The 288358-nt window shown below is 38.5% G+C and overlaps 2 protein-coding genes across 13 annotated transcripts; both read right to left on the bottom strand.

The window, feature by feature from the left end:
- Positions 1-67754: 67754 nt before the first annotated feature.
- NRG1 (neuregulin 1) lies at positions 67755-268424 on the bottom strand. 12 transcript variants are annotated; one of them, XM_036894280.2, is made up of 13 exons: positions 267946-268330; positions 227178-227355; positions 218863-218984; positions 210915-210965; positions 208231-208281; positions 103634-103763; positions 91542-91600; positions 84904-84927; positions 80226-80328; positions 78573-78699; positions 76017-76147; positions 75008-75214; positions 67785-72337 (listed from the first exon to the last, which is right to left on the bottom strand). In XM_036894280.2, exons 1-13 carry the CDS (start codon positions 268043-268045, stop codon positions 71686-71688), a joined length of 1935 nt encoding a protein of 644 aa, XP_036750175.2. In that variant the 5' UTR covers positions 268046-268330; the 3' UTR covers positions 67785-71685. The 12 variants fall into 12 exon arrangements, with proteins under 12 accessions (XP_036750170.2, XP_036750172.2, XP_036750173.2 ...); XM_057505172.1 differs by lacking the exons at positions 84904-84927; positions 91542-91600 and adding exons at positions 72712-72853; positions 92197-92264 and having other exon boundaries at positions 72192-72337; positions 267946-268424; XM_057505173.1 differs by lacking the exon at positions 84904-84927 and adding an exon at positions 72712-72853 and having other exon boundaries at positions 72192-72337; positions 267946-268424.
- LOC130684427 (uncharacterized) lies at positions 180886-181933 on the bottom strand. Its single transcript, XM_057505174.1, has one exon. The coding sequence runs from the start codon at positions 181054-181056 to the stop codon at positions 180886-180888; it is 171 nt and encodes a 56-aa protein (XP_057361157.1). The 5' UTR covers positions 181057-181933.
- Positions 268425-288358: the final 19934 nt, after the last annotated feature.

Below are 288358 nucleotides of genomic sequence, written 5' to 3'. Positions count from 1 at the left end.
AACTACCCAAGAGACAGGGAGCTTTCAAAAGATGAGCGTTTATATTCTCCAGTTCTCACCAGAAGAGAAAAAGATGAATTTCTCAGGGAAAGATAGAGGCAGTTTTTCCATGTACTAATAGTGTCATAGATCCCTTAGGAGGGACATTTATAATGCACAGAGGTGGAAATACTCAGCTCCACCTTCAATGTGCAAAGAACAAAAAAATGGAAAAGGGCTTTTTCCCAAACCAAGGAAATAGGGACAACTTGGATCCGGCATTCAGGTGCTACAACAGGCTCTTGGCAAAGCCTTAAGATCAAGAAAGGATGAAAGAGGGAGAAAACAGGAAGGTCCGAAGTGAGGCTGGGAAGATCCAGGGAGGGCGGTGGATCCGCGCCCCAGCCAGCCTCTGCCAGGGTTTCACCTCTCACGGCTGGCGGTTACAGCGGGCAGGAAAAGCACAAAGGAAAAGAGGTTGAAGGGGCAGCAGCTCCCACCTGAAGGCTGACAGAAGCAGGCCCAGATGCAGAAAAGAAAAGAGTTCCTTTATCCAAGGGATTTAGGAAAGCCAGCATCATCTACGCCAGTACAGAAAAGGGCAGTTCTCAGAGGGGGAGGAAGGCCACTCCTGGGTCTGAATGAGGGGGGCAGTAAGGAAGCCTCTGGCTGCTGGCCTCAGGGCGAGCCTTCCCTCGTGACCCCCTCAAGCATTCTGAACCGATCCCTTCAGTGGTGTGGATGGTTTGTGTGATGAGCTCAGGGGGAGGCAGCCTGAGGAGCAGAGATGGTATCTAAGACTCAGAAGGCAAGGTCTCTGCCCCTGGAGATAACCTTTTCTGGTAATTCCTCAAAGGTAGGAGTAAAAGTTAAAGAGAAAGGTAGCAAAAGTTAAAGAAACTTCAGTTTCCTTTAAAATAGGAAGGTCTAGCAACCCGGTCTTCACACCCACACCTCCCCGCAGCGGGTAGTTCACCGCCTTGACATTACTGTACTGTCCTGCATGGGCATCGAGGTTACCTCAGCGTAGCAGAGAAATGTGACATCCAAGGAGAACGTCATGGCATGGGTGGGGCTTGAGCTAGAACCCTGTGGAGGGAGACAGGAGAATATGTGTGTCTGAAGACCCACAGGCTGAATAAAAGGCCTCAATGGCAAGGAATCCATTCCCTCGGACTGTGGCTATAGGCAGGTGAGAAAGGATCCCAGGGAGGGAACACCATCACTTAGCCCTTCCCCTGAGGGAAACCTCAGGATTATGCCACTGGGATGGAGGAAGTCATTGCTTTTCCAGCAGTGGGGAAGAGTATACAATGAACTCCATGGGAAAGAGCAGTATGGGGAAAGAGCAGGGGACCAAGAGTTCCCCATTTATTAATTTGCTATGTCTGGGCAATTTGCTGATACTCTGGGTTTGTTTCTTTATCAGTAAAATTGAGGGGTTGAACTAAGTAACCTCCTAATTTCTATAGTCTCAGAAGACCATGATTCTAAGAAAGGTGACTATGACTGAGTAGCTATGTGTTCTGCTGGAGGTTAAGGGGGGTGGTGTTTTGTGTGGGAACTGTGTGGGAATCACGCACTCACTCAAATACTTACAGAGTGCCTGCTGTGTGCCAGGTGCTATCTTAGAGCCTGGAGATGAAGTGGTGAACAAAGTGGACAAAACTTCCCTGCCTTCACTGAGCTTAGATTCCAGCAGAGTGGGATAGAAAGTAAAGCAAATAAATAAATAAGACACAGGAAGACAAGTAAGACCCACAGTTTGAGAAGAGCACCGTGTCAAAGGCCAGTGTGGCTGTTGCCGGGCACTGGCAGCCACAGTTGGACTGCAAACTGCTTCTATTCCTTCTTGGTTAACATTCCCCACCCCTCCTTTTTTTCTTTTTGTATTTTTGGCCTGAAATTCTAAGTTAAATGAATATTATTCAATTGCTCTTCTTCATCATATTTTTTTTAATCAACAATTTCACAGGGTTTGTTTTTTTTTAACTGGGTAAACATCAAAGATTAGAGCAAACTCTCCACTTTGCAGGTCCATTTTCCAGGATAATCTCATTAGTAGGTCTAGATAAGGTATAATATCTGTGTCAAAGAAAGGAAGCCAGCATGCTCCAGTATCTTAAGAAAATTACATTTTCTGAAAGCAAGTTGGCCTCTATCTAATCGCCAAATGACACCTTATTTTTTTTTTAAGACAACCAAACACATATTGGCTGATCCCTTGAAAAAAATAACTGAAGGGTTAGCAGAGGTTAGAGTTCAAGTAAAATAAAACAACCTGAAAAACACTTCATAACCCAAGTTACCAGTAATCTGAACAGACAGGAAATACATGAGCATATCATCTAGACTCGAATAGCAGAACTAAAGGCTAATATTTAGAAATATACAATTTCTTGGGTAAAGTTAAAGCTCAAATTCCAAGTCAAATGCACTCCACAAGCCATGATTCGTTTTAGAGCTGATGGGGGCATAAAAGGTGGGGGTGCTGATAAAGACCCCGTAACTTCCCTGGAGGGAACCGTATGCTGCAGAGTGAGGAGCAAGGCCGCGAGGGATGGTTGTGACGCTTGGCTGTGGATTCCCCTGGGCTGATTTTTAAGATGCCTGCTGGCTGAGTCTGAGCGGAGAGTGACAGCTCGCACCATGACAGGGTGGGCAGTGGCGATGCAAACGGAGGCAAACAAGAAGGGGAAGAGACTCCACAAGAGATGTGAGCTGCTGGAGCAGCCCCACACGCTCCAGTGGGGTTCTGACAGCCCTTGTCATGAACCTTCACCACATAGTGTAGGAGAAGGAGGCACCAGTCTTTGTCAGAGCTGGCTTCTTCCTCTCTTCTTTCCTTCCCTGCACTCGCTGGAATCTTCTCAGAGGCCTGCGTCACTATGTGTGTCACACTAAGAGCAATTATACTAATACTAATGAATTGTACTAGTAATAGTAGTCATGGTAATATTAAAAGAAAATCCTTCTGCTGTGCTCACTATTTTCCAGTCACTGTTCTAATTACATAATTATATAAACAACCTTTTAAGACAATTTTTATATTGAGTAGATACAGTAAGATGCACAAATCTTAGTGTATAGCTTGATGAATTTTGACATGTGTATACAGTCATGTCACCAGGTTCTGATTACATGTATAATTATTTACATATTTAATCCTCACAGCTATACTAGGAGGTCAGTACAATTTTACACTCATTTTTCAGATGAAGAAACTTGAGCCACAGAGAAGTTAAGTGACTTACTTAAAGGCTCACAACAAGGTCCACAGAGAGAGCAGAAAATAGGATTGTAGGAATGTTTAACTTGTGCCTTCCTCAATGTCCACTCATGGGCAGGATGCAGGGGAGATTTTAAGACAAGGTATGTAACTGAGATGACCTCCAGAGCACTGTCTTATCACACCCCTACCCTTGCCCACCCTAACACCACTCTTAGTCTCCAGGGTCAAATGGTGACATCAGGATGGGAAATACTAGGGCCTGGAGAAAGAGTTCCTGAGGGTACACTGGACAGGAGAGCTGAAGGGGAGGCGGGATCACGAAGGACAGAGAGAAAACCAGGACTACTGGACTGCAAAGAAATACCACTGAAAAAGTGTTTAATGTGCTAGGAGAGAATAATGAGCTCCAACATTCATGTGGAGATAATACATTTGTAAGCCCCAAATCAGAGCATGTGGTATGAAACGAAGTCTGAAAATGGAGCAACAAATTTAGAATTGGGACTATCTCCAGAATTTACTGACATACCAGATACTGAGGTGGTTTTTAAGTCACATGCTGAGTATGTCTGACTGCGTCCAGCTGAAGAACAGGGACACCTTTTAAAGATGTGTGTGTGCACATGTGCCCGTGCAGAACCTCAGATTCCAAAGGGCTCTGCAGCCACCCAACAAACAGACACCACTTGCTGAGAACTACTGGACAGACCAGAACATGCTGTCATACAGAGTTCTTCATTAGGATCATACAATGTCATGCCTTGCATCACCCTCATGTGTCTCTCTCCATAGAGAGAAAAACAAAATCCCAAACCCTAAAAACTTGCCTCACATTCATGGCACATGTCTCTCTGGCTTTCGAGAACCTTCAGAGGGCTCTTTAATTAATTACAATAGAACAATAATCCTGACTGACCTCCTTCCCCTACAACTGCCTGAGGCTTCCGCAAGCTGCTTTCTGGATAGCTTTGTCTTCCGATAATAAGAGACACATCAAAAGAAATGTCCCATTCTGACATGGAGAAGAGCCAGGGGAAATTCCCTTCACAACATCTCCCAGAAATGCTTCCATTTCCTGAAACAGGAACAGGAGGGCATAAAAATGAACTCCCAGATGAGGCCTAGAGTGGCATTTGTCACAATGTGTACTAATCATTCACTGAGATTTTCTGTGTTGCCTACACGGGACCCTGTTTTAGCCAGCACTTTTCAGATTATCAGGCACACAATAGATACACTCTAAATTTTTACTGAAAGGGATGAATGAAGTCACTGCTTCTGACATGAAAAAGGAACTTTCAGCTCAAGTGAAATGTTCACACACAAAAGATACAAAACCGATATAAATTTTTTACTTCATTGATCATAAAGAAAATCATTACTAAGCACAGTAATTCCTACAGTTATGACAGTATTTCTTTCTGTAATCTGTTCTTCTATCTCCTTAAAAAAAAAAAAAGACCTGACTGGTTACTTTAAAATTTTTCTTTTACTATCAGTAAAATACTCCTTCCAGGAAACCTACCGTATGACCTTCCTTTCTTAGGTATAATACACTTTTGATGAGCACTTACCAATGATAGGCCAATCCCTATAAAGAAGACATTGTTATTAATTCAACAGATGAGAAACTGAATCTAGCAGAGCTATAACTTGCTCTTTGTCACACAGATATGAAGTGACACGATTGTGATTCAAACCCCAAGAGCTTGCTCTCATCATTACAAATGACCTCTTCACCAGTTTCACAGCCTTGCCTTTTTTAATCTAAGAGACAAATTGAATGAGGATACTTAGGAAACTGGGACGAGGAGTGAAGAGGGAGTCAAGCAGTCTTCAGAAGCAAGAACGCAATCCTGGAGGAGGTTAGCCTTAATAGGAAACACAGCATCTAGTGAGACTTTATGAACTAGAGGCAATGGATTGTTTTGGAAATGCCAAGAAGCCATTTGGGGAAAGTAGATTTCAAACCTAGCCATAAGGATAATGATATGGGGAACATTTGCTCCCGCAGAGCCAAAAGAGACTTGATGGTACACAGAGCTCCAAACTTAGTGAATGGTAATAAGAACACAATTAGTAGGCCATTGAGGCTGTTTGTTGGCTGTAGGGCTTGGAAACACAAGAACTAATGTCAGAAGTCTGAAAAGCTCCTTTAGAAGGGTAAGGCTCATGAGAAAAATCCTCCATAATGCAGAAGTAACTCACACAACTGCAAAGGTGCTAGGATATGCAAACGTCGGTGCTTCTCACAGACCACAGCTTGTGCAGGGAGCTGGGTCTCCTGTGGGCAGCAATGTCTGATTTGGTTGGTTTGACCCAACAACTGTTGGATAGGGACAAGGGTAGATCTTGGCCTAGTGTAATTTTAGGGTGCCCATGGTCTGTGTCCAAAATCCACCCTGCCCCCCTCGCCTGCCACAGCATCCAAAAGCCCACCAGTATAATCACGGTGGGTTTGGACATATGACACAGAAACCCCTTTTGCTTTGCAAACTCCCAAGAGTAGTAACACACTAAATTGTTTTCCGAGTATTATGTCAGTTCCCAAGCTGAAAGTAAGATCCTGTGGGGATTGGGCAAGACAGGCAATTTCTGCAAGAAGACAGAAAATGCCCAAAGTACAGAGCACACAGCTATGCCCAAGATGGCAGAAGACGGGAGAGAGGGTGGATTGAGTGTTGGCCTAATGCAACTCATTCATTTAATCAACAAACATGACTGGATATCCCTGTGCCAAGCACAACTCTAGGCACTAGATATACCTAATGAATTAAACAGGCAAAAATTCTGGCCATCACAAAGCTTACAACCAAAGATATATACATAAATCTTTCTGACTTGGGTGTTACATCAATCCCCTGAGTTGAAAGTCCTTGACAGAGAGTACCAGTAAGAACATAAATAAACTTGATTCCACTTCCACCAACAAGTAGTCTGGTAGCTAGTGTTATCCTCATTTCACCAAAGAGGAAATCAAGATTTGGGAAGATTACAGAGCTATCAGGAACTCAGCCGGAATCTATCTCAGGACTGGATTGGCAGCCCAGGGCAGAACAAGAACTCTGGGGTCAACAGATCTAGATCTGAATTCCAGCTCTGCTTCTCAAGTGCCCTTGGGCAGTTTATGTATTTTCTGCTTTGCTCAGTGTCCTGGTATGCATAACCGGGATGATAAAGCCTACTTCAAAGGATTGTGATAAAGCTAACAAGAAAAATGGAAGTGAAATTCTTAGAATTAATTCCTGGCATTTAGGAAGTGCTCAGTAAATGATAGTAATCAGAACAACAATGAATCCCTGTTCTTTTCCTTTCCATCACCTCACCCCTGTCACCTGGATTGAACATTGACCAGAGGCTACACAAGCCCCACCATCTCCCGTGATCCTGAAAACAGACTCAAAGAAGCCCCAGCCATGGAGGTTCTTCACTCCCATTTCAGACACAAGGAATTACACATCGGCCGGTCTGGGATGCTGTTTTTGTAGGCCATTTTTGAAAGCTTGTCCCTTTGAACACACAGAAGTCAGGAAATGGAAAATTAAGGTTCCCAGAGTAATCATAACTCACTCACAATGCGTATCAAGACATAAATTTCATTGGACGTACAACAACATAAAACACTGAGCATACAAGAGTGGGAGAAGTTAAGACTGTTGCTGAAGCCATAAATTTGAATTTCCTGATGTGGGTACATTTTCACTGTCACCAATGATACTGAATTAACATAGCATTCACAATAAAAACTGCAACATAATTCAGAAGATGGTGAGCCAGTGACTGAGGTAGTTTTCTCTACAGGGGCCTCTTTTCAAAAATTCACATGGGTGTCAAGAAAAGAACCCTGAGAAGAGATATTAGTCCACTGGGGAATGCAGCTAAATCCACCCAGCATGAAAGGATTTAGCTACATTTACTTTCTAGCGACCTCTGGAAGTAAGCAACCTCTTTCCTTTCAAGTGTTAAATCTCTGACAAAAGGTGGCTTTCCCAGTCCTTGCCTTTCCTGAATCTTCCACCCGGGCCCTGAGGGAATGTAGGCTTAGAAGCCCTGCCTACTCACCTGCAATGGGAAAGGTCAAATGAATGGGGGTCAAATAAAACAGTGCATGTAAATTGATCATCTGTACATTTACAGTGGAAATCAATCCAATATTCCTGCAAGATGCATAAGTCAGAGAACAGTGTGCCCTGGCCCTCCTGGTTCACAAACAGTCAGAGACCCATAGGACCAAGGGACCTAGAGGCAGCCACCACCTGTTTCAGCTCTTTTTCTACCTGAGCGTGCGTGCTTTGTAAAAGTTAATGTTTTATCTTGACTGGAGGAGGAGACTACAGAAACTCTGATGGAGTTCTGCTCTCTGATCAAATTTGTTTGATCACAAAGTCTAATCTTAACATCCTTTTTTCACAGCTTATATTCCAAGTCTAGTATTTCCCCTAAAGGTTCACAATTCTTTCTCTTGGGCATTCTCCTTGCCTCAGAGAAGGCAACGCTTCCTGCACAGGGAGGCTGCCGATTCTCTCTGGAAAGGAGCCTTTGCAAGGCCTATTAGCAATCAAGACAGTCAACATGGCGCTCACCTGATCCTCGCTGTACTTCCTTCATGTCTCATTTTTCCTCCTTCCTAGGGTTATTTTAAGGTTTAAACAAGAAAATGTATATAAAGTGCCTGACACCTAGTAGAAGCTCAAAAATATGTCAACTTCATTTAAGTTATCTGCACCAGGTAATTAGTTTCCTCCCTGTCTCTCTACCCTTGCACCTTCTTTTCTATCTTCCCCTTCTGTTAACCTTTGAAATAAAACTGTAAGCTACTTTACCAGCAAAAATGTGTTCCTTCGGAATAGCAGAGAATCGCAATTCGGGTCAAACTGAGGCAAAATCAGACAAGCCCGGAGGACCAAGCAGAGGACGGCTCTAAAAAGGTGCACTTGGGAGGGACTCTTACAAACAAGTCCTTTGGAGGAAACTGGCTGTTCCTAAGTGTAGTGGCTCTTCATTGGCTGAGGTATTACAGTCTCCCATTGACTGGGCGGTTGCTGGGGGAGGAGGAAAACCTTCCTTCCTCCTGCTGGGAGGCATCTAAAGCAGTGTCTCTTCCCCCTGGGCCTGTGATTATTGCCGAATGGTAGGGTGAGACAGCCCCCCCTGCTGGCCTCCCGACCCCACATTAATGAGGATTCCCTTTATTAATTTTCACACCCTACCTACAGAGTTCCGACAGAGGCATGCCGTACTATACCTTGGGCTTCCTCTGTGCTTCCTCTGCTAAAAGTACAAACTCATCCTTACAGGGCTTCCAGAATCTAACTTTGTAGTGGTCACTCCGGTCCCTGATGGACATTTCCTCTTTCATTTCATTAATGAGAACACAAAATCCAGTCAAGATGTACTTTTGGTCTTTCTTGCTCTGGACTCCATCAGGAGTGCACACTTAGTCTTCATCCTCCCCACCATGGCTATCACACATCTGTATTTCTCATGTGACAACTGAATGCTGGTGTTTTCCTCAAGCTGCACCTGTCTGTGGACTGGGGCTGCTAAGTACATTACGAAGTCAAGGAGAGTTCAATCTCTGATATCTCATCCATCACCCATCCTGCAAATTTCCAAGATCTGCATTCCTTCCCCTCTAGTGTTTCTCTGGAACCCCCTTCTTCCCACTTCCTTCCCATTTCCACTGCTCTTTCCTGAGACTGGTTGTGAGACTTGCACTTGGCCTTTTTCCATCTACTCACATACAGTGTTGTGGCTCGAAATGCTCTTCTTTAAACTCTTTTTTGGTCATGATACAACTCTTATTCAGACCCTGGCAGAGGCTTTATTTCCCTTCACGTCAAATTCTGACTCCTAATCAAATTCTGTGAGGCTCTTAGTAGAGACAGTCTCCTCTCTAAGGATTGGAAACTCCTGAAAATAGAGGCAAAAAGGTCAAGGGGTGATATAAAAAACTGCTAAGAATGCCTTCAGTTGAAATAAAAGAAAGCTTCCTTGACTCTCACATCTAACTTATGTCCTACCATCTCTGCATAGGTTTCCTTAAAACTCTAGCTCTCTCCAGTGAAACTTTCTTTCTTTTGACATCACAGCCTATTTCAGCACCATTTATTTAAAAGTAGTCTGCCACTGGGTTTTCTGACAGCTCTTGTTGCTTTGCACATCACGTACCTTGTTCAATGTGTATGTCCCACCTTTTCAAGGCAAGTTATAATTTTTGTCTTATGAAACCTTTCCAAAGCATTTGAACTGCTGATGACTCCCACAATTTCAAATTTCCTTCCACTGAATTCTATCACCATGTACTTGCCCAATTGTCCTTATGCCTCTGTGACTTTTTCTTCTCATTCTTCTACCCACACTCTAAAAGAATGTGCACTTCAAGTGTGTCCTTATTACTCAAAATTAGTTTCTGATCATGTACGAGGAAAGTTGAAAATGTAAGGCTGTGGGATCTGTGGACTATTATAAACCATTTCTCCAGAGAACTGCACTTTCTAAAAAACACTTGGCTTCTCTGAAGTCAAGAAAAAGACTCTCTAGGATGAAGTGAATCCCAGAAAAGGAATGCCTGCCCTTACCCTTTCCCTAGTTATCTCAGGCTGTTGATTCTGAAGCTTGTAACTTCCTTCAAGATCTCTCCGTTATGCTTCAAACACTCAAATCGATGAATCTATTAAAATACGGTGTTTGACCCCTGTTCTGAACTAGTAAAAGATTTTCCTTATACTAATTTAAGATTACTTACTGCCTCTTCCATATTTTAGCACTGTTTCTACAGTTGAGGCCACAGAGAATGAATCTCATCTTTTGCCCACGTGAGAGCCCTTCCTGCATATGAAGATAGCTATGCCTAACTCAGCTGCTTTGCTCTCTTTTCTTGAAACGACTGTCCCCAGAACCTTCATCTTTCTCTGAGTGAGTAATGACTTGTCAATATCCTTCTTAAACTGGGACCTACAACTGATCGCAATATTCTAGGTAGGTTTGGATGGTGTATAATGTGACTGTCATCACTTGTATGACACATATAATACCTTAAAATTACTCCGGTTTTTCCCACTTGTGATTCATTTTGAGATGTCAACTAGAACTCCAAAGTCTTTTAACAATTACTGCTATTAAAACACATTTCTCACATCCTGTATTTCTATCGTATGATTCTTGAAAAATTATCAGAGTTCATCTTGGTGGTTTCAATCTACTCTTTCAACAGCCAAAGTCATTTTTGAGTCTTTATGCACTCATCCAAGCTAGGGCCAAAGCCCTGTGACATGCCATTAGAAGCTCCTTCCATTCTGATACTGATTCATTGGTCTCTCAGTATTAGCAATAAGCTCTTCTAACTATACTACAGTTAAAACCAATTTTTCAACAGTCGTATTATGATAGCATTTTTCAAATAGCTGGGCACAAACAGATTTACTGGAGGCAAAAAGTCACTTGGTTTACCACTCAAGAAATTCTTTCCAAAATAAAGAAATAAGAAATGGTCCAGCTTGTTCTTAGTGTTCCTAGTATCACTGCTTCACATATACTCAAATAATTGATCAACCATCCCTAAAATATAGCAAGAGATTTAGTACATGCTCACCCAGTAACATACTTGAAAAATTACCTTCCAAACACTTTTGGCAATTCTAAAATTATCTGTCCATCTGTCATTCTTCTGTTACAATTCTTCTTATTCTCCATGAATTTTCAAAATATGTGGTCTGTGGTTTTAAAATCCCATCTGCAAACATTAGGAGAGGCTGGCTGAATTTTGCTCAGGACCTCCCTCCATATTTTTTGGCACTTTCCTTTGAATCTGTAATTATTTCAAAATAAAAATATTCTTATAGAAGTCCCATCTGCAAGGTTCTTTTAGTATCTGAGGATATAATGTTCCTGAGACTAAAGATTTAGAAGTACTTTAAAAGGTAGATTCCTTTTGAAGTAGTTCACCCATTTTGGGCTTCAGTTTCTTTTTTACTATGTTTGTTTCATTCTTCCTAGTTTGAAGACTCTTTGTTAGAGAAGAACAAACCCATGAGAGTAGAACAGCTCAGTGGCCTGCCTGCCACCCATTCTCAGTGCATCATGCCTACCTTCTCTTGTTCTCTATTATTTGTTCATCACTAATTCTTGGCTATCATATTTTCCAAAAACTTCTCTCTCCCTTGGTTTCCTTTTGATTCTGTTCTTGCCCAGTTCCATGTCAGTTCCTTCCATTTGTTCTTGACCAGGCACTCTCCCCTCTGTCTTTGATGTGCATACTTCAAAATTATGACTTCATCTGAGACCTCCTTGGTGCTAAGTACACTGTGACATGTTTTTCAGGTACCGTGACCTGCTACACCAACATTATTATTATAGAGAAGAAAATTGATTCGTTTGTATTACCATTTTAGTAACTCTTGTATACAGGCTTTCTTTTTATCTTTTGAGTTTAAATTATTTATATACTAGAAAATTGCTCTGGTTTAAAAAGGGAAAGAGGAGATTTTAACATTTTGTCACTGGGCCAACATTTAAGACCTCGTGGAAATGGTATTTGTTCCTCCGAAACTTCAAACCACTCTATCAAGACCCTCTCAGAGTCCTCTCCCTCTGAGTTAAACTTTTTCATGTGAATATACTCTGGCTTCATCATTCTCTCTTATTAGGGGCCTGCGAAGCCAAGCTGGGATTCTTTCAAATGATTTTTGATTGAAGGGTGTAACCAGTTAGAAACAATACATCACCCCATCCCTGAGTCCGACATGGAATATTCCAGAGATGTTTTTCTTAGCCAGACTTCTGCTATGATTCCTACTTTAGAGTGATTTCTCCCAAACATGCAACTGAAATCATTTAGTTCCATCCATGTCACAGTTGAGATGCTGAATTCCTTATAACATATATACTAAGGAGAGCATTAACAGAGAATTTCTGATAGGCCTTTATATGAACTCCTTAAGAGCTTGATACTAGAAATGTACAGATTAACATGTAGCAAGAAAATACATTCAGTCAAATATAATCCCATCTGTACCTGCCAAAATCTTCATTCTGCTTTACCAACATCCTTGTAATAACATTGTTAAAGGGTTCTGACACTTCTCAGATAAGCGCTTCATTCAGTTCCCTGTCTCGTTTCAGTAGGAAACAGGAAAATTCCAAATACAGTCAGCTCAGTTATCAAGGTCTTCTTATCCAGTGTGTGAAGAATCCGGGCCCTTTGTTTCTCTTCCTTCTCCCTCAAACTATCTACATTTGGGATGTATTAGTTCCACTCTGTACCACCACTTCAGGGCACTTTGAGAGAAAAGAGTGGTAGTTGCCAGAAATGTTTTTCTTTTACTTTTTATTAGCATGTCTAATAAAGAGCCGGGTGAGTGTAGGTCTTTGGAACCAAGGAACAAAATGAAGCTTGATGGTTCCAAGTAAACCTGACTTTAAAACACTTAGTTCCAAGATCTCCTGACTTAGCAATAATAGCAGCTACCCAAAACGGGCCTCCTTCCCATAGAACTTGCTAGAGATTTCCTTTTTCCTTCTCTGCTGAGCCATGTTCTTGCTATTTTCCCTGTCAGAAAAGATAAACTATGCATAGTGAGGCAAAATTAGTTATAATAAATAAACTGAGCAACTGGCCTGTAAAATCCTTGAAAATGTTTAGAAACCTTAATCAGCATGTCCGTCAAATTTCTACCCTACTCTTATCCACTCCCAATTAAGGGATAAAGGGAGGAGAGAGAAACGGGTAAATGAAAAAAAGTTTATTAAATCTGATCCCTTCCCATCCCCACCCCACCCGTTTTGTATGATGATGTGACTGTTGTCTGGTTTTATGTAGTAGACAGGATTTGACCTGTGTATGGTTTAAAGAGACATTGCTGGGTCATGAGAGCCAATGAGCCTAACTGTGTCTGCCTCTGTTTCTTACAGCAAATGTGTTTAGGTTTCCAAAGAAATGCTTCACAAACTCTGGAACACAATTTGTTTATAATGTGGAGCCTCCCCAGGTCCCTGGCCTTCCCTCCCTGCAGCAGCCTCTGCTAACACAGAACCGAGGCCTTGAACAGTCTCAGGAGAACTGACTCTGAAATGTTTTAAAGAGAAGTTAGAAATTGATTTAGGCAGTTAGTTTGAGCATGCAGGCTAGGACATTGCTAGAAGTTGTATTACTTCTTATGGCACCTGGGACTTTGTTACTTTAAGTGCATAAATCAGCCTTCTGAGAAATATTCAGTTTCCTGAGCTTAGTTTAAGCTGAATTACAAGTGACCCCACAGAATTATTTTATTCCCCTTTTGCCCGAATTCCTGAGGAAAGGATTAAAAAACCACATTGTCTGTTTTTATTGGAGTGTTTCCTTTACCCCACCCCATTTTAATAACTTCGGCTCCTTAAATCTATACTCTCCACTCGGCATTTTATACTTATTTGCCAAACATGTAAATGCCCAAATTTAACTAGGCCCTCACTATTTCTACAACAACTGGTGCATATACAGAAGTGATGGCCCTTTGGGTACCAATAATTTCTCAGGGACATAAAAACAAGAATCACTGCTTTTGCCAGATCTCCCAGAGCTTTATGACATCACCAGGCGTTTTGTGACACCATCACTTTAACATACAGGCTCTGGCCCTGCACTAGAGGCAGAGGAACATGTTTATTGATGGAGGCAGTGAAGACAGGACTGCATATTGGAAAAAAGAGGCTCCAAAGTTGCTGGAGAAATTATCCTGAGGAAAAACTAGATCCAGACTTTTCCAAAGGGGAGCAGAAAGGGGGAGGGCAAGGAGGGCTGAGGATTAGGCAATACTGATCTGGAATCATACAATTATGAGAATCCCATTCAAATACCAGTGCTTTGTGGTACTGTTTGTTGTTTCCATTTTAAATTTTAAGACAAACAAGAAAGTTGCTGATGTCTACTATCTCAGATTCAAAGGGAAGCAATAAAGGAGAGGTGATAGCAGTAAAATATCATCACCACACAAAACCAAACTGCACATGGTCCTTCTTCAGGGAACCCTCCTCTGCTCCATTAGTTCCCCATTTCTTGGTCCTACAGTTAGGAGCCTTCATGTTTTCATTATGGAATTTCTGGCCAGTAGGCCAGCCCTGTGGCCCTCAACACAAGTGAGGTTTCTCCATTTCAAACTAAACAAAGTTGAAAGTCTCTAAAGGAATATTTACTAGAAAAAAATATTTTACAAATTTACAAATTATCATGTACATCATGCACATAAAGTAACTATTAAGACAAAGTTTAAACAAGATGGTGGCATGAGAAGTGAGGCAGAAACCTCCTCCCCAAAGCAAATATAACACGAAAATACAGCAGATACAACTAATCCTGAAAGAGCAACCCAAAAGAAGACTGCGACAGACAGCCTACATCTGGAGAAAACAGAAGACCTCATGAAAGAAGGAAAAGTAGCAAAGCCGTGATCTGGTGGGACCCATGCCCTCCCCCCACCCCAGCTCACAAGAAGAAGGAAGAGAAATGGAGCAGGGGAGGGAGTAGAAGCCCAGGCCTGCTAAATGCCTACCCCAGGAGATCTGCTCCTGGAGCACGAACCCACACTACATAGTGCTCTGGAGATTAGAGGGGTTGGAAAGCAAGACAGGCAGAATACTCAGAGAGACTGAGATTCCAGCCCCTTCTGGAGAATAGGTACCCACAACAGGCCAGTGCAGGAAAAAAGAAAGGCAGGCACTTTGAAAGACTTCCAACAGTGACAGGGCTGCTAAAGGGACAAGGATTATACAGAGTTTGATGCTCAGGAGAGAGGACAAAATTGTCCCAGCACACTCAGTGCAGCAAGTTGGGAACTTTCAGGAGCTGCACCCTGCTGGCTGGCAATGCAACACCAAAGACCCTCACTGCCATACACAGCTTGCCACTCCTTACTCCGAGCCAGCACTTGTTCACAACCTGCTGCTGCCATTATAGTGCCAGACAAGCCTGAGGGCGGCCCTGCCTACAGGAGCTACAGGGGGAAAGCATAGAGGCATCTCCCTGCACACTTGGCCCACTGGCGCTAGCAGTGGAGGCAGGCACTGTGGCCAGGAAGCAGGAAAGAGCTCTTTCCTCCCAGCAGGAACTGGTGCCATGTGCCTGCAACGCCCACCACTGCTCCAGAGGCTGGGCAGCTCCAGAGAATAGGACTTCTGGGCAATAGAGGGCACCACAATCTACACAAAGTTATCATTCCAGAGTAATCAATACAAATATGAACCGACAAAAGAATCTGGTACAAACCAAAATCCCTCAAACACCAGAAAGAAGGCTAAGTAAAACTGAAATCACAAAAATTCTTGATAATGATTTAAAAATAAAAATCATACACATGCTTACATGCTTACAGAGCTACAGAAAAATATTCAAACCCTCAGGGAGGACTTCAAGAAAGAGACAGAAACTGAAAAATACAGAATCTGAAATGAAACATACAGTAGAGGAATTTAAAAGCAGATTAGATGAGGTAGAGGAGACGTTAAATGAAACAGAAATTAGAGAACAGGAATACAAAGAAGCTAAGGCACAGAGAGAAAAAAGGATCTCTAGGAATGAAAGAATATTAAGAGAACTGTGTGACCCATCCAAATGGAACAATATTCCATTAATAGTATGATAGGGGTACCAGAAGAAGAAGAAAGAGAAAAAGGTCCTAGAAAGTGTCCTTGAGGAAATATTTGCTGAAAACTCCCCCAATCTGGAGAAGGAAATAGTCTCTCAGGCCATGGAAGTACACAGATCTCCCAAAACAAGGGAACCAACGAAGACCACCCCAAGACATATAATAATTAAAATGGCAAAGATCAAGGACAAGGACAGAGTATTAAAAGCAGCCAGAGAGAGAAAAAAGATCACATACAAAGGAAACCCCATCAGACTATCATCAGATTTCTCAACAGAAACCTTATAGGTCAGAAGGCAGTGGCATGATACATTTAATGCAATGAAACAGAAGGGCCTCAAACCAAGAATACTATAGTAGGCAAGATTACTACTTAAATTTGAAGCAGAGATTTAAAAATTTCCAGATATGCAGAAGTTGAGGGAATTTACCTCCCACAAACCATCTCTACAGTGTATTTTGGAGGGACTGCTAGAGATGGAAGTGTTCCTAAGGCTAAATAGTTGTCACCAGAGAAAATAAAACCACAGTAAAGGAAGCAGACCATTTAATTACTAAGCAAAGGCAAAATTTTATCAACTACCCACAAAGTCAGTCAAGGGATAAAAAAAGAGTACAGAATAGACACCTAAATATAAAGAGAAGAGGAGGAAGTGAAAGAACGGAGAAACAAAAGAACCTTTAGATTGTGTTTGAAACAGTGTACTAAACCAGTTAAGTTAGACTGTTAGAAAGTAAAGAAGCTGTCCTTGAACCTTTGGTAACCACGAATCTAAAGCCTGGAATAGCACTAAGTACATATCTATCGATAATCACCCTAAATGTAAATGGATCAAATGCACCAATCAAAAGACACAGAGTTATAGAATGGATAAGAAAAAACAAGACCCACCTATATGCTGCCTACAGGAGACTCATTCAAACCCAAAGACATACACAGATTAAAAGTGAAGGGATGGTAAAAGACATTTCATGCAAATAATAGGGAGAAAAAAGCAGGAATTGCAGTACTTATATCAGACAAAATAGATTCCAAAACAAAGAAAGTAACAAAAGAGAAGAACACTACATAATGATAAAGGGGTCAGTCCAATAAGAGAATTTAACCATTGCAAATATCCATGTACCCAACATAGGAGCATCTATATATGTGAAACAAATACAAACAGAATTAAAGGGGGAAACAGAATGCAATGCATGCATTTTAGGAGACTTCAACACACCACTCACTCCAAAGGACAGATCAACCAGTCAGAAAATAAGTAAGGAGACAGAGGCACTGAACAACACATTAGAACAGACAGACCAAACAGACATCTACAGAACACTCCACCAAAAAGCAGCAAGATACACATTCTTCTCAAGTGTACATGGAACATTTTCAAGAATACATCACATACTAATCCACAAAAAGAGCCTCAGTAAATTCAGAAGGATTGAAATTGGATCAACCAGATTCTCAGATCACAAAGGTATGAAACTAGAAGTAAACTATGCCAAGAAAACAAAAGAGCCCACAAACACATGGAGGCTTAACAACATGCTCCTAAATAATCAATGGATCAATAACCAAATAAAAACAGAGATCAAACAATATATGGAGACAAGTGAAAACAATAACTCAACACCCCAAAATCTGTGGGACACAGTGAGGGCCATTCTAAGAGGAAATTATATTGCAACACAGGCTTACCTCAAGAAAGAATAATCCCAAAAGAACGGTCCAAACTAACAATTAATGAAACTAGAAAAAGAAGAACAAATGAGGCCCAAAGTCAGTAGAAAAAGGGACATAATAAAGATCAGAACAGAAATAAATAAAATTGAGAAGAATAAAACAAAAGAAAGAATCAATGAAAGCAGGAGCTGGTTCTTTGAGAAAATTGACAAAACAGTTAAACCTACCAGACTTATCAAGAAAAAAAGAGTGTACACACATAGATGGAATCAGAAATGAGAAAGGAAAAATCACAATGGACACCACAGAAATACAAAGAATTATTAGAGAATACTTTGAAAAGTTATATGCTAAGAAATTGGATAACCTAGAATAAATAGAAAACTTTCTAGAAAAATACAATCTTCCAAGGCTGATGCAGGAAGAAACAGATAATCTGAACACACCAATTACCAGCAATGAAACAGAATTGGTAATCAAAATCCTATCTGAGAACAAAACCCCTGGACAAGATGGCTTTATCACTGTATTTTATCAAACTCTTAGAGAAAATCTAATACCCATCCTCCTTAAAGTTTTCCAAAATGTAGAAGAGGAGGGAATAATTCCAAACTCACTCTGAAGTCAGCATCACTCTAATACAAAATCCAGGCAAAAACACCACAAAAAAAGAAAATTACAGACCAGTATCCCCGATGCACATAGATATTATGCACTTTATATTTAGATGCAAAAATACTCAACAAAATATTAGCAAACCAAATTCAAAAATAAATCAAAAAGATCATCCTTGATGATCAAGTGGGATTTATTCCAGGGATGCAAGGATGGTACAATATTCAAAAATCCATCAACATCACATACCACATCAACAAAAAGAACAAGTATCACATGATCATCTCCATAGGTGCTGAAAAAGCATTTAACAAAATTCAACATCGATTCATGACAAAAACTCTCAACAAATTGAGCAAAGAGGGCAAGCAACTCAACATAATAAAGTCATATATGATGAACTCAAGTCAACATCATACTTAATAGTGAAAAGCTGAAAGCTTTTCTCAAAGATCGGGAACAAGACAAGGATGCCCTTTCCCCCCACTTTTATTCAACATAGTACTGGAGGTCCTAGCCACAGCAATCACACAACACAAAGAAATAAAAGGCCTCCAGATTGATAAGGAACAAGTTAAACTGTCACTGTTTGAAGATGACATGATACTGTACATAAAAGCCCTAAAGATTCCATTCCAAAACTACTAGAATAACTGAATTCAGCAAAGTTGCAGGATACAAATTTAATACATACACAGAAATTTGTGGCATTCCTATTTACTAACAATGAATAGCAGAAAGAGCAATCAGGAAAACAACTACATTTACAATTGCATCAAAAAGCATGAAATACCTAGGAATAAACCTAACCAAGAAGGTTAAAGACCTATACCCTGAAAACTATAAGACACTCATGAGAAAAATTAAAGATGACACCAAAAAATGGAAATACATCCTGTGCTCATGGATTGGAAGAATTAATATTGTCAAAATGGCCATCCTGCCTAAAGCAATCTACAGATTCAATGCAATCCCTATCAAAATACCTACAGCATTCTTCAATGAACTAGAACAAGTAGTTCTAAAATTCATATGCAACCACAAAAGACCCCGAATAGCCAAAGCAATCCTGTGAAGGAAGAATAAAGCTGGGGGGATTATGCTCCCCAACTTCAAGCTCTACTACAAAGGCACAGCAATCAAAACAATTTGGTACTGATACAGAACAGAGCCATAGATCAATGGGTGGAGGATTTGAACAGACACTTCTCCTGAGAAATGTGAATGGCCAATAGGCACAGGAAAAGATGCTGCACATCTCTAATTATCAGAGAAATGGAAATTAAAACCACAATGAGCTATCACCTCACACCAGTTAGGATGGCCAGCATCCAAAAGAGAAGTTACAACAAATGATGGCGAGGTTGTGGAGAAAGGGGAACCCTCCTATACTGCTGATGGGAATATAAATTGGTTCAACCATTGTATAAAGCAATATGGAGGTTCCTCAAAAAACATAAACTAGAAATATCATTTGACCCAGGAATTCCACTCCTAGGAATTTACCCTAAGAATGCAGCACTCCAGTTTGAAAAAGACATACGCGCCCCTATGTTTATTGTAGCACTATTTACAATAGCCAAGATATGGAAGCAACCTAAGTGTCCATCAGTAGATGAATGGATAAAGAAGATGTGGTACATATACACAATGGAATATTATTCAGCCATAAGAAGAAAACAAATCCTATCATTTACAACAACATGGATGGAGCTAGAGGGTATTGTGCTCAGTGAAATAAGCCAGGCAGAGAAAGACAGGTACTGAATTATTTCACTCATTTGCAGAGTATAATAATGAAGCAAAACTAAAGAAACAAAACAGCAGCAGACTCACAGACTGAGAAGGGACAAATCGAAAAGGAAAGGATTGGGGAGGCTGGGTGTGGAGGGAGGGAGAAGAGGCTTAAGGGGCATTATAATTAGTATACACAATATAGGTAGTTCACGGGGAAGGCAGAATAGCATGGAGAAGACAAATAATGACTCTATAGCATCTTACCATGTTGATCGACAGTAACTGCAATGGGTTGGGGGGAACTTGATAATATGGGTGAATGTAGTAACCACAATGTTATGCATGCGAAACCTTCATAAGACTGTATATCAATGATACCTTAATTTAAAAAAAAGAGCTTATAAAGTGTTATAAATGCTTCATACCAGCATCCATGTTTCAGGAGAGACCCATTTTCCTGTGACGGACCTTTCTAACCAACGAGAGAATATCTTCACCTTTTGCCTCCTAAAGGTGACTGATACTTGGAATCGCATTCAGCTCAGTATTTCAGAAAAAAGGCCAGCTGTCTGACTGTGGCATATGGGAGTGGAAGGCTTGAGTCACAGCAGCTAAAGGCTTGAGAAATCATCTCACTGATGTTAGCTAGCACAGAATGCAGACTTTGTGTCAACTACTCTACATTTTGGTCATGGTAAAAGGAAAGAATATGTATATAATGTGATAGTATGTTTGCATTTTTACACTGAAATTTGTAGGATTTTGTATTTTTATGTACAATATTTTATTTGTATATTTAACTCATATACCCATATGATAAATTAATTCGAATAAGTGAAATTTTCCTCCCTAAAAAAAAAAAAAAAAAAGCATGGCTGGTAACCACTGAAGGGTACCTGAAGTCTGGACCCTTTCCACAATTCATGTAAGACAGTGTTGAGTGTTAGACTAAGTTTTCCACTTTTAATTAATTTTTTTTTTTTTTACTAGAAGGCAGGTTACAGTTAGTGCAGCATCCAGATTTCACAAAAATATGTGTCTCTCATCACATTTTAGACATAGCTCTAGGTGACATCACTAAGCTTGTCTTGGGGCTGCTGCCCAGAGGAAGAACCCTGGACTGCAGGGCATCTGACCACTTGGTATTTCTTAGACTCTTTGTGTGATACAGAAGGAGCCTCCAAATTCCCTGGGCAAGACTCAGATTTCTACCAACTTTGAGACCATAACTGAAAATGGATAACATGACGAAATGTACAACAAAGGAAGAAAAACACAGAGACCAAAGCTGCCACACCCAACCAATACTCATTTCCACACACTTCTTAAACCTGCTTTGGTGAGAGCCCCCACAAATCCTTCAGTATTGGGGCCTCAGAGAAATGCACATTCCCTGCACTGAGGTGGCAGATGTGGAACTCTCCATTTACTCTGGGGTGGGCACAATTCTCCCCTCCCTGGTCCATCACCAGGACAGTCAGGCTTCTTGGTGGACTATCAGTCAACAGGAGAAGAATATGCAGACCCTTTTCAGCCAGTGCTACAAGGTTTGCCATCCCATTACTTTTTCTCCCCCAAAATTAAAATAAACCAAAAAAAGAAAACCAGATAGGAGTGGAGCCAAGATGGCAGCATGACTAGGACAGTGGGAATCTCCTCTCAAAAACATATATATTTTTGAAAATACAACAAATACAACTAATCCTAAAAGAGAGACCAGAAGACACAGGACAACAGCCAGACTACATCCACACGTGCGAGAGCCCAGCAACTGGTGAAAGGGGTAAGATACAATGCCTGGCCCGGCGGGACCCAAGGCCCCTCACCCCAGCTCCCGGCGGGAGGAGAGGAGTCGGAGGGGGGAGGGGGAGGGAGCCCAGGACTGCTGAACACCCAGCCCCAGCCATCTGCACAAGAGCGCACAGTGCATGCATGGAGGGCTGGAAACTAGGGAAACAGGGCAGCAAGACCTCTGAGAGGGTCCCGAAGCTGATGCCCCTGTGACAAAGAAAAGCAAGTGCTTTTTGAAAGTCTTAAAGGGACAGGGATGCAACAGCTGGACGGAAACAACCCAGGTCACAGTCCAGCAGCTGGAAATTCCAGGGAAACCCAGGCGCACTAACCCCCTGGGAAACAGCTCTGAGACCCCTCACGGAGGTAAACAAACAGCCCCCGGTCCATTACCCCTCTGGGGCACGGCCATAGCAGAGAAGCAGCATGAGGCTGGCCATGCCCTCAGCAAGGGAGCTTCCTTCATACCAGCTGGGCAAGACACAAAGACCCAGTCTACATGCAATTCCCCAACACAAGCCACTAGGGGTTGCAGTTGTCCCAGTAAAGAAAGGCCAGTAGCAAGTGGAAAGTTTGGCTCTCCCAGCTGACAGTTAATAGCACCTATCAACATGAACATGAAAAGGCAAAAAAAATTTGATCCAGACAAGACTAACCCAGACAGCTTCGGCATCTGCTAAATCTTCCCCTGAGAAGGAACCTGGGGAGATAGATTTAACCAGTCATCCTGAAAAAGAATTCAAAACAAAATTCATAACCATGCTGATGGACTTGCAGAGAAATATGCAAGAACTAAGGAAGGAGAATACAGAAATAAAACAAGCTCTGGAAGGACCTCAAAACAGAATGGACGAGATGCAAGAGACCACTAATGGACTAGAAAACAGAGAACAGGAACGCAGAGAAGCTGATGCAGAGAAAGATAAAAGGATCTCCAGGAATGAAAGAATTCTAAGAGAGCTGAGTGACCAATCGAAACAGAACAATATCCGCATTATAGAGGTACCAGAAGAAGAAGAGAGAGAAAAAGGGATAGAAAGTGTCTTTGAAGAAATAATTGCTGAAAACTTCTCCAAACTAGGGGAGGAAATGGCCTCTCAGACCACAGAGGTACACAGAACTCCCATGACAAGGGAACCAAGGAGGGCAATACCAAGACACATAATAATTAAAATGGCAAAGATCAAAGACAAGGACAAAGTATTAAAGGCAGTCAGAGAGAAAAAAATGGTCACCTACAAAGGAAAACCCATCAGGCTATCATCAGACTTCTCAACAGAAACCCTACAGGCCAGAAGAGAATGGCATGATATACTTAATGCAATGAAACAGAAGGGCCTCGAACCAAGACTACTGTATCCAGAACGATTATCATTTAAATATGAAGGAGGGATTAAACAATTCCCAGACAAGCAAAAGTTGAGGGAATTTGCCTCCCACAAACCACCTCTACAGGGCATCCTACAGGGACTGCTCTAGATGGGAGCACTCCTAAAAAGAGCACAGAACAAAACACCCAACATATGAAGAAGGGAGGAGGAGGAATAAGAAGGGAGAGAAATAAAGAATCATCAGACCATGTTTATAATAGCTCAACAAGTGAGTTAAGTTAGACAGTAAGATAGTAAAGAAGCTAACCCTGAACCTTTGGTAACCACAAACTTAAAGCCTGCAATGGCAATAAGTACATACCTTTCAATAATCACGCTAAATGTAAATGGACTGAATGCACCAATCAAAAGACACAGAGTAATAGAATGGACAAAAAAGCAAGATCCATCCATATGCTGCTTACAAGAGACTCACCTCAAACCAAAGACATGCACAGACTTAAAGTCAAGGGATGGAAAAAGATATTTCATGCAAACAACAGGGAGAAAAAAGCAGGTGTTGCAATACTAGTATCAGACAAAACAGACTTCAAAATAAAGAAAGTAACAAAAGATAAAGAAGGACATTACATAATGATAAAGGGCTCAGTCAAACAAGAGGATATAACCATTATAAATATATATGCACCCAATACAGGAGCACCAACATATCTGAAACAAATACTAACAGAACTAAAGGAGGAAATAGAATGCAATGCATTCATTCTGGGAGACTTCAACACACCACTCACTCCAAAGGACAGATCCACCAGACAGAAAATAAGTAAGGACACAGAGGCACTGAACAACACACTAGAACAGATGGACCTAATAGACATCTACAGAACTCTACATCCAAAAGCAACAGGATACACATTCTTCTCAAGTGCACATGGAACATTCTTCAGAATACACCACATACTAGGCCACAAAAAGAGCCTCAGTAAATTCTAAAAGATTGAAATCCTGACAACCAACTTTTCAGACCAAAAAGGCATAAAACTAGAAATAAACTGTACAAAGAAAGCAAAAAGGCTCACAAACACATGGAGGCTTAACAACACGCTCCTAAATAATCAATGGATCAATGACCAAATCAAAATGCAGATCCAGCAATATATGGAAACAAACGACAACAACAACACAAAGCCCCAACTACTGTGGGATACAGCAAAAGCAGTCTTAAGAGGAAAGTATATAGCAATCCAGGCATATTTAAAGAAGGAAGAACAATCCCAAATGAATGGTCTAATGTCACAATTATCGAAATTGGAAAAAGAAGAACAAATGAGGTCTAAGGTCAGCAGAAGGAGGGACATAATAAAGATCAGAGAAGAAATAAATAAAATTGAGAAGAATAAAACAATAGCAAAAATCAATGAAACCAAGAGCTGGTTCTTCAAGAAAATAAACAAAATAGATAAGCCTCTAGCCAGACTTATTAAGAGGGAAAGAGAGTCAACACAAATCAACAGAATCAGAAACAAGAAAGGAAAAATCACGACGGACCCCACAGAAATACAAAGAATTATTAGAGAGTACTATGAAAACCTATATGCTAACAAGCTGGGAAACCTAGCAGAAATGGACAACTTCCTAGAAAAATACAACCTTCCAAGACTGACCCAGAAAGAAACAGAAAATCTAAACAGACCAATTACCAGCAACGAAATTGAAGCGGTAATCAAAAAACTACCAAAGAACAAAACCCCCGGGCCAGATGGATTTACCTCAGAATTTTATCAGACATACACGGAAGACATAATACCAATTCTACTTAAAGTTTTCCAAAAAATAGAAGAGGAGGGAATACTCCCGAACTCATTCTATGAAGCCAACATCACCCTAATACCAAAACCAGGCAAAGACCCCACCAAAAAAGAAAACTACAGACCAATATCCCTGATGAACGTAGATGCAAAAATACTCAACAAAATATTAGCAAACCGAATTCAAAAATACATCAAAAGGATCATACACCATGACCAAGTGGGATTCATCCCAGGGATGCAAGGATGGTACAACATTCGAAAGTCCATCAACATCATCTACCACATCAACAAAACGAAAGACAAAAACCACATGATCATCTCCATAGATGCTGAAAAAGCATTTGACAAAGTTCATCATCCATTCATGATAAAAACTCTCAGCAAAATGGGAATAGAGGGCAAGTACCTCAACATAATAAAGGCCATCTATGATAAACCCACAGCCAACATTATATTGAACAGCGAGAAGCTGAAAGCATTTCCTCTGAGATCGGGGACTAGACAGGGATGCCCACTCTCTCCACTGTTATTTAACATAGTACTGGAGGTCCTAGCCACGGCAATCAGACAAAACAAAGAAATACAAGGAATCCAGATTGGTAAAGAAGAAGTTAAACTGTCACTATTTGCAGATGACATGATATTGTACATAAAAAACCCTAAAGACTCCACCCCAAAACTACTAGAACTGATATCGGAATACAGCAAAGTTGCAGGATACAAAATTAACACACAGAAATCTGTAGCTTTCCTATACACTAACAATGAACCAATAGAAAGAGAAATCAGGAAAACAATTCCATTCACAATTGCATCAAAAAGAATAAAATACCTAGGAATAAATCTAACCATAGAAGTGAAAGACCTATACTCTGAAAACTATAAGTCACTCTTAAGAGAAATTAAAGGGGACACTAACAGATGGAAACTCACCCCATGCTTGTGGCTAGGAAGAATTAATATTGTCAAAATGGCCATCCTGCCCAAAGCAATATACAGATTTGATGCAATACCTATCAAATTACCAGCAACATTCTTTAATGAGCTGGAACAAATAATTCAAAAATTCATATGGAAACACCAAAGACCCCGAATAGCCAAAGCAATCCTGAGAAAGAAGAATAAAGTAGGGGGGATCTCACTCCCCAACTTCAAGCTCTACTATAAAGCCATAGTAATCAAGACAATTTGGTACTGGCACAAGAACAGAGCCACAGACCAGTGGAACAGAATAGAGACTCCAGACATTAACCCAAACATATAGGGTTAATTAATATTTGATAAAGGAGCCATGGACATACAATGGGGAAATGACAGTTTCTTCAACAGATGGTGCTGGCAAAACTAGACAGCTACATGTAGGAGAATGAAACTGGACCATTGTCTAATCCCATATACAAAAGTAAATTCAAAATGGATCAAAGACCTGAATGTAAGTCATGAAACCATTAAACTCTTGGAAAAAAGCATAGGCAAAAACCTCTTAGACATAAACATGAGTGACCTCTTCTTGAACATATCTCCCCAGGCAAGGAAAACAACAGCAAAAATGAACAAGTGGGACTATATTAAGCTGAAAAGCTTCTGTACAGCAAAAGACACCATCAATAGAACAAAAAGGAACCCTATAGTATGGGAGAATATATTTGTAAATGACAGATCTGATAAAGGCTTGACGTCCAAAATATATAAAGAGCTCACACGCCTCAACAAACAAAAAACAAATAATCCAATTAAAAAATGGGAGAGGAACTGAACAGACAGTTCTCCAAAAAAGAAATACAGATGGCCAACAGACACATGAAAAGATGCTCCACATCACTAATTATCAGAGAAATGCAAATTAAAACTATAATGAGGTATCACCTCACACCAGTAAGGATGGCTGCCATCCAAAAGACAAACAACAACAAATGTTGGCGAGGCTGTGGAGAAAGGGGAACCCTCCTACACTGCTGGTGGGAATGTAAATTAGTTCAACCATTGTGGAAAGCAGTATGGAGGTTCCTCAAAATGCTCAAAACAGACTTACCATTTGACCCAGGAATTCCACTCCTAGGAATTTACCCTAAGAACGCAACAATCAAGTTTGAAAAAGACAGATGCACCCCTATGTTTATCGCAGCACTATTTACAATAGCCAAGAATTGGAAGCAACCTAAATGTCCATCAGTAGATGAATGGATAAAGAAGATGTGGTGCATATACACAATGGAATACTACTCAGCCTTAAGAAGAGGGCAAATCCTACCATTTGCAGCAACATGGATGGACCTGGAGGGCATTATGCTCAGTGAAATAAGCCTAGCGGAGAAAGAGAAATACCAAATGATTTCACTCATCTGTGGAGTATAAGAACAAAGGAAAAACTGTAGGAACAAAATAGCAGCGGAATCACAGAACCCAAGAATGGACTAACAGGTACCAAAGGGAAAGGGACTGGGGAGGATGGGTGGGTAGGGAGGGATAAAGTGGGGGGAGAAGAAGGGGGTATTAAGATTAGCATGCATAATGGGGGGGTGGGAGAAAGGGGAGGGCTGTACAACACAGAGAAGACAAGTAGTGATTCTACAACATTTTGCTATGCTGATGGACAGTGACTGTAAAGGGGTTTATAGGGGGGACCTGGTATAGGGGAGAGCCTAGTAAACATAATATTCTTCATGTATGTGTAGATTAATGATAAGAAAAAAAAAAAAAGAAAGAAAGAAAAGGGGCATTACTCCCTGATAGGATAAAACTAACTGTAAATCAACGATTAATGCATGCTTTAAATATCCTTAATTTTGATCACTTAAAGGGTGTCAGATTATCAGCTATGGAGGTACATTTTTCTGATAATACTCCTTTCTCTTAAAAAAAAAAAGCAGTTCCTGTGTGGTGACCTCCAATGAGTTCTACACAATCGTATAAAAGGCAGATCAAAGTGTGGGCAAAGGGTCTGTTTGTGTTTATACAGAGGATCAAAGCCTAATTTGGCTACCCAGAAAATGAACTAAGATACAATATGAAGAAGAACTTCCAACATCAGCACTCTCTGGAAGAGTCATACCAGAAGATGATCATCAAAAAACCTCAACAAAGATCCAGGCACTGCTACAGTTGTAGCTGCATTCATCCCACCGGTTCCTCGACTTGCCATGGGAATGAGGAAGGAGATATCTAAGCTGGCCTGTGCATACAGTAAAACAACAAATTTGACTGGATCTATACTGTTGGAACTCAACCAAGAATTAGGAGAAGTGCAAGTTGTAGCGCTCCAAAATCTTACAACTACAGACTATCTACTGTTAAAAGAACATATGGGATGTGAACAGTTCCCAGGAATGGGCTGTTTTAATTTGTCTGATTTCTCTCAGACTGTTCAAGTTCAGGTGGACAATATCCATCATATCACAGATAAATTTTCACAAATGCCTAGGGTGCCTAACTGGTTTTCTTGGTTTCACTGGAGATGGCTGGTAATAATAGGTCTGCTTTGGTTATGTAACTGTATTCCTATTATGTTAATGTGTGTGTGCAATTTAATTAGTAGTTTAAAACCTATACATGCTTAAGTTACTCTACAAGAAGAAATGTCAAAGAAATAATCAATCTTCCCATGTTTTCTTCTGTCTGCTACTCCTATAGCTTTTCTTCTTCCTTCCTATTTACAACCCTTAAATAGAATTCGTGCCTCATATCGAATTAACCGAGTATCATAATTCTTCCAAGTGGTAAAGATACCTCAAGACAAATGCTGGGCATAGAAGCCACAGGGCATAAATCTGCAAAGAAGTAAAAAGCTAACCTTTTCAAACAATAAGGTTTCTCTCTCATTTACCAACTTTACATTTCCCTGTATGGCCCCGGAAGATGACTGGTTAGCCAGAGACGGGTAAGATTCCTCAAGGGAGGAACAACCTAAGACAGGCACAGTCGCAGGGGGGCCATCAGGTGAGAAATTGGGGATCAACAGAGGTGAGGCTTATAACCTCACCCCCCCTGTTTGGAGAGAAATCTTCTGCATCCGTGGATGTTTTATTGCCCTTGTCTAGCTTGGATTAACACTTATTCTATAGGGACACACCTGATCATCTACATTTGCTCTTTTACAACACTAAACTATGTTTTCTACCTTTATCTTGCATCTACCTACCACTTCAGCATTTTATTAAAAAAATAATAATAATAATAATAAGGGAGAAATGTGGGATTCACATATAAATCAAGTATAAAAATCAAACAAATATTCATATTTGACCTGATTGTTTATAGTTCGTAATGCGTGATCAAAACCAAAAGTTTCTGTGATGACTGCCCTTGTACTGTTCACCATGTAAGAACTTATTCACTATGTAAGAATTTGTTCTCCATGTAAGAACTTGTTTGTTATGCCTCAGAAGATTGGAGACTGATGAGAATTAGGCTTGGGGTGGATTAATGATTGTGCATTGAGCATTGAGTCCCCTATACAGAATTTTATTGTTGTTAACAACCATTTGAACAATAAATATGAGAGATGCCCTCTCAAAAAAAAACAAAAAAAACAAAAAAAAGAAAACCAGATAAATGAAGTAAAATGATGTTCTCTCATATATTGGTAGACTACCTTCACAGAGTAATGAAATTCACACTGGGGAATTTTAGAACAGTTTCCATTTGGGAAGATCTTTATGCTTCTTGGAGCAACTAGTTTAGGATCCATTTGGAATTTGTATTTTCTCTTTTTTTGGAGGAGGTGCAGTGCTGATTGAATAGCAACATTATAAAACCCTGGGAAATACATAAAGTCTATGAACTATAGCAATTAGAGATTGAAGAGACTCATTCTATCACCCCTCAGGCCCAGGGGAATCCGTGGAGGATTCTTTCCTAGAACAGATTTTCTATTTCCTTATCCCATTGACTGTCAAGGGCTCCAGGGATGGCGTTTCCACCACTTCTTTCACTACATATTTCCCCAGTCTCATAATTCTCACTGTCATAATTTTTCAGGGTATTTAGGCCAAATGTTCCTTTTCTGAAAATGACAGCTGCTCTCCTTTACTCAAAATTGTGACCACCTGTTAGAATAGACACTCCACTCTTTTGAAGTGCAACTAGTTTCCATTTTTTTCATCAGAACTCTTCTCTGATTCTCCCTCTCCTCTAGAAGCCTTGTAGCTGTGGGTGGGGCAGAGAGCACCAGACGCCAGCCCCTCTCAGCGTTTCAGGGCTCACAGTGCCAGGCTGGTAGCTCCTTTCAGTGTGTGCATTTCCCATGGACACCCCAAGGCCTGTGCAGTGTACAACCTCAAGAAATCCACGTATCCCATTAAAAAACACCCTTTCCTCATGTTCACTAATGCCCCATTCAAGTTTAACTGGCATGTGATGGTGTGTAAATGTACACAAGTGCCTATACATGTTGGGATCCTAATTATAAAATTCTTAGGTATATTTTCCTTATGAGGGTTCTAACAGAGTACAGGGCTGAGAGTTCATGAGATAATCATAAATCTATATTGTTCAGCCTCTTATTTAACAGACAGTCAGACCTAGAAAAGTGAGAGGTTATGAGCCTAGAAGTAACTTGCCCCAAATCAGAAAAGAATCCAAATACCCTCTCTAGGCCATACTCCTGCTCAGCTCTTGTTCTGATGATCCACGTACTTGGCCTTTGAGAGTGTCTTTCCCTCTCTCTGGATCTCAGTTTTTCTAAGTTCGAAACAAAGAAGTTAGCCAGATAAGAGGTGGCAAATGACTAGCCGAAGATGACTTTTCTAGCAGTGGTTCACTTTTTTTTTTAAGTCAATAGACTTTTTAATACAAGAACCTGGATTTTTACACTCAGTGAACGCTGCCTGGCTGCCCCCTCACAGACATTCCTACCCCCGCCCTCCATGTTCCAGCCCCACGGTTCCTGCTTTCCAGCCACAAGTCAATCACTCTGGGTCGGGCTTCGCCTGCTCCTGCTCCTTGAGCTGGGTTCTCAGTACTTGCTGCTGAGGGCTCCCTGAATCACTGGCTTCACTTGGTGGGCAAGAGGATCAGGCAACCCTTGGCCAAATTCCCTCACAGCAACAATGACCTGGAATCCGTAGTGGCTCCTCCATGTCAATGGGCCATGTGCCCTCAAAGCTCAGCCGGCTTCTCTCATTTGTGTACCTGTTTGCTCATTGTGTGTTACATTATTTTACATTATTTTATGGATGCATTACATACAGATGTAGCCCTGGGTGGACATACTGTGATTCAATTGTCTACTCAGTTGGGTCACACAGCAAGTTTCTACTGACATGACAAGTCTATACTTTAAATGACCCAACAGACTAGCAGACCTGGCATTGTGTGAATGCTCCCCAGTACAGCTCTGCTGAACTTCGTGTACAAATATGTACCAAATTATATGCAAATTTGTATTTTTCATGGGAGCTGAGAGCTTTGGCACTTAATTTTAATTTTTTTATAGCTAAGTGTGTAGCACTGGCCAAGTTCTGCATGCTTAATCCTTTTAATCATTTAATATAAATCATGCTCTCAGCCCCTTAATCATTCTTGTTATTCTTTTTTGAGCTTCCTCCAGTTTCCTTATATCCTTCATTGCATAAAAAAGAGTTTCTTAACAGGCCTGTTTCACTTCCAAGAATCCATTCTGTGATGGAAGCAGTGGGGGGTTACAAGATCCAGTGCCATGGGAGGCTCCAAGGGAAATGCACAGCCAGGTCCTTGGCAAGTCAGAGACATTCACAGGGATGGAAAGGCCACCTGACCCACCTGTCTGCCACATCTGACCCAGAAAGCTGATTTCATAGCGTTTTTCTCTTAAGCAGTACAGAAAAGGATTTATATGATAACAACCCTTCATAACATACTCCACATATTTTCATTGTGTATTTATTCACTAAGCACTATATGGATGAGAAGGCTCCTGCTCTTCCCATGTTGAGTCCACAGAAAGAAACTGCTAGTAGGAGAGATCCACCTGTCATGTCTCCTAGTATCAGAGACTTATCTATCATCTATCAGCTGTTTACCCCCTAGTCTGGTTACCGTGGTGCTAGAGAATAGTGTCTTAGGAAAACTCACCAGAAAAAAAAGACCCTAGAGGAAGTGGTAAAAAGAGAAGTTCATGGAACACCTTAATACATATCCACCTTTTCTTGTACTTGCCTTTCCTTACCTCTACAGGTCCTTCCCTGCCTTCAACTAGAATGTAAGCTCAAGACAAACTTTGTCTTGCTCATCAGTCTACCCTAAACCTATAAACATGCCTGCCACAGAGTAAGTGCTCAACAAGCATTTGCAGAGTGAATAACTATCACCTTCAACTTATCACTGCATGCTTTGATAAGAATAATACTTAATTTTATGTAAAGCATTATACAAAACATAGCTTCAAGATGATTACTAAAGGCTCCCTCACTCTCCAATACACCTTTCAAATTGGATTTGTGCCTTAAGATCTTCTTACAGAGAAATTTAGAGTCACCATTTTTCAAGGCCATTTAGTCCAACTGATGCATGAATCCCATTATTGGCCATCCTGCCAGTTATCATTCAGCCTGTGCTTGAATACATATAGAAACAGAGAGCTAGTTTTCTCCCAGAGCAGCTGTTCTTGTACAGCCATGACTATTAATATGCTTTCTCTTAAATCTAGCTAACTTTTTTTTCTATAGACCCTGCCCATCATCTTGGTTGTCAGAAGCAAATTAATCTTTCTTTCCACTGGGGAATCCTTCAGGTATTTCGAGACATTAACACATCCCTCCTAAACTTTCTCTTCTGTATACTAAATGTTCCTTGGTCCTTTCTACACCCAGAAATGTATAGCAGAAATTCCAGCTTGGGAGTCTTGCATGTATTCACCTTGAGGAATTCAAATGTGAACAGCAGGAATGGACCAGCGGGGTATCTGTTTATAGGAAGCCAGTAAGTAACTAGCTAACCAACTACAAGTCATCACATGAGCCATAACTCAACATGAAAAAGGAGGAATATTGAGGAGCCTGGGCTCAGCTTATTCTGTGGCTCCAGCTCTCTCCTATGCCAAGCTGGGGAAGAGGGAACACTGGTAATCAAAGGGCCAAGATCACAAAAATCTGTAGTAAACACTGAAAACACAAGGTGACACTGTTTTGAAACTTGAGTGATACTGTACACAACATAAGACATAAGAGCAGTGGGGAAGAATATAGTATCCTATTAGATGAGAAAAGACAATACTAGCTCTACAGAAAGGCAGAAGTGAGGGTGCAGAAACCACCACAGGGCGGGGGGGCCACATTTATGGAAGTGCTAGAGGAGGAGGGTGGAGTGGAGCGCCCCGGGGACAGCTGAGAGGGAAGGGGGTTGCATCTGGCTCACGGGAGTTCCTCTGGCTAGGATGTGAGGAGGACTGGAATTCTTATAATCTGCTAAGAGAGATGTTGTTTTGTTACTGCTATTCCCCCAGCATCAGGAAATGTGATTATAAGTAATAACGATAACAACAATTTCTATCTTTTGAGTCTGTCTTGTGGACCAGGCATTGTGTTAACAGTGGGATAACTCCTTTAATCCTCTTAATAATCCTGTGAGGTAGGTACAATTTGTATTCTCATTCTACAGCTGAGAAAATTAAAATTTCAAGAAACTGTCTTATCCAAAATCATAGTGCTAGTAAAGGGCAGGGCTGTGAAATAAAGCCCCCTTATCTAACTTTTAAGCCTGAGTTCTGAAATGATACAAAACCCCCATTTTCATATAATTTCCTTACCCGGCGGCCCAAACTTCAGTAGTAAAGCATTCACATTTGAGTTATGTTTCATGCCTTAACCAATGCTTTTTTTTTAAACTGTTGAATCTAAGTATATACAGCATATAAAAAAAAAAACTTACGCAGGAAAGTTGTTAGTTGATTTCTTCAGTGACTGCTCTTTGCACGGTGACCACAGGATTGTCCATCCCTTCACTGGGTCCTCACATCAGTGCAGCCATTTCAGCGGCAGAACTGCCGCTTCACGGGGGCTGTTCCCCTGAAGCCGCCTCCTCCACTCAAAATCAAGTCAAGAATAAATGACAGAGGTGGTGAACACAGCCCCACATCTCATGTATCCAGAACCACCTCCTATGTCCCTAGATACTCCCCTTAGCAGAAAACTTTTCATTCTGGTCCAATGAAAATGAAATCCTCCCCTGAGTAATTCTGGGGCATCCTGATTTTTAAAACCATTTATGGGACCATAAAATACCTCACTTCACTGCCTTCAAGAAGTTGATTTCAGGAATGAGAGCAAACTATATTGCTGGACAAGGTGAGCAATTGTTATTTCTACTGGCTAGAGCACATCCAACTTCCTTATTGAACTACAGCATTTAGCAAAAGAAAACAATGTTTTAATTGCATGCTCCTCTTTACATCGCGCACAGCATTTAAGACTCCCGCTATAAGCCAGGAGCGGACTCCAGAATACCAAGCGAGCAAAGTGTTCCAGATGTACCGATACTCTTATCTGCCCAAGAGCACAGTCATTTACAGCCTAGAGGTACTTTACTGCTAATGATCTTTGAAGTTAACAAGGTTTACAAAAGCTTCCCTGCATTATTACTATTTATATTAACAGCGTTAGTGATCCCCTTTATTCTTCCAAGACTTAGCACTACTAATTGGCATCCATCTAAACAGAGGTATTAATGCTATCATTGCAATGCAAGCAGAGCCAACTCTGGCAGCCTTGTGGGTTTAATATGGAAATGTTTGCTATCTAATGAGGACACAAAATGTTAATCTGCAGAACAAATTGTATTTATAGAGAAACTAATTATCATATGCTAATGTGACACACATCACTTGCAAAATTTCTGTTGCCGCTGGGCCAGTTCTCTGTGACCTTTCTGAACAGCAGCACTTTGAGGAAGCAGCTAATGGTTTCATGTGCTGAGGCTGATCACTTTCATTTTCATACAGAAATGGGCTAAATGGGAAGAACTCTGACTCCAAATAAACACAGCAGAGGCATCTCTTCCATAGCTGTAACCTGCACTCTATTGATTTCTTACTCTTTTAAAACTCAAAATTCTTCTGTAGCTTTTGCTATATCTGAAAAGCCAGATTAACAGATGACCAGAGCAATTAATGTTTTAACCCTGTTAATGAAAGCATTAAGATGTTCTTAGCATAAATGCAGTCCTATTGGGTGAAGGCTATTTTGATGATGTTTCCAGGATTATTTGTATTTTTTTTCATTGAATAAGAAATTCCTCTAAATATATAGCACGGATCATAAACCTAGTGAATATGGTGTTAACTCCTTCCCTTGGTACTCTTTCTTCTTTTATCTTTTCTAAAATATGTGTTCTCTGGTGTGATTCCTCACAGATTTGGAGTCAAATACTTGTGTTCAAAGCCAGCTCTTCTGTTTCTAGGAGACCTTAAAACAAGATGATCAACTTCTTTTTCTCAACTGCAAAGCTGTAATACAGTAATGCCCATATCTTAAGCCACAGTGAAGATTTAAAAATGCAACAAGGTATTTAAAATGTTTAGCACAATGCCTAGCTTCTTTGAGTGCCAACAAACACATGCTAATGTGCTAATACTGTTTTGTATCTGTGGGGCGGTGGAACCCTATACTGACTTCAGGGTTGTCCTCTCTGCTGGCAGAAGAGAAAATGGAATGACTGGCTGCCACGACACGGTCCCATGTCCCCATCTTTGCAGATAGTTAAAAGCCTCATATATCTTCTCTGATGAAGGAGTTACTTTCTGTTTACTGCCCGTCCTCTGGGGAAATCACTTTCTCACTGCCACCATAATAGTAAACCATCCAGATTTACAATGAACATAATTTAGGGGCTAAGGAATGTCAGCTCCTTGTGTAAATAAATAATAAGGCTGGGTAGTCAAACAATTGCTGAAGATGGCTACTATGGAGAATGCTATTGATGCTGGGCTCCATGCTTGCAGGATCTATGCAAGTGAATGCATCTGTGGGATCCCACACACACACTCCTTCACCCACACATCTCTCCTTCTTGTGCAAAGTCACAGAAGTACTTGGTGGTCAGAGGATTACAGTGGGGATGGGAAAAGGAGACAGCATAAAAAAATAAACATGCTCCTGGCTCAGAGGGGGAAAGCCCTGTGCCATACACAGTCCCAGCTCTGCCACCACCGTGCTCTGCTGTATGCCCATGGGCAAATCTTTTAACTTCTCCAAGATGTAGGGCCAGATGGTGGGAAAGTTCTCTTCCAAGTCTGAAACCTTATGAAGATAAGTTTCAGTGTCTAAGAACCCCATCCTAGAAGACTCAGGTAACACATACTCAAGTTAGAAGGTAAAACCTTCATTTCTATGGAAATGGCGTGGCTGACTTGTAGAGAAAAGCTCCCTCAAATAACTGCCTAACCTCTCCTTGCCTGTGATCCAAGTCTCTGTGTTTTCACCACAGAGAAGCCAGTACAATTTATCAGGGATCTTAGATTTCTAATCCTATTAGCAACCTGCCTAAGGATTTTGCCTCATTCACCCAACTGCTCCCTTTCCAATATTTAAATGCAGTTAGGTTACATTTGGTTGAATATTGAGGAGCTATTTTAAAATGGTGATAAAAAGAGCTCATCACATTTGGCTAAGCCAAGTTGCAAATATTCCAACTGCTCATTTGTGCCTCTTATTGGTGCTCAGAGAAGTCATGGGCTCATATCACCCCCAAAATGCAGTCCCTGATGTGAGCCAAAGGAAAACATCGCTGTCCCTCCACATGCAGGGTGGTTATTACATGATGATTTCTGTAAGATTCAGTCCAGAAGAACAATTCCATGGGCAATTTTAATGTACTGCAAAAATGCTGTTTTCCACTGTCATTTCAAGTTTATAATAAATTGACAGTTGAACACTTTCTTGTCTTACAGGTGGCAGAGAGGAGACTTCATCAATAACACCCATTCCCTTAGCTCTCAGACAATACCTACAAATATACCACCACTGAAAGGCAACAAGCTTTTTATAGATTCATAGTGACTTATAACCCCTCCACTTGACTGCAGAAGGGAAAATATCGGTTTTCACATATCACGGAGCAGAGCAAAAGGAAAAATGAGAAACTATCTTAGAAATGCTCCCAGCAGTGCTGTAATAAAAGCAAAATGGTGTGAAGACCCTAGTTCATCCCTATATCAATCGCATGGCCCAAAATTACAAAGGTTCTGGAGAAACAGGCACCAAGAAAAGCCATCCTATCCAGGTGAAGGGAAGCTGAGAAACAGGCTGTCCAGACTGGCATAGTCATCTACATGGTCTAATTAAATAAAACAATTAAGGGTTGGCTTCTATCCTGCAAGTCATCCCCCCACTGATGAAATCCCAAGAAATGGCAAGGAGTCAAAATGGCTCAAGTGACTTCTTGTTTAACTCTGCCACTTAAATGCTCATCAAGTGTTCTATTTAAATGTGTGTAAAGATTACTACAAAACACGCACACACAAATCAGGGGGAAAGTGTGAATATGCATATCCAGGGCCACACATATAGGTCAAGAGGGAAACAGCTCCCGGGTATTTAGAGATTCAGCTTTTAACAAAAGTCATTTTTCTCCTTCTGCTAAGCCTGTGAGCTTTTAATAGCCACTTTCCTTGATTGCCTTTGAGATCATCGTCTGCTGCCAAGGGCCCCAACATGAGCCCATAGACACTAGGCCTTGAGGGGGAAAAGGAGTTTGAGAGGATCCTCAGACCAGAATTCTGAAAGCTTTCCCAGACTGAGACAACTATATCACTCTCTTAAATTATGTAATAAAATAAAGCCTCAAGCTTAGATTTCAAGAATCATTTTTAGTTTTGAATATTTTTATATTCTGAGTAGTAATGTTTGGAAAAATGCCCTCCTCAGAGTTCTTTATATGTTTCTGAATTCATTATCATGACCTTGCAATTAAAATATTTTAGAAATATCATCAGATCGTCTACAGTGTAAATTATTAATGTATTATCTTGAGAGTTAATGACAGTAATTGCTTTTTATTTTCTTATTAGTATTTGGCTGGGGTAGAAATTATTGACATTTACACAGTGTTTTTCTGCAGCTGAAGTAGAGCCCATTTCTTGATGTGCCTCTATTATATATTTACCCTGTTTCATTCTCACTAAGACATTGGGTCTAAAGGAAATTTCTGTCCAGCAGATGGGTTGCACCAACCACTGTGGTGAGTTGATAATGATCTTTGAAAAGTACACTATTCTTCCTTTTGAAAAATTTGCTCATATTCATTTCCCATAACCATTTGCACAATAGACACAGTTAACAGTTCTGAAAAGGAATTGTGGCCTACATCTGAAATGCCACATTTACTGAATATCCAGCACTTGAACAGGTGCTGAGGGTCCTTCCAAAGTACACTGAACACAGAGATCTTACCTGGAGCAGAGTTTAGAAGAGGAGAATTACCAAACCTTAACAAGAGCCCAGCATTACAAACAAATGCCCCCACTTTTTATTAAGCACATAGTATGTGCCAGGCACTGAGCTAGGCACTTTACATGTATTATTTCTAGTTTTCCCAGCAATTATTCAGAGCAAGTTATAAGGGCCACTTTATAGATGAGATAAATTATATTCTAAGAGATTGTGACTTCTCAAATATCACAGTTACAATCAAAATTAGGAATATTTCATCCACTATACCACATTGCCTCCCAGTAGCTAAACAGAGGTCACAATCCTTTTTCCTACTTGTTCTTTTGAAAGGAGTCAAATAATAAAATAAACATGTTTAATAATTTAATAAAAATTAAAGTTATTTTGTAAAATAAAAAATTTTTTTGTAAAAATGGTCTACTTAATTACACATACATCAGATCACCATGTTATATACTTTAAGTATATTAATTTTGCCAATAGCACCTCAATAAAATTGGAAATGAAGGAAAATAAAACTTTACATATGTCAGCCACATCTATTATATACTTATAAACCTCTACTATCTAAGTTTCAGATAGTGATCCTCAAGCACTGAAGGCTCTGAGTTATCCCCAGATGTTTAGCTAAGCAACCTTAAATCTTTCCCATCAAAAACACAGGACCTTGTGTCATTCTTACTGCCGACAGAGGGAGGGATTTACCCTCCTGACAGGGATGTGTTGCCAATATTCTAGATTCCAGGTTCGGAACTTGGAATGTTAAATTACCTTTATTAAATTACTGAGTGAATACTCAGATGTGGCTGAAGGTAAGATGACCAACCATTCTAGGGTGCCTGGGGTTGAAGTGCTCAGAACATGGGACTTTTCAGAGCTAGAAGCAAAGCCCCAGGCAACCCAGGATGAGTTGAAATACACTTGCTTCTGACAGAGTCTGGTACCTGGACAGGACCTTTGAGCTTGGCTAGTCCAATAAATACACTGTTTAGATGAACGTCCATAAGAAGATTCACTCATAGTGCAGTTTAAACTTGAGCAGAAGGAACAGTATCCTACCATTAAACTATGACTATTATATTTATGAAATGCCATGCAGTGTGCATCCTCTTATCCTAAAGTGTTTTCTCTTTTTCTGAATTCCACCTGCCTGTTTGGGACTTGGGGATGAGACCACTTCTCCGGATAGATGCCAGACTCACAGAACCAATAGTGAGGTAAGTGTTTGGACAAAGTTCAGTAAAGGGAGGACCCGGGATGATTTCCACAGAGACTTGCTTGTCTCCTGCACAGCCTGGAAACCATCAGGAAGATCCCACTTGCTTTGTGAATAGATGTGGAAAGTCGCAGATGATACTGGCTGTCTTAGGAGGGGGGCATGTATCCCTGTAGTAAGGACATGGGAGAGATGCTGTGGCTAAGGAATAGGTACCAAATGGAAAAATTAAGCAGACTTCTAAGTTATTTATAACTCAGAGCAGGGCTTCAACCAATGGAGAGAAAGCATAGCACACTGTTTACCAGCAGCAGACAATAAATGCTGGCATGGCAAGCTCATATGCCACACAGGGGCCCTCATGCTCCAGAGATTGACTATCATCCGTGGAGACTCACCCAATCAACTTCAGAGAGAGCAAAAGCGCAGCAGCCTGAAGATACAGGCCCCCAAGACTCATCTTGGGAAGGAGAAAGATGGAAGGCTCAACTCTGAAAACTTGACATTAACCTAAAGGCAATCATTATGAACTGAAAGGAAACTGTTCAAAAAAGAAGAGACTGAGATACTGTCCACTGAAAAAATTAAGTTCCTCTACTAACCTGTAGGAAGGGAGCTTGTAAGGAAGATATAATAAAAAATAATAAAAGGAATGAATGAATGAAAATAAAATCTGTTTTGTTTGATTTTTGTACATCTAAGCAGTGGTGAGAAAATTTCCAACTTACCACAAAGTAATTCATTAGAGGATTTGTAAGTTACAGAAAAGTACGATAAAGTAAAATAACTCTACTTCCCAGTGATAAACATTGTATTTTTATATGATCACTAAATTACATTTGTAATTAAGCTTTACATACTTAATTACACAGTAAATTATACACTTTATACACTTAATTCTATATCTTAACTTTCATACACTATGATTGTGGAACTATATGAAATGTTCTTAATAATTGTTAATAGTTTTCTAATAGTCAATCAACTGGAGAGCCCATGGTTCATTTAGCCATTTTTATTATTGGTGACCATTAGTTTATTTATCCAGACTATTATAAACAATGCTGTAAGGACCTTGATATGCAGATCTTTTCCACATATTTAATTCTTCATACTGTAATCACTGAATGAAAGAATATGAATTTATTTTCATCTTTCAATAGGTTTAACAATGAATATTTCCTCAAAGTCTGTACCAATTTCTGTGTCAGTGGTAGTATGTGTTTTCCAAGGAACCATTGCAACAGGCAGTGTTACCAAGTCTAAAATCATCTGAAAGGAGAAAAATAGTGTCCATTTTGTTTTGTATTTTCAGTTTTATTTTGAGGTTGACTATCGTTGTTATGTTTATTAGCAACTTGAAATAAGTGAAACTTCCTTTCTATATTTTCTTTGGTATTTTCTTTTTTATTTCAACAGTGTCATTATAAAAGTATATTAAATGCCATATTTGTTGCACATATTTTTTATGTATTTTTCAGTTTTTGACGTGCCCATTTTTATTTTCATGTGATCAAATCTCATTCACTGCCTTATGCTCAGAAAATCCCTGTTCCAAAGTAACAAATGGCCTTCACTTTCTTAGATTCTACACTTTAATTTGCACATATACATTTTAATAAAATATATCTTTGAATTTTTCTTAACATAATGAAGTTTTTGTTTTCTCTATCAGTTAATTAATTGTTACAGCAGATTTATTTTCTTAACACCCAGTAATCTGAGATGACTTCTTTACTGGATAATAAACTTGTATATAGAAATAGTCTCTGGGCTCTTTATTCTACTCCATTGATCTGTCTGATTACTTTTGTTCTAGCACATGCTTGTTTTAATTATTGTAGTTTTATAATGTGCATCAATATCTTGTACTCTTCTTTAAAATTTTCTTGGGTACGTATGCCCCTTGATTATTCTACTTGTCAGATTTCAGGAGGATAAACAAACTTTGGGACTTCCATTGAAAAATTAATCTGGGAAAATTTTCAAATTATTTAAACCTACCAGTTAAGAACATGTTTTGCCTCTCCACTGACTCAATTCCCCTTTTATTCCCACTAATAAAATTTTAAAGTTATTTTTATTTTTGTTAGATCCTGTATATATCCTTTAAAAGTTGATTTTAGTTACTTAATATTTCTGGCAACTATTTTAAGAATGAGAATTTTAAAAGAATGTATTAGTGGATGTATCTTGTATATAGAAATTACTTTTAAAATGTATTTAACTTAATGCCCGACTTCCAGAACTCCTTATGTGTTAAGGGTTTTAAGCAAATCTTCAAGGTTCTACTCTGTATTTTTAAAATGTTTCTGCTGTAATCTTCAGTTAGTTTTCTTGTTCTATAACTGCTTCAAGGTTTTTCAACTAGTGGAATTAATTGTAATAAGAACATTGAAGCTAAAGTGTGGGTGTTAACTATTGAAATTTTAACTTTCTCTGACACATATTTAATGAAAAGACAAGTTTCTTATTGGAAACAAGTAAATAAGCATTGCAGTTTCAAGGTTAATGGTTCTATGATAATTATTCATTGAATTTCAAGTAGATTCTCAGAGGAGAGCTTCTTGCAAATAAACTAGTCATGGTTCAACATTCTGATGACAAGACAGAGAAAAAACAAACATCTGCTAGAAAGGTAAGCCAGCTAGGTATTCCACTGCACATATATAAATGGAAAAACATACCAGTGGATCTCAGTCAGAATTCTGGCAGGCATCTCCCATGCATATAGGTAGCAGAATTTGTTTAGAATTAGGCTCTTCATTCCTAATTTGCTTAATACTTTCAGAATAATCCCTCTTTGAGTTTGGTGTTTTCTGCATGTAGCTATCTGGATGGAAATATGGGTACCTCAAATGCTAACTACCTGTGGATTTCGGCCCTTCTCTTGTCAGAAGTTTATCCAGGCAGCTTTATCCAGCAATAGTGTGGGATAGAAATACATCTCTTACATCCCAGTTGATTGCAATAATCAACACTTACTCTCACTCACAGTTTCGTGAGTTGGCTATGTCTGCTCTGCTTGTTTCAGTCCACTTTATGTCTTCCATAGCACTAAAGATGAAAAGTGACTTCTATCCAATGTGTGCTATTATTATAATGAGGGCTGGAGTGCAACAAGTCTGGTAGAAACTTGAAATACCTCGTGAAGTCTTCCTCTGAAGGTGGCACATTATCCCTTCCTCCCACATTCCACTGTTCATAATAAGTCAGGTAGCTATTTACATTGATGGGGGCTCAGTACTGTTTATTTCCCATGGCAGGGAGAAAAGAGTGAATATTTGCTGAAAAATAATATAATGTACTGCAGTCCACCCTCTTGGTCTCAAATATTGAAGCACCTTCCCTCTGTATGCAAAATAAACTCCTATCTTCCTTGAGGAGAACATCCCAAAAGTCCACAGTCTTGTGCTAGCATCTACAGAAGGCCCAGACATGGCTCCTCTCGATCCTGACAGCTAGGAGCTAGAAAGAGAAGTTATTTACATTCCCTTTTGAACACACACACACATACATACACCATATAAAGGTTTGAGACCAGGATGACGGCAATAAATAATCTCACTTGGAATGGCAGAAAATGGGAGGCAGGCACATGGTAGTCACTGGTGCACAATAATCCTGAGTTTCCTCCAGGAAAATGTTCCTTGTGAAAATGCTTCATAAGGAACAACTCAAAATTTCAGAGGCTTATAACCACAGACTTTTGTTGCTCACTCACTGGTCTGCAGGTCAGTTATGTCAACTCTTTCCAGGTAACAAGTCAGGGGTCAGAACTGTCCTACATGTCTTCTTACTCAAAGCCCCAGGATGACAAAATAGCTAGTATGTAAGGCTACTATTCATCATGCTGGACAGGGGTACAAGGGGCTTAGTGGAAATGTGTGATGTCACATCTGCCCATGCATCCAAACCCAACATTAACATTATTCTCCTCCCATGGTGAAGATGAGGAGAGATATTTGTTAAACAATAACATAATCTACAAGGATGAGACATTTTACAGAATATTTCCTCTTCCAAGGAGGCCAGTGTAAATAATCTTTCCCAATATTGGAAGAGCCCAATGAGTAGTTAAATGTTCTTTATATAAATTATTCTGTAAGCAGAAGAATAAGTTATACCTACCCATTAAATAAATATAAAGCAAAAGGACACAGAAGTACATAAATTTCACTTTGTATAGAGAGCTGAATAACCTACAGTGCAACAGAGAATTGGAAATCAGTTTGAATTATCAATAAAAAAGGGCAAAGAGACAGAATAATACAGATGAATTTCACATAAATCTGAGCAATTCCAATAAGGTAATCCATAAGTCTTTCTCTACCTGTGCTGCCTTATGCCTTAATGGAAAAAAGTAGATAATTCCCAGGGAACTAGACTGGGTTTATTTGAGAGGCCAACGTTGGCTGTGCACAGAAGAATTAGAGCAGAAAAATTCTGTAGGAAGAGTTAATGAAATTACAAAAAGTCTGATCCCATGGTTAGGGAAGTTACATGTCTGTCTCAGAATAGTCTTTCAGAATAAAGCTGTCATAATATATCTGAGTGACCAAGTACTGGGTTTTTAACATCAGGATCCCAAATTTGTTAAACGATATGTTAATCAGAGCTTGCGACAAATCTCCAAGAGTTCCTGGAACAGAGTGTAAAGAGATAAAACGAGTTCATTTTTCCACCTCTTCAAAAGATAAAGCATGGACAGGGCTTGCCCAAACATGTGGTTGTGAAAGTCATATTCTGTGGCACTACAAATTACAGGACCACATCAGTACATCCACAAAACACAAAGGCTCAGCCTCTGCGGATATAAAGATGCTACTATCACATTACAAAATCAGATTTTATGTACTTTCTGAGTTGGTCCATTCTATTTTTTTTTAAGGCCAATTTTCCTTGCTGCATTTCTGAGTCCAGCTCATAGCCATTTTGATGGGTCAAAAAATAAGTTCAAATTAAGCCAGGGATCATAAAGTTAAGAAATCATTCATCTGGCTAAGTCTTACTAAAAAAATAACTGATTAATTATTGAACTATATGAAAAACTTATAAAATTGAAACAATGGTAGTTGAGGCTAGGGAGAGAAGTTTAAATTTATTTTTTAGGATATTAGATATGATTGTTTACACATCCCTTTGTTGATTTTATGAAGTCCCAAGTTAATTAAAAAGAAAAAAATAACCTTAGTTTTCATCATGGAATAATTGTAATCCTGATACTGAGGAGTAAGACCCTATAAAGAACATATCCTCCACAAAGGTACCTGAATTAGGCATGCTATAGCACACACATCAACGAAAGCAAAAATGAGAATGGGGAAGTTGCTTGCAAAAGATAAAAGGTACCATCTGTTTCCGCATTTAACATGTTTACTTACCAACTAATATGTGCAAAGCACTGTACTATATGTACATGTACATATATCCTATATATGTTGAGGAGAATGCAAAAATATGGTAAATGTGGACTCTTCCCACAGGAGCTCACACTTTAGGAGTGAAGACACACACAAACACACACGGTTAAAAATATCGACATTCAGAAAAAAAAAAATCAGTAATTTAAAGGTAAGACAAGAAGCAGGAAAATGATGTTCCCCCAGCTGAAATGAAACCCAGAATGCTAAAAGAAAGGTATTAATGTAATATCATGAAAATGCAGAAAAAATATTAACTTTTAATAAAAGGTCATTACAGATGAGCAAAGGAGAAGAGTATTGCTAGCAATGATAAGATAGAAAAAAAATCTGAGTGGGAGAAAAAAACATCTGGGAAGTATAGAAAAAGGGGTTATTTCAATTATACAAGTATGTGAAATGTTAAATTAATGACTTTTGCACATTGACTGAAATTAATGATTTCCTCAGTTCCTGACACTCTTTATATTAGGGTCCTTAAGATAATTGCAAATGTGATTAGAAACATGGCAAGTTAATAGAATTTCATGGAAGAGAAAAGAAAATCAGCCCAGGAATAAATGAAATATGGATTATCATCTTTTGTGTATATATGCAATCAAATATATACATACAAATTAATATGAATGTATATGAATAGCCACTAAGGACAGTTTTATAAATGAAATTGATGAAGGGTCTTAATAATTACAGATTAGTTGTTTTACATTTGAAATCTGGAAGTTACTAGTATAATTTATCCAGCAATTTCCAACCACTTCAAACAACACAGAATATAGATAATCCTGGTTTTCTAAGTGTCAGGCCCACTTAAGTGACTTCTATAAGGAAGTGACCTGTCATATGAATAAGGAAGAGGCAAAACAAAACTAATCTTATAGTATCATAATTAGGTTTTAGCTATTGATCCATATGTTTCCTTTCTCTTCCATTCCATTAGAAGGATATGAATGGTCACACACTGACCAACCTAATATATCCAAAGGTAACTTTTGTTTTTTAACCTTCTTAGAAGAAACAGTTGAGTGTTGTATATGTTTAATTTTTTTGTTGTTGTTAAAAAAGAAAACTCTTACAACAGGTTTCTGCCTAAGATAAGAAGTACTTATCTGGCTACATATCAAAGAATTTTTTAAAATGTGTAGCTTCCATTGTTTTTGTATTATATATAATCATAATTCTACTTATCATTTCCTCTCATGTTTAGGATTTACTTGGGATTGTGTTTTTTTAGTAGGAGACTGGGTTTGGAGAAAATTGTTGACTTGCTTATATTATTAAAATCAGTTAATCTTTAAACTTATTTTCATCAGTAAATATGGCTTGCATAATTTCTGTTCTTCAATATTTTATTTCGGCCCAGAATTGAACCCATTCTATAAATGTTTCATGGATGCTTGAAAAAAGATATTTTTTTCATTGTGTATAAATATATATACAAAGTTTACTAATTAAATTATAACAATCCTCTGCTTCTTATTTATATTTGCCATTCAAACATTAAAGATTTAGGGTTAGGCTAAGTTTTTCCCATAAATTTCCCCTCTATGTTCTGTCAGGGTTAACTATGCAGATGAGGAATCAGACTCCCTGTTTTAAATTCTGGTTCCGTACTTACCACCTATGCCACCTTGTGCAAATTAGTTAATGTCTCTAAATCTTACAATCTCCATTTATAAAGCAAAAATAATAAGCCCTTACTTAATAACAGCTTTAGATTGCAAGATAAAATGGAGACATAGCAACTGACACAGTGTCTGGAACATAATATGGTCAATAAGAAGTTGTATTACTTTCGGTTTTATCACCATGCAGTTCATATTTAAAATTTTTTAATTTGCTAACTTCCTTTTCCCTTTTACTGATGCGTACTTGCAAAGAGGTGGGATGATTGGCCTTTCATCAAACTGATCAAAAGGTTTTCTTTGTAAATAACAGCACAATGCCCAGTGATTCAAAAGCATGTTTTTCAGACTAAGTTACCAGACCAATAGATCCAAACAGGATCCTGTCTCCTATTGCATTAAAACCACCTGGAGAACTTTTAAAAAATAATTCCTGCCCTAGTATTTCTGATTTGGTAGATAGACTGGTGGAGACAAGCATTTTAAGTAACAGAAACTGTGTTGGCAGTGGTCCACGAGACAAGGCAGGCCGGGGAGAGAGTTAGAAGTGGCCTAAACTTAGTCACAGCTAGTGAGGAACAGAGCTGTGCCGGTGTACCTCCACCCCAGTAACACGGGGAGAAACCAGGCCTTCAGAGGCACGCCACCACAGCAGAGAAAAGGGGGAAGGACAAGTGCAGAAAAACAGACAAAAACTGGAATAGGGTTCAGTCAGAAAATGGCTGGCTGGCACATGTGCTCTATTTCAGCTAAGCCCATCCTTCTGTGGGGAAGATGCACACCCCTCAATGGTAACATTACCTGTCTGACAGGGCTCTAGTACCACGGGGTGAGAGAATTACTCAAGTATGATGATGAGAGGGACAGCCTCATGAAGAAATGACGTGTTCACTCTAAAGGATGAGGAGTCCACCAAAGCAGGAACAAGAGGAAAGGGCAGGTGGAGAGAAAACAGACAAAAACTGGGATGGGCTGCAGTCAGCCCAGTACATAAAAAGATCTCAATTTTAAATAGGATGAGTAAAGATAAGTAGGTTAGTAAGTATACAAGTTCGAAGAATGCATTCCAGCCATTTAACCTTGGGCTAGAAGCTCAGCCTCTCTGTGCTTCTATTAACTCACTGCATAACACCACCAGCCTGGCAGGCAAGAGTCCACGCACATACAGCTCTGAATCTATAGGAAGCACTCAAGGAAGAGTGGGGTTTATGGTGCTACTGTTTTTGCTATGTTTTTTTTCTTTATTGTTGCTGTTGGTTTATCTTCAATATCTTTGGATTAGAGAATATAAAATTAGCAAGTAACTTCTGAAATGATAACACATGGTGCCAATGAGAATAAGGTAAAAAGGACACCAGCACTGTTGGTGGGCATGCAACTCTTTAGGGAAAAGAATTAAAAATACAAAGCAAGAACCTTATAAATGAATGTTTTTCCATTTTAACCCACTATTTCTATTTCTGGGCATCTGTCCTGAGTAAATATTCTGAAATACGTAGAAAAAAATATTTATGCACAAAAATGTTCATTACACTATCATTTATGATAGCAAGAAAACTGGGAACAAAAAGATTTTATTCAGGCAGACAACTATGAAAAATGACGTTTACCAACCATCTACAGTACCAGCAAAAACACATGAATAAATGAAGAGAGGACGTAAAAACTGCGTACATCACAATCACAACTCCACAACTCAAGTATCTGCATAAATAACAAGATAAGAATCTACATTAAAATGTTAATGGCTACTTCTGGTGCCAGGATTACACATAACTTTTCCCTTCTACTTTGCTTTTTTTTCAAATTTTCCAAAATGAACATTTATTATCTCCATTATAAAAACACACTTTATCCATGCAGAGACTGGGTAATACTGAGCCTTAGGTGGTTCAGGGAATACCTTGGTAGGAATGTGTCCTGGAAATGATCTGGAAATCCCTCCCATCTCTATGCCTCTCAGACGGATTTCCTTATGAGTGTTTCTTCTCTATGGCAAGACCATGAAATGACAACCGTGTGTGCAGGCCCTCATGACCCTCAGCTGTTTACAAGGCAGGTGACAATAACAAGTGTGACCTGGAACATATCCCCAAGCAGTCCTTCAAGCCAGCAGTGCTACTTCACAGGGTAGAGTGGTCTTGCGAAAGGAAAACACTCCTGGCTTCTTTGAAACTTCCTAAATGGGATGACGCACGCCACCTGCCAGGCCTCTCATTTCCACCCCTGCTCTCTTTATCCATCACCTCTCATCTTTTTCCTTCCAGCCCCATATACACTCCACATGCTGCCTTTGTGCAGTTAGCCCCATGCCCAACTCCTGATGGTAACATTCCTGCACTGATTTCATGCCTGTCAGAGCTTCACTCCCCTCAGAAATCAAATGTCAAAAAATCAAAGTTTATGCAGTACTCTGTCATGGACAACTGAGCTTTCTCATTTTTACTGGCACAAATATCACTTGGTTGTCTTTTAAAAAAAATGTGTTATTTATAATATAACTATAGCTCTTTAGTCTATTGTAAACAAATTTCCTTACAAAAATAACTCCTCCCATTGATGTCTCAATACACATACTATTTAATTATTGACACTGTATAATCTATAGTACAATGAATAATTTTTCCAATAGCATTCAATCAAGGAAATGATGAAACAGTTTTTTCTCTTCAATACAATTCCTATATCCAATGGTTATATTTATAAGACTAATTTCTGAATGTATGCAGTTTTGAAAAGTTACACAGAATAAATTTCAGGAGTAATGTTTTAAATCTTTTTCAGGAATTCCATAAGTGTCAAGCTTTGAAATGCAAATATCTAAATTGTAATAAGCTTCAGTATTTTCCAGTTGGTTATTTTCTAAAGCCTGGAGAATTTGGGAACCTAGCATCATGTCATGGTTGAAGCCCACGGCAACTATATGCTCACATCCTTAAGATGCAAGGCCTAGAAAGATGCCTCTCATTACACATCCATTCACTATCATAATATTCTACTGGAAAATTCTGCTGTGTTTCCTATAAAATTACTGATTTCAGTTATTTCCTTATTTCTTGAACTTTTTTTTCCCCTTTATTTATTTATTTATAGTTCTTTTCTGGGAGAGATACATGGTCATATGAAAAAGTAAGCCACCAAAAGTCAACTGCTGTAGTTTTCGAACATTCTGGAAAGGATGTGGAACAAAGATAATGTTAGTCCACCCATTGAAATCTGAGTTGCTACCGAGTGTACTTCTGTGGTTGGTCCCAGGGCAGCCAAACACTGAATTCCTCCAGTGGACCCTTTTGCATTATCAGTTGCACATTGTGTATCTGTAAGCTGAGAAGTCTCATCCAACTTGAATCTAGCTTGAAGTCCAGACTCTGGAAGACACCTCAAAATGCTGAGTCAGGAGCTGAGAAGTAAAGCCCAAAGCCATGACCAAGAGAGCAGCTTCAAGAACTAAAACAACAGATTCTTCAAGGTACAGCCATCTTTCTGTGCTAGTCCAAGTTGACAGGGCTACGAACTTTCCACCCCGAGCAGTAATTACTCAAATTTTCCTACTAAAATCCTAGAAGGATGCATCTGGGTTTAGAACCACCTGTCTCCTTTCTATCTTCTTCCTCTTTTTTTTCAAAAGTTCACATTACCTTTTACTTTTTCATTTAGGTATAGTATAATATACATACCACTTAATTTTTCTCATTTCTTAAGGTGGAAGCCTATTGATTTGAAATATTCCTGCTCTCTACACACTGCTTTAGCTGCATTCCACAAATCTTGTATGTTATGTTTTCACTTTCATTCAGATAAAAATATGTTTACATTTCCCCTATATTTTTTTCTTTGATCCATGGATTATTTAGAATGTATTATTTAATTTCTGAGGGTTTTTGTTATATTTAGAATTATTTTGTTAGGATAGAGTACTAAATCTGAACCATTGGTAAGTTGAAATAAATATTTATTGAGTTTAATGCGTGCAAATCAGGGTGTTAGAAGCTGAGATAAATGACATTCATTGAGGATAAATTATTCATAATACTAGAGACATAACCTCTCATTCACTAGGAAAGATGAGGGGTAGTTCTGGGGACCAGGTATGTGTGGAGTAAGCCACACTTATGGCCATGGTTTTTAATCTTCATTTGCTGTCATCAGAAATAGTTACATTAACTTGGTATCTGAGAAAGAAGTAAAGCCTTTCATTCTAAAACTTAGGAACTAACACAGATTTATTAGTTAATTCATAATCTAAACAAGTGGTGCATGGCATAAACCAATCATGCCCAGAAATATCTCAAAGCGAGGAATCATTTTTTTATCATTGAATCCACACCACGGGATGTATTAATGTAAAAAAGACCCGGACCGGGAAATGGTATCATTAGTATGTAGCAGCAATCGCCTTGTTAATGATTCAAAGCTCATTTTTCTCCAGCAAGTGAGATTCATGCTGAAGTTGTACTGTGCTCATTCCTCTCCCAGACCATGGGTTTCAGGGGGAAAAGTGCTGTCGTCAGGCTGCCTGCAGGGTGGGAGGCCATTTCACTGCGAACACCAGGACCCGCAAGCTCCCTGCCCTGTTTCTCCTCACTCTCACCCTACTGATACCCCCTAGGTGCCTTGGCTCCCGACCTGGCTTTCTTTGCTGTCTAGACTCTGCTTTATGACTTTCCCCTTTCAGCCTTTTGTTCTGCCTCTTCACACCTGCAATAAAGATGATCACGTCTCTTCCCTAAGCTGTAATTCTAAGAGGACAGAGACAGTGACTGTCTTGGTCATGATGCATATCAAGTGTCTAGACAATCACCGGAACATAGTAGGCCTCCAAAAGAGGTGATTGAATTAAACACAAGAAATGGGTCTGATGCCTTCAGGAGCTTACCCTCTGATAATTCATACTGAAAAGTTATTCATGCCTTGGGTTATTCCTTCTGGGTAACTATGGCCTTTTACCAAGCTATTTTGCATACTAGCTCAACAATGTAAGAAATATGGGAGTTTCACGTATTATAAGGTAACATGAAGAGAGATGAGAGGGAGGGGAGAAAAGAGTAATTTCCCACTTTGCCCCAGCTTCATGCCCTAAAGAGGACTTCAATCTTCTCAAAATTCAATGGCATTCTGTTACCTTTAAGACTGCCCATCTGCTCAGACGGCCTTCAAGGCCACTGCCTCGGTGGTGCAAGGGTCAAGAAGATGCCTTGTGGGAAGGATAGCACTAGCTTCAAATCTTAACCCCCCTACTATATTGCAACTTTGAGCAGCTCACTAAACTTCAGGGAGCTTCAGAGTTCTCATCTATAAATGGGAAAACATAATCAGCATCTTGCAGGATCGCAAGAGAAGCTGCACATACAAAAGCTCGGACAATGTTTGACACACATGAAGGTCAGTGCAGGCTGCAGCCCCTTCTGGTTTCTCCCCTGCACTTCAATACCCCGGACCTCAACCACGCTGAATTCCCTGCTGTTCTGTAGTTCTGGGCTGATCCTTACGAATCTCATGGATCTGTTCATGTAGCTGCTTTAGCGTGGGGCCTATCCTTACTCCTGATCATTACCTTTATTTATTCATTCATTTAACACTTATCTGTTAGCTGCCTGCCATGTACAACCCTTTGTACCACACATCCACCCCACGGTAAGGAACAAGAGAGGAGTCTGCCCTCATGGAATTTAGACTTTGATACAAAATGGGAAGAGAAATAAATAGTCTTAACCAAATTAGGCATGTCCTGATAGGACTGGGTTTTTCGATAAAAATGCTTATTTTTAATCTTAAATGAGTGCCTATTCACTGTAGAAGATTAAAAAGATATAAATTAGAAAGAAGAAAACAAATACACTTACAATTTTACCATCTAGGAAATCCATTATGCTTATTCAGAAGTATCATTACCATATTTTTCCATGCATATATTATTCATGTAAGACTGTGAACTATTCCACATACACATTTTTCAATATTAAAATATTAGATATTAGGATCTTAATATGTTTGGAACATTCTAATTCTTGGCAACTGTGTAGATTAATGACTTTATGACATTTCTTGGTATCATTCTCCAGTTGCTCAACATACAGGAAATATTTTTACAAGAGTGATTATATTTTAACAGAACTGAATCTTTTTTTGATTTATTACCTGATAGGCAATTAGGTTCTCAAAATTAAACTAAGCACCTTTTAAATTCTCTGCTGTATTTTTCCATACATATGGTGAACCGGTAATTCCTGCAGGCAGGAATTGTCTCTTCATTGATTTGTGGTCATAAATGAATTCATTACCACATGCAGGGAGGTGGTAACAATTCACTAGATTAAATAATGAGAACTGTAGGTGCTTTTCAGAAAACAATTAAAATAATTTAGGATTACTGATAGAAATAATTTTTGAGTCTGGGGACTCTCTCAATATTTCTCTTCAGCCAGGAATAAAAATATAGTTAGTGAACTTATATTTCAACAAGAGGTTTTACTGTTAAAACTATCGCTCTGATTACCCTCCCTAACAATCATGTATTTCTAATCATTATCCCAGAAGTCATCAAAAAAAGGGTGGGGAGTGTAATAGATTAGTGCCCTTGTGAATCTCAATATGATGTAATCCTAATAAGAGGAGAGAAATCAGTAAATAGCTATTCTTTTGAGCTTCATTAGCACTATATTGCTTACAACTGACTTTTTCACACATTATCCTACTCTACTATCTAGGGCACGTAGAGAAGCACAATCATCTCAATTTTTTTAGATACAGGAAGTGAAGCACAGAGCATGCTTTCCCCAAAATAGTAGAATAACACCTGAAGTCCTCTAAATCTTAGGCATCATACCTCCTGTCAAATCTTATACTGTTTTTGTCATCCTAGGATCTAATAGATTGTGTCTTTTCAGCCCAGTCTCAAATACAGCTGGTTTCTCTCAAATCACAAAATCACATGATGTATGATTTCTGCTTTCAAAAATTTAAACAGTGGGCACTGTTGTTGAGTGACCATGTTTACATGGCAGAGCTGGATTAACTGTGGCATTTCTCTTGGACATAGTCCCCACAGAAACCCTGAAAAGCCTCCCTTCTGGATGGCCCAGCACTCACTCACTCACACATATGCTGGCCATGAGATACCAATACAGGAATAGCAACGACCAACAAGTGAGACTTTGTGGTGCCTCTTTCCAATATCTCCAAGTCATTTACCAGTCTGTTATAATTGTCTTGTCCCAGAAGCAGACACTGAGCCAAAGATTTCGGTGCCATGATTGACCAAGGAAGACCTCAAGAAGAAATGAGTAAGGAAGCGAGACAAGTAGAACAAGGGAGGAAAAAGCAAGTGAGGTGTGATCTTGCCAAAGTCCCAGCTTCAGCCTGCTCTCCCAGAGAGTTCTAACACAAATGTTGTCTCAGAGATTACTTTTCCCCCTTGAGGTAAAGAAACTGGGTTCTTGTATTCCCTTGCCATTCAGTTATTGGCTATGGACCAACACGAGGTGGGGAGAGAAGCTGGGTGTAAACTTCCAAGCACAGAACAATCCTCCTGAATGTCACAAGTCAAGGCCATTAGCTGTTAGCCACACCAGCAGAGTAGCATGAGAGCACGTAGCTGGACAAAGACACGGAGAGGACCTGGACAAAAATCAAGAATGTCCAGTCAGAATCAGTCTGCTACTGCCTGCTGTCCTGTTCTCTGCCGGTAGAGGATGTTCACTTGGAATTATGTGCACGCTCCCCAAGAGTCGGCTCCTCCTACTGGTCCAAGATACCTGCCTGCCTGATGGGTGCCCTATCCCCTCCAAATACTCTGGTTATTTCTCTCAGTATCTGCTGACTCAGAGTTGATCTGTTGCTTATCACAAGCATGCTGGACTGCAGCACATCCTTCTAAAATCTGTCCCACTAATAACTTTAAAATATCTCTGCAGAAGACTGCCTACCCCAGCCTCGGGGAGATTAAGCAGGTCCTGAGGAGAAAGCCCAAGTTTCACCACCACCTCCTGAGGTCAGAGTCCCTGCCACGGACTTCCACATGGGGGCTGCCTTTTCTTTAACGCAGCTTTGGCGTCCTTCGGTAGTTCTTTGACACATGTGGGACTTACCTTACCACAGAATCACACACCCTCGTGGCTTCCAGGTACAAACTGCATAAACCTGAGCCGCCAGTCAGTGCCATCACAGTTGCACGCAAAGCAGCAGCATTCTGGAACTAAAAAGTAGTAGAAAAGCAAATTAAACCTTTATTTTAGTTATGGCAAAAAAACATTACAGAGAAAAATGCATGCACACAATAATCTTACAATTCTTTTTTATTTTGCTCTCTTTGCTTCTCTCAGACCTATGGCTGAGATCCCAGCTTCGTTTTCTTCATCCAAACTCCAAAAACACCTTGTCTTCCAAGCTCAGGCCTGGACGGCTCTGGGGTGTCCCTCACCGCTCTCCTCCTTCCCCACCTGTTCTCTGTCTGCTCAGGAGCCGGTTGCCTCGGCTGGCTTCTCTCGCTACTCAAGCGCCGTTCATTACGAAGGTTTGGCGGCCGACGACGTGGAAACAGAACGTGCTTTGCGTCACAGGAGAAGAGGACGGCCTGGCAGAGGCTTCCGCCAACTGTGGGACGGGAAGCTGGGCACCGCGCCAACCCAGGAACGCCGCTGCCTGCCGCCCCCAGGGCTTTCCCGTGAGCCACTGGGGCGTGTGCAATGACGGCGCGCAGGGCCGCGGGGCACCCTGGGTGGCAGGTCAGCTTCTTCTGAAGCGGTCGTTGCTGCTGAGTTCTGCCAACTTTCATTAAGTTCGGCTAACATTAAGTCACCTGGGTCAGATCTATTTTTCTCATGACTTTCTTTATGGGTAAATAGGGTGGCCAAGTACAATATGGTGAGACCTCAGGGGTTCCCTGTAGGGCTCCTCGGACCCACAAACTCCCCCTTCATTTGACCTTGCTGCTAAAAATCTTGGGAAAGAGCCCAAACCAAAAACATCTCTGGAAGGAAGACTGCTTAAGCTTTGAAGCAGAACCTCGAGGCGTGGAACCATAGAGGACAGGAGCCCTTGGGGGAAGGACACCTCATGCTGGGGAAAAGGAAGAAGACATGTTGAGGTCTTCAAGTTAAATTTTGCATGTGCCAAAGCTTTGCTTATTCTTTCCCTGCCTATACCTCTATTTCTGGACTACTATCAGGAAGAAAATTCTAAGCAAGTCATATATGTATTGTGAGCTTATTTTCTAAGTAAAATTTGAAAGCCATGGTCTGATGGTCAGTTTTTATTTTTTCCAGCTTTATTGAAATAGAACTGGTACATTAACATTGTGTTAAAGTGTATAGTGTGATTTGATATACATTGTGCAAACGATAACCACATTAAGCTTAGTTAACACATCTGTCACCTCGCATAGCTACCATTTTTGTGCATGATGAGAACACTTAAGACCTACTCTGTTAGCAACTTTCAAGTGTACAATACAGCATTGTCAATACAGTCACCATGCTGTACATTATCCCCCAGAACTTATTCATTTTATAACTAGAAGTTTTTTCTTTAAAAAAATATAGAAAATGTCTTCTATTATATACAGTTTGAAAAACATTAAAATATATTAAATTAATTGTAAGTAATATTTTTGCTGTGGGTCTCCGGTCAAAGGATTGTCATTACTTTTTGATATTAGCAGATGCATTGACCTTTGGGACATGAGTGTTGCTGGTGACCGAAATTGGACAGCAGCCTTCTCTTCACTTCTGCAAGCACCTATTTGCATCCTGTAATTTGTGTAGGGCACTGAGGATTCCCCTGGAGAAACATGGACTCATATAGTGATCCCAACTGTGTTCAAAAATTAAAAGGTCCATTGGGTACAAGAGTTTCTCATCAGCCCTTCTGCCGAGCACAGCTTTGTCACTCTGCTGCTACTCCATGCCAGCTGCAGGCATATTCCAGTATCATCTGGACACCACCACATCCTACAGGTCCTGAACTGGTTCTTGATGCTTCACTGAGCATCAGAATCTTCCCCCATTACTGTTGCTGCTCTGCCAGGCACTGTGAGGAACACTTTGGTGGCATCTCCACGCTAAACTGATTTTTAGTCCGAAAGGGGAAAATGACTCCCTCCCATTCAGGTTTTAGTCTTTTCGTTGGATCCTGAAGCATTGCATCGTACTCCGTGTTTTAAAAGGATATTAGCAATGTAGGTTGATTTTCTCCACTTTGTACATTCAGACTTCCCGCTTTCCATGGCAGTCAGATATATATTCATGGCATCCAGCTGGGAGAAGGATCTAGATGACAGACACCACACTGTACTCAGGCTTCCTTGCTCCTTGGTTGGGTGAGGCTGTCTCCACGGGTCAAACTCTTGTTGCCTGGCAACTTCTTCCTTCAGAATGAGAACTCTCCCCAGAGGACCCCTAATCCATATGCAAACAGGCTGCTGGCAGCTGCTCCCACCAAGTCAATAGACAGGCCCAGGCATGACTGACTCTTACAACTAAATTGAGATCACCATCACATTAATTGAAGGGACCACAGATTCTTCTTACTACTCTTTCTTTGGTGAGAATTTTTTTCTTTCATATTAGATACATAATAAAAGAACAACATTATTATAATCCACCTTCATTTAGAAAAGAACCCACCCTCCCACTCTCCCCCAACCAGCATATTCTTTTGTCTTTCATCGTGGGTAAGACTAGTGCAGAGAAGAATCTTGAGTGAATTACTTTCTGCCACAGAGCTTTGTGATTGTCCCGTTGACAGTTTCACCTAAAGCAGTAGCTCTGAACAGTATTCAGTAAGGACCTTTGGTGTTCTAGGTGCTATACTAAGCATTAGGGCTAAAGGTGAATCAAGCATCATCTCTAACATCTAGGAACTCGCAAGCTGGAAGTTAGCCATGCATGTAAATCTAATATGATGTGGTACATATTGCAGGTGATAATCAGAAAACTAAAGAAAAACCAGTGTGATCCATTCTTTCTAGAAGTTTCCAATTTATAGGGAAGCCATAGCCAGCTGTCCCTCTGATCCTTAACCTTGAAGTTTAGGATTTTCAGTCATAGTGGCCAGGCTTACCCTATGTGTAATAGTGACTTGATTTTGATGGCTACCCTGTTTTCTATTGCTACACTCACATTGAGACCAGATACCCAAATTTTCAAAACAGACATGAATATCTCATTTTCAAAGTAGGCATGAATATCTGGGTGCTGGAACTGTCCAGTAGCCCTAATTCTGTAAACACCCATGCTCCACAGGGAAAAGTCACACCGGAGGCATCCTATTCCTCTCGTCCGCCAGCCTAGTCCTGGACATGGAAGGTTTGTCATGCTATGTGAAGACTGAGTTGAGATTAAAACCTTAATTTCCTGGAAGACTGGTCAGGCAGATCCTAATATCATTCCTCAAATGAAGATAAAAGTGACCTACATACAGCATTTTCAGCAATTCCAGAGATGAGAGAGACACATTTATTCCTTTGTGAACTGTCTGAATGCCAGAGGGGTAATGCTTTTTCCATGGAAGTTGGTAAGATGAAGAAGAGCAGCAAGAGAGGTTTCCAAAAGCATCCCAGACATCTTCAAACAGCTGACAGTGCCTGGCACAGTGGTGGGGGGGGGGGGCGGAGAGCAGAGAGCAGCAGGTGCTGATTGGGGAGGGATGAGTGAATGAGTAACTAGATGCTAACTCTGCTCTTAAATTGGATGACGAGTTACAGGTGCTCTCTTGGGCAGTCACTTGTTCCTTATCTAAATCTTCCCTCATTTCCATCTTAACAGCAAATCTCTATCACATCACCCCCACCCAACTGGTTCTCCCTCCATCTTCTCCTTCTGAAGACAGCAAAGGAAATGGAACCAGACAGAGAAAAGCTATGCCCCCACAAAGATGCCTTTCTGTCCAGCCTGAACTCAGCTGCCAAGACATCCTGTGACATCAGGGCCTCAATTTGTTTCATGTTTGAAAAACAAAATCTGTGAAGCCTAGCGTCCCCAACAAGGGTAGTCAGTATCAGAGATTGCACATGTAAAATCTTGCAAATGCACGAGGTAATTTGGCATCTGCCAGAATAAGAAAGAATTTCTTGGTCTCCCCACTTCTCTGCTTGGGCCTCATGCCCTAGAGAAGCTTCCTGCTAACTGCTAACTGAAGTCCTGCCTGCTCTGTAGGGGACATAGTTGATCAAAGTCCCAGATGGCTGGAATTAGCTGCCTCCATCATTGTCTTCAAGGGCCAGCAGCCGCAGAAGAATGTCAAGGTCAGACAGTGGTTTTCGCTGATTACTTCACTGTAAGCATATTTTTAAATGATTGCGTCGATGCAGAGTTACCAGGTGTCTATTCCCAGGGCAGCTTTCTCAGTCACCTTGCCTGATCCTGTTGAAAAAGAAGTTTCACTGCATTTTCCATCAGCCCGATGAGTCATCCAGCGTATTTCATATTTGCTCTGCTCTTGAGGTTGCCTGGGGGCAAAATGGAGCCCATTCTGCAGCACAATTCTGCTGCTGAGCTATTACAGAATATCTAATTAAATTCAGCCATAAGGCAGGAGAAAACTGTGCCATAACCTTCATGATCTGTGAAACCTTTCATTGTTTGCCAAGCATCAATTCCTAAAAATGGGGACTGCAGCACAATGGAGATGAAATCCTAAAATGGAAATTGTGACTGTTTACAGCGTATACAGGAACACACAAAACCAGAGAGGGAGGAGATCCAAGGCCCTGGGTACACGAAGGAGGAGCACACCACACAAAATGACCTTGAAATCGAAATTAGCTCCTGCTAATTGGATGGCGAACTATCAGTTCCATTTCTGAGTTTGTAAAATTGCTTCCTTCTCAGGCAAAAAGAAACATCTACTGGGCTAATTCAGTTCTGAGCAAGTTTGTCTTCCATGTAGCTGGGTGAGGAAAAGGGGATCCTGTCTTGGCAGCAGAGCCCAGAATTCAGGTTTCTAGTGACCCACATCCTGAACTAGCTCCCCCTGCAGAGTTCTCTACAGGCAGAGCAGCATGAACCCAAGCAAGCTGGGTTGCTAAGCTTAGAAACAGTGTCTGACCCCATCTCACCACCAGACAAGCTAGCTCCCCTACACAAGAAATTTGCTAACGAAGGCATACTATTTAATGAGCATGTACTATGCGGCAAAGCACCCTTGCTAAAGCTTGCACGTTAACCCAAGTTATATCATTTAATCCACACAATGGGTTTGAGGCTTAGGTATAACTTACCCAAATTGTCCAAGTTAAAGAGGGAAGACTCAAACCGACATCTCACTGGTTTCAGAGTTCATGTTCTTTATACTGTGTTATTCTTGCACGGCAACGCAGGCAGATTCCAGGAAAAGCTACACAATATTTCTCAGCTTCCAAAATGGAATGTGTCTATATGACTCTGGGCAAGAAAGAGCAGAAGTTTCTACTTTTCAAATTTTCTTGAAGGGCTTTAAAGTCTGAGCTGCAGCATGGCCTAGTAACACCTGAGGATCTACCACATCCTCTTCCAGGTTTCATCCTATTGGCTGGTTGGCTGTGGGCGGCCCTACCATCTGACAGGCTCCAGGGGTGAACTTAAAGGGAAGAGTTGCAGTAACTTAAATGGCTTATTCTGAATCTCTTGGATCTTGATTTTATAAGAAAAATAAGCTGCTGACCTTGTCTTGGAGCAACAGGGACATTCTTACCTCATAGATGAAACCATATACAAGTTCCTGCGTTATTCATATTTCAACATCTGCTTGTCAACCCGGTGCCGTTGAAGTGGGACAGTTACAATATCAGGAGCAATGTGATGTCTGCTCTCCTGGGTGCTGTGCACAATGCTGGCACCTTCAGGCCTCACAGAATAGGCAGCACAGGAGACGGGTTCTGAGTCTGCCAGGGACAGAGTTTGGCAGGGATGGCAGCTGTGATCAGCTCAGTGGGATAAGCCACTGCACTGAAAGTTTCCAAACACTCTGTAAGCATTTCCAATCCAGCTGCCTTTCCTCTGAATTTTAAAATTGCATACAATTCCATTGACAGACAGGTAGCCATATTATTGGGCTGGTATGTTAGCCAGTAAAGCTTAAATAACCATATAGTTATATTCTTTTACTCTTTGGGTAACTAAATTTGGGGTCAGCCTTAGACTCACCAGGCTTTAAAATAACAACAAAAGTTTTACTTTTAAATAGACAATTTGACAGAGTTTTTTTTTTTTTTTAAGGCCCTCTCTAAGTGCTGTCACACTGGGGGTTATGCTTGAACGTAGGAATTGGGGGGAGCACGGCCCAGTCCACAGCAGTGTTCAGGGGGTGCAGTCCCCTCGTCTGGGACTCGTGGAGGTGCTCCTGCAGAACTGCCCAGGGTGTTTGTGCAGCTGATGGCACTCCTGTAGGTGTCTTTACGGCTTAAGAGCCCTGCTATGTTCTGTCTTGACAGAGTTTTTTTTAAATCTGTGTCTTGCCAGTGGGTTTCAGTCCCAGGAAAGTTAACTCTTAATTCAGTGAGACTGAAAAATAACAATGGAACGTTCTCGGGGTGAAAGGGTTTATACCAAGCTTTATTCTCATAATGGTAGGTCAAGCACTAGAATTCAGTCCACTCAGAGCATGTTTGCACGCAGCAAGCTGGTCTCTGCCTCCGGGCCTGTCCGTCCCCGCAGCCGTCTCAGTCTCTGTCCTCGTGGCTGCCATCCCCCCAGTCTCTGCTTTCCTGCAGCTGTGGAGCCCAGAGCACTGGGCGGAGCTCTTTATATGGAGTCAGTAATAACATATTGCCCACACATGTGCAGTGAGCAAGCTGACCAGGGTCGGGGGGATTCCTGGCCGTAGGAGCCTTCATTTTTTCAACAATCAATAAAGACTGTACTTCTAGACTAGGTAAACTATAGGGAAAAGAAATCTTGTGTGGTAAATGGTAGCTGCCCTTCCTCTGTATGGCAACTATTCCACTATGCCTAACCGTGAAATAGAATCATCCAGAAAATATTCCTGAATACTCAGTCTTGCAAATCACCATTCACATAGGATGAGAAATTATATTCCACTGACCTATATATACATAGCATGTTAATTTCATGTCTTACCCAGCTTGTACAATCAAAAAAACGTTTTAAAAGCTTGTTTTGTGAGAATTAGGCTTGGGGTTGATTAATGATTGTGCATTGAGTCCCCTATACAGAATTTTATTGTTGTTAACAACCATTTGATAAATAAATATGAGAGATGTCCTCTCAAAAAAAAAATGCTTGTTTTGTACAATGCTCCCTTTCAAAAGATTGGGAACTTAGATTGGTTTTAATGTAATCATCGATGTTGAAATCTTTATAAGACTCACAAGTTGAATAATACACATTTAAAATTCTTTATTTTCAGGACCTTGCAAAGAAGTGGGAGGGAAGGAAGGAGAATAAAGATAATGGGTCAATCTTAGGCCAGGATTCTTGGGTGGAGAGGCAGCAAAACCAAATGTAAAAGGCATATGAGGTGGTCATGTATTTGCTATAGAATCTGGTCTGAGCCATGGAGCTTCTGTCCCTGAGGCTCTGGCCTCAGGTGTTTTTGACTATGATTTAGAGCAAATTTGGTCCCCCTCTCATATGTTTCTGATTTTAACAATCTGCAGGGCTACTCTTTTCTTTATCTTGGATTTTTTTAAATGGCTTTGATCATCTAGATTCCTCACCTGCTTGCAACCCTACAGAAATATTCTGAGTCTCTAGGTGCCAATGATTTATTTTCTAGACACTCAGTATCTACCATGTTCCAGTCATTGGGCTAGGCACTGGATATACACAGATAAGGCAGTGCCTCTACCTTTAAAGAGGGCTTGGTCTACTAAGGAATTTCTAGTTAACTAGAAGTCCTGAGCTAGATGGAGAATACTGTGTAGAAGAACACATGGCATGCTGGGAGAAAGCGAAGGATGAGCACTCAATGACTGGGAAGGGTAGAAATGCATCAAGGAAGGATTCCCAGACAAGGACTCTCTCTCCCTACCCAGCAGGGTAATAAAAAGTTTATGAGAAGGCTAAGTGGAGATGATAAGGATAAGGATAAGTCCATATGAAATGAAAGGGTCTGCACAAGGACAAGGATGTACCACGAGCACAACACCATCACTGGGAGGTGACTGAAGGTTTCATCCATAATGATTTTAGGGCCTAGCCTGAAATAATATTGAATAAAACAGTAGAAATAACTCCCTGCAAACTCCCCCTCAATCCTGGTCAACTCAAAGAGTAAATCTTTCTAATTTCCAAATATATTTCCAATTTCTCTAACACTTGCTGATCTCCCTTTTTGTTTGAGAACAGGTTTCAGCTGGGATATTTTAGACAACAGTATCTTGTTAGAACTTAATTCTATAAGTTTATTTATTTTTAGTTTTATTTTAATTATGGCAACTGATTGCAGCTTTGATACAAGTTTCATTTGAAATGACTTTATTTTAGTTAAAACTCCAATCAATTTAAAAAAATAGGCAGAAAAATAAACCAGGTGGTACATGAATATGGTAACCATCGTGAAGTTGGTATGTCAATGGCTAGAGTTTCACAAACACTGGTGTGGTGCATTTGGGAAAGAGAAAATCACAACATGGAGTGAAGGGGGAGAATGGGAGACAAAATAGAAGAGTCTGCAGAAGCCAGCCTGTGAAGAGCACCCCATGTCTGGCTGAGGAGTTAAGCTTTATGAGTGTTTTAGCCAGGAGAATGGAGAGAACCTTCCAGCAGAATGTGAAGGATGCACCAGAGGAGCAGAAGAAAGCAGGTGACTTAGGCGGCTCATGGGGCCTGGGAGAGATGAGAAGGACATGACTAAGGGTACAAGCAGAGGTGCCCTGAAGGAGAGGAGGGACTTATTGGACACTAACAATGGTACAGTCTCCGCTGTCACCAATCAGATGTGGAGGGACAGGTCTGGAATATTGCTCAGCTTCTGACTTGCTCAGTGGGTGACACGTGACGCTTTGAACCAGGTGAGAGGACATTTTTCCTTAGTTGCTGCTTTGCTCGGTAATTGGTATGATGCTGACCCCGAGTGGAACCCTAAATCTCATGAACTCGGCATTCACAGCCTCACAGGAAGGGTCCAGGGTGCTTCCCCTCATGCTCCTTGCTAGGGAGCTAACGCTTGAAGCAGCGGTACTTCACCTGTGCGGTGGAGCTAACATCTTTTCATGCCGTGACTGAGTTTTTGGTCAAGCAAATAATGGAATAGCTGTAATGCCCTGGGACTCTGCCCTGAAATTTTTGAAAGGGCCTACAACAAATCAAAGAAGGCTTCCTAATGGAATAAACCACTTAACAACCTAAACTCCATGATTTATGACTTAATTTCCAAAGTGTGCAGTTGTAGGGTGTATGACTTCAGATCTTTTGAAATCAGAGATATGAGCACAGGGATGAGAAGGGCTCCAAACTAAGGAGTTACTAAAGGAGGTCTTTCTTTCACAAAATAAAGGCTATTCTGAAGGGAGGATGGGATCTGTGCAGGGAGATTCTGGCACAGGGGAATCATCTCATGATGGGAAGGAACCTGGTTATCAGGAGTTGAGGAGCTCAGGACAAGGGCTCTCTGCCACAGCATTTTCTCTCTTCTTCTTCACAGTGGGAAGAGTCTGGATGCAGGGAAATGGGCTGTTTGCTACCTAATGAGCAGCTACAGTGCATGCCGATGAAGACTCTACCTTTAAAGATGAAACGTGTGCTCAAGTCTCAGCTATGGGAAACCAGAAGGACTCGAGAAAACCACCCTCACGTGAAGCCCCCACCCTAGGGAGGTGCTCCGAGCATCTCACATCAAGAGAAGGGCTCAGCATCAGCCAAGATGGTAGCACCTCATCAAAGTCACAGACTAGGAGACAAGTGTTTGCTTAAATCATGATGATTACTAAGGATTAACAGGATACAAAGTGTACATCTAGCTTGTTTCTTTAAAAAAATATAACTTCCTTACGTGTCATTTTTATAGGAAGGTAGAGTTAGGATGATTTTCAATAAAATACATTTTTATTTAAATGAAGGATAACAGATGGGCAATTATATTAGATTATCTTGTGATTAACAACAGATCTATATGAACTATACCACACGGATATCATGAGACCAAGTCACCCACCACCTCTGATGGAGGAAGATGTTTTAAAGGCTTAAATCTGAAAAAGCTTAAGCCTATAACTGATTCATTACTTCATACCCTGGATGAGAAAAAAATCCTGTTTTATGCATAAAGTGAGTAGAACCTGAAGAATTATTAATAGATAATGGGGGGGGGTGGGTGAGAAATGCCCATAAGCAATGTGGCTTCTTACATTTAGGAGTTAACCTGAGATCTGACTCTTCTAATGTCTCTCTGCAGACCTCTGCCTGGATTTTTAAGGAAAGGAAATATGTCTGAACATCCAGGGTGCAAACTAAGGCAAATGGGTGTGCACAGATGTCCTATCAATCTAGGATCACTTTTTGTTTGTTTCACTAGATGTTTGCAATGAAATTTGAAGGTGGTAATATGAAAACTCTACAAAGAGTTATGTTTTAGTAAATTTCTGTGACATGACAATGAAACATTAATGCAACAAGTCCTTACAAATCAGAGACTGTATGTGAAACAGTGTAGCTACATAAGAAGCAGAGATAAAGGAAAGAACTTATTTAAGCTACACCTTGAAATGCTACTGAATGATTATACTGCTCAACATACATTTGTTACTAAAAAGGAATTTGATTAGCAGCCCTGGACTGGAGAAGTTATAGTCTGTTCATTTGATCAGTTTGAGCAATGGAGAGTGTGTCATTGGGGACTGAGACACTCAGGTTCCCAAATCCCAGAAGCTGGAGGGGACGGAACAAATGGAAAAGTATGTTCTGGACATTGTTGGGCTTCCTTACGTGTGCTCAAATGGGTGTTCCTCACCACCTAGCAGCCCTGTACAGTCAGTCGGATTCCCATGCTAGACAAGCTGCAAGGAGTCACAAAGTTACAAAGCTGCTAAGTGGTGGGGACAGTGCTCAGACTCCTCTTTCCCCTGTAGGATGCTATCTGCACATCCACTTGGGAATTCATTCCCACGGCTAAACTTTATTTCCTTAGAATGCTACCTTTAGGGAAGGTGCGTAGAGTCACTTAAACCAAGGAAACTGGGTTCTAGAGTGCCTCTAAACCAAAGCCAGAAGGGCTCAAATTCATTCAAATAGAAACTTGCTTTTGGATGTACCTGTACTCTACATATAATGAAAATGAGAAAACTTGCTTGTGCTTGGGGAGCGGTGGCGGGATGACAATGGATGGAAGCAGCAGGTATAGTCAGAAAACCTGAGCACAAGCATTAGCTCTGCAGCTCACTAGATGGGCAGCTCCAGGGAAGACTTTTAACCTCCCTGAGCCTACATTTTCCTCATCATTTATCATACCAACAGCTCCTGGGGTCAAGAGAATCAAAAAGAGATAAAGGATGTTTTAAGTCCTAAATGGTATAAAATGTTATTGATATTTAATTGTTTATTACTCCACGTATGAGCAAAAGTATACACAAGCTATTAAAGATGTTTACATCTATAAAGGTAATTCTCTAGCCTCTTTGGCATGTTGTGGGATGGGAAGAAATGGCATTTCCTCTATCAAATTCTGTCCCAGTAAGTCCATTTGAAGGGGGGAAGGTTAGAAACAGATGCTGGGTGGAACTATTACCCTCTCTCTGTCTCCTCCTAGGAATTACTGGTCTCTCTCTCCTGCTGTGTTTTTAAAGGGATCAGGTAGATCATGATGGGTTTCCTCCAAGTAATAAAATCCTTTCCCTATCTCCCTGGCAGGTCATGTTTTAGAGCAAACTGGAGTTCAAATCCAGTAGAAAAGTCCAACAGTTGCTGTCCCAGAATGCCGACACAAGCCCAAAAGCAGACACTATATTGGGTCTGACCACTTAGTCCAATGACAGCCTTAAAGATCAGGAATATTGTAGCTTCCCAGAGCAGCAGGACGGCTCTGCCTTTCCTAAACTGAAAGCATTTCTACTTCCTACCAAATGAATCATTTGGAGAAATGGTTTCCATAAATTTATTTTATTCTATCAGTTCTAGGAAGAGCAAGCCAGAGATGAGTGTGAAGGGATTCACATGAGATCATCAAAAATTTCCACTCTGTCCAGCACCCTAAATCTCTAGATTTCATAACTGCCTCACTTAACTCCAAAACCCTGCCATCAAGTCCTTCTGTCGTTCATCATCAGGACAGAGAGCAGAGGAATCTGATGATGAGGAAGACATTAGGTCGGAAAGACAGGTTGTTTGCTAGTTTGCTGAGCAGCCCTGGGTTTGACATTCAAGAGTCTGCATGGTTGCAGTGAATGGAGAATTGTAATGATTATCCAGATGTTTAATCTGCCTATGCTTGAATTTTCACTATCTCCATAGCCCCCTCTACCACCCACGCTTCTGCCTCAAATACCTGATTGTAACCTAACTTTCTAAGATGGCTACTTGGGGTTTTCAGTTCAGGGGATGGACAAAGCCTCCGCATAAACTTGAAGAAACAGAGAAGTGTCTCAATCTTTGATTGTAAATATTCTGTGCATGCCCTGGTTTGCTGAATGGCTGGTTGGCTGGACTGGACACGCGAAAGAATGTGGACAAATGAAAGAGCATGTTAGGAGTTTCTGTGTGTGAGTGTGTTTGTGTGTGTATAGAAACCAAAGCTGGCACAAATATGAGGGTTCTGAATAGTTTCCTAAGGTCATTAATATAAATGTAAAAATGAACACAGTCAAAAGCCATTATTTGAATCTCCTAGACTTCCAGGCTGTTTGGAAATGACACTAGTGAAGCCATTACAAGATAATAGGAAACATGTACATATACACATGGACTTTGATGGGAAACCTCAGGGTACAGACTCCAAAGGAAGCCACTGGGTAGGTACCCCAGAGGATTGCTGGCCTCTATTCCATAAACTCAGAAGCCCTTATCCTATCTGGAATAATGAGTAAAATGCTTGAAATATATAAAAAGTACCACTCATGCAAATACCAATGTGTTAATGTATGGCTTTTGTTTAGGCTAATTTCAGTGTGAAACGTAACATCCTCATTTCTACGACTAAGTCTTAGGATGTGGGAAACTTCTCATGCATAGGTGTTTTCCTGAGCAGGAAGATGGGCATCTACTTTGATTTACTGATGGAATGAGGGGAAAGAACCTGATTTAACCTTATCTTCTCTTAAAACTCTGGATCGATAAATGGTGGGCCTGATGGAAAATAAACTGACTGAAGCTATAGGAGAGCTTAGCATGGCCAGATCCTGACTGGCTGCATTTTAGGCTACGGTGGCCAGCAGGCTATTTGCATCCTGGCAGCATGGGATTGCCACACTGACATTAGTCTGAAGGAGTTTCTAGCTGGCACTGTAGAATGTATTAATAACCAGATCAAGCAATAATGTCCTATAATGTCCTCTATGATATGTTTTTGTGTATGGTGGGAGGAGGGAGAAAACAGCATATTGGTTGATTGTAGCTCCGTCAACAAAGAATCCAGGGGTAAGAAGAATCAATGGGCAGAGGATGAGCCAAAAATAGGCATTGTGGGCAAAGCAATGGACAGACAAGACGATCGATCACAGGGCCCATCGAACACATTCCTAAATTAAGGCAATTATCGTGCCGGTCTAACAGACTGCCACGTTAGTCTGCTGAGCAACACTTCCAAAGATCTCCACAGAGTAGCATTTTTTATTGTGATATGTCTTTCATGGAAAATGAACAAAACTTTAAATCAATCACAATTACTTATTGCTTAGTGTTTTGGATAATAAATTCTTTAGTTTATCAGTACCTCACGGCCTTCAAAGGTGCATTCTTCAAATAGTTGCAATTACATAGACATTCCTTCTCCCGAACAATAAATTATTCTTAAAAAAAAGAAAAAGGAAACGATACATAATTTTAAAGCAAAGAAAAACAAACAAAAAAACCCCATATAGTTTTGACATTTATCTTAAACTTATATGAAAACAACTCTATGTTAGATGCTTAAATATAAATAATAAAGGACATTATGTTATTTACAATGTTACACAGTAAGTTGAGGGAGTAAAAAAACTGACATTAACTCATAAAGACAGTAAATGATTTAGGAAAACACCCAAATAATGTACAGTGTATATTTACAAAAGAATATGTAATAGAACTTGTGGTATGTGGCCACTTCCTTTCGTCTGCATCTCTCTGCAGTGTTTCACTGGTCTTGTGGATAGAAATCTCTGTGGCTGGTGGAATGGAGCTAGAACGAAAAGATAAAACCAGGCCTTCCTTCTTTTCACCAATGTGAGCGATACACCTTTCAATCCCAGACCCAAAAGGGGCATAGTTACTAAGCAAGTTACCCTGCATGGACTCTACTGCATCAAGACAGTCACACTTAAACAAGGAAGGTCTGGTAAGCTGGGGTTAGGGGCCTCATTCACATACTCCCAGGGAGGGCCGTTTTGTAGAAAGCATGAGGCTGTCCAGGCACCCTTGAAAAAAAAGATATCCCATGCAAGAAGGGAGAATGGGACAGAGGAGCAATTGTGAATGAGGAAAGATTTTTGCATATACTGTTCTCTCCTTCATATTCCTCAGTGGGATATGATCTCAGACCCAGGAAACAAAGGTGCTGTCAAACTTCTGGGCCATTTCCAATACCTGGAAACCCAAGAAAGCTTTCTATCTGCTGGAGACATAGGTTCCTGCCCCTCCTCTGTCATGCTGCTGTGCTGCCTGACTGTATAAACAGGGAGGGTTGAGTGATGCGGCAATTAAACATCACAGAGATGTCCCTGCAAACCCAAATCTTGTGGCTGCAGCAGGTCGCCCTGAGGGGTGAACTGGCCTTTCTTATCAAGAGAAGCTCATGTTCCACCCATGGAGAGGTTGTCCCCACTAATATGCCACTTTGTGAGTGACCAGAATCAAATTGGAAATGTGCCCTAAATTTTCACATATATATTTGCAACCTGAAAATTTACAGCAGTTTTCCATACTGAGGATAATGTTCATTGCTCTCAAGTGGAGGTTTTATTTATTCCTGAAATTCTCCAGAATGGGACACGGAATACTCCAATGGCTGAAGAATTTGAAAGAGAAATTTTAGGCTTTTAATTAGTGGCAGGATTTTTTTTACTGAAATAGTCTAAGAATGAGTCGAGGCCTTCAAAGGCAATTTTACAATAATTTAGAGAACCTCTGGGTCGACTGTCTTCTTCCTCCTGCCAGGAGTTTCCTCACTTCTGTAGAACTGGTAAATCAGTGCAAATTGTGCAGCCTGACAGGGGCTCCTCAGTGTAGGTTAAAAAGCAAATGAGGACACTTCTGAACTCAGAGGAAGTGGTATGAAATAATGAAGGGCAGTGTGGGACACCAAATACTAAGAGTAACTTCATGGACCTTCAGACACATCTTTGAATTATAGGAACACACAAAAGCTTCATGACATGACTCATGCCCAGCCTGCATTTTTTCTCAGACCTACTTGCATGAACCTCCTTCCTTTTAACATAGAGGTTTGGTGAAGAAATAGATTCAGTCCACCTGCAAAAGAAGCAGTCATTCTCACTGACTTCATGCCTGGTATTTTGAAGCCCCGGCTAACCTGTTTCCTGTTTTTATCCAATGGCTCCTAGGAGGCCATCAGGAATCTGCATAAAGGTCCAGCCTGATTTGATAGAGGTGAGGCAAGGCATGAAGTGGGTCCCTCATTAAAAAAAAAAAAAACCTCTCTTATTTTCCTGAATTAGCAGTTACTCCAAATATCAACACCTGTAGGCAGGCCTGCCTTGGATTTGGATTTGAAATGACAAGAGACTGTACAAAATTGAGACCCATCTTAGTCCTGTTTTGTGACAATAAAACAAAAGGTAAGAAAGGGGGGAATCAGGTGACAAAGGCTGCAAACTGAGAGGTCAGGACACACATGGGGGTCACTTCTGCAAGGAAAGGTGCAATCTTTCCAACACTATTGACATTTCCTGATGGAGCGACAAGCGTGAAAGCTTCTTACTAATCACTAGCCGCATGCACACTGGCCATTCCTGACAAAATGTTCATGCATAGTTATGACTTAATCAAGGCAACATTGAAAGACAAGAGAAAAATAATGAGGAGTAAGGGGCAGTCAACAAAATAGTTTGAAATTGCAACCAAGTCATACAGCTGCTCTCCACCTGTGCCTTCTATACATTCACTCCTTCTAGATGCTCTAGGACAGAAATATTTCCCTGTGATGACAAGTCACCACTACATACAGCAGGCACATTTCATTCTAGAAATATTTCAGACAAATTGCTGAGTGTGCTGTTCAAGCTGGGGTTTTTGTGCCATTAACAGGTCTGATCATAAGCAGAGAAGACACAACTAACCACTAGGTCCAATATCAGTGAAAAACACAAGTCAGGAATGATTGCACCTTTTTCAGCCATTGTTTGACCTTCAGCGAGATGAGCTGCTGTGTAACTCGCCCAGCAAGTGAAAGTGAGTCCTCTTACAAGGTGTTGTATTTACACTGACTGTATTCTTATGCCATCCCCTAAACTGTTGCTTTCGGTCAAGACACATATGTCAAAAGAAAGTAAATGGTAGCTCCTCTTAGTGAGAGCAGGCTGTCTTCTGATTGATAATATAGTTTTTAAAAATCACAATATTACTTTCTTCCTAATAGTTAACGTTACTGAATGCAGTTTCCTGCTGTAATTAATAGTAGCATGCTGTTGGATCTGCTGTTATCTCAGAGCCCAGTGAAGCAAACCTTTGGCTGGCAGAGTAGACACAACTCATTTCAAAGGCAGAAAGCAAAAGAAAACTTCATAGAAAAGAGAAGCGGAGTTGGACGGATGTGCCAATACAAGACATACTGACTGGGTGCGGCTGTACGCAAACAGAGAGACAGTTTGCAAGTCTTGCAAACCATACATCCAGTCAATATCATAATGCAGTGCACAAGAAGCCAGCAGAAACTGAATGTATGGGAGGTTTTGCCGAAATACTGTGGAAAAAGCAATCACGGTAACTGTACAAAACTCGCTCTCAACATAACAGAACATAAAGGCACCATTGATATCTTTCTCGTTTTGAAATACTGTAAAAAATTGCTACATATGGCACATAACACATTTTTACATACATATATTTAATTTATAAAAGTTTTTTTTTCTCCTGTTTTCTATTTGCAGAACTGCTAAAATAAAATAAATTGTTTAATTTAAGGTGGAATACTTTATTATATAAAATAAAGTTTTACAGGTGTATCTATGTGTTTATTTAGGTTTTATACAGCGATAGGGTCTTGGTTAGCGATTACACTAGACAGCCTGGCCTGCAATTCTTCCTGTGTAGAGAAGCGGCCTGCTGGGTTAGTCCTGCTGTCAGCCAGGCGGAAGGCAGGGGCTGCCTCAAGACTGGCCGCCAGGGGGTTCTGTATGCCCAGGAAGGGTGTATCTTCACCTACGCGTTCATCTTCTGTTTCACTCTCTGAGTTACTGCTCGCAGGGCTTGTGGTGTTGTCCATTTCCAACCTGTTGGCAACATGGCCATTGGGCTTGGTTCTTTTGGCCCGCCGGCTACTGGCGAGTTTCTTAACAGGCTCTTGAGCTGGCTCGTATTCCTGGGTCGTTTCGTACTCCTCCTCCTGCACTATCCTCAGAGGGCTAGGGGGCAGGCTGCTGCTCTCAAGCGCGGGGTTGTGCTGGAAAGAGCTGAATTGCTGAGCGTGGTGGTCATACTTCTCCCGCAGCCTCGGCGGTGTCACGAGAAGCAGAGGTCTCTCTTCTTCCACGAAGGGGCTGACAGCCATAGAGGGCATGGACACCGTCGTGCTGGACACAGGCGGAGACATTTCCGAAGGGGGCGATTTGGGGGAGCTTGGCGTGTGGAAATCTACAGGTGACATACGAGCCGGGGTGGCCATGGCTGACACATACCTGTGTGAGCACAGAACACCCCGCGTGAGTGTGGTGGAATAACAGCACATAGCAGGGAGGGGGAGGGGACAGGATTCACGATACTAGGTAATCAGAAAAATGAAGGTTCTAGCCATTGTTGACTTTTACTCGAGGACATTTAGTACCCTTGGAATCGAAAATTATGTAGCCAAGAGTTTCCTCACAGGAGCACATGCAAAGATCAGCTAAATCGCCTAGTCCATCAAAGCTTTTGGGATATTCAATCTCACCATGATTTTAAATAAAAGCATGTGGGTTAAGACAAGAGGGCACCGGGTCCTGAAACCTCAGAGTTTATAAGGGCCACGACTCAGGGATTTGGAAGGGAAAGAAGTATTACTTAAATACTATACCTTCCTAAAGGCCAAGGGGTCTTAGAGAATGAAGCCCAAATGGGGAATGGAAGAAGATCTAAGATGAGCTGCTGATAGCTGGATCTGCATGCATTTGGATCTGTGTGCCTTGTCTCTCCTTAGCTCAGCTAAAAGGTTATGTCTTATGAAAAAAAAAGAGCATAGTGACTTAGATTTATTCCTGGTAACAGTGTAACACATTTGTGTGCTTTTCATTTTCCCATGAAATGCTACTTTTTAACATTCACTTTGCAACTATCCATCCCAGTGACGAAGACATTCAAAGGTTAGCCTGAGAGAAACTTCCCTTGGCCCCACAGTTCTGTCCAATCTCCACTCTACCTCTTTTCCAAACCCCACAGTGGCGTCAGTCCTTGGCTTCTCTTGTGGCTGCTCAGGGGTCGGCTGTACCATTTTCCCTTAGGCCATGTTACTTCTGATAATGCTCAGTGAAACTCCTTGTCAAGACATCGAGTGCACTGATTTTTGCATATTGTGCTTTCTTCCCCCAGAGCAAGACCTGCCTTGGCACGGAGGGAAATGCAGTCTACTCAGAGTCACATTTCTCAGCTTTGATAAAAATGTTATCAGTGTAGAGCATTAAAGGTCTCTTTTCTTCACATTGGCATTCACAGAGTCTAATTTGGCATGACCTGTGATGACACAGGACACTATGGTCTGAACTCTAGCTAACAGGAACAGGAAACCTATTCACTCTCCTGCTTTTCAGCCATGATTCAGAGTCATACGGATGTGAACTCTAGCTGCATCTAAAATGGGAGTCTAGAGGTTGAAATATCTGGGGCTCGCATCTTCCCACTTTTTGCTTTGAGGATACTTAAATTAGACTCTCTGAGAAATGCTCATCAAATTCACCAACACATAAAAGTGATTCATCTTTTCCCCCCATGATCCTGAGGTTCAGGTATAATTTGCACTCCTAGATAAAATATGGGTTCTGCAAGGAAGCCTACCACAGCAGGAAAATGTCAGTCTTGAAAGATAAATGTCACAGGTGGTGATGAAGAAAGATTTTATCCCGAACCTCTTTTTCAGGTTTCAAAAACAATTGACGTAGGACAGATGGACTTTCTTGATACATGAAGATATAATTATATGGATTTAAGACTGATGTTTAAACCAGTTTTGGACCATGCCTACTTTTTCACAGATGAGTTACAGAGCAATCTCTAATTCTAGGAAGCTCTGAGGTACCACTTTGGGGAAAAGGCTCCTGACAAAGGGATCTGCAAGCCCAGAACTAGGCATCCTTTGTTGTACACACTTTGCAGTCCATGAATGAAAGTCTTTCAAAATTATCTCCACCCATGTAACTACCAAATAAGTATGGGTTCAACATTCTGTAAGCATTTTAGCAAATGGTCCTGGATGAGGCTGAGATGACAACACACTACACAACAAAACCCCACTGGATTTGAACACTAACACGCAGCAGCTTACTGATGGGCTAGAGATGCTGTTTGGGTCTAACGCTCTACCAGTTTAGATGAAAACAGATTGAGAGCCTATACATTCAGAATTCCTAGTATGTGTCTCTTTAGTTTGCTTTCCTCTGTTCTTTATTTACCTTTGCTGTAACTGCCTCCCCCCAAACCCAACCCAGTACCCCTAGAGGAAAGTCAAAACATTCTGGAATAAAGGGCCATATCAAAGGCAATATCTGCTTTGAAAACCACCTGTGAAGACTGCCAGACGCAGCACACGAAAGATTCGTTTATTCATCCCTTCTTGGAATTTCACAAAAAGGGATACTACACGGTGGAAGGCAAGCAGTTGTTCCCCATGACAGTCAGCAATGACAGCCCTGGATTTGATTTAACTGGGGCTGGAAGGTAAGAAAGAGTTAGCACATGAGAACATGAGGCCAGAGGCCAGCTCAACCGGAGTTTGGACAACTGGGCTGGAACTAGAGAAAGGTCCCCACCAATCAGTGATGCCGTCTCTCTAAGGTTGCACCTGAGGAAACTGGGATCCCGAGGGGGTCTGAGCTTAAGGGCAGAGCTAGGAGCTCCAAGTTCACTGCCCCTTGCACATAAAATCCTTCCCGCCCCTCAAGAGTCTGGTGCCTGTCAGCCACCGGGACGACGCGAGACGCTCAGAAGAAACGAGTTCAGTCAAATAAAAAGATGGCTTTGCAACTAGGAGCGTGTTAGAGCGAGCAGCTGCTGCCCCTCGGCCCACCGAGCGGACTTCCTGAGGAGAGACCGCAGGTGCGCAGGGGGCTTTCTGCCCCGGGTCCTTTCTCCTCGGCCCTGGCTCCGCCCTTCGGTTTTACCTTTCGCTGTGAGGAGAGTCTCGGTAGGAGTCGGGGGTTTCTCTGGCATGCCTGAGGAAGCTGTTACATTCTCGAGGGCCTCCCATGCCACTGAGACGTCCTCTTGGGCCCCCAGCGGGGCTGCTGTGCCTACTGTTTTCTACCGATGATATCATGATTACGGAGTGGCTTTCGGAAAGGATGCTTTCAGTGTGTCCATTGCTCCAGCTAGAGGGGACATGGGAGAGCAGAGAGATAAATTATAGGCAAACATGGGAATGAAAGGAAGTGATCTGATGAACAGTTCAAATTATGGTGCATCAGGAGTTCACTAGGACATTAGGTGTCTCAGAATAGAATTGCTATAAAGGCACTTGCTACAGAAAGGATCTCGGTTTAGATTGGCTTTATAAGGATATAGTTCATTCATTTGTTCACTTTTTCAACATATTTATTCACACATGTTCAACACACTACTATGTACTAGGTATTCTTATAATCCTTCTGTTCTTGAGAAGCTTAGGTTAAGGAAACCCTAGTCCTGTGATCTACATCTGGGAGTCTAATGTTGCCCTTGGTACAACACTCTCAGACATGGATCACCAAGGCATTTGAGAATTTAGGGTTCAGCTACTGAATCAACTCTCATGTGTATTTCCCAGGGCAAATCCAATCTTTGGAGGAAGTCAACTTCTAAGACTTATGTAGCATCTAACACTTTCCCCAGTGTAACGATTCAGTGAGCAGTTGGGCATGAGCAAAGACAATTTTAAAATGGGGAGCAACGACCCTGTGAGGTGGTATTAGAGTTCCTTTTTTAGGATATGGGAAAATTGAGGCTCCAATTTAAATAGCAATTAAACTGGCAGAGCCAGTTGATGCTGAAAGTCTGTGTTATCCCCAGCCACACATTTTACTCTATCCCTCTGCCTTGTCTGTGTCCTGTGCTCCTTAGACAGTGAGAGCAAAAGGCAATGTGCACAAATTCATTCTTGGAGAAGTGCCAGGCCATTTTTTAAAATTCTCATACCTGTGGTTTGGAGTCTGGGTGACAGTAGTGGAATGGTGAGCAGTCGAGGTATAGTGACTGGTAGAAAAAGATGTCTCTGCTTCTCTCTCAACAATATGCTCACTGGAGATGACATTTTTAGATACGTATTGCTGGGTAAACAAAGAGACACAATTTGAAGATTCACATAAACCAAAACACTAATAATTGTCACACTAACTTTTTTTGGTCACACACACAAAAATCAATTCCAGTACACATGCACCATAATAAATTCCATTTCTCCAACGTCCAGGCGGCGAATCCTATCCTGGCTGCCGTGGCCTTTAGATTCCATGAATGGAGCTCGTGAATGTGCACGCACTGTGGGGCATACACCCACAGCTACCTATCATCAGAATATGCTCATTTTCTCACTTCCTCTGTTTTGTTTCCGACAGACAACATGACTAGAATGTAATAATAGTATTCAGTTTTGGGCTTCCATCTGCCTAATAGTCATTTCTGCTGGGGTGGTTGTGAGTGAAAGAAGGCTCACAGATATTTGAGTGACACAAAAAGCACAGAGCTGGTTCATCCTATTTCAAATGTCAAGTCAGTAGAAGCATTTTTTAAAAATCCCTACACTTCAGTCTACTTTCTCTTGCAGTGTCCCAGAGGCCATGTTGCCCTAATGCTATCACTGAATCTTTTAACTTGTTGTCAGTGGTAAGACTCACAAGGCTACAGAGAGATTTGAGGACTTAACAGCAGTTGCTAAAGTCACACACCATGACAAAGCTCAGAATACATAAAGGACCTATAAACGGGACAGGCACATTCTACCTTCTTATCACCACCAAATTACAGTGCCTAGGATGGCCTTTTATCAGTGAGAAAGGTGCATTTTGAAACCGTGTTTTACATGCTGTTAGCATTTTCACCAAAGTGACTTAAAAAACAGCAAAAAGCACAGAAAGGATGAAACTTAGATGAAACGGGGCCCTTTATAATCGATGGGCTGTGGGCTCTAAGAGAATCTGATATATTCACAGAAACCCCAAAATATATGAGTTGAATTTTGCTTGAAACTCTAGCTGGTTCTGTTAGTGGAAAGGCTATTCCATGTGGATCTTCCTGGAATGTACAGCCAGCTTGCTGTGAGGAAAAGATAGTGATGTCATATGTAATGAGCTGTTTCTAGCCTGTGTACCATTTCACGCCGGCTCCTTGAAAGGCAGTGTAAGCTCAGTGAATCTAGTGAAAACAACATTTAACAATTACTGAACACTCAATAAATGCCACTAGGCTAAGTGGTTTATATGGATTATCTTATTTAGGGCTCACAAGAGCTTTTTGAAGTTGATATTATTTTTAGGCCTTTTTTTCATAATGAAGAAATAGGGTTTTGACAGATTAAAGCCCAAAGTCACACAGCTTGAGCCATAATAGGAATCCTGGCAGCCATTCTACCTCCTATATATTATAACACACATACTGACAGATTATAGGTGTGTCTGTAATGAATGCATCTCTCAACTGTACAAAACATTCTAATGGACACTGATGGGAGAGGAAACCGCTCAGTACGTTAGTATATTATATACTAGCACCTTTCTCTAACAGTCCCCTGAAGGGCTTTACTGGTGGTTTAGGAACCAATGACTCTGAACGTGAAGCCTATGACATATTTGTTCCACAAAAAGGTATACCTTTTTTTTTACAGGATAGAAAATGGCACTTCAATATAATCTTCAAGCGTTGCCTATAAAAAGCTAAACACCAGGGGAAAATGAATTAAACAGGAAGAATTATGGAACTAGGGAGAGAAATACTACAGAAGTAGGAAGGCTGAGTTCAGCTCTGGTCTTTATCTGTAAAGAAGGGAAGTTTGGAAGACAATCTCTAAAGACTCTTCAGAGTCTAATATTCTATGACCTAGTTATATTCAAAAGCCAAGTGCTTGGTAAATTTTAAGCAAAATATTTGAATGATTAACGATATACTTCATCATGTAGAAAGAGTCAGGGAATAAGAAAGCATTATTTTATTCCAGTTTTACAAACTTTCAGAGGCAAGTTTGATAAGTCACTTGATCTTTCCATGCCCTAATGTCTCCCTTTGTAAATCAGAATCGGTATATCATAAGGCCCTATGAAACGCCTCTAATGAAAATCTCTCTAAAGCCCTGAGCTTAGTCATCAGTACCAATCACTTATAGACTGGAGTAGCTTTCACTTCCAAATTATGAAAAAAAATCATACATTTCCTTCTGATTCTTGTATCATCAATTGTATTATTTCTCTTTGTGTTTTTCTTTTCTTTCTCCCAATTATGGCCTCCCTGCATAACAAACCCAACATTATTCTTCCAACCCCTTAATGAACAATTTATAAGAGGAAATACGCTGGTTTTACAGTAACCAAATCCACTTTAAAAAATGTTCCCATCACTTTCTCCTGGCAAAAATCTTGGATTCCTGGAAACCACGGTGATTAATGGCAGCAGCTAAGGGCCTAAGAGCTTTAGAAAAGAGACTTGAAGGTGCCTGAATAGAGGACAGGTGCTCAGCCTTCCCACTGTCCAGAGTCAACATACATTCACCAGCTGAACGTTCTCAGGGGGCGGGTTCGGGTGGTGAGGCCCATTCGCTACGTTCACCATGTTGTTCCGTTCAGACCGAAGACTCTGCCGAAGCCGGTCATGAAGCTTTTTCCGTTGTTTCCTGGATATGACAAAGGAAGCATTTATTTTTTCTCTTATTTACATTTCTTAGTACAGTGAATTCTTCACTCTACCACCACGTAACTCAGGCCGTGGTTTGGTGGCGGCTGGGGGGAGGTGTGCCATTCCAGCTCAGAATCTGCCTATAGGCAGAGATGGAATCACACATTCTTAGCAAATACATTTCAGAAGCTGGATGGGAGTCTTAACAGAAATTTAACTGGATGGCTGAGAGATAAGAAAAATGAGGAAGAGACAAGATAAGACAAGTTGCTATTTGGCTAAAACCCTGGCTTCCCAAGTCAAGCTGTCTTTGCCAAAGTCTTACAGATGGCCATTTGTCTTAGGTAACTGTTTGTGTTGTGCAATTGCTAAGGTTGATCTTATTTATGGTTTTGCCTGTGCATCTCTTAAGAAAACACAGCCAGTTTTGATCTTTCCATTATACATAGTGTGTGTACATTGATAGCATTGCATGTGAGTGAAGATATGCACATATTTTGCCAGATTTTAGCATAGTGGTAACATGAGCTAGTAATAATACTTTTTTGTATAACTACGTAATAAATATTGGAATATTGAGATCATACCAAATAAGACTCCTAGGAATGGTTCCACGAAGGCTTCTCTCTATCACTTACTCAATTCTGGCACCACATTAAATCCTGGGGTATAAAGAAAACGCCATCCATGCCCTTCATTTTATGGTAATACAAGCGCATTTTCTTTTTTTCTTCAATGCAACATCCAGACATTATAATATTCCCATGGCTAGCCTTGGCAAGAAGGATTTATGTGATAAAGCAAAACAACTGTTAATTAACATTATTTCAGGCTTGAAGTGGAAGTCCTACGTGACAGAGAAAAGTGAACGGAACTCATGTCACACAGGAATTGTATTTGTTACTCTGGACTCAGCTTAAGGACCAAACATAGGGAACACAAATCTATTTTAATGTTTTCTCTTTTATTCTTTCAAAGCAAGCTTTGGATTCTCCTCCCACGAGATTCCTTTTGTCTATCTTGCACTTTGAGAGCAGTTGAACAACTAATCTAGTTAGAAGGAGTTGAAAAATAACCATGATAACATTTCAAACAACTGCATTTCAAACACCACCAAGTAGTTCCCGTGTCTCCTAAGTCCGAGTGTACCGGACGCGTCCTTAGCTGCGGTATGACAAGCGCACTTTGGTATCTGCCCCTCTCAGGATGTGGCGCGTGCACTGTGCGCCCCATACAAGCCGGTCCCTCCAGCCCTTTCTTCAGCTGTGCGGCTGTGGCCAGGCTTCTGAACATAGTCAGAAGGCTTCTCAGCACTTTCACACAAACAGGCAAAGCTTTCTGATGTATATGATTAAGAAAGGTCATCGAAGTGGATTATTCTGAGTTCAAACTCAGGGGACAAGTCCCCCTTGCCCCCTGCACCCCTCTTTCCAAGGCCAGGCTGTGGAGCCCGGGTCCTGCAAGGCCCTGGCTGGCTGCGCCGTCTCTGTGCTAAGGAGCAAGGAGGCCCGGGGGAGGGTTTACTTGGTTTTGCAGTAGGCCACCACACACATGATGCCGACCACGAGCAGGGCGATGCAGATGCCGGTGATGGTCAGCACCCTCTTCTGGTACAGCTCCTCTGCTTCTGGAAAGGGAGGAGGGCAGATGTCACCAAATGTCCCTTCCCCTTGTCAGGACTTATAACTCAACACTTGGCATGCTGCATAGGATTGTCCATGTTCACACAAAAATAAATAGCTGACAACTCATTGCCTTTTTTGCAGACATACTTAAGGTACAGTGTACACTGTGCTACACTGGGAGCAAAACAGTGAAGCCAGCTGGGGCCGTTTATGATAAAATTATTATTCTATAAAATTACTTTAAGTATAAGCTATAGATACATATGTATTAAACTGGCAGGTCATAAACATTGTAAAATAACTATTCAGTTAAAACTGCAGTTTTTGTTTCTTGTAAAAATCTTTTGCAAAGACAACAGGAATCAATGCCAATAAAAGGAGCTGGGACCGGGACCCCTGGGATCCTCCTCTCCTCCTGCCCCCTGCCCTCCCACCACTGCCCCCCAGCCTCTTTTCATTTCCCAGCTATTTTATATTCCAGTGGTCTTTACAGGGAGGCATTTCTAACTTAAAAAAAATAAACTCAAAGACATTTGCAAACATGAGCTTGACTTGTATTTAGGAACAAAAAATTGAGGCAGGATCCCTATGATTTAACATTAAAATGTGAACATAAGCAACATAATAGAGAGTAAGTGGGGCACTGTATCAGAGAAAACCCAATATGGTGGGTAGGACAGCCCTGGGCCAAGTTGAAGATTAGTCCTTTGATGACAATTATCATTATGTCATCAATTGTACTTAGAGACCCAATATATCTGTATTAAAAAGCCAGTAGCATAGATGATGTGTGATTTGGAAGAGGGCATATTCCTGTATTGACCAACTTGGCAAATTAGCTAAGGTAAGTCACTCTACAGAAGTGTGATGCTTAGAATTTTGAATTACAGGTGCTATTGTGCCCCAAATGCAACCAGTCTCTCATTCATGGAAGTCTATGTGCAAATCAGTTTTTTGGGTGGGGTGGGGGTGAGGAATAACCTGATAATACTATGGTAGGTCAGGTTCTTAACAAGATTGGCTGATTTAATGGTGAACCTGATCCCATAGGAGCTGAGCTTCCAACCAGTCTAATTACATTTATTGGAAGATATTCACAGTTCACCGAGAAAGAGAAGTCAGCCAGTGCATAATAAGCAGTGAAAGCTGTACTTGCTCTTCTGATTAATAAACTGGTCAGGAACTGGGGAATATTATACAAATGAAGGGCTCGTATCTGGACATTCAACATGGACACTTACAGAACATTTTCAGTTTACCTCTCAGTCTCAGCCACCACACCTTTTTTCTCTATTGAGAGAACGTAAATGGGGGGAAGTTTCTTGAAATGAAAAAGTGCATTTAAATTTCTGTGATACAGTAGACCTTATGATTAAACAAAACATATCCTACAAGCCAAGCCCATGATAATCAAATTCCAGTTAACAGATCAGGAACATTGTCAAATCAAATTAATATAGCACTGATTATTAACAGGAGGAGAAGGAGACTAGAAATCAGCAGGTAAAAGACAGGAATGCCAAGATTATACCAGAACAAACCAAAAGGGTTGGAAGTGGAAAGGAAAAACAAACCAGGAGGACAGAAAGACTGACAGGATGATGGAGAGAGGGGGGGAAGTCAGGTATGAGGGAAAACAAGGTTAAAAGTGAAGGAGCCATCTGAAGTCCCTGGCACAGCATGCCTAATACTAAGGGAAGAAAAACAAACAAACAAACAAACAAACAAACAAATAAATAGAGGAAGCCAAAGGGAGGGAATGCTCAGGTGGGAAGGAAAGGTGGATGCAGACTTGGAAGGGTTACCCCATACAGCATAACTCCTAACCTAGGCTGGCGGTCACGTGGAAGCCGCGATTAGAAAGCAAGCAGCTGGCGCACTGGGTGGAACAATGAACCAGGAGACGTAGAGTGGTGTCAGAGATGTTTGTGCCGCAGAAGTCCAATGAACACATGGAATGTGAATGCTGACATGTTAATCGCTTGTGTCTGCTGCCTCCCCTCCCCCGTAGCCACAGGACAGGTGTTAATCTGTGAGCAGATGCCCCTGAAGCCCCCTCCTTGCCCTGGCATCCGGATCAGTTTTTAGCAATATGTCCAAGAAGCAGAGGCATCACCCCCTGGTCCTTCTCCATGGGAGCCAGGACACAGAGCAGGGCTCCTTTGGCTGTGACGAGCTGGTGAAGAGGCATCATGTAAAAGTACTGTCCCTCACTTACTCTATTTTATCTTCTTTTAAAACTGTAAGGGCTTGGTAGCAATGACATCTTTACAGTCTGTCTTTAGGTGAGGGGGTAAATGATGTCTGCAGACTGCACACATGGGATGCATATGGGGAAGGTGTCATGCATACTCCCAGTGATTTTTTTTGACAGTTTTTGTTTGTTCTTAATTATAAAGGAATAGATTGACCTGAGTTGGTGAACAAATAGTGTACGAGGACTCGCCCATTCCTCCTAGGTTATGTGGGAAGACACATATTTTCCAGTGAAATCAATCACAGAAATCCAAAGGCAGTCGAATAAAGGCCAAAGGGTGAAGCAAAAGTGCTAAAATGAAGCAATTAAAGCCAAGGCCATGGACTACAGCTGTGAGATTAGGATTCTGTATTCACGGCAGCATTTTCTGCATGCATTTGATTTGATTTTCCGGTAGTGTACGAGATCAGGTGACCCCCCACACACTATGAATGGATTAAAAGAGAAATACCTGATGAACAACAGTATCAACAATGGGCTGCTTTAACCCTTTTTTCTCTTATGTTTTCCCTAGTGTGACAGGGTCAACAGGGCAAGAGCAAATTAGAGGCAGTGCTGAAAAAAAAAATCTGTCAGCCTAGTCGGCGGATCTGCTTTAATGAGTGGAAATGGTTGTGAGTCTTTATGGTTTGGCGGCCCTCACTGAAGTGAGTCAGCTCGCGTATGTGTTTCAGTCTGATCTGGCCAGGCTGGGAGGCAGAGGCCTTGTCTTTCTCGGTTTTAATTGACCTTTAAGGTCTGATTTTCCTTGAGGATGGAACGTTCTGGTTTAGTACACTGACTGCCCTGAGACTAGGAGGCCTCTGAAGGTTTGTTTTTAAGAGGTAAGCAGATGCCAGCACAGCCTGTGTTTACTCAGCCTTAAGATCCTACTGAGGGAGAAGTCATGGCCCTGAACTATCCTTTACCCCCCTTCACAGGGAATGGGACTATGCAATTCTACAGTCAGGCCCTAAAGTGATAAAGTGGGAAAGATGCTGTGATGGAGAGAGAGGCAGGTGGTACTGGATTTTCTTCCTCTTTACAGGAAAGGCTCGTGAGCCTTTTTAGAAGTTGACCAATTTTTATTCCAAGGGAAGTAACCCCAGGAGATCCCTGCCCTTATGTGGATGGCCTGCCACTCACAGGAGGTCGGTGGGATCTTTTATGTTTCTCCTTCTTGCAGGTTTTCCCATCAAATGGATAGTGTTCTCTTGGAGCTTTCTGGGGGGAATGGGCAATTTGATTTTCTCATTTTAATTGAGTTACTGTCCCTGGAATGGATAGAACTTGCACCCTCCCCTCATTTTTCACATTACGGAAACTGTGCTAGGCTGTAATGTTTTCATTCAAAAGGAGGCAGCAGCTATAGTGTGTCCTCGCTGCAGGATGTCACTGACACCAGCCAGATGGGATGCAGATATCTGTTAATCAGGACATTACTTTGCAGATGCACAGCCACCTTCCAGGGCTGTAGGCAGTGTTCAGGAAGCCCAGGGCCTACAGTGTGGTGCCTCCGGGGTGACAGAATGGGAGTCCTGAGTAGGTCTTTTCTCCCCATTATCTAAAATGAAGGCCTTCAAAAGAAGTGTGTCCCAAATTCATATGCTCACAGATATTTTAAGTGTACAGTGTGAAAATTTCTATTTGCTATCTTGTCTTCTGGATTAGCTTAGTGACTCAAGTTTAACTCCATTAGTGCTAAAATATCCACCTAAAATAGCACAAGGCTTCTTTCTTTCTGTTTCTGATTTCCTGGCTCATAAGATGATGACGGTGACTAGGGAAGAGCTTGATTATCTCCAGGAAATCAGAGTAATTCAAGTCTGTGCATATAATATTGTGTCACAGTGTAAGGGCTTTCTATGTTACTATATGAAAAAGGTGATTTTGACATTGTATGTCAAACTCCCATCAGCCTAAGATGTGGTGTGTTTTTAAGCTGATGCATTTAGAGGCTCTCTTGTTCTCAGGCCCCTGGTTGGGTTCCTCCCATAGCCTTGTGCACCGCTCCAACTTACCCCAGCTCTGAAATAACAGCATGGCTAGATCCAATCAGCGGGTCAAAGAACGAACATGGGCTATCTGTGAATTTGCAGTAGGTGACTTTAAACTCTAAGTGAAGTTTGAGAATCTAAACGCTGCCACACTTAGTCATATTTCGGTAAACTACTCATATCATACATTGAAAAGCAGAGAAATCATTGTTATAGCTGTATGATCCCTTCTAAGGAAAAAGGAAATTAGTTAGGAACTGAAAAATAAGAGCAGAAAGGGAGAAAGATTTCAGCTCATAGGCTCTACATTCTGCAGGCTAAAAGGAATGATGATTGGTCCATACCCATAAATTCAATCCCAAGATGCTCTGCCAATGCAGAAAGTTGACAAAAAAAAGAAAGAAAGGAAAAAGTTTCAGAAAAGAGCAATACACTGCACTCCAAAACACATTACACACGACTATTACGGCTCTGTGCGTGCACACCGAACAGGACAAATGGTGGGTGGTTAACACAGCAGTGCTCAGGTATGCCTCTGGGAGCCCACGTGGGGAACTCTTCTTTTTTTAAGAGGTGTGCAAATACCTGCACACCATGTCTCTATTAACCCTTAAAAGAACTTACTGAGGGAGAAGTTGTACAACCGAACTACCCTCTACGCTACCTCATTGTTTGGGCATAAGAACGCTGCATTTTTAAATCAGAAAAGGCATTTGGTATTATTTCTCTTTTTTAAAAAGGCAGAAGCAAAGTTCTAGGGAAGTGATTTTATTATTATTTTTTTAACCAAAGGCACACAGTGGCAGAGCCAGGAATAGAAGCCAAGAGGAGAGTTCGTTTGGTCTGAAACTTTTCCCACGTTGGCTTCACATTTTTTTATTGTTTGTGGATAGTTGTATTCTAATATTTGTTGTTGCTTTGGTTATTTTTTCTTTTAAACTTTCTTTCTCTTCTAACCTTGCACTTTCTCCACCATGCACATATTTCATTCGCAGAAAGCAACAAATGCTTCTGCCCCAAAAGCCAAATGGAATTGGAGCTGTGGAATCTGTTTCTAGTTTTTTTCATGTAAGTCCTGTGTGGAGAGACAGGCAGGTGGTACTGGATTTTCTTCCTCCTTACAGGAAAGGCTCGTGAGCCTTTTTAGAAGTCGACCAATTTTTAGTAACCCTAGGATACTTCCCTTGGAAGTTGTCCTTGGAGAGGACAACTCTCCAAGCCTTCCTTTTACAAACTGTAACAACAACAATAAAAAAGGGGGTTGCATAGAATTCCTGGCATCTTCAGTTAGTTTTAATTCCTTGAAGTAACAGAGAAGCAGTGGGCTGACTACCCCACAGTGCAGAGCTCTGATACCCAGATGAGACCCAGGGCACAGGCCTTGCAGATGACCTGCCTGGCTGCCTAAGGAAGGGGACTCCAAGGTGTGAGCACAGGGCCCACAGTCCTGGCAGGTCTGACTGCAGAGGCACCAGGATTGCAGGCCTAGCAGAACCCACCCAAGTTCAAGTGAGGAAATGGGGAAAATGGGGCCAAGAAAGAGAAACCTCTAGAAACAACACTTTCCATTCTTGAAACCAAAATTGTTAAGTACGTCTCACGGAGTGGGACCCTTGAGGACTGACTTCCTTATTCGCTCGTGTGGGGTGGAGAGGCAGGTGGGACGGTGGGGCAGGATGAAAACAGGTTCGGAGGCCTCCATTTCTTCCCTTCCTTGTTCACTAGGAAGATACCCAAAACAGGACAGGGCATCTCGTAAGCCTGAAAACATGCGGCGGAGGGGTATTTCTCCCCTAAAAACATCAGTTTGGGTATGGACAAGGCACCTCCTCCTGAGAAGGGAAAACAGGAGGTAAGTGTGCTGGGGTCGTCCTGGTTTCTGGTCCTGCCTCTGCCATGTACCTGTTCCGTGACTTTGGTTAATTTAATTTCTCATTGACAAAATGCTTATGCTACTAACATGTGCCTCCCAGGGGGACCCTGTGGGACAAAGGAGCCATGAAATATGGTGGCCAACAGCAGAAGGGTTCAACAGCTGAGAGAACAGACACACTTGGAGATTTACCGTGGGCCACTCCCTGCATGTTTACTTTTGACTAATTTCATGGCCAGGAAAACTCTGAAAGCTCCTGGGTTATCTCCAATAGCGTAGACTTTAAGAATTTGCTGCCTCTTAAGGAAATGAAGCTTCCCAGATTAAAATAAAAATCAAATAGTACATTGAGTAACAGTAATGAAGAGGCACTTATATGTAGTAGACAGAGGCACTTCTGCCTTGGGACTCGGGCACAGGCAAATAAGTTTTTCATAAATTAAAAGCCAGAGGATTTAGGGCTAATTTGGTTGCACAGTGTTCACAGCAAAACAGCAATATATTCAAATCCAAATGAATTTCTCTTGTCTCTGTGCAACTCTCAATGTGACAAAATGACAGTCCCCTCACCCCCACCCCATTTGCTTCCTTCATATAAACTTGGGGATATCAGGGTACAAAAATTCATATTCCAAGGAAGTGACAATTAATTTCCTTACACATTTCCTTGAGGATATGACTAGTTTTTCTCCCTCAAACTCCCTCTGTCTTCCACCTTTTCCCTCTACCAGTCAGTAATAATTTAAGGGTTAAAATCAAGAGATATCTACAGAAACTCTTTCCAGAGAATCATTATTCCATGCCTACGTGAACACTGCTAATGATCTATATTAGTTGCATAGAAAGCTTGGTTAAGTCTTCAATAAAATTAGTAGCATGCCCATGCATACATATTACTGCATTTACAGTTTTATAGGTAAGTCTGTGAGCCTAACTATGATTTCATTTCATGGGAAGTCATTCATAGCAGGCAGCTCCAATTTCAAATAATTCAAAGGGAAATTAGTATTTAAAATTGGAATTTCTTGGCCATAAGCCCTAACAAGAAAACATGCGTCAGTCATTGTAGACCTGGAGCAACTACTGCTGTGATTTATTTTTACTATTGGTGGTTATATTTCTTTCATTGTGAGTCAAGAAGAGCAGAATACACAAAATGCTTCTCTTTTTATGAAGATGTTATTACTTTCTATCTGTTTTATTTAATCTAATGTTGGCTTAGGCTCATTATGTATCATATGCTTCCTATTGAACTTCTGCCTAGCCACTACATTTTTCCAATTAAATTAATAATTCAAAAACACAAAGGTTACTGTAAACAATTTAGTCTCCTTTTCTACATGTGATTTCCTGCTGTGCAGTAAGCAATACAAAACATTAATTTAAATCTAAGAGTCTTCAGAAACTATTAACTATTGAGTCACTAATCCTTTGCTTTAGGATCTTGTAATTGCAGAAAACCGATTAACTTGGAGGTTAAATTTTCAATTGCGTTAGAGAAAAGAACAATAAAACAACTTTCTTTTAGCACAATTATACATATATACAATTATGGTTTCAGTTAAAATTTGAAGACTTCCACGAACTTACTCTAGTATCTTGGGCCTCCTTATGCAAATAATCTCAAAGGCATGTGTAGTCTTGACTTTCTGCACCTCTGAGATTCTGAAAGGAGGTCTGTCAATGCCAGTTCTAAATGGGGCCAATTTAGTGTCTGACTTTTAATTTTTGACTTACCTTTAGAAATGCAGATACTTTCTTTCCAATATACCAATCCATATTGTCACTGAGCCCTCTGAAATGTAATAGGAGACTTTCTCCTTACTCCCGAGTTGCCAGGAGAGTACTCACAAACACACACACAGTAAAATCTCACTAACATTCACTTGGAATTTATGATAATTTTGTGCCTTTATTCTACTGTCAGCAAGACAGTATATGTTTGATAAATAAATAACTTCAACAGGTTTGTAAAGCATTTAGAAATCAACACAATTTATGCACTGGTAACCTATCATTCAAAACTACTTTTCAGAAGGATATCTGATAAGTTTATACATTGTTAGAAGATGCTTAAAAGTTCTAAAATTATACTCTTAAAATACTCTATAATTGGGCTATTCTATAATTATTTCCTACTAAATGTGAGTTTATATACAACATACTTTATCCATACTGGCACTAACTATTGAAACTGTAAGTGCTTTTCTTCTCTCCATAAATTATATAAATTGATTATGAATTGCCTAAACACACAACATAACACACACACACACACACACACACACAAAATCCTTTCAAGAAGGAATTATCTGTCAAGATAGTTCAAATTTGAAGCTGACTAACTTTGACATTATATTCCTAGAAAGTATTATAAATATTTTATCCAGGCAAAATGGCTGCCTTCAAGAAAGACACATTATAAAATATACATTTGGTCCTTTCTTTCATATTTTAAATGAGTTTTTATATGTCAATAAATGCCTCATAGGACCCTCTGGCCAAAAAAATTATATTAAATCCTAATGATGTAAGTTATGTGTTTATAAGCATTTAAAAAGCTATACATTCTTTCAGAATGTAATTCTTCAACTGACAATGTGGCTTTTTAAGTTGAAAAATGGTTTTTTTTGAAGCCAGGGAATATCTTTTCTTTTAAAATTTGTATTATGCGTTTCAGACTTTATGGAAACAAATAATTAAATTTTAAACATTATCACTGTGGCAACATACTTTTATCCTTTGTGCAGACTTCATTGCTACTTGACCATAAAGTTCTTACAGCAGCAAAAATTAATTTTCCTGCCTTCCATTGAGTGGGGGGTTGCAGAAATAAAAATTAAGAATTTAAGACATAGAGGTTAGGCTATTAACTCTGGATAAGACAACTTTGGAAAGCATTTTCTGACTGGAAGCTCTTGCTTTTACAGACATGAAGCTGCAGGGATGCATTTATTATAGGTTTGGTTCATAAATGTGCTTCCTATCAATCTTGGTTAAATCAGGTTAAATATGAATGCTGCTTTCCTGGCTGTCTTCCAAAAGTGCGCCGGAAAGCTTACTGAGGAATTTACTTAAGGAATCACAGTCTGATTAAATACATAGTGGCTATTTTTAAATAACACCTTACAAAAGAGACAATGGTCTAAAAGAGAAGTTGAGAACATTCTCTCTGTTTACTATAGTCAGACCTAACTACACTAGGACTTTGGGAAATTATCTTCAATTTTTAAAAAATGCATTGCCTACACAGTGCCCTAACATGTTCAGTGCACAACAAAGCTCTATATAACACCAAAAATTTAAATACAATGCAAACGTTCAGAATTTTCATTGAACTCTAAAATAGTTTTATTGTATTTATATAGTTGCATGGATTTGCTAAATCTGTTATTTGAATACAAACACATTTTGAAAAGGAATGGCTTTAAATATATATTAAGTAAAATTCTATTACTTTCCTTCTATTTTTACTTTCCATTTTATCTAGATTTAAAAAATTAATCTATAGCTATGGAGAGAAAAATCCTGCCCCCTAAATGCATACTGTTCAAAGATTTGTGAATAAAGGGCAGATTGTCTGAAAATTTAGCAATGCCAATTTACCATTTTTTTTTTAACAACAGGAAATGGCCTATAACATAATCTTTGATATGTAGCAACCTCACTAAATAAATGATTGAATATTATGGATCTAATCTTCCCATAATGCATATGGAATTTATTTTTCCATGACATTTATTCTTCCTGTTAATATAAGGACCAGGACCTTATTCTTTGCATGCATATGAATAAAGGTAAATCTCTTGCTCTTTCAAGACCCCCAAGTGACCAGATCACATCACTGTTTCTTGTGATACATGAATTTTCCCTGCAATAGGCTTTGTGAAATACTTTTCGGGGTGAACAACTGACCATCTAAAGCAGAGGTATACAAATCCAGCCCACTAACTGCCTGATTTTGTAAACAAAGTTTTAATAGCGCACAGCCACGCTTATTAGTTATATATTGTCTATGGCTGCTTTCGAAATGGCAAAGTTGACTGTTTGTGACAATGATGGAATCAGCTGCAGCCCCTAAAGTATTTATTCTCCAATCCCTTACAGAAAAAAATTTAACCTTTGATCTCAATGCATAACTATATGGAATCTGTTTTAAATACAATGCTTTGAAAGCTCCAGAATTAAAAGCTACAGTCCCATTTCACATTAGAAGGGCAAATACATAGTTTAGATATCCATGCAATTACATACAACGTGAATTGGGTCTTTTAGGAGTAACTGTTCAAAACTTCATGAAGCCACAGAAATCCATCAACATTTCCCAGTTCTGCAGTTAAAAATACATATCTCGAGGTGAACTGTTAGATTTCAAAAGTAAGTAATAAATATTTAAAATAACAACTATTCTCCCCTAAAATTATCATTGGAAGTAGCATTAAGAAATGCTAACATAAATAAATGATCATTTAAACTAGTCCTGAAACACTTGTTTCCTAAGCAACACAAACAGAAAGCCAGGATATCTCATTTGCTGTGAAATGTTTGTTTTTAATTTTCCTACTCAGTGCTTTTTTATTACCTAAATGCAAGCTGTTAATGAAGAGAAACATCTGAACTCTTTTTATTATGTTTATTTGTTATAAATAACACACTGGGAACCCAAATGAACTTACCATCGCTTCAAGTGCATATTGGTTACAACTTAGCAACATCCTCTTCAGAAGGCTGTTGCCATTTTATAAAGAAGGTGGACTGCTCAGTGGAATGATTTTTATTTTATCAAAAAAAGTGAGACTTTTAAAGGCCTTTATTTTCATCGCACTGTGTGATATTGACTCTGTTTTGTATCACATTATTCAATATTGATTTCAAGTAACATCCGGAGCCTCACACACCTATCAGTATCTCAGGGCTAACTAGGCACGAACAGAGGAAGTAATACAATCGCTTTTGTTAATGTTCTCATGCGACAGGCAGAGGCAGTCAGTGTTAGACCTGGTAAAACACATCTAGCTCTAGGTGCAACCTGAGGGGAGACGCGGCAAGAAAGCGGCACCGACTGCGCATGCTCCTATTCAGGCAGAGACAGAAAGGGAGTGGACGTACTGTAGAAGCTGGCCATTACGTAGTTTTGGCAGCGATCACCAGTAAACTCATTGGGGCACCTGAGAGAAGAAACAAAAAACAATGGTAGAAAAAACAGAGAAAAAGAGAAGAGGTGAATATATGCTAGAAAGAAGCTCCTTCAGTGTCATTTGACTGGACTTGGTGAGTTCACCTCAGGAACTGAATCTTTGTCCTAATCACAGCTTTCAGACTCTGGCAGTTCCCCCAAAGGGCTCAAAACTGAGACAAAACCGAGTCCCAGGGTTTCTATGTCAGAAAGATGCCAGCATTTTAAGTGGCTGCTTCCTTTCAAAGGGGGCCACTTAAAATGAAGCCTGATGGTTGTTCATCTCCATTTTATATCTGATTGCTCTGGTCAAACATGTTGGAAGGAAATGTTTTTGGTTGGCTTGTCTGCCATGGCTGCCGGCGTCACCGGCCATCCTGGCCCTCATTCTTTGGAATTTATGACATTTTGGGGCCCACGTTGGGAGACAGTTAAACAAGGTCACATGGAATGGGTTTATGCCCCGAGTGGTTAAACCATTATTAGGACAAAAGGAATCAGTTGCAACTGAACTGTAACAGCACCAAGTGGCAGTAATTGTTGCTGCAGTTTGGGGGAGGAAGCAAATTTCAGATTATTTTAACATACTTTCTTGGTTTTGGACTTTCATGGGCACATTCTCAGTACATCTCGCTCCAGTGAATCCAGGTTGGCACCTAGAGGGCAAAAATGTGATAAGCAATAGAATGCTAAAGACACTGAACTTTCAGACTGCCAATTTTCCTCCTATGGAATATGGAGATTCCTACAAATGACCTGGTGACTGAACAACACAAAGAAAAGGTAAAGAAAACATTCAGAGAACCATGTCCCATGAACACTGTGGGGTATGTGTTTTTGTCAACGTTTGCTTCGGTCTTCATAAGATCAGTTAACTGAAAGTTAACTATAGTGTTGGAAAGTAGAATAGGGGTGGCAAGGCCTGGGCAGCTAAGTCGTTTTCCTTTTGGTATTTCCTCATTTGCCAGTGGCCACTGACTCTTACTTGTTAAAACCTTACCATTGATCCCTGACTTTTACTATGTTAAAACCCTGCCCTTGTTCATTGACTCTTACTATGTTAAAACACTGCTTTTGCGAAGCACATGCACGGTTCCATCTACAATCTTTTATCATTTAAATGATCCTGAGCCTTTTCTCTTATATACACTTATTTTGTACTTATCTCATTAGGTATTTTTGTAACTTATAAGTTAAATCATCAAACTACAAAAGAAGTCAGCACTTTCATACTCTAGTGATAACTGACAAGAAAAATACATTCCCTTTTCTTTTTAAATACTGCAAATTAGGTCTCATTTTTCATGTCAAAAGACAGAAAGAGGCAGCTGTTTACCAGTACAAATTTCACTCCTTCCAATTAGGCCAAATCAAAGACATATATTTAAAAACATTAACAGTTATTCTACAGTAGTACTTAATAGATGTCATTTTGCATTTAAGGCAAAACTACAGTTGACCCTTGGACAATGTGGGCATTAGGGGCACCAACCCCCTGTGCAGTCGAAAATCCACATGTAACTTTTGACTCCCCAAAAGAGTTTACTAATAGTCTACTGTTGACAAGCAACCTTACCGATAACATATTTTTGTATATGTATTATATATGCATTCTTACAATAAAGTAAGTTAAAGAAAAAATTTTTTCAAATTGTCACAAATCTCCATAAGATTTTTCAATGCATTTATTGAAAAAAATCTACGTATCAGTGGACTTGTGCAGCTCAAACCTATGTTGTACAAAAGTCAACTGTATTTTGAAATTGTGTGAAATTTTGCATTTTACTCACACACATACATTTACTTATCAAAATTCTGGAATCTTGATATAATATTGCTCTTCAGGTCATGTGATGGGGCTGTGCCTGAATACGAAAGTCCTTTATAATTGTTCTTTTTGTTGCTGCTACTCCAGGAGCTAAAGCATTTCAGACTGGATTCATTTTACCTATTGTCATGCTCTAATAAAAAGGGCCATTGAAAGGTTCTAGGAAGCACGTATACATACAGATGTTCAATACCCATAGCCATGATTACTATTAATAGTTCACCTATACAATAACCATCATACAAAGCACCTAATATAATGTAGCTCTGATAGCACGTACCTTGTGATTTACATACAACCCTTTCTTCTCCAGAGTAAATAACAATAAATGGTATCTTTTTGGTATCAAAGAGATATGAATAAAACTATTCATTTTAACTCATATGAGGGTGGTTTTTTTCTTTCATTTCCCTTAAAGCCAAATTCAATGCCAAAAAATGTTACCAAGTAGTTTGGTATATCTAATTCTCCTATTTCATGAAGAATGGCCTGCAAGATAAAATATTAGCTGTTCTAGATTTTTAGTCCCTTGAGTACTTGTGTAAACTTAAAGTATAATTATAATGATTAACAATAATATCAATAAGCTCAACAACAAACATCATGTATTAATATAGCCCTTTTGGGCTCTTCAAAACACATTTATATAAATGATCTGGTTATTTTGGTTAGAATATTTTTGCTTCAGTGACTAGAGGAAAAGCTAACTACAGAAATGCAAAACTAAGAACTATAACCTGTCAGGCTGGGTCATGTCTCATAAAGAAGGCATTCTACATGCTTCAGTAAGAACATCTTCACAGATACCTACAGAAAATATATGGAAACCTGTTTTCCATAGAATTTATTTGACATCATAATTTCTGGGGCATATGGGATTTCTAATTTGTGTATTTGTTTCTGAGCTAGGACTCTAGATCCATATAGACATAACCTTATAATTAAGCAGGTAATTCCAGAATTAAAGATACATTCTATAATGACCATTTCATCTTACCTGTTTTGCATTCTTGATAAAAATTAGAATTCTCATATTAATTACACAATAATCCATTTGTTTCATACAAAGAACACATGGTGTAAGAAATGTGAATACCGTGTGTGTGGGGGGGGGGAGGGAGAGGGGGAGGGGAGAGAGACAGAGAGGGAATCATTGGAGGCAAGAAATGCACTTATTTAAGGGTCATGAAATTAACAAATAGCTGAGGAACCATGAGTACCTTAAGAGACGGCATATATTTATTAGAAAATTGTCATTAGGCACCTTAGATGCCAGTTTTGAAATTGCAGGGCACAGGACAACTAGGTGAAGGGGATAAAAAAAATCTTAAACACAATCAATTTTCTAATTAGTATGAACTTTTAAAATGCTGTTTCCTAGGAACTAGCATTATGGGAGAACAGTTTTATCGTAGGATGACATAGATCAGTGCAGTGATACTGTATCTCTGAGGTGTCAATCCAAATCAGCTATATCTGACCCAGAACTATCCTTTACCTAATGCTTATCTTTATTCAGATAAATTTTATTATTTCAAGTGTGGTCCATGGACCAATAGTACCAGTATCTCCTGGAATATTGTTAGCAGAAATGCAGACTCTCAGGCCCCGGGCCAGAAGTACTGAATGAGAATCTGCATTTTAACAAGATGGCCAAGAGATCTGCACGTACATTAAAGTTTAAGATGCCAAGGACCCTCTATTCTAGCATTGTGGTATTTTGCTGCTTGGATGTGAGTACAGCCCATATAGCTTCATTGGGTCTTGGTTTTCCTCTGTGATAAAATGAAGGGTTTTAACTAAGTGATTACCAAAGTTTTCTTTTACTGTAAAGGTCGGGGAAGTGATGCTCCCCTAACACATGGAATCACTGTGCAAAAGCCCTGACATCATTTCTTCTGAATTCATTACCAATCAGGGAAGACTCAGAGACTCTTAAAAAACATTTCTGATAGAATGGATTTTTAAGACAATCATGGAAGTAAAACAAATTGCAAATAACTTTCCCTAAGCAACTCAAGTGTTCAGTGACAACCATCATTACGCAGCTTTTGTGGACATCTAGAGTTGTTGCCAAATCAAATGAAAGGAAGCAGAAACAGTTTCTGCACAAGCAACCTGCAGACAGTATCGGCTGCACAGAGAAAGCATATGCAAATACAGACTCGTTTCATCTACAAGTTCTGATTAAATTCCATGGACTTACTTCTGAAAGAATAGGGAGATTGGCTTATGACACATTTCTATATTAGCACTGCACGTTAATCATCCAATCTATCACTCTCCACAAAGGTAAGAGTATGGCAAATTTAATCTGATTTTGAACAATGTGCTTTAACATGAGATTGAGGAATTCCAAGAATTTTATTTCTTAAATGAATCTCCTTGAATAATAAAGCCCACCTTATAGCTTAAAATATATATATACCATTTGTTTCACATACCAGATTAGAAGTTGGAAATACTTTTATTTGACTGCTGTTAACACGACAATCCTTGATCTAATGAGATGCAAATTCAGACAGTTTTGTCTGAATTTAGTCATCACTTCCTCCAACAAACCTCCTTCCTGACCTCTGCCTCCCCATCTCCCCATGTCCCCGCCCTGGGCGAGGACTCCCTCTTTGGCTCTCACATTGTTCCCTGCCCTGATGGCTTTCCTAGCCTGAACCTGTCTGTGCTGTGATTATCTGTTTGTAAGGACAGTGACCATATTTTGATCATTTTGTATCTCTAATGTTTAGCACAGTGCCTGGCTCATAAAGGGCTCTCATAAAATGTTGTTTAAGTCAAGCCAAAGATAGGATCAGACTGCAGTGACCAAAAAAGAACCGTATCAAAGAGATGTTCCTACAGCCAACTATTTGCCAAGAACAGATCAATACTGAACTTAAGGCTTTTACTTGTACAGCTTATGACAGAATCTCCTCTGTAGCCACCGAAATAATTTTTTATAGGCGCTCCTAATACGCTCCTCACAGACTCCATTCCCTAAACAGAAACCTTTAACATTGTGTTTGGAATCTGGAAAAGACTGTAACAATAAGTCCATTATCTCAAAGTTAAATCCTGTTACTGAAATACCAGTTAGCCTAGGATTCCATAAAGCAGTATATGTAACTAAGACTCTCTACACACAGCATCAGTAAAGTAAAAACTTCTTAATAATAACCTTCATACATGATGACTAGATGACTATCCTGATACATAATCAATCATAAATTTATGTAATTTGAGAATCAATTTAGTGGTTGATATGTTTTTTATATTCTATTTGAATAAATTAGTTCCCATTTTTTGGTGATATATTAGACACATTCAAAGGTATCTTCAAACCTCCAAGAAATTTCTGGTTATTTAGGGTTTGCTTATTTTATGAACCTATAAATGGTTTTATAAGTTTATGGTTGATTTATAAGCCATCCTCAGATATCCTTTCTCTTCTTTTATTTCTTAGTGTCATTGATTTTCATCAGGCCTTCCCTTGACCAGGCAGGACAAGGGAGAAACAAGGTCTACATATGATATTTCCTCATACCTAAGTCATCACTGCACACACTAACTTTCCTCATCCCTTCGCCTGCTCTGCATTCTGGCTAGAACTCATCTACTTACTGGCTGAGTATCTGTGCTGTAGATTACTTTTCCCCAAATGTATTGTTATCATTAGTCTGCATTTTTCTGAGATGAACCTCACTCTGTTATCTATCTTCAAGTGAAATTTCTTGAGGTCTGTGTATGCTTTTCTAATTTGTGTTTTAGGATTCTTTACGGCATCATCTGCAGAAGACATTTCTTTCCTCAAGGGAAGGCCCTCTTCAACATTATTAAAGGAAATATTAAACATAAAGAATTTCAATACCATTTCCTTCAGATCTAACCCTATACCTCCCCATCACTGTTCCGCTAGTATGTATCATCCCTTTTCTTCTTTATTAGGATCTGGGAACTAGTTCTTAATTCATGAGATAATAGTACCCACAGAGTGGCCACACTGGAGTCATGGGTGAATACTGAGGAAAACAAATCTCAGTTGTCCTGGCTCTCCAGTGTTGTTTTTCAACGTCTAAGACATACAATCCTAGTAATGAGGGTGGCAGTGTTTATGAATTAACCTGTCCTCGTTTGACCCTTGGTGCCCTTCCCAAACTCTGTTTGTACAGCTTGTTCTGATATGCTCATGTGCAGACTAAAATCCTTGCCACTGTTCATTTTGCATGATGCATCTGTAAGTGTGGGGTCAAACAATTTAATTGGGTATGGGATCAATCCACATCTCATACATCTCCATGCCACTGCGACACAACGACATATTGACTGATCTGTGGTTTGTTCTTCCTCTCTGGCAGATGTCCTTCCTGGCTTAGAGATTCAGAACTTTACAGTTCTATCTATTCCACCAGCCTTTATTTTATGATAAAACATCTAAATATTCACTTTTTTACTTAAATCATTCAATATAAATATTTTAAATTATGCATTTATTTTAAATAGACCATCTGCTCCTCAAGGTGAAGGCTGTATGTATTTTTTTTTCCCATTGCATCTCTGCCTCTGACTAGTTGGGATCCCTATTATACATTCCCTTAGCTCCCTAAATATCCTTCATAGTACTCAGCATACTTACAATTAATTTAATTACTTGAAATATGTTTGCTACTTGTAATAACCTAGGACTCCATGAGAGCGGACACCAGCATGGCTTATTCACCACTTCATACTGAGCACTAGCCTGTCTCATAGAGGCATAAATACATGATTTTAGAAGAAAAAAAGAAAGCAAGCTATTACAAACACTTAGTGTACCTGATTTTAGGCCAAAATGTACCTAAATTGGTTTCTATAAGAACAAAGGGATTTCCTTCAACCTATCTTAGTGAGTGAAAGTCAAACTAAATTCATAAATACCTAGTAGGCACATAGCAGGATTCTGGATACATGGGGGACACAGACAAAATAGAAAACATGGTCCTCTGCAGAGGAGGTTATCTAGATATAAGCCACAGGATCTAAGTTGCATCCACCCTCTCTCACAAAGGCTTCCATACCTGTTGACTGTTTCAGCGTTTAGGAACAAAGAAATGCTACAGGCAAGTGTCGTACCCATTCAGAAGGATGCACTCGCCCAGAGCTGGGTTAGAGGCCAGCTAGAGTCCAGCCTGTTCCTATGGACTGGAGGTTCCAGCCCGATATATATCCCTTTTATTCATTCCAAATATCTTGTTCTATAGCCATGACGAGAGGCCACAGGACACAGCCATGAACTTGAACCATCATCCTCTCAATTATGTTAATGCAGCTACCAACAAGTGCTATGAATATCATCACCAGTATGCCAGGATTTTATAACTGTAACCTTAACTAGTGTCTTTGACTTTCTCTCCCCATCTGATCTAGTCCCCAGATTTCTCAAGCCTGTATGGGAGTCCCTCTTCCTTAAACATCTGCTATGTTTATGGTGTCATTCCCTTGCTCCAGAAGGGACTACTCCCTATTACCTATCACAGTGCCCACTGTCCTCTGCCTGGTCTTAAGAGCTCAGAAACTCTAACATCGAACTTAGTTTTTTGTTTGTTTTACTTCCCCAAATGGAGCTGTTGCCTTGATCTGTCTGTCACTATGTCTCACAGACACAGTGACTGCGACCTCAGCACCTGCCTGCTCTATGGAAAGACTCCATACAGGATGGGTATGCTTATAAAGTCTTCTCCAACTTACTCCAGTTTTTTCTTTTCCTTCATTAAAGTCTCATTACTGTAATAATCAGCATTGTACCACTTGGGATATAATCTCTTAATTGACTTACTATTTTAGCTACTTAATTTTCCTAAAGAGACTGTTTCCAGGGACCAAAGACCACGTCTTATATGGTCTCTGTGTTTTCAGAAATGTCTGGCATAGATATAGTTTTTCTATAAACAAATCTTAATATTTCATTTATTGAGTTTTATTTATCATACCATATTTGTGAGGCTTTACCTCCTACAGTTACATGTTTTTCATAACTGTTTCCTACAATAATGTACCACATGATATAGGCTCTCAAATATACTACATGATTTCATGAAAATTAATTATATAATATCATAAGTTCTTGTTTGACAGTATTGCCCACCACCTTCCCAAGTCTTGTTTTTCATTTTTACACAAAAGGAAGATTATGATCAGAGAGATTTAATAATGTATCAAATGCAAAATTATACAACTAGTGGATTGCCTCACTAAACCATATAAAAGCTGCTAGAGTTAAATAAAATGAAGAATTGGGGATTAAATATGATAACACAGTCTGTTAAGACAGGTATACCTATTTTTCCAATGTCTACAGAGAGACCGTAATACGACCATTTACTTTTTTATTATAAGGAAAAACAAAGCTTGCTTCCCAAGAGCTAGAAGTACTTCAGCAGAAATGAATTCATTTAATTTTGTGGGCTCCCTGGGAAGAACTTCGGAGAATTTATTAACTTTAAGTTATAAATAAAGATATAGTTCAGAGAGTTGAACAGAAAGGACTCAAGACTGTTCACCAAAATTGGTGGTTAAAACTCTCATCCCTCATGAGGAAGCCACATCTGTCCATGGGACTTACATAATGGGTTTATAAATACAGTCTGGTATAAAATCATTTATAGATTAAAAAAAAATTACATCAACATCTTCCAAAATAGTTCTCTACTAGAACCGTTCAGAAGAACAGATACACTAGGAACAAGGGGAGAAAGCAAAGAGGAAAATCTGGACAATGTCATGCTCAAATCGTCTTGTTCTTCAAATCACATCACTACTAGCGCATCAGAGGGTGAAAGATGGAATGGTTCTTTTCTCATCTTTATGTAATCTGGAATTGTAACTATTTTTAACCCAGGATAAATTCTCAATTACTATAGAGAGAAGAGAAATGCAGAAGATGAGAACCATTGCTGAAATTTTCATACGGTCCCCAGGGAAAGTCCAAGTAATCAGCAAACCTCCCCTTAGAGAAGTGCTTAACATGGTAAATCCATTTGGAACACCTTGTTCTAAATGGGGACGGAACAGATTTGCTGGAAAGTCTTCTACTTCAACTCCCAAGAAGACAGCAGTGGATTAAGTGACCAGAGAGACTACTTGGAAACTTCCATGTGTGCGGTGTTTCTGAGTCATGTCTTTAGGCAGGGATGCAGCTGATTCTGAATGATGTGGCTCATGCTTCAGTAATGTTTGCTCTAAACGGATGGGTCACACGGAAACCATGACCTGGGTCCTAATGCAGGGCCATGAGGAGCCTGTGCAACACTTTTATGCTTTCTGTCTCTATTCAAGTGAATAATACATTATCGTAAGACATGGTATATTAGGTGCCTTTGTTTCAGTTCTGAGTAGTGATTATTTTTAATGCCATAGATGTTTTTAATGCAGGGGATTAAACACAAACACACTTTCATTTAACACAAAAGGCCCGAGTTATTTAGGATGTTAAATATACTCCAATTTCTCCCTCAAGGTACTGGCTTGCTTTGAATTAGCAATAAAAACATGGTCCAAAGGGGGGAAAATGTTATCAGAATCATAGATGTCAAAGATGTTCTTCCTAACAGGACCCAATTATAAGCTTTAATACTTTTCTGAAAGATTATAATTACAAAAAAAAACCCCATAAATTATGAAGCCAATTTTCTGAGAATTAGAAGACAAACATAATGCCCCAGACAATTAGCTTGGGGAAAACAAAGTTTCCATTCATGGTTTGCTGCTGTAATAATTATTAGAGGAATGACACATATTTCACTTCAAGTTTTTTTTTTTTTTTCTGGATTGGGCTTAAAATATAATGAAAATCCATGTGGGTGGAAAAAAATTACAGTTGTTGGCACAATACCAAAGTGGAACAAATGAACAGTGCTCATGCAATTGCATGTTTTGTATAGGACGTGGGAGGGCTATGGAATAGCTGAAATTAATATATGGAAAATAAATGCACTGGCTCCTTGGAGGTATGCAGAAAATATCATGTGTACTCACTCAGCTTGTAAATCTTGGCAAAGGCTAAGATGAAAAATGATCATGTTTCATTGTTATAATTAAAATAGAGTGGGTCTCCAATGCTTTTTTAAAAAAGTAAAAATATGAGACATAGATAATATGAGTACAACTGTTTAAAAAGGAGAATTTCAGGAACTATAATTAAACTTTTTTTTCAAAGGGCAATATTAAAACATAATTAGACTAATGTATGCCTAAAATCAGGAAAGAATAACAAGATTTCCCAATATAATAAATAAACCTTGTACCTTGCATATTATAATTCTTAGCCTCTGGTATTTTCTATTTTCATCAGAGAAAATCTTCACGCAAACTGTAACATTTCTTCATCCTACTTCACACGTTTGGGCTGAATTCACAAGTTGACAGAACCAGACAAAAACTGACCAGTTTTAATTCTCAACTGGAGGTATACAGATTTGAATATCCAAAAAGTAAATCTCTGAGGTTCATTTTAAAACAATAAACATTGACAGTCATATGAAATAATTCAGACCTGAAAGAGTAATTTTCTATGTACTCTTCCATTTTTATCTTGCTTTAAAATGTTTGAAAACACCTTTACCTATTAATTTTATTTTGGCTTATAGCTTTGGCTAGCTCTATGAGAATGATGTTTAGTAATTGAGATTGGAATTCTACTCCTGTGATTCCTCGTCTTTTTTTTACTCTAACAGACTATATTGACTTTTGTAAGCTGTCTTTCTGCATTGATAAAATCAGCTGTACAACCAGCAAAACTTGTCTTCTCTTGTAACCACTTCTACTCTTTAAAGAGTAGCTTCTGAGGGCAAGAAAGCAGTTCTGAGAGCCGTGTTCACGGCCTTGAGGTCCCATGAGATATGGAACAGACAGCCCATGTCTAGAACTGCAGAGGAAACAGCAAAACATTTCCTACAAAATGGCACTTTTGTTTGGTGTTAGGATTTTAAAATGTGCATCTTTTAAGTTGCCCTTTATTACTTACAACTAAAGTCATCTTAGAATGGACACATAAATATTTATATATTATTCATATGCTGTAAAGGGAAATGACCTTGTTAATTATTTCTTGTGCCATTTTTTTTTTCCATTTTGCCAGTTGCTCTTTCTGTCAGCACAACTGTCTCTCTGACAAACATGACTTTTGTCAACAGTTCAGTTACAAGCTCACATTCAGGTGCAGGAGACCATTTTTATGATGGTGTGGTTTTGATTTCATTTAGGATAAGCATGGCTACTTTAGAATGATGGGACACAGCTATTGGTCAACTACAAAATAGCTGTGTATTTTTCATCATTCCAGTGAAACATTAACTTTTAGCACATTGAATTATATGAGTCCTTGGACCACATACAGCCTAAATATCAAGGATAGATGTAAAATGCATGGCACACTACACATGTGCTTTTGAGTGAGACCTGCTAATTTTAATCGCAAGGTTTAAATATTTAATTACTGATATCATTGTTTTATTCTGCCTGTTGAGAAAGAGTAACTGTGATAACTTCTTAATGGCGCATCAACTCCTTCAGGTTATTGGAAAGAGCACCATTCTCAATACATCCATAACTAACTGCAGTGTGTGAAAGAACACTCTGCCTTCTACACACAGTGCAGCTACACACAGTAACTGCATTTCCAAACACATGCAATTTGCTTTTTCTTCATTAGTGAGATCAACCTAAATTCCATTTTTTAAAAGTAGTTAGAAACAATCAGCTAAATGCCAAGAGCACCAGATGCGTCAGTAAAGAATCTTCTGTCCTTCTGCTTCTTTTAGGTGTCCTATTTATTTGCATGTGATCACTGGGGTAAAAAGGAACATTATCCCACCACTTAATTCATACATTGGATGGAGAAGTAGGTATCCAAAATTATAGGCCTCCATGATATTTGCACATCTCTTCTAGGTAACAATGAGGAAAACCATGAGGAAAGCAACCTTATAACTATGAAGACCGAAAGAACCAAAACCAGACATCCCAAAACACTTAAAAAAGCAAAAAACAATTCTGAACGTAACAGAGGAGATGACAAATGGTATGAGCTGTTCAAAAATGCTCTACAAATAAAACAGCATTATTCAGCAGGATGCAATGGAATTGGAAAAACAATAACACACCATGGAACAGAACCATCTGAGAGAAGCAGTTATGGATAGAAGCCACACAAAGGGGTTCTTTTCTTACTTGCACAAGTATCTTGAGGGGTTTGAAAGGTCTTTCACCATGAAGCACTCGCCTCCATTCACACAGAAAGTTTTCTCCTTCTCCGCACACTTTACAAGATGGCTTGTTCCAGTTGTAGATGTTGATGTAGCTGGAGAGAAGAAAAAGAAGGGGAAAGGTTTACATTTCTTTCCTTCTTCTCCACAGACGTTCATCTTAAATTCTCTTAGAAGGAAGAGTTTATACAAAGTCCAGCCGACTTCACTACACTTGCAGATTTAATACACAACAGCAAAGAAGTTCAGTACTTTCTAGGTGTAATTAAATATAATAAAATTTAAAAAGGATAATTACAGCTAATTAATGTAATTTTAATTAAGTAGAAAAAGGGACTCAACATTTTTTCTAACCAATATTTATCTTCCAAGGAAGTTGGAAAAGAGAAGATCTATTGTCATTACATAAAATATATTTTGCAGGAAGGCTCAGAGATAATGATATAAAGTTATGTCAGTGCATCTCAATCCTAAATAATATCAATTTCTTAATGTCGACTAGCTACTTATTTTGGAAATTATGTTTTATATGTATACTGACTTGATGCTTTTTAGATATAATGTATAGCAAAGAAAAATACAGGGTGGCATATTTTTCCTAATGAAAAATTATATATTATTAATTGAATATATATTAACATTCAGATCAGGTGTCTTTCTATTCAAAATTACTATTCCCCACAGAAGAACACTGTTGAATGTCTGTTTGCTTGCCATCATGCTAGTGAGGAAATGGAAAGACCATCTAATATTGTTGCAAATGTCAAATAATGCACTACAAAATTCTCCCATTTTGAATTATGAGCAGACGCAAGTCTTGATTTTGGGGTACAGCATCCTCACGTGACAAGCATGATGCTTGCATGTAAACAGGTTATGTGAAAGGAAGTTGAGGATGCCTCCACCATTGGGTAGGTGAATTAAATGAAGCCAAAGCTCTGAGTCTTGAGACTCCAGGGGCCTTTAGCATCAGAACTTCTCCCCATTCACATCACTGGGAACACCACAGTGCTCAGTCTCAGCCAAAGACAGTCTAATTTACATACTATTCATCGCTGATATGATCGGGGCGAAAGTGAAAAACCGGTATGTCAAGCCAATGACGATGCTGTTTACTCTTGCAGGGAGAAAAAAAAAATCATCTTCAGACTGAAGTTTTTTCTTGTCTACTGACTCATTCTTAGTGATTTTTAATTGTCTGTCTTCCTTATCAATTTCTATTTTATTACTTGCCTGTGAATTTCACATGTCCTGTTTACTTTTATTTGCCCTGTCATGGACTATTTTTCCACTTTCTTCTGCCTTTCTTCTTCATTTCCTTTACAAATGCACATTTTGTTTTGACTTTTAACCCAGTTTCTCCTCCAACTTTGCTTGATTTTTACTCTACCAGGTCGAAATAGCCAACAATTGATCATTTAGTTTCTGAACTACAAGACCTTTCTTGCCTCTTTTTCTCTTGTCTAAGGCATGTTTTTGGACCTTTTCACTGCTCTCAGTGTGCTTTTAGGAGTATCACCAAAGGACAGTCAAATGACTTGCCCTTTGGAGACAGAAGTGGTTCAAATCCCATCTCCTGCTAGCTTTGTGTTCCTGGAGCAAGTCACTTACCCACCCAGATGATCAATTTTCTCATTTAGAAAACAGGGGTAACGGCACTCCTACCGGACTTTTGTGGAGATCATAAATAATCTAGGTAAAGGATTTGGCAGAAAACTGGCACTCATGAATGAATGAATGAATAACAGCAGGTACTATTACTGGGCAAGTAGGGAAGGTATTTATCCATCAGACAAAAAGCTTGGATTAAATGGAAATCTGGGGATTTCAAAGACATATGCTATTCTTGAATCATTATTATGTTAATTAAGAACTGGGTCAATTTTTTTATTATTCTAATAAAAAGTCCTTTTCAAAATGCATTTCAAGGTCTCTTTCACAGGTCTACAAATTAAACACAAGGAATCAGGGAGTGTGGAGAGAGGTGACTTCCCCCTCTTTTAAGCTGTACATTTACATCTTTATCAGGAAGAACAGAATGTCATGTGAATCATTTGGTCTATAAAATCATGGAGTAGACAACTTGTCTATACATGGCATGACATATAGTTTTAACATAATATTTATCTTCCTGTGGAAACTATTTCTTTGAGTGCTATGTATTAATATTTTCATCTGTTGCAATTACTTTTAAAAAACATCAGGAGGAAGTCTGCCTTAAACGTAAAAGGTTTTGTGCTTCAGATTTTCAACTGCTGACAGGTTACAAGGAGATGACAAATGGGGCAGGGTAGCCATGCTACCCCAGGTGACAGTGCCAAATGGGCCACCTGCAGTGTGCTGTCACCAGGCATTCCTGCAGAAAAAATGTGGAGTCCCCGGCAGAACCCAGTGGTTTCTGAATCCCTAGCAGGTTGCTAAGGATCACCCCTTACCCAGACTGAGCAACAAACCCTGAACGACACACTTTTGGAACAAATGCTGAAGCTTTTGTAAGAACAACAAAACTAACACCCACCTCCGTTCCTACAAGCAGATACCCCATTGCTACCTAACCATGAGGATGGGCAGAAACAAGCAAGAGACAGACACATCACACTCATTCCTTGGACTTTATGATCTTGTGCTTAAGTATATGTTAAAACTAAAAACAGTCCCTTTTTTCAGTCTTTTAAAAGCATTTCTGTCTGAAATGAATATTCCTTTCATGCCATCCTGTAGCACCGAGTTATGATGCATTCATCTGAAAAATTCTTAGATTACCTGAATCTAGGAATGGGATTATCTGATAGTAAAATAATTCTTGGAGAAAATGAAGTAGCAACTATCTCCCACAGTCACGGACTGTCGTGTGTTAAGCACTTTCATCATTAGCAACAGAGAGAACAAAAATGATCATGTAATAGTAACGCAGCAATTAACTCCCAGACAAGGCATAGTGTGATCCGACCCGGGGCAGCTGTTCTGAACAACCAAACACAGGCATGAGCGGTAATTGTCAGAAGAACCTGGGATGGGGAGGGTGATACATACACCCTTCAGATTTCTGCCAGATGTCCTTTCATTCTCCTTAGTTCAACATAGTGCACAGTCAGTCCTAAGCAGATCTATAAAATCGGCAGGCACTTCCTTTCTCTTTGGCTTATACATGCTGTATTGCTAAGTCAGTTTAATTTGGTAATTCTGCCAGAAATTAATGAAACAGACAAAGCACTTTCTTAAACCAAACTATGGAAATGACATTCTTTCTGGGGAAGTGGCAGGAGTTTATGAGAGGTGAAGTTAAAGGTTTTGCAGATAGACTGTGTTTCAATATATAAAACGTGACCCTGATAATTGTTCCTGGAAGTAAGTGAAGTGGACCTCACTCATCTGGCACTTCATAAACCTGGCCTCCCTCCACCTTGCGACTAGTTCGTTGTATTTGGAAGTTTGTCATCTTCTAGTCAGTGATAAATGAACAGTAATTAGGAACATTGCAAAATATGACTCCATTACTTTCATGGTTGCCATTTATGTGAACACTTTATCCCAAACACGCTTTCCTTGCGATGTTAACAACTACACTATTATAAGGAAGAAAGTATAAATGAAGCAGTAACTTGTAACCAGAGAATGTACTGTGGAGTGTTTTGCTCTTGACCTGCTCTCTCTTGGCATATAGGTCAAGACTAGTGACCATCCCTGGGGAGGCTGGACAGTACTCTGACTCAGCTGAGGATGTGGAGACCAAGATCACTGTTTAGGTACTCCTGAAGTCCTGCACCGAACAAAAGGACTCCTCCTTTCTAGCCTCCCTTCCCTCTCTCTCTTCCTTCCTTCTACAATTCTGTAACAGTTTAGTATTTGCAACACATAATGGTAAGAACTAGAGTCACTGGGCTCAAGAACTGCAAAACTGTGAGCAATTCTCCCTAAAAGGAGACCTTTAGAGATAAAATGTAATGAAATGAACACTGGAGGTAGTTGAGAAAAATCAGGTCCAAGTCTCAATTTTGCCACCTAGCAGTGTGACTCTTGTCCTGCTCACCTGCCTCAGGAAATTCAGCTGTAAAAATGAGGTATGACAGAGTTGTTTCAAAGTGTGATTAAAATACTCTTGTCAGTTGCAAACACTGCACAAAAGTATATGATACTGTTACTATTACTAATGGTCTAAATATGGAACAAAGAAAAGCAAAAACACTTCTGGGATTATATCTCATCTAGTCTCAAATGTTGTTTCTTAGTAAATTATTCTTCTACAAAATATGGAGCTGGTCTAATTTGGAGGGGCAACCACTGCATGATTGCAAAGCATTAAGTAAAGATCAACGATATACTCTATTTTAACTTTATCATAGCCACCTAGCAATAATTAATAACCACTATATTTACTATAAATTAAATTAAAGAACAGTTCAAGTTAAAAGAGAAAAAAAATTACACCCTAAATATGTGACTATTTTCAACGTTCAAGATTCCAACAACTTTTTAATATTTCTGACTGAACTACCAAGGTACATGAATTAAATGTACTTACAATCTTTTGCATTATTGTAACAGCTTAAAAATTATAACATTTAAAAATAGTATGACCATTCACAGTATCTGAGACACAATAAAAACTGTAACATTAACATTTTGGAAATCACATACTGTTGAATGCTTTTATAAATTCACAGAATAAAAAGTTAAGGAGTAATGAAATGTTCTGTGTTTGATACTAAATGTTTTCCCACGGAATCACACAATATTTCCTGTGGAATTCTAGGCCTTTTCTGCTCAAGGCAGGCTAAAAAGAAAATAATGCTGGAAAGGATGGCTTGCTTTCTTGCTTGCTTTAAGTGGTGTTTTCCTTATCGGTGAAGCAGACAGCCCCGACAGACCAGGGCCATTACACAAATGCAAATTGCTGATAAGAAGCCACTCTATTCTTCTTTGACAATTAGCAGGAATTAGCACAGAGTGTACAGTGTTTACCCCAAAGAGCAGTCATTAGATCCTGTCTTCCCTGAGCGAATGTATCCTTACCACTAGATTTTAGGAAAAATTTTAAAGGTTTACTTGCAGAAATTTAAACTAAATAACTATGAAATTTTCTCAACAAAATACATACGTTTTAACAGTTTATCTATTCCAATATGAAACTGTCAATTGCTACAACATTATAGACTTTTTAAACCTTCCCTGTGATATCCTCAATGGCTAGGTACTTAGAAATCTGCATGCTTTCTTCTTCTTTGATTTCCCAGTTAAAAAAAAAATCTGGAATTATTATTCTCGCTTGGAATATAGCTCCTCTGCGATTATGTACTAGAAGCCTTTGAACTCTTACTTGGAAAAAAATGCTTATGTGGCTCCTGAAAATGAAGCTCTGGAGCAAAAGATGAGCAGAAATAGCTGCGCTACCCAACATAGCTTCTATAGATGACAAGGGAATGACGGGAGAGTCATTAGTTTTCCAAAGGAAAAAGTCTAGAGCCTGACTCAGACCTACTGAAGCATTGTCATTCTAGCTTGGCATTTTTTCTGAGTCATCATTCAATCCTTTGCTGAATAGCAAATAGGTATTTGAAAAGAAAAAAAAAAAAAGTGACAGGAGGAGATAAAAAGAAACTGGTACTAACTTGGAGGTTCCCAGAGCAAATATTGTGATTTAAAGTAGCCTACCATCTTCTGGGCCTCTCCTCTACCCAACTTTGCTAAGGAAACAAGAAGGGGAAGCCAGAGAACCATCATGAAACCATAATGAACCGGAACTTTCTGAAAGACAATCGGGGCATCTCAGTTGATGGACTGAGGACTTAGCTAAAAACGTGGCGGTACTTAGAGGTTCACAGAGGAGGCGAGTTTGTCCAAAAAACAAGGTGACACCAAGGGCGAAGGGAGGTTAATTGGTTTAAGTTACAAACTTGGGCTCTGGCATCATTTAAACACACATAATGGTGGACTAGAAAAAAATCTTAATATAGTTTATAGTTCATCCCATATTCAAAAAGAAGATACAAATCAACTCAAAAGAACAGTTCTGTGGTCTTTAATAAAATATCTCTAGCAAAGAATTCACAGAAGTACAAAGGAAGGCTACACAAGGTTACCCAAGTGAATTAGGAAATGCTTGCTTTCTGTTTTTTTTAAATGTATATTGGGGCTTTAGCAGGTTAATAAGATTGCTTTTAGATTCCTCTCTGTCTTACAAGCTCCCTGGGCAGACCCTAGTATTATTTCTTCCTTCTTCAGCAGAATGAAAAGACCTTTGGGTGTTTCTCCTCATAAAACAAAATTATAATTTTCTGTTGTAATACTGGTCTCATTTGTAGCTAAACAGAAAGCAGATTTTAAGTTCCCAGCGGTTGCTGAGCAAATGATTTGGTGTCTTTAGATAGCGTTATCCTTAGAAAAATAAAATTGTCAGGAAAGGTTATTTTTCAAACATTCAAGTTGCTATTTTTTTTTCAGACGGCACAATTCACTCATGACACAGTATAATCATTACAGTCTACTACTTCTTAAAGCAACAGCTCAGTGACAGAAATACTTTCTAAGACGTCACAGGTTTTCTAAAGAGGTAGATTCTCTTCCTGCAATGGATCAGTGGCTGGATGGAGTTACAAGAAAGCCTTATTTTCTTCCTTACAAAATCAATAATATTTTCTTAGCTAAGAAGCCAACTCCAGAAATACAGTTCTGCCTTTTATTTTCTACTAGTCACAGTTTTGTGTGAGTATAAAACTTTCATAGCCAGGGGTCAACAAAATTTCAAGTTCTTCAAATTTTCGTTTCTTGATTGTTTTCCCCTCAATACCTATTCTGGCAGAGTAAAATCCGTCTAGTCTGTAAAGCAAATATTAGCAGTCCATTTGACTGGCTGAGTTTGATATATTTATAGATCTCATAGCGCTAAATGTAGAAGGCATGTATTCTTTACTGTACTCTGCATTTTTCTAGCAGTATCAATTTGGTTGTGAGAAGGTCATGTCAATGTGGAAAATGTTAACCTGTCACTTTCCAAGTTAGTCAAAAGTTTGAGCACCAAACAAAACAAATCAAAACAGGACTGATCAAGGATTCAGTTACTCAGCTGAGCTGCTGAAATTACCATGTGACATTTAACTATATAGGTTAATTTATTCATCAACCAAAATACATTTAGAAATGAAAGTAGATGAAAGGTCAGGAGACACAAACTATGAGGCAAATTCATTATCTTATTCAACAAATTTTTTAAAGATCATGGCATGTCAAAAAATAAAAACCATATGGTCATTTTAACAGACATAGAACCAACATCTGATGCAGTTAAAAATCAATTTCTATGAAACTATCTATCAGGTATTCTTATTTCAAAGTCAAACCTGAATTTAACCAAGCATCCAGATAGAGCTATTAATTTACAGAAGTACATAGGTTAGAGGAACATAATAAAAGACACCATGGGATGCAATGGGCAAAACCTAGACTATGAAGAACTCTACAGGGCAAATAATCTGGTTTCTTAAAAACAAAAAAACTGAAAGAGGATGAAGAGACAAAGAGGTAGAGGCAGAACCAAAAGGGTGAAAGGAAAGAAAAATCCAAAATATGGACATTTAAAAGAGAATGGAGAGACATTAAAAGCAATCACAATGTGTGAAACCTATTTGTATCCTGATTCAAAAAGTTATAAATGTATGAAGAGGAATTCTGATCTCTGAATACATAATTAATATTACTGTGGGGTTATCATTAATTTGTGTGTGTGTCAAATGTATTATGGTTATGTTTAAAAATAGTCCTTATCTTTCAGGGATACATGCTGAAATATTTATATATTAGGGTATAAGATGTTTGGAATTTGTTGCAAAACAGAAAGAGGGAAGAGAAGTGGTAGGTAGGATCAAGATGAAAGAAAGCTGATTATTTTTGTAGTGGATGATGGATACATGGAGATTCATTATACTATTTTTTGTACTTTTGTATGTTTTTAACATACATGTTTAAATGTATATTCTATATGTACATATTTAAATATATGCATATATGGGTTTAAAATCTAAAAATGCAAAAAATGCCAATTTCAGGCTGTTCAAAATAGGTCTTTATAAAGCAGAATTAGAATATTACTCTGTCATCTGAAAATATTTACTTTTAACAGAGTTTTGTAACACTGAAACCCTGAAGAGATTTCTGTTAATGTCAACAACAAGCCAAGGATGTCGACTATCAATGCTATTATTTAACATTGCTCTGAAAGTTCTAACCAGTGCAATAAGGCAGGGATTAAAAAAAACAGTGGCGTAAGTACAGGAAATGAGAAGGTAAAATAATCATTATTTGAAGATGACATGATTGGATACTAGTATTAACTACAGCAGGAAAACCGAGTAAGATAAAGGGATCATATTCACAGCAGTAACAGGAAATATAAATCAATTAGGTCAGTAAAGTGTGAATCTAACAATATATATGCAGAATAGAGGGTGATATATTAAGGGGAATTAGGTCTGTCCGTGGGGGAGAAGAAAGCATTCCAGTACAGGGAAAGCAAATGAGTTTGTGGATATAGAAAAATGAGTATCATGTTCACTGAAAGGCAGCAGCTCAGCTTGACCAGGAAATGGAATGAAAAATAGGAAGGTAAAACTAATGAAGCTCTGTAATAATAATACATCCATATCAGAGAAGCCCTGGATCACCTGGCTGGAATTAATGTTTAATCTGTAGGCCATGGAGTGACTTAAGTTTTTGAGGAGGGCCATAATTAATAACATTAATGGGCTCTATGGTCTTTGGAAAAAGAGAAAATGGAGATGAGGAGACCAGTGAAGAAGCTGTTACAAAGGTCTAGGTGAGAGAGGACGGCTGCTCAAAATAGCTCACCAACCCTGGGAAAGGAATTGGCCCGTATTCAGGAAACCACACTACCCTGTATTTATATACATTAGAATCAGGCAGGAGCTAAATGATGAAGTTCATTTGTATTTCACACCTTGTATTGCACCTCTTTCTAAGGTGTTCAAAGTGCTTAACACACATTTTCTCATTACTCTCTACACAATCTAGGAAATACCCACCACATTAGTAGACAGAACTGAGGTCTGTTTTCAATATTCACTGCTCATTGGTGAAGTTAAAATGTCTAGGTCGCTGCCAAGTCTATGTGACGATGCTTCCCAAGTCTGACTATACCACGTCTATACTGACGCAAAGGAACCCATTTAGAAGAGACGGTACCATAGTTGGCTTGAGCTTACAAGCTACGCAGATGATCAAGGCAGGGATGATCCAAAAGTTATGGACACGTCTTCATGGTAGGAAATGACTTCTAACAAATATTTCGAGTAATTTAAACTTTCAGTGTTTTGCATCAAGGAGCCTCCACAAAAGTGCAGGGAAAAAATGGGGTTTAGGCACTATAGACACAATGTCCCAAGTGTTTCGGGTTCAAGCCAGGCCTCTCTGATCAGTGGCTCTGTAACATGACAAACCTGAACAGTACTCCTTAGAATGGCACCTCTGCAGCTCTAAAACCCAGGACTGCATATTGCTACCTATCATATAGTCCATTTACTGCAATTCTGGGTTTGTGTGATGGCTGTGGACATAACCAGCCAGATTCTGTTTCCATTTTCCTCGCTGAGGTCCACGGTGGCTGCACACCCAGGAATGAAGTAGTAAAAGCACATTGGGATGTATGAATCTTGCTGTGCAACACTTGGCTAATTTCAGCCCATATTTTCTGAGAACTCCCAGGAGTCTCTTGGTCCTGTGTTCTTGATCAGAATGGCAACACGTCCTCCTCTATAACATAATTTAACATGCATGTGCAGTTTTTAGGTTCCCAGCACATATTTGACATAACAACCAAATAACACATGGAAATCCAACTTTAAAAAATACTGTTACTGTTGCGTACACATGACCAATCTTAATAGGAATAAACAGGTTCCAAAAAACCCCACATAATTTTAAATGCTTCTCCTCAAGAACACTTCTTGCTTTGTCCCTCAGAGGACTAGGTGTTTCCATAATATTTAGTTCATAATAGGCCTTGTTTCTCTAAAGGCCATATATTTCTTTTTAGGTGAGAATGCCTAAAGAAGGTTTCCTTAAAGTCTTGGGGTTTTATTTAAAATTTTAAATCCCTTTTTGAAAAAATTTCTGGGCCTCTAACTCAAACCTAGCAGGCACCTGTTTTTCTACTGTTGGCATTAAACCTTGTTCAATGGAGAGGAAACAGACAGGTGCATACTTTGAACTCTTTTCCCAAAGTTTACCATAGTTTTTAATAGCTGGAGCCATGTGTTCAGTGTCTTACTATCATCATCTGGTGTAGCTGTTTTATAACTATACATCATTTGATTGCTGGATAAAATGGAAATCATCCTGCTTATGGTTATACTGAAAAAGAGCAGGTTGAAGCAGATTGTAAAACAAAAAAGATACAGTAGAGGTCAGGGTCTTATCTAAGCTTGCGTGGCTAATTCTCTGCACTGCCAGAAACAAGGAATACTAAGAAGGTCAACACATAGGATCTTAGCTATAATTTATTAGTTTTATTCCTGGTAGTGATATATCTGTCTGTGTATATGGACTAATAAAATACTTCCATCTCATAGAGCTATAATAATTCAGAATGGCTGAGGTCTCCCCCTTTTAAAACATGTGGTTCTTTTAGATGCTGCAAGTATGTGTTTAATATAGATCTTTGTTCTTTCTACCCATTACTAAGGTGCATCATACCCAAACACTGATCTGGAAAAGAGCTTAAAGCAGGGAATCATGGCTGTTCAGCACACTAGCTGTAAGGAATCACAGCTACGAAGCCACCTGTAACTCAAGGTGGGCAAAACCAAATGCTAGGGCATACCCACTCTGCCAATTTAATTCTTCATATGCCCATACAATTCCTGAGGGGAGTCAAATATCTTCACTTGAGATTTGTCATTTATTCAAAAGCTTTCAAGAAGTCACACACTTTGCAATACCAAATGGTAAGTAAGTCTAGTAGGAATTTGCATTACCTGTTAAATAGGCATCACCAATACCTAGTGAGAATTTTCTAATTCAGTAACTATACAATCCAGTGGCTATCCTAACAAAGAGACACATGCAGGGTTAGTTATGCATCTGAACCCATCCAGGGAGAGTTCGCAGAGGACAGGTGAGTTCTGGTTCTATTTCTAGGCAGAAAGCAAGGCCTTCTGAGGCAAAAGAGAGCTTGTTAATGAGAAGAAACCAGACCTCTGACTCTATTCTTTAGAAAGGCCTGTTTATGGCTTTCCCCTTAAGAAATCCTGACTTCTGAAGAATTTTGAAATGAACACTTCTGTTAAAAGAGCAGGAGATTTTTCTTGATTACATACCTTTTTGGTGTGTTGGACGCTCAAACCCAGAGATGTAATTGTCTCTTAGTAGAGACCAGTCACAGGGACGACTTTTCTATTGAGATGCTCCCTTCTCCCCTGCACCTGAATGCCTAATGTTATATACCAAGAACTCTAATGCTTGAATTTTTCTCAAAGTAAGAACTCAGGGAAATGAGTCACTGTTTACAGAAACCACACACTCCTAGAATTAAATGTGGATAATAAAAAAGAATCTTAACCATGAGTAAGATGTTGTAAGAACTCAACAATACTACACTGCCCCTTCATATCCTGTTCTCCATCTAAAGGTTATCAGAATCTGTCAAACAGCTACAGGCATCTATCACAGCCACTGGACTGGGCCTGAGCATCATGCATGGGTGCATGGGGAGCTAATTGCCCACCTGCCAGAACACTCTGTGTGTGTGTGTGTGTGTGTGTGTGTGTGTGTGTGTGTGTGTGTGTGTGTGTGTAAGACTGTGGCTTTCCTTTCCTTGAAAAATCAAAGTGTACTCTGTCACCCATTAACTGAAAGGCTGATATTTATTCTTTAGTGTGTTTTTTTTTTTTGTAGAATGACAGGAACTAAAGGAGTCATTGGTAAATAAGGACATAGGCTGTTTGGTCCTTAACTAACTCTCACATCACTCCTATAATCAAAGACCCCTTCCTATAGCCAGGAAGGGGCACACGATATCCCATGATTTTTCCCCCATGCTTGTTTTCTCGACTTTTTGTTTGTTTTGATATTAGTTCCTCATAAAGTCACGTATAATCTGAAGCATACCGAATATAAATGAATTCATTAGTTAACATCGCTACTAAATAGAGGATTATTCTTGAAAGATTTTAAAATTCAATTTTACCCTCTGCCAAATGCAAGCCTCCCCAAATCTGCTTGGCCCTTTTCTGGGTTTGTCTGTTTTCATTTTGTATTTGTGTGTCTGTTTGCTTTCAGGATTTGAAGACCACTTTCTCTGCGAATTATTTCAGTTGTAAATGATGAATTTTAGTTGTTCAAAGGTGAGAAAGCAGACCACATGGATGAACAGATGGAAATTATAAATGAAAGCCAAGTGTCAAAATATTTCTTCTGAAGTCAGAACTAGGCACTGGCAAAGCCATGGTGGTATATCCACAGAAAACGCTGGCCACACAAAACTAAAAAACACCTTTGCCCATATATACCAGGGAGAAAGTAAACAAAAAAACTCATCTGATGGTAGAAATATGGGAGAAAAGCACAGAATGGGGAGGATGCTGGCTCTGTGAAATGTTAGCACCTCTTGGGACTTAGTCAACCTGAAGTTCAATTCTATCAGGAAGGTCTGGGATGCCAGTTCCGTGATGTGACTAAGACTGTCAATCAGGGATTAAAGACAGAGTCACAGGAGGTTTGACTACAATTTGAAGGACCTTTGAGGCTGAAGGAAGTTACTTTCCTCAGTTTGCTGTGTCCTGTTGAATGCACCATATCCCTTGGGTGGACAGGCCGGAAAATTGCAATTTTTGGTAAAGTCCAGTTTCAATATAATAATAGCAACATGGCAACAGGGAAATTTACAGAAATTGAAAAAGTCCAATGAAATGTAATCTGTTAAATGGGCAGTTTGACCTCTGTTGCTGGAATCCCTTTCTAGAGACAGGAAAGTTAAGTACAGTTGACCCATGAACAAATGGGTTTGAACTGCATGGGTCCACTTATATGTGGATTCTTTCCAAAAAATATATTGGAAAATTATTTTTTTTTTGAGATTTGCAACTATTTGAAACACATTTTCTTTCTTCTAGCTGACTTCATTGTAAAAATACAGTATACAATCCATAGATCATACAAAGTATGTGTTAATCAAATGTTTACGTTATTGGTAAGGCAGCTGGTCAATAGTAGGCTGTTAGTAGTTAAATTTGGGGGAAGTTAACATTTATACATGGATTTTCAACTGTGTGAGCAGTCAGTGCCCCTGACCTTTGTTTCGTTCAAGGGTCAACTGTATATATGCCAAGGTCAAAAGAGAGAAGGTGACTGAGCTAGGAATTGAGTTGGCGCCTGCTGACTTGTGGCACCGGGGCTCCATGCTCTAGATGGCACCACTGGCCATCTCAGCAACTCCGCTGAAGAAGTCATGAATGATCCAGCCCCAAAGATAATAAGTATATATAATATGTTATTAAAACTTTTTCTCTGTTTTACAAGAAACTCTGTGGCCAGGCATAGCATGTGGTCAAAATAAAGTTCCATCTGTTCTTAGCAGAGCACCAGGAGCAGAGGTCCACACAGATGGAATCCGTCACTATCGTCAGGGCTGGCACTGAAGCCTTAGCCATGACTGAAGTGATCAGGAGCATTTTATAATCAAAATAACAATGAGAATATACATTCAGTCTCAGCTAAACCTGATGACTTAATAAGGTAAAAATGACATGTTCAAAGTTTAGATGAGAAGTAATCATTTTAGTGAGGCTGACATGGATCTGTACTGACTCCAAATATAGAACTTGCTATGTTGTAGCACTTCTGATTCCCCAGGCATGATTTAAAAGTAGAGAGAAGTATCTTAAAAATTGTTCAGAAGTTGAAAAAAAAACATGGATGGTTGCTGCTCACTAGGAAGAGAAAATTAAATTGTATATCATGCTTTTCTCATTCCTTACCTCCAACATCTTCTGTCAAAATAATATAAACAGCAACAATAATAATAACACATAGGCCTGGTTATCTTTCTAGATAAGGCTAGTAGGCTCTTTATAGGCAATTCCTACTAAATATACCACCCACAAGGGAAATAAGTTGTAAAGTGAAAAAAGATTGTAACAAATTTAATTGGATTTTCATAATTACCTGTGACACAGACTACCCTTTTCTGTCCTGAAAGCATCAAAGTCAGTAGGACTCCTGATTGATCCTTTCACACAGTCTCCACAAGTACTGTTTAGGGTATGGTTTCTACAAAATGGAGGAGACTGAGCCATCAGAGCCATTCCTGGCTCAGAGACAAGAGTCCATGTCAGGCTTACTACTGACTCAGGACGGTTCTCCTGCCCAAAATCCTACTTAGTGTGCAATCTTAAAAAGTAATGCCATCTTTCTAGTAATACAATAATGCTTCTGTTGCCTTTCTTATTATAGAAGCAATCTATCCATTTTTAATAGTCACATTTCTAGAATAGGACAGACCATAAATTATATCGCAATGAAACTAAGCGTTAAACACCAAAGAGTCCATTAACTATGCTCACAATCGCCATCTCTACTCGGCATGCTTTTGACCACGTTCTGGCTTTCAGGTAATATTCAAGGCAGACAAAGGAAAAGCTCAAAAGAAAGGAGATGCAGAGAAGACATTCTGTGATTGCAAAGATGGAAGGGTTCTCAGAATACTGTATTTGCTTCCTCAGCATCTTCCTCTTTATATCATAAGAACTCTTATCACTTCCTGCAGTAATCTTGTCTTGTGAAGTAGAAATCATATTCACCTAGAAGGTACCTGGCATTAATAAAGTTCACTGGAAATTGTAAAGGCCTGTCTTTTACCTCTATTCTGTCTGGTTCCTTTTTATTTTTTTGAAGGATAAATAAATGCTGAACAAACTCAAAAGTTATATGGTCAAGGCAGTATAATTCTTAACAAAAACCAAGAAGATGGATATTCATTAAATAACTACAGTGTGCCAGATATTCTAGTCCTAAGAAACAGATAACCTTTTATCCTTTTTCACAGATGAAGAAGCTGAAGCTGAAAGAGGAGGGTGGGTGCCTGTGTTCTCAGCATAATACATAATGTAGAGAGGAATTTGAAGGTAGGCTGACCACAAGGCCCATAATCTGTCCACTACAGCATTCCATCCCACGACGCCTTCATTCCCAGCTACATATGTGGCCTTGTAGTTAAAAACAAAGAACAATATCCTTTCCATAGGCTATTGGAGGAGCCATATTCTTTCACCTTCCAGAAAGTACCACTTTCTGAATACTTCCCTACATTTATAAACTCTATTTCAGGGAATGAGACTTAAAATAATACTTTTCAATTACGCTTTCTTAGCAGAGACCGGAGGCCAATGTTAAGTCAAATCGATACTAGTTTAGTCTTAGACTCAGAGCAAATGCTCAGTCCACATTACCTAGTATTCTATTGTCTGTTTCAAAATAAAATGGTTATCTTTTCCAGTAGGTTTTCCTAGGAATTAGAAAACCCGATCCTAAGTACTTCAGTCTAAACTACAAAAATTATCAGAAATTCAATGATGTGACCATTCAGTGCTACAGTTTTGTAATGGGCTCTATTTAACCTCCATTCAGATTATCCTCATTTTCCTTTTTACAATTATTTTTAGAAAAATAATTTAATTTTTTATGTAATAAAACACACAGATCTTAGTGTACAGCTTGATGAATTTCAATATGTTACACTCATATAACTGCCACCCAGATTAAGATGTCATACGTTCTCACTAATTCATTCCCACTGCACCTATTTCACCCATTTTCATTTATTAATCACCTCGAAGTTAAAAAAACTACCTCATTTATTTCTTTAGAAAGCCAAAGATCGATTATGCATGTACATATTATAAATGCACACACAAATATAAATATGCTGAGTTATCAACATCACTGGGAAGTTATGGCAGCAGGAACTATATTCCAAATGAAAAGCTAAATTTAGTTATGATGCCTACACAATATTTAATATTTGCATAAAATCTTTGACCTCGATGCAATATTAATATCACTAGGTCTTTTAAAAGCAGACTGAACTCAGCAAAAAGACAGAGAGAAAAAGAGAGAAAGGGAGGGAGGAAAAACAAAGAGGTCTATCTATAAATGATGTGGATAAATTATACAAAATGAAAAATTATCTCTGGTGACATTTGAAATTAGGCTTATTTTGTTGACTGGTAATTTTGCGGAACCTTATTTTCATGCAACAGATAAGTCACCCATAAAGGTTTTAAAAATGGGTCCTGTGGCAGCAGCCCTATCAGAAAGTCAAATCCCGAGAACCAGGCGATTTCAATAAATAGCTCATAGAAAACGGGCTATTCTAAATAGCTAACAGAGGATAGCTTTCTTTTCATTAGGTTACACATAAGGATCACTTCCTCACACTGGCTTTACATATTCATCCCTACAAAACAAATGCTATAAATCATGGAGTAGCTGATACAATTAAAGTGTTTACTAATGGCAAGTGACTGCAAATTGGAATAAGAATGTACAATACAGAGTTGAGTTGCTTGATTTCCCTCAGCCTCTTCTCTATTTATTAATTCACTAGATCTTTTTTTTTTTTTTTTTTTACCAATTTTTATTCAGTTGGCCATGCCAAGCCTTATTTAAAATTTCAGATATTGCCGGGGAAATCATAGATTTGTTTAAGTAAGTGACAGCTATGGGAGGAATCTGAGAATCATACAATTTTGGATTTATTTCTGTGGCAAGATAAGACAGGCGAGGCACATAGCAAACCTATTATAAGTGTGCAAGAGACATGACTAAAATATTGAGCTTTGCACTTCCAAATGCACCACTGACATTTTAGCTTAGCATCCTTTGTTTCCTGAAATTAAGCAGTCAACGTTGAGCAGAAATGTCAAGAAATCAATAAAAAGTAATTAGGAAGACAGTACTTAATGTCCTTGAGAAAAGCTTTCGAAGGTAGAAAGGGAATCTCTGGCGTAGTCAACAGTCAACATTCCTGTTTTCTTCCATAATAAAAAGCAAAGGCAATAACTAAATTTCTTTATTAAAAAATAATCAAGTAAGTGTCAAATATCACCCTGGACCATACTGCAGTTAATGTGGTTGCTTTCCATCACAAAATCCACAGCTCAAGGCTGCCTTGGAGAACTGAGTCCAATAGGCAGTCTTAGATACACCCACGTGTGATAAAAAGCAACAGAGAAGAAAACCTCATTTTAACACTTTAGTTGCTTTAGCTAAGTACTTCTATCACCTCTCAGGAAAGATGTTGAGGGAAAGGAAAATGCAATTCTTGAGCAACCTCAACATGCAAGTGAAAAATAGACATGACCTCATAAAGCTCTCATAATAATCTGTAAATTCTCTATTATTTCCCCCACTTATCAGAGAGTAAACATCTCAGGGAGATTAAGGAATTTGCCAAGGTCCTACAGATGGAAAACTGCAGTTCAGGTTCAAATTCAGATGTCTGATTACAAAGTTCTTATGCTCTCCAAGATACCATTCAAGTATTTTGAGAATTTTAAGTGGTGGTTCTTACCTGGAGAATGTTATGGACTTTTGTTTACATGCAAATGAAAACTAGCATACAGTTTTGGGGGTTCAGGGCCCCCTCTCCTCTGAGGCCTATTCATAGTTATTCCACGGATCTCCAGTTAAGAATTCTTCATATGAGGGTTAGGCACTACAAGGCCTTTGACTTCTATAATTCAGAATATTCAATATCATGATTCCATTAAAAATAAGAGAAAGAGCTATGTCCTTCTTTTCATTATTTTTACTTTGTTTCAGATGCCTTTGCCAATAATCTGTCTAAAGAAACTTATTCTGAAGTTTCCTATTCCTAAAGAAACAATATTAGAACATTTAAGAACTTTCTCCAAATTTACAGCAGATAATAAAATAAAATAATCTCAATTAGGAAATGAAATCTTGTTGAGGATTTTTTTTCTTTATAATATGTAAGTATAATAAGGGTGATTTTAACCTCTAGGAGTTTTTTACCAATAATGCCACTATTTTACAGATTACGTATGATGATGAAATAATTTTATTTAAAAGGTGCCCCAGAGCTTAAAAAACTGGAACATTTTCTATCTATAATTTCAGAAGCTGGTGGTAGGGAGGAAGGCAGAGAAGAGGGTCTCCTCCAGCTTTTTCCTTTTTTACTGAGAGAAGAAAAATACTTAACTGTCTTAGGTATTTCTTGTTTTTAAGTCTGGGCCAGCATTTCTTAATATGGAAACTCAATCTTCTGAAAGGCAGCCTCAGCAATGACTTATTTTAACAAAAATCGCATTCCTTCTACAAGAGGCAACACAAATACCACGAACTTTTAAATTTTTAATCATGTGCTGTTTTTTTGTTTTGATGTGCATAGTTTCAAAGCACCCAGGGGCTGTACTTAAATCTTTTATGTAATATAACTTTTAATGGGAGATTCAGATTTGAATTATTTTAACAACATTTAGTACAGAAATGCATTCATATAATTCAAAATATTGTTGGCCATGAAACATAAATATGTGTTACTGCCTGAACAAAGGTATCACTTTATTTCACATTAAATTTGAAACAATCTGATTTTTTCCTTATCTTCTGAATTGCTCTGAAAACAATTTTGAGGAAGCACTTTGTTATACTTTTGTTCTTCCTGTCTTTCAAGAATATGGCAAAAGATTAGAAAGAGAATCTAACTCTTAAATCTGTACAATTTTCTTACCCTAGGACATTATTATTACTGATTTTAGGTAATATTTTATTACTACTACTAATCAATGCAAATATAACAGTGCATGTTTATTTTATAGAAATGGAATAGCAAGTCTGCTATATCTAATAATTGGTTATGAATGACTCTAATTACCTGAATTAAAAGTACCGTTTATCAAGCGATAAATAAGCATTGCATCCATGCACAGAATGCACATTTCTTTTAAATGTATTGTTTTCTCTGCATATGGATTGCTTTTTACTTTTCTAGAATATTCAAATAATATTGGGATAAAATAAATAAAAAGCTGGCTTCACAATAGGACTTTGCAAACTTTCTACATAATTGAAATTATATTAACTTTGCTAAAAATCAAATAGCACTTATCTGCAAGGAAGCAAAAAGATTCATTTCTAAAGTTTTCCTTCTATTGAAATCCCATTCTATAGGATTAATTTTGACTGTGAGTCAAATTATATAAGACTAGTATTTGATGAAATATTATTTGAGAAAATTAAAAATTATGAAAGAAAACCACCAACCTTCCTTATGCCTTCAATCCCCAGGTCTCAAGGATTACTACAAAGGAATTTTAAAAAGCTTTTTGAGGATCTGCAATGTTTGTCATAATTAAAGGCTAACATTCCTAAGTGAAAAATATCGGTCAAATTTTCCTTAAAATAAATTACTATTATTCTATAATTCTATAATCTTGGGAAATGACAATACATACAACCTGCACATACACCCTTCGTATAGTTTTTAATTTTCAAGGTTAATTTAAAAATAAAAGCAAATCAGTCATCATACACATAGAAGCCTTTTCCCAGGCACTATGCCACAATTACTCCATTTGACTTGCTGTGCAGCGTATCACAGTGTCTTAGATAAAATAAGAAAGCTATATATATATTTTTGTTCATCTACCCAGATCCTTACAAGTCCCATTTATCCAACAGCAGAAAGATAAATGAGAGGAGATATCAATTTGCCTATGGCTGCATATGATCTACTTGTAAATACAGTTAACATTTGAAAATCTTCAGCAAAGGTTTCATCCATGACGGGTGGGCTTCTCCATGACAGTCACAAACCTTTGGTCTTCGCTATACTCCCCTGCTATCAGCTTAGATCCATTAGACACACAGATCTAGTAGTTGTGAAACTGGTATAGGTATCAAAACCTTGGTTTGGATCATTTTTATCAGTTCAGTTTATCTCATTTTGCTACATCATCTCTTTGGAAGCCAACTCCTCCTAAGCTGGTTTACGTCCTTTTCATCCATTGGTATCTACTCCGTCCCTGTGGCTTAAACTCGGGCCAGTCTTCTCCAGTCCTGTCCACTCCCCCCACCCCCTACTTGTTTGGGTTCCTGAAAGAGTTCCATTCTTTCTTCCACTTTCTCTAACTTACAGCCTAGGACTAAACCTTTTGCCTTTAATGATAAATGTGATATTTCTAGCTGGGACCACACTCTCCTCCTTATCATTTTCCCTGGTTCTCTGGCTCCTTCCACTCCTGACCACTTTGTAAAGCCATCTGTCTGGGTCAGCCACAGTCCCTACGTAAGGAAAAGTCCTAATGCTGGCTCCTCGTCTGGCCCCGGCCTCCTGGCAGCGTGGGTTACACGAGAAGGGAATCAGACTCCTTCTGCCGTTTAATAATCAGTAGTCCTCATTTCTTAAAGGATGAAAGATAACCTACCAAAGCAGGGCTCAGATTCCTTCTCTAGGAAGAGTACAGTTCCCTTGCTTGACCAACATTCACTAGCTGTCATGCCCTACCTGACAGTAGCACTGCCGGATTTAGCAAATAAAAAAATAGGACACCCAATTAAATTTGAATTCTCTGTACATAATGAATACTTTTTAGTGTAAGTATGCCCCATGCAATATCTGGGACATATTTAAACTGACAAATTTTGCACTGTTTATCAGAAAATTCAAATTAACTGAGTATCCTGTAATTGATGAGTATAACCTTTTAAGTATTTCCTTTGCTAAGAGGATGTACAATCATTCAAACACACACACACACATAATCATAAAAACAAACCATGGGGTGGTATTTTTTTTCATTCAGTCCTGAATCTGGTTTTATCAAATTGGCCAAAAGATTAGAACTATACTCCTATATTATTAATATATTTCAGGGATTTCCACTCCATTTCTGCTGTGATTGAACCAAAAAGGGTGGGGGAAGCTTTCAAATTAAAACTCCAAGCTAAAATCTATCCAGCTCTGACACATACCCTGTTACCACTGTTCTGTTGGTCTCAGAATTCAAGTGCAAAGGCAGTAATAACTTAGGGGCAATAACACTCTTCAATGGAAAGGCTTATTTCTGGGCTTTAAGCAATCCAGGGATAAATTCTGTACACATTCTTCAAGTCAATATTCCATATCTATAGGTCTCAGTACATTGGGGAGATAAAAGCACATCTGGGGTCCCCAAATTTGGCAGAACTTGCAGCAGAACTGCTACGGCCTCAGCACAAACGCTACAGAGTAGAAGATAATTCCCGCGCGCTGTGGACTAAAGGGAAGAAGATGAAAAGTGCAGAGACAACTTTTCAAACTACATGCTCCCAGTTCTCCTAGCTGGCTCCCTGAAGGGGAGGTCCAGAAGAAGAGGTGGAAGAGCTCGGTCATTGTGTCTGTATGTCACTTAGCCACCATGCATATGCCACAGACTCACTTATGAGAGGAAATAGTCTCCAGACAGAAAAGAGGACAAAGAACATAAGCAAAATGGAACTTGCTCAGACGACAGAGATCTGCTTGGTTAGGAGGCTCACATTTTACCATATGAAAAAGGTAGATGAAATCAGTATTTGTCACCGAAGAATCTAGAGAAACGGTATTGGTCTTCAAATATATCAAAGTTGGACATGGGGAATGTTTATGTATTTAAGGGGTAGAAACTGGGTTCAATTAATGGAAATTACAGGAACACCAATTTCCAGTGGAATATATGAAAAACTTTGTAGAGCTGAACAAAGACAAGATGGTAACAAAATAAAATGGTAAGCTGTGGTAGGTTGGGCATTTTCTTGTAACTAAAGAAAGTGTAGACTGGTTAACCATTGTTGTTCAGTGGGAATCACTGCAATGAGGGGCAGGGTGGACTTCACAGCTTTCAAGATTGCAAACTTTGAGGTTCTATGATTTTAAGGAGAGGACTGAACAATGTATCAGCAATGCTGGTGGTTTGGGCTAAACTCAACAATTTTCATATTTAATAAAGTTTTGGCATGATTTTACACATCACAAATGCTAAATCTTACCCTTAATTTGAAGCATCTTGATTCTAATTCATCAACTTGCAACTGGTGCACATTGGGACAGGAAATAAAGAGCAGATCAAGAGGCAATCCCCCTCAAAGTGGAAAAATACCTAATATTTTCTACCTCTATAAACCTCTAAAGCAAAATATTTTTTGCCATGTTAGCAGTTTTTGTTAAGCACAGCAGAAACCAGTTAAAATATGTGGTCGGTTATCACATGCTGATTGCTGTATGTAAAAGCTATGCTTTATTAAATTAAAAAATATTCATCTGGCTACCATAGAATATTTTTGTGTTCAGAATTTTAAAATACATTTAATAGAAACAACTACATTCTATTAAGTCAAGCCAATATTTTCAATGGTCATAAAAAGCATAGCCCCATGATCACAAATCTAGAATGACAGGCATTAACTGCATCTCTGTCCCTGTAGGTTACTAATTTCATTGATGAGACTTCCTATAGCTTTTATTAGCCATCAGCAGATGAATGGGGGTGGGGAGACTTAATGTACCAGGGCCAATAAAACCTGCCTGTAAATGATAAATAGGAGCTGGTTTGCACTGTGGCTTGAAGAACACTATAGTTTAGTGATGTTTTTCAAGCAGACACTCTTGAACATGTTCCATTTATTTCATGCAATAGTGGCAAAACAGAACAAGGAATAATCAGACTGACTGTACAGAAATGTCAGCAACATTCACTCATTTTTTCTCAAATCCTAAGCTGATTTGGGAGTTGGGAAATTGGAGCTTGTCTTTTAATAGAGATTTTGAACTACCTCTTCTGTTTGTTTATTTTACAACTGTCTTATCCTAAAACATGTGACTACTTGTTTTCTAACTTTGTATGTGGCATACAGATGAATCTTCCTGTCCATTCTACAAAAGTGCCCTCCTGTGTCCTCTGTAAGGCTACTTCCACAATTCAGTGAACTTCAGAAGACTTTTTAGGCCTGATCATATCACCAATTCTCAAACAAAAACATCCGGATTATACGCAGACCTTTGGAAAAAAGAAATGAGCACTTTGAAGATTCAACTCTAAAGTCATTCCATCCAGCTCAACAAATCACAATACAGTTCACTTCTCTGTCACACTTTTTATTTACTATGTCCCCCACCATCCACTTATACTGCCTCCCCAGAGAGTAATGGGAGATCAGGGATTGGGAGACAAAAATAAGGAAACCATTCTTTTCAGCACACCGTGCACACACCATTCCTCTGCTAAGATGGCGGCTGGGCAACTGGCAATTTGTAAATTAACTCATTTCCTCTGAATCATTCTTTGGTACTGAAGGACCACAGCTCTGCTCTAGAAAGAGCCATTAGTTTCTATGTGCTTCCTCAGCATATTCCATTTTTGCTGATGGCAACTCAAATTAATCAGTGTACTGCAACCAGCACATGAAGAGGAGTCGGAGGGCCCAGGAGTCTTACCGGGAGACCCTGCTGCACAGATCTAGCATGTCCCTAGAGAGGGCCTCACTTGCTCAAATGTTGAATGTGTTATAACACCACCTCGGTGAAAAGAATAGGTGTTTTACCAGGAATTCTCTTTAAAGCCCCCAAATTAAAGAACAGAGCATAAACCTGAAGTTGTGTGATTACTTTTATTCCAAATACTTGGCAAAATTTTCCTCTGTTGGTGCTACATATTTAAAATAGCTTGCTTATTATTGTTGTTCAAAAAGCCATGTCCTATGTGTAAAAGATCTCCATTTCTATATTTTCCTTCCTGTGAACAGACTGAACAGAAGAACATAAGTTATATTTTCTTTACCCACTAATTTATCAAAAAAGGCATGGAAAAAAATGCATTCTGAACTGCCTGTCAAGAGTCCCTATCAATCCCCAATGCCTTCAAAGAAAGTATTTTAGAAGAAAAATAGAAGAGAAGTATATTTCTTTATGTTGTGAGATTTGTTCATATATGTTTATGTGGTAGCAAAGATTCTTCTTGCACCAAGTAGGATTGCTACTTTAAAGATACACAACTGATATTCAGCTGGTGAAATATTCAGTTTTCTTCTGCCACATGCCCCTTCCTATTTTTTTTTGAGATGGGTAACAGATGTCCAGTGAAGAATACTAAACTGAGAAGGTGCCTCTGCTTGTTCTTTCATGAGCATAATTTGTTTCTTTGGCTTTTTATTATTAGGAGGAAGAAGACTAATTTTATCCCGATCCTGTTATTGATTTTCTGTCTTCCCAATTGATGTCCCAGGTACCACTAGGAAAGTCTAGGAGTCAGAATAATTGTATTACTTTGCATGTAAGTCATAATTATGGCATTATAGGCCAGATCAATTATTTGTGAGAATAATACGAATTTTAAAAATCAACAACAAAACAAACAGTTCTATGGTATCGCGGGGCAAAAGAGATCAAAGCGCTTTTCAGAGTATTCGGGAAATGAAACAATGAAAGGCTGCTTTAAAACTGTTAGTATTTATTGCAGTATTCAGTCCCACTACAAGACTACCAAGAAGAAGAGAAAATTTAAAAACTCCAAAGGAGTCAGGGCCATGCCCTCCCTGGTCTGTATGGTTTGTGTTGAAGCTCCAACTGACTCCAAGCCCTCTAGGGCTTCAGGGCCACATGATAAAGCTGAAGAGGTGGGAATGCCTCTACAATCTTCTAATTCAAACTTTGAATTCCTGTCATCCTTTGACACCTTGACATAAGCACCACAACTTGGGAAACCCGCATATAAAATATTTTGGTAAACAAATACAAATATAAATAAATACTACCCAGTTAAATCTCTAATTCATTTAAAGAAAAACAACATCAAACTACAACAAAATTGCACTTTAAAGGTACATTTGGCAATTTGTATGCTTGCTGGCATTATTGTTGGAAAAACCCAGCCATTAGAGAGAGGAAAAAATAAAAAGAGAAAAATAGGACTGTAAGACAAATTAAAATGGTCTAAGCAACTTTATAGTCCACTTCCTATTCTTGATTCCTCCCTTCCTCAAGTTCCAAGAGCTGACTGATAATTTTGCAAGTGAAAATCCACAGTTACTCAGGACATTCAAATAATCTATTCTCCTTTGAAAGCTCATCTCTACAAACACAAATGTCCAAAACAAGTTGCTGTGTGTTTCAGGAAGTTCACTTGATTTTCATATGTGCATGATTTCATGTGTGACCATTAGGCACATTTGAACTTAGAACAACACGCTTTTCAAAAGTCCACATGTTTTCCCACAAGCTTCCTGAGAAAAGTAAGAGAGAGTGATGTATGTCCCTTTTAAGATGTGGGCAGAGCCTGATCGATGCCTTAAAGATGGCACTTGGGACATGCTTTCCTTACATGTCCACTTCTTAAAGATTTTTGTTGTTGGTTTAAGTTACTTTTATTCCTACCACAGAAAAAATATTTCAAATGTTTTCTATTTTTGATATTAGGTGTGCAGGCCAAGTCTCAATGATAAGAAGCTGTCAGCTTTACAAATAAGTCATCCTAGAAACATACTTGATTTTTGGAAAAAGAGAAAATATAATTCCTAGCACTTTGGTTTAGTTTGTGATGAGACCTCAAGGAAATGCCACTTATGTAATCTCATGATTTTAGTATCCCATGCCAGGTGATGGACTTCCAAATTCACTTGGAAGAGATTCAGTTTAAGGGGGTTCCTCTTTTTAGAAGGCATGCCATTCACATTTTCTTTTTGTTCAAGCAAATGAATGTTGGACAGTTAGAATACCTTAAGTCCTTCTTGGAAGGAAGCAGGGTAAAAATATATTCATACACCAGAAATGATAATCGATAAATGATATGTGATTTTTATCAGTTTATTTGTTAAGTTGAGCAAAGCAAACCACCTTTTAGTTGAGTACATTCTCTTTTTAATGGCTTTGCCTACTTCAAAATGGATTTTAGTAAGTTGAGAAATCAGGGGTGTAGTGAGATGTAAAACCTTTTGAAAAATTCAGAATTACTCAAGCTGACTGGAGACTACAAAAACGAATATTTTAAAATCACTTTCACATATGCTGGCCCTTCAGGTTTTATGGCTATCACTGAATTGTCATTCTTCTGAGAGAAAGATGCTGTTTTGTTTTTTTTTAAATAAATAGTGAAAACTGGCCATTACTGACAAGCCATCATTCTGGCATTCTTGCCTCTTGATTTAAATACAGGGAATGAATCTCACAGATACCAACATGGGTAAACACACAGTTCTGAATTCTCAAAAGGAAATGAGTTCTGACTTAATGGAAAATCCAAAATGTAGATTTTTCTAAAAAGACTGAATCATTAATATACACACATAGTGAGTATGTCAGTGTATGTGTGTGTTACACAGTTAAGCCAGTACTTTCTATTCTTTGTTATATCTTGGAAAACAGAGAAAATTAGTATAGGATCATGAATGTTACTTGTAAAAATCAGGGACTCTGAAGACACTAACAGGGAGGGCCTGACTTCCCCTGGAAAGCTGAAAAAAGGCTTCCCAGGGGATATACCTTGAGCTGGGATTTGAAGTTAACTAAGTAAGCAGAGGGCTGGGTGGTGGGGGAGGTGGAAGGTGGGTGGTGGACTGGTTCTAGATTTTCAGAGAAGACTTGTTTGAAGACTTCTACAGGCAGGCAAGAGCCCGGCCAGTTCCAGGAAGTGAATGCAGGTCAGAGAGGCTAGGCTCTAAAGGGCGGGGAGGGACTTGAGAAGGAGGGTGGGCAAAAACATGCACAGTCCTACACTGCAGTGGTCCTTTGTTATTTGAAAATGTGCGGGGTATATATGCTCCTATTTACCTTATCAAACAACCTACCAAGTCCTTCTGTTGACAGAGAAAGACTTACTTCTCTCAGCTGATGGGCCAGATGGAATCTAAGGCACCAGTCAGCAGAGGTGAATGGAGCAAGGGTTTATTGTATTTGTGGTGAAAAGAAAGTACTTGTTCAATAAACAGAACAGGATGCACATTTGAAAAAGTAATTCTGATCAAAGTTCTATTATATGATTATACAATGAATATAATAGTTCATACACTAGTAGAAAGGTAAGTAATTTATTTATTTAAAAGGATTTATCCTTAACATATGTAGATAATTTCATTTTCTTCTTACATCAATTTTGAGATAAAAGCATTCATTTAGCTCTTTCATTTCATTCAACATTGCTAAATTTATTTCATCAATTATACATATGCAAATATTTCTTTACTCATTATTTCATATCATTAAAAATGAAAGGAAAACCATTTAATAAATTATATACACCTATATATTTGGAATCATTTTGAATTCATAAAATTCATGTAATTTTTGTAGCCAGAAACACAGAAGACAGATGCAGAGTTCTAATCAGTACACCTGCTTCAAAAATAAATTGACTACCTCAGGGGAGGGGAAAGAGGGAAGTGATCACTAATGGGTATGAGGTTTGCTTTGGGGTGATGGAATCTTCTGGGATTAGATAGTGAGGAGAGTGTGAATATACTAAACTGTGAATATACTAACAATGAATTGTGTGCTTTGAAAGGGTGAATTTCATGTTAAGTGACTTATATTCCAATAAAGTTCATAAAATTTATTTTTGTTTAGTACCTTCAATTATTAAATCCTTAGAAGGGTAGATATGTGCATTTGAATGTTTTCTTATACACTTCTTTGTCCTGTTGGTAACTAAACACGTATATCACTGAAATGATATTGGCATTACAGCAAATTTGAAACACTATTCATATTAGCACATTTTGAGAGAAAAGATGGCTCCAGACAACAAAAGGCAAGAAACTAAAAGGATAATCTCAAAAGCTGCACTTATCCCATAGATGTGGTGACATAAAAAATATAAAGTAAACTTGAAATTTTTGTTCTTTTCCATTCAGGTCATCTTTCCATTCTTTTGTGAAGTTCCAATATTAAATGACATCTACATTTGACTAAGTTCAAAGATGGTTCACACAATCGGACAACTGTCACATAATTCTATTCCATTAAAGGCCCTCTTCTGACTTCTCTGGGAAAGCAGATTTCATTCTTGCAACTGCATTAATCACTACAGGCAAGCTGTTTAACTAATCAGAATCTGTGTGTGACAACTGCTCGCATTTACTGATTCCAGTTTTGTGCCACCATGGGCACACCAAGCCCCTCAATCACTGTCAACTACAGAATAGGAGGAAGTGGGTAAGTTTCATTTTTAACAATTACTTAATTAAAGGCAGAGGTACACTTGCACTGTGGTCTCATCCATGCAACATTACTCATAGACACCTTCAAGCTAATTGACCACAGGACAAATCCACTCACAGAAGTAGGATTCTGAATATAAATTCACAGATGAAACAGAGAGACTGTGTGTCATTTATTTCAGACATTTAAATATATTTGGCAAAATAACTATGAATTAGGTTGAGGGTGTTTCTCAATAGAAGCATTTCTAAAAGCATCTGTGGCAGTTCTCCCAGGAAGGTTCATGCCTTATTTGTGAATAGATGATGCAGGTAATATACTTCTTGGTCTATCAAGCAAAGTCCTGTCTGAAGGTTGAAGTGAGACTCAATGCCTTCTGGAAATCAATCCTAGTTCCAAGATTGGAATAATTCTATGAAAACTCAAACCCAAATAACAGCTATAGGGAGGGTATTTTTATCATCTTGCTTCCATGTCTAAAAAGGAGAGGCTAGAAAGTCTCTGAAACAAGCCTTGGGAAAGTGGAGTAAGCCACAGAAAATGCAAGCCAGTCCTGCAAAAGCTGTCCTGGATTAAACTGAAGTGCGGGCCTTTACTTCCTTACCCAGCTTTCCAGCTGACTTCTTCCTAGGCCTTTATTTGTCATTATCCCTTATTATAGATGTTCAGGGGCTCTTTATGGGCCCCTTATTTCCTAAGACTTTCTACCATCTGGGTTTTCTCTCTAGTGCCATCAGAGACAAGGCAGAACTGCTACTGTAACACCTTAGAGGTGTGCTTATGTCTTACAGTGGCCTTGCTGGAATGTGGCACATTACCATACAGACCCCCGAGAGCTAAACGAGCACGTCTGTTCTCATAACTCTACAGTAATGAACTTCTCCTACAGCTGAATCACCAATCTGTAGTTCTTGATCTTTCACTCTTCCACTTTCTTCCATTTTCCAGCTGTTCCTTGAATGCTATATAAAAAAGCAAATTTATTCGATGTGCTTTACTTATGTGTTTACTCACTGAAAATCGCTGTTATCTTTTCAGCACATTGAGGACTCACAGATTACTCCATTATTATACTGAGGTCTCAGGGACCGCACTGAAATTTGTTTTTCTAATTTGTAATAAGCCTAAGCCATAATTCAGATGCTATAAAAGAAATAGAGCCATACTTCCCTGATTTATGAAAATCTTATCTGGTTTTGCAATTTATTTTTGTAATACAGTTTTACTCTGATTGCCATGTCTTTTGATTGGTCTCCTATTGCTATATACTAACCACTTCTACCTCACACGTTTATAAGTTGGGAATAGGCCCCTTCTTCAGCTCTAAATTTAATCAACGCTTTACATGTATTTTTTGGAGTCCTATGAGTGCATTGAAATTCTACTGCAGTGTGCATTTATTCTGGAGGACTGTATCAGCTCCAGGAAGAAGTGTTGACACTTAAGGGTAGTTCAACATCATCATATCAGCCTATAAGAAAGTTTTTTCAAATTCTTACCTATAAAACAAAGAAAGAAGCATTGGCACAGAACAATCCTTTGATTTGCTCATGCCAAAAATGAATAGTTAACTGTGGATATAAAGTAGGAAACACTTAATAATTAAGCTGAGAGCTTCTCTGAATTATTCACTATGAAAACTATATAGGCTGGCCAAGCTCAGAGCGAAGGCTAGCCAGGGCCACCTCCTCTGGCAGCCCTAGTAATTCTTCAACAGAATAGATGGACACAGGCAGAGCCCATGTGTAAGACTTCAATTTTTTTCAATCCACTTTTCATGAAGAACTTGTTCTTTCAGCTCAAACACTTAATGTAACAATAGAGTGGGTCTACAGGTGGAATTGCTGGCCACATCCACCCAATTTTACATTTACAGAAATTTCACTTTATGAACTGACAACATCATGTACACAACGCAGGCATATGACACAATCCTTAAACATTGATTATAACTGCATTTTAAGGTTCTGGGAAAAGAATCATGAGCCTTTACTACCTCCCACCTTCAATGAACTGGTGAAAAAAAATTTTTTTAAGGTAAAAGAAAGACAATTTTTGAGGCTCCTTCATATAATCAGTGTTTCTGAAACAATGCTAATTTTCAAGGCTCCCATGTTTTTGATATGTGTGGACCATTCGAGAGGTGGCTGCTGATGGAAGAGTTAAATGTCAGTGAAAGCAACTTGAGAAGGTACGGAGGGATTTCACCTGAAGAGCGTTATGCTGTTTTTTTCACTAAAGAAAGAGAAATGTAGATTTCTACCACTTACATATGTATGTGCATTTCCCCCCTTCTCTAAAGTAATTAAAGAACTTTGAAAGTGAAGAGAATCATGACATCATCCAACATGACTGAATCCTTGGGAAAGCTTTCCTACGATGTGAGTAGTTTGGTCATTCCGCCCTGTCTCTCTGAGACTGCTGGTTTTGACAGGAACAGTTTCCTGCACAGTACAGCTCAGTGACATAAAGCTCTGTCTTCAAAACAAAACAAATGGAAAGCAATCTTCTTTCCCACCTGGAGCTGGGAGGAAGAGGGGATAGACAGAAATGGAAAGCTGGCAAACACTCTTGGAAAGGAGGCTAATGCATTCTTTTGGGTCAAAATCATCTAATTTTGTGGTCACTTTGACTCGGCGGTCTGATTTTTAGTATCCAGACACTGGCTTAAAATAATGTAACCATTCCTTTCCTTCACTCTTGGCCTGCTTTGAGTTGTTTGATCATATCCTTATTTGGAATTATACTTTGGTAATCATGGGACACCCCATATTTTGCTTCCTCCTTTTATTTACATACTCTAATTTGTAAGCCTCTAATTTTTAATAGGTGGTACTTATTTGTATTAGCAAAAAGGAGTACCATGCTTCTGATCACATGGCATTTTATGAATCTGGAGATCCTTACCTGCCCTGTAGAGTGGCATCACCCAACATCACACTAAGTATCTAGTTGTCCAACTTTCTCTCAAATGATTTGTGATTGCCAGAGTTCTGTTTTTTAATCCCACAGGGAACATTTCTGTCTGTAATTAATTCCTTCCCAAAGACCCTGTGATATCTCCATTTACCAGGTGAAGGTGCCATGACTTTCCTTTCTATTCATTTCTGTATTTCCCCATAAACCTGTGACAAAGATACACTGATATTCTCCAGTTTTGTTTAGTGACTCTCGAGTTTGCAGTCTTGCTGGTAAAATTTAGAATCGTAAGGTTGACTGCCAGGCTAAAACCTCACCTGCCTTCTGGGTGGTCTCATCACCATGAGCGACTACCAGGCAGTATTAGGGTCGTATTCAGAGTTGGCTTAAAGTAAAGAGGGCTGGACTGGGGGCATACCGGGACACCTGGCTTCTAGCTCCAGTTAACCCTACCTGGGGATTTCAGGCAAGCATTCTCCCTGGGCTTGAGGGTCTGACTCTGCAACATGAGTAGAAAGTACCATCTAAAGCTCCTTTCATTTTACTACAAGGACATTGCATAGAAGCTGTCTGAGGAAAATATTATTAGCGTCATGAGCTGTGTGTGAGCATTCTCTCTTTCTCTCTCTCACATGTGCATACACACCCACACACTTTGCTTGACTCACAGGATGATTTCTTTGAGACATGACCTAATTTCATTTAGGCTCAGGATCTTGTCAGTGTGGGTCTTCATAACTGCTTTATACAATTAAAATATGGAATATGAGACCAGAGCTTAGACTTTATTACTATTAGTCATGCTCAAAGAAAAATAAGGAACTGATCTAGTGCAATGATGGGTCGGAAGGAAAAAAAAAACAATGAAATGAGTATTTTAAAAAATGAAGTACCTCCTGAGACTAAATATTAGTAAGACTTACAATCTCTGAAATGTCAGAAGAGTTACACATCAGAGACTCTTGAAAAGAAAACACACTTAAATTGGAACACTTATCTATGGGAAAAAAAAACCAGACATAAGAATATTGGCAAAGTGTTAGGATGAACATCTGCAATCTAGGATTTAAAATTATGATAATAATTGATATGAACACGTGCTGGATATAACTTAGGACAGACAGTTTTAAAGCGTGGGTTTTAACCAGATGGATTCTAGGGGTGAAAGGCAGAATAGAAGATTAAGTTACAACCTTCTAACCTTCGTGAAAGGAAGATACTAACCTCCACCTGGCAGGATGTGCTTGATACACAGCAGTTAAGAAAGCACAGCAGATACCCTGCCAAAAACCTGTTCCTTAGGCTAGACAGGAAGAAACAAACAGCACAGGGAAAACAGACAGGCATGAGAATATGCATCATTATGTATAATCTTTCACGAGTGAATCAAAGAAGAAAGTGGTATGCTCTTGTTCTTCAAAATGAGGGCAGAGGATCTATGCACCAACACTTTCTTTACCTACTTTCAACAGTCTGAGTCATGGAACAAAAGCTTTTCTTACCCATGAAAGCACCTCTCCCCTAATTCATAGTGGTTCACAAGATTTTGATTTCACTGTATCGAACAGAAGAAAATAATCAAAGCATTATATACATGAAACCACAGTTTCTTCAAGGGGAATCAAAATTTTGGAGTTTTTTCAGACCCAGCACCTTTCACCTAAGGATTTCTGAAGTAGAGACTGCTGGTTAAGCAGGAAGAGCACGCTCTACTCTCTGTCCTCTACTCTCAATTCCCGATGCTAAGGCCCGGTGTCTCCATAGGGATGGGAATTCTTTGAAAAGTAAAGTATTCATTTAAAAATGAGTGAGCTATTGAGAAGACAAACTGGGCTGTCCTTGGGGCCATTAGCTAAAGCAATAATCTTTTTGCATGTGTAGCTTTGTTATCTCTTCTAAAATTCTGTGTATGTGCAAACAGCAGCCCCAACCCCAGTATCTTCCTTAAGAAAAAAAAGATTTCTTAGATGTTCCCAACTATCAAGACAGCTACCAGCAAAAGCATTTGGTGATAGGGCTCTTCAGAAAGACCATGATCATCTGATCCTACTTAAAAACCCTAATATGTGTATTGATGTACCTTCCTGGTACCTGGACTTGGACTTGTTGGCAGAACAACCCTTGACGGAGAAATTCCACGGCAATCTTGGAGGACTGGGAGGAGAGCAGGGTGCTTATCTCACCTCCTGTCCAAACTTGGCCCCTTGTCCCATATACTGGGCAGATTACCTGAAAGGGAGCCACATCGACTCTCCAACACTAAACTGTGACTCAGGTTTATTAGTAAACGTATTCAGTCCCTTACAGATGAACCCTGCTTTCGTTATTTTCCTGCCACTTAAAACAGAAGGAGGGATTTGGGCCTCACATAACAAAAGGAAATGCTGTTAGTCACTGTACACGTAAATATTAAAAAAACTTAATGAATGGAGATTTTTGTGACCCGCATTTGAATATAGGTGAATTGTAGAGACTGACTAATTTTTCCAGGAAGCTTCCACTGCACCATTTTTCTTCCTTAGAGGGGACTTTTGATTCCCTAGACCAGCTTTCTGGGGCCAAAGTCCAGCTGGAATTTAGAGATGCAGAAACAGACTGTGCTTGTCATAGCAATGCCAGGCAGAGACCTTACAGGACAGAAAACCGTGTGCTGCTGGACAAATTGACTTTGCTAAGAGGCTGAATGAAACTGACTCACTCATGATCCATTAGGCAACTGGCTGACATCCAACAGGCTAGAAAATAGCTATGCAGAATAAATCTCTGGGTCTACTGCCAGCAGCCAACTGTGCTAAATTCTCATAGTGTATGTATGTAGTAGGCAGTGTTGACCCTGTCCTGAGAATATTAAAAAAAAACAAAAAAATCCCCAACCACCAGATTGCATTTGGAATACACTTAAAGTCATTATGTATATTGGAATTGGGGGCTTTGGAAGCTAATTAAATTATGGAAATAAAAAGGGAGGAATAGGAAATAGACCTCAAAGGTTTATTTATCTGTTTGTCTTAGAACAGTACTAAGTATACAGTGAATGCTCAGTAAAAGCATTTTGCTGCTAGTTAGGAAGATGCTGACGGTGTGATAAAGTCAGTATCATTTTTTTCTTCAGAAAAAACAGGTTACATAAAATTTACTTTTAATTATCAGGGCACAAAGCAGCCCAACTACAAATACAGGAAGGTAAAAGGTGGATGCCACTGAACTCTCTTGAACACCAAACTTGAATGAAATTTCCTACTTAGCAGGAAAAGAACACAAATTTTACAAATGAATCACACGATTCCCACTTCTTTGCCATTACATCTATATTTACCATTTGCATAGTCTTACTACTTAAAAAGTGACCTTTTCCCAAAGTTTTAATCATTTAAAGAAGAGTACATAAACACTTTCTAAGAATTGCTTGGCACATCACAATAAATATCTTTCTTTATCAGCATATAAAAAAGCTGGTGGCTGCAACTGGAACTCTCTTTTCCTTGCGTTCTGTGTTTCTTAACAGCACGTCTAGTGCAGCTGGAGGAAGAGAATCCTTGGCAAATAGGTATGTGTCGGCGGTACTATCCAGAGGGGCAAATGACACATAGCACAGGGCAGAGTTACGAAGAGAACCTGCATCTGACCTTTTAACTTGTGTGAAAACAGTTTACAGATTGTCTTTTACTTGGGGGAACAGTGGGATTTATGCTCAATAAACGGCTAACAGAGAGAGAGAAATAGACACACACACACACACACATATATATATAAAAGGGGACATATATATATATATATATATATATGCCTTTCAAATTCCTAATCCTTCCGTGTTGGCCAAAGTAGCTTAAGTATCAAGGTCCCGATAAAGGTCATTCTGCTTAAGATTCTATTGATATTCAAAAGGGAAAAAAAGGACATCGCGTGTACCTCCTCCTGCATTCCTTACTTGCCCACAGAGTCGATCTTCCCCAGGAGGGCTACAGGTAGTGATTTTAATACCATGGAGCCCAGTGTCTTTACAGACGATACTGGTTCTGAGTTTCAGAGCCTAAAGAAAATCGAACAGAGCTTAGGTGGTTGGGTGGAATGCCTTGTGGTAACGCCACCTATGCTCCTGGGAATGCAGCAGGCACACGGTGGTGCCTGGATCCCTGCTGTCCCCATGCACACAGGCAGGATGGCCCAGCCTTGTTAGGTTGGAAGTGCAGCAGGCCAGTCTGGCTGGAGCAGGGCCGGTGTCCTTGCAGGGCCCTGGGTGAGTGGAGGGGTCAGTACAGTTGGACCAGGGCCTGCTGCCGGCAGAGGTTGAACACGGGCAATAGGATTATGAGTTCCTGGGGCCCCATAAATTCTTTGGCAAAAGAAAAATCTGATTTCACTCTTTTAACAAAACAACTGGATTTGGAGAAAATAGGGATTCAGATGCCTTAAAAAAATTGAAAAGCACTGGGTTCTAGACCAGCATTGCTGACTCACTGAAGGCAATACTACACCAAGATCTCAAGGTTGACAGTGTATCAGAGTTTGGCTCAGCAAGGGCATGAACATCTCAGACCACTTTTCCTAAGATAGATAAAGTCCTAGATCAACCCCAGAACCAAATCAGCTTCTTATTAGTTCCCCCTCCTAGATTAGGTCATTACAATGATACAATTCCAGTTACTAAGAGAACAGAAGCCAGACATTTTCAGAGGCAAGAAGTCAGACTAAGTTTGACGCTCACGACCATGAGCTACATTAACAGGTATGTAAAAGATGAGAAACCAGTTCACAAAATAAATGGGATGAAAATAGAGATGTTACATTATGGCGTTATTTCTTTGTTAATAAGTAAGCCAAAAGGTGCCCTCGTTACAAAAAAGATATAATTACCTATTTAAAAAAAAAATTGCAAGTACCCCTACTCACCGCAAAAATGCAACAGGTAAACCTTAGCAGGGGTAAAAGCAGAAAAAACAAGAGCAGTTTATTCACCATTGCTGCCAAGTTTAATTCTAGAAGAATCTTTGTTTATTCTGTGTTACTTGCAAATAATAGGAAAAAAAGGTAATTTTTATCATGTCACATTTATGGAGAAACAATACACAGTCCATGAACTCTTCCCTTTTTTTCTTTTCTGTTTCTCTTGCTGTTGCTATAATTCTAGTTTTATCTACAAACTGCCAAATGCCCGAGTCTGCACTAGCAAAGCAGATATTATGAGAATCTGTGAAGCAAAAAGATCTTATCGTAAAATTTTTTTTTCAAATTCGACTATTTGATCACAAACCCTCCAACTACACAAATAATAGGCTCGCTTTTTCTTGGACCGATACACAGTTGGCTGTACGGTTGCTTTTTCAGTCCTATCAATCCCTTGGGGTATTTAAGATACTATCTTGCTTTTCTTGGCTGCCAACACTCCCTCTTGGAAAACATCTGGGCCACAGGCACATGTTGTGTTTAAGATTATGGTGTGACGACCCTAAGAGGCCGACTAGAGCTTAGACAATACAAGAACAAATGCGATGCAGAGTCATTCAACATTTCAAATGTCTAATACACGAACCAACAACAAGCTCTGATTGCAGGAGTACAATAAAAACGGGAACAGGATTCACGGAGAGCCAAACTAATCTAGCGGTGAAGTGTGTACTTATTTAGCTTTATTAATGAACAACCTAAAGCAGCTATTGTTTTGATAATATGTAACTTAAATAACTGTTGAAAAGCTGTCACTATCATTATACTGAGTTCCCTGGGGCTTGGAAAAAAGAGGTTTTGGGGGCGGGGAGTTTGAGCAGGGAGTGAAACTCCTTCCATATATAGTTTTGGGATTCAACCATAATTCAACAGATGTTTTTTGTGCATGCAGGGAACGAGGGATTGGGACTGGACAGAGGGAGGCAGACAGGTGAAGATTAAAAATAATTAATGGGAATGATAACAGGTAATGGCAACTCTTTTTGTCTTAGGAGTTTACAGTCTAATAAGAAAAGTAAGGCAAATTAAAATATGACCTTTGGACACATCAGCTTTTGACAAATCCTTGTAGCTGGGAATCAAGGCAGTTTTGTTCCACGCTTTGAAAGATGGGTGTACTGTGACAAAATGGGAACTGGTTATGGGCCAAAGCACTCCAGGTGGAGTGAGTGGCACAGGTGGGAAAAGCCACAGGGTATCTGAAAGCTGTTGAACACTGAAGCACCACGTATCTCAGCTGTTAGCTGTGAAGTTTCTGTGTATTTTATTCACAATTCTTTCTTTTCTTTTTCATTCATTAAAAATATCAGTAGCCTATATGCTTGGTCTTGCCCTCTCCTGGTTTTCCTTCTTCTATACCATCATAGCTAATTCCTGTTTTGTTTGTAAGAACTACTCAGGATGTTAGGGAAGCCCATTCTTCCTCTTCTGCTGTGGCTAGGTAACCATCCCCTGTCAATCTTTGCCCACAGGCCTGGGTGCACTCCTGTAAAAGCATACCTACTCAGAGCTCAGAGGATAATGGAAGGAAGTGATAAATACAGGGAGAGACACATTTTGGGTGGTGGTGTTTGGTATGTGCCAGACACTGTCAAAGTGCTTTACATATAGTAACTCATGTAAACTTCACACCTCTATGACTGAAGCGCTATTTTCATCCCTATCTATGGATGAGGAAGCTGAGGCCCCAGAACATTAAGTACATTGTCTAGAGTTCCAGGCCTACTACGGAAAGAGAGGCAAGACTGAGACAAAGGCAGTCTGCACACTTACGCCTTCATTATACTGAGTCAGGGATAGTGGTGGCATCAAACGTGTAAAAATACCACTTCTAAAAGCAATGCTACCAATTCTCCTCCTCTCCAAAATACTTGCAATGAATTCTTTTAAAAATAAAGTCTTTCCTTCACACATTTTGATAGTAAAAGTCCAGTACAATTGCTGCTGTCATAGAAAGGGCTTATTCGTACTTTTAAATACCCCTGAGCTGCAGGCCGACTACAGCAGGAATTATCTTAAATTTAACAATTTGCTCCGTCTTTTACAAGAAGAGTCTGTGGTTTGGACCGAGTGACGATCTCTTGACTGCCATGTAGGAAGCGATAACCATTCCTAGGTGGATTCTGGCGGTCTCTCCAGGCACTCAGCGCCATGTCCCTGCCTGAGAGGATTACAGTCTTGGCTAATGGCTTTGAGCTTCTTGGTTTCCACTGGTAATGGATCATCTGTCTAGTCTGACAACCTCCTTAATAGCTCTTTCTCCTCACAGTGAGTTCAGGCTCATGCTCAGTTTTGCTAATCCCATATGTGGTTTCCAGTTTTTCCTTTGTTCTATTTCCTTTTAGAATAACATCAAGTGACTTGAGATGATAGTGCTCTGTTACATCTTTCAGTGCACGTATCCACTTTAGCCTTCACCCACCCATCCATCCATCCACCCACCCATCCATCCATCCACGCACACATCCATCCATTCATGATTTATCTTCCTGCTTTCCTCCTAAAATAGCTCATCTAAAAATCTCACAGACGACACCAGAACAATACTGTTTCATCCCTTATAGAAATGTTGGTAATGATATTTTCGATATTACTAATTCTTTGTACCTTCTCTTGTCGCTCCTTCTCTCCTAATGATCCTTATTATTTTTCTCTATTTTACTAATACAGAGTGGTATGCTGGAAATGGTTAGGTGAATGTGGTTGATATATATTTAGACAGATCAGAATTTTTAAAAGAAGTATCAATAATCCCAAGCCTCCTGAATCTGCCCCTCATTCAGGAGTGAGATTATGAAGAATTTGGCAGCTGGCACCATACAGGCCGTTGCAATCCAGATTCAAACCCGGGGTTAACACAAATCAGTTCCTTGCTTCCGTGGTAACTGGCTACACTTCCTGTCCTCTGTGATATCACTGTATCATTAATACCGAATGATTTCTCTCCTGCCCCCTCTGAACCCGGCCATAAATTGAGCACATTTCCCCCCACCTCCTATGAGTCATCACAAGCTGCTCTCAAGTTCCCCTCACAGTCTCCGGGGCGTCTCACTCAGACCTCCTCTGCGCATCACTGTAGAACTGGCGATTCATCATTTACGACAGCTGTGTCACTCACCTCACAGAATGAGAGGATCTTACTTGAAAGCGAATATCTGGGTCTCCATTGCCTTCCTTGCACTCTTGATAGCTCTTACATTGCAATCAAGTGGGCCACAATAATCCTATATCTGAGTGGGGAGTTTTTACAGCTTCTGAGTTATTCTAACCCTGGAGGTTGACAAATGGAGCAATACTTTTCTCTCCTCGCCCCTCCCTGCTTCACCTCTCTGACTTGGCTCATTCTAATGTGGGTCCAGAAAATTTCATTTAGCTGTCATTTTGGAGACTGTATTATTGTTTCTGGCTTTCCCCAATTTTTCTTTCATGTATTGATCCTAATGCCGCTTCGCTTGGTTCTCCATTCAGACTCATTTCCTTTCTTTCAACATTTCAATATGAGTTAGGTATATAGTTTGAAATCCTCGACTTTTCCTTCTTTTTTTTCCCATATGTTTTGGCTCCTTAAGGAAGAAGCAGAGACGAGTCATGTGGGTAACCTGTGTCTGCCACATGCGGGGAGATGGCACTGACCAGATATATAATACTAAGGAGGTATAGTAACCTAGACTGGCTCCCAAAAAGAAATATTTAGGATGGCAATTATAATGATAAAAACATGCTGAATTTTTCTTTTTATGCTATAATTTCAGATTAAATCAGTTTTGGAGATAAGACATCAAAGTTATAGAGAAAGCTACCTATTTCTAAAATTAAAAAAGAAAAGTTCTATAAATTAGGCATCAGGCAGGGTCAAATTCTCATGCTGAGTGACTCGTTTCTTTGGGTTCTTAATCTAGGCAATCCAATTTCTGTAGGATCTTTCTTTCCTAGTAAGAGCGTCATTCCTCAGACCCCCTTTCTTTCATATCCCTTGTGGAGGACACCTTCGGCACACGCCACTCTGAACCTGACTCCTAGATACACAACATTTTCCTCCACTCCTATGTGTCATAAACTGGCTCTGAAGCCAAATGATATTTACTGTTCTTTGTATAAACTTTTTTCTTATCCTTATTTTAAAGTGGAAAAGTAGCTTAGTGATGCTTGAGGCAAGTTTCAAGTTGGCAAAGTCTGTATCTAGAGCCCAAGAGCAACATATTTAATAGTCTTCATAAGCAACGCTCAGTGCAGAATGAGGGAGTCAATATTCTAGATGTTGACGGGCAAAAATCAGAATCTGCACGTGGTGGAGGTGGCGGTAGAAGTGTGGAGGGAAAGGTGTTTGCCTGTGTCTGAAAAAATCCCTCCAACACAAGATTCTGACAGGTCTTCATGAGGGAGAGGCTATCAGTCACTTTCATTCTACCTGAATCACTGATTTAGACGCCAAAAATTAAAGGCACAATGAGGCCAGAACCTCCAAAATGTGATCATACTAGTTATAGTGAAAGAGGTAAAAACTAAATTCAGGCTGAGTCTTAGTCAAGTCATTTTCCTATAAATCCTGTTGTTCATTTGTCCAGATGCAAGAGTATTTACGCAAAAGGACTTAGACATGGGATATTGCTCAAAAACTCTTTGTTCTTTGATAGTCACATTCCTTGTGGTGATGGAAATGTTTTATATCTTCACCAAATCAATGTCAAAAACCTACTTGTGATGTTATATTATAGGTCTGAAAGATGTCACTAATGAGGACACAGTAAAGGGTACAAGAGATTTATTATTTCTTACAACTATAGGTGGATCTACAAGTATCTCAAATTCAAAAGGTAACTTCAGTAAAATATGTATTCAATTATCAGCTGGATTCACCTTGAACTAGGGTACGTGTATGCTTTTTTCTGAAAAGGTCAGTAGCGTCCAAACTGGCAAAAGTGTCTATCACCTACCTTATTACCTCTCTGCTCTCACAATTAATTTAATACATACCTCACAATAAAATGGTCAAATTGATAAGAGTTATCAAAAGAAAAGCCAGTAGTATTCACTAAAGTTGTTTGTTCAAACTTGAGAATTAGTCAGGAAGGTTCCCCCGAGGCATATTTGAAGATATTGTTAATTATCAAAAAATGGTGTTTAGGAGTATTTCCTCAAATAATACCTTTCACCGTTTTCTTAATAACAGAAAAAATATATAAAGAAAGCAGAAAAATAAACACAGATTAGGATACCTCAGTTCCATTTAGATGTAAGTCATTTATCAATATAAACAAGTTATCAGTATAACTGAAAAATTAACTTACCCTAAAAACTCTTTCCTACCACTCTATTTAAAAGTGCAAAACCTCTTGAGAAAGCAAAGATCATCCTAATTTGATGAGATAGAATAATAACAAAAATTAGAGCAATCAAATATTCCCTTAAATGAAATAATTCTTTCAGTGCAGATAATGTTGAAGGAAGTCTTAAATTAGGCATGACAAACATTAAAAATGGTTATGTGCCTTCTGGTTTGTTCCCTTTGCCCCTATGACTTAGGGACTCTAGGATTCATTTTTATTCATGAGGCAAATTAGTAGAAGAGCCCAAGGTTTTGCAACAGGAATTCAGACCAGCATCCTGGCTATCGTGCATGGTGAGTCAGCAGGAGACTATCAACATTCAAACTTATATATCAAAACCTAGCGGCAGTTCATCAGCATAAAAGTACAAAGGTTAACAGAGAAAACTGGTGTCAGAGAAGTCTTTCCTTCTAACGGTACAGAGTGGGCAGGGTTGGAAGACTTCCCTGTGTAGGAAGGAGGAGAAACATAAGATGAAGTGGAATGAGGCAACCCTTATGCTGGGAGGACTGCAGGCTCCAATAACACAGGGATGGCAGAATGTCGAGTCTGAGTATCTACTGTGAATGTACATAATGCAGTCCTATTATTTGTGTCTTCATGAAAGCAGCTGTGCCTTAAAGTACCTTCTTCTTGCTGGGTGGTTCCCCACTTCCCATCTCCTTTGTTCCAGAGACTGGGAAGTTGAAGCCAATTTGCATTTAGAGTCAATTTCCAAAGAGTGACACTGAATCTTTCTGCAAATGCTTCTGTTAAATTGTGCTGTTCTGCAGTGCTGAGTCTCCCTGACAGTTCTATAGCCAGTGTTTCCTTGGTTTATGGCAATTTACATCAACACAAGCCCTAACTACCGTCAAATGACATAACGCACTAAAACGAGTAAATAAACATGGAAATAGACTCTGGCTTCTGGTCATAAATGCAGAAATGGTGAGATTCTCAAGTTTGTCTGCATTTAACATGTTTCTTTATTGGGCTGGTAAAAGAATTTAAAGCTAATTAAAAGAAGTCAGAATTCTTGTTATGCCTAAACAATAGCCAAAGCCATTAACAATAAATGTTAAAAGTCGCCTGTTTGAACTGTCTATGATAATATTTATTACTATAAAGATAAAAGGTTAAGTATATAAATTATACTACAAGTAGTGTATACAACTACAGTTGACAATGCTTTTGAGCTCTTTTTGGGGAGATCCAAAATTTATGAATTTCCTAAAATATCTGTCAAAATACATGCTCTATAAATCAGTTTAGATAAGGGGCATATTTTAATTCTGAACTAAGTTCTGAAGAAGGAGAGTTGCTTAACAGAGAGCATTAGGTTTTCCTACATAAAGTTTATATCAATTATAGATTTACAATGGTTTTCACTTCTATAAGCCTTACCAGAGCTATTTATTATTCTAATATTTGGTACATGGAAAAATAAGAACAGTATACGCTCAGGAAATAGCACCTGCTGCCATCCCCATGACAAAACAGCTTCCAGATAGCTCTGGGGCATATGACTTCTAGAAAGGAAGCAATATATTCCGAAAAGTAAAAGGAGGCCTCAGAAGCAGGTATTATACAACTAATAGTATATTACAAGATTATTTTACTCATGGCTAAGTTTCAATAAACTCACTATATCTTTTCAGCATCATAAAAAATCTGTTTCATCATGTCCATATTGAAGACCATAGGTCTCATAAAATTATGTGTTAAAAAAAAATTCTAATACACTGACTGCAAATTTTACTTGGCTCAAACTTAAGAGAAAACACCTTATTCTGAGAGGAACTGGAACCAAAGTAATATCCAATTACTATAATTTTTTTTAAAAAAACAATCAAAATATTGCTCCTATTATATTATAAGAAATACGGAAGCAAAAGGAAGTTTACAAGACTCTCATTTGGGGATTCTCTTTTTCATTTCTTCATTAGCATTTAGTCTAATATTTCCATAAGAAGCATATCACCAAAAGTAAATAGATGCTTGAAGAAAAAAAATAAAAACACCATTGGCAAACCTCTTGAAAAACACTGGACTTAAAAAGTAAGTACATTATTTTAATTCAGGACTTCTCACACATATATGCTTTGTGAGTTTCCAGGAATGCAAGATAACTACCAAGCTTTTCCCACAAAACTTTAAAAATTTTTTTTTCTGCAGTGTACCTATTAACATGTGTTCACTGAATTCATTTGTTGAAATCCACAGATCACAAATCTGCCTCCTAACTAATGAGGATATTCTGCATTTGGTTGTAATTTTTACTTTGATTCCTCAAATTAAGGTTCTGCATTAAATATTTACTACTTGTCTAACGTCAGGACTCAAGGTTTGCTAGAGAATATGAGAACTGGATTGAAAACAACACTAGGCTTGAGAGAACAGCTGAGTCAAATGTCAGTCTGCCACTAACAAGCTCAGTGGCTTTGAGGATAGCTTTTAAGTCCTGCAGGCAGCAGTTTTCTCCTCTAATATAAGGAAGTTCAGCTAAAAATCTCTGTGGCTCTTCCCGTGAGATTCTTGTAATAGCAAAGAGCATATGCATGTTCTCAAGGAGGTATTTATTTATCCAGTCAATGCCTGGCATATAATTAATCAGTGGGTACAGACCAATAGCACTTCCATTATATCCAAAGCTGAAGTCGATTTCTCCGCCAGTAATAAAGATGCCATACGTAGGATGTTAACAAGCAATAGATGATAATTCAGTTCCAGGGTAAGATAATTTCTACAGATAGTATTTTTAACAGTCAATTCATTATGGAAAAAAATAAATTCAATTTATTTTTAATAAATAGCTAATTCTAGACTAGTGATTAGTGCAAAACTTATATTTTATACCTGTTTTCACACCAAGATTGCTTCAAGAAGTATAATCCTAAATAATATGGATTATACACGATTATAATTTTTTCCTAAGAACACAATGCCTCAATAGTGTCATGCAAGTGTTATAAAAGACAGTGGTATTTTTTTCACATTACAAAATAATTTTTTTCTCAAGTACACTAGAATATGTTCAAGTCTATGACCTTGGGCTGAAAACACAATCATATACATATAAAATAAAGATGAATAATCACTCAGAGTGTTGTGCTACTAGTCAGTTACACAGTAAGAGAGTAACTGGCTGAACAGTGAAAAAGAAAAAGTAGAAGAAAGTAAATTAATTATTACAAATGTGCCTGACTTTCATTCATTTGATTCACTGGGGTCAGGGTATCTGTGTCTGATTCTAGATATAAATTAAGCAGGTGAAGACTAGTATGAACTCAAAGGATTCAATGTTCAACAAATGAATAGATGTGATCTCTTAAAATGAATTGACAGCCGAAAACCAAAAAAGGTTACTCTTATAAGGATTTTTTTAAAAAGTGGAGACAGGTGAAGCAACTATCCATATATTAACAGGAAAGAAACATCTCTGCTGCTGGAGTGGGCTTAAGTTAGGTATTACTGCTATTTCTGGAAATGATAGCAGTGTATCTGCCATTAATCTCCAGACATGGTAACTAGGGTATAAACTGTCCAAACATGGAAGAAACAAATATTTTTGTTATGTTGGCATGATAGGTAAGCACTATATTCCTTATTTAAAAAAGAAAACTTTAAAAACACATGTTTGAATTGGTAAAAAAATAGCAGGACATTGAAAAACATGATGATCTGATTACAACTGACAGTTTCAGGAGAGCCATCTGACCATGGCCCTCTCTCCCCTGAATTTCTCCCTGCCATGTCAATGCTATAGGTCAGACAGTGGTGAGTGGTCAAAAAGTGGTAAGAGAGAAGAACTCAAAATATGTTGGCACATTATCAAATGTTTCCAGTCACTAGCTGGGACTTGATGAACTCAGTTCACAAGAATGTCGGGTATCCTATCAATTATTTTTTTTAGGATGAGTGGAAAGAAACTAGAGATGCAAATAGTTTATTTAAAAGACAGAACTGTTTTGTCTTTTAAAAGATAGATATGTCCTCTAAGTATATACCTCGTAGAGCCTACTCAGTTAATCTTAAATGGGCTAATCTGCTCCAATCTCCCCTGCTAAACATATCATCACAGTGTCTTCAATGCTTACTCGATTAAGTTCAGATTTCTTCAACCTAGCCTTTCAAGTCCTTTAACATAAGGCCGAAACTATGATTTCCAAGCAGCTGGGAAAGTCTTGTTTTGTTTTGTTTTGCTCAATTATTAGTTCACCACTGTGTAAAGAAAAGGTGCTAGTATAAATAAGCTCTTCATGTAGGTCTGTGCTGTCTTACCATACTTTATAATATTAACACACTATATTATCTTCAGTTTCCAGTTGATAAGTAAAAATGTGATGCAATACATTGGAAAAGATGTGAGAGAAGGAGAGGACACAGAGAATTAGGGCTAATATATAATTTCTCAGGGACAGCTACTTCACTGTGTCTTAAAAAAAGAAGAAGACTTAATGGTGATCCCAGAGGACAGATATGGAAACTTATACTTTGTTTGCGACTGTAGCATGCCTTCTGATTTTCCTGTCTAAACCCACCAGCACTGATTATATTTTACATTTGATCACTTCTTTTCCATAGCAATTATCCATAAAACCTATTATGTAGGTGACCAGAAAACCTTAATCAGCATCCATGGCATGACTAACAAACATGGTCTTCATGTGTCTTGCTGATTCCTGCTCTGCTCCCTGGAAGGAGGGGGTCTTCCAAGCAGCTATGTTGGCCAGGATTGCTTAATACAGAGTAATGGAAAGACAATGGGCTTTGATTTCCCATCTTTGGCTTCATCATTTATTAACATTGTGTTCTTATGCTTGTTACACAATATCTTGGATCTCTGAGTTCCTCATCAGTAGAATAGGGATAAAAAGTACCAACTATTTTCTTGTATTATTTTGAAGTATAGAAAATACACAGGTTATTAACTCATTTACTAAACACACTAGATGCTTGGGATACAAAGATAAATAAAAGAAGGCTTCTATCCTCCTAAAGAAGCCTATACTCTAGTAGAGGGAGACAAATAGTGAAATTTACCAGCATTATAATACACTTTGGTATAGGGCACATTGGAAATAAAAGGAATGGCAAATTCTGTGTGGGGGAAGGGTATCAAGAAAAGATTCAGTCTTGTGATCAAACAATTGTTTACCATTGTTGCTGTCACGTTAACATCATCATAGGCAATTATACCATCTGTCTCCTTCATTAAGCAAAATCCTTGATCATAGTCATCAATGGCTAAATCTACATGGTCATAGAAATTATGTTCTCACAGGGACAAACTGGATGATGACTTGAACACTGGATTCATTTGAATTACACTGTGCAGTGATCTATATAAGGTGATCCACTCAAACCACTTGCCTGGGACTTTCCTGGTTTTCTCAGTGAATGTGCAGCATGTCCCACAGTTTCAGTTTTAAAAGGAAAGTCCCTTCTGCTGGAAAATCTCATGGTCCTGGGCAAATGGGCAATTGGTAATTCTAGGTTTCTGTCAGTGGCTAATGTGATTAATGGGATTACCATTCCAGCCATGGAGCATTCATTCTGAAATGTGGAACTGTAGATACTTTCTGGCCAACCAACCATCAGACACATTAATAATAATCTTTTACTAAGGATATAGTAATTATGTTAGACACTATACCTAATTTAACTCACTACCTTAAGTCACAGTTAAATGTAATCAAAGGTAAATCAGTGAAATGTCATAGGTTAACTTACAAACTGACATCCTCAATGTCTACGATACAGTTTTTTATTACTTTGAAAGCAATCAAATTTTCTTTACCTTTGACCATTTAGAAAGGAATAAGGTAACAAGGCTACTTAGCTCACAGGAATAAACATATACAAGTTCATTAGCAAAAATGTCCTTCATTCTGATCAAAACAAGTATGTGTTCACTTGAGAACATTCATACTTAATATTTTGTCTTTGAGGAAGTCAAAATATGAGACCAGAGAAATAGATTGGGCCTGCAACTTAGCCCTTACTCACTATTACACATTGCATTACAACCATATTGACTGACTTGGCTTGTCAATTTCTTTAAAAAATAAATTATCAGGTCATTTTGGTATCAAGTATCCAAATAACTGAATTAATCCTGAATAGCAATGTGGTATCTTGTAATGTAAATTTATTATACTAAAGTAGCTGAAGGGGTAAGAATCCATTCACTCTGTCAGCATATTAGGGTAAAGATTTAAGTGACAGTGTGTTTTTTGGGAGCTAAATGCTTAATTCTTTTGAGAAAGACAACAAAAGTTCATCCTAAAATGATTACTGGGCCATAAAAGGAGGATGTGGACCTGTTTTCAAGTTTTAAAAGTCACATTTCATTTGTAACATCAGAACTATCTAGAAAATAAATATGTTCTATATATGGTTAAGAACTTATGAAACTATTAATCAATACATTTAAATGGTTGGCATTTGTAGCTTTGAATTCTGAAAACTTTGATGGCAGGACATTTTACCTTTTATGTACAACAATAAGCAACTGAAAATACAAATTAGCCTTCATTTGTCTACAACAGAATGGCTTTTTATCTAAAAGAGTATGGATATTTACTTCTTCCTTCTCTATGTCATATTTTTCTTGCATTTTTCTTTTTCATCCTATTCAAGCAGTTGCTGGTGTTTAATAACCAGCTTTTACCCAGCTCAATTCACCAAATAGGTTGAAACTTTCTAGTCCTGCGCTATTAAAGTCATGGAAAAATATCTTGCATTGTAGAGATTTAAAAGATACCATATTCAGCTTTGGTTAACTTTGCACTAGTCAGAGACAATCTCTTTCAAATAAAGCAGTGAAAATGGTTATCTAAATCTTCTCCCCACTGGTGAAGTAACATTAATTAATTTCACCAAAGCCTGGAAGTCTAATTTCACCTCCTTTATTCTTATGTTAATTGCTTTGAAGAAGGTGAACCAATTGATTGAGACAGGAGCTTATTTCAAAAGCCCTGTATATAATGAGAGCACTTCTGAGTGCTCATTAATGCTGACCACTGTATAATGCTAGGAATGAGTACTTTAAAGAACCTTTAATTGGACTCAAACTGAGTAAGAGAGTCTATACCAGTCTTTTCAAACAAGGCCAATAGAAAAAAAGTCTATTTAATGTAGGTGAGAGGACCAATAGCCCAAATACGTGATACTGACAGCAATCTTATTCCACAGGGGATGTTTACATAATATTATTTGTCTCTGCTTCCCAAATCTACAGCATATTTCATGCCCTCCCCCAACCCTGCCATTTTTAAGTAGTCCTTTTCAGACAGGTGACTAGAGAGCATTAGCTGAAGAAAAAAAATCCAATGAGATTTCTTTGATAGACTGTTGTAAAATGTGAATTTATGTTCCACTTGACTTGAAAATAATTTAAATACAATTAAATCTATAAACTGGATTTTTTAAGACCATTATTTCAATAAAGAGTTAATATGCATAATTTACCTGTAGAAGAGAGAGGGTAGTATTTGTCTATAGCTGTCTATATAATGTAATGTGATCAATGGAGAAAACATCACGAGTTTAGAAGATTTCTGTAGATAGGATATAAATTGAAAAGGTGAGGTAACAGCAGAAGACAGCAAAGTACGTATGTCTTAATGACAAGCTATACTCAGCAGAAGAACATATTTATCACTGCAGGGTGGAAGATCTGGTCAGTGTTAGAAATGTGCATACCCACAGCAATACACAGATTCAGTGCAGTCCCTATCAAAATTCCAATGGTAATTTTTACAGAAATAGAACAAATAATCCCAAAGGTTGAATGGAACCACAGAAGACCCTGCATACCCAAAAGAATTTTGAGAAAGAACAAAGCTGGAGGCAACATGCTCCCTGATTTCAGACTATATTACAAAGCTATAGAAATTAAAACAGTATGGTGTTGGGCAAAAACCAGACACATAGATCAGTGAAACAGAACAGAGAACCTAAAAATAAGCCCACACATACATGTCAATTCATTTATGACAGAGGTGCCAAGAATATACAACAGGGAAAGGACAGTCTTTTCAAAAAATGGTTATGGGAAAAGTTGGACAGCCATGTACGAAAGAATGAAACTGGACCAATATCTTTATACCATCCACAACAATTAACCCAAAGTGGATTAAAAGACTTGAACATAAAATCTGAAGCCATAAAACTTCTTGAAGAAAGCACAGTTTTGAAATAGGTCTCGATGATTTTTAAAAATCTGACACCAAAAGCAAAAGCAAAAAAGCAAAAATAAACTAGTGGGACTATATCCAACTAAAAAGTTTCTACACAGCAAAGGAAACCATCAATAAGATAAAAAAGGAAACCTACTGAATGGGTGAAAATAATTTTGCATCAGATATCTGATAAGGGGTAATACCCAAAATATATAAAGAACTCATACAACTCAATAGCAAAACAAAAATCCAATTAAAAAATATTCAGAAGATCCCAAAAGACATTTCCCAAAGAAGGCAGACAGTCAACAGACACATGAAAAGATGCTTAACATTACTAAATCATCAGAGAAATGCGAATCAAAACCACAATGAGATACCATCTCATACCTGTTAGAATGGCTAGTATCAAAAAGACAAGAGAAAACACATGCTGGCAAGGATGTGGACTGGTTCCAGAATAGCATCACTGTGTTCTAATCAGGAAAGCTCATGTGCAAAATCAGAGAGCTGCCACTATAGCTTCAGGGTCCCACATCATATCACCTTTTCTACTATCACGAAGCCATTTCAGCTAAATCAGCAAGCCTCAGAGACAGAGCCTGGCTTCAGAACCATGTCACCTCTGCTATAATCCACATCGATAAATACATGCCCAATATCTTAGTTATCTCGCTTTAAATTTTGAGTCTCCTGTGATGGCATCTGATGTAGAACCAATATCAAATTTCAATCACCAGGTGAAAATGAACTGGAGAAATTTTTGTTTTAGCCTTCTGCTGTCCATAGGAAAGGGATGTCACACTAGAGAAAATCAAAATAGACACTCTAAGTCAAATCTCCATAACTGCATTAGACTTCACTCTTACTTCTCCACATTCACCTTTGAAACTGCACATTTTTTTGGTTTTTGGTTACAGAGAGAATTATACAGTTGGCCCATTTTTTAGCATAGTTCCAAAGTCTAGAATATTCCTACTGTAAGTGCCTAATAAGTATCTATTCAACTTATTAAAATCATTTCCTGAGAACCTAGCACATGCAAAGCACTAGATGATGATAAGATAAGTTAGATCAAGTCCCTACTTTTTGTAAAATTTATAGTAGAGTCAAGGAAACAATATCAGTTTATTTAATATAAGTAATATCAACTGACTCGACCATTCCCACTAGGATAGACTGACATCAACAAGGGCCCAAATTCTATACTTAAATTCTGTCCCTCTGTATCTGTTGTAAGTGGAAGACATTTGGGGCAAACAATTTGGAGTGAACTTAGATGCTCATTGCTACTGTCTTTCCTGCCAGTCCCATATTATAGCAACTGGAATTACTGTACTGACTATTGTTACTCGACATCCTTTGGGCACATAGGACAAGATGAGAACAGGGTCGCAACATGACTCAATATATGCACATTTGACAAAACCATAGCTAACATTGATGAAGTGTCAGCCATTGTCAAAGTTTACAAAATCCTATAAAAACTACAAAATCCACAAATAAAATCTCCCTTCACCCTCACAAGAGATGTATATCCATTTCGTCAGTAAGGAAACAAATATAAAAGTGTTAAAATTTAAATAGGTGAGTGTTGGCCAAAGGCCACAGAACCAGTAAATAAATGGGAGAGTTGAACTAAAATTTAGACTTGCAGTTCTGCCATATAGAGCAACGTAGACCCTAACTGTGAGAAAGACAAACTGAATAGTAGTAAGTCAGCCGTGGAAGTAGGTAGAGGGCAAAATGTTGTACAACCCACCTAGTGAACAAAGCCTCCCTAGGGTCAACACATGGTCATTGTGTCCATGTTGTCCTTTGTGATGACTGACTGAACTGAAATAAGTTCCCAGGTATCTTTCCTATGCACTTTCCCCAAACCACTGAGGCCTTCCCATAGAAAAAGGATGGGAGTCACCAAGTTTTGTATCCTCAGATATTATCAATTGGGTGGTTGTTAAAACACCAGAATGAGACAGATGGGCTTGGCTACATTGCCATACTGAACTTCACAGCCCCACTCATCTTTTACAGCTGTTAAAATGATACCAATAATTCCTATTATTATTGTCATGCTATCAGGGATATAACACAGCAAATTAGTGAGGAGAGTTGGCAAAGTATGCAAGTATTCCTAGTTCCCTTGATATTTAGTAAACTGAATAGAGAATGACTAGAAATTACTTTTCATTTAGTAAGTTCAATGAAGTCCAAATTAACATGACAAAGTAACTCAAGTGTTTTACAAACAAGAGTACTTGTCTAATTTAATCAAGCAGTTAAACAATTAAACGCTAGCATAGTTTAATCACATACCTGCCACCATTAAAAGCTTCTGTGTAATTGCTTTTATGGTAACATTTCTCTTTCCTCCATACATATCTCTACACCTAGCAGGGAATCCCCTCTCTCTCTTCTTTTCTCTCAAGCACTTAAAATAGTTCTGGAATATAGCTGTTGTTCAATAAAAGATCAAATAAATGTGCTATAGCTAAGCAGAACCAAAAGTTCAGACTGTCCAAATTAGAATTAAGTATCTTATTTGGATCTCGCTGAATACAACCAAGATGTCTTTATCTGTGGACAGGTAAACTACCCTTTCATTCAAACCTGGGCGGTAAGTATTTCTCAGACCCAAAAGGGGTCATACGAAAGATCAGACTGACAAAGGCTTGAACAAGGTCTCAGAACATCCACAAAAGTCATTGTCTTGATGTGGAAGGGGTCTTAATCAACATTCACTGGTGATTGAAAAAAAAAAAATTCTTGTGTAAATAACTAGATATATACTACGGAGTCAGTGTTAGTCCAGAAAAACCAAGAAACACTATGAATTCAAAATGCTCAAGATAAAATACAGCTTGGTTTGGGTAGGTGACAGATGAACATTAGAAAGTGATTTTCAAGCAGAACATACGGAAATGTGGCCTTGCTTTGTTACGACCAGTAACAGGATCGACACCACACTGCTGCCCAGGGTCTGATTCAGTGCTACCAAAGCTTTCTCAGGTCCTTGCATTTTTTCATGTGCTGTTACTCTCCCTTCTTTGCAGTGACATCTCATCTAATACAATCCAACTGCTCTGTACATTTGACCCACAGACATGACTGAGAAGTACCTGAGGGGAGCAGACAGAGCAGCAGATTGGGATACGGACTTGGGCTCAATCAAAAGACATCACAATCTCTTAGTGGGATAAAGGGCAAGGCACTCAACATCTCTGAGTGTTAGCTTCATCACCTTTAGAACCTGGTAGGAGATGGGAAGAGAGCTTTTTATACTAAATGGTACCATGCTGTATTTCTGTATTTCTAAGAAATAGAATTAAAATGATCACCACTTTTAAAATTGTATTTGTTATGACTAGTCCAGCATTCTGTTCAAGTATTTTGCCTTGCCTGGGTCTTTTGGACACTTAAATGCTTTGCTTTTGTACCAAGTTGCTCGAAAAAGAGCACCAGAGAAGTTATTTAATCAGTTACCTGTGGTCTGAATGAAAGTGTCCCCAACTTTTTTCAGGTGCCATGTGCCAATTTAATGGAGAAGCTTTTAAAATAACACATTTATAGTCACTGCTGTCACTCTCTGCCTATTCATTTCCTTAAAAATTCTCTAAACTCAGGCATGAATTGAAAGTCTGTGCTCATGGCAAGGGCAGACTCAGGCGAAAACTATCATGAGCTTTTCCAGCATGACTAATGAACTTCAATTATGCTTCCTTAGATTTATTCAGTATTAGTTTTTACTTTCTGCACATGTCCCAGGCTTTGAATGATTACAGGTTTGTTTCATAAAATAAAATTTAACAGCCTTGATAACCCCTCACACATCAAGACAGTAATCCCTCAGTTAAAAAAAATAAAACTGAATTGCATTGTTAAAAGAGATATACATATAAAATGATATTTAGTCCTTTTAAGATACTTGTATAAGGTTATAGACAGAGGTAAATAATAGACATTCCATACACATATCTTTTGTTCCTATGTATTTGTATAACGTTGGAGTCAGGCATGGATAATATACATTAAAATGAGTTAAGACTTCTTTATTCAATTTTCAACATTATGCAGTGAATTGCAGCCTCATAAAAGGCATGGTATAGCATTTTTCCATCCCCATAAAGAACCTTACATGCTAGTGAAAAGTTTCATCTGGACCCTTATGGCAGAGGACAAAGAGCAGCCAGCTCAAGTGTCATTCTGGTGCAGTATCAAATAACCTTGGTTTTGAAACAGGACACTTATAGCTCACTACACGATTCACGGGCCCTTTGAAATGACGCAGAGCACTGCAAATGATTTTCATGGTGCAAAGACACTCACAAATTCAGTGCAGCAGTCAACTGAGAATAACTTCTTCTCCTGCAGGTGTCTGGCTTACTGTCTCTAGACAAGAACGGACCACATGGGAGAAAATACAAGACTGAATAGTTAAAAAAAAATCCATTTTCCACTGTCAAAGAGCCATAATTTAAGACTCCAACTTGCTATTTATTCTTCTAACCTGTCAAAAGCAAATGCTCAAAGTGTGAACAGTAGAAGACAGTGATTTGTAAAACACAACCATTTTTTAATTTGTTATGCGTTATGATTCACTGTGCAAACGTTGTTTAATCTACTCAACTGCAGTTAAACCATAAGGCTCCAGAATATCAGATTCTATTATTATTGTACTTAGAGATGTCTTACCTGATAAACTGATAAACTCTGTCATCTACCTTCTCTTACAATATAGTGCCACTTTCACTGTTATAATGATTAATTGAAAACTTTATGAAGCTTTGAAAGAGATCTTACTCTACAGAGTATGATACATGATCAAATCACACAGACAAGATGGGTTATCTGTTCAGTCGCTAAGATCACCTGGCTGCTTTAAAATAATTTGTTTGTGGTCTGACACTAAACCACTTAGAAGATAACTTTTTGGTTTGTTGTTTGTTTTAATTACATGTGTAAATACTGTGGTCATACTGGACGCTTATTATTAAACACAATTCAATTTTAACTTTTATGTTCTGTGAGAACACTTGGCACATGCTTATTATCAGTTCAGCAGGTTAAAAAGGGGAAAAGAGTTCTTTCTATCCACAACCTATAAAAAGGGGAAGAGATGGGCATTAGGAATGCTTAGGGACTTCACCAGCTCTTTTACTAGCTGGTCTTGACTAACTACCCCACAGAGCATGATAATCATAATCATAATAATAGCTATTATTGTGTTATTATTTGAATGAGCATAACAGAAAATGGAACTGTGTAGGTCAATACCGCAAGATGTTTTCTGATCTGCAGATGAAAGACATTAAGTGAAAGAAATATTTTTTTAATTAAAAAAATGCACTGTCATCCACTGTATACTTATGACATATGCGAACTGATTTTTTTGGCTACATAAATATTCACTCTATAATATACCATAACTTATTTAACCAGTAAATGGTGTGCACTGGGATTTATTTACAGAGTGTTGTTGGCATACACAGTAACATAAATGTGGACTAATTGGTTTAAACCAGAAGTTGGGGGTTCCAGGGCCTCCAGCATTTTTTACGTGGCACAGTCTCTCAGCTAAGGAATACAGAAAGGATAGCAGAGTGATGAGATCAATGTTAAGAAAAAGAAAAAGTAGTGAACAAAAATTGCATGACAATAAAGTAGGAGATGAAAATCATATATTTGACTAGGAGTCAGAATGATTCTAGTTCCAAGGCAAGCAGAGGGAGTTATTGAGAAAGGAAATAACTAGACACCTCTTGTCAAGTACAATCTGGGGCCAAAAGGGGTTTAGAACAATAATGTGGAAAGCAGCCTCTTCTCTTCTCACTTCAAGTATATATGATGACTTTCTAATCAGAGAAACATGTTTATGCCACATTAGTTCTGTTCTTATTGAATTAACTAACCAAACTGTTGTTAAAGCTCTTTAAACTTATTCATAGAAAGATTTTTGGGGAATGAGTATATCTTAAAGCACCCATTCTTTAGGAGTCTATGAAATGTTGACACTGTTAGCTTCTGCTTTAAGATTTTCTTTCTATTTAATCAAAACAAGAAGGAGATATCAACTGATGTGTGTGTTTGTGTGTAGGTGGGTGTTTGCTTAACCCTTTTTAAAACATTTTAAGATGAAAATTATCTCATTGATTATGAACATGACTATATTCCATATATTCCATTTGAGCTTCAATTAATTAAGGTAAGATTGTCCCTAGAGTGCAGACCAACAATTATCCTCAGGAAACCCCTAATCCGCCCCTCTCATTTGTCATAAAGGCTCTCTGATGCAAGATACCTGGAACAAAGCAGTCCCTAATCAAATCAGCCTTTCCATTTCCGGATAAGGCCCCACATGTCAATCCTGCTAAAAAGCAGAAGGAATCCTGAAACAGAATTCACTGTCATATGCTGAGGCTGAACCAAGGAAAAGGCGAGGGAAAAAAAACAAGCCCTGGCCTTGGTCACTGAGCTCCCTTCCAACATCCACTCGTCAAAAAAGTTAAACCAGAACCATTCAAGGACGATTTTTTTTTAATTTCTTTAAGAATATAACAGCACACACACACACAAAAAAAACCCCAAATGAACAGAATGGTAAGGAGAGAAGCAGCAATGATGAAATAACAAAAGCTTCCTAAATGGATTGTCTCCATGGTCTCCCATGACTGTTCCGGTTCTCAGGGCCAACACAGAAGGCCTGGGCCAGGCGGCCCTTCTCTCCTCTGAGATGACTTAAAGCAAAGCACAAACATTTCTGGGCCTCTGCTCTCTTGTGGGTAACACCTTTGGGCAGGGCTCACTTCCTCAGTAAATGCCCTCTGAGCCCTCTCTATGTGCTATGAGGTAATATACATCAAAGTACCTCAATATTTTTAGAATGCTACCCATACAATTTAAACTTTACCAAATTCATTGACTTATTTCACTCTGCATGCATAACATTTGCAAATTCTAATACCTTGATATGTTTCCTATTTTCAGAGATGCCCAGTTTTGGTAGGAAGTGGAGAGTGGAGGTGATGGAAAAGAATGGAAAAAATTCCAAAAATATCACTAGTGGCCACTGCAGCCATTCTCTTGGGGGCACAGAGAGGGGATGGAGAGTTTTTCACTTGGAGTTTCTGGTGATTTATTATGAATAAGTAAACTTATTCATAGGAGCTAGGTGGAGAAGAGAAAGGGAAAGCTGTGGATTGTGTCTGGAAGTACTTTTTGTTGGCTCAACTTTGAATGACTTTACAGCTTCCAACCCAGCTTCTTGGCCCTCAGACTGGAACACAGTTAACCTCAAAATCCCCCCAACCTCAAATCCTAAATATACCTGCCTTTGATCAAATGGCCAAAACAGCTCAAGCTTGTGGTGGAGTCCCGGGGCCTCATTAGTAGAGCAAAGCAAAAGAGAAGGAGCTTCAAACAGGTTTACTTTAAAAAAGATAGTCTTCCCGAATCAAGGGGAATATCTGATTCCATAATAAATCAAAAAGTTTAGGTGTCTGAAAATTTAATCACTTAAAAATGCTCATAATATAATATGAAATATTTAAAAGCAGGATATGGAGCTGCATATACAACTTGATACCATTTTGGTAAATACACATAACTATGGGAGAGGAGAGACATTAGAATGCATTGTGCATTGTTTTCTTTTGCAATTTTCACTTGTCCAACCCTAATGAATATAAAACAACAAAGACAATAAACAGCATTTCTAAATGGCAGGCTTAGGGTTCTTCCTGGAGAGGAAAATCACACTTCATCACATGAAGTAAAACTACACATTTTGAAAGCCCTCACCCAGTAAGACCAACTTCAATCACTTTTCCAAAGTAATGCAATATTTTTAGCCAAATGTCAGATGAACAGTAGTATTTTAAAGAGATCCATTTGAAACTACTCTATTAACTCAAATGCCAATACCCAGCAGAGAAAAGCTGCTTAACTCCAAATGCCATATTCCAGTCTGACTTTACTCATCTGATCAACTTCTTTCTGGACACAGTCGGCCACCAGGATTTAAATACCCTGAACAACTCCAAATAAGTGTAGTTTTTGGCATTCTTGGTTATTTTCTTCTTCTGGTGCCTACATAAAAAGTTTCCTGTATTTACAGAATGTGAGATTTACTAGGCTATTGAACTCCTTTGAGCCCAAGGGCAAGGGATGAGAGGGCTGGCATGTACCTCAACAAGAAGGAAACACCAAAAGGTGTTTGTCAGAGACCTAACACACCTGTGACATTATGAATGAGTCCAACTCAATACAATTGGCAAAAATTGTGGTATACATGCCTTATTCTATCCTTTGCTTTCTACCTTTTTTCACTATAACTTTCATGTTGGTCCTTGATCAAGCCCATCCTCATTATGAATGAGAAATGGAAAAGGAACATCTAGGACAATGTAAAATAAGCAGTACGACAAGCAGGGATATTCTGAGGCTTAAGCAAGTAATTCCTAGAAACGATTCTAGTAAAGTAAGGTAGTAAAATAGCAGACCATATTTTGGCATTGTTCATTCTACCAAGCATTATTTTCATATTCTGTTTGTTTTCTACTTTCCAAAGCAAAAACACTAGTTTTCTGTTTACTTTCCATACTATAAGATTCCTGTTGTTTTGAGGAAATAGGAGGTGTCTGCTTCTCTGTAAGCATTACTGACTAACCTCTAAATTTAGAAAATGGAGTACATGCGTGGGTGTCCGTAGCCCTTCTTATTACAATCAGTATAGTTCCAACTTCTGCTAGCAACAATAAAGTCCTCTTTTTTTTTCTTTTTATTTAATAATAATTTTATTTGGGTTGTGTAGAATTCTTTCCTTAATATTCCTTGATAAAGAATATCATATAAAGACTGTTATAAAGAAATGAGTAACAAAGACTTGCAAAGGAGAGTGTACCACTGTTATATATGGAAACTCCAGTGATATTTTGACAGCTGAATCGTTTCTAGGAATTACTTGCTTAAGCCTCAGAATATCCCTGCTTGTCGTACTGCTTATTTTACATTGTCCTAGATGTTCCTTTTCCATTTCTCATTCATAATGAGGATGGGCTTGATCAAGGACCAACATGAAAGTTATAGTGAAAAAAGGTAGAAAGCAAAGGATAGAATAAGGCATGTATACCACAATTTTTGCCAATTGTATTGAGTTGGACTCATTCATAATGTCACAGGTGTGTTAGGTCTCTGACAAACACCTTTTGGTGTTTCCTTCTTGTTGAGGTACATGCCAGCCCTCTCATCCCTTGCCCTTGGGCTCAAAGGAGTTCAATAGCCTAGTAAATCTCACATTCTGTAAATACAGGAAACTTTTTATGTAGGCACCAGAAGAAGAAAATAACCAAGAATGCCAAAAACTACACTTATTTGGAGTTGTTCAGGGTATTTAAATCCTGGTGGCCGACTGTGTCCAGAAAGAAGTTGATCAGATGAGTAAAGTCAGACTGGAATATGGCATTTGGAGTTAAGCAGCTTTTCTCTGCTGGGTATTGGCATTTGAGTTAATAGAGTAGTTTCAAATGGATCTCTTTAAAATACTACTACCAGAGGCGGCCACAACAGTGCAGGCGAGAGGACTCTGGGTGACGCTGGTAGTCCAGGAATCCAGGAATGAGAACACACATTCTACTAGTACAGCCTCAGCTAGCACGTAGCCCAAAAGGCCAATACAACCCTGACCTTTCAAGCAACTACACCCATATTTTTTTGACTGAGACCCATGAGTGATCTAAACTGGAATATTTCCATGAGCTCAGCTGGAGAAAACACTGTGTTGACAGTGCCAAGCACAGTGAATCTTACCAGGAAATCCTGACTAGGGCTCTTGCCAGGGACTGCATACTGGAAGAGGGGGAACGTGGACCTTTAACCAAGACCCCACATGTTAAAGGAGCAGCAGAGTTGCCCTTACTCCTTCCTCACTATCATCACCGACTGTTGGAAAATGTTATGAGATACCTTTTATAAAAAAATTCAAAGCAGCAGATGTATTTTGGAACTGATAACCTGTTTGGAATTGTCTAATGTGCCAGTTCTCAAAATCGGTCAGCCACTTTTAATGATTAAGGATGAGAGGATCTCCTCAATGACCAAAAAGGATAAGAAAAGAAGAAATGAGTGAATTCTGAGTCTTTTCTCCAGCAAGCACTTCCTGCATCTTCACAAATCCATTGTACTATTAGAAGCAGGGAAAGTTTTAATATATGATAAGGAAATTACATTTATCCATTTATCAGTATGTTTCCCCAGGAAATTCTACTTTTCATGTATCTGACTGCATTCATAAAAAAAAAAAATACTGTTGTTTTTATCTTTACACCCCAGACGAATAAAAATTGACTGAGTAATAACAGCCACCTAGAATTTAGATGGTATTTCCAGCACTTCTCCTACATTAAGCCAGCTCAAGTCAAACTGGAAGTGATACAACAGGAACAGGGAAATCAGGCTCTCATTTATTTTCACTTGAAAAATATGAAAATGTTGCCTTCATTTGCAAGTTTGAGAAACAAAAGCGAAAGTCAATGGATCTAAACTCAACCCTTTTGTGAATCGCCCCTTGAGGAGTTTTTCACTTGGAGTTTCTGGTGATTTCCATCTCTTCTGGAAGCTGAAACGCTACAGAGGAGTCAGCCTCGGATCTCTGCCCAGCATTCATCTCAACGCCTGACTTTGAAGTCTCTCTGCAAAGGAGTACCCCTGAGTTTATCAAATTTACATATTCAATCTGTATAAAGGGGAAGTAAATAGGACTAAATCCTAATTTCTGAGCTAAAATGGAGAGATTCAGCTTTTTAATTCAGTTTAAACTGTTTAACCTACTGCTGTGGACACTAAGGAATTCTGGTGAAAAAGTAAAAACTGTTTATAAAAGAAACTCCCTTTCATGAAATACAAGATCAGACAGCCAGTGAGAAGGAATAGTAATTGGAATATTTGGATCATTGAATGAATTTTAATTCAAGTGGGAATTCATCTTTGAACAAAAATATTAAATATTCTAATCAGAGTAAAACAGTATAATCAACTTCTTGCTCTAGCTTTTCCTTTTCATACATTGTTTTAATCACTAGAGGTTATTTTCATTATAGTTTTTTACTCTGATTCTAAAAATAACTTGCTTAATAATATTTACTCAAGAATCACTGCTTTAAATAAACAACTAAATAAGGAAATGTTTCTAATATTAACTATTTACATCTGCAGCCATGCTGTTTGATATAACCTCCAGTACCAATGGCTTGTTTTTGAACAGTGTGTAGAAATTGTATTTCCTCTTTCCATTTACCAGCTTTGAAAAAACTGAATGAAAGCAAACATATTGATTGTCTCTTTAATCTTGAAATGTTCCTTTCCCTAGAACATAGTACATATATCATGAAAATTTCATGGATGAAGGAGCTACAAATTGAGAATGTCATTATTAATAGTATGTCAAAATCTTGTTATTAACTGCAGTGCTTTCGAGTCCATATGGTGAAGAAAATGAATGTACTAACTTGTGGAATTTAATGAATATATAGTTTTGCTTGAATATTCCATGAAAAAAAAGGAAAAAATTAACAATAATTTTGTAGGAATATTTTCTAAGTGCTTTTTGTAACAATTTATAACCACAAGCTGAGAAGTCAAACACAGCATTACTAACATAAAAGATTTTGTAATGCTAAGTAGTATGCTATGGATATATTACACAGAGACTGTACTAGAACAGGCTAACCACAAATTCAATATGTAATTTGATATGTAATTTCCATATCAAACTAAATTTCAGTACATAAATTACTGGTGCTTATTAAAGAGGATATACATCCCAAAAGGACTTTGATTCATCAGCAACAATGAATGTCAATAAAAAGTAAAGTAAAAATGTCTTTAAGTTCTGTATTCTATCAATTTTAATCCTTATATAATATACGGGGAAGAACAATTCATTTTATTTAATTGACTGGCCCTGTCAGGAAGAAGCAATGAATGCTTCCTGGAAACTGGAGCACAAGTCACTTCCTATCATACATTTACTGATTCTGTACATTAACAAATACAGAAAGACTGAGCAGAACACAATAAATATATGTTGAATAAATACATGAACTTGTCATTCAGAAATTCATTGATTTAACCATTAAATCGTTAATGTGTGCAGAATCATTTCCTTCCTCCCCCATATTCACTTAGTCCTGTGGAATTCTTTCTTCATAGTCTCTCTTATACCTACACTTTTCTTCTCACTCATTCTTGCACCCTTCAGGCCCTTATAATCATCATCATCATCATCATCGTCGTCGTCGTCATTATTACTTTAACATCTGCCCCATCAGTTGCCTCTAAAAGAGGGACAATAATAGCCAGCTAGTGGCTGTCTTGTGAAGATTGATCATACATGTAATACACTGAGCGCACAATGCATGCTTAATAAATGCCAGTTATCAACAAACTTCTTTATGCCAATCAAACAGGTCTACTCACTATGTGTCTCACATGCCTCTTGCTCTTGGCTTTACCATTGGGTTCTTCTCACCTGAAATGCCTACACCCACCAGAATAGAATTGCATTTATCTTTCAATGTCCACCTCTAACATTCACTGTATCTGAAGATGCTTCTGATTCCATCCCTTCTCAGACATTAGCTTTCTTTCACCTCCCACTCCTTAAGCATTTACTCTCCATCCCCGTCATATATGACCTCTAGTTAATGCAAGTGCTTGTGTCTCTGACTAGATCATGCTCTTGAGGGACAGAAATTAGCTCCATCAATGTCTTGTAACCCCATCACTCTGAATGCAGGGCCTTGTAACTAGTAAGCGCTTGATATGTTTTTCCTAGGTATGGAGAGGCTGATGGAAACAAATATGAGGAATATAAAACACACACAACTAAAACAAGTAATTATGCAAAAGGATGGATGTTTAAGTGCACACATGAGTACTGCAAGCAGTAAGGGCTGTTGGAGTGGAGGCCAAGGGCAAAGAGTTTAACAATGAGCACAGTGTAGAGGAAATGTCTCTAAAGAAAGAACTTGAACAAGACTTGCACAGCAAGTAAAATTTGGGATTAGAAGAGGACAGGGATATAAAGTGAATTTTCTATGACTTTTCCTGCTTTTCCTCTCTTGATAAATGCCTTTTGTCCATTTCACTGCCTACTTACTTCCCCAAAAAGGGATGGAGAGAACAGGTAATAAGTGAAACAAAAAATGGTTGGTACTTGGGTAGCTTGAAGAGAAATTTGAGAAGTAAAATAAATATTTTCTATTACTTGTTTTGCATCTTTTCAAAATAAACACAGAGAACTTAGTGGAGAAGCAACAAAACCCTATTCCTGGGACAGGTATTTCCATTTAACAATCATATAGCATCTATTATATGCTTGGCACTATATGAAGAAGCACCAATACAAGGAAAACAGAAATCCTTGACCTTGAGGAATAGGAACATGTAACCAGAACATGTGGGAAATGGGTGGAAAATACTGGATACTGCTGAAACTCAGAGGAGGGTACTTAGTTCCACTTAGAGACAAAGGACACACCTCTGAGATGAGTAACTCCTGAAACAAAGTTTTAAAGATGACCAAAAATGAGCTGTAAGAGGGACAGGGTTAGTGTGCTCCAGAAAAAGGGCAGTGTGAACATAGAACAATATGATCATTAAAAGGAAATCCTAAAAGGAGGAATTATAAATTGGTTTGTTGGAAGTCTGTCCAACATCCCCAGAGCTCAATGCACTGCATGGGAAGGGCTCAGGATGGGTTACAGAGCATTCTAGGCAGCCATCACTGATTCCACTGTACCTGCTCCTCTGCATTTACAAGGACCTCTAGTACTGCATAATTGCACTGATTTTACAGGGGATTCTCGGGCATGGCTTATTGTATTGTTACAAGGAGAAGTATCTATGGTTCTAATTCTGATAAGAATCCAACTTGTTTGACATCTATGAAACGGGGAGGCTGAGCAAAATGATCCTCAGTTCTTCCCCCACAAGACTTCCTCATCTCAGTTGCTATAACCTCATCTCACCTGCTTAGTTTAAAAACCATCCATGGACTGGCTTTTACAGGTGGACTGGCTTCTTCCTCTTTCTGGAACATTCTTCCTCCATCTATCCTTATGATAAACTCTCTTACCTCTTTCAGTCTTTCCTTGACTGTTACCTTCTTGATGCAGCCTACGCTGATCATTCTATTTAAAATCATCATGCTCCTCCCTCGCACTTCAACCACCTCATACTGGCTATTTTCTCCAAACAACTTAACACTTTCTAGTCCAGGAAGAGTCCTGCTTGGCTAGACACATGATTTACCTATTTATTATCCTTCTGTCTGTTTTCTCCCTTTGAAAGATAAACTCCTGGAACAAAGCCTATTGAGTAGGCACTCAGTAAAGACTACAGACAGATGGCAACAAAATGAAGTTCTTCCAGCTCTAGAAAATTATCCAACTTATGAAAAGTAGCAGGAGATACTGAAAAGAGCACAAAATGAGGTGACATCCCCATTGTTTAGACCAGTCTTTGTTTCTTTCTATGAAAACATGTTAAGGCCCAGTCATTTCTCATTTCTAGATCTCAGTTTCATCAGAAGCAAAGTAAAGTATTTTGACTAATGTGCCTATAAAAGCTCTTACAACTTTAAAATGTCAACGATTCTGCTGTGATCCTCTTTAATAAAATTCAGATACTTCCAAATCACTCTTATCTCACAATGGACAGCACCAATCATCACATTAATTTACTGACTACATCTGGATAATGAGTAGATTTCTGCCTTGCATTTAGACAGCTCTATGGAATTCAAAGCTTCTGCAATTGTTCTACACAAGTAAGGTAAATTCTTTGTCTTCTTGTGGACCTGCACATCATTTTATGACAGACTAAGAAGGCACAGCAATAAATTTAATTATGCATGCATATGACTGTCCAGAGCAATATCAATAGACAGCTTTGTGATAGATGCTGGTGAGGGGGGTTTTCTCTCTTAAACCATCTAAGCCACGGATCTCTATATGTGGCTGACAGGTGGACTAATGATAATCCTTCTCAGCTCTCATTCCTATTCCTGAGAACAGTGCAGATATGACAGTAACACAAATTGCAGAGGAAAAATGACATAAACAAGGCAAACCAAAATGGTAGCATATCCATATCTTTGTCAATATATCCCTTGGAGTTCCTGTCCTTTTCTTCAAGCCTGTTATAACAATGGCAAGGTATCAAATTTGGAATCCAAGGAAATGTGATTTAATTTTAAAACCTGTGTTAGTAATTGTAGCTCATGCTTATACAGTGCTTGTGTGCCAGGTAGAAGTCCAAATGCTTTAGACACACTAACTCATTGGATCCTCATGCAGAGGTACAATTATTGCCACCACTTAACACACAAAAATACTGGGGCACAGACAGTTTATGCAACCTGCACAGCCAGAGACAGAGTCTGGATCTGAACCCAGAGAGTCTGGTCCAAAGTGTGTGTGTACTCTTAATTACTACACTTTCATGAAATGGATTTCCTTATAGCCTAAAATCTCTTATAGGCTTTTTATAAGATGTGATGTGAAAGTTTTATACACACACACACACACACACACACGCACACAAATATATATGATTATGGTACATATACAGGCTTCACAAATCATATATTAAAGGGTCCGATCATTCAATAAAGTTTGTAATGACTGAAGTCTATATTGAAATCCTCCAAATTAAAATTCCAGAAATTTAAGTTATAGTTTCAACTCATTTTCTTCCTTCCTCTGCTGCCAAATCAAGTTGCTCTTGGTGTCCCTTAATTTTTATTCCCAAAACATGCAAATGGGACATCTACTTCATATAATATGTTACTAGGGCACAAAAAATGAATCAGCTGTAGTTCTAGGCCTCAGGAAATGTTCAGTCTAATAGGAGTGATTAGCATGTATCCAAATAAGAATACCATAAGCAAGAGTATGGTATCTTGCTTATGCAAACAAACAATGTGCCATGGGGCTCTAGGGGAAGAAGGGTCCACGTCTGATTTGGAAGGTGAGTCTGGAGGCATGAGCAGAATTAGGGAAGGTAGAGATGGTGAGAGGAAAAGTTTCTGGTAGAAGCAACAGAATGATCAAAAGAGTGGAAGAGAGAAATAAAATGATCTTCCAGGTAGAGTCCCACATGGCTAGAACGTGGTCCATCTGGTTTTGGGGGGCAGCTGGAGTTGGGCTAAATAGGGAGTTTGGGGTCCTACTGCTATTGCAGGGCCTTGAATACTAGAAATGAGTTCATGAGACAGTGTGTTTTCTAAATATTGGCTTTGGTAGACTTAAGAAATGAAAATGAAATGAATGTAATTTCTATTTTGTGAACGATTTCTCAAATCAGTTTTTCAACAAACCCAATAAAGCACATTGACTACCTCTGTAGAGCTCAAATGTTCAAAAAATAATTCCCTATTAGGTACTATGATCAATGTCTAAAGACTTATCACCCTCATCCTTCATATCATAAAAGAAGTAACAAGTGAACGAATCAGACTTCTGGGAATTAAACTCAGTCCCTAGAAATCTAAGTGCCCAGAGAAACAAATGGCTACTCTTCCTTTTCATCTGTCATCTACCGCCCATCCTGAACTCTGTCGATCCAGAACACAGTCAGATTTGAGAAGCAAAATATATGCCACAAAAGCTTATGCATTTTCCCTAGTAGAGGATCTTACTCAGAGACACTTTATCTTTTCTGTAAATGTTTAACCTGATTAAAACCTGATTTACAAACCCCATAGGAGATCAGAACTATAAATTAAAAGGAGCGTGAAAAACTATTTCATTAATACATGCTGATGGCAAAGTGACTTAATAGCTCAAAGCATGGAATATGTGAAAATAACAAGATTTCCTGGTTCTGTGTGATCTCTGGCAAGAAGTTTAACATCTTTGACCCTGTTTCTCCTCTGTGCTGAAAGAAAAGATTTGATCTAAACTGTCTTTGTGATGCCTTAAAGCTCTGAAATTCTAATTGTGATTCTGCAATAACCTGACACACATTCAAAATATCTATCAGTCTAGGGTTAGAATTTCTAATATAATTCAGTATGTCCTAATGAGATCACAGTATTCAAGAAAGCGAAAACATATACCCACTAGATCGTTAAGACATCACAATACTCAACATTAAGAAGATCCTATATGCCATCCCATTTAACAAGTAGTACATATATTAAAAGATTTTAATCCAAATGGATATTAACTAGAGTTTCATGGTGATAAATCATCAACTATCTACAAAACTCAGCAATTCAAAAAAAACTGATTTCCCAAGGATTTCTGAGATGCCAAAGACTGACTTACTCTATTGATCCCAATGTTCTCATGTAGTTTATTTACTAAACAGGTAGGAGACATGTAAGTCATTGACTCTGAGTCCCTCTGGCTCCAGGGTACAGATCAACTAAAATTATAGGATCACAGTCATATGAAACTGAATTTTCTAGGCAGGGGTTAAGTATCTCTCTATTGTCATTGCAGTAGAAAGGTAAAATTATTTTATATAATGTTTTTGTTTTCTATGTAAACCAAAGTCTTCACAGATTACATGATATTGTTTTTTCCATTCTCTTTGAAAAATTTTGAGTTGTTTAATGGGAAAAGTTGTTAAAATCCAGCTTGCTTTGTGGATCACAGTGAGGAGAGATCATAGTTATAACACTGAATGCTGCCACTAATCATTCTTAAGATTTGCTTTGTAGGCAAGACTTAGCATCATGTGACGATCAGTGGTTACTGACTCCTTTTGCTTCCAGAATAGCAAGCAATTATGACCCAGGAAGCCCCACCAAGGGATTACAAACAAATGCTAACAAGAGAGTTCAACTCCACTGTCCTCAGATCATTCCATTTATTTAGGGAGCTTTTATTGCATGACACCAACATATTTCTTAAAACAAATACTTCCTGTTACTTAGCAGAGGAAGTGGCAACATTGAACATCATCAGGCTAATCGTGCTCAAGTCGGTGGCTAAGCTCTTACTCACTCTCTCCCCCAGCCCATCTAAGGAGAGACCACGGGTCTGGGTCATCAGCTTCCCGACCTCTGATGCTCCAGGACACGCCTTCAGAGCAAGGTGGGAGCACCGAGGAGCAACGTGCAGTGAGATCAGATAAGAAGTCATGGTGGAGGCAAGAGAGAGCAGCATAAAGACAGAAGTAACTGGGGGATAACATGTAAGAAACCAGACAAGGGAGAAGGGAGGAAAGCTGGAGATAAAATCATATCAACATCCGACACCAACATAGGTGCCAAAGTTAAGACTTGAGTTCTAGTGTCATTTGTTTGCTCATTAATCATGTTTTCTTTTAGGGACAGCTATCCCTGTCTCCCCTGCTACTCTCACCTTCCCTCCAAATGCCCATGAATATATGGACATTGCTTCAATGTTAAATTATGAGTTTTTAAAATAAAATGAGTTATGGAGGAGACTTTATTAGAGAATTACGTGAGTCTTAAATGCTGTAGTAACTTCTGCTTAAAATAGACTTTGTAAATTTCCCCTTTGGCTGGGAGAACAGCACCTCAAGGAAGGTAATTCAAACACTCAAGGGCATATTGCTGAAAATTATAGTATCTCAAGTCTCATCCTGTCACACCATGTTCTTGATGAAAAATAAAAGCTGTTTTACCTTAGGAAGCTTTCCATTATATTTTGTCAAATTTCACTGGGTTTATCAACTTATTTCCACTGCAGTCAGAAAAACCTATACTCAGGTAAAATCTGCCCTGGATTCTTACCAAATATTTTCCTCTTAGAATTGGCTGTGTCATTGCTCTCATATTGATTCAGAGTTAATTAGAATCATGATGATGAAAGCATAAAAGTTTTCACATATTTCTACTTTTACATTAAAGAATATATAAAAACACATATGTTATGCTGATTACTATACATTTTTTTTTTGTAAATGACAAGCTCTTACAAATTATATCTCTAAGCAAGAAAAATCATTGGGAGCTTTATAAAAATATGAAAGTCCCTTAAGGGCATATATTCAGAACAGCAATGTTTGTTTTCTCCTTTTTGTAGGACTATGAGTGATAATGTAGCTACTAAGATTTCATTTTAAGTTCATTGCAACAGAATCTGCAATATATATTTAAGGTACAGATTACCTCTACTTCTGTAGATAATTTTTTTTCACTTTTACTCTTTACAAGCCTCTATCAATTACATGTGGAGCTAGAGGGTTTTTCTCTCCAAAGTTATTGATAAACATCTGTTCCTCTATATTTTAAATGAGTTTTTTAAACTTAATTTATTAAGTAATCATCAAGTCATATACCCTTTCATTTAGCATATTACATTTATGAATATATATGTATATATATATAATTTTTAACTAAATTAAAAGAACTTCTACACTTGATTTTGTTAATATAAAATTATTTAATGTGAACTGTTAGTTCCATGGGTTTTGTGAAATGCTGAAAATAGCTTAATTCCTCTCCTTTGTGGTCCAGAAATCCCATTTTGGAACAATGAAAATAGTTAGGTGAACATAATTTTCATTTAGATTAAGAAGGACTTGCGATCTGCTCAGCCCAGCTCTCCCCATGCACTACATGGATTCTTTTTCATTACCCCAGTCTTTCCACAGAAGGTAGGTCCTTGACAAACAATTTTGGTCACCACCTGTTTTTTCATCTCTTAGAAGTAACTCCTTATCATACTGCCTATAATTAATCAGTTACACTGATCTTTGGGCATTACCCAAAGAGTAATAATCTATGTATTCTAGCGAATTTATATGGGGGGAAATAACTTTTTGTGGTACCAGCACTCAAGAAATTAGCAAAGTTCCATCTCATTCTAAGGCATAACAAATGAATTCACCTGTTAAGACTCTACGATTTATTCTTAGGAACGTGAACACGTGTTATATGAACTGGGACAGAAAGGAAGGAAAAAAAGGAAGTTAATGTTTCTTAAGCCCTGTCCTAATATCAGGTATTTTTCTCACATACAATAACTGATTTACTCCTTAACACAGTCTCGTGAAGAGATTGAAGGATGAACATCCCCATCTGTCTGGATGTGAGAACTAAATCTCAAGTGATGAAGTGATTTGCTCCAAGTTGTACAGTTTGTAAGTGCTGGAGCTTGGATTTGATGCCAAGTTTCCAGCACCATTTCCACTTCACCATGAGGCCTCGTCAACTCTTACCTTATTGCTATGTTTTTAATAAGGGTCCGCAAACTCCCAAAGTTACTGCCCACACTTTATTACAAAACCACTCTGTCAAGATCAAAAGAGGAAAAGAATGGAGTGAAGAAGGGAGTCAAAAGTAGGATGAGGGAGCAAAGAGGCACTGGTCTCCCATTTACTGTTTTAGTCCTCGGACCTGGTGATTTCCCGTATCTCATTTAATCCCCCAAAAGCACAAGAGATGCATGCTACTATTCTCAAGTGAGGACACAGATTCAGAGGGATGACCTCATGCACTCAAGCCGTGAAGAAAGTCAGGTATGAATACAATTCACATCTGCTCTGCTGCAAAGCTGATGATGCCCTAGGAGGAGAGACAGAGAATAAGAGCTGTGAGAGACCCTATGTTTATTTAATCATCAACTTGGAACACGAATCTCCCTCAACAGTGTCACTGCTTGAAGAACACTTACTTCCACTATGACGAAACTAAACTCCTTCCAAATAAGTAGCACATTTCAGTGGGGATAACTTTGATGGTTAAAAAGTTCTCCCATATACTATGTTGTTGGGAGAAGGATGTCCTGTACTGATCAAAACCAGAGGTAAAACACTCTTCTCTAAAGAAGACATCTGTGAGGGAGTGATGAAAGTTTTACTAGTTAGGATTTAAATAACTAACAGGAAAATAAACATCATTTAAACTAAGATAATATATACTATTTGAATATAAATGTTAAAAACAGTTCGGAAAAGAAAGAGGGTGTGGCAAAGGAAAGGACCCCTCCACTTTAGTCCCAGCACAGTCACTAACTGTCTGTAGCGATAAAGACAAGCCACTCCACTTTCTCAGATCTGAAAGTCTTCACCTTGGAAGTCACTGAGATAATCTCCACAAGCACTCAATGCATAAAACTCACTGATGACAGAATATCAAGTATACTACTCAGAAATAACCTGCGAATGCTGACACACACACACACACACCAGCTGATTAAATTCACTGCAGCAAACACTGCAGTAAGGTTTGAGGTGATGAGGATGAACTATAGGTACTTCTACTCAATCACTCTGCAGGGCAATGGTTCAGGAGCCCAAATGTTTATCAGTTTGAGAACTAAATAACTTCATGGAAGACTCTACCCTTTCTCTGGACAGTAAAACTAAAAATCCATGGGAAGATTTCAATATTCTTATTCTGTAAGCCAAAACAATAAATAGAAAATACAAACCAAAAATAAAAATGAAAATATTTACAGCCATCAGCTCTCTACCATCTGAAAATGATCTTACAATCTTTACAGGCTAGAGGAAATTTTGTATATATTTTCCATTTTAAAAGAGTGCTCCTCAAGGCCCAGACAGATACTACTTTCCCAACCACTACAGTTGTTTGCTTACACAGTGCCATCCAGGCCACACATGAATTACCCAGTTACCCAGCTTGTTGGTAGCAGAGATGGGACTGGCATCCCTTTAAGATAAAGGACATTGCTGAGCAAGTGTTCAGTATTCCACAGACAAAGAAGAAGAATGCAGTAGAGGAGGTGGCAGTCACCATGTGAACAAAGAGAAGGTAAAGAGAAGAAATGCTGAATTTAGAGAGGATATGCTTATATAGGAAAGCAAAGAAGTAACCCAAATTGAGGTGTCCAACCAGACTTTTAAAATTCATTAGAACAGAAGCTCTATGAGGGCAAGGATTTCTTTACTATTTTTTCCTTGCCATATAGTCACTCCAGACAGTGTCTGGCACAAAGCAGGTGCTTAATATGTACTCACTGAATGAAGAAAAAGAAGACGTAATAGAAGAGAATCACTGACATGTAACAAAAATATCAAACGTTAACAAAAACGTTAACATGAACATCCAGGTAAACCTGGTATAATTTATGTCTTAATAGAAAGCTCAATAGATTCATTCAATGAGAATTATATTCCTAGCTCTCAAGGGCTTCTAGCTTAACTGCAGACAAGGTGTAACTTTTTTATGCCTCAGTTTCTCAGTCTATAAAATCTCTATTCCTTCAAGCTTTAAGAGGATGCTCGGAGGTGTTATTGGAAGGAAGAAGAACAAAGACGTGTGGTGTGGGGCATAATGATTTCCTGGGAATGCAGAAATGCTGATCTATACAAACATGTAAAAGAGCCAGCAGAGAAACTGTCAAGTATCATACTAAAGAAAAGAAGAGGGAGAGACTAGGAAAGAAGACGGAAGTTTGAATGAATTGTGTCAGTAAGAAATCAGTATGTTGTTCATTGGCTGGAGACATTTCTTGGTATGTGTGTTTGTAATATGTGTAAATAACATTCAGTATTAAATTGTAATAAAATTGCATGGGAAAGACAGGTGAAGATGATTTGATATTTTAGAAGACAATGAAATATTGATATGTAAAGCTGACAGCATAATTAGAATGATAAGAAAGATTCATGATATGATTGGGATGGTGGGTAGGGAGAGGAAAGAAGACAGATCTAGGTATCATTAAGGACTGAGGAGAAACAAAGTGAGATGTGCATGTAGGAGCCACATAGCCATCAAAAGCAAGCTGAAGATTATATGAATGATCAGATAAAAAAGGGGAAAAGCCACCACTACTGAAAAGTTAATAAGAGCCAAACAAGAAGGAAGAAGAAATGCCACTGTAATGGTATGGCCTATAAATGTTTGACCAGTGATCCCACTTGATGTACCTGTCAATCAGATGCCACTTAAACTACCAGAGTTCATCTCTAGCTCTCATTCTCTAGAACAGGGAAAAGAGAGGATAGCAGTGTATGGGTTTAAATTCTGGGAGACAGGATGCTACTCTGTTTTCCATTTTGGATTTCACTAAACCTTTTTGTGAATTTTAGTAAGAATATTTCACTAAATCTTTCAGAGTCTGAGTTTCCTCCTTAGTAAATTTATAAAATCATTTGGTTCAAATTGATCAAGTCGGTTCTTTCTATTTTTAATGTCTTAGGCTTTAAATAAGTATGGCTAAAGTAAAGCTATTTGAAATCACCACTCTGAAATACCTAGAGTACAGTAGCTAGCAGCTAGAAGACTTTATCGGGCTTAAAATGAATGCCAGTTTTAAAATGAAGGAAAGAAATCCTGTCGTGTATTCAATTAATCATGTTGAGCTTTTACAAATGGTCGTGATTCATTCTGTCACTGTGGTAACAATGGCTTGCCATGCAACCCAATTGCAAAGATTTAAAACAAAGCAAAACAAATTTGGCCTAAGATGAAAATCCTCATATGTCCCTGTACTCTAGAATCTGTTATCAAGAAGATTCTCCCATCCAGAAATACATTTTCTTTAAAGATGGCACCCCAGTTTCCTGGCTACAATTTAATGAATCAGCTCTTTTTTAGGTAATCTAAATTTTCCATCTTCCAGAGTCCATTCTTTCCATATAAATAGAAGGTAAGAAATATTTAAAAGCCCAGGCAAAGAAAAAAAACTAATGGTTCAAATATTATGTGACTCAATGGAAAATAAAGATTATCATCATGGCAATGTAATGACTGCAGTATTAGGAAACCACTAACCATACAGATAAAACTCAGAATTTTTAGAAAAAGTGTGTATGCACACACACACACACACGTGTATAGATACATATACCAGCCCTATATTAGATTTCTTAAGTTCTCCATGTATGCATAGATTAATATAGTAAAAACAGGAAATTATATTCCCTTATGAAAGAAATACCCACTTTGCAAAACTTGACATAACCCCTTTACTGTCAGGGAATTTAAAAGGTTCTTTTTTTGCCTTTTATTATAATTAAGACAAAACATGTTTTCATTTTAAGAGTCAGTGAGGACGGGATTAGTCTAGTATTTACAGAATAAAACCCTAATACTAGTAAGTAGATTGGTTTAGGGAATAACACAGCAGACACGATTACTAGGATTGTCTCTCTTCCCCTCTCTCAGGCTCCAGGATGAAGAACAATCAATTAGCCCTCAACAGACTATGACCTTGAAGGCTATGGCTCTGTGCATAATACGCTGAAGATGCTGAGGCAGAGAGAAAAGGGAGAATCAAGTCCTGAAACCACTGAAGAGCATGTTTCAGACAAGATAATGTAATTTGAAAATATATGCCGTGACAGCTCAGTGCATGTCAGAAACGTGTGCTGAAAGGGAATCTGGTTCTTTTGGTGACTAAGCAATGCTTTCTTAGTTGAAGAGGTAAAAGTGAAAGAGATTATAAAGTGCCAATCTAATCCAAAACTTTCTTTTCTTTTTCTTTTTGGATTTCCTTTAGTTAATGGTAACCAGCTTTTTAAACAACAAAAGCAACCACTTATGAGTGTCTGGAAACAAAGCTCCTTAGATTGAGCCCTTTTCAAAAAAAAAACTGACTTACAATTGTTAGGATATTATTATTTTTGTTGTTTTCAGGTACTAGTCCAAAAAATTAAAACAGAGTTTCCCACAGAGAAAACCCAATAGGGTATAGTGTTACCTGACTGTCTATCCCTAACTTTTCAGGAGAAAACTATTTCCCAGACTGCCCTTCCAGGCTTCCCTCCAGTGCACTTCAGGAAGCTGCAGCCCTGCATCTGGCCAGAACTGGCCACTGCGATGCTTTTAGGCAGCTGTAAATCTTTTCCACTCAATGCAAATGCCAGCAAATCAATGCTCTGGCTTGGTGGGGGGTAGGGGAGCGAGGAGAAAGAAAATGAAAAGAAAAGAAACAATATGGAATGTATAACCTATTAAAACACTTAGAAGAATTTGCCTTAAAAAATAATTTCTCAGACTGTCAACAACATACTTTTTGCTGGATGTTTCTTTGTTTGCTTGCTTTCCTCAGAGGACAGAAAATTACACAATTGAGTTGTAGAGTTTGCCAAGGGTCCTCTTTCTTCGGCTGGACAACTAAACCTACTCAGGCATATGTTAATTAAAGACTGAGGTTTAAAACCATAATGACAAAGAGGTAACCTTGTCTTTCTGGTGAATTCTGCTTCTCTTTGCAGGATCTGTACTTGGCTTTTTATAGACTGTCATTTCATCTGGGTATTATTTGCCGGTCACTCTGCCAGGTGGGAAGAGGCAGCAAATGCAGTGATGTCTGTCAACCTTTAATGATGCTTCAGGGATTTGATAAAGATACAAAGCAGTGTCTGCAGAAAGGAGACTCTTCCCTAATTACACCTGAAAAACAAGCCTCTTTTTAAAAATAATCTTGGTCACTGAACTGCTGTGAGTGAAAGGATCCTGAATCACAAGCTCAAATCAAGGTTTTCTGTGTTTCTGTAACCCACAGCTCTACCTCATACTGAACAAAATGTCTGGGAAAGATATTTTTTATTCTTCATTACCATTTAAAGGGAAACAGCATGGAGTATATCATCACTGAAACCTCACTCTCAACTCTGCTCTACATACATGTTATTTAGAATCAAATTCTCTGATCTTGTACTTTTTTCTACTAAGTGTCTATCAATGGTTGAAAAGTGAAAGAAGATAGAGACACAAGAAATAAATGAGAAACATTTTTTTCCCCCAAAAGCTACAGAAAACTTGTTCCTTCTGTTTTGATGTTTAGAACGATCTGACTAGTCATGGTCTCATCCTTGTCAACTTTCTACTGGAAAGCACTGCCGTGAGCGGCCAGCACAAATAGTAGTGTTCTGTATTGTTTTAAGAGATTATTAAATGGGGCTGCTTCAATCCAACGTGTGAACATAACACATCTCAAAAAACTATATACCTTACTAATAGATCTTGCACTTTTTAATGAATGCCAAGGAAGCTACTTAAACATTTGATTATAGAAGACAGAAGTCATTCGAGAAAATCCCTTCATGCAGAATAATACTGGGTCCTGAATAAAACACAGCTGCCACTAATAAATGCTCAGTAACCAGGACTATAACCTGGGCCGGATAGGAATAGTCGGATGCTGGTGAGAGCTGAGCACTGTACAGATCTAAAGACTTAGTACAATTTCAGGAAGAACCAATGAAAATACAAAGGTGGGGAGAAGTGGGTAAGGGAACAGGAAGAAGGGATGCAGAAAGGGAACAGGCAACTTGGGATTGCCGGGAGACACAGGGAATCGCAAGGGGAGCAGAGGTGATGGGAAGGCTACATCATGATGGGAAAGGCACAACATCAGGCTCACTGCCCCAAGGATGGCACTTTGTTATAAAACATGAAGGATGGTCTGACGTTTTCATTTGAAGTGTTAGAAATAAACTGAATTTAAACTGAATTCAAACATTACTTGCAGCCGCTGAAGTTTTGCAGCCCCCACCCCAGATCTGACGATCTGGCTACAGGGAGCTGCCTTGAGGGCACTGATTCACACCCGCAGTTTTACGAGACCTTTTTACTCAGCGCTTGCGTGCCACCCCAGCATCCCGGTCACATGATCTGCTTAACACCGGGCAAGTAAAATCCAACAAACGGCAACAGCTACAGGCTCTGCAGAGCCCTGAGGACCTCAAGCCCACCCCTTGCCTCTATAACAGCACCTCTCTACTTACAAAGTTTAGGAGCAGTTTGGAGGTTAGTTTCTGTTGTTTGCGGTGGAGTTGCGAACTTGGGTGTTCTCACCTCAGGGTTCCGAGAGGGTGAAGGGAAAGCTGGTGCAGAGGGAGGCAGGAAAGAAAACGCAAAAATACGATTCTTCGGGGTTGGCGCCGCGGAAGGCGCAGAGGACACGACGACACTGCCAACTTGCATTGTAACTTGCACCTCAGTTTCAGACTGGGCCCCAGAGACAAGCGAAGTGTACGCCTCAGAGGACACCCGCACAGCTGGGGCAGCTGTGGGATCCCGAGACATAACAGGGTCCTGGCCTAACCCCCCAGGGTCAAGGTGAGTCGGAGAGTCGTACTCAAATATCTTGTCCACAAACACCCACTTGAGGCCGGCGATGCAGAGGCAGAGGCTGATCAGGCACGCCAGAATGGGGACTATGCAGATTTTCTCGGAGTTGAGGCAGCCTCTCAGGCGCTCGGCCTCCAGGCAGACACAGCAGGGAACTGCCAGGCCCGCGAGTCCGGGGCTTCGCCCATCTTCAGCCTGGGGCTCTGGCATGTCTTCTGCTGCCGGAAGCCCGTCAAGAGATGGGTCTGCACTCAGCTGAGTGGAGGGGCTGGAGGACCGCTCGGCGGCTCCCTCGGACATGTCTGGGGAGTAAATCTCCATCGGCTCACCTCCAGAAGGCCTGGCCTCTCCCACGGTCCATTACCACGCAGGCCTCCCCCCAACCAAATGATACAGCATCTTCCAGGGGGAAATCGATAAGTCGTCCAAGTCCAAGGCCATTATCAGAAGCAAGAGGAGTTCAGGACGAAGGAAGGGGGTAAAAAAACCTCTAGAAACTACCAAATAAAAGTATACGGCAATGCTTTACTGCTGTTTCTGGGCCACTTTGGCAGTTCTTTTAAATGCTTCGCCAAACCATCCCGGCTGGTCAAGGGCACAGGGGCCAAAATAGAAACCGAGCGGACTGACGGCCAATTAAGTAAACCAGTAGCCCAAACGGAAAGGCATGTTTCTCACCTCGAGCGTCTGAAGCTGGGGTCTGCTTAGGTGGAGAAAACCACTGTCATGCAGGAGAAGTAAGAGCAGAGGCAGGACGAGCGGCGGCGGCGGCGGCAGGAGGGGCAGCGGCGCCGGGAGCACCAGCATCCTGCTGCGGGAGCGCGGCGGCGGAAAGGGGCTGCATCCTTAGCGAGCAGCAGGTGCCTGCCCTCCGAGCATCGCGGCGAACGCGGGCCTCGCCGGGCGCAGGGGGGAGAGGGGCGGCGACTCCGCGCCCCGCCCTGCCTCCTCCCCACCCCCCACCACTCCTCTTTGTCCTTCTGGGGCGCTCAGGCACTTTCCGCCTCGGCGGCTCTCCCCCGCGTCGCCGTCTCCTCTCTGCCTGCCCTCATCCAGAGACGCGCTCCCTCTCTTCTCCCTTTCCTCCTCTCTGCTCTGGAGCCCCCACCCTCTCCGCACACTCCAGGGCTGCCGGCTGGTCTGAGCGACACAGTACACACAGCAACAGAGGACTGCCAGTGACTTCCTATTTTATCCAATTAGAAGGAATAAAGGCCATCAAATCAAAGAGAAGCAGGCAGGCACCAGTTAAGCTTAGTGCCCGTGGCCCCCTCCCTTTTTCTTCCCTTCTCTTTTCCTCTCTACCCAAGCCACCCCTGTTTGCCTGCAGCCTTGCTGCCTCTTTCTCTTTCACCCACTGTTGGGTCAGAAAAAGCCAGCGATCGATGCTAGCAATCTAACAAAGCTGGGATGGGGCGGGGGATGTAGGTGGGACCTTATGGGTTGGACCTGAGGCTTGGCAAAGTCTGATATCTGATTCCTCCCCAGAGAGGTAAGCTTTTCAACAATTTCTTCCTGCCGGCTGCTGAGAGGTAGCATTCCTTCTCCTGCCCTCTAATAAGTTTTGCTCACCAAGAGGACCATTATTACCTGATGTTCAACCAAGAGTTGGAAGATTTTGTTTATAACCATGGACAGCTCTGTCTTTGGCCCTTTCTGCAATGACTGTGTAAGACTGTGACGCACAGGGCCAAGGGCTGAGCGTGTGTGTTGCAGGAGGGAGGTGCTGGGGAGGAGCGGGCGACATCCATCCCTGCTCTGTCCCCTTTAAATTTTCACGTCCCTGTTTCACCCACAGCAGTCCCAGCCTAACGTCAAACTAGTAAGAAACTCGGGTAAGTGACGAGCTAGGAAAGGAGCAAAGGCTAACACTTCATTTTGAAATTAGCCTTCATTGTGACTCCACACTGCGGAGGTTTGAATTCCCAGGGTGCTGTAATACGGACCACACATCCTCAGCTATAACCATGTTGCAAGAATTAAGAAGGGTTTTCTAGGAGAGCATGATGCCTTTTGGGTTACGTTTCAGGAGCTTTACCGTACAGATAGTTTCAGTGCTGAATGTACTTATATGTATTTCCTTTTAAAACAGCAGTTATTAAAAGACCAGAAGAAGTGCACTGTCCTTAATAGAAAACATGGGGTCCCCTGCACCTCCCGTCCATTGCATGACAGTGCTTACTCTATCCGACTGAACCTTTAATCTATGCTTCACTGGTACTGGACGCCAAATGGTTTCCAAGGAACCATTTTGCTCACCTATGTCAATAGGAGTCTTAAAAACCCTCTCTAAATCTATACTACATAACCATCATGAGTCCCAGAAGCAATACAATTTAAAGCTCAAGCCCTTAGACAATCTGTGTTAAGCACGTTATAGTTTGTACAGCACAATCTCCATGGCTTTGAAATATTTTTTAAACTTTAAGTGGGCGTGAGATAAGAATGTTATCATTTCCTATATGAAATCAGTCCATAAATGATTTAAAGAGTATCAATATCTTAAAATGTGTTTGCACTACTATAAATAACATCAACAAAAGCCTGAACCAATTTGCATAATTGTAATTATGACTTTGACAAGCTTATGGGGAAGATGAATTATCCTTAAGTTCACCTCTACATAAGTTGTACTTACATATCAGTAACCAGTATTTTAAAATAATTCCTATGCCTACTTTCTAGCTTTGACTATTTGATTTTAAAGCAGTGAGAGTTTTCCTAAATATTCTAGCAATGGACAGATTTCATATCAAAGCAAATATATGTTGAAACACATACAGTATTCAGAGTTTTTAAGATTTTAATTATTAATATTCATGCAAATACTGAAAAATAATGTAAGCAAGTAAATGTTTAAGCTAAAGAGCATAATTTATAATTCCTTTAGAAATCACTCAGTTTAAATATATGGCACTTAACACCTCAGTCTGTCCCAAACATATACACTCATGAGAAATATTTCATTCACAGACAAGGCCACCTAAATTTCAAAGACCAAAATGGGGTTCAGGGAGCCCAAGTCAGGCAGGTAAGAGAAGATTCCAAGAACAGTAACCCATAGTTAAGAAAAGTGGTCCTTAACTGGTGCTGGTAACTACTTGTCTCACCTTAATCATCAAGAACAAATACATTCAGCAGACAAAGAAACTGGGCACTGCTCTAGTTTCATATTAAAGACACCCAACACTTCCAAAGGAAAAAGAACATATTATACAAAGGCTAGAACAAAGTGTCAGAGACAGAAGCCTATGGGCTGTCACAGCTCATCTTTCCTCTGGACCACACAAATCAGACTGTGGGATGTGTAGGTGGCCTCCCTGGAGATGTATACCGTGAACCTTGTGGCACTCTGGAGCTAAGCTCAGCTTGCAGTAGCCAGCCTCCTATAAAGTTGTTTTCCCCCACATTGGAAGGTGAGTGTCACTGAGGAAGGGAGAAGGGCAGGAGGTAAACAATAAAAGGAATTCTCCATTAGTTCTACCTTGAGACTAAGAGCCAGAAGTTGCCTTTAGCCCTTTATCAAATCTTCTATAGCAAAAAAGAAATGAGAAAGGGTGGTGCAAATGGGATTAGGGGACAGAATTTCCTTCTGATAAAATATACCCATTTGTGGGAAGAACTGCAAGGACGTACCATTTTAACCCTGTAGGCACCACCCCCAGTGAAGCCCAGGAACACACATATTTCCATGTCCCCCTAAAAAATGAGCATGAGGCAAATTTTTACTACCTTCTTAAAACCACATTACCACCTCCTTCATTACAACAAAAGCTGCATTTAGTGGGCCCCGCTTTTGTGCCAGACCCCTCTGTGTCTGCTAGGTTCATAACATATATTTTTTCTGATCTTCACAAACCCTGTACAGCACATATTACCTTAAAAATAAAGAAACAGATTCAGGCAGCTTGGGTGACTTACCCCTGGACACACAGCTATTAAAGCGACAGGGCCAAGATTTGAACAAAGGTCTGACTCATGTTATTTCTGCTGAAAAATACTGTTTCTCTTTTTCAATCAAAAGAGCACATCTGATAATGTATTGCTTACCTTGCACTTCAATGAGAGGCTAAGCAAGCCAGAAAATGTACGAAAACAGCATTATTGCCATGATGGGGTTGGTGACCAAACTTAAAGGTGCCTAGTTTCCAAAACAAAAGGCTTCTAAATAATTTTGCCTAGTGATTTTCAGAAGTTGCAAGGATGAAGTATGGACGGTTTAAATATTATTTATTTGTAGCCTAAATTAAATGAGCTCTTTCACAGTCTCAGCTCCAGGGTTTTCTCTGGAAAGCTCCGGGAGTTACGTATGGCTGTGAAACAAACTGCGCTCAAACAATTAAAACAACAATCACTGTATTCTAGCTCACTAGTCTGCAGGTTCTCTGGGTTCGGCTGGGTGGTTCTTCTGCTCCATGTGATGTCAGCTGGGGCTGCAATCAGCTGGAGGAGCAAATGGGCTGAAGCAGTCAAGATGGCTCATACACATGTCTGTAGGTGGGAGCTTAGCTGGGGTGTCAGACGGTGCACGGCCATGTGGCCTTCCCATGTGGCTTGGGCTTCTCAGGGCGTGGCAGCTGGGCTCTGGGAGGAAGCATCCCAAGAGGGTGGAAGTGCAAGCCGCCAGTCCTCCTGAACATCGATCTGGAAGGGGTACGGTTATTTCCACTGCCTCCTACTGGCTAAGCAGCCACAGTGCCGGCTGAGAGGCAAGGATGGGGGAAATAAATCTCCATGAGGAGTGACAAAGCATTTGCAGCTACAATTGACCCACAATAGAAGGTAAGGGAGTGAATGTTACTATGTCAACCAGGGTCAAGAGGAGACGCAAAAAAAAAAACCGATGGGATTGGGCAGAAAAAAAACAAAATACATGTGTATTTTTTATCCACTTTCATAATATTCCAGCTTCAATGAAGAAGAAATCCTATTATGTCATCAAATTAAAAATTGCTCAAATTCCTCTGCTACTTCAGTGCAAGCTAGGCTATTTGTTTTTGCATTCATTTTATTTATTTTTAGTATCAGAAGTACTTAGCATAGCTTCAGATGAAAGAGGATGGCAAACACCATTTTGCTTTTGACCATGTTACCCAAACTTATTTTCTCTTTTACATTTTTTTCCATGTATTTTGGTTATTTCATTCTGAAAGTGTTTACCTCTGAAAAAGTTTATCCTTTGCTCCTAAAGTTTCTGGCTGAAAAAGTAGAATCTCTCTCATTATGCCTTATGAATAATGTAGAAGAACATCATGTAGTACATGGATTTGGTCTACACTCAGAGAACTTTTCTGTTTAGTTGAAGAGAGAAGAGATATAGGATAAATCATTAAACTTTGGTTTATTACCAACTTTTCATTCACTGAAAGGTCTTGTGGTATCTAATATGACAACTGGCAGCAGTAATTTCATTTTTGGATTATGATCTTTGGCGATGACTATGTACATACTGTGAGTGATGTATTTATATATTTGCCTGTGAATTATGAAATCATGATTTTCACAGGAAAGCTTCAGGGCCTAAGGATAACTTGCTGATGCCTCTAAAAGAACAAAGTACTTAAATAGGCCTTTCAGCCTTTTCCCACCCACCTGGAAATTATCCCTCAGAGCAAGTCTCAGCTCCGCCATGGAGTCTTTCCACGCTTCCGAGTCACAGACATGGCATTTCTTAACTGTATCACTATTAGGACACATCTTCACAGTCCATGTTATTATTTAATTACATCATGTATCCAGGACTGAAGAATGTAATTACTCTGGAGCCCAGGTGTATCTGACTGTCCCAAACCTAGAGCTGAGCTGTCGTTCAGCACACACATTTTGTTTGGTTTCGTTTTATTTTACTAAACATTTTATTTTATTGTACAGATGAAGACACCTCTAACAACTTGGCCGGCTTTTTTCACATCCATCTCTCTCTTCAAAATGCTCTCCATACTCCCCTCCAGTTTTTCAAATCTTTTAACGTCCAGTTCAGATACATGCTTAACAAGGTTTTCTGATTCTTCCCAAATATGCCTTTTGTAAATTTTCCTTGTTGTATGGAAGTCTGATATCCCACCTATACTTAACTATGAACCACCACAAGACCTTTCAGTGAATGAAAAGTTGGTAATAAACCAAAGTTTAATGATTTATCCTGTATCTCTTCTCTCTTCAACTAAACAGAAAAGTTCTCTGAGTGTAAACAAATCCATGTACTATATGATGTGCTTCTACATTATTCATAAGGCAAAATGAGGGAGATGGAACTTATTTCACGTCACTGGGCAGGTACTTTCTTCCCACTTGGAGGGGTGAATCAAGACCCTGATTATACTCTGTTCTTATATAGTGAAAATTTTCTCAGAGAAAACAGTTTGACTTAATTTTAAGAATTATTTTGTGAGATGCTACATCAAATGTTTGATATTGACTATGGGTCTGTGTTCTTATTTTGTAGTAAGTTGATTAATTTTCTCTGGCACATTTTATTCTTTTTGAGTTTAGATCCTTTGTAGCTCAAGGTACAGTAAATGACCTCAAAGATGAGGATGGGAGCATTTTATATAGAAAGACATTTTTATTAAGTGTGATAGTAGAATGAGTTTACTTTTCTAAAAACTTATGAATTGGTTTTAAGGGAACCTATGAATTGCTCATTCCCCACAAGTAAAATCATTCAGTATACACACAGTTTATTTTATTTTTAATTTTGCAAGTCACCTTTCTCTCAAAATTACACTGGACAGACATGTTTTGGAACCAGATGGAAATCGTGGTTGCACACCACTGTGATAAATGCCAATGAACTGTTCGCATTAAAATGGTTAATTTTATGTTATGTGAATTCCAACTCAATAAAAAGAAAATTATGCTGGACTCATATCATGGTTTCAGCTTCTCTGACATTTCATTTTAAAAGGAAAATATTATATCTGACCAGTTTTCCTGGTGGACTGCACTAAAATAACGAGACTTCCTTATGTACAGAATGCCTGTTCTTCTAGGTCACGTGGCACTGAATCTCTGACACTCATTAACTAACCATGAACTCTGAACTGATGCTGATGAGGCAAAACTGTATCCCAAGGAACTCAAAGCACAAATTAAGATATAATAAATTGGTATGTCATTGAGAATTTTAATTCAAAAGAAGTTTTATGAGAAAATGAGCATAGGTTTATAACTCTCTTATTTTATGTATTTAAAATATTATTTCTCCTTGCTCAGCTCCATCCCATTCCTTTATTTAGAATATACTAGAAATATGACCAAAGGCTGGCGGGAAAGTGGCAGTTATTCTGAACTATCTCTATTTTCTAAACAGTGTGCTTTGTTATGAAATGTGGGATAAATTCACCACTAGAATATAAGTCCCATCAGAGCGGGCATGTGTGTGTGTTTCCATTGCTGTGTCCCTTCTATCTAGAGCATGCCTGGCACACAGAGGGCGTCAGTAAGTATTGCTGAATGAATGCATCGATTGTCAACTCTACTAAAAAGGGATGAATAAACTACGGGAAAATGTCTTACAGACATGGGTACTCCAGATAGAGTTTGACTTGTGTGAATAAATGCAAATAAGGTTAAATTACTCTGTGTATATCAATTATGGAAAGAAGTAAAACCAAAAGAAAAATTAACTTTATAATGACTACTCTGGTGCTATATGGATGGTTGGTCATTCATAATGCTTACTACAGCAATATGTGTTGGACTAGTTACCATAACAAATATCTTTGCTTTGTGTCACTAATATTCATGACTATAAATTCACAGCACAGAGCAGCAGAGCTGAGAGAATTTCTGTTTGTCTTATCCTCAAGTCTTACGACAAATGTAATAAAAACACAAGAGCTAATCTGTGCTTCTACATGCATGTACATGTATAATCTTATTTAAAGAAAATAATAAAGGTAGTACTTTGGTACAGTAAGAAAAATTAAACATAAGGAAGAAATACCTCTGGTAATCAAAAATAGTTTAATACAAGTTCAGTAAAGTTCCCAAAATGGAAGTAACTGAACTTGATTTATACTTAGGTCCTAGCTGCTGGCGTAAGAGTCAGCTCACATGCAACTGAACTATCAACTGGTCCCCAGATGAACCCAGAAAGGTAGTGTATGGCACATCATACCACTTTTACAAATGCTCCAGAATTATGTTAATTTTATTTTTATATCTTCTGCTTCAAACAGAAGCTGCTGCTCATGAGATGGTCCACGTGAATTAGGTACAAGAGAGTTCCATCTACTCAGGAGACTGAAACATCATATAAAACCATGTGTAAAAAAAACCTTCACAACTTACTCAGAATAAAGGGAGCTTGGGGAAAGGAATGATAATTATTCTACTTTTAAATATAGTCCAAATTTGTAAGTCTGAGAAGACTTCAGCCAGATGAAGCATTGTATAGTATACATTTTCCCTAGAGCCTGCACAGTTCTCTCTCCTTGTGGCTGATCAAAATGAAAATATAAAGTTGCACCAAAGGTAAAAAGGGAGGAATAAAAACATATGCAGTTTCCAGAACTGATTTGGTATTCCAAGTGAGCCGCCTCACCAACAATACCGCTATAAGGCCATAAGCTTTCTGATGCTCATAGAAGGGGAAGTATCCCATTTAAAATCAAATGCCAGCCTCATATTTTTCTGCTGTTTCTCATTCCCAGAGGTGGAAACTTTTTCTGCATTGTTACAAGTTTTATTGTTTTAAAAATACGAATTTAAAAGGCATAAGACAAAAGTATCTTACGATTTGACCTCCAATGCAAAACCTATCATAAATCACACAGTATGTACTAGAGTCAAATCTGTTTAAGAATGACTTGCTTCTTTCCTTTTCTTTCTATTTCAAAAATTACCGGGAGTGAAAGTAATCAGCCTTAATGCAAAGATGAACTGTAATCTCAAGAATAATTAGATTTAAATTTTAAATAGACTGACTGTTAGCTTCGCCCATGAACTTTATTTTATTCAAGAAGGAAAATGTCCCAGGAGGTAAAAAATAATCTGCGTGGAGTCACACCAAAATTGGCTTCAGAGTCAAGATTACAATTCAGGACTATTGCTCCTCTCCTTTCAAATCATTTCTACAAAGGAGAACTCTTTAGTAACCTTAGGGTCAGTGCAGATACAAAGGAACAGGAGAGGACGTGGTGGAGATTTTCTGTCACTACTGCCACGGAGTGTCTCTACAGAAATAACTCACTTGGACCTTTCACTGTGAAAATTACTACTTGAAAGCTTACCCTACTTAATGCTCCCATGACCACTTTTGGTCACAGCTGCTAAATATTCAGGCCCTTGTTCTGGAAGTTGAATATTCAGAGATCAATATTCATATTCATATTTGGACTCAGTTACTCAACAGCATTTTACCCATTAAGGGGACACATAGAAGGTGGGCCATAGATAACTTTCACTGAGAACAGGTTGGAGAAAATAAATCAGTTAAAAAATGGAAACACGGCAATCAGCTTTATGCTTCCATGGGTACAGAGAATACACAGACTCTAGGGGTGGGAGGGAGCTTATTTTCAGGGAAAAAGCCTGTCACCTCAAAATAGTGATCTGCCTAACATAATTGCAATGTTTGAAAAGCATCAAGTATCAAGAATTGCTAATATCTGAGAACTGGTGGTCCAGGGTTTAAAACTCTTAATTTGGAGAGTTAGAAGTCTAGGGTAGATGTCAGGAAAAGGAAAAAGCAGGTTACTGATGACTGAGTTATATTCTAAAGTATAATGATGAGACAATCCCAGGGCCAAATATGATGACTCATTCCAGAGCAACCTATATTCTGTTTATTGGCAAACCTCTATATTCTTTTAAAAATGTGATAAAACAAATATATCATGCATACTAGGGTCCTTGGGGGTAAAATGCACTCATGTATGTAATATACTTGAAATTGCATCAAAAATAAAAAGTTAATGGGATAAATGGGTAGATATTTGATAACGGAAATAGAACAAGTATTAACTATGAAATCTAAGTGGTGGGTATAAATAAGCTACTGTACAATTCATTCAACTTTTCTGTACATTGGAAAACTCCATAATAAAATGCTGGAAGAAATTTTTCAACTATTAGAAGATTTTTTTCATGGCTGTTTGTGTCCATCATAAATGACAGAGAACCCAGCTTAATATACAGTAGTAAATTTTATTATAAAAACTCCTTAGTCTATGCCAAACCAAATAATCCCCCAATACCACATTCAGCAACCTGCCCTTGGTATTACTTCCCTTCTCCAATGTATGCCCCCTTTTCACATACCTTCACCTACTACTTGTACTTTAAGGAATTGATTTTTAAGATGAATTTCAAAGTTACATCAAGAACATAAGAGTCATATAATTCGAGTCATCATCTAATGGCAATGAAGTATCTTTATACAACAAACTATCAGTTGCTACAGAAAATCTAGGAGCCTTTCCTCACCCCTCCCCCATTTATTGAGAAGGGATTTTTCTTAATGCTATACTTCAGGAACTAGAGAATTGGAACATCTATGAATAACATGATCAGGGATGCTGTAAAGTTCACTCTACTGACAAAATCAGAAGGGCTACACACAGTAAGCTTCATTCTATTAGGAAAAAATAGCATCCTTTTATTGTTAACAACACTGCCATCCTGAATATATTTTTTTCAGTGGTCACTGGTCAGCAGACACTCTAAAACCAAAGGCTCTGATGTGGAGGCTGGGCTTCTCCTCTGCTGTATGTCCCATCCAGTTGCACATACAGATATTTTATAAAACTATTAAATATTTATGATGCAGTACAAAGCCCCTCTAAAAGCATCTGTATTTAACTAAATCATGTCACTGACAGCAAGGGGCATGCAGAGCAATTTAACTGAGCAGGAAAAGTACTTCTTTTACATATCATTGCAGTGCAGAGAGTTTCCACCATATGCTTCTATCTGCCACCTCATACCTCCCATTGAAGGAAAGGCTTAACTTAAATAGTTCAAATGGCTTTTAGACAGGCTTCTCAAACGATACATAAATCTTTTGAAGTGTTTCTCAAAAATTCTTCCCAGAGGCTTTGCCATGACTCTGTCACTAGAGGTCAGACAAATATCTTATCTGCAAGTTAAGTCTCCTTCACCCGAAGTTAAATGCCTGGATTTAGCCTGAACTTTTTCTTCTAGCATGTCTTTCCAAATGTTTACTACTGTAGGTCTGTTACTTACTGATACTAAAGTCATCCAAAAGGTATCCATGTATAACTGGACTCCCCTCATTCTTCTCTTTCACCCACAAAAAGACTCCAAGGAAAATAAATGAGTATATCAAACATTAAATTATCGTTAACTATTCACACACTTAAAATCAAAGGACCTATTGAGAGAAGTACTCCTACTAAAGCAGTTTTCCAAGGTACCTAAGCATTTGGTGATGCAAAAAAAAAAAAAAAGCAAAGAGAGATCTCTGAAATTAAAAAAAAGTTCAGTGGGAAGGTAAGACATTTTCAGGTATCTCAGGCTCAGAACTAGCTGTACTCCCAGGGACAGGCCGTTTTAAAATAATCTATGGCTGGGAAACAATGTGTTGAACGGGTTGAACGGGTACAAAAATAATTATTTTACTGATATGTATGCTGTCAAAATATCAGGGCTAAATGCTTGAGGTGTTTAACTCAAAATGAAAGGACATTACTGCAATTCAGCCAGCATAGAGCGACTGATCAGGAAACTTGCTGTTCTGCATTTGAACTAACTTCTTTTGAGAGTCTGGCAGGTAAAAATGAACAACTTCAAGATAACCTGCTTTCCAGAAGCAGTACATTTCAGATTTTCAGGTCACTGTATTATATACAATAAAAATAGCTTCCATTTCTAATTTCATTTATCTAGCTATCCGTCCACTCATTCATACAATAAATTTTTACTGAGTGGCTACTTATGTCCCAGGCATTGTGCTGGGGCTTCTAGATTTGACAGCAGGAAGGTAAGAGAAGTTCCATCCTACAGTCTCTTCCATCTATCTCTTTGGAATAGTTAGAGGTTATTTGCCTAGAGAGAAGGAATGATTCAAATTTTCAGAGTAGTGAGTCTGAGTCACCTTGGAAAACAGAAGAGAAGGCTGACTGAGAAAACAGAAGCAGATCAGACATTGTGGCCAGGAGTGTATATACATGAGTCTTTTCTTATTTATAATCCTCATTACCACGCTCCTTATTTCTCCTTTAGAGAATTATGTTTTGAGGGGTATGCCAATGGAAGAAGAATTAAAAAAAAAAAGGTCATCAGTAACATAAAAGATCATTTTTATGTGGAGTTTTGTAGTACTTGAAGCCAGACAAGAGTTGGGAGGAGGAAGGGGGAAGAGAATAAGAACAAATATGAGAATGATACTGCGTATGTTCATGTATGTAGCACAGTTCCCACTTCAGATGGATTTACTTCTCAGATCAGTGCACCATTTCCCAACACCAGAATTTAATTTGCAGCATTAGGTGGTCCACTTAATTATGCTCTGTGGCTTAACTCTGGCCAGAATGATACCAACCCATTTAAAGGATGTTGCCAGTAAGTACATGAATCAAAAAAATGTTAACAACATACTAAACGAAGTGACGCCCCCTCTGTTCCATCTTGTTCATATTCCTTTTAATATGAACAAGATGAGGGAAGCAGATAGGCTATGATCCCAGAGTTCAGCAGGAGACTTTAATTTCTCTCTTTCAGTTATTTTTTTAAAGAAATTAAATCAGTATTTGAAAACATTGTACAATGACAGCAAGTTAAAAATTATTCATGCTCAAGCGAAAAGGGAAGGTTTGGTCTTTAGTTAATGCCTCTTCTGACACAGATTTTCCCATATGTTTTTTAAAATATGTGCCCTTTCTCAGTTTTTCCAGATACAGTTTTGTTGTTGTCCCTGGATGCCTTTGGTAACTTTGTTCATTCACTCATTCACTAACTTTTTAGTGAGTGCCTAGTGTGTACAAGGTTCTACACAGGAGTGAAGAAAAGGGAGGCATGAGACTGCAGTGTGTCCTGCTTCCATGGTGTAACATTCTATAGAGGACTTAGTTGTCCCAATCCCAGTCTGGCACAAATGAAAATACTTTGGCAGTGAGAGTCCACAGTCATAATTCTTTCTATTTGTGTGGTGGACCTATTATGGAGTGATAAAAAAAAAATAAGAAGAAAGAGCCTGTCAGGAAATACTGTTTATTGTATATGCATGTCTAAGTATCCAAGATTTTCCTTTAGTCAGGATCCAGTTATGAACACGTTTTCATCTGAGAGTGTTTTGTTTTGACTAATGACAGAAGCAGAGTGCAGAGACTCACTTCCAGAGGGTACCATGCCTAGGCAAGAAGCCTTTGGATGTACAGACAATTAGAGGCAGAAAAACATAATCCAACATCTATGGCCATCCTCAGTAACCATCAACACAAAGCACCCACCGAAACAGAGAAGGCTATAGTAGTTATTTGATGGTTGGTTGATTGTTTAAAAAAGTATTATCTTGATTTTTGGTGGATAGATTAAAATAAATCAATCACATAAAGTATTAATACATTTTTTCTCTTTTTTTGTTAATAGAAGACGTCTTATTTACTGGTGATGTCAATGAACAGTTCTAAAGTATGGTTAGCCAAATTTCCTGAAATATTAAGGAAATGTTTAAATTTTACAGAAATTCTGATGCTTCAAAATAGAAAAAAACTATACTCAGAGAAAAATTATGTTATTATGTTATATACATATAGAGGTATGATGATTTAAAAATTGGTTGCTTGTAGAAACTAGGCTAATCAGTAAGAAGCTCAACATGATTTAAAGAAATATCATATTATACATTTGGACTAATGTTACTTCTGGTAAATACCTAGGGTTATGTCATCACTGACATGGCAAAGGCTAAAGATGACCAAGTAAGTTTCACTATTAAAGTTATAAGCTATCAGCTTCATAAACAGATAGCTGTTCAGATAAGAACTGATGGTGATTAAAGGATTCAATAATAAAATGTTAACATCTTTTATCAAGTGAGAAACATGATTTTCCCTGATTTTTATTAATTCTGATGAAAATATACAAGGCTCTAAGGTAACCTACTTCTCGTTCAATATCTAAGTCAATTTGAATTTTTCATCTTTATAACATAATTTTAGTGCTGAACACTGTAATTAAGAATGACATGTCCAATGAAGGAAAAGATATATACTGGAATACTGTCCTTTATTATATTATAAATACTATAAAATATATTTACTTTATATTAACATTATCTAAAGGTGCATTTTAAAGGATATTGCTTAAACAATTTTCATTTTAAAAATGTCTCATATTCAAATGGTAATATCTCTGATGCCCCAAAATTAATTTTTAATTTCATAAGTTTATAAACACCCAGAAGTTACAAGTATGATATTCATTACTCACTTTTCCTTCTTCATTTCAAATTCAATAGTGTTATACTGTCAAGCTACCTGGAGCATTAGGCATTAACTTTAACCAATATTGTATTATCATTCTTAAGGATATGTGGACATCCAAAAAAATCAATGAACTGTACAAACTAAAAGAGGTTTTAAAAATGAGGAGTAAATTAAATCTAAATGTGGGCAATAGAGTTTCAAAAGGTCCTAGATTAATATTATAAGCACTTTCCCTGTTGAATTAAGCATGCAGTTTAGTCAGCAAAGATATTCTTTTTATATGTTTTGTTTATATCTATTGTAAGTATTGTAAGCATCCCACTAGCATTAGGCCAGTGATTAATGCAGATATGATGGCATCGGTTCTAATCAGTGATAATAACTGCCTACACTTATTTCTCCAACAGTGCATCTCCCAACTTGTGTACCCTGACTAACAAAGACATGCCTACCAAAGTCTAAGGGTTCAAGTAGTTACAGGAAACAAGATGCATTATTTATAAGGATGCAGAGGCTAGAAAGTTCAGCTACACCACTCTTCCTAGCAGTAGTAGACTCTAAGCTCTTGGCAATAGGAGCCTTGCCAGTGCATTAGAAGATGAGATAGAGTGGATCCCTGCCAAATAAAATAGCTAAGTAATAACAAATGTTAAAGAAGAGCCTTGGGGGATGGAGGGAGTCCTGAGCTCACTGCTGAAGCACAATTCAGATCACCAAGCTTTTGCAGTTAATTCAGAACGTAGAGTTCTAATCCCCATTAATTCTTTGTATCTTGTCTTTCTTGAGTGCTTGCTTTTAAATTACAGTTATACATTCTTTTTAAAAATGTTGTTATAGTATCTGTATATAAAGGAGAAAATTACAACTGGTAAAATAGGTATGGTGCACATATCCGATTTCAAGTATAATTAATATATTTGTATATAATACATATATATATAACATATATATGTTATATATATATAATATATGTGTGTGTGATCATACATCATAATGTATATAATGTACTTGTACTGTCCACCCTGTTTAAAAATCCGTGTCACTGTTTTAGTGATCCAGTACATATGGGTATTTTCCCCTTTGATTTCAAAGGAAAAGAAATCTGGCCACAAAGAACCCACAATTTCTTATTCTTGATGTGTTCAAAACTGATATATTGCTACAGACAGATACCTGTCATAGCTTTAAGTAGGTTTTGAGATAGTGCCATTCAAGATTCATTTTCTGTTTAATCATTGTTAGTCACTTGGAATTACACTACAGTACAACAAAAGGCTACATGCTTTAAATGTTAACAACAGTAAGGAATGTCAATGCCAATTTGCCCAGCGGGTGGAGGGGGGAACCCTAAGAACTGACAAAATAAGCCAATCTAAATACACACAGAAAGGAAAATTTATTGTAGGGATTGTTAAAACTGAATAACCTTTCATTTAAACAAAATTTAGATTTAAACAGAAAGCTATTTCATTCTGATCTCAAAACTGATAGGAAAACTACCATAAAAATCAAGGAGGTAGTTGAGGCTATATAACACAAGTTATACTTATTCTTTTTGTTGAATGATCTGAGTTTCAGATATTAATGCATATCCCTATTTATCTACCATAACATGCTCATCAATCTCCCCCTATCCAAAATGTGTGTGTACTAGAGGATGGAGGGGGAGAGGTTTATGATATTCCTTCCAAATTATCCAAGTACCAAACACACATAATTTGTTACCTAAAACCTTCTAGTTTTTTTTTTTTAAATAATTATTTTTTATTGAAGGGTAGTTGACGCACAGTATTACATTACATTAGTTTCAAGTGTACAACACAGTGGTAGAACATTTATATACATAATTCTAGGTTCCAGCTATCACCCTACCAAGCTGTTACAATATCTTGACTATATTCCTTATGCTATACATTACATCCCGTAAAACCTTCTAGTTTTAATGACCTTTATCACAGTAAATATGCATATATATTTCTGTACCTTGCCCAGGAATCTTGATTCATACAACTTATTTGGTCCAAATTAACCTTCTTAGGGGCAAACACACCATTTTAAAAAGTAGCTCCGATAATTACATGCCCTTTAGTGTAGTATGAGAGAGGCCACAAGAGAAGCCCTTTAAGGGTTTTTATTTCATCCTCTATGCAACGGTCAATGGGTTAAAAAACACAGGATGTGGAGTCAGTGAGACTGAAATGCAACCCTTCTTCTGCCACTATCTGTCACATGATCTACTGAGTTGTCTGAGCCTCTCAGTTTCTTCATCTATATACAGGACTAACAACATCTATTCTCAGATGAAAGTCCCTGACACATGGTAGGTGTGCATTAAAACATATTATTATTACTTTATTATTATTATTATTATTTTTACTTTATTATTTTTAATGATAATACAAGAAAAATCAACGTTACTAATGCTATGGTGGTATTCCGTTATTCTCAAACAAGTGACTCTTCAGCACCACAGGGAGGAACAGCGCCCAACCACAACAAGTTCATATGCAGATTTCAGATCATCTGTAATAATCCCATCGAAAGTGAAACAGATTCTTCTAAAACACTACATAAACAAGCATTTAACATAAAATGAAGGGAACTACCTAATCTAAAATCCAAAAACAAATTTAGTAGAAGCATACAGACTGTGAAATACTTCTCGAAATGTTTAAAGAAGTTCTCTAGTGAATATTGCTTAAGGTAATGTTATTTTTTTAAACTCTGATTTAAAAATATTTAAACACATGTTTTCATGATCTAAAGTTTAGGTGGTTTTCCTATAACTACATGTGTGTACAACTTTGAAGGATAATGATAATCTAAAAGAAAAGCACCTCAATGTTAATGTTTATATCCAATAATAAATACTTCCTGGGAACAAGGATAGTGGTATGTTATGGGAACAGAAACACAAGTAAACCAAAATTCCTTCTTGCAAGACCTTATATTCTTTTTAGGAATTAATAAGCACCCTGTGTTGATAATAAGAGGTACGCTTGTTTGAAGCAAGAACTAGGAGACCACCAAAAAAGAACTGCTAGGAGTGGAAGATAATTTTAACTTCTCAGTATAAATAGAATAATAAAGAGTTTGCATCTGCTCCTTGATTGGACAATTATTATTATTATTATTATTATTTACAATTTCAGAGCATGATTTAAACAACATATTCAGGTCTGCACTTCTAAAAAAAGAGGAGGAGGGGGAGTTACATTTTGAAAATTACTATAGCTGATCCTTCTTCATGAAGACCCTCATACCTATTAGAAAAAGCTCTGATTAGACTCACTTCTCAATGCACTTTTTACTCCAAAGGCCACAGCCAATGCTCTAAAAACTTTTTTTAAATGAGCAGCAAGTTTTACGATAATATTTGGTTCTGTGGGTACTCATGTAGTGGAGCTTATGTTTCATTTTTATTTTCACTAAGATAAGCAGTTTTAAACCTCGGTCCCTTTTACCTGTACTGTGAAAAAACATTTTAAAGGTTCCAGTAAACCCCTGATGTGCCCTGGAGTCCCCTATTTATCTCCTATTGCTTATCTTGCTTTCCCACAGTCTCATTTGCACATACACAGTCATTCTCCTGCTCTTATAATCTAGTCATCCTAAAACATACTCAAGGACTCTTTGTGTGGTTTAATTTTCCACAGATAACTTGAGGAAAGTCTGTACAAAGATGCATTTCTTCTTCGGAGCATTAAACATATAAAGAAAGTAAGACTCTGCTATGAGGATAGGAGAAAAAACCCATCTGGATCAACTAAAGGGAAATGTACAACATTTATAAAAATCTGTTATGGCCACTTACATAACTTTTTCTCAGATATATTTAAGGTTATTCCTCTCCATATTCATTTCATATCACATTTTTTAATAAAAATATTCTTGTCTGACAAGATGGGTTCCTCCTAGTACATTCCATCAGAGGTTCGATGTGTTAGACTTCATGGCTGTTTTTTTTCTGGAATAAATGCAGCAACTTCCTTCTTATATCTTTGTAGACTGAGAAGTATAAATAACTATGATCTGTTCTCAAAGGCACCTCATTTGTGAATGACATGGATTTTTATAGGTTGATTAAATAGCTAGATTTCTGAATTAAAATGAGAACACATCTATATAAAACATTATGAAATAACATTTAATACAGTGTCTCTTGCAGAATTTTTCAGAATATATCTTAGTTGCCACATGGGGAATTTGTAGTTGAAAACTCTATCAATAGAAAGAAGCCCCTTGTCAATTAATCACTGCTCTTAATAAATGAATTTTAAGAAAATTGAGAGAGAAATTATAAAGGAAAATTTTGCTTTTCAATATTTAATAATTTTAATTAATTTACTACTTTAATTATATGTCACTCAGTTATAATATAACTAGACATACATTTTCAAGTTTACCACTTCTCCCACCTTTAAGTTAATTCAGTGGCCTTTAGAAAGTAGAAATTAAAAATAAAAAGTTTTGCCTAAAACTTGCTTTCAGGCAAATAAAATTGTTCAAGAAATTACAATCTTTTCATATACATTTCCAGGTAACCTAATTGAAAATATCTCCTCAGACATATAGTGTATCTTTGTAAGTCCATCTTTGTATCATGGGTTAAGTTTCTGATAATCAGCAGTAATTCAATTTACCATACTGTGATAATGCTCCTTCAAAATTCCAGTTAAATTTCTAAATCCTTTAAAACTCCCCAAACTACTTTCAAAACCCAACTTAGAGTGAATTAATTTCTGCTACTTCTTAATCTTAATCTTTCACTTTCAATGGTAAATTACAGATTTTTACCATCTTTTTAAGTGGAATAAGTTTCAAGATTCTGATTTCCTGATAAAATGATAGAGCTTTACATACGAAGTAGAAACAACAATTGACTACTTTAAAAATAGACAACAGTTAAAAAGAACTCACTACCCAGTATTTCCTTTTTAATCACATACTACAGAGTGGATAAATGTATCCTATCTTAAGCAATATTACCTAAAAAACAACTCAGTTTAGAAGTCTGTCCCCCACAGTTTTTACTTTGTATTATGATTATGTATCATTATACGCAATTAGCACAATTAACCACAATTAACTTTTTACTTTACTCCAAACTCCTTCAGCCCAAAGACTATTCTCTATTCATCTCTCCAACCATCTCTCTCTCTAAGAAATGTACATTGCAGTTCTTAACATCATGCTGGTACATGGTAGGAAATGGATTATTAACTATTTAACTAAAGAGAAAGTTTTTAGTGATCTAAGAAAGAAACACCAGGAACAAGGCTATCAAACCATAACCCTAAATCTACCATGCCCTTGTTATCTGACCCTCATTGTTACTTAGCCTACTCCTATCTATATTACACTTTTGTTACTATTGAAATGGAGAGGTTAACAGTCCAGAATTCCTTTTAAAAACTAAAACACTGATGAAATTGTGTATCATTACCAATAAAAGTTCCTGCAATATTTAACAAAGCTAGAGTCAGTCTCTTTCTCTCCCTTTCTTTGCTACATTTTGTAAAAAGCTTGATATTCCATGAAGAAGGGGCTCTGGAATATCTGAGCAAGGACAAGACGATAGCTGGTATTTGATGAACAAATTCACCTTAAACAATGCATCTCCTAAATAGTTACGGAGATGAGCACAGCTTTAGACTAAACCCACACTGGCCCATATAATTGGCTTTTAGGATTTTGTTGACCTCTGGTAGGCTGAGAGACAAAATGAAAAGTGCTATTCTAGGAGTTGTTTATTAGTTGAGTTTTGTATATATGGTACCTTTATTAAAGAAATAAATTAATTACCCAAGCCCCTGGTATACCAGATGCATCACAATAAGAATAAGATGGAGAAACGTGGGAGATGCCCCCAGATGAACTATTGGAGTCTTTATTTCCTCTAGGTTTCAGTGTTGATGTCTATGAGGCTGATAGAGCCTCAAACATGTGATCTCACATGTCAACAGACCTGCTGCGTTTTCTATGCAAGATTAAATGGAATGGACTAAGCATGCTTCTTTTCATTTTCTTCCTGGGGGGAGGAAACCAACTAATCAGCGTGCAATTATTCTCGTGAAAGAAACTTGCAATTTTTCAAAATCTACTTAATCATGGTTGTTTTTTTTTTAAAGAGTCTGAATCAAGCACACTCTTTGACTTTAAACTCCAAAGTCAGAACATTTTACAGATTTCAAAATGCTTTCCATGCATTCTAATTTGAAAGTTGTGAACTCACTTTTTGACTTTTCTCTACTTCCCTCAGAAAAGCATGAGTTCCTGGATTAAAAATAGGGCATTCCTAAGAAGGATTACAGTCATCTTATAAGTACTCACAGTCTTTTTAAAATCATATTGCAATTGTCTTCAGTTTTCCTATTTTAACCATCTTTAAAATGGTAATCCTGCTTTAATTTTTGTCTGCCCAATTACACAATTTTCAGTAATATCTACCTTTAATTTTCTTTTAAAATTCTCTGTGATGGATGATATCCATTTCCTGAATCTTTTGAAGTGGTCTGCTCATCAGCTGTAGAGGACTGTGTGGGCTCTGCCAGCTAGCCCACTTTCTTCCCTTCTTAGGTACTGGGCCCTCCTCTCCGTGATGAGCCTACACCAAGCAGTTCCCATGGGGCTGAGCCCATCTGCCTCATGACCCAAACACACACAGCCGCGGATGTCTGACCAGCCCCTGCCCAGTTGGAGTTATTGTCTCCCTGGATACAATCATTATTTTAGGTGTAGGCTTATATCATCACCACAGCCAATCAGATTCTTTATGAACATTTGCTGTTTGGATAAGGAATAGACTTTCTCTTCTTTTTAGATTGTGAGCTGAGGGGACAAAGGCTTAGAGATACCGGCAGTATCTCCCTGGCAGGCAGAGAAAACCCACAGAGAATGAAGCAAAGCATACAGACTAAGAAATCATCCTATTAGATCACTTGAGCCTCTGGATCAAACTGGGCCAGTTATGTAAACAAGTATAGTCCCTTTAGCTTAAGCTCTTTGGAGTTCAATTTATAGTACTTGAAATTGAGAAATTCCTAACTAAATCACTGTTCATATTTCTTATTTTGCTGCTTTATCAACTTGTCCCTCACCCCTTCCTCTCTCCCTCTACCATCTTATTGCTGCTGCTTCTCCTCCTCCTCCTTCTTCTTCTTCTGAAGGGGGAAGGCTATTTCCTATAACATCCAAGGTCTTTTAACTCTAAGGCCTCTATTCCCATCTTCCTATTTCTCAGATCCCTTGATAACCTGAAAAAAATGAAGAATTAAGAAAACCACCAAATTCAGCAGCCTAAGTACATTTATCAAAATCTTGCTAGCTCAGTTCTCCTAGATGCTTTCTTGGTAGATACCTTTCTGTCTTCATTCTCTTGCCTCCACTTCACAACATAAAAAAATTAAAAATCTTTCCTATATAATCTATTTCATTGCTCTATCCCTAATGATTGAAAATACTGTAGTTTTGATATGGGAAAAATAAGGATGTCCTTCACCTTCCCAGCTGTTGTACAACAAAGTGATTTAAAAAAAAAATGTTTAAGAGAATATTCCAGTAAAAAGCCCTCAAAGAATGCAATACAGAGAAATAATTCCTCCAGGTCTCATAATTTTCCACTAATGAATTTATCTATCATACTAATAATTTCCAGGATATATGATATTATATAAAAGATTAAATAGCAGTTAGCTTATTTAATATTTAACATAGGCAATGTCCTATCCCAAATACAAACTATCACTAAGGAAGACCTGCCTGTTTGATGAAGGTCAGATTCCTGTTAGCACAATGATTATTAGCTCTAAGACTATTTCCATCTCTGTAAATAGTATGTTTTGGAAATAGACCACATCCTCCTCTAAGTAACAAAGCCAAAGCGCAAGTCACTGACATGATTCTTGATTCTAGACTAACATTTGTTTCCTTTTTGTAGTATTAAACCCTTGAATTGTGTTGCCATTAGCTAAGGGCTCTCCTGTTCATTTCATTACCTTACAGATTGTGGAGAGTATATTATTTCAATAAAGTTGGCTTTGAGATAACTGGGATAAATGTGATTATATTCCTGCAGTCTTTATTAAAACTTCATTTTGACTTTCCCTTTTTTTTTTAAAGAAGGCCCTCCCTCAAGCTAGCTATATGGATCCCATCTGACTTTGTAATAAGAGACAGTAAGATCTGAAATCAGAAGATTCAGATTTAAATTTCTGCTCTATTATCTACTTAGTTGAGTTTGGACATGTCAGAAATTTCTGAGCCTTAAGTCTCTCATCTGACAAATGGGATGAAATCTAGGCCACAGAGTTACTGTATGAATAAATGACTCAATATATGAAAATATGCCTCATAAAATATGCAGTATGATACAAGTATCAGTTATTTATAAATACAGAGCACCCACACATATAGTTGTATGGTGCAGAAGAATAATTTTGTAAACTTTTTAATTTAAAAAACGATAAGCTTTTTCATTATAACCTTGATCAAAAAATTTTGAGATTACTTTATCCAATAGTGGATTGCAAGGAGAGATATTGAATGACTTTAGAAAGAGCAAAGTATTATAGTTACAGGCAGTACTGTAACAAAAAAATAACATATATTCACTTAAAAAATGAATGACCTGAACGTGAAGGCGATAATTTGCTGAGCATATGAATGGCTGTGATATATGAGCCCCTATTCTTGCTCCAAGTCTCTGTACTGTTCTAAAAATCTGTAACTAACACTCTAGGCAATCAAAAAGATGGAGGCTAATACTAGTTGAGCAATTTCCTTTTTAAATTACTCTTGTATTGCTAAATGGTACATGGTAATTTGTCATTCTCCACCATACAGCCTACTACACTGTTGAAAATACCACATTTATAGAAATTTGGAAACACAATTCACATTCAATTAGAAGTAGCTTTCCAAGGGTGACAGGACAGAGTTTATATTTTGCCACCAATAAAGATCTGAAATTGAAATACCAATTTTCCAGCTGAGAATCATTTAGCAAAGGTCCGCGTAGTCTCCTCTACCATTAAAGCAGGTAAGTCAGTTACAGCGGAGTGTGGAGCATAGGAGCCCCAGCTCTAAATCTCACCGGTGGACTAGCAGACCTGGCCCGATCTAATCAACACATAGCACGTACTATATTCCCAAGGGAAAATGCTCTATCTCATTATAACAGAAATGTCTCTGTAGAAAAAAAACACTTTTTTTCCTGCAGCTAGCTCTTGTAAGTACCAAATTTAATTGTTCATTTCGTTCAGAGATTTCAAAGAGGACTTTAAAATACAGCCTTAGCTGACAATATGTACTACTTTGAAAAGACACAGTGATTTCTTGGGATAGAACTTTCAGCAGCATCATTTAGACAAAATCATTAATTCCTTTCCTCTTCCAACAATAAGGATATTTTCCTGCATTGTGCAAATGAGATACAAGGGCTCCCCTAATTCCCATTCTCTCTTCAGAGCCACACCTCTTTTTCAGGTACTAGCTCTCTGGCACATACAGGGGAAGCCCATCAAAAAGCAAAGCTATGCTCAACAATTCACATTACTTTTCCCACAGGAGGCTTTCCAGTATAGGTTTGCAATGAACAAGGCTGTACAGACATAGAAACCGAATCTCAGGGAGTTTAAATACTTGCCTAAATTTACACACTAATTAACAGCACTACTATTTAGACCTAAGAGCATGTGTCCTCCGAGAATCTGTATTCTTCCCATTTCACCTCACCACCTCCCATGCACTGATGTATAACAAAGATTCTTTCAGCTCAGCTGGTCCTAGGCAATGCATTTAACCTTAATCTACCACACATATTCCCAATCTACTTTGCATCAAAGATGACTTTTCAGTTCATTCATAGCATCTCCTTCTGTTTAATATTAAAGGATTTTCCTTTGAGAGAACAAAACCTCATGCACTACGGCAGGCTAGTGTACTGCCTGGGTTTGACTCCTGCTTATGTGGCTTTAGGCAAGATACATCAATTTCATCATCTGAAAAATGGAATAAGGTTTGTGAGAACCATGAGCATCATCCGCGTAAATCACCTAGCACAGTGCCTGCACACAGTAAGCCTTCAACAAACATTTGCTGTTACTGTAATTATTTGAAACATATTATAATTTAATACTATTTTCCAGAAACATCTTTATTTTCTTTTCAAATTCTATCTGTTACACTTTTCCTTTTTGTTTCTCTCATTTTTATATTAAATTGGAATAGACGGTGCTTAATTCAGTAAAGTGGTTGGTATAACAATTGTATTTTTATAGCATTCAACAAAATTGTCTGCAAAATGGGGTCACCGGCGGCTGGCACTTCAGAGAGGAGTCATTAAGGTTTGTTCTAAGCAATCCATTTACTTTTTTGCTGATTCTATGTAAAGGAGGAACAAGACAGTCCTACTGTCTTGTCCTTCAAACAGTCTGTCATTTATGAGTAATAGGACACTCATTGAATGTATCACTTATATATTTAAGTCACAGATGCCTCATTTACAAAAAAAAAAAGGAAAATAATGTTAATCTTTACCGGGTGATTATAAGAAACTTCGAAAAAGTTTGTAAGTTAACAACTCTAAAAATAGCAAATATAAAACGCAAATTCCCAGTTTCAAAAAAGAAGTAGTTAAAATTTGCCTTACAAAGGGAAGGATTAGTAACTGATATTTCACAAATATTTATGAAATGCTAGAAGCCAAAATACAAATAGAGCAAAACTGGTCAGGTGTTTGTAGATGGAAAAATAAATCCCTTAAAACTTCCACTCAAGAATAATTTCTTTATTGTTACAGTGATTAAAAAAAATAAAAATTTTAGACATAAAAATATTTCCAATTAGTATTTAATGACTTTAGAAAAATGCTTATGACATATTATGTGGATAAAGGGAAGATGGTAAGTAGAAAGCCAGAATGAAAAACACCCATTGGAAGAAAATATACTAAATTATGTAGCAATACTATTTTAGATAGGTAGGTGGGCAATTTTTTTTTTTCTATTCCACTATGAGTTATAGAGCAGAAAAGGAGAACTTCTGTGGGCTGGAGTGGTCAAGAAAGGCTTTGGGGAGAAACAGCATGTCCACAGAAAAAATCTCACTTGGCTCCCAGGCAGAGTTGCAGACACAGCCAAGAAAATGAACATGGCCGAACCCTCTCAAGATTTACCCAACAGTGAGGTGTTCTCAAGAACAGAGCTGGTGGTAAGGGGTCATTTCCCTGTCAGGGTGTGTGCATTAGTACCTAAAGAACTGAGAAGTAACAGGGCTGCCTCATGTTTTATATGCTGACCCAGAAAGCACACCAAATCACTATAATATATAACAGGTCTGCTGAATCCATATTACTCCAGGAAGGCTTTTTAAAACTTTAGAAGACACCAATGTCGATAGTTCAAAGAATGCAGCCCACCCAGACAGAATTATGTTGCAAAGGCATACTTCACTTTTCATATAGAGGGATTTACTAGTGACTTCTTCCTGGCTGAAGCAAAGTGAAAAGGAACTTATTCTTCAGGATTGATTATTTCTGACTCGTGAACATTTCCATTCCCTTTGACTCTTTTACATATTTCGAATTTTTAAGTCCTGCTTATTGCTGTTGCTCTTCAAGTTCACCTTCAGCCTTTACTAAGTGGAGCTGTATCCCTGTCACAGCCCATCTGCAATGCAGAGTCCTGCATGATGCTAACTTTAAGTGGGCTGAGTGCCTCATGCTGCTTTCACTCTTCTAACCAAGACTGGACCTAGGATCCTGCCACCATTGGTTAATATTTTCAATTATAGAGCATATTTTCATGAGACCAAAAAAAGGTATTTATTAATCAGTTCAACAAAATTTACTAAGAGCCTTACATGAATGAGAGTGATGTCTGAAAATGGCACACTGAAATGTTTTAACATAATGGTACACAAAGCCTTCTTTCTTAGTCTTAAGCCTTTACTAAATATCAGGAACTAATTCTGCTGAGAGTTAGAGATCAGAGTCAGGTTTCAAAATTATTTCTCTCTCCACAGTATTGCAACGAATAGAAATATAAACTGAGAGATTCATTTCAGTCCCTTAAAGCTCTGGAAAATGAAAAGAACTATTTTTTCCATTCCAAAACTACTCAGATATGCTTAAGGATAGCAGCTATCGCTCTGTTAATGATAGCATGAAGGGTTCCAATTACAATAGTTTCAATAACTTCATTCATGAATCAGGCAGGGGAGAAATTACTCCCAGACAAAATGTCAGAAAGAAAAACCTAGTGTTTGCTCTAGTATAATAAACACTCAAAAATATAAAACAAAGCTCAACGTGATTCCTTAGTGCTAGTTAACAAAAGTCTATATAATTACACTAATCTTTTTATAAGTAGAATTAAATAACAAATATGTCAAAGTCCCCAGGAGGGATTATCATTTAGGAGAACATAATGAGTGTCCTTGGAATACAGAAGAAGCCAATTTAGTCTCTCCTAGAATTTCATTTCCTGTTTGATCTTATTAGATTGTTGCCATCAATCCAGTTAAATGATGCTTTATCTAGCTAAAATACAGGAAAACATCATACTTCGGGCAATAAAAAATCATACTGTTACAGTTCTAGTACCACCAACACAAAGGTAAAGGCTTCAGGATCAGATGGGATCTATTTAAACAGATTGACAAAACCAAATGAGTCACCCAAAGTACAGATCTTCTTTGTAAGTGTCTTCTACCATGCTGATAGTCAAAGGAAATTGTTTTAAACACACTCTCTAGGTAGGAATAGAATAATTGGGAATATCTATTTTCTTGAAGCGCTTATCAAACTGAGAAATAGCTTTAAATAAAGAGCTAAATAAGGGAGAAGACGACTTGGAGTTTTAGGTGTTATTTTCAAGGTCTGATAAATTCCCCTGTTGGATATCAAATTTTAATTCTCTACTATTCACAATTTGTAAGTATCAAAACTATTTTTAATAGTCCTTGGTAATTTCTTAAGTTCCCCTGGCAGAGCACAAAGTGCAAATCTAACAGCTGTACACTCCAAAAGCACAAAGCACATTTCACATTTAGATGAAAACTAATCTGAGATCTTGCCTAGGGACTTGCTTTCAAACATCTTCATAATTAGTCACTTGCTATCAGATTTGAATTAAGGGCATCTATATATAGTTTCCTTTCTCCAGCACAGCAGACTTTACCTGAGAACTGAGGAGTTTTGGAATGAAGGCCCCAAACAGCTGGGTATCATGCCTCAGGCAGCTGCTGAAAGCATCACAGCAGAGTAAAAAAACCTCCACAATGTTCTCTTCTGCTCTTCCAGAGCGAGGGCTCAGAGGCTATGCAGTTATTTTCCAACACTCAAAGATACTACATTATCCTGAAACTACCATGTATATGGTATCTTTTAATATCTATATGTATTTTAGGGAAGTTAGCCCTACTCATAGCAGTGGACTGTTTCTACTCCAAACAATAAATACCATCCTGCTCCCACACTTGATCCACTATCCTCACTAAGGGCAGAAGATAGATGTGCATATGATCTTCGGACGCAGAAACTGTATTGGGTTAACAACTAGTGAACAGAACATTTAAATATACTTACATGAAGAAGTATTTGCTCCTTCTGTTGATACTGATATTCTAATGGGAGACTCTATAAAACACAAAAGTGGAATGAGGCTTTATTGAGTCACACTGCTTGGATTCTTAAATTAGAAATTTGCCAGGCTTTGGGTATCATCCAGAAAGAGGACTAGAAACCAGTGCAACAGAGAAGCTGTAACATTTCAAAGTCTAAGGAAGATCTATGCAATATTCAAAGACCACAAAGGAGTATTTCTGTAGTCCAAGACCCAAAGACTTTTGAAAGAGATGAAAATGGAGTCAGTCCATCTACAAAGACATCCCACCCACCAACTGCTTTATGAACTTCTTAGAAATACTACTCTAACAGGCTACACTACAGGTGAGAGAGAAAATTCCTTCTCTTAGGTATGGTCTTGATTTTAAGAGAGATGAAACCAAAGAGAACAGTCTCCATTATTTAGATAGAATGAAAGTTAACTGTCATGTGTAGAGCAAAAGAAAAGAATGAGGATATTTCAGGCAACTTGGTCTGCATAAACATCCTGACCCAACGCAGTGTTGAATAAAGTCCATGCAAGGTCCACTAGAGCAATTACATTAGGACCAAACAAAGCATGCTAAACAAATACATAACAATCACTGGGGATGCATGGTAGCAAGATTCTTTTAGGTAGCAAGGATAAAGGAAGAAAAACCAGTATTCAAGTACAGACAGAGCTTAAAATACAACTCAGGCAGGAAAAAAAAAGCATGGAGCCTCAGGGTTTTCATTAGTAAGAAATATGAACAATTTTGTTTCAACGAAGGATCGAAATTCAGCAGCCTGAAAGTTATAAAGAATCAAGCCATATATCAAGAAAATAATAGTTACATTAACTCCAAATTCCCAAGGCATAAACCTAAAAGCTCAGGTTCATAACAGCATCTAATGGAGCCAAATAATGAAGCCCTTACATTAGAATTCTGACACTAAAGAGATACCAGAGAGGGTGGGCAAAATAGGTGAAGGGATTAACAGGTACAAACTCCCAGTTATAAAATTATTAAGTCATGAGGATATAATGTACTGTATAAGGAATACAGTCAATCATACTGTAATAACTGTATGGTGACAGATGGTCACTAGTCTTATAGTGGAAGTTATTTCATAATGTGTAAAAATATCAAATCATTGTGATATACACATGAAACTAGGATATTTCATGTCAATTATATTTCAATTAAAAAAAAAGAAATGCTTGAATGTAGGTGAAGAAATTTAGATAATTCAATTTTTTTCTTTTTGTTTTTAGTTCTCTTTTTCCCTTCTTCTCTCCCTCCCTCCCTCCACTCCTTCCCACCTTCCTTCCTTCTCTCTTCCTTTCTCTCTCCCTTTCTATTACTCAGGAGGGTATGATCCTCTTAGACCCCAGGATCACCTTACTCAACAGTATACATACTTATATCTTAGGAATGACACATGAACATACCCTATTTATGCCAAATCTATCTAGGACATAGAAAATCAGAATTTATCATTGTGAGCAATGGCTTTGAAGAGAAGATGAAATACTGGTGAAGATAAGGTGGAAAAGACTGTGCTTAACTATGTGGCCTCCTCTAGTTTCTACAAGGTACAGGCCAAAATGACAGAAATCATTGCTTGCTTTTGTTTTTGAAAAAAAATCTAATTCATCCAAGATCTATAACTTAAAACTTTCAAAAACAAAGGCAACTAAATATGGGGGTAATGCAAAGAATACTGAGCTTGAAGTATCTGCTTTTCTACCTGCTGAGATATATGACTTAGCATCTCTAATCCTTCAGTTTTCCTATGTATAAAATGAAGAAAAATAATGTTTTGTTTTACAAATCTGTTGTGATTATCAAATGACACATAAAAATCTTTGTAAAGTACCATGCAAAACAAGTTATCATTACACCTCTGAAGTGAGTTTTGAAACTAGGTCTCCAAAAACTTGCTCCCAATTAAATATTCATTCTTAAATGTTCTAAGGTACTGTTAACTAGAGAATTACAGAGGATAAGGAAAAGCAAAAGATGAAGTAAAACAAATTCACAGTAGGTTAATTAAATTCACAGCTAGTGAAGTAATCAATGAATTATGGGTTATTCACACATTAGTAGAGTTGGGTTGTAAGTAGCTAATCTGCTCACACTATAATTGCTGTCAGTAAATATTATAGGCAAGTGAGAAGAAAACAAAAACAACACACACACACACAAAAAAAGGCAACAACATTTTAAAACGTCAGGTCTGTAACAATGTTATTTGTAAGATGAGTGACCCACAACTGATATAGGGCCCAAACGTCAGAGATGAAATATTGATACATTATCCAAGAATGAACTCTGATGGATGCTGGAGAGAAGAGGCAGCCAAGAGAAGCACCTAGAAAGATATAAAACCTGAATTGATAACCCAGATGTCTCCTTTACTGGACTAACATCACTAAATTATCATAGACATAAATTTCTTTTTCTCATACATGCCTCACAGGCCCAAGTTCAGACATACAGCAAGAACTACTCCTTTATGTGAAATCCAAAATGACAGAATGAGCTGGAGAAAAATGCTGGGGCAGAAAACAGGAACAGCTGAAATTTGGACGCAGAAGGGGTTCTGATTAGTAGAAGGAGCAGCCAGCAGTTATATCTGTCATTCCAGTTAGTAAAATTTGATGAGCTTATTTTCCTTACCTGAAGACACATATGCTGTTTCAGTTGAGGCTGGCATGCCAGTGGTGATCTCTGCAAAAAAGAGGTGATAGGACATTACAATGTATAGCCAAGAGGCCAGGAGCCAGTTGCACAGCCTGCCTTTAAACTAAAAATGATGTAAAGGAAGGAAGTATTGCAAAAAGGTGATGAAAGCCCAGGCTTTATATCCACACAGAGTGAGAAACATAAAACAAGTCTGTCCAAATAAGTAGTTCTTTCTTGGGCAAGAAGCATGGGATGAGCTATGCTAGAATGAGTAGGAAGAATTCCCTGCCCCCACCGGGGTCAGTGGAGGGGACCCTATGTCAAAGTGGCTGTGAGTTCTTCTTCAGAAAGGAAGCAGAAATAGCAGAACTAAGAAAAATCAAAGTGGTAGGATCAAAGTGGTGGCCAGAAGTTTCAGGTTAAAGATCTTCGGAGAATCAAAGTTTCATTCAAACACGAAAGCAAACCATGTTTCTAGTTGGGATTGATGACAGACATCATGGTCTGGCATCAAATTCTATGTGTAGTTGCCAAAGGTAGTCAAGACAAGGGCCCTATCCTGTGATAGACATTTCAGCTGCTCAGGATAGGGCTCAGACTAGGGAGGCAGCTCCCACCCAAGGAAAGGAGGGACGCACCCACACACTTCTGGACACACTATTACCATGGGAATTGTGACAGTCTTGTTCAAACTTGGACTTGCTTTCTAACTGCCTTTATGATGGAATAGCTAATTCTGTATTCATTTAGTCCTTCTTCAAAGAGTTTCAGTTGTTAAAATTTAATATTTTCAGTAAGGTATAGTTTTGTGAAGCCTGAAAAGAGGTAGAGAGGCAATGATGAATTATCACTCAGCCTTCACTGTGTGTGTAATTGTAAGTGACTTAACAGCATTTTACTATTTACTATCTATTAAATGGAACAAAAAGGTAACTTGAATCTGTTGTAATATATATATATACATCACCAAAGTTTCTAGATCCTACTAAAATCCTAAGTAGGTCATATATGCTATCATTTCATGTTTGAATTAACAGCCTGTGTTAATCATGGATTAGAAATGTTCATGATCAACATAATCATCTTGAAATATAGAGATGACCATTTAGGGTTTCCATGATAGGACTGGTCTAGTAGGTAAGACTAATTAAGTAGCAATATTTCTTCAACCTCAGAGGCTTCTGTAGGGATAAAAGGTTTTGTGGAGATGTAAAAAAATGAGATTTAGCAGGGATGTCTAAGAATTAAGTATCAGGTTAAATGGGAATATATAAGGTCAGAAATACACCTTTAGTAAGAACAAATTTGTCTTTCTCATGCAACTTAAGAATGGATGGTTCTTTCTAAACAAGCATTAAGAAGATAAACCATTCAAGCCACCCAGAGTTGCCTACACTGGCTCTTAAACCACTAAAAATGGGACACAGTGAAATGAATCAGTATGTGAGGGTGTATGATATCCTCTGGACTTTCAGAAGCAGCAGGCATTAAAGAAGATATGATGAGTTGGTAATATGGTGATATTTGTTTCTGAAGTGGCCACAACTAGTTTTCTTGATTTAGGCTGTAGAAAATGAAATTGTCCTATGGGGGAAAAAAGTTAATCTGAGAGAAACGTTTTTATCAAAGATTCATAGCACTTGTCTTTGTCTATAAATACCTAGAAGATCCACACTTCCAAGCAAAATGTCCTCATGAGGAGAGATGTTTCCTCATTCTGTCCCTGAGGACCCAGGAATGCCATGATAGCCAGAAGGAGTAAGCTCAGGGTCACAAGAATTGGGCAAAAGTCCCAATCCCAGCATGAATATGAAGACTCTTTCAAATTTATTTTTCATAAACTAAGTTGTCCAATGTGACCTTCCAAGAAAAAAAAAATTGTGCTTTTCTATCTCCAGAGCAGAAGATCTTAGATTAGAGGAAAGATTAACCATAGTGTTTCCTTTTTTAATTGAATGGTACATAAAATTCCAGAACAGCAGGTTATTACAAAGATATATCTACACAGAGACAACTTAAAATAACCTCTCCTCCTAAAATTAGATATTTATCCTAGAGACCTTAAAAATATCTTTAAAGATTATGGTTCCAAATAAAAACCTTCTGAATTGGAGACTGTTGAGAATTAGGCTTGGGGTTGATTAATGATTGTGCACTGAGTCCCCTATACAGAATTTTATTGTTGTTAACAACCATATGATCAATAAATATGAGAGATGCCCTCTCAAAAAACAAAAACCTTCTGAATTATCCTGAGGGAAGTACGAGCTCAGAATTTATATACTTCTACACTAAAAGAATCTTGCTATTAAGGAAAGTTAATCTTTTTGATCAAAACCACTCAGCAAGCATTTTTATGCATGTTTTGGGTACAACTCATAGATTTAGAAAACAACCTTCTATTGTAAGTGTGTTTCAAAATACTTGGTACAATTACAGATTTAAAGAAAAAAATCAATGTTATTTGATGTTTATTTAAGCAATGTATTTTTCCCACAGCAATTTGATAAATTTATTAATTTGTAAAGGCCATCCCCTTCATTTCTGTAAATTATGAGGATTTTGAATCACCAGACATTGAACACAGCTGAGAAGTTTATGCTGCATAGGCAAGTAAACAAGGAGCATAGTATATTTGTAATGTTTGAATGCTTTTTTAATAAATTGGATCTGGTCTCAAGAAAAAGTTGCACTGCCTGATAAAAAACACCTTCCGGAAAAGAATTTTTCTAATTATTATGTAAGCATGACTATAACTATTTAGCAAAATACACATATGCATATTTACAAACATACATATGATGTGTTGTGTATACTAAACATCCCCTCGTGTGACTCTTCGGTATCCTAAAATTACAGGTCATTTTGTGCACCCGAAAAATCTGATGTAGTCATTTTTTTTAAAGAGTTAAAATGGGCACATTTATTAGCACTGGTGAAGATGACTTTAGGAGCTTCTTTGAGTTTCTTAATTCTTGCTAATAATAAGTGCCTCCTCTTAAGCAACTAAGAAATTTTGAAATAATAAATGGTATAGAGACAGGATAGATACTAATGCATTGAGAAGACAACTTTATTCTGTTCCTGTACTCATGTTGCTCTTCGTTAATAGCCTCCAGGGAAATCCTATATAATACAACATACATGGAAACTGCTAGATAAGCTATAAAACATATCTTATATGCTTCTTAGTATAACTAGGCATTCACCAATATCATGACATGTACAACAAGTCTGCCAATTTGGGAGACAGGGTGGGCGAGATTAAGCCTTTAACCTACATGGGCCACCAGTTTTTTGAAAGAGCAAATGACATATTAATTAAATTTTATGGAAATAGTGTTTTTCTGCTCATCTCAGATGAAACAGCTATTTTATTGCTATGGGCCCAAAAGCTCCTAAGGGATCTTGAATCTCACTCAAATAATTTTTCTCCTGATTAGAAAAAGAAAACCTAGAAGAAGATATAATTGATCAGCTGTATATTCTCCTGTATTAATCTTTTAAAAGACAGTAGTACTTAATTAATTCAAAAACCAGTTAGGTCTATTATTCTCTTCCCTAATCTGATGCCTACGAGTGCTAATACAGCTTTTTAGCTAAGAATTAATCACTGACTTAAGGTTTCCGATATAAAGACCAAGCCAAATAAAATGCAAATTAAAAAGGACATAGAGGGTATCATCTGTGTGAGCATGGTGTATGCATACTTTTAAATTGCCACATTCAAATTCGTGGAAGGCCACCTGTAATCTCTCATGTAATAATGACTGCCTGTAAAATCCCTCTTTGTATGAAAACTCAGCTGAGCTTTGTTAGACTTACACAGTTCCAGAAGTAATTACCAGATTGTGTAGGTTTGTGCCTGCCTACTATATGACAAATTCTTTTTTCCAAATAAAGTAGAGATTATAAGGCACTGAAATGGGCAGAAAACATACGTATTTCTAAAATGCACCTTAACAAAATGATTGGCTGTATGTACATATTCTCTAAATGCTTGAAAATAGCAGAAATACAATTACTGTGTCACTCAAGCATATAATAACTCAAGGGGATTTTCTTAGGTTCTTTTTTTCATTTCAGTTGTATCTAGTTGCTAATCTAAGTAGATCTAAACAATGAGTTTCACTGCAGAAAGTTCATAATATTAGATGGAAGTGTTTTATGATCTGTGCTAATTTTATTCCAGCAGTTATATAGCTGTCCTGATGGGATCAAAAACAGTGTCCAAAAAGGCCTTCTTGCTAAATTTTTGATTTTTTTCCTAAGGAGAAAACTGTCCTGTGCGTGTCTTCCTCTAACCCTTGCCATGTCTCCTAGAATCTTATACCAAAATATATTCTAAATATCTCAGCATGAAGAAGGAACCTGTGTGAGAATTTAAGCAAATCACAAGGAATCCTTTGCACAGGATGAAATTAGGATAATCAGCTCGCAGCAATCTATCAGAATCTTTCATCAAGGTGAATGAAAGTTGTGTACTTATGGGAGGAATGAATGGGACAACACACACAAAAAAAGCAAAATAATTATTTTGTAGAAAACATAAATTAAAATCTAGAGGATTTAAAGGGAGTTCTACATAATATAGTATTTGTATTGACAACATTTTCTTATTTTTCAGCCTTTTTTCTAGAACCCCAGAACCACCTTGGAAAAAAATTTCTTGAGAATTCCACTCTCTCAACCCCAGTCAACAGTAAACATACATTTCGGAAGAGATAGTTAGGCCATATGGCAGTTTATAAGCACAGCAGAGTGTTCTTTTTCTCTCAGGAAGAGTTTCTTTGCCACCTTCGTCTGGATTCCCAGGGAGACACGGATAAACTAGCGCATCCAAGTCCCAGAGAGCTCAGGACCCGAGCTGAGACTTCTTTTACCACCAGCCTTGATCTGAATACAGCAAGTTCATAGAGGGGGCCATGTTAGAGGGTGAAAGGTCAGGATGATTACATATATTCCTTTTGGTTACACTACAACTAAGCCCTTGACATGTAGGGAGAAAACAGGGTCTCCCAACACACAGAACGCACTGGCCTCACCCATCATGGCACCTGCCAAGCCACAGGCTCTGAAGAGCAGCAGGTCGCCCCCATGGCCTCTGAGGAACAGGCGTTTCTGACATCCGTGTTTCCAGCTTCACTCTTCCAGGCTGAGCCTTTAGTGGGCACTTGACCAGAAGGGAAATAATTTGTAAGCTCTCTAGGTCTGGCACAATGAACAATGCCAATTGTATTAGCTATGGGGAATTTGATTTGGGAGCTAAGGAAACAATCATACAGTAGGAGTTAAAACTGCCTTCCAAAGAGTCAGGAAGAACAATATGGCCAAGATGGGATCACAGTCAGGTCAAAGTCTGGAATTATAAAGAAGCAGAGTTTAAAGCAGTAGAGGTAAGAAGATTAAAAATAGTAGAAGAATGAAGAACACATCTGAGCGCATCAAAGACAGAGGCACTTGTGAGGAGTCACAGACTCCCACTGCTTAGATCCTGCTTATGTCCTGGGTAGTTTTCTCCTTGAGGCTGACTTGCAATAAACTTCTAGTTCTTCCACATGGAACCCCTCTCTTATGCCTCACATCATTCCTTCAGCTTCTGTTTTTCACAAATCAAAGTCTCTAGCTTAGACATATATAAACACAGTCCAGTACAGACTGGGCTACACCAGACCAGGAATTAAAGAGATTTGGGTCACGTCCCCTTTTGCTACTGAATAGCTTGTGATACTGTATGTGTCTTTTTTAAAGACACTGTATAAGTTTCCATTTTTTTTTATACATACAGTGAGAGGGTTGGATAAGGATGAACTAGTCCTAACATTCTAAGAAGAAAATAAAAATAAGATCACCTTGCATTGCAATTGAGATTCTTCATTCTCTTCTTAAAAGGATGCTATAAATAAGTAATAAGAACCCACTCCATAAAGAATTTTAGTTGGTTGTTTAAAAATGACTTCCTTACAATAGCTCATGAAAACTCCTTATCAAAAACAGCCCTACTTTCGCTTCTCTGTATTATAATTAGTAGATACCATATATTCAAATTTGCACCAATTCTTGAATGAATCAACATGGAAAAAGGAATTGGATGTCATGTTCTCAAACTTTTGGTGCCTCAAAATTTATTTTAAAAAAAAGGAACCCTATGTAATTTTTCCAGGAATAATATAGTGGTAAATAACTCACTGCTTACCCCTATAAATCAGAAACATGGAATAATTCACATAATACTACTGTAAGCACTCAGTGAGATCATGACACCTACTTTAATTTTATTTTCCTGAGACTTAGAGTATGCATAGTACAAATCTAATCCAAGTCTCAAAGTCATAATTTAATAGCAGTTTCCATGAGACGATACAATGAAGCAGGCCAATGAGAAACCAAGAACAAGCTATTAACATGGTATAACAGAAAGAAAAGAATAAGCCTCTGAAATTAATTTTTAAATTTGTATTTCAAGTAGCATCCTATAATATTCCACCTGGGTCAAAACAACACCAGTAAAATACTATTGCTTCATCTGTGATTAAAATGCAGAGTGATGTTATATTTACTCACAGAAATTTTAAATAGCTTTTATATTTTAAACTATAAGCATAGATCCTAAAAATAGCAATAGAAACTACTTATCACTGTTATTCTTCACTCTCTGTGGAGAGAAGTGTTTAAAATGAAGGTAATGAACTTTGATTACACAGCAATAGAGCAGCAGTGCTTTGGAAATCCAGAAAGGCCTAGAACTAGCCTGGATTCTTCTAACCTTGTTCCATATTTTTATCTCACTCCCTTCTCCAGATCCTATTAAGTCAACTGACACAAACAAAGTCAGTCTCCTTTGGAGTTAACCCTTAAAGTTACTTTTCCTCTTTCCTCCCTTGCTGGTCTAGCATTTTTACCTTATTACATTAAGAGATCAGGCCTTTGCAGGTCTTTGCAAAGGGGCACACTTTCTCATCTCCTACCTAGAAGCAGTGCAACCAAGCTTGGTCTTATAACAGATGCCAGGGCTTGTGAAGCAATAGTAAATGCCATAAATCAAAAAGGAAAGGAAGCACCAAAAGGTTCTGAAGTAGTATTTTACTATTTCAAGAGATTCAGGTGCTCACTGCCAGCTTGTCTGCAGCCTCTACAGACGACTCTGTCAAAATCGAGGAGGACTGGAATATCAGGGCAGCCAGCCACCAGCTGTGGTTCTCCTACTTTCCTCAGACAGCTCAGAGAAGTCGGCGGGTAGGTGGCACCTGCTACCTCAATGTCATTCATTTGTTTAACAAGTATCTCCTGGCACTGTACTCAGGCAGGCAGAAGTTGAAGCCTCTACATAGTAGGAAATGTGTTGCCTCTTAAGACTCTCTAATTTTAGAACAAAAAGGCCTAAAAAAACGTGATGGGCCTAACTTTCTCCTACCCAGAGCCAGATACATTAAAAACATATAAAAGAACATAAAAATTGCCAGGACTGAGTCAGGACTGTATTCTGTTTACACACACACACAAAATGTAGATATATTCATATATAATATACATATGAATGCCAACATATACAGTCTATATAAACATACATATTCCTGTATGTAAATTCACATATATATGCTTATTTGGTTATTGACAAAGCCAAAGACTTGACAGCCCTCCCTGATGAAAGAGAAGGTATAACCTCTTCCTTTTAGCAACCCATCCTGTCTCTGTCATTCATGACCATCTTTAAATCCTTAAAAAAAAAAAAATTTATGTATATTTCAGGTCTGTATCACCTCATGAAGTGAGGAGCTTTAAGGGGAACACACACATAAGACGCTTGGAATATATGGTTTTCCTTCCATGTTTTCTATTTGTTCACAGTGGAATTTAACACATCAATTGACTGTAAGTCTTACTGCCTATCTTGATTATTCCTCTGACAGACTGGAAACAGAATGTAGTAGGTGTCTCTTACCATTTGCATCCACAATGGTGATATTGGCAGAGGCACTGTCGTTTCCTAATTTGCTGATCACTTTGCACATGTATTCTCCAGAGTCAGCCAGTGACGCTTTATTAATGCGAAGTTCTGACTTCCTATAAAATCAGGACCAAAGCAGTGTAAGTATACTTCATAGATATACAAATAAAAATATATTTATTTGCAGTTTCAGAGTTCTTAGATTCCCTCCCTACTTTACACATACCATGTTAAAATACCACTTACTAGTACATCAACGCATAGTTTTACCAAGAGTAAAAGTGAGAACACTGCATTTAAGTCCTAGTTTAATCACACAGTGAGATGGATTGCATTTAAGTCATACTATGGACACAGTCCCAATTTTATCACCCAGATCATCCATTTAAAGGAATTCTTCTCCAATTTTTCTTTTCATTCCACTACCACTACCACTAACCACATTATGCCTCAGATTTTTCTTTTTCAACCCAATTCATGAATTTCCTTTCCTCTTTATAACTAAATGTCACCAACCACTAGAGTTTAGAAAGATAAAAAAGTGTAAAATCATTTCATATAAATCTGATAAGTACACTTAATGAAGGCTAAAATAGATTAAAATGCTCTGAACTTCTTTTCTCAGTAGAGTAACATCAGGAATTATGTTAGTTTTAAACAAGGAGGATTTATCACTTCCAAAAGGGAGAGTATTTGTCTTTCTTTAAGAAGATTCTCATTGCTAGTAACATAGTACTACACATAGGTCCTAATACTAAAATCAATATTCATGCAAAAATAGCATCTACTTTTATAACACTGCATATTAAATCAATACTCAGCCCTCTTTTTGAGCATAGGCAGCATTGTGATTTGCATATCTATGTTTAACTGTTGCACATAGCCTGTAATTTAAGCAGTCCCTTATGATTTAAAAACTCAGACTGACTGAGATTGGCTCAGAGTTTACTAAGGCCTTTTTAAAGCATCCTTGTATACTCAAGCCTGGTACCAACTGCCAGGGCTCGAGACAGGGACAACGGGGAGACAAGAAGGCAGGAAGCAAAGATAGCAACTGCAAATTACATGCAAACTCCCTGGCTTTTTGTGAATTTTCTGATCTTCCTGTCATATATTATCAAGTTAGACTGACTGTTCCAAATTTAGGTCCTACTATTCTCTTCCAATCTCTCAAAATGAACTACCCACCCAGTTCCCTGGGTAAGTATTAGGACTGTCCACCTTGATGCCTCTGCATGTGTCACTTCTTCCTCCTAGAACAGGGGCCCCGTATTTCTACATATCAACATATTAGCTGACTTTAAAGGACCCTGACGTCTCAAGCACCAGTTCCTTCCTCAAGCCTTTCATGATCATGTAACTAGAGCTGCTTGCTCCTTTGTCTAAACTCTGATAGCCTTGAATACCTCTCTCATGAGCCTTTTGGTTCTTTCGGTAAGTCTTCTCTCTCGAGCTAGGACATACACTTTGTGTGTATGTATGGAGAGTCCACAATTGAAACTTCTTGGTATCGTCACAGAACATACATCACTGCTTTGTCCTTGGTGCATTCTAAAACATTTTTGTTGCATGCATGTGTGAATAAATGAGGAATATATTTGTATGTGCCCACTTAAGCTCTCTGCAGGATATAATGTTCCCAGTGTTGGCTGCAAGGAAAGGAGGATGCAATATGAAGAGGGCACAGAGGGTCAGAGGTGGTCCTGATCTTGGGCAGCAAGCGTTGAGCCAACATATGGATTGAAAATTGACCTTCATTAGTTGGGACTCAGAACAATGTCATCGTGGTGAATTTGAGAAAGAAAACAAAGTATACTATGCTCAGATAAGCTTGGAACACATTAGGTTTAATAAAATCAAGTTTTTTTTTTAATCCTACAAGATTTCTCAGTCTTTGATATGCTCATGTACTCTGACTGTCCAAGAGGGGAATATATTATTTACTTTCTCTCAAACTTATTGACCATGGAGTCTTTGGCATTCACATAGCATATCTGTCAGTATTTCCTGAAAATAATGGTCCATAGAACAAAGCTGATGAAGAGTGGACCTAATATAATAGCCTTGTTTATCTTTTTAATGGGGGGGGGGATCAAGGACCATTTATATAGGGATATTCACATATTTATCAGAGAAATTATTCACAGAAAAGTTTCTCTGAAGTATATCCCTATAAACCAAAATAGAACATCTTGATGGCAAGCATCTTGGCAAGTAGATATTAAGATTTAATAATAAAATATAACAACTCTTAAATTATCAAAATACAAAATATCAGGATAGTACACCCATTGAGTTCTATTAATTTTTAAGTCTGGTTTTGGAGTACTTAAATCATCTTTTTAAAATGGATTATCAGCTATTTACACACGTTGTCTGTATAAGACAAGTCTCCTTCATGACAGACACCTACAAAGAATAGTGTGAAATAATGGAATAGATACTATAATAAGCTTGTCTAGCCCAAAGTAGCCTAATTAGCTGAAAGAATTTTCATGTATGACCCTGGAACCAATAACATAATTGACAGATAAATCTTGAAGAATGTCAGGATGGGGAATAATATCCTGGATTTCAACACAGAAAAGAAACTGAATTCCCAAAATAATAGTAACTTTTATTTTAAGCCCCAAAATTCTGAGATAAGATTATTACAACATCCCAAGACTGTATAACACCACGAGATTATTATAATTCCAAGAACATCCCTTTCCTACTTTTATAAATCTAGGAACAGTCGTTGTTGATATGACAGAGCTCTTTCTTGACCCTATGCCATTAATATTTTAACTATGGAATTGGATTGAACTATGTGAAACATGGTAATCAAATTTACCATTAACATAATCTTAAAGGGATAGTTCTTAGAATTAAAATTCTCCTAATAGACTTGGGCACTGTTTCCTGGAATACTATTCCAAGTAATGTACATAGATGTCATGCTTAAAAAAGAGAGAGAGGGAACAAGAAAAAAAAAGGAAAATTTTCTATGCTCAAATAAATCTTGCATTAAACAACGTTAAGTTTACTTCTGTACAACAGTACCTCTCAGCCATTTTTTAAATGCAAATATGTACTGTGAATTTCTGAGGCAAGCATGACATGTGGCTAAGGAATCCTTCCTGTGGAGAATACCCCTGGGAATTCTCGGACTGAACATCAATGGGCCAAGACCACAATTCAATTTAATCAAGATAAGCCTAACAAATATATTCAGGTTCAAAAATCAGTAACAGAAATACAAGCAGGGAGATGTGCCTTGACAACAATAAATACTGTAAAAAAGGATTTCAATTAGCCATACATTTGACACTACTCCACTTGAAACAACCATTAAAAAAGTAAAAAAGAAAACAAACATATGCACTGTTTGGCCAAATTAATACTAAAACAGAGCATAAATAAAATTGGATAGAAGTCTCGACACACTGCTCACTGGCTGGATCACATCTAGAATACTGAATTATGTTTTGAAGTGGCATTGGATGAAAAATATCAATAACTAGAGAGAACTTTAGAAGAGGTTGATCAGAATTGAATAGGGCCTAGTAATCTTACCACTAGAGAAGGTTCTGTTAAAGAATAGGCAGTCACCTATGAACATGATATGAGTAGCTATTTAAATATATTTCAGGTTGTCATCTGGAAAAGGAAATTATTTGGGGGGCTCTTGAAGATAGAATTATGTCTTATAAGAAAAAGAAGGCATTTTTTTGTGTAATACTATAAGGAAGAAATTTTTGAGCATTTAAAAATGGATAGCATATCTTGTGAAACAGGTTTTCTATTTGGAAAGATTCAAGTCTGGATAACCACCTGCCAAGCATACTCTTAGCAAGAATATCTCTATGCAGAAAAAGATTAAATTAGATCAGTGGTTTCAACTATTTTCTTCAAAAAAAAAGTTCTGTTTTAAAATGAAAGTTCAAACCAGAGCCTCACATTTTAAAATATCATAAAGAAAATGTTCAGGTCAAGTGGTTGGCAATGCTTTTTGCAATTCAAAGGAAATTTATGATTCTCTTGGCACACAATAGGACAATCACTGATCTAATGATCACTAGGACCGTTTTGAACTCTAATGAGATACTTCAATTCTTGGGTTCTAGAGTAGGAATGAAGGAGTAAGAGAGTAGAAGCAGATAAACCTTTCTTGAATTACATATTGTGACACTTTGAGACTTTGATAAGATACAATCATCTTGTCTACTTTCTTCAACAGGCTATCATATACTGTCTACAGTAAAGAAGTTAGTTAAGTTGGAAAAATTACTGAATTCCCTTCCAATCATAAAATTAATGTCTTGCTCTTCAATTGATGAGTTATCTGGGAATCTGGGAGGGGCTGGTGGATTTTCATTTTCTGAAACTATTAAAAGAATTAATTCACATAGTGTTAAAACAAAGCTTAAAATACATTAAGCTCCCAATAAGTACTAGCTATTACTCTAACTACATTCTACACTCCAGCAATATTTAGATTTTTATAACAAGCATGCCTTACTTTTGAAATAAGAAACAATACAATGTGAAAATAAATGAATACAAACTGATTTAAAAAATGAATGTTCTAAGGATTTCTTTTTTTAATATCAAAATGCAAACTGTGTTCTTTCAGTAAGTGCTCACTGACATGATGGATTTCAAGTTCCAATAGCTACTATCTCATTTCTTGATCAAATTTAGCTTGATTCTCTCAGCAAAGTTTATAGGTCAAAGCAACTTAATACATAGAGGGGAGATCTCTTTGGTGTGTATGTAATTCCATTCCTCCAATCTCTATGAAATCACATATGAGTGTGTGTATGTGTGTGTGTTCAACATAGCAACTACTATATAAACCCAGGCACTCCACCAAATGGCTCACATAAACCGTATGCCATAAGGAATTGGAGATTTCCTTACATGTAAAGCTAAAATGACTTGCCATACCTGCTCAGATAATAAAAGGGAATGTGTATGAACCTGCAACAATTGGGAGGAGAATGCTTAAAATTTTTTTTTTAATTTGACCAAACCAATTAGAGCCAATTTTAAACAAAATTAAAATACATAAGAGTAGAAATAAAGAGCTGAGACAAAATTAAGGGCATCCAAACACATGTGCCACATGCAAACAATAGGAAGCCCCAGCTTTTAACATGTCTAATATAGAACAGATAGTTAAAGGAAGCCAATTGACAGTCCCAAAATGAATCTGTCACACACACTTTAACCAGATTTTTTTTTTTTTAATCAAAATCATCCATCAGGCAAAGGAAAAAAGAACAAAGGGAGAAGCGGACATGTAACCCTGGGGCAGTTTCCATTTCTTTTCATTGGTCCCACATATCGCTTAGCCATATAAAACAAAGGCTCAAATGTGAATTCGACACCAGAGGCAACTATGTAGGAATGCAGTTCATTAGCAGGAGCAGGGGGAGAAGGAGGATCATATGTTACAAAATAATAGAAATTGCTTCTTGTTATGAAGTATTTTCATAGCACGAAGGGACTAAGAGAAAATTCTGGCTGCTATGTACAATATAGATCATAAAACGGGGAAAAGAAACCTAGACCAAGAATTGACAATGAGTCAACATTTGACTTTAAATCAAGAGAATCCCAGGGAAATCATAAATCTCACACTAACATTCACTTCTGCTTGCTTGGTCACAGGCCACAAGAAAGCTTTGTCAAAGTTACCAAGTAACCTCTGCAAACAGTGTGAATACCTTGATAATGAAAAATTATGAATGTGTAGATGAAACTGAAAAATAAAAATGTTGTTTATTAAAGACATCCCCCTAAGCTTTAACATGTCCCTAGCCCCATGTTGTGACGTCACTCTATGTAGCAAAATCACAAATAGTTATGAAAAGACGTGATACATGGAGTTAGACCTATTTCAAATCTAAGTTTTGCCATTTGTTAGCATTAGAACTACAGGAAGAATCTTAACTTCCTTCATTCTCAGCATATTAATTTTCTAAAACTGGGTATTATAATAATAAGTGTTCGTTCTCTTAGCTGCCCACTTTATACAAAGTGTCTTATTTTTAAAAGATCAAATATGTTAAATGTTTTACCAAAAGTAATTTACAGTTATATAACTTGAATAAGATGTCTTTTTTTCCATGTAATTCTTTCCAACAAGGCTATTGTTTAAAAGAAGTAATGTCTGAATATTGGCCTTTCCAGTATAATGGGATTTTATTAATATGTAGACAGTGCTTTTAGCTGTCTGGGCCCATGAAGCCAATATGAAAATGCTTTTCTGAATACTAATGACACTTTTATATGTCATTCAAGTCATGTAACAAATGACCTCTTTAAGTATACATGTACTCCTGCAGAACCATATTCATTCCAGACAGCTCGCTTTTTTGGTTCCTGTTTTATACCTTGTCTACCCACCTTCATTCGCTTGTCTCCAGGCATCTTCAGCCTGAATACTTGTAGTCTGCAGAGGCTTTGTTCTGCTCCTTCAACCTAGACAGACCTCTTCTCCCCCTTCCTCCTCTCCTTTCTAGGAAGCCTCCCCTGCCCTTCCCCCCATGCCATCTTCTTTCCCCAATATCCATGATTATAACTACTGTAGAGTTTAAAACTTGAGTGTTCTCACTGTTTACATCCCTCCCCCCTCTAGACCAAGCCTCTTCAGAGCAGGGAGCATGTCATTCATCTCTGTGTCCCCAGCAACTAGCTCAGGGCCTGACACAGAGCAGCGTTTCCAATACAGGGCATATGCAGATAACTTGGTTTCTTGCTAACTTTTCTAACTGAAAAACAAAACAGACACCAAACTCTATTCAATCCAAGACCTAAAAGGCTTTTTTTCCTCTTGTTAAACTTCTCCATAAAAATCTTATTTATATTTCAATTCACTCACACCATCTCCTCCTTTCCTCACATGCATGCATGTTACTCAACATTCTTGCTTTCCATTTTTTTAAAAAGGGAATGAGGTATTAAGGAACCCAAGAAACAGATTTGTGTTCCAGCCTAGTGTCTTACTAGTTATGTGATCAAGGCCAAATGTAAGACTTTTTTGAGCCTTAATTTCTTCACTCTGCATAATTAGATAGCTGCCATGTGCAGTTCAACCACCCCTACTACCAATGAGAATGTTGTAAAAACTAAATAAGATTATGTATAAAAACACCATGTCACTAACATGGTGTTACTTATTGAATTTTTGTAGTACCACCTGCTGCAGAACGTGATACCCTCTCTTTCTCTTGCTCTCTATTATCCTTCCAAATTAAGAGATCTTGCTGACACAATCAATAACAAACATAAGCAGTATAGTTAACAAAACCATGGAAACTAGGGGGGAAAAATCCCTAATTTGGTTATTATAGCAATTAAACACTTTGGTAAGATTAAATTAAATTTCCACTATAATTACTTTGTTTTCTCTCGCTCCCGAGTGTGTGACAATTTTTTGGCAGATGTTCTATAAAATCAAAGTACAGGAGGACATTTACTTGTTGTTGCTCTTTATTCCTACTCAGGATTTCACTGGAATCCTCTGAAGTGTGAGTAAAGAAAATGCAACGTTAGAGCTAAGAACCAGTATTATGTGTGTCACATTGATTAAAGGATTGTTTACCAGCAAAAATCTAAATACTAAGTCGCCATCCTGATTTCAAAATGTAGTTTGATATTAACAGAAAATTTCTTAAGGAAGGACATAAATAACAATGAGAAATGTAGGAATAGTAAAGGAGCATCATTTTAGAGTAGGTATAGAACACACCTACCATGGTGTTACTAGGAATCGCTTGAAGCTCTTCCAAATATTACATGAATTTTTAAATCTTCTATAGTGGTAAGGTAGTTCAACGGAGCTGATAAAAATTCTTATTAGGCTTAATTATACATATTAACGTCTTACTTGAAAACAGTTCAGATTCAATTGATTACGTTTTCCTTCTATAAACCTGTTTACTGGGCTTTATAATGAAGTTGGAATTTTGATTGTGTAGGGCACTGACAAAAGAAATTGAATTTTAGGATTGAATATATCACTATTACAGCAGCTACCACTACTTTAACCTTCTTTCTCCCTCTTTCTCTTCCCATGGCCTGTGGGTTTTTTTTTGCCCATCCACTCTTTCCTTTCCTCATCTAGAAGCTCTAAGAATCAGACACTTGAAACTCTCCCCTATATACTGACATAATTTCTGGTTATTATATAATGAAAACATTTATTATATATTATGTTTTTTGAAAGTAAATTTATTTACTAGGCTGTATGTAATTTTTGTATTTCATATCATTGTAGTGCTAGACACTATCTCTGCTGTCATATGCATTATACTTACCCTGGCTTTTTCTGTATCTTGATGTTTTGTGGTTTGTTCTTTCGGTTTAATTCGTTCCCGTTCTTGAACCATTTGAATCTGAGGGAGGAGTATTCAGAGCTGGTCTCACACCGAAGCACTAACTTAGAGCCTGCAGCGGACTCTTGGCTTCTCATCTCTTTCAATCGGGGAGGCAAAGCTAACAAAGAAAAGAGAAGGAAAAAAAAAATCTGATCATTCCATCATCTTTCAAAGAGAAACACTGATCTTAGGTGAGCCTGATCAAGACACCATCTCCAAACTCCTACTATCTGAGTAAGAATGATAGAAAAAAAAAATGGATCTCAACTTGGAGAAAAATAAAATGCCCAAACAAAATACACTCAGGGGAAAAAAAAGAGAACCTAGACTATAAAATTATTTGTTGCAAAATATTCTAGATAGTTACTTCATCAATCTTTACATTTCCTGGTATCATTAAAAATCCTGAACGTTGGCTATTTCAAACAACCAAAATATTACACTAAAGGAGAATAAGTAACCAGTCCATTATTTTTAAAGCACATTCACATTCCAGATTACAATTTCTCTTCATCATTGTTCTGTAAATAGGTACAGCAGGCATTATACCCATTTTTTTAAGTGGGGAAGTTTAATTTCAGAGACAGATAAGTGACTAACGTGTCTATGGTTATAACTTTTCTGGAGAGTCAGAATTACACTATCCTACCATCAGAGCTGACCCAAAGAACCAAAAATTAATAAATCTTAGCAATACTCCTTTCTTCGAGAGAGAAATATCTTGGCAATTTCATTTTTTTATTGGACCTACAGTTCCTGTCATATAGACAATGAGTGACCATCTCAGATGACCACCACACTCACATCAAAAGGTCAGTGTGACTGGATTCACCTCTTCTAAATCTTCTCAAGAGAGTCTGAGAGTACTTAAATTGTGCTTTAAGTTGTAGAACACTGCACATTAAACACCTATACACTATTCTTATTTTAAGCAAGACTGCTTAAAAGAGTATCTTTTCTTTACTGAAGTATTTGTGGATAAAATCATATCTGAGATTTGCTTCAAAATAAAATGGTGGTGGGGAATGGACAGGCATATAAATGAAACAAATTTCCCAAGAAGTTGATTACTGCATAAGATAAGCTATAGGTACATATGATGGTTTGTGTAGTGTGTGTGTGTGTATAATAATAGATATTATTTTATTTTATAAAATTGTATATATATAATTATCTATGTATAATAAATGCAGTGCATCTGGTTCTTTGATAATAGAAGTTTTAAAAAGCATAATGAATGGATTTTCCTCTGCACACAAAATTTCACTTAGTAATGAGCATCATAGAACTTGAGGTCTCAACAACTCTGTTTCCACTGAGTCTGAGGAAAGCCATTTACAAAGTCTACTTCTGCTGCAGTTCAGGCATTAATAGGAAGTCCCTAAAATTAAGCCCAGACAAATGAGGCTGCACCTCCTTGATTCCCTGTGCAATATTCACTGGGGACAGAGACCAAGACTCCAGGGACATCAATCAGAGCCACGTTAGACACGAACAGGAAACAAAGTCCCTTTCCTGCCCACGGTATGTTTGTTTTTCTATAACTCTGCCTTCACCAAGTAAAATTTTTTAAAAAGTCAGGAATGAGCATATGAAGGTTCTGATAAATTACGGTAAACCCAGTTGATGTTGTGATTACTTCTCAGTGTTCCTACAATGACATGTTCCCCTTTTATTTATCTGGAGGCTCGGAGATGAGATGGAGAAGCAGGTACTTGATAAAGAGACATAGTGATAAGTTAAAAAACGTATTTCAGCTGTTCTTCACCTTTAATAACCTGATGATTTTGTCTAGTTCTTTCTTTCTGATGGCTGGGAAGTAAGATTTAATTCCTGAACAGCTTTCATAGGAGTCTTCTGTTTTAAATATGGTTCATGAATCTCTGTTTTGGAGGTTTTTAAAAACATATTAAATTCTCCTCCATCTAGAATAGTGTTGGGGTATTCCTATTAATGCTTTAAGATCATTTTCAGTTCTGTAAGCCTGGTAAAGGCTTTTTAAAGAAACAAAGTTGCTGGAGCTAAGTGGCATCAGAAAAACTGGTTTACATATATTAAAAATAATAGATTGCCTCATTATTTTACATATAGACTAAAGGAACCAGTTTGAAATTGTGTGTTCATCGCATTACATTTTACTTGGCCCACAACCAAAACTTTCAAAGTTATTCCCTTGCTTCTAAGCAAAATGACCCAAGTACAGTATTTCAGGTATTCTTAAATGACAATTAGAACCACGTTCCATCACGACCACTCCGTGCAGCTGCTTATCCATTCAGCCTGAATATAAATCTACTAGATTTGTTTCCTTTACTTTGAATAAACAATCTTGATTTCAAGCACGAGGAAACAACTGGACAAATTCAAATGGAGGGATACTCTACCAGACACCTTGGTCCAGGCTTCAGGAATGTCACTGTCACGAATGACAAAAGAAGACTGTGAAGCTGATCAACATGAAAGGAGATTGAAGGGATGGGACATAAATGCCATGCATGCTATGGACTGGACCCCGCTTCAGGGGGAAAATAGCTTTATTTTTAATTTGGGACTATGGTGGAAATCTGAATAATATATTATATCAAAATTAAATCTCTCAAGTTTGATAACTGCACTGTGGGTATGGAGAAGAATAACCTTGTTCTTAAGAAGTATCTGCTGAGTATTCAGGGATGAAATGTCAGGATGTCTACAACTACACTTCAAAACTGTGTGTTTTTCTCATTTATTCACAGTGAGTCAATTCTCAACAGACTATATTTTCTTTCATTAAATTATAAACAGACAATTACAAGTTAATAGATACATTTTAAAAGTATGTATGTTTCTCAGATATACAGTTTGCTCACATAATAATATCATTTATTTCATTGGAAAGAAAAAAATCTAACTACTTCACCAGGTAGTTTCTAATTCTTGGGTATAAATAACTTCATCAGGCCAGGGGAAGTTCTTAAACCTGGGGGAGGATTTTTTTAACTGAGCACTTGGAATTCAAAATCACAAAAATATTTTATTTGACGTTCAACTTTTGGCCAAGAGCAAATGGCCTGTTTACTAAAACTCGGTTGAAAACGCAATGCTAAATTAATGCTTCAAATATAAGGAGTGTTCTGAGAATCTTTGGCATGATTCCATCGTGTTTGGTCTACCACAGTTCATAATTTTGCTCTCGATGTGTTGTTTCTGGAGAGCCGGTACCTCTACACCCTGAAACAACCTGATGATAGAGCCAGTTTTAAGCAGCCTTTGCCTAAATTTACCTCAAACCTGCTTGACATTAATATGAAGGTATCCACACCCTTAGAAATGTATCAACAGACACTAAGCGGCAAAAAAGAGCAGCCTTTAAAAATAGAAACTCAAAGGCTCTCAGAGCAGTGTCACACATTTTACAAGCACTTCTTTTTACAGGCTGTAAGGGTTTTTAAAGGCTTTTAAAAGATCACAGACATACTCTTCTGACTAACTCAATGCAAGTAGGTGCACTAGGTAAACTTAGGTCTATTTTCGGCACTTCTATGTTTCTTTATTTGCTGTGTCACACAATGTAGAAAAAAAATCAGGGCAGTAATCTCAAAATATTTATTTTATACTCTGACCACACAAAACTTCAAGGTGATATGTTCATTTTTTCTAGTAATGTAACGTGTGAATAAATATTCCTGACTAAGGTGAAATAAATGTGAAAAGAACCATTCACCTAAGCATTCCTCTTGTTCTGTCTTCTCTGCACTGACTTCTTAAATGTATTCAGTGTTGCTGTGTCAAATCCTGGGCTGTATTGTTGAGAACAGGAAACAAATTTTAGCATGTGTATGCTGCCGAGATAGGCTGATAGCACTGGACGCTAGATAAGTTCTTGTTTCTGTGTTTCTTGAAGGGTTTGACAATGCAAAGCTAACTTGTATCATTACTCTCCGTGTTTGACTGCACAGTTAATCTGAAGAGCTTCAACACACTGAACAAATTAAACAGGAAACCTGCAAAATATTATCAAATAACAGTGCACTTTCAGCTGCGATTCCAGTGAAGTCTTCCTACATAAAACCTTTTAAAAGCCTGACATCTCACTCAGTGAAAATTGGTTGTTAGTTAATGAAAGCCACACGCGTATCATTTATCAGCCCTCTCTACACTGAAGGATGTCCTTTTTTGTAGTCATGTTCGAAGTAAACAAATTGCTGAGGAAAGCCTCCTTCCCTGATAGTATTTCTAACTTGTTGCACTATCTTAAGGAGAAGATGATGGGTATGCACAGAGTGGAGGAAGTTTAGCCTTTGCCATCTGGTCTTTTCTGAGCTGCACTCACAAATTTGACTAAAAAAGGGAAAATTTGTCAGATTAAAATCTGTAAATATAGCCATGTAAAAGACAGCAAGTTCTTGCAGCAAGCGGTGTCTCAGAACACACCTAAGATTAAAACCACTGCTCCTGATGACATGAGTGATCTTAAGAACCGTTAATAAGGTCATCACCTGTTGCCATGTGTGTTGACATAGTGCTCACCCTGCCCTATGCTCCAGCTGAACCATCCTTCAGATAGATGGTTCCTGACTCCAGTTAACTACACTTTCCCAGGAGCTAATGGGATTGCCATTTGTCCCTGTGTATTCAGCAGGATATTTGGAGAATGAGATATGACACATGGGTGTCTTCGTTTGAGAGAAAGTCACTATACAATTCAGGTTTTTGTTATAAAATATTCTAAGGCTGACTCCAAATCCTTGGCAGCAAACTAAACACACTGAGAATATGCTTCAAAGTATGGTTAAGATAGCTGGGCTCCAGACATACCATCTTAGCAGGTTCATGTCCGCCTCCTTACATGATGCAAGGATGTGTATGCGTACTACTGAATAACAGCTTTGTGAGCATATGGAATAATCCTCGTAATGTTCATCGAATGTGTCAGTATATCTACAACATACAATAAAACTGGGCATGATATTCCAGCACTTTGCTTCTAATATTCACAATGGCAAGGCCTCTATAGGCAAAGCTGACTTCTCGCTAGTGTTAAGTCTGATTTCTCAAACCTTTCAGTTTCTATTGGTGGGGATTTTTACACGTGGATGTGCTCAAAGTTTCACTTCCCACAATTAACTGTTGTAATGTTGGCTGAAATGGTACGATTCTTTTAAATCCTCTCTTTGAGGGTATGAGCCACAATCAGCCTGGTCAAAAACTAAGCTTAGTCTAAGGTCACAGAAAATGACCAGTCACATTCTGTATCTGAACACCATACCCATCAGGCTGCACTGAAAAAGCCTATGTACAGAAAGAGGCCATATAGGAATTTATCTCTGCTAAATCCAAGGAGGAGTAAGAGCAGATACTAGCAGGTGGTCACAGTCCCTGTTTGGAGGTGTAGGCTATTGGTAGTGGTGGGTTGTGTGTGTGTATTTGATTGGCCCTATATTCAAACGTCCAAAGATCCGAATTTATTAAATGGAAGATAAATAGAAACTTAGGAGCCTAGCACAAAATAGGACTTCATGTCTTTGATGAAAGAATAAGTAGGAGGAGAGACTAGAAGACATTGATAAAAAAGAGACCCATATCCAAAATGATTCCAGAGGCCACACCTACCTTCCCCAAAGACTTTTCATTGAAATCAAAGGGCCCCATGACATTTTTGTCTTGTACGCACTCCACTCAATTAGGATTCATACTCTGCCACGTGACACTAATTAAAAGGAAATGACAATCTAACTGGAAAATGGTCAAATCTAACTTGGCAATTTCTATGTTCCCCTATATTGCTCTTATCTGGTCACCGTGGTTAGAGTGTCTTCTCCTAGAACCCTTCTTCAGCTAAGACCACAGTTACGGCGATCTTGTTCATTCCATCCCAGTTAGTGCACCTCATCTCAGAGCCTTCCCAGAGGCCAGGCTGTTCCATCACAGCAGGAGCATGCACATTTGGATATTACCTCCTCTGCCTACAAATCAGAGCTGATTGTCTTCCCCGACTGAGCCCAGGCCACAAGAGCTAAGCTTGCACTCTTTTACTGATGTTCAACACATATCCCCAAATTTACCTTTGTGTCAAATTCCCTTTCGCTTCAACAATTTATGTAGGCATTTCATGTGAGGTGGAAATTACTATTTCCATTTTACAGGTGAGGATATGGGAGGTTATATCAGAACTTGATCAATGCCGTAACGCAAATTAAGATACAGTTCAGGATTAAAACCCAGAACTTCCCAGCAGGATGCTCTGCATTTTGAGATGGGAGCAGGGAAAGAGGAGGACAGCAGACTAAAAATCCAAGAATGGTTATTCTATTTCACAGCCACTATGGTGATTTTTTTGTTTCTAATAAGCTATATATAACAAATCACCTCTCTACTGCGAGATTTCTATGTGCCTGCAACAGCTTTACAACACTTCACAATAGGTGCAGATGTATTAGGTAAAAGAATTTTTCAGCTTGAAAAATTGATATTATGTTTGTAGAAATTAGCATCCTCCTCTTCTATATGGTTCTATGTAGTTCTTGCCCAGATTTCATGAGAGCCAAAGATGAAATTATAAAACTACCATAACATTGTCTCCAAGGCCTAGGAGATGAAGTTAAAATAAGGTTGTCTAAGTACTTTCAAAAATAAACTCCTTTAGAATAATAATAGATGGTTGAGTACCTACTATGTGCCAGGAACTGTTCTAAGCACTTGACATTAACTTTCTTGAGTTTTAAAACAATTTTAGGAGATGTGTATTAGTATCATCATTCTTAATTTACAGATGAGGAAACAGCAACAGAGAGGTAAAGTACCTTCCAGCAGTCACACATCAGTGATACAGGGATGCCCACATTTGGGCCGAGATAGCCTGACTCCAGAGCTCCTGCCTTTAACTACCAGGCAGTAAACTGAGGCATTTACTATGTTGGCTATGGGTATACACAGTACAAATGTAAGATTTAATTTATTGACAGATTAAAAGTGATCATAGTTTCCTGATAAAAACCTGGGATACATCACCTGACAGATCATTTCTGTATATATTGCAAGTGGAAAAAAAAACAGTCTGGGAGAGAAAGATAGGGAAACTGCTGAATTTTCTAAGCTACTTTGATGATTTATGGGGAAATAAAACAAGACAGAACACTTCCAATTGGTATGATACAGAAGAATTGTTTTTGAACTGAGTGGCTGTCTGTCATCTACCAAATGCCACAAGGGGTGAACCACGTGGTATTTCCGTGTTCACTGAAACTTGAGATCATCCATGTGATGAGAGGGCAAAAGAGGGTCTTAACAGATTAATGTTGTTCTTTCAAGGTGAAAGGCAATGCACAGTGACAATGGATGCTGGAGTTCAGTCATGGTGCAGTCGCTGGCAGCTGTAAGGTAAGTGTTCAAACAGACCTTCCCGATCAATGCTGTCACTATAGCTGCCCCAGTTACAACATCTCACGGACACATAGACGATATCCCACATGCTCCATCTGAGGCCATCGATACAGGGTTAAAATAGATCCTTTACAGTTCGACCTAACTGATAACTGATGTGCAGCAAACTTCATTTGACCTAAGTTTATAGATTTAATCTTTTCTGCCATCCAAAAGCAGGGCTTTTTTTTCATTTGTTATACATACCTGCCCCATTCACTTCCAATATGTCATTTAAACAGAGACATGGAGAACTATCTAGTTATTGAAAATTTGATAGCACATTTATTTTCTTGTAACAGAGCTTTTCTCTTCTGCCTTATCTACGGCTTAAGTAAATTGAGCACATCAGCATAACTTTGATGTGTTAACAATGTTTATCTGCATAACCACTATTTCTTTGTTCAATTGAATGGCAATCTTTTAATTAATGGATGTTACTAAAATTCTTTTTTTTGAAAAGAAGGCATTCATTTAGGTGTTCTAAACTGGATAAAATCCCTAGGTAAGATGTGTTCACACTTGCTTATAAGTAGTTTTAAACAGTGACAGGAATGGGAAAACTTTCAAGCAATGCATTAAACATACACAGAAAATATAAAGAGTGCATTTGAAAAAAGCCCCCCAGTGATCTACCAATATTAGTTCCCCAGGATCTATTTCTCACAAAGCTATTTAGAACTGATTCCTCCCATGAACAAAAAATTTTTAGCAGAGCTAATCACGAAATAAATGTCCTTGCAAGACTTGTAAATCCATTTGGTATTTGAACAGGTCAACTGTCCTGTAACCCTTCTGACTTTTCTTTTTTTAAAATTGAAGTATCATTGATGTACAATCTTATATCGCAAGTACACAACACAGTGGTTCAACAGTTACCCATGTTATTAAATCCTCACCCCAAGTAGTGTGGTTACAACATAGGAAGATGTTAGAGAATCACTGGCTATATTCTCCATGCTCTACTACCATCCCCGTGACCAACTTATATTATGATTGAGCATTTTTTGTGCCCTTTTATCCCCCTCACCATCCTCACCTGTCCATCCCAACCCCTCTCCCACGGTAACCACCAGTCACTTCTCAGTGCTTATGAATTTACTGCTGTTTTGTTCATTTTGCTTTGTTTTCTTTTTAGAGTCCACAATAAATGCCATATGATTTCACTTCTTTGTGGAATCTGATTTTTCTTTTTTATGCGCAGATAACTTATTAACCGAATGACACTAAATGCTACATGCTAGGATTGAAAGGAGGCTTCTTGACTCACTGAGGCCTGCCAGATCAAAACTGAATTTCTCTCTGCTCTGTTTACTCTAGTTTAAATAACTTGCTTTGCATCCCTTCTTAAGTAGGGCCCAGAAGTTTGACTTTCTAAGGATCTTTAAAGCTTGTGTAGTTTTCTGCATTTTTAAGCAGGTCCACAGATAACCTAACAATCGAACCCTTATCATTTTACTTCTACCCCTGGGAAACACTAAGGAAGGCAAGTTTCTTATCTTCGGGTTCCCAGTGTCATGAATTTGTGAAGAGGTGGAAAATGACCCGAGTTAAATTAAACAGATTGTTCATAGAAGAAAATCTGTGCTATATCATTGATGATTTAGCTAAAGCAATCTAATTTTGTGACCTATCTAACAGAGCCACAAGGCTGTCATGCTTTCCTGTACCGTCTTCTGAAGTCAAACTGTGAGATTAGAGCCGAGTAGCCTGGTTTCAGACGACACATGCACACATCACCATCAAGAAGAATTCAGGGTTTCCCTTTTACGTAGAAAATAATTCAGTAGAACATCTTTTGAACACATAACTGAGCTGCTTCCCATACAGTGTGAGATACCTACTGGTTCCTAAATTGTCATAAAAATTTCTCAGCACAAAGATTCACAAATATTGCACAAAAGGAACCTGAATCCAGCTTACTTAGCTTGTCAACATTTACCTTTGACCTCCTCCACAGGGAGAAGGCGTGCCTCTAGAAATATCTTTTGTGCTGTTTGTTTTATTGACGAAAAAGTGTTTAATTAAATTCTTTGCTAATAGTTTCTAGTCCACGAATTTAAATGACTAAACTCTACCCAAAATGTGCTTAACTTCTGCCTCTAGCTCTCCATAGTCTCTATTAGTAGGAAGACTGGGAGTCAGCAAACCTGGGTTCAGTGCTTAGTTGGGCTATGGGACTAGGGAGTCACATAATTACTCTGAACCTCTGTAAGCTTGTGCATGAAAAGGGGGATTAGCATCTGCCTTATTTATTTCACAGTTGTGAAAACCTAATTAGAAAATGGGAGTGAAAACAATTTGCATCTTTAAAGGAATGAGTTATTACCACTTAGTGATGACATTATCTATATACAAATCATCTGCAAAGTCAGAAAAATAGGAGCTCATATAAATCCAGATGGCATAAAATTACATAATTAACACCTGAAAAACAACATATAGCTTGGTCACTCCTCAAGACACATACACAGAAAAGCAGCTGAAAACTATTCAGAGGAGTCACTAAAAGGTTCAAAGGGAAGGCCGCCAGCATGAAGGCACAGACTGGACATTACAGATCCTAAAGGCTGGTACAAGGAAGGCAATGGGTCTTTGAAGACATAAAATTTTTTGATCTGTAGAATACTACAACGCAAGGGAAACCCTCAAAGCATGAAGCAAACTATTTTAGAATAAAAGAGGAAATGAAATTTTGTACAGTAAGAAATGTAATTTGGAAAATGCTTATTCTGGCAGGCTGAACAGAAAAATGAGTCGGGAAGCTGCATACAGCAGGGAAAGATGGGCTAGGGAGCCAGGCAGGCCCAGGTCCCGACTCCACCTTGACTCAGTCCCTCATCTCCAAGGGGGGTTCGCTGTACACAGCGGGGAGGGGGAGGCCAGGGCTCTGCATCATGGACTTTGAACAACACACTGCCAAGCACACCAGAGACCACATCCATAACAGCTTTTTAAAAAAATAGCAGATTCACAAGGAATTAATTAGAATCACGGATGGAACTGAACATGCTACTAAAAGGAAACTGAAATATAGAGAGCTCATGGTTTGATTAGCAAGCCAGCTTCAGAGAATGTGACTTTCACCACCAGTGGTGACATCATCCGGTGACCTGCGCTGCGTGGACTGAGATGGCATTTCCTACACTACCGGCACTTAGCCTACTGTTTATCAAGTACTTTTATACAACGATCTCATTTCAGCACTGAAAGGTCCTCAAGGTGGTGAGAGCTGAATAAGGTCTGTAATTCAGGTAATAGTATTGTGCCAATGTTTAGGTCTAGTTTTGATCACTGCGCCAGGGGAATGGGCAGCTGAGTGAAGGGCACATGGGTCTCTGAACTATCTTTGCAATTCCTCTTTATATCTAAAGTATTACCACCCACCATCCCCCAAATACTGCAAGATGACTAGCCCAATGTATGTATTTTTTGAATGGTAAGTTAACGGCCCTCCTCTGTGTTTGCATAAAACCATTATGACTCCACTTATTACAATGCATTTTATCTTTATAGATGTTTCTTGTACCCAGGAGACAGTAGCTCCCTTAGGTCATTGGCTTTTTTTCTTTTAATTCATCTTTTATCCTGGCATGGTGGTCAAGAATATTTGCTGAAGGGAAGAATTAAATTAATAAAGACATAAAGTCAATCTAGGATTCAAATACTCCACAGCAAATAAGCCACTAGTTTCTCACTGATGCACAAAATTTATGTAAAAACATACTGGCTTTTATCAGGGTTACCACCAATTTCTTAAATATATGATAGTAACCTTTTATATGACCCTTTCCTTAACCAAACACATTAGAATATTCGATACTGAAAAGAACTTTTTCTGGAATCCAACTAGTATCCAGACCCTGGCTCACTCATAGAGATAACTGGCTTTATTCTCCTGGGTATTTCTTGATTTTCATTCTTTCAACATATATTACTGTGTATCTCTTAAATAGATACCACTGTTTTACTCAAGATGCAGACATGAGTAAGAAAAACAAGATCTCTACTCTCCTGGAGCTTACATCCTGGGGTGGGAGCAGAAGTACAGGGAGAACCTATTGACCAATTGAACTGTCATATGATTTGTGTAATAAATCCTTCATCTTTACAATCCAAAAGCACTAAAAATTGTTGAGGTAGTTATATCCTCTCCACTTAGTCATGCAACATAGCTTTCTTTTCTATTTAAATTGAAACTTTTGAGAATTGATCACTAAATCTATACACAACCAACTAATATTAATCAGTTAAGCACTGCTCAAGTGATATAATGGCATTTGGAAAGCTTTTACTCATGATAACACATTATATTTCTTATTAAAAATAACTATGTACTGGTGAGGCTTTCTCTGCATAAAGTACATTCTCAATCTTTCACTGTATTATGTCACACTTTTGCCATGTTAGGACTACATGTAAGGAGTGCGATATACTGGTTAAAGACCTGAGTAGGCAGACCTAAATTCAAGTCCTACTCTGCCATATACTAGCTGTGCAACCTTGGGAAAATTATTAAAATTCTCTTGGCCCTGGTTTCCTGAAATGTACACTGACACTATGACAGAACCTATATCAAAGAGCTGCTAAAAGGGTAATGCAAGAAAACACAATTAAAGCATGTAGCAGTCAGTGTGTGTCACACTGCAAACACTCAATGAATGCCGGTCGCTATTCTTATTATATCATTGTTTAAGTCCTTGGTAAATTTTAGCAACTTATAAAGCTTTCTAAAAGTTTTCATAAAGTTTGTAAAGTGTCTGCCCACTTAGAGCAGAGCCAGATGAAAGCACAACCTCACTCTGGGGCGGGCAGAAGAGCTAACTTCCGAAGATGTTTACATCCTAACTCCTGTGACCATGTTGCCTGGGGTGGCAAATGGGATTTTGAAGATGGGATTAAGGTAAGAACCTTGGAATGGGGAGATTATACTCTATTACCCTAGGCACCCCACCTCGTCAGGCGAATCCCTAAAAGCAGGTATCTCTCCTTGGTGTAGTCAGTCAACAAGAATGGTCAGAGAGGTAAGATACTGGTGCTGGCTTTAAAGCCAGAGGAAGGGGGCCCTGAGACAAGGAAGGGGGCAGCCTCTAGAAATTGGAAAAGCCAAGGAAATGGACTCCCTCCCAGAGCCTCCAGAAGGGAAAGCAGTCTGATTTTAGGTCCATGAGACCCATCTTGGAATGCTGACCTATAGAACTTTAAAATCATAAATGTATGTTGTTTTAAGCCTTTAAGTTCATAGTAAGTAGTTATGGCACCAACAGAAAACTAATACAATTCTAAAGAGAAATTGGTTGTGTTGTGTTGACTGTCCAGTATTAAGAACTGTGAAGTGCTAACTCATGAAATGGTGTATAGGATCTTAGTGGCTAATAACAGAGAAACAAGGCTGAACAGAACCACTGGTGATACATCACTTCACCTCCACACCCTCCCATCCAGGGTCCAGAAGAAAGCTCCACACCGAAAGAATCATAGACCCAAAGAATCGTTAGGACCAAATAAACCATTAGGAGCTCAGGGACTGAGCTCACCCCCCTGAGACTGCCCCCAACCAACTGTGGCTCAGAGGATCATTCTCCTTCCCTGGCCTTGGTCTCCTGTTTCATAAAATGAAGAGGTCGGGTCATCTGTAAGTGCTGGTGGGCTCCAAGGGGAGTCAGGGAGGTTTTCTTCTCCTTTTTGTATGCTGTGTTTCAAGAATTAATGAGCAGAGAGTCACCAACCTACTTTTTATTTTTAAACATGATTTATGAATACTGGCATCCCAATCGCAATAGTATACAAAAAAAAAAAAAAAGAAAGGGAGAGAGAGAGAGAGAGGGAGAGAGATGAAGACAGGACTTTTACAAAACTGTCCAAGGCTTTCAAGAACCCAAACCTAAATATTGGTAGAAATGTGTTTAAATCTGACAGTTAAGGCAACAAAAGGAATTATTTTTCTAGTGACTTTACTATTTAAGTAGCAGGTTTTTTTTTTCTTCCTTGACTTTTGGAAAATGTAGTCATTTAGGCCTTTTAGTTTAAGAAAATTAAACAAAATCCTCAAAAGACTTTACAGATTAACATTACATTCACTTCTGGGTTGAAGTCTGATGAACTTCATCACTTGGGAAGCACACATCTTAGTTCTATGACCTGATTTATATTTCCTGCAAAATGTTGGTATACCTCAAATATCTCACGTAACCTAAAGGGAAAATTGTGGGATGGAACTAAATGTGTGCAGCAGATCTGTTGGATAATGATCTATGTATAAAAAAGGAAAAATCCTCCTGAAATAAGCTGTAAGCTATAGAAATACTGCACTTAAGAACCTAGCCTAGATCAAGCTTATACACAGGTCATGAAGGCCCTTTCTAACAACTGCTTCATACTGATCTCTGTTGGAAGAGAATGCTCAAGAACAAAGGTCTGCAAAATAGGTACCAGTTTCAAGGCTTAAGGATATAAAGATTCAACTCAGCTGCTGAGAACAAATATTATTGGAGCTGTAACTGTGCTAGTTTTTTTTAAAATCAGGATCTGGATCATCATTATTCGTGTTGGTGCTCCAGTTACAATTCCATAACTTCTGAGTTCTCTTCACCTAGTACTACTTTTCCCAGAAGCCCCATTATTTTTAGTGTGTGATTTTTGTAAAATGAGGATTTTTGTTTTGTTTTGTTTTGTTTCTGTTTTTCAGGAAAGCAAACATGAAGTTATAGCAGAAATATCTATAAATAGGACAGAGATCTGTCAATGGTCCTGCGGGTTCCCCACCTCCACCAACTCTACCACACCAGAGAAATAAGCTGTAAGCTATTTTTATAAGCTATATTATAGACAAAACCTGGTGTACGTCTAAGTCACCAGGGCCAAGTTTACCAAAATGAGTATGAAATAGTCACACGCCCCCATCAAGACTCTGACTCACTAGGGTCAGAGAAAAGCCTAAGAATGGGCTCCTTTGAAAAGCATCCCAGATGATGGTGATACAGGTGGCCTGGGAACACCATTTTCAGAAATATTACAATGCTCTGGAGGGCAGTTCTCTCTAAAAGTTGCCCATTATTTATAAAGCAGTAACACCCACTCCATTAAGTCTTTCCAATAAAGACTCTATTTTTTTTTGAATGTTTAAAGTTTATTGTCTTAGGTAAATCAGAAAGAAATAAGATTTAATTTCTCTTCTGAAGAAACTCAGAATTGTGTAAGAAGAGACACACATAAATTAAGGGAATTTTTACATTTTTATTAGAAGTTATAGAATGGGTGGCATCTGCTTGGTTACCTACAAGGCTTAAATTCTAACTCTTCATATCCAAAATAAGTTACCTAGGAGTCAGTGCCAGGCTTAAAAAAAAAAAAAGAAGAGAGAAAGACAGATATTCCAAAATATTTCTCCTGAACTAGATACCTGCATGCATCTTAATGTGTTAGGAGAGGAGTATTCTCTATGTAAGGGCAGAGTAATTTCATAATATTTAAACAACTGATTTAAAGTATGTGTCAATCTGGAACACATTTATTTTGGAGAATTCAAACAGAGGTTGCTTAAAAATACTTTCTTCCTCATCTTTAAAGCTACGCGAGAGAAAGAAACAATTTAAAACTTGTGTTCTCTACAGTGAGTCCTCATCTTGGAATGCTCAGATCTAGAAATGGTAGTTAAGAGCTATTCTCCTTCCCAGACCTCATTCCACCTTCCTTACAACATTCACACCCTACCTTAGTGCTACCATTCAACCTTTACAAGAATACTACCTCCATCATCTCACTTTATACTTCTCTCCTAGGCAACCATGTATTAGTACCTGTGTGGACATGAGTATCTCCAGCCTAGATCTCTCCTTTGAAATCTAGATTTTGCTAGTGTTGCTTATCTCAAAAAATGGCACACACACATCCATTTAGTTGAGCAAATTGAAAATTTTATCTGCTCATCTATTCAGGCCCTACATACAACCCACTGCAAAATTTAGTTGATTTTACTACCATCCCACCCCCCAGTGCCATCCCTAACCCTTCCTGGACAGGAAATTCTGGGGTAGAAATTAGGCAAGAAGCAGAGCCAATGAACTAGAAACTAGTCAACTGAAAAAGCAATCACAAAAGCGGGAAAGGGGAAAGAAAGAAGAAGTAGGCCAACCACAGGGCAATTAAACACCAACTGAACTAAAACACTCATTCCAGGAAAGGAGGAAGTAACCAGAAAAAAAGAACTGCTCTCATAGAGGATGGCAATGCCCGTGTGGATGTCCAGGCCAGACAGGTCAGTCCAGCCAGTCTGGACACTAAGGCCAAGGTCAGCTGGGAGACCTGACAAAGGATTAGAAGCTAGAGTTGGAAGAAGGAACATTCCTGAGTGGGGAGTTAGGAAAACGATTCAGGGTCTGTTATTTAGCTGCATTCTACATTTGGCTTTAGATCTGTAGGTTCACTTCTGTTTTTAAGCTGTCTGGTTCTCCCCAGTAGCTTAGAACTCCAGGCTTCTGAGGCTGAAGTGTAACCAATTCTCTCACAACAACTTGACATTTTGAACAGAATTCAGGTCTCAGCTATTCTGTGTACAAATGTCGGAGAGAGGGGGACGGCAGAGCTGTAGCAGAAACCATCTAAAATAAGAGTATTCAGTGACTTGATCAACTAGTGGACTGAGATTTCTTAGAAGTATATTTGAGTAAATTCAACAAAGGCCTTTTGAAGGCCTGATGAAAACCCTAGGAACACCCAGGTTCCTAGTCTATAGAACTTGCTGGAGCACATAAGCAATGCCAGTTACAGAAAATTAAAATGAGGACTGTTCTAACAAATAGCAAGGATAGATACTTTATGACAGAATGCTGAGATGATAATAACTCTTCAAGGGATATCATAGCAGAGGTAGGCAAAATATGACCCTATGGCCAAATTCTGCCCACCATCTGTTTTGTAAATAAAGTTTTATGGGAGCATAATCATTTTTTAAATAAATCGTTTATGGCTGCTTTCATGTTAATCTGCACGGTTCATTCTTTACAGAAATGTCTGCAGACTCCTATTATGGAGGAACAATAAGTCATGATAGAGTACCTACAGAACTTCACCCAGAAATTAGAATTGACCGATTTCATTAAGACAGGCTGCAGAATGGGAGTAATTCACGTGGGATCCGTATTTTGAGATCTCTGACCTGAGTACACAGAGTGGAGTGTCCAAAATTTTATCTGAGCGCAAAAGGAACTTGCTCCCCATCCAAATAAGCATAGGGGGCTCTGATATGCTAATGATAAATTTGCTGGCTTTACCTAGTTCAGGCAAAGAATTGCTTGAAAATGAGGGTGGGATGTATATACATGAGAAAAGGATGGTGGGGAAATCAATCTCGAAGTAAGAAAATAAACGTTATGAATTTCTGAATTAATACTTTATTTGACATACATTTATTTGGTATTTATATTTTGGTTTGATGATGATTTTGTACCTAGAAAAAGAGGAGGACTGATTCATCCAACCCTGACTGACAGAGACCCCCTGGGTGAGGATAATTATCAAAGAGTGGAAATGAGGTTGGAAGTTGAACAACTGCATTTATCCAACAGAGGAAAATCCTGATATTACTGGATTAGTAGCTTAGACGATCTTCTATCCTGTCTAAATTTGAGAGGTTATTTCATTATGCCCCTAAGGGCTGTCAATGATTTTCAACTATAGTCAGGATGATTGGGATAAGATGTAAATGTAAGTTGGAATAATACATTGTAGTTAAGCAAAACTATTGCAGGATTGTAACTGTGACTATGGATTATTACTTTAGAAAGAATGAATTTTGGCTTAATGAATCAAATATGGACAGTAACAATTAAGAGGAGACTTTGAAACTTTATCCTAGAGGCTTTCTATAACTTGCTTATTCTATATGGAGGACATTTTGTCCAGGTGTTCCTGGGAGGGATCTGAGATCATTTACAGAACTGTGCTGAGTTTTTGTAATGGAGATTAACAGGAAAAAAGTACATGACTTTAACCTAAAAATTGGGAAGTTGGGGCAAATAGATCTTAACTAGGGAAGTGTGTTTTATGTTCTATTTCTAAAATGTGTTGCGAGCGTTTCTTTGAAAGGAGGAAATGAGAATCATAGAATTGGATTGGGATGAAATGTTTTGCATAAAAAGTCAGAAGACAGGCCAATTTTGAAATGCAGGCAACATAAGAATATAATAAAGATATTCTTTATTTTATAGTAAAGGAAGTAAAAATGAACATTAAAGAAAAAGGCTAACAATGAACTGCAATGAAAATTACGTGGTGTTTGGAATCAGTTCAGGGACTGAATGTCAGCTCACTAGCTGTGTTTATAGTCATGTGTATATTTGTAATTCAATAAACAGACATACATGGTTATAGCATATATGTAATTATTTACTGTGAGTTTTATTACTGTGGAATTTATTTCCACCTATTCCTTTTGAGTAATTCTGTTGGCAAGGAATCTAAGTCTTGTATATGAAGCTGGAACCAAGAAGGTGGGGAGACAGAGGCAGCACCAAAGCAGGAAGAGGACCCAAGTGAAAACCTTGAAGATAGGACCTGAAAGTCAACCCCTCCACTCCAGTGCTATAAAATCATGGTGGCAGCGACTACTCGGATATGGACCAGTCTTTGAGTGGGTGGTGCTGAAAATCTACTTGAATGCACATGATTTACAACACAGCAAAATGAATTTACAGTATCTCAAACTGCAAAGGAACAAAGATCCTAAAATATTTCTAGTGAGCAAGTGATGCTAAATAGAAATTAATAATAGACCCCAGTATCCATTATTACTAGTTTCAAATGTAGATGTCACTACTGTATCTTTAATTAGGAGTGCTGTCTTTTAAGGTTTTATTTTATTGTCTATAAAATATTAATAAAGGCTATGACAAGTTCACTCTGACCTCCTACCCTTTCCATCCTCTTGACCCAGCTTTCCCACCAGAGGCTTTTCCAGTAAATAACCCATCAGAGCCCTGGTGTACATCTCTATACACACCACCCACTCAGCTACTTACAAAACTGTACTGTTTTCTCATATGCAATAAGCAATAACAAAAGCACTTCTTAGGGATTTGGTTCAAAATAAACTTTCTGGGTATGATGAACTCAATATACATTAATATCAGTCACCTGCAATCCTGTCCCTTACCAATACCCTATAATCATAATTCATATTCGCATAGTTACTCTATTACCGGAAGATCTGAAATCATCAATAAATCACTTATATAAGTGCTCTTAAAGAAAGGTTTCTTTCAAACCAGGGGTTGGTAACCAGGGCTTTCTGACTAATTTATAGGCTAATTTATAGGTGAACTGAGAAATTTAATTAGCCATGATATTATATTTGAAAATATCCTGGTTGAGATTTATTCCTCTTAAAAAGCTTAATAATAGAGTGTAGCAAAATACTTACTTAGAAATTCCCACCCAAGTTTTTCCTGATGAGTTAAATAAAGTTCACATAGTGGGTAACACAAAACTTTAAAGGCAAGACCTACTGTTTTTGCCATTCATGTATATAACTCAGCTGCTAAAACGTACTCCATAGCATCATTAGAACATAAATTACTTACTACTCAGGGGTAAAAATCACGTCTACTCTATTCACTGTATATTTCCAACACTTGGCACAACGCAAGGAACATATTAGGTACTTAATAGTTATCTGTTGAATCAATAAATGCATCAACTTCCTGTAATACGTCAGTGATTCACCAAAAGCTTGTTTTCCTGATGAACAGTAAATGAAAGGCATAAGGAAATCAACCCCAAAACCACAATATCAAAGTACAGAAAAAGAGTAAATGAGAAAAGGAAGGGCAGGCACTTAACCTGCAATTATAACAGTTTTCCTGTCATTTTTCTGACAGGTATTAAGTATGACAGGTCTTCTATAAAATGTCTTCCTTTTTAATGGGGAAAATAGAAAGTAAAACAAATAATAAGATCACAGTTTTCTACTGAAGCAATCTTGATCTAGATATATTCACTATTTCTTTATCTATGGTATTGCTAAAGTAAGTGAGCCATGAAAAACGAGCACACTCATGCACACACCATGTACACACAGAGCATGTCTTGGTCTTTACATGTAATCTGTGGAAGGCTGGGCTTTTTTGTTTTTTTTTTTTTGTTAATGATCTCCATCTCCTCTTCTGGTCACATGCCTCCTGGATGGTGTACACGTGAATACTTATCATCTTTGGTTTCTTTTTAAATTCCCAGTACTAACAAGACATTGCCTGCATAGGACAATTTGTCTGGACTCATCTTCTGAAACTATATAATCACAGAGTCTCTCAGACATAGATATTCTTTTCAAAGAACTCTTTTGACTTAGTCAGACATCCAAGGTTTATATTAAGCAGGGGCTCTACAGGTACGATCTCCAAACTTGGGTGCACACCACAGTCACTGGAAGGGCCTGTTAAAATGCAGATTGCTAGGCCTTATCGCAGAGGTTCTGACTCAGGAGATCTGGGGTGAGGCAGCGATCTGCATGGCCAAGCTTCCAGCCTCAGCTGCTGCCCGGAGACCACACTGTGCTTTATACATGCAGAGGAATAAGAACAAAACAGGTAACCTAGGACTGATGCCTGCCTGTGAAAATGACTGATACTAAGAATATCTAAGACCACTAACAGAATAATGGCATCTAATCTTAATTTCCTAACACTACAGAACAGAGGATTGAAGATGATGCCTAAAGACGTGAGGGCTATTCATTGGACCAAAGCTTGGACATGAGCAGCCAAACCAAAGATTCTAGTTAACATGGATTTCTTTACCAGGAGAACTCTTGCCTTTTGCAGAACGAGTGGGGCTTTTCAGATGACCGTTATTTGTGTCGGACCTGGAGTATACTACGAGACTAGGAATAACAGGTTACAAATGGCAGTAGAGTGGGCTGCATAATTAACTGCCATGGTTAACTTTGAGGGAAGAGGCCAGTGAGTTCCACCAAGTAGATACTTTCGCTCTTCCAACCTTTCTAGGGAGCCTTCAGCATGCTGATGCTCATTTAGGGTATTGAAAGATCTCCTTATCAGGAGACCAGTGGAGGAATAGATTTGTTTAAATTTCTAATAAGCAAAAAGCCTCAGAATAGAGGCATAGAGGTGATGGTACCACGGAAGCACAGAGGAAGATGTAAGTAATTGGGCAAGAGTCCAGAAAGCCCTGGAGGGGAGGGACATCAGGTGAGTTTAAAGGAAAGTAAGAATTGCACAGGTGGAGAAGGGGACAAGCCCATGGCAGGCAGAGGAACCCCGTGAGCACAGGCACAAAGCAATGACCCCACGCTGCTGTGAGGGGCACAGCGAGCGCCACGAGGCTGAGGCACCAGAGGAGTGGCAGAAAGACGGCCTGAAATGCCTGGGGAGCAGAGCTGGACCTGGAGGACCTAGCAGGGGCAACCTTAGGAATGTGAGACTCAATCTGGAGGTAAAGGGAGTTAAGAATGCTTTTAAAGCAAAAGGGTGTCATGGTTCAATTCAAAGTTTAGACAAGAGCACTCCCAGCAGCAAAGAGAATGAACTGGAAGTTAGGGATGGAGTAGAGAGAAATGCTGGAGGGAATTCACCAATTTTTAATAAGTCAAGCAGAGCCAAGGTCGCTGTGGTGAGGGTGGAGGGCAGGGGTCTTCCCAAAAGGCGTTTCTGAGTTATGGTGGAGAAGACTCGGTCAACATGAGGCACAGGGGTGCTGCTAAGGAAGGGTTGGCACTCACCACTCCAACGACTCCAATTCTATTCCCTTAGCCTATGCCACTGGGCAATCCGTTTTTACATTTGATATTTACTGAGCTCTAATTATACAGAAGGTGCAGGTCCAACTAAGTATAAGACGCACTCTGCCATCAAGATACTTTGAGTCCAATGTCACTAAACATGTAGCCATGCTCTTGCCCACAGAGAAACTTATTCTCAGAAAAAAATTCTCCAAAAAGACTGTAAGCTGCCCCAACAGGGCATTCTCCAGAGATGATTACAAAGCTTTAACAAAGTATGCACCCCCTTGGTTGTGTGTTGAAAAAGAAGAAATTGAAGCAGACAAGGATGGGAAGACACAGGTGGTGGCACAGGCATGGAGCATTTGCAGGCCAAATGTAACAATTACATGTTAAAGAAAGAAATAATCCATCCTTTAGTAGTAAGGTAAAGAATGTTTCTTAACCACTGTGTGGATTAAGAACAGCTCCCTCCTACACACCTAGTAAGTTTATACATAGATTGAGCTTCAACCAACTTTGCCAGGCACTAGAGATTAAAAAATGAAGTGACCTGAGAAAACTAAGGCACTGGGTTAAGATGGAATAAGCAGACATTGTAAGGAAAAACCTGTTTTCAAATGGCCCTACCAATTACCCTTCATCTTTTCCAACCCTGACTCAAGAAGTTCCAAACCATCTTTCCAATCATCAGCTACACCTCTTATGAAATGTCTCATGGTTCTCTAACTTCTACCATTTGGCTCTTGGACACATTTCTAAAGTGTATTTCTATCATCCGTCATTGGGTAATATATGAGATTTTAAAAATAAGCATATGATTTAAAATGTCTTCATCTCAAATTTAATTTAGGACGTTGTGGATATGCCAATGCTAAGTCCAAATTCCACAGCATAGAGCACATACAGCTCAAAGAGTTTCACTGAGTTAGCATTCTCCTGAAGACAAAAGTGATAACAGCTCACTTGGAGGAAACTTTACTATTGAAACAAGGATTTGGAGATTTACGGTGTATTTTAAACACACAGGAGCAATTATCAAGGGAGAAGAGCTCTATTAAAATAAGTGATTCCCAAGCAGTTAGTGACCAGTTTCCTCCAGTGACCACTTCTCTCCCTTTCATACCCTAAAACACATTGTTTTTCGCTTTAATAATACTTAGGCATTAAGAACAACAGAAACACCTGGAGTTGATTTTAACACTACTTTGCTAGCCCAGGATATAGTCCAAATCTCATCAGGCTAAATCTCACCCTTGACCTGCCAAGTGTGACTGCCAGGATCCAGTCACTTCCCCACCTCCTACAACTGTTCCTTGTCCCACCTGCCCTTCACTCGCGTCACCTCTACTTCTCTGCCTACAACTCGAACAGCGGTGAGAGCACACCTTGCAATTCAAGGGTAATAACAGTTTCTTCAACTGACACTCAAGGCAAAGATGCCTGCTTACTTCTGTCATTGGTCTAGGTGAGGCACACGCCTCAGGAACTTTACAGGGCACACTCACTGGTGGCGGCCTGAGGCAGGGACCACTGGAGGGAAGTATCAGCACCTCCCGAGTGCTACAACAGCAAACACAAGGGTTTATCACAAACAGAAGTGAGGAACACATGAAGTTTTGAAGTCTCTTTCAAGGCAGAAAGTGAAGCTCTAGGATCACCTATACAGACGTTCAGTGGCACCAGGGGACAGGCTACCAGGCCGCCCTGGCTGTGGGACCTTGGTCTGGTCACCTAACCTCTCACAGTTTTTCTCTTGAAGACTAGAGATCAGACTATACCAGAAGGATTTTTTTTTATTTGATTCTTTTTTGGCAAAGTGTTGCCCCTTCTCATGGAAACTTAGTAGCAAGCATAGCTATTAGGTTCAGTGAGATTTCTACCTCATCTGATTTTCTTCTATTTCATAGAGACTCTCAGGACTGACCCACTGACCTTTTGGTTTATAAAGTCCACCCCTACCTCCACTCCAGGAATTTCTTAGCAGTCTCCTTAACTGAAAAGTGACCAGATATAATCTTACATAGATCCTAAAGGTCAACAAAACTAGTCAATTCATCCTCAAAACGTTACCTTCTGAAAACCCCTATCTAGGGGACTTTTCAGGTCAACAAATCTCTTGTGAGGCATTAATACTGCTCTAAATTTTTAGTTTCTCCTTGATTAATGACTTCCTCTTTCAGTAATGGAGGGCAAGTTGTCACAGTTACCTTCTGCTGCAAACAACTAAAAATGTTGGCTTAGGTATAAAAAAATAGCACCTTGAGAGGATTGGACAAAATAGGACACTTTCAAGACATTCCAAGGAAATTCTTGAACCCAGAAATATAAGCAAAATACCTGGACAATACAACCACATTTTCTTTAAGTGCATGTGCCCAACCCAAGGTGGGTAACTGAAGTCAAGACCCAGGGCCTTCCCGAAGTGGGGAACCTCATGGTAGACCATCTCCATATTAAGCTGGGACTTCAAAGGGCTATACCTATAGCAAACCCTGAAAAGCTGCACCCACAGATGACCAAAGAAAACTTCCCCATTCTCGAGCCCTAGAGAACTAGGGGGCATTGTCTTGACTCCGAGTGAAGCAGGAAGGGGAAGCTGAGGCTAAAGACAGGCTCCTGAAGCCCTGGATCCTTGCACCATGAACCTGGGCAGGGCCCCGGGTACCCAGCAGGAACCAGCACAAACCTTCTTGACATGCATGCACTGGCACCTTATGCCTTGAGAAATGCCACAGATCATTTTTCCTGGTCAAGAACCAGCACAGAGTCAGAGGCAACCCGGCACACACCAAAAAAAACAAAATAAAAATAAGGACACTGAGTGAGAACCAGCACCTGTTGAAAACACCACATAGGAGTGATGACATAAGTATGCTTCCTCTGCTACAATAAATAAATAACAAACCTGAAACTATCTTCAGGGACCAGGAAAATATGAAGTACAACACAGAAGACTTGAAAAGAGACCAAATGAAATGGCTAGCAATGGAAAAAACAAAAACAAAAACAAAAAACAGCACCCCCGCCCCCCACAACAGGAACTGAAATGAAAAGCTAAATGGATGGTCTTAGCAGCAGCCTGTATATGGCAGAAGAGACAATGACTGAAGTGGAAGACAGATCAGAACAAATGTGGCAGCAGAGTGAGACCAATAATGGGAACTCTGAAAGAGAGGTAAAAAGTGCCAGTGATTTCAGTGAGAAGGTCCAACATACTTTCAATTAAAGCTCCAGAAAGCAGGAAGAGAATGGGAGAAAGGTATCCTGTTAAAGAAGTCTGATGAATCTAAGCAGGATAAATACAAAAGGAACACACACCAAAGTACATCACAGTGAAACTGCGAAAGGAAAAAAAAAAAAGACAAAATCTTAAAAGCAGCCTGAGAGGAACAGCAGATTACCTTTGAAGAAGTGGCATTAAGACTGACAACTGACTTCTCAACAGTTCTGGATTAATTAAGTGTGCTGACAACTAGCTGCTTCTTGGCTTTAGACCCAACTATATGTTTTATCTAATACCATAATTGCATGCTAAGACCCTTCTCTGAACTCACCCTCAAGGTAATGGGAATGAAGAGGATGTAAATTTCTGAAAATAATTCTGAAATATTTGGCAGCTTTTAGCTTTATACCCAATAATGTGGTATAGCCACTGTACTAGAAATAAATGGTGCTTGGTTTCTAAGTTTTGTCTGTGTTAAAAATCTTCCCATGAATCAATTAAAATACCTTCCTGGAGCTGTGCCACAAAGAAAGGGAGAATAAGTGGAATTGATTCTTTCTTGGTAATAGGTGGACCTCTAGATGATAGACTTAAATATATCTCAAGGTCCCCAATGAAGAATTTTTTCTTCTACATTAAGTTTTTGGGAAATAAACCTTTCTTTCACATACTCCTCAAGTTTTTATTTATCCTCTATATCTTATTGATAAATCTTTAATTTCAACTGTGAAATGTCAGAGAGTGTTTTACATTTCTATGTATGGGACTCAGTGATTCTGATGTTAAAAAGGCAATCAAAATGACTTATCATACACGTTCCCAATCACAGCTGCTTAATTCACTTCACTTTAAATGCAGCTCGTGGATTTTCTAATAAAATACTTGCTTTATCTAGAGGAGAAAAGATAAACTTGGGAATCTTAGTTATGAACATTTAAGAGGTATCCTTTTGGTTAATAGCTGGCTGGAGACTCAGACTTTCCACAGAGAAAAATATGGTATCATAAATTAACAATATTCTAATTCTTAAGATGATCAGCAGAGGTAAGAAATACTTCTTGAGAATTTTAGTGTAGGAGACCATTTCTGGAAAATAGAGTTTGTACCAAAAATTAAATAATGTTGCTTCTATAGACAGTTAAGGATGGTGAAGGACCAAGACTAAATTAGAAAAATAAACCACTGAGAAAAAACATTACATAATGTTATAATTTCTCAAAACAAATATGTCAAGAATCTCTTAAAAGCCTCTTTCCAGTTTGCATTTTTTACTGCTTCACATACACTTCTGGTCCTCAGTAAGGGTTACATCCCATAACTTTAACTGTATTATATGCTTGTAAGAAATGACTAAGTTAAGGGTAGGTGAGAGATCACCCAGTGTTTTAGGTATTATTGGGAATTTCATATAAAAGCCCTCTGTGCTAGTGATTTATAATTATATTTATTTTCATGTTCTATATTTTCACTAAGTAATTCACATACCTAAACAAATCTCAGTGTTTGCTAAGATAAATTAGCCACATTACCAGTGCATGCACCAAAAATTGTTCTATAGAAGATAAACTGTTTCCTACATAAAACCCATTTGCTATTTACCTAGACCTTACAGGACTATTATTTTTTTTAATCTCATAGGCTTTCTGAAAGGGTATTCACTACTGAAGCCTGAGTGAAAATGTACCAGCAAAGTATTATGCAAAATTTTGCAGGATAGCCTTGCAGAGACCACTGACTTATAACATACAGACTCTGCATTATAGTTTTCTTTTTTACACTTCATTTAAATAAAGCTTCTTAATTATTGATAAAGATATAAAGCCCAGACATTGTAAATGATGGCCAAAACCTTATGAATTTAGTGCTCCTCTCTCTTGACTGCCTGCCTGAACAGGGCCCTTTCCACATCACCACCCTGGTTCTCCTTTACCATGGCTCCTGCTTCCCTTCTCCTCCTAAAAGATGGCTCTGATTATACACTTGTATAGGCTCAAACACACACACTCACACTCACACAACCATGAGGCCAGGCGTTCACCCTCCAGCCCTCCTAGCCCTGGCCTAGCAGTGCTTCCTGGTTATGACCGGAGGAACCTTTCAATCCATGACAGGCTGGCAACCAACAGTGGTTTGTCCTCCCAGATCCTCGGAAGGGCTCCAAATGAAATCTTCAGTTCCTTTCTAGCCACTATTTTAGTCCTTTTTTAATGTGGCCAGCTGAATATGAATCAGCGAATTTTATGAGTTTCTACCACCCTCAAAGGATCTGCATTTTCCTTAAGGCAAAGCTCCTCCCTGCTACAACCTGTAGAGTGTCATTCACATACAACCTGTAGAAGCTCAGGTTGGATGACAGTTCCCAGTAACCTTTAGGAAACTCCATGAGAGGCCCAGACAAAACCTCAGTGTGCTGAGTCCTGGGGCCTTCCTTTCTTTTAGGATGTTACCCAGACCCTACAAATAAAGGGTTGGGCTAAATAACAATCCTATAAGTGGGGGAAGAATAACAACTGCATCTCTCATTCCTCCTATTTCCCTCCTCCCCCTGAAAAGCTAAATAAACAAACATAAATAATTGTCCTAATGCACATTGAACTTCTACTCTGGAAATTCAATAATGGAGTAGGAGGCCTTTGACCCCTAGGTCTCTGGGTCAAAGAGAATCCAGGTTGTGAGCGATAAAATGTCGCTGTGATCAGTGACTCACTGGTCAGTGGCTCACACATGCAAGTGATCTCAGAGTAGCTGTCAAGGCACAAGTGTTCACAACTCTTTTTTGCTCAGACATAATTTCTACAAAGAATATCCAGAGAGCCCACAGAAATCTTTCTTGTTGGTAGGGCCTCTTGTATTAAAGTATCAGTGCTAACAAACTTCAGAGCACTGAGACCCTCATTTCCATACAACACATAATTTACAAACACACACACACACACCCATTACCTTCCTCTTCCAGTTATAACATTAGGACCATTTATTTTACTGGTTAGCTTGCCAGTCAATATTCACTGAACATGCTTGGCTACAAGATACTGTAACAAGGAACAAATAGATATAAAGGTTTGACTGATTTAAATTCACTGCCACCCTCAAAATAATTACAATCCTATCAGTTATGTACCCATAGCTGCTATTTTATGGCATAGATATACATTTTTCTTACCTGGAAGCTTAATAATACCAAAAGTATTTCAGAAGTGAAGTTGAATCACATACAGGGTCAATATATATTTGAAGGTATAACATCATACTAATTTAAATCCTTACCCCTGCAATGCCTGGATTCAAATGCTAAGACTGATGCTCTGTATATAATAAACTCTTAACATACCAAACATAAGGTTCCAGGCAATGGTCCAAGTATTTACAAATATTAACTCCTAAACTGCATCAGCTTAATTCCTTTCTTAACTGCCTCTATGTACCTAAGAGAAAATTTAACAAAAACATTTTAGGATAGCAAAAACTGTAGACTGAACAAACGTCTAATTCCTATTCATTATTCTGTATATTTAAGCACTGGTTATTACATACTGAGAGCTTTAAAATAAATTGTGCAAATTTAAACCAAAAAGTAACAGTCAATTTAGGAACATATCCACGAATCACTGGTAATGGTGATTCATGATAGTGACTAATAGTAACATAATAATTGATGGTAACATAATAACTAAGCTGCTACCCATAAACTCCCATCACTCATTGTTTTAACAAATTAGCAATACTCCCTCATTCATTTAATCATTGCATAAATGCTTAAGAGCAATGACTGTGGTCTTAGCACTGTGCTGGCCCCTGGTGATATGATAATGCCCAAGACAGATGTGACCTTGGGAGTTCACAGTCTACAGATGTGAAATGCTATAATGTGCATCCATGACCACTCAATTTAAAGTTCCTCTGGGTGATTACAATGGTTTATTTTCTCAAAACTAAAACACATAAATAACAAAATAAAATGCTCAAAATAGATTTGAGACTGCTTTGAACCTTGTCCTACAAACGAAAAAGGGGTAAATTGAAAATCAATAAAATATCCAACTTAACAAAATATTCAGAGAAATAAAATACTTCAAGTATATTTTCTGTATTATAGAAAATAAAGAATATAAAATGTTACATATTTACATACATTTGCCAATGGCCTTGTAGTTTAATGGCTCAGCATTTATGCCAACTCCTGAAATACCATTTATAGAACTAGTAATCACAAATCTTATAAAAAGAGAAACCTATCTGACCATTCAGAAGGTAGCTCTAGTCAATTTTAAGTATAATTATTTAATACTTTTTGAAAGTAACTGAAAAGTCTGTACCCATAGAAAGCACATCACCACATATTCAGGCAATGTGCAAGTTTATACATTGCGTGTGTATATCCACCTGGTCATGTCCCATTTCTTATTTCCTCAAGTGAGCAGAAATCGGGTGACTTTTCCCATGAAACCATTAGTCATTACTAAAATAAAAGGCTTTTAATTACAAATGTACCATGGATCATGACAATTCAAAGGATGTCCATTATTTGCTTAATTTGTCAAGGGGGTTTTTCACAAAGAATTGCTGTATCACCATCAAAAACTAGATTCTTCTAAGTTCTGAATAGGGAATATTTTTTATGTATTTTATAGTGAACTGACACACTAACGCTAGCAAAACATTGTGAATCTTCCAAAGGTTCGTTTCTCTCGTTTCTCTCTGTGAGTTCATGGGGGAATTCCAAGACCATTCTTGGTTGAATAAATTGTTCTCCTGAAAACAGTAGTAATTTATCTTGCTCCTGAGCAACAGCAGCATTCAGAAGCTGTGCCATCCAGCTACTGATGAGTTTCAGGGAAACAAACCCCAAGAGGGCATTCTGCATTAAGGTCAGCAGTAAGTTTCAAATCATGTAACTAAAATGACAAAAAAGAGCATTCAGATCTTCTACGGTTGCCTCTCTCACAGAATCCTACGATGTCAGAAGGCATAGGCGCCTTGAACTTTCCCAAACAGACATGTCGAGGTCCCTAGACAGCGGCTACCACTCCTCTGGCTACAGAGGGTTTTATTCTCCAACTGGTGTGCTCAGGGCAGAGCATGAACATGGCTGTGCCCTGCCTTTTCATCATGCTTTCGAGAGGTAGAATGAAATTAAGCCTACATTCTACGGAGGGAAGCACTGAAACATGTCTTTACCTTAAACAGTGGGACTGCAGTCACCAAATTCAAATGGAGAGCTTTGCAAAATTTTTTTCCTGTCATCAGTAGCATATTGTAAGTGGTGACATATATTCCCTGTGCACAGTCCAGTTTAAAGGCTCTCTTGGTAGAAGGAGTCTGGTGTAGACATGATCCGAGAGGACAGAGACTCCATAGAGGTCTTTGGGACCGTACTCACTGCCCCTTAGTTTCTGTTAATTCCTGGGGGAAGGTAAAGAATGGCCTTTGTCTTACCTGCCTTCCTGAAGTGGATCAGGGTCCTTTCTGATGGGGTGTAAGTAATGTATACAACATCTCAACACTAAGGCTTCTTCCCAAATATCAAAATAGATAAAATAACTATTTCTATGAACATTTTTCCTTCCCATCAGGTTAAGGGCAGCAGAAAACCCACACTAGAGACCATATGTAAAAAATAAAAGAAACCCAAAAAACAAAGAACAACTCATAAGACCTAAGTTTCCCATTTCTATTCAATTTAATATATGGAAAATTGTGTATTTTATTTTCCATTCAACTCAGTATTCAAAATGATTGGTTTTCTCTTGAGAAACCCACCAGTTCATTTCCGGAATTCCTGTATGTATAACTCTTTCCCAAAATGGAATAATGCATGAGCAGTTCCCCCCCATCATCCCTCAAGGGAAAATTTCAAGTATACAGCAAGGTGACCTCACTAAAACAAATTATAATCACAATCTATTCTCTCTATTCAAACTAATTCTTCTGGGGGTAATGTACCAACCTTCAATATTTTTCTCAGAAATAGATTACAATTATATTCAACATAACTGCTATTATAACTGTTTATCAAAATCTACCATTTCATGGCTCCCCTTTTTATTCATTTAAAAACAACCTAAAAGTGGAGAATGTAGAGAATACTACAATTTTAAACAATGGAATATTGTGCTTAACACAAATACTGTCACTCTGTTGGCAGAGAAGAGAGAAATGCCGAAAGAATATATATATATATATATATATACACACACACACACACAATATTAATGTCTACTTAATATACAACTGAAAAATTTTGCCAGGCAAAGAACTTATTATACCTCACAGCACAATATGCTGCAATTAAATCAATTCATAAACTACAATTACTTGTCCTTGTAGCTCAATAAACAAAACAGTCAATAAATACATAAAGAAAAGTGATCCTCACTCATTTATTCTATAAATAACTATATGTAAAGTACTCTATGAAGCACTATAAGCAAGACTGTCTATATCATCCGTTAGATACCCTTGGCCATCAAGACATGGGGGATAAGGAATGGGAAAGATACATCAAAAGAACGAACTGGCATATGTATTAAAGGATTAAAGGTGTGTGGGGGGGTATTATTTAAAATACTGTACAAGTACAAATAACCTATTATTGGGCCAAACTGTTAAAATATCACCACATTCCTCCACCTCGTCCATTCCCCAAAATGAGTTTATCTATAGACTGAAGTTCAAGCTAAACCTCAGGGCAAGAATATCCAGCTCATCTTTTTATAAATGTGTTATATATTTGACATCCAAATCTCACCAATGGTCCAAAGCTATAGAATCTATGTCAAATAAATATTTGGTATGTATCACCAACAACATGATAATTATTTACAAAAAAATCTCTGTGTATAAGACCCTGTGAAAAGGTGTACAGTATCCATAATGTTATCTTCTAAGGGCTTAAAATTCAGATGACATTGATAAAGACACACACAGCAAGAAGATACCATTAGATGAACAAACACTGAAAAAAATGTCTAGATTTTATTAATATTTAAACCCAATAAAATCAATCATTCAGTCCTTACTCTGTACCCAGCACAATGCTGAACACTACTCCTTAGGTTGACCACACAAACTACATAATATTATTTTCCACAATGTCTACACATGGAAACTGAGGCTTAGGAAGTTTAGGTCGCTGTCAGAGTTATGCTAGTGGGAGGTGGCGCAGCCAGGGCTCACGTCCATGCAGTCAGACCAAGGTCAGAGCCAGAGCCTTACCTCTCCACCACTACTCTGATCAACTAAAACCAGCGACTCTTCAACCCTGGAAGGAACGCAGCAGTTGTGAAGCCAAATCACCATTCGAGTGTCACAGAAACCTCTACGTGGTGGGCCTCAAAGTCAAATTTTCATGTTGATATATTCTGAATAGCACAGTGTTTAAATATTAGAATTCTCATGTGACCTGCTAGACAGGAAAAAACAGAGCTGATAGTCCTCTCTAGTGGCCACATTCAGAAAAGGGTTCTTTTCATTTCTTAAGGCAAATAGATCAGATAATTTGGGAGAAGGCAAAATATCACTCAGTTCTAGAGTGGTGTCCAAAGTCAGGATACTGCTGGCTTGAAGATGGCTGGATTAAAGTGTCACAAGTAGGGCCATGCCAAGGACAGCTTGAGCTCAGTTATCTTCTTTTTAGGGGGATTTTGCTTCATCCCATCCCCTGTAGGATATGTAAATGAAAATTCAAGATGTTTTGTATCTTCCATGCTTTGTACTTCCTTTACCCAAGGGGGTTAGGAGAGAAGATAAAAGAATCATCACAATGATGAGTTAAAATATTCGTTTGGGTTTCACTGAGCTGCTGACCACACAGGTTTGAGGTTTGGGTTTTAGTCTCAGCTCAACCCTAATTGAGGCTACAGATGGATATGACATTGGCCTCCATCCAAAAAAGCCTTCCTACTTTACATTCACACAGTACATGAATATACAAAACCACCCTTTTGTTTAGCTATCTGTAACCCTTCATAGAGTATAAACGCATAACTGGAAAGTAAACTTTCCAAGTTTGGAGCAGTGGAGGGGGGGAATGGGAAAGTCCAGGAAAACATTTTTTTATGCATACACATTTTTTCAAATCATGTGAAACAGAATGCAAAGGTCCACATTGTAGGCACAGAACTATAGTGTGCTGTGTCCAAAAACCATTTCCTTTATCTGGCAGCTGACTCTACATTAACTACTATTAGAGCAAGTTACCGATCCTCTTCTAACTGATCTTCTGCTAACTGTCCTCCTATGTAACAGTCCAAGGATTAAGATGAAAGGGGAGAAGGGATACACTCAGGGACAACCAGAAACTCCTCCAAGTCCTCATAAACTTAAAAACAGAAACAACATTCCATTCACAAAATATGTATTTTGAAACATAAAATAGCAACATATGTATTTATCTCTATAGAAGAATGGGCATTAATTTTCTTTTAATACCTGTTAACTATCTCTATTTTTTTCCTTCTCTGATTTCTGTATGCATTTCTTAACAGCTCACATATAAGTGTGATTTCCCATCATTGCATACAAAAGAAAATTCCTAAATAATTGACATGCTGAAGAGCTTAGAAAAAAACTCTTAAGTTGTAAAACTTTAGGACCTGAATAATTTTCTATGCAAAATTAATATTCAAACTTTGCCCTATAAGTCCAAAATATATTTTTGAAGTAATCATAAAACAGGCAGGAATTTCAACCTTTAATTTCAGAGACCTTAAGTAGAAGACATTCAGTATTCAAAATACTTTACTATATTAATAAAATTTATTTCTTCTGGAGAAAAAAAATTCACTCCAAATTGGAATTTAGACATTCCTTTTAAAGACTGGTTTTAGATTCACTATGGAATAGTTAAAGAGACTACCATACCCTTGAAAAATGCCAATTTGTCTCTACAAATATGAGATTATATATAATGAACAGATGAGTTACAATCACAAACACAAACATATCACTTTAAAAATAGTGGCCTTATCCAAACTTAACCTTAACTTAGAAGCAATATAGGCCACTCATAATGAGATGCACTTTCACATCACAATAAAAGAGAACACTTATTTAAACTACTAGAAAAATTGAGTTGATATAGTGCTGTGAAACTGAGTTTAGATTTTTTTCATATTATTTCATAAAATAAAACCAGAGTTATTCACCATTCACCAATATTTCCTACTCACATCTCTGTAATCTCTGTAGAAATATGATGGCTAAGATAAAGCATGAGAACAGCTGCTAACAGGTCAAATAAAAATTTAAGTTCTATGTCGTGGTAGAATGTACTACTTAATTCTCCAAGGGAAAATTTCTAGTTGCCCTGGCATTCTAACCTTACACTGAATTCATTTTATATGGGTATCATATGATCTGATCTATTTATTAGAGATAATGCCACTGTTCAATGATTTCCTAGCCCAGATTCCTTTTTGTAAGTTACTTCAACCTCATTAACTACCACTATCTATCAACTTTTTCAGTTGCTATTGCTACGTTATTTAAAACAACATGAAAACATAAAGTCAGACTACCAAACATGGTCCAAATGTTAGGCTAAACTGTATGACACTGACAATAGTCAGTCATGATGACCATCCAAATGGACAATTTCATATGGCTCAACCTAGTAAAACATTCCCTACTCTCACATCATTGAAACTAAAACTCAACAGCTGCCTAGGGGAGCCAGCTGCCTGCCTGACAGGAAGCTATGGAAGGAAAGGTTTGCGACACTGTGTCAAGACAAAAGCTACGTCCCACAATAATACCTTTCTTGTCCAAGAGACAACGTGAAGAATATTGCACTTTAAGAAGAGGAAAGGAGGAATACAATGGGAGTAGCTCATGATAAAGATGACAAGGGCAGGGGGATCAATCACGAGCAAATAACAGGGACGACATGACAGATCTCGGTATTAGCCCGTGACCCAAAAGATCTAGTCATTCAAACCTACTTTCAGAACAGTGTAACTCAAAGTAGGGTTCTTAAACATTTTAGCCAGGATTTGAGGAAACTGTGAAGAAATGAAAGCAAACATGTTAGGAAAGAGCCTTCGTTTAATGTTGATGCTTTTGCACATCATTTTCCAATGTCACAGTGAAACTTTAAATATGACTAAATCTCTTGGTGGGTACTGAGCTTAGTCAAAAGGAACTGCTGTTAGGAGTCAGTGAAAGGTGCTTGTAAGATGTTAGGTTCTTTGGGTAAACGCTCTTGGTTAAAATTAATTTCACAGACATCCCCTTGCAAGTTGACAACTGCATCATCATCAGAATGTTCTAATTCAGAATTCCTAGTGAATTCAGCTATTTGATCTAGTGGGAAAACAAACTCTTGTTGAGGCAGCTAACTTTTTTTTCCCACCTTTTACCACCTATTTATTTATATATTTTTAAATATACAAATCTTACAAAGGTTTCACATGAGCAACATCGTGGTTTCAACATTCACCCATATTATCAAGCACCACCCCAACCCCACTGCAATCACTGTCCATCAGCATAGTAAGACGAGGCAGCTAACTTTGATGAAATCAGAACCCTATTCTTCCCCATAGATGGCCCAGAATATCGAAGCAACTTCAGAAAAAAGGAGGCATTCTTTAGGGAATAGCAGTGTGATTGGAGCACCCTCTGGAGGCCAGAGAAAGGTGACACTGGTAAGACGTAGACAGCAGATAATTCTGATCATTTTTTTCCTTCCAGAGGCTGAACTCTGCAGGTTATCACTTCAGCTGGACTCAAAAACGCATTTCTTCAACCTTAATCAAGGTGACCTAAGAAATATGCATCATTTATAGCTTGAAAATGCAAAATAAATGCAAGGTGGAATAACATTCTCTAGTAAGTGCTTCTTAACTTTTTTAAAAAAGAAATGCACCGAGTAGTGTATTTTCAGCCTCCATTCTGAATTCTTTGGGGGAATTTATTGCAAAGGCCTCATTTAATATTTAGAAGAGAGGGATGTGGAAGTATGACACTTTTGTTCACAAAATGTAAATAAGCAAGGGTATATGGGGGACTATTAATTATCAAATTTTTCACAGTATCCAGTTTGATGCTTATTAAAACTGAGAATAAATTAAGCCATCTCTTATTTTCTATCACCTCATTTTTTCTAAAGCAACAAACACTGACATCTATTGGCATTTTGGTAGCTGGCATTTTCTTAAGCTATTAAAACTCCTGCAAAGGACACACACATACACACATGCAGACACAGGTTGGACCAGAATGAACCCAAAACCTTACTTGTTCCTTTGGGGAAATTTCATTTTATGTACTTAATAGTACACTTAATAGATATTATTTTCCCTCTGGTTAAAATAAATCAGTTTTTAAGCTAATACTATCTGACCTAAATTTTTTTTGTGTGTGTATTTTCTGCTTCTCAAGAGGAGAGCTCTAAGGTTAGCTAAAATATGGTAAGTCCATTTATTTGCTTCTTTGAGCAAATAAAATCATTCACCCAAAATCTGGACATTTGGTGTGCTTTTCTTTGTCATAACAGACCAAATAAACTATCAGCACTTTGAAGTCCAACTAACTTGCTGCTTTGAGAATGCTAAAAAAGCAGTGATTTAATAAGAATCATACTGCTAGAACTCTAAACACTGCATATAGCCGTTTTAGCTAGGAGGGGGAGGAAAGAAAATAGAAATATGGATTTATTATGTTTATTATTTTGTTTACATTTAGAAACACCTGCACTCAATTCTGTGGACCTCACTGGCAATATGCTGTTACACTTGATAAACAAGATAACAAAAAGCATGTTCATACACACTTTCCTTTTCAATTGCAGCAATTTGTACTAGTCCCCAGAGAGAAGATTATGTAGTTTATATAATACTGAAGTTTGAGCATCAACTTTTAAGTGTTGCCAGGAAGGAGTCATGTTTCAAAATCTTCTCATAGTTTGAAACCTCAACATTTTTCTGCCAGAGATAAAAATTATGTGACACCTCACTTTACTTTCAATATTTAGACTGAACTCAGGATGGTTTTCATAATATATATGTATCATTATGGTACTTGACATACATATCCACTTTTCCCTACATTTACAGGTAGTAGATATTAATATTTATACTTACTATAACCTAAGGCCAGCTTTGGATTATTTTTTACCATAAAAGGTAAATTCTGAAAATTATATCAGATAATCTTTGCAAAGAAACAGACAATTTGTTTCTTAATAATTTTTTAAACAGAGCTAACATTAACTGGGCAGCTAACATGTGTGGCAATGCTCAGAATGCTTCCATTAATGATCTCGTTTAAACCTCGTAACAACTTCATGATTATAATAACATTATTATTATTATCTCAATTTTACAAATAAGGACATCTAGGCATAGAGAGAGTAGCAACTTTCCCATGACTATACAATTAAGGAGCAGTAGAACTAAGATTTAAACCCAGGCAATCTGGCTGTGGAACTAAGAATGAGGCATCTCGCTGCTAGTGGTGAAACATTTTCATACTTCCTAAAGGACAGATGATACAATAAGCAAAGCATTTGTTAGACTACACAAGACATGATAAGATACTTGATAAAAATAGTAGCTCCCTTACTAGTACATACAAAAGTGTCTAGCATAGTGCCTGGCATGTAGTAAGGAATTTACTGTTTTCATTACTGGTTCAAAATTTTCTGATTACATATATATTTTTTCTCTCCTCATTCCTCCAACAGTATTAATCAATCATTCTGCAGATATGATAATTAGTAACCGAAGCTTATTCTGTTCTTTCTGCTTCAGAATAATTCTTCAAAATGAATCCTATCTCATTCTATAAATAATAATGTCTTCAATAATTACATAAGATAAGGGGTCACAAGTAACCCGGCTGAAACAGATCACGGCTGGACATTCCTCCTGTTCTGTAAACACATGCTGCCCTGTTAGTGACAGGGCACTTTATATCCAAGAATGTTTACAAGCACTGCAGCCTGCAGAGCCACTTAGTTCATGAAACAGGTGGGTGATGTCATCCGGGAAGCAGAGGGACAATTTCCAACTTCTACCCATTTGAGATACTAAGTTTCTTAGAGTTTCCACCATTTGTACTCACAAATGTCTCCTCAGCCAGGAGTGAAGGGAGACCCAACAGTTCTAGAACTGGGTTAAACTTAATAATGAATTTACTCTAGGTCATTTCAAAGGAAAAGAAAAAAAAAAGAATCCTTTGCAGTGCTTTAATGAAAGAAAAAACAGATCAGTAAACAGAGATTCATAAAAGAAACTTTAAGCCAAATACCACATTGCAAGAAAAAAAGAAGGTCTGGTTTTGTAATTCAGGATTCAACAGAAAATGTTTGGTGAGCTGAATCAATATGAAGAGCCTGGATGTGGGAGGTCCAGCATCTAGGAGGCCCAGGATGTTACAGGGCCCTTGGTACACGGATCCATGTTATAAAGCCCAGCATTATGCTGAGGTTGCTTATTTTGAGCAAAGAAGAGGAATCAATGATCCCAAGAACTTGGGACCTATTAGAGCCATCATTACAGAATAGATAATTCTGTTGGACATCTGTAACACCAACAGTGTGCTATTCAGCAGTTAGTTAATTGTATAAAAATGCGGATCTATGAAACATAGCCATGTATGTATCACATATCAGCCACACGTCACACAAAAGTTAAAAAATCCATTTTTGCCTGCAAATTTCCCTCCAACAGATGTGTTTATGCCTCTGCATATAATACAGCACACAGCCGGGCTGAGAGGCTGAGTTACCTGAGGATTATATCTTCCCAGACTGTCATGAAGTAATGTTATACAGCCATAGAGAGACTGGGTTTTTTGCATGTGTGTCATTTAGGACATACAGTTTCAGTAGCTGTTTGAAGAAAGGGGTGAAACCTGGGATGAAAGGGCACTAATCTGGGAGCTATTCAAGAGATGGGTGCACCCCGAAATCCTAATTTGGGCTGGCATGGCAACATTACACTTATGGTATCCAGAGTCGGTTCCTCTGAGGATGCATGAGAACTAAAGAGTGAGAAAAAGGTTGCAACAGCAGTGTGTGCTTCTCCCACAAACCACTAAGGCTATCAGTTATTTACCCCTTGAAGATAAGGAAAAGCACACTGTACACTCGCACTTAACGTTACAAGGAAAATGACAAGGAGAGAAACACTGCTTTCAAAACAATACTACTTAATGCCACACACTTTTCTATAAAGCTGGTTTCAAGTCAGCCATTCTTTTTGAATATGGTTTACATGGTTTATTAAGTGCAAAATGCTCTGGAGGCAGGTAAAAAGTTCCTCCCTGAAGATGACAATGGCCTGATGGAAAAGAGAGACAAATACGCTAAAAACCAACCTATGGCCAAGGTCTCCCCATTCTTCTGGAAAGACGGTAGAGAGAATATCACTGAAAGATGACAATCTGTCTTGTTTACTGGGAATCACAAAGTCTTGGGACTGGGAGGCAGGCTGAGGGCCACAGAGGAAGCTCTCCAACTCGAAGAGGAAACATTAGGAAGTCACAGCACAGCTGCCTAACTGGCAGATAAGATTTGCAAGACAGAGAAATGCCTGCTTGCTCTTAAATCTTTCCCCCACGGAGCTACCAGTTCATCTGAAATGGCTGTGTTAAGGCATCGCTTTTCCAAACCCTTGACAAAATGCAAACCTGTTACCTAAAAGGGATGCAATTTCAAACCAACGCCCCCTTCTGAATTCATCAGACCACCTACAGAGAACCATAGAAACTTCTGAAGGCACAGCATTCCTGGGCAGTACAGGAGAACACCTGAAGGGCCCCACAAATAGCTCTACAGTTTGGGTTAGGGCCAAGGTCCTTTCCATTTACCATGACGACCTTGGAAAGGACAGTCGAGAAAGTCACTTAGGAAGGTTGCCAATCCAGCTGCCCATTCCATACCTTGTTGAATACAATGCTGTATGGTAGCTTGGCAACATAGAGCAAAAGTAAGGAAAATTAACAGTACACCCTCTTGAGGGCTAGTGAAAAGTAAATAAGGTGAATCTGATCAGCTACATCTCATTTGAAAAGCATGCCGAGTTATAGTCACTGACCAAACAATTACTCTCTGTTCAATTTCTGTTTTGCTCAAAACCTGATTAAGGTCTCTGCCAATAAGCAGGTTCTGAAATGCTATCAGTGATGCCAGTAAGAGAACTAGGCAAATCTTGTTTTCTTTCTGCAAGGAACAGGCAAATTCTTCTGCTTATCTTCTTCGGCCACAGTATTACCAAGTGCTGTTGAATTCATTCCACAGAAGTGCTTTAGAAAATGTGTTGGGGGGATGCTCTAAGTGACTCAAAGCATCTGGATCAATGTTAACTGGGAATTGTAGAGGCAGGAAAAAAGAGCTCTTCTATCTTCTCCCACCTCTGCTTTTTCTTTTTTTTTTTTTAAGGCATCTTCACTCCCTCACAAACAACTATTTATTTGGGTTGCATCCTCTATCCAAGACAATGTCTAAAGCATCAGCCTTCTAACGGAAATCTAAGGTGAAATTGTCATTCATGCCCATGTTCTGATTATCAAAGACAAGATCTGTCTGTAGAAAGCCCTCAACTGCCCTATCATTCTATTACATAACCACTAAGCCTATGGGTTCAAAAATTCAGATAAACTTTCTGCTTTCTGGCATCTCTAGGGAACATAAATTAACCATGTTTATCAAAGAGGTTCTGAAAAATAGAACTGCTAAGCGGGAAGTTTGAGAAATTGTTTGGAGCAGACTGATTCCTGGCACCGGGCTAGCTTTCCTCTTGCCTCGCTGACCCCCTGGAATCCCTCTCGGCGGACGTGAGTTGCCCTGTCGCAGGGCTGAAGCTGGGTGAACGTTAAGCACACACCGCGACCCCACACCGCGTCCTCTCGGCCCCCAACACCGCGGCACCAGCGGCTCGCGCGGCCTCCCGCTCGACCACCCGCTCTGCACGCCGGGCGCGCGGAGGGGAGACCGCTTCCTGCTTCCCTCGCTAGAGGGCAGACGGGGCCCGTGCAAAGCCCTCCCGGCGCCCGACCGCCGCTCACCCGGCCGCCGCTCCCGCGCTCCGGTCGGGGTCCCCGGGCTGGGCTCGGCGGCGAGGTGCTGGGAAAAGGCCGCGCCAGCGAGCGGCGCGCGACCTGGACCCCGGAGGACGCGGGCCGGGGCTGCCGCCGCTCCCCCTGCGCGCCGGCTGCGGGCGCCCGGGTGGGGCTCGGCGCGCAGGTGAGGGGCGGCGCCGCGGAGGGCGGACGCCGGGGCGCAGGGCCAGGCGCCGGGAGCGCAGGGCGCGGCGGGCGAGGGCGAGGCGACGGCAGCGGAGGAGGAGGAGGACGCCGGGGACGGCGGGGACGCCGCGGCCCCGGCCGCGCCGCGCACTCACCTGGGCTCTCGCCGTCCGCCGGCAGCGCGGGCCTCTTGCCGGAGCCTCGGTCCTTCTTCCTGCCCTTCCCCTTGCCTCGGTCGTCTTTGCGCTCGGACATCTCGCCCGGGAGGTGCACGCTGTACGCGGACGGCTCCCGACGGAGGCGACGCGCGACAAGTTTGGTTGGAGGCTGGAACCGGGTGTGGGAAAAGTTTGTCCCTTGAGGCGGACAGCGAGCGCCGGGTGCGGGCGGCGGCGTCTCCTGCCGCCTGAGGGGAGCGGCGCGCGGCCGGGCACCTGGGGCCGGCGGGGGCCGCGGCTGTCGGGCTGGTCCTGCTGCGCGGGCCGGTCCTTGGGGCCGCCGCCGTCGGCTCCGGCCGGCGCGCTCGCAGCCGAGGAGGGAGACGCGTCACCGTCCCGCCCGCTCCGCTCCTGGCCTCTGCGCGAGCCCCGACTTCCCACAAGTTTTTGGGGAACTCCTCGCCGGCTCTTTTTCAATTGCCCCACAGCCACCCACCTCCCGCCCGCAGGTTGGAGGCTGGCGCCTCCTTCTCACCCTCCCCTGGCCTCGCCCCCTCCCTAGTCCCCACCACACCCCCACCCCGAGGCGCGGACACGCCACCGGGAGGAGCCTGGCTCGGCGCTCCGGGCGCAGCCCCTTTCCTCCCCGAGCCCGGCCGGGCGGGGGGCGGCGGCGCGCCCCGCCGCTGCCCGGAGCCCCCGACAGGGGTCGCTGGAAGCTGCGCCGGCCGCCGCGGCCGCCCGCTGCGCACCCAGCGGGCCCCGAGGAGATTCGGAGAGCGAGGGCGCGACCCAGGGGCTCCCTGGCTCCTGGCGCTCCCCGCAGCCCGGCAGCGCCCCGAAGGGCCGGTCCGTTCCCCTCAGTGCCGAGAACCATTGGAGGAAAAAGCGTGGAACCCTGACACCTGCCCCCCAAATTAGGGCTCTGGAACCTTAGGGAGGAGAGGAGTGTTGGCTGTTTTTCAAGAAAGTTTGGGGCGCACTCCTTTCTCTCTCTAGTGACAAACCCCACAGGCGCGGAGGGCAAAGGTAAACTGCGGGGGAGAGGTTTCAGCGTGCACGGGAAGGGCTCGGTGAACCTTAAAGTTGGGCCGATCGCACCATCTTCGGGGACCTGCACCTTGAATGTGTGTGTGCCTGCCTTCGTATGTTTAACGGCGTGCCTGATAGAATTCTCATCCTTAGCCTTTTCCAAAATTAATAATACTCTGACCTCTTCAAAGGAGATGTCCTAACTGTATCTCTCACTACAACTTAATTTTCAAAGCAACTGATCAAACTCCGGTTAAAAAGGCAATAAAAAAAAAACTACTGCAAGAGCTGGGAGTCAGTCACTGAGTTGTCCCGAGAGACAAAGCACATAGGCAGAAGTAGCGTGAGGGACAGTAGAGTGGACATCTTTCATTCATTCATCTGCCCATTTTCCCCCCGGAGTCGAACTTTCCTCAGAACTGCGGGTGAAACCTGCTTCTCTTTCCCTTGTCCTCCCTCTGGTGGAGAATTCTGAAGAGCAGTGAAATCAGAAAATGTTGGCACCCTGCTGCAAAGGACAGAAGTGAAAAGGCCAGAGTCATCGTACCACGGAATGATCTAGAATCCTATCAAGAAATTACTCGCAGGTATAGCACAGGGATGGCTGACAGTGTTAATGTACAGTGATGGGCTTGTGTTGTGGTGAGGTGGGGTGAGTATGAACAATCCATATGTGAAATGCACTCCCCTGTAAAAGTGAGTTGCTCCTTTGTTTCCATTCTCTGGAGTTAGGACCAAGTGAACCATTATCTTCCTACAGCCTTTCACCTACTTTTCTAATTGCTGCTATTTAAATAAAAGTGAAATCTAGAGTGCCTCCTGGCTATATATGTGGGAAGCGAGGGGGACAAAAGCATTCATTTTTTATATTTCCTAAAATAAGAATAATTTTATTCTCATTTAGTTTGCTTTGTAATAAGACTGGGTGGGTGTAAGAGAGATCTTAGCAGCATTGTCTTCATTGTTTATCTTGAAAAAGCTTGATGGCGAAATATCTTCTGATAACCTTTCAACAAATACCAAATATAAATTGTACTGGGCCATGAAAACAGCAAAATCAGGGGAAAGATTATGACTGTATCTAAAAGGCACTATAATATCCCACAGTCTACTGTAAAAATGAGTCTGAATGTTGTCTGAAATAGCTCTACTTTCCCAGGAGGGGCCAGTGCTCAACAAGCACACAGCAGAATTCAGCAAGGAAGAGCCCTTTCTAAAAAGTACTTTATCTTCAGAATATGAGACCTTGTAAGGGCTTAGTATCCAACAGCTACATGTTATCAAATATATCACTGTGTTTAGAATTGATGAATAGAAAGCAAAATGGATTGGGGAATAAATAAAAAGTTTCAGATCTTCCCAAATAAAACCGGAAGCCATTAGTAAAATCCATACCGATGGAAATACTATAAATAAATCACTTTTGTTTTTGATCTAAATGTTCATATCACAAAACAACTTATTAGTTCCTTATTGCAGTAATATTTCAGTGAAAATAATGGAAGAGCCTACAATTTTGTGATAATTTTCCATTTGAACGACTCTATCGTACTAGTTGACATTTTCCCCCAAACTAAACATGAACAGCTACAGAAAAGATTGCTGATATTTCAGAACCTTTGTGATTAAAACATGGCAGTCTCTCAGTAATAGCAGGATTTCTATGGAAATACTTAGGCTGGGGAATGAATGTGTTTGAAGGGAGGGAGGTGGAGATAAATGAACATTCAATAATTGTTTTTCCTTGGCTTGATGTATTAGAGAGAAAAATGACAAAAAACATGATAAGTGTTGAAAACACATTAAGGGAAGATGATGAAGTGGCAGTTGGATGACAAGGCTTCCTAGGATTACGTTGAGATTCTGGAGTCATATTTTAGATGTCAATTGCAGCTGAGTTGTCAGGAAATCCACGACAAAGTCCAAAATAATTTTCAGGGGGTTATTTTTCTCCATTATTTATGCCTCGCTAAAATATTAACCAAGTAAAACTCCGTTTCTTCAATAGTTAAAATATCAGTGAAATTTATCAAGAGTTTGAGATTGTCCTTAAATTACTCTTCTCTGGTCAGGAAGTAGCAAATGATTTTGTGTTATTTCATCTTTTCAAAAAACCTTGGAAATTATCAGAACAAGAGATGAAGAAAGGAGGAAGAATATTTTGCTTTCTAGAAAACCAAAATATTAATCTCAATTGTATAATTTAGAAATTATGACGTATCTTTATGGTATAATTTTCCTAATTGGTTGTATATTGTTCATCTCTTAGAATTTGTATCATAAAAGGTTCTCAGGGAACATATGTCAATCTGTCAACATATGTCAACTCCTGAAAAATAGTGGAGATTTATAAATAAGCAATTTAAGAAATAAAAACAAAATGGAGATCTTACATTAGTGACAGCTTAAAATAAATGAAATCATGTGCCATAACATTTTTTCTCTGGCTAGGTTTAACTTTTAAAGCACTCTTAGAATCTCCTAAGATGGCGAAATATGCCCTTTCTCTCAGTCGTTCCCATTTGGAAAATACTCTAAGAAAATTTAAAAAGAAAAATAAATAAAATGAAAGGATATAAGCATGGGAAGATAAGATTGTATTTTTGCAAAATGTTGTGCATATTGATAGTAGTGGGAATTTAATTTAGCAGTCTGTAAATAGATACTTCTTTTAACTTACTAAAAATTGAATTAAGATAATTTGTATAAAGATTACTTTTTTAAAGACTGCAACAAGGTTGGCATTAACAAAGATGCATGAATGCAAAAGAAAATCTCACTTATCAGAACGAGCTCCAAAACAATGCCTAAACGTGCATGATGTATTCAATTCCTTCATTCAGCAAGTTTTTACTTAGCTAAATGCTAGACAATAGAGAAACAGGAAAAAAAAAAAAAGAAAGAAATTACCTTGTATCTCACAAAGCTAAAATATTGTGAGAAAGGCATACAAACAAATTCTTATACTACAAATGAAACTCATAAAATTTGGGGCATCTTTTAAAAGGAAAAGAACACAAAATTAAAAATACAAATTTAAATCCAAGAATGTCCAATGGGCCCTTGGGTGAGAGAGGCCCCTGAAGAGTAAGCTTCATGAGCTTCCTGGTAAATTCACCTCTAGTGATTCCAAGTATATTCCACCATCTGCACAATTACAGTAATGGTAAGGGACAATTCCATGCTATCTGAGTGATTTAGATAGATAATGCTATGGCTAATTGGAGACATTAACAAGCAATCTAAAGAAATACATGCAAAACTGAATGAGGCAAAGACTATCTTGTGAGGAAAATGAGATGAAAGGAGCCTTAGGAATCCACAGATTAGCAACTGTCCTGTGTTTAGTTAGACTCAGAATCAACATGCAAGTCCAGTTAAACCAAAGGCTCCTGACCAGAGGGAAAGCAGGAAAGGGTGTCCTCCCTAACATTTGGCAGATACTTAACAGAACTACTAATGAAGTCTATTATGTGTGCTGGGAAAAGAGTCAGTTTGACTACAAAAATTGTGAGTGTAAAACACCCCCCACAATATGAAAAAGGTAACATTCAAATGAACATGGAAATGAAATCTATGTTTATGTTTTTCTACATATTCCTACGGTTTTAAAAAATGACTACACACCAATGATTACTATTATTATTTATCATTATTAATGATGGTTACTTTTATGATTGTAGGGATACATCATAGATTAAAAATGGATTATATGGTTGAATACTAGTGCCTAATTTCTTTTTATGGACTCTATTTGATAAATAGACTGGTGTTATAAATCTCTTGTAATCAGGAAGGAAGACTTAATAGTTTTTGAAATATTCTCATGCAACGTTTCAATTTCTCTTCCTCACCTCCATGCTAATTATCTTTATCTTCCTCAATCCACTAGCCATATATTTAATTCATATGTGTATGTGATGCAAATAACTCAAATTTATATATACACATATATTCACACACACATACATAGACATACATGTGTGTATACACCTGTATTTCTGTGTGTGGATATATTTATGCGTGTGGGTGTGTAGTTATTGTTTCTCTTTTCTGTTTTGGGAATGAGAAACATCATCTGTATTTGAATGTGAGTCTATAAAAGGCCAGAGATTATATATCTTCTCTCCACTTTTTTCATATTTCTATTCCTTAGAATCCTCAGTGCCATACTTTACATCCAATGAGCACTAAATAATTTTGCATGGAATGAATTTTAGATAGAACAGAATGGATATAAAAAGCCTGATTCTGATATTACCATTTTCCATTAATCAATGACTCCCCGCTCTGACAGTCATCTTTGGCACCTTTTCTGTGTCCAGCCCATGCCCAAGTCCTGTCATTTTGACATTAGTCTCCTTTTATCCCTCTTCACATAATACCACCCAAATCCAAGCCCTCTGCTTAGCTTTGCTTTGAGTACAGCAAAGATTTCTCCCTGGACTCTTGATCCCTCCAAATATTTTGCAGAATATAGCAGTCTGAGGACTCTTTTTGAAATGCAAATCTAACCCAGTCACCCTTTGCTTCTCAGAATCAGATCTAATGACCTTTAAGGGCTAGGCTGGGCCTAACTGCAGCCTTATCTCATTGTGTTTCATCATTCATTCTGTAGTTCATTCAAGGAGGCCTCTTTGCAACAAGCCTCTAAAGTTTGCCATTCTTTCTGGCCTCAGGGCCTTTGCACTTGCTGTTTCTTCTGCTGAATTTTTCTACAACTACTACACTTTGCCTAATGCCACTTGCCTTTCAAGCTCCATTTGAATTGAGTTGCTTGGAAGACCTTTCCATTACCTTTGGAAACTGGTTCAATCTCCTATCACACTTTGTATCTCCTTCATAACATTTCTTCCAGTTTGCTATTATTATATAATTGTTTCTGTATTTTTTTAAACATATAATAGATCTGTTCCCATTGGGCATTAATCTCTCTGAAGGCAAACACTGTGACAATTTCAAGTTCCATATTATATCTCTAGCACTGTGCCTGTCTCATCATAGCCAATTGCATACATTTTGTTAACGGGTGAGTAAATGAGGATAAACATAATTACTTTCATATGCATATAAGACTGTGCATACACATGTATTTGCATACTTAAGTTCATTGGCCAAACTTTAAAGTTATAATGATGATTATGATACCAGGCATGACACTTGGGTTAACTTCTGTTGAAATAAGCCTTTCCAAGAACAAACACATAAAATTAAAATCTTGACTAATAAGTATAATCTCTCAATACTTTAAGAGGTGAGGTAATAACTTTTGTAAAATGCTAAAACCCCAGAAAGGATAATTACAATTTTTCCTAAATTGCCTCTGCAAGTTTCACCTAGATTACATTGACTGTCTCCATTTCCTTTCTTGGATTCTCGGGAGGTGTCAGAGAAACCCATAAAACAGTCCGGTTTTATTTTAGCAAGGATGTTCTAACAAAATAGTAATGGTTGAAAAACTGCAAACACTGCAAGCATTATTAACAGAGAGTGAAAAAAACCCTTTTCAGCCTGGGCATAATCTAAGGCTTCTCTCCCCGTAAGATTGTTTACCTCACAGACCAGCAGTAAGTCTGTATGTGGTCATTGCAGCAAATTGCGTACCACCTTAAAACTAGCTTTGAGTTTAGCCTTAATTGCTCTATTCTTCTTCTTCCTTCCCATTGTCCAGATCCATACAGCAAACGCAAAGGGATCTCTCCATAGATATCTGAGGTTCACATTCTGTGTACCTCTAATCTACAGCCAAGGGAGTCAGAAGCTTCTATGTCTTTTAAGAGCCATCCCACAAGATCCTCTCTAAAGTTACATCCTTCCTTTCAAGAGGCACTTGATTCATTATTGTGAAAAGATTTACCCCTGTGACATTTATAATGATGCTAAAATATAAATTTAATGTCGTGAGTGATGAATTAGTACTTCGAATATTTAAACAGAGTAATTGAACGAATTAACTCTTTTCTTTGGTATGTGCCATGAGAGACACCTGGTAGAAAGCATTTCCAAAACAGATTATAGTACATAGGCAATTACTTCATAATGTCATCATGATAACTGGGCTTTATGGAAAGAAGCACGGACCCACAACATTCTGTATCTGGCCCAGACATGTAATAACACCACAATTATTCTTTTTTCCTTCTTTCCCACATAATTCCTTCTCACTTGCTTACTAAATCTTTATGAATACTCCCCCACCCCCTTTTTCTTTTTCCAGTTCCTCCTCATGTTAGAGACCAATACTTCATGCATCTGACTTGACTTGGGATTTTTAGTTTTAAGTGAGGAGTCAAGCGTGGAGTTCTCAGTGGAATGTAATAGTCATCTCCACCCGTGGACCCAGGCCTAGAATTCAGTTATTCTGCTATGGACTAACTTTCAACACACTGTATGTTTGGGGATTTTTGTGTATCTGTGTGTTAAAAAATATATATCTTTCAATTCTCATTCATTTGGGAAAAGAATTTCACAAGTATGAACAACTGAAAAAGGCAAGTCATCTTTTTAAAGATGATTTAGCAGAACAATTAGCTAACTTGACAGAACCCAAATGACCATCCAAAACATAACTGGTGGCCAACCATGCAGAAGATTACATTCTTATGGAAAATGTTGCCTTTTCTGCTTAATCATAAAGATGGGCTTTGTTCCAACTCCTTCCCATAGGTTCAAGATGGAAACCGCCTCATTCAAATGGTGCAGGGAGCTCTGGTCTTGCCTAGAGTCTTACCCAGCATGTAGGATTCTTTGGGGCCCAGAGAAATTCTGGGGGTGATCCTGGACCCTAGGTATATAGCTGGATATCTAAGAATATGCGTGGCTTAGCATTTGTGAGTGATCTTTGTTTGGTTCCAGAGGAGACTGAGATCTCTGAGATTCCATAGGGCTGATAGATTCGGGAACAAAAATTCTGTCTGTCAGTCCAGTTGAGACTCCTGCATTTAAGACCAAAACCAGCCCTGGTTTTACAGCTAAGAAGAGAAAATCATTTTTACTTAGGTGTCACTTATCTTGCTTTGGAATTGAATGCTCTTTCGTTCTGTTATTATTTTTGTTGCTTTCAAAAGACAGTCTAACAGAATGAGGGGGAGATTCACTATCACTTAATTTTCATGATAATAAGTAGACCACCGAGTGCCGGCAATGTGCTAGGATCCATCAGTGTGTGTTTACTATGGGTACTAAAGCTGTACTTCTACTTCAGAATGTCAAGAACATATATTTTCTCAGCCTCACTTTTTTCTTCTAAAATGTACTTATTTTCCTCTTACCTAAGAAGCTTGCATTAGAGTGTTATCGATTCTTTCTGTCCTTTGTCCTATTACTGTGCTCGCCCTGCCAAATGCCAGGTCCCCCAGGTCCCCCGTTTGCTCCATGAATAGCATCCTTCCCCATTCTAACAGTGTAGCCATGACCAAGCCTTGCGTTTGACTTTTCCTTTCCTTTTACCACCAAACACTCAATTCTTTTTCATTTATCAGCTCAAGGAATCCACCTCTTTCCCACCTCACCACCAATCTTAATGAAACTGCTCCAAATTCCCCAGTGCCTTCCTGAGTGTCATAGGAAGTGCCCTCTTTACAGTCCTCATGCCTAGGGAACACGGATCCACGCATTATCTTGAAACCCATTCCTGAGACTCAGGTGATATCTCAGTGGCAGAACTTTCTCAGTCTCTTTTCTTGAAATTCTTTTTTTCCCCCACCTGCCTGTTAAATGCTGGTTCACGGCCCAATATTCAAACCTTGGTTCTTCTTAACTGTATGACAACCCTATAAAAATGACATTCTCTGCCACTATCTCAAATGTTGATAATAAACAAATGTATACATCTATATATATATATATATATAGTGCTAACTATTTTTTCTGAACTCCCAAGTTACTGTTTCCAACCACCTGAAACTGAACAGTTCATTCATCTCCACACCCATCTCCCCCGCCCCCCCCAAAAAACCAGACATGGCTCAGGCACAGAAACTAGGAAATTCCTCCCATCTTCCTTTCTTCCTCTGATTCCAGTCATTTGGTCGCCCATTTCCAGTACAGTCACTTCTGAAGTGTTTATACTCACCACCGACCTCCTCCAGTCTGGATCCTCCATGTTTCTTTCTCTGGACTTTTCTAAACTCTCCTCTTACTCCTTAGTTTCCGTTCTCTCACCTAGTCCTCCTCCTTCCTGATACCAGGGCTAACCTTCTAAAATATAGCTATTATTTATCATTGCTTATGTAATATCTCTTTTGGATTCCTCCTCAGAGGCGAGCCAGGTCCTTCCCAATCCAAGTGCTATAAATATTCAATCATTTCTATCTTCTCCCACGTGTTGGGTGGACTCTGGTCAAACTGCACTGTATCTTTTCTTACCTCTATGCCTTTAACTGTTTTTCCTCCTACCTAGAATTTCCTTGCCCTTTTCTTCCTCACAGATGTCTACTCTTGCTTCCAGACCCATCCTAAAACTCACCCCTTCAGTCTGTTGTTTGCTGGTGCTCCCCAGTAGAACCAAGTCCTTGGAAGCCTATGTGTCTTCCTTATATACATATCTGCAGCTTAGCACCTATGTTATTGTGATTATTTGTTCTCTACTATGTCTATCTGCTATGCAAGAATGATACATGAGATGCCTCATGTCTACATCTTGTTAAAGTATACATCCAACACATGTATATTAAAACTAACAGATTATAAATGATTCCAAGAATGTACCATTTACATTTAATTCAACTTTAGAGTGACTGGACAGCAGTTGAAGTGTTTGGAACTTTTAAGACTTTTACTCCATTGCAAACTGGACTTTCATGAAGTAACCACAACTTTTCCAAGCTCTGCAGCTATATTAACTATATTTGAATTGATTTGTTCAACCAAAATTACAGTTAGCAGGAGTTAAGAACAAGGCGAGCTCGTTTCTATCACCACACTTTTACACACTTAAATCCATTTAAGTTCCTTGTGTACCTACTCTATGCCTTATTTCCCCATTAAAAAATTAAATAAACTGGTACAGTAACCTCAAAACTTATTCCTCATTAACCATAAAGAGGTTATGAAAATTCACTTAATCCCTTATTTATAAATTCCTCTTTAAAGAAAAATAACTATTATGTATCTCCTTCATTTTGATTTCAAAAAAATTAAGTATAACTCTGGAAGGGAAAAGTAAAGAATCCCTTTATGCAGTTGGTATGTTTTGATTGCTTGAGATGGCCTGCCTCTCAGAGGGTGCTTGTCAATCACTCAGCAGCCCCTGTACCTCCCCCAATCTCTGTCTATACATCCTGACAGCCTCCGAGGGTCACCATGGGCCTGGATGGAAGCCTATCTTCAGGAAAGCACCACTGAGTCAGAAAGAGCTTTGGATTCTGACTCTGCCACTTCACAGCTATTGCCTCATCTGTAAAATGGGCACTTTAATATCTATTGCAACAGGTCACTGTTGTGAACATTAAATAGGCTCATGTGGGTCAAGTGTCCAGCACTAGGAAAATGGCACCTCTCTTTGTTGTCATCGTCCCCTAACTTCCTTCCAGCTGCTATTGCTCCTACCAACCTGGCCCACATTTCTCCAAACATCTCTGAATCCTGGCCAACTTTACTAAAAGGAGATTTATGCCAAAAAAAGGGTAATTATTTTTTACTCTTCAGTAACTTCTGAATGGCCAATTCTGAATTATCCCAGGCCATTGGCATTTAAGTCTACAAAGAACAAAGAAAACCAATAAAAATCACATATTTGTATGAATTTGAAGTTTTCACCATACTGCTCCTAATTTACTTCCTTGCATCATCCCTTTCTGGGTTTTCTGTAGGACAGATGAGTTTGAATTGGCTCAATCAGAGGCAAAAAAGGGGAAAAGACGGTAAAAAAGAAATCTAGTACTTGAATGAGTAGAGTATTACCAATTTGATAAACAGAATTCTACTTCTAATCACAATATTCCTATCATACAGGTCTACACACTCTATGTGATCCCCTCCCTGTGCATACAGGTGGGACCTACAGATATTATTGGATATCAGTCCTGTGATTAGGTTATCAATCAGTTGACTTTGGGCTCAAGAGGGAGATTATTTTGGGTGGGTCTGATCTACTCAGGAGAATCCTTGAAAGGAGGGCTGAGCCTTTTGTTCTGGCTTTGAAGAATTAGATGCCACACAGTGAGAGGCTCACATGCCTAAGGGTGGAGAATGGCCCCTCAGAGGGAGAGCCACCCTGGCTGACAAGCAGCAAGAGAACAGACCTCAGTCCTACAGCCACAAGGAACTGAATCCTGCCAATAACCTAATGAGCCTGGAAGAGGACCTGGGCTCCAGATTAGAACACAGCCCAGTCAAATCCTTGGTTTCAGCCTTGTAAGATGCCAAGCAGAGGACCTAGTTGTACCATGCCCACACTTCTGACCCATAGAACTGGGCGCTAATAAATGAGTGTTGTCTCAGGGTGCTAAGATTGCAGCAAGTTGTTACCCAGCAGTAATAAGCTCATGCAGTTATATAAAAACATTTGGATTCATATAGTGCTTCAGATGGCAAGGAGTGGGGGTGGTGAGGGGTGATGAATAGCAAGAAAGTTTGGAATCTGGAGTGACTTTGCCAGCTCTGCCCCTTCCTAGTTCTATGGATTTGTGGAGTCACTTAACTTTCTCTGCTTTTACTTTCCTCATCGGTGAAAGGATGAGATGAATAATGGACCAGATGCATGCAAGGTGATTTCCAAGGTCTAAAAGTCCTGTTATATTATGTTTTACATCCTTAGGTTATAAAACTCTCATTTTTCAAAAGGATAAAACAAGGCACATGGTAATTTGGAATAGTTCACAGATAGCAGGAGATGAAATCCTAGCCTCTTTATTCATAGACCATCCTGTCTCCAACCCTTTCTCTGAGCTCCAGCCAGATCTCACAGACATCAAATGGACTTCATGGAGGTTTATGAGCCTCATCCACAGGTCCAAGAGGGACCTGAAGTGTTGTGGCCTTTTTCTGTTTTAGGAGGGTAGAGGCTTGTTTTTATTTCTCACAGGGATTTTTGGTATATGTTTTTGCCAAAATAACCAGTAAGATAAAGTACCTGCCATGGAGATGAATGCTATATAAACTTTGATGTGTATTCATGGCAGACATAAAGAACTTTTCTATAAATAATAACAATTCAACTCAAAAATATATCACCACCTAAGGATTCATTAGGGAAATGTGTACATGTTCCTAAGGAAGGTCCATGGTTCTGAAGCAGCAAAAATTTTGGCATAGATAAGAAATATGTTTAACTGTGCTGTTTTTGCTCTAGTATATAAGTTTTTATCTTTTGATCTATATAAGTAAACCAAAGGGAAACTTCTTTAGGAGTTTTAGGAGACAGAAAATCAGAGTAAAATGTTTCAAGTCCACAAAATCAGCTGGAATGAAATTGTAGCTATGAAATTTAGAGCAAGTTTTCTCTCAACAAGTTTTACTATATTACTAAGACTAGATGAACTTATCTCCTTTTTCCAACACCTCATTAAAACATAAAACATTCCCTAAAGTCACTTCGGCTCAAATGTGTTTTTCAATGAAAGCTGTGGTATGCACTGACTAATTCCAAGAAATCAAAGTAATCTAAAATTTTCAAATCCTGGAACAATCTCAGAATGCTCAGTAATATAACATGCTTTAACTCAGTCCATTGAGTACCTATATAGGCAAAGTAAAATGGATAATAATAGAATATACTGAGACAGCTTTGACAAATTGCACCCTAATTCTGAAAGATGTTTGAATTGAAGTCTGAACTATCCATATTGGGTCTGTACATTGATGAAACTGTCTATACAATCAGACATCAATGTTTTTACAGACAGAGCCTCAGACCATCAATAAAATATGCTACTCATGAACTATCCTTAAATATTTTAACACTGCCATTCAGTGATGATGGGGATTCATATTTAATTAGATTTATATGTCTTCCATCACATTTTCCATGTTTTGAAAATATCTGAACTATGGTGGAATTATGGTGAAACCAATAAAATGTAAGCTTCAGTGCTTCACACTTGCAAGAGTCCCTTTCAAGGCCTGTAACTAATTTCATATTAGCAGTTTTCCTTCCTTTTTTTTAAAGGGCCTCCAAAATTTATCCTCTTTGAAGGGCACTATAAATATAGTTTGAGGAATATATTAAAAATGCAGACAGATTTACCAGTTTGGGTTTGCCATCTTGACATTTGACTAAGTAGTTGATTTTTTTTTTAATGTTGCAAGTGTTGGCTTTTGCATTACCATGAAGGACTGAGATGGTTCTCCCCTTCCCACTATAGAGAGCAAGCCCTGCTAGACCACATTTTGAAAACATGGGTTTGTAAACTTTCTCCAAAATTTTCTGGGTAAGGAAACACATGGCTGGTAAAGAGAAGTTCCTCTTTCTACCCTCATGAGAATGATACCTTTTTGCTCATTGAAACCATAACTAGGGCCATAAAAAATACAGTTCTATTTGCATACATTTCTTTTAAAAATGGTCCAGAGTACAAAAATAACTACTGTTTTTACCTTATTCTTTGGCCTAATCTTCTTTCCTTCCATCAACTATCTTAGAAAATAAGGACCATGGCTGATTATATTCTCATATATCACTAATCAAAGCTCTATCTATCTTCTTAATAATGAATACATATTTACACATTAAATAGGTGATAAGTTCTTTGAGGGCACAGTCTGTTGTTAATGGCATTTTATACCTTTCATATACTGGATATAGAGCTTCTTATCTGTTAGGTATGTTGAAACTATTTGATGGATAATTAATGAGTATTTTCTAAGGTATTTTGGTAGTTACCAGTGCTCAATTTTGGTACATCCTCATATTTTTCTCCTTAAAATTGCTAAATGTATTATTTTTAAGAGTTATTCTAGGATGAAGTTAAATTAAGAATTTTAATGGTAGTAAGCAATATTAATCCAAAGGAGATTGTCTCAGCTCCTACATGATTCTAAAATAGTCTGTTCTATGAGTGTATCAAGGAGGAAAATAACACATAGTGAGTTAATTATTTAAGTTAAATTCACCAGAATTAGTTACTCCAGTCAAAACATTCAAGTTGCCCTAGTGCAAACCTAGCCTAAAATTAAGTTTATAGGTCTTTTATAGCTACATAACTAAACCAAATCACTTTTATCCTACTTAAAGTTCTAGAGCTTCATATCCTGATTACAAACAGAGAAGTTTAGGATTATATTTTCAAGGTCAAGCTCTTAACAGCAGTAATGTTTTTTTGTGGCTGTTGTTGGTAATGACGTCTCCAAATGTTATCATCACAGGAAACTGCGTATTTCTTCTATTGTTTGTATATATGCATTTATATACACATAAGAAAACATTTGTAATTTCTCCCAATGTTATGGACCTAAACTATGAAAGATCAAGACAAAATGTTAAATGTGAAAATGGAAGCATTTTTTTTTAGGTTTAGAAAAACATCAAGTTGTTGTCAACATGTAGTGTACTAAGACATAGGTTGTATCTACAAAATGTCAAAACATACAAACCAGAAAGGAAGAAAAAATAGTAATGTACAGAAACTTTTTTTCTAGACTGTGGAAATTATCTGCAATTTTTGCCTTTTGGGAAAATTTTTTTTTAATTTATGCAGAAGTTGTTTCTCAAGGCATTTAAAAAATTAAAATGTTAGCACAGTCATGAATAAATCATATCTTGTCATGGAATGAAATGGGAGACCTCCCACATACAAGTCTTTAAAACCAACTCTCCATAAAATTTCTATTAATACATGGTCAAGTGAGTGTATCATGATTTATAAAAATAAGGATTCTCTAAAGAAACAACATGGCTGAAAAGAAAGTTTAATGAAAATAGCATTATTTACAATGTCAATTATAATTTTGAAATGATATATCTTAAAGCAGATGTTTCCATAAGACAAATTCTAATACCATTAAGAGCAGTTTGATAAACACAGCTGTTTTCATCTTAGTTAGAAAAGCCCTGTTTCTCCCAGCTGGTTTAATTGCATGCCAAGTGAAAACATGTTTTGTTCTCATTAAGCACCATTATAATTTCTGATAGGAAGTTGCAGGCACTTTGAAATAACAGCACCTTAACTGCAAAGTCATTTTGGGGAACAAACAAACATTCTAAAAACATTTGGAACACGTATCAGCTTCAATGAGGCAGGGAGTAAAATCGTGAGACATTTTCTAATTTATAAGACAAATGGATGTAAGCCAAGTTAGCTTGCGGACATACTTGAAAAATCTTTGCTGATCTTTACTTTGGTAAACACAAGCTCTGATTAAACCATAATCGTAACAAATATTGTTTCTTGAAATTTTAATGAGTTACTGGTACATAATTGAATCTAGGTTCTGTTTGTCTTGTGGATCTGTGATCTCTGTAAAAGAGAATGTTTATGGCTTGCCATAACTGATTATTGATAGAGAAACCAGAGTCTAGCATGCCCAGGACCATCCTGGTTTATACCTGTGGTCCAGGTACAATTACTAATAGTGCTTTGTTCACTCTCAAATATGCTTGTATTAGTCCATAATTTATAGTTATTTTGTTATAATACATTTTTGTTTAGGGAATTATCTTTGTTTTTGACTGTCATTTATTTGGCATTGATTTGTATGCCTGGCATTGTGCTAAGTGTTTCATATGCCTCTATGTCACTTAACCTTCACAATAACTCTATGAGGTAGGCAATATTTTTCACTTTATCATTTTATAGATGCATACATTGAAGTTGAGAATTTTAAGATTCTATATCTTAAAAAGTTACCTAAGACTATATCTATACAACATCGTAAGTACTAAAACCATTTCAAAAGTTTCAAAAAGTGTTTAGGTATTTGAGCACACAGTATCATTTTACACTGACCCAATAACGTTTGAAGATGGGCTTTTTATTCAACTTGCACAATTTCTCTTTTTTAGATTCTTCTTTTATAAGTTTGGCTGAAACTCTTTAGCAAAGAAACAGTGAGAAGCCTTGCTTTTCTTGACTATATTATCAGAACAATCTCTTCTCTAAAAGTAATTAATGTTTCATTACTTTTTAGGAAAAAAAACAACAAAAAAAGAAAGTGCAAACATAAAAATGGGTAGATTACAGTGGTTTTCTTGGAAGTACTTATAAGTGACTGGGTTAGGACAACTCAGTAAATTACAGGATATTCTCAAGTTCCTTCTTTCTCTCTTTCTCTTCTTTTTTTTCTAGATTTGTTTTTCAGAATTTTCACTAGAATTTCATGGTCAGTACTTTTCTGGTTTTCTCATTTCTAGTAGGTCACAGACAACATCTCCCAAATGTAACTTCTAAGCTCCAATTACCCAACTGTTATTAACAGGTAGTTTGTTTGGGGGATATGAAAATAATTACTCACTAGAAAAAAATGCCTGACTTTCACTAGAGCAACTGTATACAAGTATTATTTGTGGGGCTGGTTATACTTCGTATATGGAATGGGGATGGAATTGAAGAGGAGAAAGGAACGGAGATGTCAATCAATTCTAATTGAGAGGCCTGGAAGGCATACAGACATAAATCTAACTACTTTATTATCAAAGTCATTTCCAGTCTAGAAATTACACTGTAAAGCTGTAGTTGTCACACCTGAGCATCAGTGAATTCTTTAGTGGGCTAGTATGCCTCCCACATTTTTATGCAAATTGAGGACAGGAATTGGAGTGAGACACACAATTCTCCACAACAGAGATTTCAGTGAAAGTTACACAGGGACCAGCCAGGTAGTGAATTAAAGGCATGATATATTACAGCTCCTCTATTATCTATTCAGTGGTGGAGGGAACAAGAATTACTCTGAAAAAGAGCAAAGATAAGAACCACATGGCAATCTATAAGTACAGTTACTATCAGTAATTGGGGTTTAAAAAAATCAACTGTTATATGTGTGTATATATATATATATATATATATATATATATATATATATATTTACACACACACACACATAATTTATTTCATAGATATGTTGTTATATATATGTGCAGTATATATATATAACTATATATATATATATGTATATGTTGTTATATTGTACAATAAACTGGATTCCTGCCTTCCAGTTTGCTTGAGAAAGTAGACTCATAAACTCAATCCTAACAATTTGTTCACATGTTCAACACTAAACTGCATGCCTACTATGTGCCATGCTTCATTCTGGGTTACAGGGACACAGTGGTAAGTGGGACAAAGTGTTGCACTCATAAAGCTTATACTCAGGCAATAAACAAATGAACTAAATGTATAACCACAGACAATACTTCCCAGTAGTCATAGTGAAAAATAAAACACTGCAAGAGGAAAAAGAATGATGGAGCACTGGCTGTTCTACAGAGTGGCCAGGGAAGTCTTCCTTAAAGAGGTAATAGTTAGGAGGAGACTTGAATGATGTAAAGGAGTGAGCCAGGTTGAGATCAGGACAGGCATCTAAGTAAAAAGCATAGCAGACCTGAAAGTCCTAAGGCAGGAACAAGCTTAATGCAATAGAGGAACAGCAAATGTGCCAGCCAGGCTAGGACATTTCAAACGGGGGGATGATGGTGGAGGACAACAGCAAGATCTTATAGACCTCTAAGGGGATGGTAAGAAGTTGGAACTGAATTCTAAGTGTGTGTGAAGGTATCAGAGGGTTTTGTGAAGGAGAATGACATGATCTGATTTATGTTTTCTTAAGACCACTCTGACTACTATATGGAGAATAGATAGGGGTGAGGGAGAGATAAAGAAATCAAGAATTATGCATGAACTAGTTAAACTTTAGATGTCTGTGAGTCCAAGTGCAAATGCCAGTTGAGCATCATCTACAGCTCAGGGGAAAGGTCGGAACTAGAGAGATAAATTTGAGAGTTATCAAACTAAAGATGTAATGTAAAGACATGAGACTTAGAGTTCAAGGGTTAATGTGTGTGATGACAGAAGAGTAGAGGACTAAAATGGAGCCCTGTGGCCCCTGTCCCCAAGCATTTAGAAGTCAGGAAGAAAAGAGAGAAGGCACAAAGGAACCTGAGGCACAAAGATAAGAGTTGGGGGTAGAAAAAGACAGGTAAGGTATCTCCAAATCCAAGGGAATAAAATGCTTCAGGAAAACAGTGGGCCAGTTGCTGCTGGTTATTTGAGTATGGTGAGCTCTTGGGATACATCACTGGATTTTGCAAGATGGAGGTCACTGTGGACCTTAATGAGAGCCATTTTATTGGAGTGAGAGGGTTTGACTTGATGGAGAGAGAATGGAGACTTCCGGTTAGACATGGAGGCTTGAACACATGGGCTTGTCACCTATGTGTTCTGTGCCAGGTAGACACTATAACAGGCCCCAATCTGCTTCCTGGTGTTTTGCACCCTTGTGTACTGCCCTTACTTTGAGTATGTGCATCTAACCAATAGAGGTTACATGTGATTAGGTTACATACAACAGTGACCCATCTTGCTAGTTGACTCTCTCCGTTGCTGGCATTGGTGAAGCACGTTGCCATGTGGATAGCACCATGTGGCAAGGGACTGAGGGTGACTTGTGACCAAAAGTCACTAAAGAACAGAGGTTCTCAGTTCAACAGCACATAAGGAACTGAAATAGCCAATAATCACATGAGCATTGGACCTGGGTGCTTCCTACTTTGAGCCTTCCTAGGGGACCCCAGGCCTGGCAGGCACCTTGACTGTAGCCTTTTTGGAGACCCCTGTGGTATGGGACCCAGCTGAGTAATGCCCTGACCCTGACCCACAGTAACTCTGAAATAATTCATGTGTGTTGTTTTAATCTGCCAAGTTTGTAGCTACTTGTTACAAAGCAAGAGGTAACTAATAAATATACCTTTTGAAATGCCACTAAAATGAAGGTAAGGTAAGGAATCAAATGGGCATTAACCCACAAGAAAGCAAAAGAAAAGCTAGACAAGATGAAAATAGTAGATAAGATATATTCACATTTTGGGAGATGGGAAGGTGATGGATTTGTTATAACTACTAGGAAAAAATAACTTAGTAAATAACTTACTAAAGTCATAAAAACTGAAACATGTTCCTAAAAAGAGGAATCCAACAAGAAGAAAGCTCCTTCATGCTAAAGAGCTACAGAAAGGCTCAAGAGTTGGAAGCACCAGGTATGTAGGAAGCTCGGGGAGAGGACCGAACGGATATGAAAGAAAGGAAAGGAAGTGTTTAGACACACAGATCCAATCCACCTTGGAAAGCAGGTGACTAAGGTTTCCCCCACATGGCAGGAGACAGGAGGTTTACTCTCTGAAGAAACTGAAGCATAGAGATTTTGAGCTTGGGGTTGCCAAGCAAGAGGGGTGTAAAGGTGAGGTCTCAGACTGAAAATGGGAAATTTAAGTGAAAGTCCAATTTGGATGATGACGACTTCTTTCTTTCCCAGTTCCCAGAAAACTGGCAATCAGTTTTGTAGACCAACTTTTCCCACACTTTTTTATCTCACTGTTAAAATTGTTGTGGGTTCCCAGAAAGCTTTTGATTTTTGTGGGCTATCACTACCAGTATTTGCCTGCTAGAAATTAAAATTAAGAAAGTAAGACATTTTTTAAATGTATTAATTCTTTTTAAAATAGTAATACTAACTCCATTATCTGTTAACAGAAATAACATCATTTTTATGAAAAATAACTCTACTTTCTCAAAGAAAAATAATTTCAGGATGAAGAAAGCATTGGTTTGCATTTTTGTAAATCTCTTTAATGTCTGGCTGAATAGAAGACAGCCAGATTCTCATCTCGGCTTCTGCATTCAATCTGTTGCAATGTGTTGTTTTGGATGAAGTATGTACAGAAAATCTGGCATCAACCAGGTGGGTAGTTGCAAAAGGGACTTTGTAAAGAGTCTCAGGACCCCCTAGAGGTTTGAGAACCTCTAGGAGTACATCTTTGAGAAATTTAACAAAGGAAACAGATGAATTGGGTGTTGGCTCCAGGGAGTATTAGGTTTGTGGGATTTCAAGTTCATTTGTTTTTAAGACTAAGGAAAACCTGAGTGCTTGTATGTCCAGTGGAAGGGAAGGAAACAGCCCAGGGAGAACCTGAAGATGTGGAAGATGAAAATGTTGACTCAAGGTCCCAACGGAGGGCAAAGATGAAGGGGTGAAGAGCAGGGTGGACTGTGCAGCCTTTAAAGAGGGAGCATTAACTTTTCTTCATGACACAAAAAGCCCAAGCCAGGGTAAGTGATTATACAGACGAAGCCCAAAGCAGTGAGAATGGGGTAGTTGCTTACGGTGAGCAATGGTGAGGCACCTTCAGTCTTTTCAGTCAAGAAGGAGAGAAAGTCATTTGTTGAAAGTGAGTAATACAGGGGGGCAATATCAGAGACTCGAGGGAACACGGCTGTGGGGAGCACAC

The sequence above is a fragment of the Manis pentadactyla genome, chromosome 7 (genome assembly GCF_030020395.1).
Source record: "Manis pentadactyla isolate mManPen7 chromosome 7, mManPen7.hap1, whole genome shotgun sequence".
In the NCBI taxonomy this organism is placed as follows: domain Eukaryota; kingdom Metazoa; phylum Chordata; class Mammalia; order Pholidota; family Manidae; genus Manis; species Manis pentadactyla.
This window is presented reverse-complemented; position numbering and strand designations above follow the sequence as displayed.

Coding starts and splice junctions, on each gene's coding strand:
- NRG1 (XM_036894275.2), bottom strand. CDS start 180,570: ATGGAGATTTACTCCCCAGACATGTCCGAGGGAGCCGCCGAGCGGTCC. Junction 78,700..80,225: donor GTGGCCTACTGCAAAACCAA/GTAAACCCTCCC, acceptor TGTCATATCCAG/GAAACAACGGAAAAAGCTTC. Junction 75,215..76,016: donor ACCCAGACTCCAAACCACAG/GTATGAGAATTT, acceptor TGTCCCCTCTAG/CTGGAGCAATGGACACACTG.
- LOC130684427 (XM_057505174.1), bottom strand. CDS start 181,056: ATGCTGGTGCTCCCGGCGCCGCTGCCCCTCCTGCCGCCGCCGCCGCCG.